The sequence below is a fragment of the Notechis scutatus genome, chromosome 4, assembly GCF_049901735.1.
Source record: "Notechis scutatus isolate UNSWTSFEM ecotype Mainland chromosome 4, rNotScu1.2, whole genome shotgun sequence".
Taxonomy (NCBI): Eukaryota; Metazoa; Chordata; class Lepidosauria; order Squamata; family Elapidae; genus Notechis; species Notechis scutatus.
Window position 1 is genome coordinate 38,776,271 of NC_142012.1, and position 248,787 is coordinate 39,025,057.

The window sequence follows — 248,787 nt, forward strand, 5'->3', positions numbered from 1 at the left end:
AATATTTTATTTTAAACTTGTTTGGATTGGGTTATATATCTGTCAGATGATCTTAATAAACCTAAAATGATCAAACTTTGGCTACTCACATGTCAACTAGATTTATGAGCTTGTCCACAGCTGAAAAGTGATTTATATTATGAGAAAATGAGTAATTTGAGCCATCTTATTTTTTTAAAGTGTGTTCTCTGGGGAGGTGTGTTAAGCTTTCTAAAATTTAGGTCAAAGGAAGAGTAGGAAATAGAAAAGTAATAGATGGATTTCTCTAACTTCAGGTACATCATTCCATTCTTTTGTCAGTTGCTGTACTTTTTCATTTTTATTCCTTTAATTTCACTCTTGAGGAAATGACAATTTATCATATAATTTGGTTGCCATTATATGCATTCATACCTTTCTTATTTATGTGGATGAAAATCCTTTTTCAAAAATAACCTAAAGCGGACTTGGCCTGAGGTAAAAGATTATAAGATTATCTTTGCTAAAATCCATGACACAAAGAACAATAAACTATATATCATTCTTAACCAATCTGGTGCTCTTCATTGAAGTGGAGTGGAATTTTGGGAATTAAAATTTCAACAGATGAGGAAGCCTAGGCTAAATAAGCAATTTATATTGTAAAATCTAAGAATATGCTTTCAGATGCTAATTGTGGCATAAGATGCTTATAGCTTAAATGATTAAATATATAGTAAAAACAATTAAAAATTTAATGATATTAAGCTATATCTTTAGTGCAGGACAAAAGAAATGACATTAGTTTAGCTAGTGTGCCAGAAGCATTCTTAAAATAAGGATAAAAATATATTTGTAGTCATTAACATATTTTAAAAGATGTCCCATAAATGGAAAGTATTTATATTGGAAGACAAAGTGATAGGAGAAGACATTAATTCTGCTGAAACCACAGGATAGAAATGAGAGAGGAGATATGTGAGAAAGAATTTGAAAACATGATAAGGTGATATACAGAAAGTGGGTGAGCCATTGCTTGATTGGTAGGAGGCTGAAGATTAACCAAAAGAAAGAAGCTGGATTGTTACAACTTCTAGAGATTAACATGAGGGACAATATGAGTGGCAGAAGTGATAGGTGGGTTGTGATATTTTGTGTTTCCGGAGAGCAACTTGAACAGATAATGCTGTATACCTGCTTGTCACTGCTGCTAATAATATGGATAATATGGAATGGCTTCCATTGGAAAGTCTCTTAACAGAAGAAGAAGAAGAAGAAGAAGAAGAAGAAGAAGAAGAAGAAGAAGAAGAAGAAGAAGAAGAAGAAGAAGAAGAAGAAGAAGAAGAAGAAGAAGAAGAAGAAGAAGAAGAAGAAGAACAACAACAACAACAACAACAACAACAACAACAACAACAACTTTATTGTCATTGTACAAGTACAACGAAACTGTGGATGCACCCCAGCAACTGTTCGCAATACAATAAAACCAGAGCACTTAAAGATGAAGATAAAAAAATAGAATACCTGCGTCTCCATTTGCAATTAGAGAGTACAATATCTACGAATATACACAAGATTGAGTGATAATGTCAGCCTTACAAAGTGGACCAGAAATGAAACATGACCAAATGAATTAATCCTATTTTATTGTAAAGTTACATTTATAGACTCTTGGAAGTCTGCAAGTATATTTCTCCTTCCATCTCCTTTACAGCCCAAGAAAACAGGGAGGGTCTTTTCTGAGTCTCTCAGCCTTCTGACATTCCTGCTATAGACTCAGTTGCACTTTCCTTCATTGTGTTTCTCTTCCCTGTGTCCCAAAGTCATTCTTTGATCAGTAGATGGCCACTGTTAAATCTATGTTGTGAAAGCATGTAGTCCCTAGATATATGGAAATGTGTTTATTACAACCCATTTTGCTGCATTTTTTTTCTGGCAAGAAGAGAAAGAGAATGAAAAAGAAAAAACCCTAATTGGGAAGAACGTTGTCAAAAACAGATCATGCCAGATTAACCTTATTGCATTATTTGACAAAGTGACAAAATTAGTGGACCAGAGGAATGCTGTTGATATAATTTACTTGGACTTTAGTAAGGCATTTGATAAAGTAGATCATAACCTACTACTTGATAAAATAGAAAAATGTGGATTAGACAGCATCACCACCAGATGGATTAGTAACTGCTGACCAACCCCACTCAATGTGTAGTCCTCAATGGAACTGCATCTACATGGAGGGACGTATGCAGTGGAGTACCCGAAGGCTCTGTTTTAGGCCCAGTACTCTTCAACAGTTTCATCAATAATTTGGATGAGGGGATAGATGGGCAATTATCAGATTTGCAGATGACACCAAGCTAGCAGGAATAGCCAACACTCCAGAAGATAGGCTTAAGATACAGAAGGATCTTGACAGACTTGAACATTCGGCGCTGTCTAACAAAATGAAATTCAGTGGTGAAAAAAACAAGGTTCTACATTTAGGCAAAAAAAAAAAAATGCACAGGTACAGTATAGGTAGTACCTTGCTCAATAGTAGTAACTGTGAGAGGGATCTTGGAGTCCTAGTGGACAATCATTTAAATATGAGCCAGCAGTGTGGTGCAGCCTCCAGAAAACCCAACACAGTTCTAGGCTTCATAAACAGAGGATGGAATTAAGATCACATGAAGTGTTAATACTACTTCACAATGTCTTGTTAAGGCCACACTTGGAACACAGCATCCAGTTTTTGTCACCATGATAGAAAAAAGATGTTGAGACTCTAGAAAGAATGCTGAGAAGAGCAACAAAGATGATTAAAAGACTGGAGGCTGAAACATATAAAGAACAGTTGTTGGAACTGGATATGTCTAGTTTGATGAAAAGAAGGACTAGAGATGACATGATAGCTATATTCCAATATCTCAGGGCTGCCATAAAAAAGAGGGAGTCAAGCTATTCGCCAAAGCACCTGAGGGTAGGACAAGAAGCAATGGGTGGAAACTAATCAAGGAAGAAGCAACTTAGAACTAAGGAGAAATTTCCTGACTGTCCGAACAATTCATCAGTGAAACAACTTGCCTCCAGAAGTTGCAAACTCTCCAACAGTGAAAGTTTTTAAGAAGAGGTTTTCAAGTTTGGTGCGTTACTTTTGGTTTGTATCTATGTGTGCTCTTGTTTATGGTTGAAGCTGAAGTATTCATTGGGTAGGCTGCATGTATGATTTTATTACCTGCTTAGCGACAGCGGCGTTTCATTTAGGTTTTTAGTTTTAGAATTTCGTCTGGTGGCTAAGGTTCTCGAGGGCCTTCTGGAATTTTTGGCTTCCAGTGCATTCAGATCATGTGGGTCAACCGGTTGGTCTAGCAAAGTTGTGCTCTGTGGTGTTTACCAGAAACCGGGTTGGTCACCTGCCTTTGGTGGGTGGGCTGCTGCTTAGGGTGGTCAGGTCCTTTACAGGCTGGTTCAACAAGTCGCTTCAGCTGTTTTTCGTTTTTATGTAGCAGGCTTGTGGTGAGTGCCTTTGTTTGCCTTTCTAGTCATCTTTGTAGGGTGTGTGACGCTCAGCAAGGCGGTGTCCGAGGGTGTAGAGGAAGGGTGGCGCCTGCTGGGCCCCTTGGGTGTGGAGAACCATTTGTCTGAAGTGGTGTAGGGTTTCCTGCCTAAGCAAGGGGTTGGACTAGAAGAACTTTAAGGCCCCTTCCAACTCTGTTTTTCTAAATTTTTAATAAGATATTGAATACCTGGAATTTGAATATGCTTGGGGATAGTTTAAATGGGTGGATGGTTGGGAATTGTTCCCATCTGTTGCAACCCTGGTCACAGGCTGTCCCATCTGGCTCATCAAAGTGGTTAGGAAAGTGACTGGAAGCCAGATCTGAGTAATGATGAATACTTCTTTGGGAAAGGAGATGTCAGGAAGTTTTACTTTGATCCAGCTGCTTTGGATAATTTATCAGCCTATCACCAGCAGTCCCTTTTTAGGCCACTGGATTGGCTCAATCGTTTTCAATTGATAAGCAGGCCTGGATAAGCAACTGAAACATTTATAGATAAGTTGGAACCTGGGCAGGTGGAGTATGAATTTCTTTATCCTACTGGGTCTCTCTTTTTGATATAATTGATCTTGGTAGTTTTATAGATTATATTTAAGAGTTCGGAGTAGACAGTACTGTTACCCTCCTCTCCGAGTGAGCAGTTCCAGTCAATCGGGGAAATGTTTTGAAATGATGAAATAAGAATATGCAATGAAATTGCAAACCTGACAGATAAAAAGTATAAAGTATAATGAATATGAAGATATGAGAATTATTCAAAGTAAAAAGAAATAGGTTAAGAAATGAATAGAAAATATATAAAATAAGTCTGAGAAAAGTATTTGAGGAAATTTATAGAAAATGTGTAATGTAATGATAGGATATGAAATCAAATGTGAAAGATGAATGTGTAACTAAGGTCATGTTTGTATGGAAATGTGAAAACCCTGGAATCATGCTGTCCACTAAAAAGATGTTTTTGAAATGTGAAAAAATAAAAAACTTTTTACACCCCCCGCCCTTATATCTAGGACTATTGTTTCCTGGTGGCACCCGCCTATTGCATTTGATCTATGACTTGCTTCAATTCTCATTTCCTAAGGAATGTCACCAAATATCACCATGAGATTATTTATTTTGATCATGGCTTCCTACTACTATTTTTTATTGAGACTGGCTATATTTAAAAACTTGGAAGTCTAATTGTTTTTTAACTCCTCCTTTTTATAATCCATTGAATTAGGGAGGTATCTGCCTGAACCACTTCTAAATCTACTTAAAGTTGCTTCCATTTTTACCTAGACAATAGCTCTTGTATAACTCCATAAATGTCATCTTCCTTATTCCTTTCACACAGGTTGTTAATTTTGTTCCCAGTCTCATTTTCTTTCTCTCTCCTCTTTCTCTCTCTCTCACTACATCTCTCTCACCACCCTCTGTGTGTGTGTGTGTGTGTGTGTGTGTGTGTGTGTGTGTGTGTGTGTGTGTGTGTATAAAACTAAAACAACAGTCTCAAGGCTGTAGCCACTAGGAAGTTCTCCTTTAAAATGTGAAATTAAAAAAATACATCATTTGTTCTTATTGGTGGCATTCACATTGGATAGCTTGGTATAGAAGTTATAAAAAATAATAAAATTGCACAATTCCCTTGAAAAAGAGGTAGAAATGAACTAAAATTTAAATATTCTAAGTAACTTTTATGGTATGAGACATTAGTAACTAATTCAATAATCATAAAAACGTCCAGCTCTCTACCCTAATAGCAAGCTACATATATCTAGCCAGAATCATTAATCTCTTTGAAAAGTTATCTTCTGTCATTTTCTTTTCTGTGTTTGAAAAAAGCTGAAATATGTTCATTGTTTAGCTTCATTTATCAAATGTCACCATCCCTAGACCAATCCCAAAATAGTTGCAGCTGTAAGTCATATTTGGATGACACCCAATCTCAGATAGTATTTAATGTGGTTGAAGAACAAAGCAATCTTTATGACACTGGAAATTATCCTGCAGGTAAATAAATCTGTAAATTTTAACCCAAGTGCTAACTTTCTTCCAAGAATAACTGGCAAAGGCAGGTTTTTTTTAAAAAAAATCATTGAACTAAGATTTCCTTTGGATATTATTAAAATGTGCTTGTGTCATAGACACCCATGGGCTGGAAAAAGGAGGAGATATTAGGTGATTGATGTGATGATGCATGACATCATTCTCATTTTTGCTGGATGTCTATGGCATGTGTGTGCATGTGTGTATACAATCATATTAACAAAGCTCTCTCTATACACTACTCAGATTTTGCTCTACAATATTTATACGTTATACAGCACTAGGAAATTCAAATTAATTTGAACAACCATTTTAAAACAAAATGATTAAACTTTACCAGAAAAGGTGATTTGTGCAGAGAACTCTTTAGATATGCTTACAACATCAGGTGACCCACAAGTCCCCTTAGTTTGGTAGGCTAAAAACAAATTTACATGAAGTCATGGGAGATGAAGAACTTTTCTTTTAAGTTATATGTGTGTGCACATGTGTATAAATCAATGCTTAAACATAAAATTACTTATTTTCTTATACTTAAAAATGATGTTCAATGAACAGTCAAATAAAATCCTTAATATAATCAATCAAATTTGTTTTTCACAGTTTTGAACTGCCCATATTCCCCAAAGAGGGACTCTTTAATGTCCACAATGTTCAACAAAAGAACAATTTCCATCAATTCAAGGGGATGTACAGAGTTTATTGGCTTTACATTTCCTTTCTGGCTCCCACAACTTCCTCAGTCTAAAGTAATATTAAAGTGGCCATGAGGGTTGCTGGTGATGGGACATGACAAGGATGTCCTTTTGAATAAATAGAAGTCCACTTTACCACTTGGATTTGATATAAGATACTCACTGAAAGATAATCCAAAATGGTAAATGAAATATTCAATGTTCATCCAAAATGGTAAAACTGACCATCCTATTCAATGGCATCTTATTAAAACAAATCCACACTTTGCAGAAGAGTTCTCCTGCGAACATAATAAATGCAACTTCATGTGGACCAGCATAAATAAATCTTCAAACATTTCCAAGTATTAAGTTTCTTTAGAGACCCAAGTATTAATTGCTCTTCACCTCCTTTGTCTTTATTTACATGCTTTTGCTCTAACTCACTCCTAAGATTTGTCACTATATATTTTCTTAATATAGCTTTCCTTGTTATTCTGGAAAGAGACAAACTATAATATAACACTGTGTCAGCATGTGGGATGCAGATAAAACAGAATACCTTTCATGGCTCAATGAAAACAAACAATTCAAAGACTTCAGCCACACGGAGCTGATTATAGGATCAAGGGCTAAGTGTGAGTCACTTTAAGAAATATCCTAAAAAACAGTCTATCAAGAAAAAAATAGATTTCTTCAGAAGACCAAGAGAAAGAAGCAACTCCTACTTATTTACCCCACTACTATTTAATAACCCAACTGCCAACAAACAATTACATATTTATTCTTCTAAAGAAGACTTTTTGCAGAGTAATATTTCATCTTATTTATTTTTAGGCTTTTAATATTTTCCACTTTGTGAAAATACAAAGCAGTGTTAGTCTTTGGTAGCCAAATAAAAGATCAGTTCACATAAAGGTGGCCCACATATGTGCAGCACCAAAGAAACAACTTGACTCTTGCTTGATCTGGAACCGTAAAGCAGATTCAATATTGTAACCAGATTGGCAGGTGTGTTAGGAATACATTAAAAGGATAAGCAGTTGCCAGTATAAACACATTTCATCCTTCTTCCCCCCTCAGTCATAAATATTATTGATCTAAAAAGAATATTACACATACAGTGCACACATATGCATGCACACAAGGATAGAGAAAGAGATGTAATTGTTTTAAAAGGTAAATCAGAAATGAACAATCGGATTTTTCTTCAGCTATATACTACTGAAATTTTCATTGTCTTTATCATTAACTAGCATAACACAACAATTTTTGAATTAAGGTGTCAAGTATAAAAATAAACAATACCACAAATTCCAAAAACTATATGAAATCTTACCACATATAACATTGCATCCTACACATTAAGAATCACTTAATTAAGTAAACCTAAGAAGCATTTGTCACTATTTCTTACACATTCACAAGTAAAAATATTTGAAAATTACTGTCCTTAATTTGTTAAGACTCCAACAATTAATGTTATTTCATTAGAACATCAGAGAACCAAAAAGGAGTCATGTCATTCATTTTTCTTGTCTTAAAGATGTTATTGAGATCATTGTCTATAGCAATGTCACAGAAACTGTTTCTCTCCTAACTTTCTGAACTATAGATCTCAGTATCCATCATCATAATACTGCCTGAGTTTCCTGGAAATTAAAACAAACGTTGAAAGACTGTGAATAACCCAAAAACATGTCTTTTTCTTCACATTCATCAAAGGAATAATACCAACTTCTTTTTAATGTGGCAATAGCACAAGAAACAATTACCCAATTGCTTCAAATCATAAAATATCAACAATTATTATTTTATTTCAAACTTAACAGAATAATAGAATAACAGAGTTGGACGGGACCTTGGAGGTTTTCTAATCCAATCCCTTGTTTAAGTAGAAAACTCTATATCATTTCAGACAAATGGTTGTCCAATCTCTTCTTAAAAACTTCCAGCGTTGGAGCATTTACAACTTCTGGAGGCAAGTTGTTCCACTGATTAATTGTTCCCATGTCAGGAAATTTCTCCTTAGTTCTAGATAGATTAGTTTCCATATTGATTAGTTTCTTGTCCTGCCTTCAGGTACTTTGTAGAATGGGTTGAGCCCAGTGATGGGATTCAGCTGGTTCAGGTGAACCAGTTGTTAAATTAAAACCCACCCACCCCCTGCTATCAAAGTGGATCCTGGGCACTGCACTGCAATGTGGAAACGGGCAATGGATTGGCCAGTATGAGAGAAGGAGAAGTCTGCTTTCCCTCTTTCTTCTCCCTGCTGCTCCTCTTTCCATTGTGCCGGCTGCTCCGTTTATCATTTCTCCATTGCAACACAGCGCAGCACAGCAGAACACCCAGGATCCACTTTGATAGCAAGGGCGGGCAATTTAACAACCAATTCACCCAGGGTCAGGTTGGCCATTGTGGGAGGCTCGGCCCACATATGCAGTGGAAGGATGAGGATGGGCCATGCCTCGCTTGACAGCCAACCTGATCCTGGGCAAACTAGTTGTTAAATTATTTGAATCCCACCACTGGTTGAGCCCTTCTTTTTTGATATAATAGATATAATATATTAGAAATAATAATAATAATAATAATAATAATAATAATAATAATAATAATAATAATAATAATAATAATAATAATAATAATAATAATGTATTTGCGGTCACAGACCAAAACACAAGTACAACAAAAGAAGAACATGGGAAAATTAATCATGAACAATTGCTCACCAAAAACTTGACTAAGGGGAATTACAGCGTTCTCCTCTGATGGTTAAAGCTCTTAAAAAAAAAAAGGAAACCAAAGAAGTGATATATGAGGAGCCATCCCCTAGACAATATAAGAACAAATTACTACCCCTTAGATATTAGAACACTGATATCATGTCACCTTTAGTCATTCCTTTAATTAAACTTGAGAAAACTTAATTATTGCAACCATTCTTTATATGTCTTATCTTCCAATCCCCTAAACATCTTTCTCATCTTTTTATATTATGGTAGCCAAGACTGAATGCAATATTACAAGTCTTACCAAGGCATTATAAAGTGGTATTGACATTTCATGTGATCTTGATTCTATTTCTCTGTAAAATGTAGCCTAGGACTTGCACAAAAGGTTATTTTTACCATTGATAGCTTCCAAAAACTATAAAGTAATGAATAATTAAAATATATCTGTATATTAAACTTAGATAATTTATAACAGATATTATTTGAAACAAATTTATTTCTTTCAAATTGAAGCAAACAGATCTATAACTAAAACAAAAACCACAACTGAATGATGCTAGAACTTGTTTTACCATAATGAAATTTGAAGGGCTATAAAATGAAAGCTCTCTTAATCATATCACTGATCTATCTAATCCAGTGTTGTCAAAGCTAGTACTCCCTCCTCCAGCTGTTATCAAAAGTAAAAGATTCTGGAATTTCTGCATGCATTGAATGCTCTACTGGTCTCCTTTCCATGCATTGAAGGCATGGAGCTACTTTTGAAGAATATTCAGAAACTACACCTGGCTCTGAATGGAGCTGTACAAACAGTTTGAGTAGCCCCATGGGTTGGATTGTGTAACACTTCTGTTATGTGAGCTGCATTGGCTACCAGTTTGCTTCTGGGTCCAATTCAAGGTGTTGGTTATTAGCTATAAATCCCTTTATGGCAATGAGTCCAGGTTACCTGAAAAACCATCTTACCTCAGTGGAATTGGTCCCATTTATGCCAGCAGAAGAGGCATACTGCAGGCTTCATTGGCCAAGTAACTCCAGCTGGGGAGATCTAGAAAGAGAGACCTTTTCTGTCATGATTCCCAACCTCTCAAACATAGTACTCTTCAAGATGAATTCTGCCCCCATCCTCTTAATCTTCCCAAAGGGCCTTAAAATCTGCTGTGCTGGATAGCCTGGAGTCCAGATGTGCCATTCTGGAAAGGGTTATTGGATTTAATATAAGATCCTATCTCCATCCCATTGTATACTCCCGCCATTTTAGCTAATTCCTAATTTAGTGTTTTACTGTTGCAATCTTTTATAACACTGTTTTTATTAAGTTGTAAGCCACCCAGAGTCATGTAGAACTTGTGTTAGGGAAAAATTGTTAAGAGGGAATTTTTAGAAGAGATTTCTTATTTCTGAAAAAGAAAAAAAAGAGAGAAATAAGCTCATAATAATTTGCCTTATTTTGTTTAGGACAAAATGAAGTATACAGAAACTGTAACATGTCTTCAAGATTCTGTTATTCTATCTTACAGACACAAAGGGCATTTCTGGAACCCCTACTATGCATATCAAAAACTATTTCCCTTCTGATTTTCTAATTTAATTTTTTTAAAAAAACTAAAAGAAAACAGAAAACAAAATACTCCCATAGATTAAAAAATGCATAGGGACACACTAGTAGGCTACTCCAGTCATGTGGTACCACAGTAGCTCCCCCCAAAAAGCAAATAATTTGTGCAAATCTAAAGACTGCACACCCCACCAAGATGGAATCAATATCACATATATAGTTAACTGCTTGGATAGTACACAATGCTACATAGGACAAACAGGATGCCAACTATATCAATGAATTAAAGAACACAAAATTGCAAGAAAGCAGCAAAACTGCAAATACCCAGCAGTTTAAACTAATTACATATTTTATTTGGAGAATATTGAAATTATAGATTAGGCAAACAGATGAAAGTCAGAAAATGCTGAAGTCTGTACTCCAACAAAACAATCATTAACTGACTCACTGAGCTGGATAACACCTACAACCCAGGCAGGTGCTTGATCCAAAACAGACAGAACAAAAAAATGAGGCAGATCAATCACAATGGAGACAACAGCACTTCCAAGACCCAGTTGATTGACACATCACAGGAAATCTCCAGTTTCCAACCCCTCTGAGTTTAAATCTTATGCAGACTACAAATATGACAAGGTAACCTTCTCCTTCTGAACCTTTGCATTGAGGAAGCCTCTCAGGAGATGTGGAGTGAAAGACCTGCAGAACATCTTATTAATGTCTCAGTGTTAATCCGGATGCCCACAGAATCCAACTGTAAAACATGTAAAATCAATCTACTTTGTGCCAATAAAGTCATAGAACCAACAGATGTTCTCTACTTTTTCATCATTGGTGTGACTCTGTGAAACAGAGTCCTATTATCTGTAGAGTAAGAGTTGAATTGCAGTGAGTTCAATTTGAGATCTGTTGTGGGAGAAGAAGGAGGAATTTGTGACTGAAATATCTATCGCATATGAATATTTGGATTATAATTCAAACCTAAGGATCAACCCTAATAAAAACCCTTCAATGAAAATTAATATTCTTATATTACAGAACATACAGAGAGATACATAAATATACAGAAAAAGGGATGATGTTATACTGGTATGTTCAATACTTACATTTATTTAGTTAGATGTTTTTAATCCCATCTTTATTGTTTTTATAAATAACATATCTAATATGCCATCTTCCTTTTCATCACAACAACAAGCCTGAGAGATGATCTGAGAGACAGTACTGAGCCGAAGCCAAAGGTGGGATTAGAACTCACAGTTTTCTGGTTTGTAGTCTGATGCAGAGGTGGTATTCAGCAGGTTCTGACCAGTTCTGGAAAACCGGTAGCGGAAATTTGAAGTAGTTCGGAGAACTGGCAAATACCACTTCTGACTGGAGATTTTACAGTATCCTTCCCCTGCCACACCCACCAAGCCACACCCACGAAACCGGTAGTAAAAAAAATTGAATCCCACTACTGGTCTGGTACTTAGATGAAACCAACTCTCTTTTGTTTTATGCTGTAGTCAAAAACATAAAGATGAAAATGAGGGTGGACCTGGCGTCGTGACGGTACAGCATGCGATCTTTAAGCTCTAAGATCGCTGCTGATATCTCCGTTGCAGGATGGTTCCAACGGACCTAAACCATCCCGTAGAGATGGTGACTAAGGAGGGCACATCCTATTGATCCCAGGGACATCGCAAAGTCCCTGATAGATCCAGGAGAAGCCCTTTTTTCCAGCGGCGGAGAGGCAGCCATTAAAGCTGCTGAAGCTGGGACAGCTCTGGAACAGAAGAAAGCTGGAAAGAAAGTGTGTCAAGTTTGGTGAGATAATTTTCTACTTATTTTTTTCTGGAGAGAACACCCTAAAAGACTAAAAATTAAATTTAAAAGTGAAGATAAAAGTGCGAGATTAAGCACAAATTAAACCTGAAGGTTTTTTTTTCTCTTTTTATTGGAACTTTGGATTTTTGTAAAAACTTTTCAATTTTTAAACTGGACTGGTCTTTCCTTTTTAATTTTAAATTTTTCCAGCAAATACCACTTCTGACAGTATCCTTCCCTTGCAACGCCCACCAAGCCACACCCACAGTAAAAAAAAATTGAATCCCACTACTGGTCTGGTACCTTAACCACTAGATGAAACTGACTTCTGGTTTGCAAGGTTTTGGCAGCGGCAGGGATTCACGATACTGCGCGATCCCTGCTGCGTTTGCTGCCAAGTTTCCCCCGATCCGTTTGGATCTGGGGGATATAGCTGCCCCGTAGAGGCAGCTGAAGACAGGGGGGATCCAGACAGGGGCTTGGGGGTGTTGCAGACCCCCTCCCCAGCCGGCAGAACCCCCTTTTCCCAAGGTGGAGGAGTGGCGGTCAGCAATGGCCGCCACGAAGAAACCTGCAGCCGGACAAGCTGGTGCAGGAGGGAGAAAGTTGGAAGAATTATGAAAGTGGCTTTCGACTGGGACAAGGCAAGAGAAAGTGCCCTGGAATCTTGAAGGCTGCTAAGGATACATTGTTTCCAGAGAGAGTTACAAGCGGCGAATATCCTAAAAGGGAAAGTTTTTTTTTTTTTGTTTCACTCTCCTTCCTAACGTGACAGCGGATGGAATCATAAGAGAAATCCAAAAATCTGCATTGGAGGTAATGAAGGGATAAGGATTTCTGAACATTTAAAGGGAAAAAAAAATCTTTTTGGCTGTGAGTGGGAAGGGAGAGGGAAAAAAAATTGGAGCAAAATTTGAAAATAAGGAGAAGATTGCCTAGAATTCTAAAGAGTTACTAAACATCAATAAGACTTCTAAAAGATATATTTTAAAGGGAACTTTGTGACTAAACTTTAACCTCAGAAAGAGAAAGTGAAGAAGGAGAAAGTATTTAAAAGAAACAGCTTGTTTGGATTGTTTGGTGATTTTAGAACTTCTGAGAATTATTTCTGATTAAAAGCACTTGGGTGGTTGTTTGGAAAAACTTTTTCTCTATACAATGGCATCACTTGTGGATGGACTGAAACTTGTATACCAAAAATATGAAAAAGAAAAGCAAGAAGGGAAAGATGTCCTTGGCACTCTTTTTCAATTTTTAGAAATGGCGGTTTGTACTTATGTAAAGCTGAATGAGCAACAGGATGATTGGGACAAAGAAGAAGCCATTTTTGATGAACAAGTGACTTTGGACGGGGAAGGAAAAAAGAAAGAGAAAAAGAAGAAGAAGACTTTAAGACCTGGAAAAACAATCCAAAAAGAGAAGAATAAGGTGAAAAGGGGATATTATGTTAGGAAACAACAGAAAGGAGGAAAGCAGAATAAAAGCGGGGTGGAGAGACAAGGGGGTAAAGAGGACAAGGAGAAGAAGAAGCAAGGGAGAAAGGAAGGGATGAGAAGCCTTAATGGTGGGGAGCAAGATGCAAAGAAGCAAAAGTTTTTTAGAGATAATGGATAAATTTTATTGAAAAAGGGATTCTAGAAAGGTACATAAGATTGTATTTCTACATTTGTACTTAGAAATAACCATAGAAAATTGGAAATAATATGCAATTTAAAATGTAATAAAATATTTAGTATAATTTAGTGAAATTTTTGTTAAGAAAAGGGGAGTACTTCAATGAAACAATGATTTAAGATATGTGATGTGCGGGGGGGAAATAATTTTGGAAAGCATAAGTGTTCCCACAAAGGCATGATATTTAACTGAAATGGGTAAAATGTTTAAGATATAAATGATTGTTAATATTAATGATTAGACTATGTTATCCTAGTGAAACTTTTTGTGAAATGAGAGATTTGAAGTAGGAGAGGGGGAACATCGTAATGAAATAATGATCTATAATATGTGATGTGGGGGGGGAATAACTATGAAAAATAGGTGCTCCCATAAAAGTAGGTGATTTAACTGAAAAGTAATGTGCTAAAAGTTTAAGATATAAATGAATATCAATATTAATGAATAGATTTGTATTGGTTTTGATAATACTGTATAATTTTAGAACGTACCAGACAGAATCCCAATGTAAGCTATGTATTCTATATTAAGTATTATAAATATAGGGGAAAGAGATAACGGCATCATACTCCAATTAGTGTACAGGAGAAGTTTTCTTCAAAGAAGAAAGATAAATGGATAGCTGGAAATAGAACAGACAAAGAATAATAAATATTATGATTTGAATCGAGAGGAGATAAATAAAATAAAATTGAGAAAATTTAAAAGAGAGGAGAAGTTATATAGAAAATTGAAAATGCTAATAAGATATGGAATGGTATGTAAAATGAATATGAATTCGAATTTGTGTCTGTACCAAGAGTTTTAACCCGGGACTAAGCAACTTTCAGAAAAGAGATTTTTTATGCTTTTATGTTTTGTGTTTATGTTTTGTATGTCTTTAAAAATTAATAAAATTTGTTCAAAAAAACCAAAACCACTAGATGAAACTGACTCTCTTTTGCTTTATACTGTAGTCAAAAACATAAAGATGAAAATGTTGGAAAGCAAATGACAGTACTTTTTCAAGGAGAATTTGCTAACAAGGGCAGATTCCTGGCTGTCAGACCCCATAAAGTTTACTGTTTTTAAATCCATCATTAATCGCTGTAATCTTGTAGGATATTTTGGGCTGGTGCCCAGTAACACCTATAGTCAAGAGCTTCCAGCTAAAACAACAGTCTCCCACATCTTTATCTTCTCATCCATTAGAACTTGATGGAATTTTGGTTTAATTTATCACTACCCCCTTTTAAGAATAAATAAAAAGATTTGATAAATAGTTTACTTAGCTGTCTGAAAAAGAAAGAAAGAAAAAGCTGCAACGTGAGGCTGAGAAAACAATATCTATGAGATTTATTAGGTAAAAGTATCGTTTCTCCAACATGTATCAAGAGAACACTCAGCTGTAACTCCTAAATAAAAGTGACAATAAGTAGGAAAAGTCTTAAGGAAGCTTACTGTGAAGAATCCATAAATACCCTAGACAAATTAGTAATTTTTAAAAAGTGAGGCAAAAATATTTGAGGAGCAGATTGCTAGAGTGAAAAGATAGATAAGAAAAGATTTTTAAAGACATTTGAGCAGGGCTGTCAAACTCCCAGCCCATGGTCTGGATGACTCATGTGCTGGCCATACCCATGCCCAGTTTAGCGTCCAGATACATCATGTGACACCACCGTGACAACATGAGCTTGACAGCCCTGCATTAGAGCCAGCCAAGAAGATCACTGATTCCTTGGCAGAGTTAAGGATGTATTGAGAGGACAAAAGGAAATTGCAGAGCAGCTGAATGAATTCTTTGCTTTTGTCTTCACAGAACTAAAATGTATCTCTGAGCCATAGTGGTAAAGAACTAACTAGTGGGCTTCCTTATGCAATTAGTTGATCACTTGCAGAACAGACTACTGAACTAGATGAGCCAAGGGTCAAGCCAGCAGCACACCACTCTGAGTGAGATGAGATAGATAGATAGATAGATAGATAGATAGATAGATAGATAGATGGATGGATGGATGGATGGATGGATGGATGGATGGATGGATGGATGGATGGATGGATGGATGGATAGATAGATAGATAGATAGATAGATAGATAGATAGATAGATAGATAGATAGATAGATAGATAGATAGATAGATAGATAGATAGGCAGGCAGGCAGGCAGGCAGGCAGGCAGGCAGGCAGACAGACAGACAGACAGACAGACAGACAGACAGACAGACAGACTGACTAAATAAAAGATTTGGAAGTTACTTGGATGAATGGATTGTGTGAGAATTCATTCAAGCTATTTTAAACACGATCAACATATCTCTCTAGTGGTTATTGAAGGATAGTGATACATTCCTTTATGGAGAAGATTGACAGGTTTTAGTTAGTTCATAAGGTCTTCATAAAGACATATTAACTTTAAGACAGAATTCTATGTGAAATGATATTGATTTTCACATTCAGTGATCAGCTATTCAATTTCTGATTTTTTGAGTAAAACTTCAAGTGCTAGAAAGAGCAAAAGATAGGCCAATTATTAACACAGCCTTTTCCAAATCTAAATTTGGCTGTTAAGGTATTAAAAATATTAATGTCTACTGCACCTTGTGAATATCTTGCTGGAAATTTGATTAAAGTAAGATATGTAGTAATCAATAATCACCCCAATTGCTTGACCATTCAGAAATTAAATTCAAAATTGTACATAATTTATAGTATTTTATAAAACTGGAGCAAGGCACTCAGAGTGTCATTTCCTGTATTTTATTTGGATATTATTAAGCAGATGGATCATTTACAGTTTGGCTGATTTACCAAATATGTTGTTTTGTACTGAGTCACTTTGTTATTTCAGTGATTCTGTTGTATTTTTGATCAGGTTCTTTGAACAGTTATTACCCCACAGTAAATTAATCACATCTGCTGGTAATGAAATACAAAAATAATCATAAAGTAGAATGGAAGCTTAATATTGTACAATAACAATCTTGTGTGAGAAAATCATGCCTTTACAGTAAGATATGCTGCTTAAATCCCCATGCGAACCATTATTTCAAGGGTTCTTAGGATCCTCTCACTCCAACAAAGTTGAGCCTCAAATTAACCTTAAAATTCCAATAAACTACTGGTAAAATAAAGATCAGGTAAGGCAGGAAGAGGTAACAACTCATTCTGCTTTTAATCATGTATACATTCAACTGAATGTTGTAAGAACATAAGATCACTTCTACTGGATTATGCCATTATTACTGAAATGTTTTCAGGCACACAGATAGGATAGGAGGATTATAATTCCCTTTCACTGTTACTTTCCAACAGTTATTATTTAAGGTTGTAACCAGTTATTCAGGAAGCGAGGTCATCAAACTTAGTAGCCTTGTGTATTACACAAATACCTGTGCAATAGCACAAGTATTTCATTCCATACTTTAACTAAATAATGTGTATTTCTTTGCACGTTGAATATAAACTAAGACACCTGACGTTTATGGGTAGCTTGGAAAAGCCTACTTATATTTGAAAGGTCTTTGACATATTGATATGTGAAATAGCTTCACTGTAATTGTCTTACACATGGAAATGGTTGGACAGCTCATGCATTTCTATCATTTTATACTTAAATATTTTTCTTTGCCAGTTATGGCTTTTTCATTTATTAACCCTGGAAATAATTTATAATTATTTCCAGGCACCAGTTTTCTGCAAAATATCAAGTTGTTCTTGATACTGGTCTTTCAAAAGTGAAAATGTAAGCACTTCCCTACTTGTTTGTTCTGGTTGTTCAGCCAACTGAAGTCCTTGGCTTTTTTAAAAGTGCATTTCTACTTTTTAAGAGGGGGGATTTCAAACAAATTGCAAAGTTGACAGATTTTTTGATATTTCATGTGCAGTCTATGTTATAATATAGAGCCTACCATAAGATTTAGTACAGCTAAGTCAAATGAAAAATGGTATATTAGAATAGAATAGAATTCTTTATTGGCCAAGTGTGATTGGACACACAAGGAATTTGTCTTGGTGTAAATACTCTCAGTATACATAAAAGAAAAGATATACTGTCAACTGGAATTTTGAGCTTGTAGAAACTGAGAGGTTTTCTGAAGTATGACCATAAGTATTAGGTTGAATCCATACTCCTACTGGCTGCATTGCACCTGCTAAGCAGGATTTGTTCAACAGAATTCCAAAGTTGCTTAAAGAATTATCTCTGGGAAAGTAGGAACAACGGAATAACAGAGTTGGAAGCGATGTTGAAGGTCTTCTAGTCCAACCTCTGCTCAAGCAGAAGATCTATATCATTTTAGACAAATGGCTGTCCAGTCTCTTCTTAAAGGCCTCCAGTGATACAGCACCTAAAACTTCTGAAGGCAAGCTATTCCACAGATTGATTGTTCTTACTCTCAGGAAATGTTTCCTTATTTCTAGGTTGCTTCTCTTCCTAGTTAGCTTCCAGAGTCCTAGATCTGATGATCACTGATAATCACTTAAACATTAAATTGTATACAAAGCAAAACAGAATCAAAAGTATTCTCTTTCAGTAGAATCTGCCACAATTTGTATTCTTTTATTAAATGAAGCCAGTAGCCACAATGACATCAACATGATGCCAGGGTACAGTTTCATCTTTTTTGTATTTATACTATGATATCACCCAAAAGTAGATAGGACACAGGACAGTGTTTCTATCCTGATGCATCTTTTGTCACTTGCCCTTCTCACTCCATTCACAAAGCAAAACTTTTTGCTATGGGAAGGATTGGATGGAAAGTGAAATGGACTTCACACAAAAATAAGCTTGCCTGTTCTTATGGTTCCTTACATCCTTTTGTTCTCACATAGAATAGCATGCTCAGGGTTATTCTTTGACATTATTTCATTTTTATTAAATCAAATATTTTATCAAGTAAAATATTTGAAAAATCATTATGGAGAACAGTCTCTTGCAGAACAGCTTCTGCCTGGAAATCAGATTAACCCCATATATTTGACTTTCTGTAAGCTTTTAAAAGCTGAATTATTTAGAGAGCTTATGGAGAATGATGCCATCAGTTTATTGTTTTTACTTGTATTTTATTTTACAGTTTTGAAAGTTACATTATCTGTACTCCATTTTATTGTATGGTTGATTGCTTTAAAGCTTTGCTAATGGCTGACAATTTTTGGGGAATAATGGAAATAATTTTATTTAAAAAATCAATGTATTTGGATTTATGATGTTATCTGCAATCTACAAGCTAGGATGTGCGGCTTTGGCAGTCCATTAGCACTATGATGAGGGTGGTACATGTGTTTGGACTTATTTTATTCCAGTACATCCATTTAAGTATTATATACAATTAAGTATCAGTTTTGCAGAATGGAAACTGTTTTGCAAATCATATATTGTCAAATAGGAAAATATTTTTATTAAGCATCATAGAATTTTGCTTTTAAACATTTAGAAATAGTAGCAGAGGCAAACCCCTGTAATTCAGACTAAAATCACTGAAGGACAGAAAATATTGTAGGAATGCCCAATATACCCTCAGTCAACTTAATGCTAATTCTGAAAACATATTGGAGCCAGATGTAAGCGTAAATTGAGTCATACAATATAAAACCAGAGCTAGTCCAGTTATTTATGGCTGAGTTCCCCTGTTCATGGTTATTGTTAGCCAAGGAAATGGAAAATCTGAGATTCAGCTCAATGCATATTCCTGTAATTTTTCACACTAGGAAAATTTACTTATTCCTTCTGCTTTTTACCTTTATTGACATAATGGCCAAGTATTTTGGGTACAGCAGCTGGCATGTCCATTTATAAAAAATATAATATGGAAGATTTTTATATTGTAGCTGTATAAGGCTTCTTAAATAAAACATGTGAACTATAAATGATATGCCTATTTGGAAGCTATTATTTATGATAATGCTGTTGAAATTTTAGAAGATGAGGCTGTAATTTGCATTGGTACTGTACATCTGTGTCTTGTATTGTAGCATTGACTGAAAAATACATCACCAAATCCAGAACATCTTTTTTTCAATCACTTTATTGATTTTAAATTTGCATGTTATTTTAGAAATACAGTAAAAATTTGGATTAAATTAAGGCAGAGAGAGAGAGAGAGAGAGAGAGAGAGAGAGAGAATTTTGTTCAAATCCCAGCTAGCTAAAGTTCAAGTTTCTAGTCCTGTTCTAATCCCAAAAAATACTATGTCTGGTGAGATTTCTACTGTATAATGTATGTACTCATTGATAATGTATATATAGGAATTTGGAGAGTGACTGTCTCTTTTACATAAACAGAGAATGGTATGATAGTATCACAAATGCCTCTCAAAAGTGATGAAGGTCCTTGATAAAAGAAATTTTGATTTTCAACTTGTCATTAATCAAAATAAGAATACACATTTGGCATTTGATGCATTTTGATGTAAAATGTTCTGGTACTTGTTTGTTTTATACTCAATGTGCTGCAATAGGAAAAAAAGGGACAGTCATGGAGAATGGACAGGAAATGAACCTTGCTCAGAAGGCAAAAGGAAGAAGGGGATGGTTGCAGAGGGTGGACAGGAAGTGGCTGTGCTGGGAAGTTTGCTGAGATAGGAAAAGGGACAGACAGGGAGTCCTTCCTAGCTAAAACAAAGGGTCCAGTGATAAGTCGTGTCGTTTGTTTAGCACTCATCATTTTTAGTACTTGTCGCATTTCCTAGAACCAATTAACAAAGAGTATCAAGGTACCACTGTACCTGTATAAGACACTGTACCTGTATAAGACTTATGCCACCAGACTTGAAATTCTAGACCTAGAAAACCTAGAACTATGCCGCCTTCGGTCCAATCTAAGTATAGTATATAAAATCATACATTGCAATGTCCTACCTGTCAATGAATACTTCAGCTTCAACCATAACAATATAAGAGCACACAATAGATACAAACTCAAGGTTAATCGCACCAAACTTGATTGCAGGAAATACGACTTCAGCAACAGAATGGTCAATGTCTGGAATACTCTACCTGACTCTGTGGTTTCTTCCCCAAACCCTAAAAACTTTAACCTTAGAGTGTCTACTATTGACCTCACCCCTTTCCTAAGAGGTCTGTAGGGGGCGTGCATAAGCGCACCAACATGCCTACCGTCCCTGTCCTATTGTTACTTTTTATTTTTCTTATATGTATCCATTTCATGTATTCAAAATTATGTTTATACTTATACCTATTATCTTGTAAGTGATTGACAAATCAAATAAATAAAAAAATAAAATAAATCTACCTCTGCCTATCCCAGGTTATTAGGAAGGGCTTGATAGGTGGACAACAATGTCAAATCCAGTTTGAACATGTGGCTGACTGCAAAGAATTATAGTAATTAAAAAAAAAATTTTTTTTGAAAATTTTATTGATTTTTAAAAACAAACATAAACAAACAAAACATAAAACATAAAAACATAAAACATCTTTTTTGAAAGCAGCTTGATCCCGGGTTACATCTCTTCGTACAGACACAAATTCAAGTTCATGCTCATTTTTATATACCATTCCATATCTTATTACCATTCTATATTTTCTATATAGCTTCTCCCCTCTTTTAACTGTCTTAATTTTATTTTATTTATTTCATCTCAATTGAAAAAAATATTTTGTTGATCAGACAAAATACTTTACTGACTAAAAGTATAAGACAGTTAATCAGAGACTGTTCTAAAGAAAATGAAGTAAGATCGTCACAATGGCCTTAGATGATTTGCAGCTAAGGTGCTTCACTTTATTAGAACATGAGCAATTCAAATTTCTACTACAGTCCTACTAAAATCACTATGATGTATACCCAATGGGATATTTCAGTTGGAAATATAGTCTTGAATGAAACAGTATGGTTTTCCATGTGCTAACTAAATTGTTACACTTTGCACTGAGTCTTTTTGTTCATGCTGATAGTTTGCAGTCAACTTGGAAAGAGAGGGTTTATTTATTCATTCATTTTTTAATAAAATGTATAGGCCACCCATCTTAACTCAAGGCAACCCTAATGCCTAACCAGGATTTCTGATATCCATGTGCTATGAAAAGGTTAATAACTGTTTATACAATGCATCACAAATGTGGAATGTAAATCAGTCTAGCAAGTGATTCAGAAATAGAAACCAATGCAGCTAACCACCCTGTTATTTTATGGCCTTCGTTATAAATAATGGAGAGCTTTCTTTAAGGTCAGAACTAATGTGCTTCCATCAGCTCTGCTGAAAGACAAGTTCACTAACATCCAATATATTGAACATTCTTTCCCTGTAGATCAGGTAGTCAAAACCACTGGATATGTCCTTTTATATTGCTGTTTTTTTAAAAAAAAACAGGGGTCTTCATATGAAATCTATTTTATCTATTTCTTTCTATCTCTTTTCATTCAGAAGCTTTCCATGTTTCATTTTAGGGCCACAAGCACTTAGACAGATAAGCAATTAGTAATATATAAGAATTAGTTAATAAGTAAGCTTATATAATTAATTATTTTATCTTTATGTCTTCCATTTTTTATCAAACTTCTATATTCATGACATTATTTTTCCTAGTATGGTTTATATATAAATCATACAGAAGCCCTAGTTAAAAACAAGATGAAAAGAGAAATAATAAGGACAATTGCAAAGTAAAAAGGCAGAAGAAGCACCTTTAAGCCACCAACCACCCAGTGGTGGGATTTAAATTTTTTTACTACCACTTGTGTGGGCGTCAACTTGGTGAGTGTGGCTTGGTGTGGTGGGTGTGGCAGGGGAAGGATGCTATAAAATTTCCATTCCCACCCCACTCCAGGGGAAGGATACTGCAAAATCTCCATTCCCTCCCCACCCCACCAACCTGATTTCCAACTCTGTTCTCCTGTGCAGGGCAACAAAAGAAGGCCCAACCTTTCAGCTGGGACTCGGGAGGCAGAGAATAGATGGGTACGGGGCCAATCACAGGTGGTATTTGCTGGTTCTCTGAACTACTCAAAATTTCCATTACTGGTTCTCCAGAACTAGTCAGAACCTGCTGAATACCACCTCTGCAACCACCCCTAGAGTTGCAGGACATTGTTAGTCCCTCCAAGGCCAGTCAGAAGAGCCAGGTTTTGATTGTGTTCCAAATTACCAGGATATTGATGGCTTCCTTGCCTCTGGGGCAGTTGTGTCATAGGGTGAGGGCAATAACAGAGAAGGCTCTCTCCCTCGACCCCATAAATCAAAGCCCTTGGGATCTGTCCCTTTCTGTCTGACCAGATAGGACAAATCACTGAAATAGTGACAAGATGGTTCCTCAGATAACATGCTATGAAGGCAGGGGTGGGATTCAGTTTTTTTAACAACCGGTTATGTTAGCATGGCTTAGTTGTGGGTGTGGCTTGGTGGTCACATGACTGGGTGGGCGTGGCCAACTCGACATCACTCATGTCAAGGGGCGCTGCTCCTCGCCTGGCCTTTCATGACAGTTGAGATGCTGCAACGGTCATAAGTGTGAAAAATAGTCATGTCACTTTTTTTAGTGCCATTGTAACTTTAAATGGTCACTAAATGAATTGTTGTAAGTCAAGGATTACCTGTACAAAAATACAAAAAGCTTCTTTGCTTGCAAAAAGCCACCCTAAATACCAATCATTAGATTAAAAATGCCTGCAAGCCAGAGTTACAAATCAGGCAGGGTGCCAGAGCACCTTGAGGAATGAAAATAGTTAAAATGCAGTGATAACTATCAAGCATCCAACTCTTGCTCATAAAGTGAAACCCTTTAGCAGAGAGGTCATTTAAGCTCTCCAGAAAAAGCACACCCAGGAAAAGCAATCCTTAGATCCATTTGCACCACGTAAAATACCAGCTGGTCTCACTCACCTCACAAGATATCCTAAGGAAATCATCCAGATTTAAGGAAAGGTCACATGCCCCCCAGAAAGGCAGTAAAAAAAATCAGTGCCAAGCTTGCATCCTGCCTCTTGGAAGTATACCCCAAAAGGACAGTGCCAGATAGTACTAAAGCAGTGAGGAAAAACCCCTCCCCAGATAGAAAAAGAAACCATGAGGCAAGAAAAAATTCAAACACAATACAAATAATTAAATTACAACAGTAGCTGTTGCTTGTTGAAGCTGAATAGGGAAAATTATCCCTTCAATAAACACAGGATTAAACGTCACCAAGCACAGAATTAACCTTCACCGAAAACAGTTTTAGACCAAAACTCAGAAAGGGTATGTAAACTCACGTTTGAATGTTAATCTTTCCAGCTAGCCAAGAAGCCTTGCTCAGTGTCACTCATCTTGGTTCCCTGTCACTAAAAGCTTTGCTTCATTATTCAATTATTTCTTCAAAGTGCTGATTGTCCAGGGAAGTATATCCTCCCAACAGCAGTGTAAAAATTTTAAAACAACCCTTTTCCTTTAAGAAAGTCAAGTCTCAGAAGCTCCGGAGACAGTAAGTTTAGGCTGTCTGTCAAGAATGTAATAAGGATGGAAAAAAACAAAAGGAGATTGCTTCTAACTACTGGTTCTCAGAACTGCTTAGAAAGTTAACAAGGGGTTCTATAGAACCAGATAGAACCGGTAGAATTCCACCCATGTATGAAGGGCCTAAAAGTAATAACCAACAATATATTTTTTAATATATTTATATGAACTTCAGTCACCTTGGTCATGGCATTCCAGAACAATAATGAAAAATGAGACTGAATATTTTCATTTACATATGCCATTCCTGTTATACAATCTTAATCCCATGTCTGAATGTTAGTTTAGTTAAACTAGTTATAGTTTAGTTATAGCCAAACTGTTGCAAAGGTGATACAAGACTACATTTTCTGAAGCTAAATTACAATTTAGTAGGCCAGAGGATAAACCACACTATACTTCCATTCTAGATTGTCTCACATAAAACTTTTCTGGCAATATAGAAACATACAAATAAAGTGTTAAGTCTGGAGCGTGGGCGCAAGGAACGGAGACAAGCTATTGAATAGTGACTCCAACTCTTTATTAGTGACTTCAGAACAGAGCAAGCTACTTGGGCAGCAGTAGCTCCTTTTATAGAGCTGGCTGCTGTCACAACAACCAATGATTTGAATTTTCCGCGCTGGGAGCGTCCAATCAGCGGCGACCCGCTATTAGCCAATCAGATCAGCCAGAAATGACCAATCACGATCCGCTGTTCGCGGGCCAATCAGAAGTGCAGGATTACGAGCCTGCCGTGCAAGCAAAACTATTTAGGATTTTAAACTAACGCGTTTGCTTAGTTCGTAACACCCCTCCCCTCTAGGTTCCATCTGAGGGGTGGGTTGATGTATTCTCGCAAGTAAGCAGGTCGTTTCACCTGTCTACCTGATCTGCGTTGCTCCACCAGTCCTTGCCCTGACTCTGGTTCCGATGGGCTGTTCGCTGAGCTCAGCGGCAAGGCTGGTCCAACCTCTTCGCTGGGCGACTCAGGGTTGTCTTCCCTGCTTCTGTCAAGGCTGTCATCCGGATTCCCTGGATTTGCTGCTGTCGCAGTGCTGCTTTGTGGCGAGGCGATCATCTGGTCCAGCTCTCCTTCGGACAGTGAATATCCCAGGGTTGGTTGTGCTGATTTTGGGGTTTCGAGTACTGGGTCGTATGCTAGCTCTTTTCCTGCCCCCTCGATTTCCCTTCCCCCCCAGGTTTGAGGTTCAGGGCTTGTGATGGGAGTAGATGCCAGTCTGGAGCGAAGTTGGTCGATGTAGCGCTTCCACATTTTCCCCTCAGCAGTTTGTAAATGGTAGGAACGGGGCCCCGTAAGTTGAGTTATGGTAGCGGGGACCCACAATGGGTCACCAGAGAAGTTTTTTGCAAAAACTGGACCGCCTACCTTGAACGTGCGATATCTGCTGCTGGACCCCAGGGGCTTTTCCGTCGTGTAGGCAGGGTGTAGGTGGTCAAGATGTGAGCGAAGTTTCCGGCCCATCAGGAGTTCGGCTGGGGTTTTGTTTGTGGTGCTGTTTGGGGTGATATGTTGGAGGAGGAGCATCCTGGTCACCTTATCATCGATGTCCCCTTACTCCATCTTGTGTAAAGTTTTCTTTATGAATTGGACCATTCGCTCAGCCCTGCCATTGGCCGCAGGGTGAGCTGGCGATGTTAAGGCGTGGCGTATCCCCCGGTTTGCTAGGTACTGTTCAAATGCAAGAGCAGTGAATTGGGGTCCATTATCTGAAACCAGGACATCTGGCAACCCGTGCGTAGTGAATAGTCTATTTAGTTTTTTAACGACTGCTTCTGTGGTGGTGCTCTTCATTTTGTGGACCTCTAGCCAATTGGAATAGGCATCCACAGTTATGAGAAATGTATGCCCCTTGGTAGGTCCCGCAAAATCGATGTGGATACGGGACCAGGGACCCCGGGGTGTTTCCCATTCAGTTGGCGGGGCTTTTGGTGGAGCTGAGCGAGTTTCCTGACACTTGGTGCAAGTGGCCACCCAGGTTTCTATTTGCTTATCTATACCTGGCCACCAAGCGTAGCTCCTCGCTAGTGCCTTCATTCGCACAATGCCAGGATGTCCGTCGTGCAATAGTTTCAGAACTTTATGCTGTAGCCACTCCGGAATGATGACTCTGTCTCCCCACAAGACGCATCCTCTTTGTGAGAAAAGCTCTGTCTGCCGGTTTTTGAATGGTTTGAAGGTGTTGTTGGGTTCGTTGTCAGGCCAACCTCTTTCAACCCAACTGAGGACTCGTGCCAAACAAGGATCCTTCCTTGTTTCCGAGGCGATGTCTTGTGCAGTCAGTGGTGGTGAAGGAAGAGTTTCGATTTGTAGCATGGCTAGGGTTGGAGCTGGGTCGTCTATGACTTCGGGTAGCGGTGAGCGACTCAAGGCGTCAGCATGGGGAATGGCTTTCCCCGGACGGTGTAGCAGTTGGTAATCGTATGCAGCTAAAAACCCTGACCAATGTGTCATTCTTGGCGATAAGATGTGGGGTGTTGGTTTGTCTCCCGCTAAAATGCCAAGTAATGGTTTGTGATCGGTAATAATGGAAAAGGGTCTTCCATATACATACAATAGCGAGAGCCTCTTTATCAAGTTGGCTATAGTTTCTCTCAGTTTTAGATAAAGTTCTTGAAAAAAACGCAATAGGTGCCTCAGTACCGTTTGGCAGGACGTGGCTCAGGATGGCTCCTACCCCAAACGGTGAGGCATCGCAGGTGACAGTTAAGGGTAAAGTCTCGTTATATTGTATCAATACAGCATCTGAAGTTAGAAGGTCTTTTACTTGCTGAAAAGCTCGCTCTTCCCGATGTCCCCAGACCCAGGAAGCCTTCTTGTCGAGGAGCCTATGCAGGGGTTCAGCAACAGTCGCCTTCTGAGGCAAGATGTTATAAAAATTAATGAGTCCCAGGAAGGCTTGGAGGTCTGTTTTATTTCTAGGTCTTGGGGTGTTTTTTATTGCAGTCAGTTTTTTCTCAGTAGGGTGAATTCCCTGTTTGTCAAGAAGGTACCCCAGGAATTCAACCCTCTCCATACATAGTTGGCACTTGTCCTTTTTGACCTTCAGGCCAGCGTCTTTAAATTTCTGGAGAACCATTCTGAGTCGTTTTTCTAATAGGCTTCTAGTGGGGGCAGCTATCAAGACATCATCGAAGTAGGGCACGACCCCTTTTATGCCCTGTAGCAATCTTTCCATCAAACTTTGGAAAATGCCAGGTGCTACACTCACTCTGAATTGAAGTCTATTACACTTGAATGTCCCTCTGTGCGTGACTATAGTTTGGGCCTCTGCAGTCTGTGCATCTACGGGCAACTGCTGGTACGCCTGAGCTAGGTCCAATTTTGCGAATATTTTTCCACCTCCCAGGGAATGAAGAAGGTGTTGGACCACAGGTGCAGGGTAAGCGCTCTGCTGGAGCGCGTGATTTAGGGTGGCCCGGTAATCCCCACAAATTCTCAAAGATCCATCAGGTTTTATGGGGGTTACGATTGGGATCTCCCATCGGGTGTGGTCAATCGGTTCCAACACGCCCTGGGCTATTAATTTGTCCAGTTGTTCATCAATCTTTGGCTTGAGTGCAAAGGGCACTCGACGAGGCTTAAGGCAAATGGGCGCAACCTCGGGGCTGAGGTTAAATGATATGGGGGATCCCTTGTACTTGCCTAACTTCTCGGTGAACACGTCCTGAAATTCCTGGACGAGGGCCGCTTCCCAGTCATCACTTCCGGTCTGGTTGATGCCAGCTAGTTCAATTCCTAATGGCGTGAACCACTGCAAGCCTAGCAGGCTGGGCCGATCTCGATCGACGACGGTCAGAGGTAGGGTTGCGGTGTGGTCTTTGAAGGATACTCGGACGTGGCTGGAACCGGCAACTGGAATTCTGTTTCCTTGGTAGTCTTTCAATATGATTTTTTGAGTGCTGAGGTCCTGGCGACGGATGTCAGTGATCAGCTGTTTGAAGGTTTTCCAGGAGACCATGGATAGGGACGATCCAGAGTCGACCTCCATAACACATGGTCGATTCTCAATGGCGACCTTCACTCAGATTTTCCTTGCATCAAGGGATGAAGCGTGGCCAATGGTGATGGTCTGATGAGCCTCTTCTCGTCTGGACGAAGTGGCAGGTGCTCGATTTCTGTAGTGGTGGTTCCATTGATTGCTTAGGCAGTCCCGATTTACTGGTGGGGTGCCTGTTGTCTGCCGGAAATTATATTCTCTTCTGGTTGGGCTGGACCCTCGCTTGCTTCTGCAGACCTTTGCGATGTGGCCCCTCTTTCCACAGGAACGGCAGAGTGCGTCTAGGAATTTGCAGTCTGATCGCGGGTGATTTCCCCCGCATCCAGCACATTGGCACGGAGGTTTGCGATTTCGCTGGTCTCTCTGGTCGCGTTCTGACCTGAGTCTGTTGACCTCCTCTTCCTCGCTTTCTGATGAGGATTCGAGTGGGTGGTCGTTGTGTGCCTCTCGGAGAAAGGCGTAGTGGCACTGGCGAGTTGGCGGTGCGGTGCGTTCGCTCGGCGCATTCGAGCAGCTGACTTCCTGGTTGCTTCTGCTGCAGTAGCATCGGCGATGACATCTGCGAGGGCGATGTCTCCCTTTGCCATAATCTTGCTCTGGGTCGTGGGGTCTTTTAGGCCCAGAACAATTCGATCTCTCATGGCTTCCTCGAGATTTGCGAAGCCACAGAGTCCCCCCAGGTTCCTGAGGTCAGCGATGAAGTCTCCAACACTTTCGCTTTCCTGTTGGTCCCTCTGGTAAAACTCGTGTCTCCTGATGAGTATTGGCACTGCCGGTGCATAATGGGCCCGGAGGATTGGGGCGAGGTTGTCCCAGTCCATTGTCTTGACTTCTGCCGGTTTCGCAAGTGCTTTCGCCATCTTAAAAACGGCGGGCCCACAATGGGTCAGGAACACAGCTCGTTTCTTGCCAGGCGTAGCATCTTTTAGATTGTTGGTCTCCAGGAACATCTGGAACCTGTCTATATACGAGTCCCAGTCTTCGTTAGCCGGGTCGAATGGAGCGGGTGGTATAGCGCTGCTGGTCATTCTGCCGCTTCTTGGTGCGCTCTCAGCCACGTGCTCTGTTAGCATTCGGTGAGTGTTCAGTCAGCTCTATCGTCTCCGCATCCCACCCTCATCGCCAGTGTTCAGTCTGGAGCGTGGGCGCAAGGAACGGAGACGAGGCATCGAATAGTGACTCCAACTCTTTATTAGTGACTTCAGAACAGAGCAAGCTACTTGGGCAGCAGCAGCTCCTTTTATAGAGCTGGCTGCTGTCACAACAACCAATGATTTGAGTTTGCCGCGCTGGGAGCGTCCAATCAGCGGTGACCCGCTATCAGCCAATCAGATCAGCCAGAAACGACCAATCACGATCCGCTGTTCGCGGGCCAATCAGAAGTGCAGGATTACGAGCCTGCCGTGGAAGCAAAACTATTTAGGATTTTAAACTAACGCGTTTGCTTAGTTCGTAACAGTATGGTCTTTGCTTCATTATAGGACTATGTTGTTTCTTATAGGTTAATTATAAGCAAGCTACCTCTTTGATTTAAGAAATAGGAACTATGTAAAACAGATAGGCCAAGATAAATGAAACCTCATAACAGCATTCCAATTCCTTGATTAGGTGATAAACTATAATATTGAACCCATGAAGACTGTTTTTACTGTTGTAAGATTGCTATCTAAAGTTCTCAATTTGAAATGGCTTTCTTTTTTGCAACTTGAGGAATGAATGAACTTCTTTAATTTGATTTGCCCACCACATATTTGCGTTCTGAGTTGTGCCATTCTGCAAACATCATTTACACTAACTGTTCAGTCTGTTTACAGAAAAGAATGGTTTTGTTTTCAAAATAGTTGAACATTTGTTTCTAATGCAATAGCCTATTTTTATTTCACATTACAGTACTCAACACTGTTTACACCAACCTTGTCCTGTTCCCATCACCGCAATATATTTTCAGGGCACAATATTAGGAAAGACTGATTCATGTTGTCATTTGACTTTCCCAGCTTTACTAGGAAGAATGAGATTTTGTGTGCGTGGATTAAATCTATAAATTATCTTAATATTGTATCACAAAATATTAAGATAATATTAAGGCAAAAATGGGTCTGTTTCAGGGGTGAGATTCAAAAATCCCAGCAACTGGTTCGCTGCCTGGTTGCAGAATGGGCATGGCCATGGTGGGCGTGGCCTACCAGAACTTCCTGCTTCTGGCTTCTGGTTGGCCTCCAGAGGCCGGGGAGGTTGTTTTCACACTCTCAAGGGTCCGGAGGCTTCCCCCAGGTCTCTGGGAAGGCAAAAACAGCCTCCCTGGCCTCTGGAGGCCCGTGAAAGAGGCCCGTTTTGCAACTTCCAGTTTTTACGTGAGGGCTGTTTTTTGTTCTCCCAAGGGTCCGGAGGCCTCCCCTGGGCCTCTGGGAGAGGGAAAACAGTCTCCAGACTTCTGAAAGGCCCATTTTCCCCCTCCCAGAGCTTCTGGGTGGACCCTGCACTATCTACATTGAAAATGGGCCACATGGAGACTCCTGGGAGGGGAGGAGAGGGGTGGGTGGGGCCAGTTGGTCTGTTGAAATACCTGTTTGGCAAACCAGATGTAACTTTAACATCTGGTTTGCCCTAACCGGTCCATACCGGTAGAATCTCACCCCTGACCTGTTTCCGACTTCCAGAAGGCCTCCAGAGCCTGTGGAAGCTGTTTTCACCTCCCAGAAGCTCTGGGAGGGCAAAAATGGCCTCCCCTGGCCTCTGGAGCCCCATCAGAAGCCAGAAACAGGAAGATCCAGTAGGCCACACCCACCATGGCCACATCCACCCAGCAACTGGGCAGCAAACCTGTAGCTGAGATTTTTGAATCCCACCCCTGGCTATAACTCTGCCATGGTCAGCTGCAGTCATGTGATCATTGTTTTCAATGCTTCCTGCCAGTTTCCTACAATGAAAGTTCAGGAAGCCAGCACAAAGTTGGAAGTCCTCCTGAACCCACTGCTGTTGTAAACTCCCCCACCACCACCAAAAAAAATAGTCATTCTGTTTCTCTGTTTAAGTAAGGAAATACTTCTGAAATGAGGGGCTGAAGATGGGTTATGACTTTTTTCGTGGAATATAAACATCTAATGATTTAAATAATCTCAGAGGTTGAATAAGGTGACTCACTCTTAAAGCCCTAAAGCCAGTAATCTCACTAGCTGACCTCAGACTATTATCTATTGGTTGTCTTTTCTGCTAAGAAAAGAAGGAGTGGGGAAATGAGTGAAACTAATAAATGGAAGGGAGCAGTGTCTTCAATATTGTGCTATCTTGGCAAGAATGCATTTACTTAGAACATGTTGGCCCATACATCCATCTAAAGAAAGATCTTAAAAATACATATAAATATGAGATAATTATGGTGAATGTCATTAGCCAAGTTCCCTTCACTATGTTTATTTATGCATGTATTTAATTTATTTATTATTTAAATATAGATACCCGTTATACATAGATAGTCTTAGGACTGGTCTTTTAGTGACTGTTCAAGTCACAACAGATCCAAAAAAATGTACTTACAACCCAGATTCAAAGTTCCAACAGCCACCTCCCAGCAGACATGTGATTGCATGTTGGGTATTTCACACCAGCTCGTTGTTACAATTGTTTGCAGCATCCCGTAGTCACCTTGCTGTAATTTGCAATGTTTTTGCTGGAAACTGGCATTTACTTCTGGTTTCAGGCATAAAGCACCCCATAGGGAATAATGGATTTGCTTAATGACTGCCACTTAATGACTGTCATATTTGCTTTATCATTATTGCATTTGCATAACAATCACTGCAAAAGAGATTGTAAAATTGGGTATGATTACTTAATGACCTACTTAACAACCATCACAACTTACAACCTTCATGGTGGCTCAATTACAGTCATAAGTCAAGGATATGTTTTATAGCTTGACGTCAGCTTAAAAAATTGTTTACTTTTTGTTCTTCCAGTGCAAGTTTCAGGGAAGCCTTCTGATATCTGTACAGCATTTGCACCCATAAACAGTGGTTTACAGATCAGATACAGATTGTCATAGATTTGTCTTCTTTTTTTGTGATGCCTCATTTAAAAAAAAATTCTTCTACATTACCTCTGATATGCTGAGTGTTCTGAATTTATTTTTTCTTGAATTAAAAAGTGAAGGAAAATGAATCTTCTTCCAGCTTCACGATATCTGGGGAATATGACCCAGATTTTCATATTTTATAAATTGATATGCAAAAGATCACCATAGCCACCTACAAATTGTATTACTTGTGGCTAAACCCATTTTAAATATTATACAGAGTCCAGTGTTTTACCAAGAAGGTCACTTTAAATGATTATCAGTATTGCCTCAGGACTGGCTGAAGAGATAATAGCTCTACACAGTTTTGGTAAGTCAATGTACAATAGTAATTATCTTTCCCACAGGGAAATTTAATCAGACAGAAGGTCTTAACGGACCCCTGCATACAGCACATAATTACTTATACCTTTTAGAGATTAGTTCCAACTAATAAGGCAATAACATGAGACTCCAGGTGATCATTGTCTCCAACAACAGAAAAAAGTAGTGAACTTTTAAATACCAAAGATAGAGAAGAGGTGATTTACAACAGGCAGGAAGGATATAGCTGGCAGTGATGAAGTAGGATAACTGTTAAGACAAATTGTTTTCTGCATAATAGAAGAAAATACATTCATGAAATATACAGACCCTTGACACAAGCCACTTAAAAACAGACAGTGTCAATTCATAAGCTAATGGCAAGCTAGACCCACCGGTATCAGAAATCCTTTAACCATAGATAATTCAATTGAGAATGTGATTGTGAAGTAGAAGTAGTCATTTTCAGGTGACCTGGAACTCTGCCAATTACTTTTATAACTTGGGGCTATAATGTTATTTGATGGGGAAACATGTTTGTTGTGTAGCAAATTCCAGGTTCAGTCACTTGTGGCATTTCTGGACAAGCCCAGAAAATATTCCTATCTGTAAACCTAGAGAACTAATACCAGTTGGAAGCTACCAAAGGCAGGCAACTTGGGATCCTCCAAATATTTGGCACCTCAAATACCTGGTACTAGTTATATGCAACTGTAAGGATTGCTAAACACACACACACACACTAATTTGGATCATATATTTTAGGCTTGGGTGTAGATATAGGTCAGTGTCCAGGATATAGCATTTTGCCTCATCGAGTTATATTGTTCCCTCCCAATACTTCTAACTGAAGCCCTAATCAGAATTAGATTTAATTGCAGGGGCTTCTGCATATGTGGCAGGCATGGTTATTTATTATGCTATTCTGATATTTAGAAGTTTCTGCAAAACTCTAACAGGTAGATTGTTTTGATGTAATGGCTCCCTTGGATAGCAGAGTCAGATGGTCGAGGCAAAGCAGTCTCAGGAACATCCAGGGAATTCAGAAGAGAGGGGCTAGATGAACAACTGACTGCACAATCTGGAGAAGGGTCTCAGCTGCAGACAGTCAGCACAAATACCCAGCTGGTTGTGGTCCAGAGAAGAGACACTGCTGCAGTTGGTCAGCATGGACAAGGAAGAGCTGCTCTTCCCACCCAATTCAAGATTGTGCAGAGATGAGTGGAAGAAGATGGAATGTAAGTCAGTTAAACTACTTGTGAGGAGATAGCCTTGTCCCTCCTAAGGAGACATACTGGTTGGTACCTATTTACCTTGGTGTTTTGAATCTGGTGGTTGTTGGAGACAACCAGCAGTAAACCAAGTAATTTGTTGGATCGCTCTTGACTCGTTGCTTTGAACTTGTGGAGTTCATATTGCTTTTGTCATGCCTTGAAACCGCTGGAGCCAGACTGTCTTGAACCCCATTGAAATCATGTTGCTTTCACCAAGACTGGAGGACAGAGAATTGAATCTTGAAATTGGCAGTTGCTGCCATCCTGCTCGGAGTTCACTAGTTCACCTTGCTGTCATCCTGCCTGAAGATCACTGATTCTTCTTGCTGTCATCCTGTCTGGGGTTCTTGGTTCACCTTTGTTAGGTATAACATTGATACCAAATATGGTTTGGGTGAATAAATATATAAAACTTAGATATCATGGTTTAAGTGCTTATCACTTTAAGCACAATGCAGCAGGCAATTAGCCGATTAAGGGTGCGGTTAGAAGTTACAATATAAGGAAGCATTAGAAGCTGGAAAGCTTACTGTCTGTCTCTGTCTGTAACTGTGTGCTGTCTGCCGGCTGTTACTGTGTGCTGCTGCGACTTACTGTGTGCAAACTGAGATTACTGACTGTGAGTGCCTGTGACTGAACTGTTATTGTTTGCTACTGTTTGCTGATTTACTGCGTAATTCTACTGAATATCCAGCGTTTGTTTCTCTGGAGAGTGAAACCGGAGGAGGAGAAGATATCTTTATCGGCTGATAAAGATATTGCAAGGACTCTTAACTTGGACTATACTAGTGAGTCTTACTGGATGGAAATACTGTGAATGACTTAATGGACTGAATGACAATGCTTAAACTCTAAATGGATTAAAAACTATTTAAACTACAAACAGTGTTTGTGTTCAGTGTGTGTATACTCTGGGGCCCTTCCGCTCTCCTTTGGCTGCCTGGCTTGACTACTGCTGCAATACTCTGCTAGGGGTTAATCCTCAAACCCTAACATTGGTTATGGGCCCAGCAGCATAGTCTAACTAACCAGGATATAACAGAGAGAGTTGGTGTGAGTTGCACATTACTGTAAAAACAAACTGTTTTAATTAGTTTAAAATAGTCAAAATATCTGAAGAGTAATGGCACAAGTAAATTTGTCACAACTGTCCATGATATCCAGGCTGGATGGAACAAACTATGTTTCATGGTCAATGAAATGTAGTTTACTTCTACGCAGAGAAGGATTGTGGGACATTATTGCAAACCCACCAGATGTGAGTAGCTGGGATCCTGCTAATGATGATGATAAAGAAAAGTTACAAGACTTTAAACTGAAGAATGAGCAGGCTTTATGCATCATAGGACTGACTCTCTGTGATCAGCAGCTTGTCCATATTCGTGGAGAAGAAAATGCTGCAAACTGCTGGGAGAACCTCAGGAAGATTTATGTTCGGGACAGTGTAGGAGCACATATAAATCTTACACGGAAGCTTTTTCGAACGCATCTTCAGAGGAATGGAGATATGTTAGTTCATTTAAACTGTATGAAGAGCATTTTTCAAGATTTGCAAGAAAAAGAGCTTATATTTAATGAACTGCAACAAGTCTACATAATATTATCTTCATTAGATCAAAGCTATGATGACTATGTGACTTCGTTAGAAGTATTGCCAAAAGAAAGCCTCTCATTAACTGACATAACAGGCAGGCTACTAGAAGAAGCCAGAAGAAGGCGTGAGCGTGACGAGCTGAGAGAAGATAAGAAAGAAGAGAAATTATCTTCAAAGCTTGAAAGAAACCAGATTAGAAAAATAAAGCACCCGGAAGAAGAGAATTTATCTTCGACGGCATACACAATTAAAAAGTGTTTTAATTGTGGAGGCAGAGGACATTTGGCAAGGTTCTGCAAAAAGAGAAAAAGCCAGAATGTAAAAAAGCCAAAGAAAGCATTTGAACTAGCCACGTTTATCAACTCTGATGTGAAGAACAATCTATGGGTGGTTGACAGTGGCGCATCCCACTGCATCACAAGAGATAAGACAAAATTTATAAAAATGTCTACAAGTTCTCAACATATATCTCTTGCCAATGGCTGGAACCTGAAAGCGAAAGGTCAAGGTTTTGCACGTTGTCCGTACATAAACCAGGATATAAAAATGTTGTATGTACCGCAACTAAAGTTTAATTTGCTTTCAGTAAGGGTATTAGATAAATTAGGTTATGTAATTACTTTTAAGGATAATAATTGCATAATTGAAAAAGATAACAAAAGGGTAACTGCAGCTTTAAATGGAACATTATATGTCTTAGATAATAGTAAGAAAGGGAGGCTCAAACTGTATTTAATAATATAAAGCCTCATGATGAATGTATCCATTTATTGCATAGGCGTTTGGGGCATGTAAATTTTAAAATGCTAAAACGTACAGTTGAGTTATCTGAAGGAATAAGGTTAAAATCTTGTGATAAATATTTGCGTTGTAATGTTTGCTGTGAAGATAAGAGCAAAGTATTGCCTGCAAATAGGCTAAATGGTTTCAAAACAAAAGAACCTTTAGAAGTGGTATTTGCAGACATAATAGGTCCAAAGAAACCCAGTATGGGGGGTGCTAGATATATATTGAGCATTATGGACCATTATTCTAGATATGGGTTTTGCTATTTAATGAAAAGCAAAACTGAAACATATCAACATTTTTTCAATTGGCTTAGGTTTGCTGAAAGAAAGTCTAAACGACAACTGATAACCCTGGTGACAGATAATGGCACGGAATTTATTAATAACAAATTCCAGAACAGACTTAAGGTAGCTGGAATAGAGCATAAGAAGTCTGCTCCATACAGGCCAGAACATAATGCTTTTATTGAAAGAAGAGGCCAAACACTACAGGCAATGGTTAGAACAATGTTAAATGATTCTGGGTTACCTGATTCTTTGTGGGGGGAGGCTACAATGTGTGCTAATAACATATTGAACAACGTTGTTAATACAACAACAGGTGAAATACCATTCACCAGATGGCATGGCAGGAAACCTGATCTAAGTTACCTGCACACATTTGGTGCACCAGCATGGGTGCATATTCCTGCACAACTCAGAAAAAAAAGGGCAACATAGAGCTAAAAGATTTTTCTTCGTTGGTTATCAGGCAAACCATAGGGCATATAGATTTTGGGAGAAAGGCACATCTAAAGTGTTATGTAGTGCTAGTGCCCAATTTCTAGAACATGAAGGATGGGAAAAATTAGAACAGGATGCCAATAAAGATGTAATTATTGAATCCTATAGAAATCCCATTAGTTATCCCTGTAACTTTAAAAATAAAGTAAAGAGACAAATACAGGATGAAATAGTGCCCATAAAGGAAGAAACAGATTCAATAGCTGAACAGGATGAGGAAGATGAACAGGTAGAAGTTCAACAAAGTCCTCCTGTAAGCCCTGTAATTCCCAGAAGAACTACACGTGTATCTAGACCGCCTGATAGGTACCAGGCTAACACAGTGTGCCAGATTAATCAAGTTCCTAATTCTGTAGAAGAAATTAAAAAGTATCCTAATAAGGAAAAAGAAAAATGGTATGCAGCAATGAATAAGGAACTGAATTCATTAAGAGATATGAAGGTGTATGAAAATGCCAAATTACCTGTAGGAAAGAAATCCATTGGCTGCAAATGGATATTTAAGGTAAAAACAGATAAAGATGGTAATTTAATTCATAAGGCAAGGTTAGTAGCCCAAGGTTTTAGGCAGAATGCTAATGACTATGATGAGGTGTTTGCACCTAGTCTTAAGGCAGCAACCTTGAGGGCAGCTTTAGTGTGGGCAGCTAGTAAAAACTATATAGTTAACCATTTAGATGTGGAAACTGCTTACTTGCACGCCCCATTAAAACATATTATTTATATGAAAAAGCCTGTTGGTATTAAAAGTGAAAATAAGGATAATAATGATTGTTGGTTGTTAAAGAAAAGCCTCTATGGTCTTAAACAATCAGGCTATGAATGGAACCAGTATATTGTAAATGAACTTAACAATATAGGATTTAAAGCTGGTTTAGCCGATCCATGTCTGTTTAAAAGGGAGACAAATGGGAAAGTATCATTATTATTACTATTCACAGATGACATTGCATTGATAACTGAAACTAATGATGAAGCAAATAAAATAATAGCATCATTAGGAAAGAGAATAAAGATCAAGCAATTAGGGGAGATAAAGAAGTATCTCGGTTTGAATATAAAGAAAACACGGAAAGGTTATAAGATATCTCAGGAAGATAAGATAAGCAAATTACTAAAAGATTACAAGATGGAGCTTTGTAAGCCAGCTAAGACTCCAATGAGTCAGGAGTTTAGCAACACTGATGTACAAAGCCCTGAGTTTGATAAGGTGATTTATCAATCTTTAATTGGTAGTTTGAGTTATATTAGTAATTGGTCTAGACCAGATATATCGTACTGCGTGAATCAGTTGGCTAGATTCAATTCTGCACCATGTGAAAGACACTGGATTGCAGCTAAGAGGATATTAAGATATCTTAAAAGACAATGAATTATTCATTGTATTTAGAACCAAAGGGTGATTTAATTCTAAGTGCATATGCAGATGCTAGCTTTGCATCAGAAAGAGACACTAGAAAGTCGACTTCAGGAACAGCCATAATGCTGGGTAAGACATTAATAGGCTGGAAGTCAATAAGACAACAGCATATAAGTTTGTCTACTATGGAGGCAGAATTCTCCTGTTTATCATTGTTATGTACAGAGTTAATAATGTATAAACAAATGTTAATTGATATAGGTATAACTGTAGATTATCCTATAATTATACATGAAGATAATCAGGCAGCAATTCAAATGGCCACAAATATTGGAGTAAAAACAAGGAGCAAGCATACAGATCTAAGATATCTAAACGTGAGACAATCTGTAAGAAGTAAGATGATTCAGCTAGAGTACTGTATGTCGGAGGACAATTTAGCTGATAATTTTACTAAAGCCCAAGGTGCCAGTAAGCACCAGGAGAGTTGTGAAAAATATGGGATTAGATTGTAAAGGTATTATATATTTATTTCACCCAAAAGGGGAGTATGTTAGGTATAACATTGATACCAAATATGGTTTGGGTGAATAAATATATAAAACTTAGATATCATGGTTTAAGTGCTTATCACTTTAAGCACAATGCAGCAGGCAATTAGCCGATTAAGGGTGCGGTTAGAAGTTACAATATAAGGAAGCATTAGAAGCTGGAAAGCTTACTGTCTGTCTCTGTCTGTAACTGTGTGCTGTCTGCCGGCTGTTACTGTGTGCTGCTGCGACTTACTGTGTGCAAACTGAGATTACTGACTGTGAGTGCCTGTGACTGAACTGTTATTGTTTGCTACTGTTTGCTGATTTACTGCGTAATTCTACTGAATATCCAGCGTTTGTTTCTCTGGAGAGTGAAACTGGAGGAGGAGAAGATATCTTTATCGGCTGATAAAGATATTGCAAGGACTCTTAACTTGGACTATACTAGTGAGTCTTACTGGATGGAAATACTGTGAATGACTTAATGGACTGAATGACAATGCTTAAACTCTAAATGGATTAAAAACTATTTAAACTACAAACAGTGTTTGTGTTCAGTGTGTGTATACTCTGGGGCCCTTCCGCTCTCCTTTGGCTGCCTGGCTTGACTACTGCTGCAATACTCTGCTAGGGGTTAATCCTCAAACCCTAACAACCTTGATGACTTTGTGCCTGTGCCTTAGGCACAGAAGAGGTGGTGGTTTGTTTTGCTCCCATTGCTTTCACTACATCTGGTTAGCATTTTTCAAAGGGGTCATTTAAAATTGACTCTAAGGACTGCACATGCAGAATTGGGAGCTGGGGAATGACAATGGGGCTGGTGGTGTGAAATAAGCACACTTAATCTAGGACATTTGCTAACAACATATCATGTTTGATTAACTAGCTTGGCATGCCCCCCTGCCAAATATAGCCCATTTAATATCCAGAGCTTGCTAACAGCTTGAACATACCTAATACCAACTGTACAAATTGGATGTCTATGTGTGATTTCAGAATTTTGACTACATCTGTCTTCTTTGTTACTGTCTCACCTTAAACTGAAATATGTTTCTATTGGATGTTTGCCAGTCTAGACTTTGAGGGGATTACATGCTTGAAAACAGAACACTCTGCTGAAAGTTAAGCTTTTTATGTTATCTCATCATGTCTGAAAGTGTTATAAGATGTTCTGTTCAGGATGTGACAACAGTATGAAAATATATTAAATATATTAAAACTCCTTTAGATGATTGAAGGACATGTATTAATAAACAAAACAAAATAGGCATTTCTTATTTGCCATTCACATTTTTCTTACTTTTATTTCACTATTATCTCCTTGAAACATGTCAAGAAAACATCTGTTGTTTAATATATAAAACATGGATAGTAAAAAAGAAGACTTTTGAAATGTAGAATAGTATTCTCTGCCAAACTACAGTTATACCCTTCAAGAAACTTTACTAGAAAAAAATAGGTTGGTTATTTCAAACCTTCTTTCTTTTTAAAAGAAAGCAAATGATCAGCTGTCTGCAAGGAGTATAAATCCTTCCATTTCCCACCCTCCAGTCAGAGCTGAAGAAACTTCTTGGATAAGAAGCAAAACTTCTTCAAAGAAAAACAAGAAAATCCAGTTGCCTTTTGAAAAAGCACCATGACCTGGATGACTGAGAATCTCCATAGACATCTGTTGACTTGAGATCACTATCCATGTATCCTTGAGGGAACATCTACAAAGTTGTACTACTTCAGTATTAATGTATCAATCAAACTATATTATCAGATGATCGGCGTATAACACGCACTTTTTCCCCCTGAAAATAGGGGGCAAATGATGTATGCGTGTTATACGCCGATATAATGTTAAGAAGCCTTCGGTGAATGCTGCTGGGATCGGGATCAAGGACACAAATGAAAGAAGGGGAGGGAGGAAGCAACCGAAGCCTGTCCTGCTCTCTGGGTCAGCTCTCTCAGTCGCTCTCTCGCTCCTCCACCAGCACAGGAAGAAACTGCTTCAAAGAAGCGGGGGCTTTTCTGTCGCCTCTCCCCCACCCCCACCCCGTCCGCCCGCCCGCCCGCCCGCAGTGCTCCGTTCTGCCTGCCTGCCTGCCTTCGTTAATGGTTGAATCGGAACAGCTTCGGCTGAGTAAAAGAGGCGAATAGTTATTATTCTCAGCCGAAGCTGCTCCCAAACAACCAGAAACTAAGGCAGGCAGGCAGAATTTTTAAAAATTTTTTCCTGAAATTTCCCCTTAAAATGAAGATGCGTGTTATACGCCTGTGCGTGTTATACGCCGATAAATACGGTAAGCCATAATTATTTATGTTTTGCTAATACTGTATTTCAATTACAAAATGGCAGGTCTTGCTTCAAATTTAACTAACTCAAAATATAATGGCAAATATCCTTATGTAAATACAAATCAGATGTCTGCATGTTCCTCTCATTACTTAATGGCCAAAGAGACAGAGAATTAACTTGCTTCAATCCAAATCTCTAACTGTTATCTTCTTCTTATAAAATCCAGATATATTAGGTATTACTTGGATCCATTAGAATACAAATACTTAAAGCATGCTGTTCTTAATTTATAATGTATACTTGTATTTCTTGGTTTATCAACTTCATTATCAGTCTGTTTGTACTACAGTAAATTAATAGCATTGTTATAAGGAAAGTGAAGATAAATATTATTTCTACAAACTTATTTCTCTTCTTTAAAATAGCAGTCAGAAAATTAATTTGCAAGAGATCAAAGAATATTTAAAAAGTGGAAGTTCAACAATCACTGTGATAATAAAATATATTTATATGGATGTGGCTTCAGACTAAGTCTGCCCAAAGATTATGAGTAGGATTCCCAAGTAGGAATGCTAAAGGTTCTTCCACAGCAGGAGATTCAAGGTGAATCGGTGTTTCTAGTCACAGCATCGATAAGCTGGAAGAGAGATGATGCCCCCGTTCTCCATTGTAAAGGCTGTGAAGAATGAGATGTTCGAAAGGGTCTTTGAAGATACTTGTGTCTTTATTAATTCACCATCAATATAAAATATTGATGCATAGCATGGATTAAATATTGAAAATGCAAAAAATGTCAGGCACAAGTAACCAGGAACAGGAGTTGAGTTCAAAGCACTAGAAATTTATTCCATGCTACCTATACAAAATAATCTTATCTACTAATGCTCAAGGCAAATTAGCACTTGATAAGAGTCAGTGTAATTGGTTAGACTTAAGTCTCTTGTGGCTGCATAAGGATTCCAACTGATGATGTGTTTGATATCGTCTTTGGGCTCTACCTGATCATCTCCCACTAAAATAAGTATAAGTCTAACACGAAAGGTGATCTCTAAAAGCCATGTAGAATAGATACTGTATATTTTTTTTAAAAAGCACTCCATGAAACATACTTTATAAATTGAATTATGCTTGATTTTTTCATACAGTACTTAACCTGGTAATCCTTAACCTAGGGCTGTTTATTTAGTGATTGTTTAAGTTATGATGGCTTTGGGAAAAGTAATTTGTATCTCATCATCAAAGTTATGGCCATTATGCCACCCTGGAGTCTCATTATTGCAATTTGGAGGCTTAGCAACCTGCTCACATTTACAACAGTTGCAGCATTTTATGGTCACATGATCATAATTTGCAACCTCCCAGGTCAGCTTCCAACAAGGAACATCAATTGGATTAGCTGGATTTGTTCAGCAACTGCATATTCACTGAACAACCACATGATTCACTTAACCACTGGGATAAAAATGATTGTAAAATCAAATTCAAACATTCAGTTGGTCAAGTGATGACTTATTTTATGATCACATTGATTAGCAATTGAAATTCTGATCCCAAATGTGATCATAAGTTGAGAACTACTTTTAGAAATATGTAAATGACTACTTTCAAAATGTTAGACAGTGATGGATGGATCCCACATGGATCTCTCAGGTGTTTGAACAGGATTGTAATGGGCAGTAGTACGCTTCATCAGATTTTGCCAAAACAGCACAGAGCTATGTTTTAGGTATGTCTTAGCTGTGCCTTTTAATTGTCTTCATTTATTTAAACAGCCCTCAGGCTGTTTGTTTGTTTGTTTTTATTTGTATCTATAAGTAATTTGAGATAGTGAATGTATATAATACTTTTTCCTCTTCCTAGTTTCATCAGCATAACAATTCTGTTATTGAGGTGGGTTAGACTGAAAGAGAGTGACTAATCCAAAGTCACTCAGCCAACTTTTATGCCTGAGGTAAAATTAACATCTCCTAGTTTCTCCCCAACATCTTAACTGCTACTTTATAAGTGACTGTTTTAGTTAAATTGGCTCAATTAGTTACTACTGTAAGCATTATTTTATTCCATATTATGAACATCCTGAAAAATCACAGGATAAATGAATTAATAAATTATAAATGAAATTGACATATTTATATTTCATCCTTCCTCCCTTTTCTTCCCTTTTTCCCTTCCCCTTCATTGTCCTCTTATTTGCTTTTGTATTTTACAATACCTTATAACTTAATAAATGGGATAAAAAGAGATATTTATATTTTAAGTTGGCTAACAAAGGCTAATATAAATTTAAAGTAAACATATACAATTCAAGCTCTGTTTATACAGAAAAGATTTGGTTTCTCACATGATTGATAATTAGAAGATTTGTGATCCAATGCATCTAGAGGGGCCAGATATGAGAACACTGGTCTAGAGATAACCATAACAATTCTTGAGCTTCTGCAGCTGGAAAACTCTTGGTGTTATTGGAAATAGTCATGGAGGTCTTCATATGCCACACATTGCGGCTCCTTCTTAAAAAATGTGTTGTTAAGTATCCTTGTGCAGAATTGCATGAAGAAAATGACTTGACAAAGATAAAAGGAAATAGAGAGAAAAAAATATTCAATCAATGCTAATTATATTTTAGGATATTGTATTGCAAGCATAAAATTATTTGAATTTTTCATCCAAACAATAAATGTTTCAGTGTTGTAGTATAGTGTGTGTGTATACATGCATGCACGTGCATACAAGTGTGTGTGTATACATGCATGCATGTGCACTCACATCCACGCACGTGCATACAATATTATAGACATTTAAGATTACTAAATAGCCACATTGTAAGTGATTACATTTGCCTTGTTGCATGTATTGGAACCATTCTTGCCTAAATTTGATTAAACTTCTGTTATATATGTAAACTATTAGTTTTGCTGGTGCTGCAGTTTAAGGTCCCAATCAAATATTGTTGGGATTATATATTTATTTTTTGTCACATATGATTCCTAATGCTATGGCAATTTTCACATACATAAATATTATTTAAGCATTTGTTTGCTTGCTTTCTCTTTAGTATTTTGAAATTTTTAATTTTAAATTAAATACTTTTTCCGTTGTAGTTCTTGTTAAGGCAACATTATTATGGTAGCTTCAATATTAAAACTTCATTTTATTTTTTTAAATTTTGATTTGATTCGTATTGTGGTTGGAGATTGAGCCATGAAACTTTAACACTGAACCATCTGTACAATGCATGACACTTTTTAAGAGCCACTTTGGTAAGTACAAAGAAATGTAGTGTAAGTGTTCCTGGCAAATGTATTATCTAACATTAAGAAAATCACATCAGGATGAAATACATATGGACCATATATTTTATCTTGAGACATATAATTTCTGAAATTTAAATGTGATTTTTCTATCTTACTCCTGAGTGAAAAAGAATTTAAATTATATATGAATGTTTTATATCATATGTGATGTTTTATAATTCTAAAGGCACTGTGATATTTGCACATCAGCCAAAACCATGTGACTCTTGAGTCACAAGTACATATAATTGTCCTCTGAAGTAAGGCTTTGCACAAGTGTTTTAATGTAATCAGTTCTGGATTGTGAATATTAATGTCACCAAAAGATAGGCCATTTTCTGACACTCTAATAGAGAGAAATAGTGCAGTTAATTAGTGGCAATTTGGCAAAGCTCTAAGCCCTTCAGATCTTTTGTGTTCCTTCATTATTTTCAGTTGATTTGGGGAAAAAAATCCATTCATATGAAAATATTATGATAGGGCCTCTCTTGAGGCTTCTAATATGTATGCCTTCTCAGAAGGCTAGATAAGTTTTTGTAGGACACATCTATAGACATGAAATTGCAAATTGATTTAGCAATCCACAGGACGGTGAGAAAATCCTACAACACATCCATTCAGCCTGAATAATGTATTGGTTTGACTCTCCCCAAATATTGAGCATTTGTTAAGATCTGTACTAATGTCCCTCTATATATTGGGGATCAGGAAATCAAAACCATTGGATATTTGTTTTATATTGTTAGTTTTATAGAGATCTCCATTATAAATGCTGAATTCAATAAAAAATATTTTCCATTTAATATAATAGCTTCATTACTTCATATAAAACAAGTTTAAGTGAACAAATAATACCAATGTTTGGTGCTTATTTAATTACAGAAGTCATTTAATGTGTTTTGTGCCAATAAGAAAATTTAATTGTCTCAAATTTAATTTAATTTGTAGCTCAGAAATTTGAATTTTGTGTCTACAAGCAGATTCTTGACAAGTCAGGGCTAACATTTGGACAACAGAAACAGATATCTCTTTGTTCAGCTTCATAATGAAAAATAATTGTATATATTTTTTATTTTTACCTGAAGTAAAAAGCAAAGCTAGGAGATTCATTTGTTCATCTGAGGAATTTACACACACACACACACACACAAAGACATAGACACACATGCCTATACATATATACATAGATGCACTCACATATGCACACAAACAGTTGATTATCAAGGGAATATTGAAACAATTGTTATATGTCTTATGTTTGCTCTATAAAATTATTATAACAGGTCTATGACCTTCTAGAAGTAGTCTATAAATCTGCCATTTGCCATTAATACTCTACTGCTTTGGGATTACAGTTGTCTTCAAAGAAGTAAACTTGAAATATTTGGTATCTCACTGAAACAGAGGAACATCTGGAAAAGCCAAGTGAACAGTTGCACACAACAGTTACATATTTTTCCAAGTAATAATTCCATATTTTGTTCTGTCCTTTATGCACACACCCAGATTGGTTCCAGCATGCCTATCATTATGACATAAAAATATGGAAAGCTATATTGGTGTTTTGGTTTTGCAGTCACTTTGTGGGCAGTATGGGTTTTTTTTTGCCATGCCTTTCAGTTCTGGGATATAAACCATTATGCAGAGAAAGAATTTGACAAATGTATTATAAAACTCAGCCTTAACCCTTCTAGTTCATTTCTAAATACTTTCAGCATTCCAGAATTGCTTGATTTTTTTTCCTATTTAATAAAGAATTTTTAATAGCCATTTTGAAATGTATGTGAATTCTTCAGCTTTTATAATATAATATGCAGAACATCTCCCCTAATATGTACAAAGAGCCTCTATACTAACAGTAGTAAAAAGTTAAAGCTTCAAGCTATTGTGCAATCATCCCAATACCTCACCAAATTGAGTCAATTAATAGAAACAACAAGAGGAATGGCAAGCTAAACATCCATAACTATGGATGCTTATTTTGTTTTAGATATGACATTGATATTATCACCGTCTGGTTAAGGACAAGGCTAGTGGTTAAGGACAAGGCTAGAAAGGGAAAGAATGTGAGTTTTAGTCCTGCCTTAGCTAGGACTCTCTCAGCCCAACTCACTTCACAGGATTGTTGCTGTGGATCAAAATAGGATGAGGAAAGTATGTTGGATATGTTCACCACCTTGTGTTATTTGTAAAAAAAATAAATAAATGTGGGATACAAATAAAATAATACAGAAATAATTACCACCTCTATCCGCACAAATATACATTTATAGCCTAGATTCAGATTTAAGTGGTGAAAATTATCCCTTCACTCTAATCTTTCAAAGACTAGAATAAGGCTATTCTGCTAAATTGTGATGTGATGTAAAGGAAATGGGAAATCATCAAATACTAAATGAAGGCATCTTCCTAAATGTTATAATTTATGGGAGAATAAATTCTAATCTGGAGCTTTAAATTTTAGAAATGTACTCATAAACAGGCTGAAGACAAATCTGTAACTGGTTAAATTGGTTACATAATTTTGCTTTGCTTCCAGCTTATTTTCTAGCAGCTGCTGTTTCAGTTAATTATAATCACAAACCAACTTCAGGGGGTTCTGCAAAAAATGTGTTACAATATTCCAAACCAGATGCTAAATACTGGACCAACAAAAACTACATGCAAGATCAAATGCTTATGTTTCTTATCTTTATTCCAATATTCAGAGTAGATAAGACTGAGAACACTTTTTGCTTAAATGGTCTTATTTAAAAAGATTTTTAAAATGGCATTTTATATAGGGTTTTTAGAATTAATAATCTTTCCGCTAAGTCTGTCCTTTTAAATAAGGACAGTCATCAAAAGGGAAATTATATCAACTAATTCTGACCCATTGCAGGATTACAAGAAAGAACAAACTGAGAAACTTAAAAGGCAGACTAATAAAAAGAAAAAAAATAAATCCATGTGAAATATTTTGTATACTTCAAAGAGAATGCTGGTGGCTGCCAGACCCTCAGAGGTTGGTCTGTTGTAACTAATTCTTCTTTGCTGGTTTGTAAATTAATCTCTCTGTACAGCTTTCTTCTCTTTCTATTCCCACTCTAGTTACGAAACTAACAAGAGCAGTCTGTACCAAAACATACAGGTAAAGGATGGAAATTAAAACTACATCACACCCTCATTTGACCTTGTGGTACACTTTTATCTAAAAAAAATATTATTTTACAGGTCTGCTTCCCACTTATCGCCCTCCCAAAATGTGTTTTTCATTTGCAATCTCTGAACATTTACTTGACTTTTTGCAAAACAGCACATACATTACTAAGTTGAAAGCCCATAGCTAGTTTCTATGAATTAGCAATCTTTTGTCTCGGAACCGGAAAGAAAACAAGACTTTTAGGAAAATAACAGTTCACAAAGCATGCATGTTTGTTAGACTTTCCGATTTTAGAGTTGCTTAAATTGATACTATTTTTGAAAGAAAATATTACATAGTCCTTGTCAGTTCACATAATTATAGGTCAGAGGATCACCCTTTTTCTTTGATGCTTTGATACAATTTGCTCATAATAAACAAATTAGGGAAGGGCTCCTATTCAATTTATATTGCAGTGCTTTGCCAATTGATGGAATTCTTTCAAATATTTCTTCCAAGATGACATATTCTCAATCATTATTTTAGCCCAGGCTTCAATTAATCAAAGTTGGTCAGTACATACTTTTAATATTGGTAGTTATAAGAGGGCACTGGACCAGTATTTCTCAATATTTAAGATGTGGACTTGGACAGCTTTGTTGGCTGAAAAATTCTGGGAGTTGGTCTTAAAATTGCCATAATTGAGAAACACTGTACTGGGCAGTACAGGAAAAGATGGCGGAGGGATGCTAGACCAGGAGAATGAAGGAGGGCTAACAAGAATTTTAATTATCTCTCTGCCATTTGAATAGTCATTGGAGAAAGAAGGCAATCAAGAAAGGATATCAGACAAATTTGACAATGAAGGACAGACCCTAGTTTTACATCTGAGGAAGAGTTAGGTCCTACTAATGATTCAGACCGCATTCTAGACTTTTAACCACTCGGCTGGTACAAATGCAATTGCTATAGCAAAGAAGTCTAGAGGGCAGAATGATAATGATGAAGAAGGTTTATGATAAGGAGGAAGGTCTGTAATAGACATTGGTCTCAAGTAGTACTCAGTTGCTGTAGTCAGAACTGATTCACACTAGGTATGCCTGAATGGAACTTGGAGCATATAATATTTTAACCTTTATTTCTTTTGCAGTCAATCTTCCATACTCCCTGTAAATTACCTTTGAGCTTGAAATATATTTCTTCCTTACTCGCTAAATCGTGGCTTGAGTTAAGAAACATTTACTAATATTGTACTTAGGTTGAAGTTTTCACTCTACCTTGAACCAGACTATCAGATCTGAAATGCAAACATCTGGACAAGCACTTAATTGTCAAGTTTTATGCAGATGCAGAAAACCCTAACCCTCTGTTCCCATCAAATATGGTTTGCACCCATATTTCTTTCTATTCCTCAGACTGAAACAATGATAGAAACATTTTTATCACCTTTGGTTAATATGATACCTATGTTGCTTTAAAGCTGTTACAATGCACTGGTAATGTCCAGATTTCACCATAATATTCTCTACATTATGATATCTTTCCGTCTAATCTGGAAAGTTCATTTGGTAAAAAAAAAATCAGGTATCATGATCTTGGGAAGAATGTGACACATTATACCTGTGCTTGAAGCACTGCACTGCCCCCGCTCCCAATCCAAGTAAAATACAAGGTGCTGCTTCTTAGTTTTAAGCCCTATATGATTTAAGGCCAGGCTGTTGAGAAAGCATCATTTTTCATACGGACCTCTCAGATCATTTGAGGAAGTTTGCCTCTAGTTATTGCAAGCCTGACTGCTGGTGATTTGGGATTAAACCAGGTTCATTGCCAATTGAGCTCTTCAGAATGTACTCCCTGTAGAGTTTAGGAGATTAACTTCTTTATTTTCTTTTTAACTTTCCCTTATTACTCAACTGTTTTCTACTGCAAATGTAGATCGGGCTTCACTAAATCATAGCACATAGCTTGAAAGTTCAGATTCCCAGTTTTCTTCAGGCAGTATATACTAACTGTTCTACGTTACTGTTCTATACTAACTGTTCATACATTACTGTTATCAAACTGAGTTTCTATTTAGCATCTTTCATAATCATAATAAGGGGGTTTATATAACACTGAAGGCAAACCAAACTGCATGGTCGTTTAGCATGGTTATGAACCCAACCAGTGGTGTGAACTTAGTCATGGTGAAATGAATGAATTTCCATGACACAGAGGATATCCTCATTCCAGGATTGTAAAAGAATTGTCTGCTGCTGGGACCAAATTGACGTTGCATGCATATTACTGGGCTTTTGTTTGCTTCCCTCCCCCGCCTCTGTATTGCTGCAATTATACTCTAGCTTTGCTTACCTACATCGTGTGTTTTATTTTAGTTGGTTGCTGGGATTTGTTTGAGGGGATAAATATAAAAATGAGTATTTTTCAAAAAGAAAAATGTCTCAGAGACATTTCTGGTTTTAATATGGGCACAAGGGGTATCCTCATTTACATCTCAAAAGTCCATCAGTGGAAATGACATGCTTGAATTTCTCCTATGATGTGAACTTCCACATTTGTTATTTTAGAAACTCAAATAAGTATCTTTCAGCAAGTATATTAAATCATCAGGGCTAATCTTAATGAATTTATTCTCTGAATGTTCATATTGCTTATTAATACACTATCCAAATACTATCTTTTGTGGTACCTCATAATACATAAAATACCCATTGTTCTATTATTAAAACACAGATGGGGTAAAATATTCAGTGCATTCAACCACCACACACAAAGATGTAATGTAAGGAAAGGAAGGTCAATCTTCCCTGCTAAGCAAGCTGAGAAAACAATAAGAAGACAACTAGCCGGATACATAAACTAAACAGCAAAGAAAAAGAGAGAGGGGACTCAATAGAGTGTCTAATTTTACTTTATTTTACTTAATACAAATTTGGAATAAAATTGTAGGTTTTCCCTCAAAAGAAATATAGAATCAAAAGCATTTAAGGGAAGTCTCTAAAACTAGAGATGGCTAAAAATTTCCTTCTCACATAAAAATTAATGTTGGTCATTCAATAGGTTTTGAGAATGTTTATCATTTTCCAAATCTGGAAAATATTATCACACAAGTTAATATTGTTTTCCTTTTTTGTGAGCAGCTATAAGGAGCTTGGTTTGTGCAGCTCAAGAAACTTCAGTCTGGAAACAAATTACCATTGGAACTGAAGAGAGCCTTCCTTATTACATTAGGAAGGGGGTTAAAATAGATATATTTTTAACTACACCACTGAACATTTTATAATGTATGTTTTTATCTTGTTAAAAGATTTAACCTTCTGTTTTGATATCAGGGATCCCCCAAGGTCTTCAGCTCATCAGCCCATACATGAAGTTTCAGAGTGTTGCCAAGGATAATGTATAATAAAATCAAAGAACTTGTGGCAGAGGGACAGAGTTGTCATTGGCCTTCTTATTTAAAATTATTAGAAAAATTTAAAGTAGACAAAAGTATTTATGGTTTTAAACAGTGCAAGACAGTTTGACAGTTTGGTTAAAATATGCAGATGGAACAATGGGAATATTCATGGTTAACATAATTGAAATTTGCACCACAATATAATCTTAAAGAGAATTTTTGTAAAATGATGTATCATTGCTTTGTATTGCCAAAGAAACTGCCTTGAATGTATGGCAACCATTCAAACGTATGTTGGAAATGTGAACATCAAGAAGAGATATTTTACTATGTTTGATGGATGTTTAAAACAACTAGAAAATTCTGAATTCAAATACAATGATACAGAGGATTTTAAAGATTAATGTATAACTGTGACCAGATTTGGTATTGATGAACAAATACTTGGGAAAAACTCACAGAACATTGTTTTTTGCATGGTAACTGCAACAAGATTATTGCATGCATACTGTTGTACAAGAATGGAAAGATTTTGTACTACTCACAAAGGATGAATGGTTGGTAAAGATACAGATTAACAGAGTTGGAAGGGACCTTGTAGGTGATGGAACTTGCTGAGATGCCTGAATTAACTTTTTGATTAGAGGAAAAAAAACAATTTCAATGTTTACTGCTGATAAGAAATCCCTTATGGATTTTTCATATAAAAGAGAAAAAAGGGACTTATGATTTATAGTTTTTATATTAGACAGGGTATTTTTTTAATAAAAATTATATGAACTTTTAGATTGTTTACTGACCCTCAAACATTTACATAAAAATAAATAAGTAATACTTTTAACTAGTATGGAAATGCTATGAATAATGACAACAACAGCAACAAGAATGGATAGCCCCATGGGACCCTTGGGAATCGATAATAGCAAAAATATTTTTGTGATCTACTCAGATATTCTGAAATTAGGTGGCACATAAATTAACCTGATAGAATAGAATAGGGGTCTCAAACTGGCAGCCCATGGGCTGGATGTGTCACATGAAGGTCATGCCCACCCTAGCTCTGCGAAGGGGAAAAATGTTGTGAAACATCATGTGACGGCAATGTGACATGGCAAGTTTGACACCTGTGGAATAGATAAACATACCCCCAGTTGAAAGAAGAGGTTTCTTGTGGTTTTTACTTGGACAGCTTAACGCTCTTAATTTGCAAACAGGCATTGATAAAATAAATGATTTCTCCTTGCTTAAATGTTTTAATTTTAGTGAATATTGCTACAGCATATTTTGATTCTGGATTAAATTCTGATTGTATGCCTTTAGATTCTTTTATAATAATTAAAATGTCTTGCATGAATGTAGTTTTAACCTTTCTTCTGTGGTTCTAATCTGTCCTTGTAAAGTTGTTAGAAGTATGGGAGAGACAGAGATGTGAGGGTCTTCCACTAAGATACAGATTTCGCTTTACTTTGGAAATAATTATTATATATGAGCTGTGTTTGGACAGCTGCCCATTCCAGAACCATGTCATCTCCCAGGTGGTTTGACAGTTTCATTTGAAAATCACTGTTACTGAAAGTAATATTTTTATTATTTAACTTTTCTAGTACTGATTTACATTAAAATGTAAATCTAATTTAAACCTAGGCAGTAGACTTTTTGTGTATTATGCACTTAGTAAGTGAATGTTAAATAAATTCTTAATTTAATTTCAATTTCTTCCTTCAGTAATCACCAGCCATCTGCAAATATTGTTGTCTAATATATAACAGATTTTTATGCAAATTTAAAATATATAGAGAGGTACTTTAGTGAACTGCTTCTCAAGATATACTGACAGGAGGTCAAATATCCCTAATTTCATACCTAAAAAATTTGATATGCATTAGTAAGTTAAGCTTCAGTTGGAAATAAGTATATTTTCCTAGAAGCTTCATCTAATTAAAACAGTTGTTCAGTAGATCTCAGATGATTAGTGAACATGTTTCCTTCTTGGCATGAGCATAAACTCTTACACAGAATAAAACATGTACTAGTTTGTATATAGTAGTGCATTCAGAAGAGTGTTGATGTTCAGCTATCCATAAGATTGTTAATGAGAAAGACACTTATATTTGTCATCTTGCAATTTAATTTTGTTATTTTGAGTGCATTCTGGAAAAGTTAGGCTTAAATTTGAATGAGTCTGTGCTCAACATTCTTGTTGAGGTAATTCCCCATTAGGAGAATGAGTGCACACAGGGAGACGTAGTGAGAGTTCTATAAACAGAAGAAGAATATTTCACTTTTTTTGACACGAATCCTGATGGTTGAATGAGGGGGAAATATTTCTTAAATATTTTTATGGATAAAATATGTTCCTGATAAAGAAATTGAAGAATTGGCCATATTTCCTGAGCACTTGATATATCTTTAGAACTTCTATAGGAAATTATTTTCAGTGGTGGATGTATTTAAAAATGCTTTAAAACAATATCTTTGAAAATAGAATTTTAAATCACTCCTTTTTAACGAAGCTTGATTTTAAATATATTGTGTATTGATAATCACAGCCTAAACTCTGGTTTTATTAAATCATAAGAATCACACATATTGTATGTTTTCTTTACCTGCCTTTATTCTACCTTAATTTGCTTAAAAATAAATATATGTTAGTATCTGAGTGAAAACACATGGAAATTACATTAATTTTATGTTTATGGCCAACATGAATAAATATATTCACCAGATTACAGTGTGCACTAAGGAGGAAAGAGACTTTCTTTAGGTAGCCTGGACAAAATGACTGTCAATCAATAGGAGTGCTGATTTACCACCAATTTATCAGGTACTTAGGAGCCAAGGACTTGGCAGCACTAGGAAACAACAGCCAACTACTTAATAACCAGCCATCAACACTCCAACCAACAACTAAAAAGCCACACACAATCAGACACCACAGAAACATCACACATACTCTAGAATAATCCAAAGCACACATTCTGGTGAGAGAGAAATTCCCTGAAGATCCACATCAGCACGAGTCTGAAATCTTGAAGACTAAACCTCTGGTCCTGCTGACCAACCCAGATTGGATTCCACAACATTATCCTGGCACACGTATTTGACTTCATTCGATGTTGAAACTATTCAACAAAACTACAGCTTTGCAACTTCTTGGGCTAACATCTTATACTGGTAAGAACTATTCACAGGGTAAAGACAATTAAGCCTACATGTGTTTTTGTCTTTCTAAAATTGTGGTATAATTTGATTTTAAATAAATGATCACGGGTTGGTGTGGAATGAAGACTGTCTCTCTCCATATATACATTGATTCTAAATTTTAAACATATTACTTAAAGATAAGAGATTAGTTACTAATCTTATCAGTAACTAAAAATTTAATGGAATCAATAAAACGTAGGAAATATCTAAAGATATAAGCAATTAAGTAATGTAATCTGCAGATATTTATTCTAGGCAAGAAATACGGAGCATTTTTTAATATCACACAATACTGAATGGATAAATTCAGTGCTGACAATAGTAAAATTGAAAACAATACATCTGCATAAAGCTTCAATCAACTGCTATATCTTATAAAAGTAAAGGCACTAAATTATTATCTTAGCTCCATGCAATTCAAGGTTAAAAGGGAAAACAAATTTAAGAAGTGTTCTAGTGAACAACATGGATATATTCATTATACGTGAATATATAGAATTTACACAGTTCTCCTAAAAATGCTTAATTGTGTATTTATAGCAACAATAACAATGGGAGAACCTTTACAAAACCTGTTTATAGCAGATGTTTAGTTTGCGGTCATATCTCATAATGCTGGTCAGTTATAATCATAATTTTAAACAAAGAAAAATGTACCAATGAAAGATTTTGGTATTTCATTCTTCAAGCTTTCTGCTTAAGTATGTTTTTCCCTCCTGCCCAGGGGTGTCAAACTCAAGGCCTGCAGGCCAGATGAGGGCCATGGGATGATTAGCTCTGGCCCATGGGCCCACCTGGAAACATTGAAGGACTGGCCCATGGTGCCTCTGCCAGTGAAAACTAAGCTTGGGAAGGCTGTGTGCAGCCCACCTGGGCTCTGTTTTCAGCCACAATGGCCCCTGTAGCCCTCTGCCAGAGAAAATGGAGTTTGGGGAGGCCATGTGCAGCTTCCCTGAGCGCCATTTTTGCTGGCAGAGGACTACAGGAGGCCGTTGCAGCCAAAAACAGAGCCTCAATGAGTGACATCGAGCTGGCCCTGTCCCCTGGCCATACCCTCCATTGCCCCGAGGTCAAACACAATCCTGATGTGGCCTTGATGAAATTGAGTTTGACACACCTGCTCTAGTCAATTCCTGCCTAAATTATTGATAACTTGTTTACAGATGAAATAAAGTATTTTATCATCTAAGGGTGATAAAAATAGAGTGCTACTAAACTATTATTGTTACTGAATTCAGGTAACATAGTACATTTTTATACTAAGTTCAAATTAGTCATATGTTGCTTCATATTTTTCAGCATAGTTATATGTTAGCCTTGCTGACATTGTGTATTCTAGACTCCATCATGACCCTTTCACAATTTCATTTTGCATCCTTTCACTATGCCCCCTTTCTGATGTATTAAACTGTACCAAATGAGGTACCATAATTTAGACACATTTGTGTTTCTTCTTCTAGATACTTACAAACTATTTTAAATTCCAAGCTCAGTTCTGTTATATTATTTACCATTCTTCAGAATATGCTTTTAATGATTAAATTAAACTATTAAAATTATTTATTTCACAATCTGCTGAATGGTGAAGTATTGCTTACCTCTACAATTATATTGCTTTTATATATTAGTTGTGTGTGTGTGTTTGTCTGTGTGTATATAACTCTGAGCATGTCAATCAGAAAGATAGACAGTTCGAATTCTTAGCAGTGCGTAACAGAATGAGCTCCTGCTTGTCCCAGTTTCTGCCAACCTAGCAGTTCGAAAGCATGTAAAAATGCAAGTAGAAAAACAGGGACCACTTTGGTGGAAGGTAAAAGCATTCCATGCACTTTTGGTATTTAGTCATGTCAGCCACATGACCATAGAGATGTCTTCGGACAGCATTGGCTCTTCGGCTTTGTAATGGAGATGAGCACCACCCTCTAGAGCTGGAGATGAGCACCACCCTCTAGAGCCGGAAACAGCTAGCATATCTGTGCAAGGGAAACCTTTACCTTTATATATGTGTGTGTGTGTGTGTGTTTTCTGAGGTTTTCATGGGTATTTTGTATGTGGATCTTTGGTTATTTGGGTTTTCTCCCACATAAAATTGGAAGTATCTTGGCGACGTTTCGACGAAATCTCATTCGTCATCTTCAGGCTTGTGTCTTCGGCTTTGTGCTTCTCGGAGTAAATTATATATATATGTTTCCTTAACTTTTTCGCGGGTACTTACATGTATGGTATTCAGCTTTGTTCGGGTATTTTTCCACGTCATTATAGTTGTGCTTTTAAAGTTGTAGCAACATTTCGGCAGAATCTCATCTGCCATCATCAGGCTTCTGTATAGTGTTCATCTGTGAGTCAAACTTTCACAGCTGTTTCTGTTTTAAATTTGGTGCTAGCCTACCATTCTGGCACAGCGTAGGCATCACATCAAGACTGCCTTCAAAACAGACAGAAAAATAGCAGCCATCCTAAGAAACCCCAAAGATAAAATTGACCTGGAAAACCAAGGCATATATGAAGTCCCCTGTGCATCATGCCCTGCCACATACATTGGACAGACCAATAGAAGAATAAGTACCCACCTGGATGAACACAAAAATGCAGTAAAAAAGCTGGAACACACTTCCTCACTAGTCCAACACATGAAAGCAACAGGTCATAGCATCGACTTCAATGGCACCAAAACCCTAGCACTATAGAAAACCCCAGCCACAGAATTATCAGAGAAGCCATAGAGATTGAAAAAAGACCTGAAAGCATGAATAGAAGAGATGATTCCACCAGACTGTCAATTATTTGGAAGCCTGCACTCACAAACAAACAAATCTCCACACTACAAGCCAGGCAAACACCTGGGCACAAACAGATCCCCCCTTATACCTCCAGCTCAAACACACCCCAACCAGGCACCCAGATGAGACCTAGCTTTCTAATAAATGATAGCCATCCATTTACTCGGAGCCAAGCTGCACTAAAAGCCTCCAATACAGGAACACAATGCTGACAGCCAATCAAGACAAAAAAAGCCACAAAACAGACAGAAAATATTAGAAACACTAATCAAGCAGAACACAGCAAACTCATTTCCCGTGTAAGACCTGAATACATCTAGTCCTACATACTTGTACCCATGAAAATCTACGAAAACAAATATATATACACACACACGCACACACACACACATGTACGTATGTATTTATGTATGTATCTCTGTGCAGAAGAAGAGCATAGAGTCTTTCTTTTGATACATAGATAAAATGAAAAAGTCCTTATCTGCTATGTTAGATTTTGTTGTATTTGGTTGGACGAACACACCAGGCAGACACAGGAGCTGAAGTATAACGTTTCTTTATTTGAAGCAGTAACAGATTATCGTGGCTGCCCAGCTGGGCTGGCAGCCAGCTGGCTGGAGCCGGAGCCGGTTGATGCCGTTTGACAGCTCCTTATACAGTCTGCTGTCAAATGGCACCAACCAATGGGAACAGTCGGTGGTCCCGCTCAAAATGCGGACCAGGTTGAAGACTTAGCTAGTCAGGGACACAACACCCCTTTCCCCTAGCTAAGGGCATGCGCTGCCCAGCCTTTTGGGAATACAATGGTACAAATAATAAAATTGAACTAGTAGCTGCTTTGTGCACCTATCCACTAGGCTTCCAAAAAATGGCACCCCACCTGTCGCAAGGTAGGAGCCTGAGAAGGGGAACCAGATAAGATGGTAAATCAACATGTCTGGTGACTGCCCGCATGGTGTAGGGCAGAGGTCCCTGAAAACGTAAGGCTGGAGGCACATTGTGCTCTCCTGGCCCCCTTGGGACAAGAACATCCAACCTCCCACCTACCTAGCTTCACCCCCCCCCGGGGAGAGTAGTGCTACTGTCAAGGAATACAAGCCCAGGTGGGAAAAACCCTAGAGGTGGGTGCATGGAAGGACTCTAATGGTGGGTGCGCACCTCCTTGATCAGCTACTGACAAGCGTGGCAAGCAACCCTGCCCAGGTGACCTCCAGCATGTGGCGGAGTAGGGGTCCCCGCGTCCCAAGGGCTGTGGGTCAAATACTGACAGCTGCCTGCCTGGAACCATCGCTGCAGAGATGGCAGGTCTAGCTGTGGCTTGCGTGAAGGGGTATGTGGGGACCGCTGAGTTAGGGAGCCGACTACGATGGTCAAGGCCTAAGGCTGAAAAAGGGGAGCAGGCACGTCGTGCTCCTCCGGCCCCCCAGGGTAGCGACAAACCAACCCTTAGGGTAGTGACAAACCAACCCTTAGGGTAGTGACCATCCAACCTACCCACCTAGCTAATAATAATAACTGGCCTTCACTGATTTTCCAAACAAGCTCTGACCATTATTAGTAGCATATTGCCTGGGAAGCCTCAAGTCCCCTCAAAGATGGGACTAAAGGGAGGCAGAGGGAGAAGGAACCATCTGACAGCTTCTCACCTCCACAGGTCTCCCATCCCTCCCCTCGATACCTCCCCTAGTCACCCAAAATGAAAACTGGGAGCCTGCCTTCCTCCTTTGGCTTACAGGAGCTCCTCAGCTTTTACAGCGCCTCAGTGCCGTCCCCGCTCCCTCGCGCTCCCTAGAACAAGGGACGGAGTAGGCAAGAGACTGCCGAGGTGGGGAAACTTTCCTGCTTCATTCACACGCAGCCGTTTTCAGAGGAGCCTTCTTGCGCGGCGGCGGCAGAGGCGGCAGAGGCAGAAACGACGGCGGCGACGGGAGGCAGCTGCAGCAGAGGCCGTGGCAGCGGCGGAGGAGTGAGGCGGCAGCGGCGGAAAACGGCAGCGGCGGCCAGGACAGTAGGCGGCAGCAGCGGAGGCCTGCGGCAGCAGAAGAGGCGGAGGCCGCAGTGGCAGAAGAGGCACTCGGCGTCCTCGGCGGGAGCGGCAGCAGCGGAGGCCGTGGCGGCGGCGGAGGCGGGGGCCGCAGCGGCAGAAGAGGCGCTTGGCGTCCTCGGCGGGAGCGGCTGCAGCGGAGGCGCGGGCGGCGGCGGAAGAGGCCGCGTGGCGGCAGAGGCGGCCGAAGAGGCCGCGCGGTGGTGGCGGAAGGCCTCAGCGGCAGAAGAGGCGGAGGCCGCAGCGGCAGAAGAGGCGCTTGGCGTCCTCGGCGGGAGTGGCTGCAGCGGAGGCCGCGGCGGCGGCGGAAGAGGCAGCAGCGGCGGCGGCGGAAGAGGCCGAAGAGGCCGCGTGGTGGCAGCGGAAGGCCTCAGCGGCAGAAGAGGCAGCGGCATCCCAGACGGGGCGGCTGCAGCGGAGGCCGCAGCGGTGGCGGAAGAGGCCACGCGGCGGCGGAAGAGCTGTAGCAGCGGAGGCCGCGGCGGCGGAGGCGACCGGAGCGAGGGCAGCAGCAACGGAGGCCGCAGCGGCAGCAGAGGTGGCAGCTCGGGAACGCGCGGCGGCAGAAACGGTAACGGCGGCCGAGTCGGGGGCGGCAGCAGCGGAGGCCGCGCCGGCCTTCACGGGCCTTGAGGCGACGTCTGTTCCTCAGCTGAAGAGGCTTTCAGACTTCTGCGCTTTTGTAGCGCCAACGGGGTGCCTTTGGCACGGGAGGCGGCTCTATGCCTGCTCTACGGGGAAGGTCTCGCCGCCTTCACGGGCCTTTCGGCGATGTCTGTTCCTCGGCTGGGGAGGCTTTCAGACTTCTGCACTCTTGGTAGCACCAACGGGGTGCCTTTCGCACGGGAGGCTAGAGTGCCTTTCTCCTCAGTCAGGAGACTTTCAGCTTCGCGCCCTCGAAAGGCGCACGCAACAGGGCCTGTCAGGCAGTGACTTTCTCCTCAGTCAGGAGACTTTCTCCTCAGCTGAGGAGGCTCTTTAAATTTGGCGCGCGCAGAGACTGTGTGTGGCTCCAGACATTCAGTGGCTTCAGCTCTATCTTCACTGACTTAGCTCAGCTGTCTTGCCTGGGTGTCTCTTCTGATATCCCACCTTCGTCGCCAGTGTTGTATTTGGTTGGACGGACACACCAGGCAGACACAGGAGCTGAAGTATAACGTTTCTTTATTTGAAGCAGTAACAGATTATCGTGGCTGCCCAGCTAGGCTGGCAGCCAGCTGGCTGGAGCCGGAGCCGGTTGATGCCGTTTGACAGCTCCTTATATAGTCTGCTGTCAAACGGCACCAACCAATGGGAACAGTCGGTGGTCCCGCTCAAAATGCGGACCAGGTTGAAGACTTAGCTAGTCAGGGACACAACAGATTTAATATGCTATTCTTTTAATCTGTCTATGCACTATGTCAGAGTTTATCTACTGTTATCTAAGCCATTCATGAAGCTGATAGAATGTGAGATAACACATTCTAATGTCTCTAAGCAATCCAAGTCCAAACCTTGAAGAGAACAAGAACAAAAGACATTTTATACCCACCAGGAACTTGATTAATTGGGAATGACATTCTCTGTCTAATACAGGTGATCCAATAGTAGGTCATACCCTGAAGCCTTATGTATTTTCCAAGTGAAGAAAGCATGGTTAACTGATACCAGTTAACTGCTGTTTATACTTTTCAGAGTTGCAGTTGGTTTAATAATACTGGCAAAGATAGATATAAGCTGAATTGGCACCTGAAGTGGCAGATAGATTGCCAATGGTCAACACTGCTGCCAGAGTACTAGAATGAAAATTATCAGTGACATGGATGATGTAATATTTCTGGCTTCTCATCATGAACTGAACAAATGTGGAAGATTTTAATTTTTTTTATTTCAGCTAGACTACAAATTACATTTTAAATCTATAATGTGGTAATAGAACTACATTAGGGGAGATTTATTTTCTCTTAATTGCTCTAAATAAATCAATACAGAAATTATCATTTGTGCAATCCCACTGGGACCAGAACTAGCAAATACAAAGTCAATTAGTTTCCTGTAGCACTATGCACTCAGATGGGAAGAGTCATTATATACAGATATAAATCGAAACTCTGATAAGTGTCTCCAATGCAAAAAAAAGTTTTATATGAAAGTCTAAATTTTCAGCCTACACTGATAGATATTCCTTTTAACAATATTAAGTGATTCCCTCTACTGGTTATTTAATACTTTCTCTTCCTAATAGCAAAATTTAGCAACTTAATATTTTAGATTGATTATGACCTAAAAATCGATGTTGACATTTAGGAACTATATAGTTAGATTTTTTTTTCTGAAAAGCATTTTAATATATTGAAACATAATAGTCAAATGTTAGCCTACATTCAAAAATGAATATTTTAATTGCTTTTTGAATATACCAGTGAACCAAAGTTTTATGAAATAAATGTATATGTTATCCTACATGCCAAATAATAAAACTAGTATTTCATACTTCTATTTTCAGTTTTGATTCACACTTTATATTTATCATATATGATATTTTTCTAAGAAATTTTCAATTTGGCTTGTTGCCAAATATTTTCTATAAGTAGAATCATCATTCTTTTTTTCTTTATTTACTGAGTTTATTATTTTTTCTGTTATAGCATCTTTTCATATTAGATTAAAAGAAAAAAAAGAAAAGAATCCATGTTTTAAGACTTGAAGCAGTCAATTATACTTATCAGTGATGTAATATATTTGAAAATAAATTATATTTCTGATTTTTCTTTGTACTTATGTATAAAGAAACTGATTTTTCCAATCAACTAAGGAAATACCTTGTTAAATCAACTCTAAACTACATAAAGGTAATGATTCCCCTCGCATATATTTGCTAGTCATTTCCAGCTCTAGGGGGCAGTGCTCATCTTCATTACAAAGCCAAAGAGCCAGCTCTGTCCAAAGACGTCTCTGTGGTCATGTGGCTGGCATGACTAAATGCCGAAGGCACACGGAACACTGTTCTCACCAAAGGGGTCCCTATTTTTCTACTTGAATTTCTACATGCTTTCGAACTGCTAGGTTGGCAGAAGCTGAGACAAGTAACAGGAACTCACTCTGTTATGCGGTTCTAGGGATTCCAACCACTGACCTTTCTGATTGACAAGTTCAACATCTTAGCCACTGAGCCACCGCGTCCTTCTATATAATAGTAGCTATATAGTTGTAGCCATATTGTATTGCTGACCTAAGCAGAAGAAAGAACTTAAATAGGGTGGCTGAGTAGTACGTATAGTTTTTGGTTTTCTACTAGTATTATGTAGTCTTTGAGACAATTATTATTTTTTCTAAGTATACTGTCCAAATATGTTATCAGTTATAACATAAGTTATAGTAGAAAAGTTGTCCAGAATCATTAAGAAGTCTGAAGCCTTGAAAATTAATTTTAAAAATAAATGAATAAATCAGTAAGAAGTAAAACAACAAGTTTCCTTTGTTCCTAGAACAGCTTTTATTGTTTAAGAATCCATAAATTCAATAGGCAGTAATTAGTGTAACACTAAGATGTTGTTTCCTTGATTTGCCTCTACATAAATTTATGCTGCAATGACTCTTTCTGGTCAGTTTGGGAAGGGAATTCATGTGATCTGGTGGAATTAGAGCAGTAAAAAAATTGACATTGTAATTAATGATGAAATATTTTTCAAATATTGAATACTTTAAAATCTCTTTTATAAACTGTACCAATATATATTTTTAGAAAAAAATATAGTCTTGTCATATGAATGTCTGTTATTATAATAAGGTCACAACAGTTTTTAGCAAGGCAATCTTATGCACGTATGTTGAGAAATAAGTCCCACAGAGTTCAGTAGAACTTATTCTCAGCATCTAATAAAAGATTGCATCATAAGGAGAAAGCAAACTGCACCTGCTTATTATAGTGAACAGCTCTTCGGGGCAAAAACATAAATGCTATAGAAACATTATTTTATTTTTAGATTTCTGCAATAAGTTCACCATTTTTGTATAAGAAACATTAGAGAGTAATTATGAGAAACTGAATATATTATGTTTATTTCCGTTATTAAGCAGTATACAGGACTAGATGGAAGAATTAGCAAGAAGAACCTACCTGATTTTAGTTGATTTCAAAAAGCTAAATAAAGTCAAATCTGGTTATTCTTGGAAAGGAAAGCAGCAGGAAATACCAAGGGTATTTCATAGACTGGGAAGTTTTTAAAAATTCATAAAAAAGCAGTGGCAAACTATGCCTGTGTTATTGCCACGAAAACTACACATGAAAATATGTCCATGTAATTATAGTAGTTAAATAGAAGAAGGCTTCATTTTCACAGTGACAGCGTTCTGAACATTTTAACTGTCATAAAGTTAAAGGGTGTAATATTAGTATATGTAATTTTAACTTAATTTAATCCCAGACATGGCAAAATGGTCAAGTCTGCACTGCAGAATCTACAGATGTACTGAGCAACCTAAAACAAGAAAAATGCACTGTGATCATTTCCTATGTATTTTAATGGCTAAACTAGATATAAAGAAAGACAAAAGTGAGACCCATAGTACAAAACATGAGAAAAAAAACCAATAAAATTATTTCCAAAAATTATTTTCTATTCATTGTCGGTTAGTCTTTCATATTCATATCATTACCAGGAAGCAGAACAAAACAAATGACCTTATGCGTGAAGTGTCCCATGGAAAAGGAAAGGAGCCCCTGCAGATTTTATTCCACTAGTTGTTGTTGACTACAGGGGTGGTGCTCATCTCTATTTCAAGGCCATGAGACATTTCCGTGGCCATGTGGCCAGCATGACATCATGGAGTGCTGTTTCTTTCCCCCCCAAAGTGGTACCTATTTATCTACTTGCATATACTGCTAATGGTGAGGACCCAAGTGAAGATGGGTGTTTACCCCACTGCACAACGCTCCGATCTCAAACCTGAGCTGTTTGCTTTCAGAAAAGCCCAGCATCTTAACAAGCCCAGCATCTTAACTGCTGAGACATTGCACGACCACATGGATGCATTTTAAATTTTCTTTTCCCATCTGAGTTCTAGCTTCTAGAAGCCTATGGCTGGCCACTTCTTGAAACAGAACTTTTTTTATTGACCATACTATCACAGCAGTAATTTCATGAATGCCCATCCTCCATTATCCTCATTCTATGATTGTGGCCACACACTCTAGAAAATATATTTATTTATTTATTTATTTATTTATTTAGGATTTCATTTGAAAATCCCTGATCTTATGAAGTTTCCATTTCTGCCACTTCTCTTTGCCTTTAGCCTCTGCCACATAAAAGAAGCTAGAAATAGACAAAAGTAGGGTTATGAAAACAAAAATGGCTGAAGGCTGGGATACACCACACTAGAACTAATATTCCTTATAATACAGAGTAATTTACATTTCAAAGCGTGGTAAATACATTACAATTAAGTATTCCAGTGTCTAGTAATATTCTCTTGCACAGGATAAAAATAAAATATTTTATGTATGTGCACTGCTGGTTGAAGGAATGAGGGCAAATTTCTCCTGATACATGATGTGCCCAGAAGAGGAGTTAATATCATACACGTCTGCTTTTAGTAATCATCCCTGGCTCAGAAATTAACACCCTCTTTTACTTTATCCCCTTTTTCTCAGCTATCAACAGATAAATTAAAACCAGCATTAAGCTAGTAGAGTTCAACTTCATATACAATATCCAATCATAATTTCCACAAATTCATGATAGAGTAAAATCAAGTAGGGTAGCAGTATTTGTCTGTGGTATTGAACAGCTTTACATCATCAGTGAAAAGAACGCAATTGCTCTTAATATGATCACAGAGGTCATTTATGTAGAGTATGAAGAGAGTTGGTCCTAGAACACTGCCTTGGGGGACACCACTATTGACAGGTACAGAATTTGATAGGACGCTCCCAATTTTGACCATTTGTTGTCTGTTTGCCAGGAATGCTTCTATCCAGTTATTCAGTTGTCCAGAGATACCATAGGATTTAATTTTTGGAGTAGTTTGTCGTGTACCACTGAATCAAAGGCTTTACAGAAGTCTATGTAGATTGCATCTATTGCTTTGCCCTGGTCGAGTTGTGCCGTCCATATGTTTTTGCAGTGTAAGAGTTGCAGATTACAGGATAGTTTTTTTCTGAAACCAAATTGTTTATTGGAGAGTAGGTTGTTTGTCTCTAAGTGGAGGATGATGGATTGGTTAATAATTGATTCCATGACTTTACAGGTGACGCAGCATAAGGAGATTGGTCTGTAATTTTCAACTAGGCTTGGGTCTCCCTTTTTGAAGATGGGGATGACTGTGGCTTGTGACCATAGGTTAGGCAAGGAGCTGGTCCTGAAAGATTTTTCAAAGATTATGCTTAGAGGTTTGGCTATGGCAGTGGATAGCTTTTTAAGAAGTAGGCACATATTCCATCAGGTCCAATAGATAGAGATGGTTTTAGGTTGCGTAGTGCTTTTTCAACATTGTCTTCTGTAAAATTGATATGTATTAGATCATTGTTGTTATCTGTGGTACGGCTAGGAAATACTGGGCATGATCCATTGCTGTTTACAAATACTGAGCTGAAGAATGTGTTAAAGATGTTGGCTTTAGTGGTGTTGTCGTTGCAGTCTTTACCATCAGGTCCTATCAAGGGTGGGATAGACCTTGAGTCTTTTAGTTTGTTGTTTACAAAATTGTAAAAAGCACGGGGTGGAATTGGTGCTTAGAAGGTTTTCCTCTTGTTTAATGTGATAATTGATGCATTCGGTCTTTATCTGGTGGCATAAATTTTTGTATCGGCTTTTGAAATTGGCAACGTGACCAGATTTGTTTTTCCGCCAGAGTGATCTCTTTTGGATTGAAGTTTCCTTATTGTTATGGGTAATCTGCTTTTTTGTTTTGTTTTGGGAGTTGTTGTTGGTACATATAGTTTGATGACTCTTTTGACTTCAAGTAAAAATATGTTGTAATGGTCTTCAACAGTATTGCATCCAGTGAATAGAGATTGCCAATCAAGGGATGAGAGATCGTTGTCTATAAGATCATAGTTGCCTTTTTGAAGTTACAATTGGGGATTACATCATTGTGGTGATTTTTGTGTGGGCGTATGTTGAGACAAAAGTCAATCATATTGTGGTCACTGCTGGAAAAGGGTTCTTTAGTTTGTATTCCGTAAATTAAATTCAAACTATTGCAGAAGATGAGATCGAGGCCGTTGTTTAGTCTAGTGTTGTTGGTTACTAGTTGTTCCAGTCCCAGATTTGTAATAGCATTGTAGAAGGTTGTGTGTATGATTTCAGTTGTACATTCATTTAGGGTCCAGTCAATATGAGGTAGGATTGAAATCACCAAGAAAGATAAAAGGGTATGGGCAGGATGCAGCCCATGTTAGTAATGTATTTAGCTTGTTTACATGTTCGATGTCATAATCAGGTGCTCTGTAACTTAGTAAGAATCGAATTGTGATATTTAAGGATAGTTCACAGATGATGGTCTCAGGAAGAGCAAGCTCCTGGGTAACTTGGATATTTTTAGATGTAAGGACTTTTTATAGAAGATAGCAACACCACCTCCTCTCACTAATTTCACGATCTGATCGGTAAACATGATAGTCCCTTACTGTGGTAATGGAGTCAGGAGAGATGCATTGAGCCATGTTTCACAGACAAATATAATGTCGAATTTAGCCATATTTAGTAGGAGGAAAAATTCAGGTATTTTATTCACGAGGCTTCTTGCATTGAGTAGTTTGCATTTAAGGCCAGTAGTAGTTGGAATTGAGGTAGTTAGGGCGTGCATGCCTAGTCTTGGGTGATGGTGGATCGGTTGAGGTAGGGTTGTGGTTGAGGGTTAAAGCTGAGTTGCGGGTTGTGTGGCTTACTTTTGATACAGTCAGCATGGTAGTCAATGTACAGGTCCTTCTCTCCATTGTCTAGACGTTTTTGAGTTCAGTGCGGAGTACACAGGAGCGGGCACGTTGCTGTATGGTTAGGTCAGGGCGACAACGGAGGTTCTTATGGTTGGTGTTGGTTTTGGTGAGTGAATTTATAGTGTAAATGAATTTACGTTTGCTTGATTCATTTTTGCAAATGACCCTGCACAAGCGTGGGGCCACAGAGCCGCTCTGTTTTTGAGCTCTCGGCCAATGCGGAAATGTCAAGTATTTCATCAGCGGAGATGGTTGATGCTTGATAATCACTGATGATGTTTCGGACAGTTGTGATGTCATCATTGTCATTGATGTCCTCTAGACCAAATAAGATGGCGTCTGGACGTTTCCATTCACGCTCAACGGCTTCTCTGATGAGGATTGGGATATCAATATTTGTCTGGGTTGTGTTTATTTGTGGATTGGGTTTTGGATTGGGTTGTGGTTGTTGGGTAGAGATGTGGTTTGTAGCTATTGGATGTTCAGGTTTTTGCGTTGTATCTTTTTTTTTCAAGGTTGGATATTCTTTCTTTTACGGCGTCCAGGGATGCTACTATGGTGTTAAGGGATGTTTCAATGGTTTCAATGGTATCAACTCTTTTAGACAGATCCAGTTTGGGTCTGCATGATTTGCAGAGATATGGAAACTCATTGGATGATTCTAGGTATTGAATCATTTGCTCAGGTAATCCCAAGCAGTCATGATGAGCGTATTTTTTACACAGAGAACATTTGATGGAGTTTTCATTATCCTTTAGATTTTTGTAGCATTTAAGGCATGTGCAGGAGTCTTGTGGTTCATTGGTGGGGATTATCTTCTCTTTAGGTTGTGGTTTGGCGTTGGATTTTCTTTTTTGGCATGGTAGGTTTGTTAAGATAGTACGTTGATTGAATTAATTAAAGGAACAATTTTGGGTAATCTATATAGCCAATATCACATCAAACAATCAATTGCAGTAATCTCTCTAGTCAGATAATATTCCCGAGCAACAATCAGTCTAATCAATTAATTACTCTAATCACTAATCAATTAATTACACTAATCATTAATCACACTGTTCATTTAAATTCACTAAATCATTGATTTTACTATTCAATTAAATTACACGAATCTTGATCTTTTAAACTAGTCAGTAATCACACTATTTGCACTAAACACTGTAATCACACTAATCAATTAAAACAATAAATCAATTAAACCATTAATAAAATATTTTATAGAAATTGATTATCTAATCGTTGATATAGGTGATGAGGTAGAAAAGTTGTAAGTTTTGAGGTAATGAATTAATCAGTGTTTGATTAAAGTAATGAGGTAGTATTAAGAGTCTGCAAGGAAAGGGTTAATTGTTTTACTAGCAGCTGTAGTTGACTGAATGAGAGGAATTTATTGCTCTTTGTAATAGCAGATTGCTATTACTCTGTAAACAAAAGGTTGTAACACGATGTTCAAAGGGTTTTATCCGAGCGAAGGAAAGGGCTTCACTTCTAAGAACAGAGGAAACCAACTATTCTTCTCTCCTTTTTGCAAGCAGACTTTGATTCAGCAGAGACAAACTGAACAATCCACAGGAGGCAACAGGAAACTTTTTGTTTTTGTTTTCCCTTGATGAATGAGATTTCTGGGCCCCTCCTAGTTAACTAAATACACTTTCAAAGTTTGTTGCTTTTAAGAGAAAGAGGCACGTCTTGCACTGGCAATTCGAACAGTTTATATTTTTACTGTGTAGACTCAGATTTGTATTGAGCATTCACTCCTGGCTTCAATATACTTCTGCTTCTATCACTCCTGGCTTCAATATACTTCTGCTTCTATCACAGGAAATAAGATTGCTTCCAATCTTCACAGGAGTTCAGTTATAACAATACTTCCCTACTTATTGGGAGTCCAAAGTTACTGTCCTTTTAAAAGATGGAGTCCGGATTAGCAATTTGGTGAAGAGAGAAGAGGGAAGAGGGAAGTGGGGGCGGCAGGGGGGAGGCAGTCTGCTTCACACCCTGGCTGCAAACTTCTGAAGACAGACTCACAGCTCCCAGTGCTCACCGCCCTGCAAGGATGGGATGAATCTCACCGTCTAACCGCACTGCAAGGATGATCATAGAGCCTTCGGTACTGGCGATCCCCACCGCCTTACCTTCTAGTAAGATGGGTCGAATCGCAGATCGTTGAGCGCTTTTGAATTTAGCACTTTCCGAGGAATGAGCTCTTTTCTGGCATGCTAGTCAAGAATGGGAGGAATCGGAAATCGCCGAGTACTTTTGAATTGAGCGTTTACTGAGGAATGGCGCTCTTTTCTGGCTTGCTGGCAAGTCTCGGGCATTAGGCTTTCCACCTCACCGGCTGGACCCGCAGGGATTAGAGGGCTTGTCGCCTGGCACTGCCCGTGCCCGCCAGAGCTCCTCACGCTGCTGCTACCGCCACCGCCATTAAGAACATGCACCCATTAAGAACATGCACACAAATATGGTTTTTAATACATCATTTAGGATTTCATTTGAAAATCCCCTGATCTTATGAAGTTTCCATTTCTGCCACTTCTCTTTGCCTTTAGCCTCTGCCACATAAAAGAAGCTAGAAATAGACAAAAGTAGGGTTATGAAAACAAAAATGGCTGAAGGCTGGGATACACCACACTAGAACTAATATTCCTTATAATACAGAGTAATTTACATTTCAAAGCGTGGTAAATACATTACAATTAAGTATTCCAGTGTCTAGTAATATTCTCTTGCACAGGATAAAAATAAAATATTTTATGTATGTGCACTGCTGGTTGAAGGAATGAGGGCAAATTTCTCCTGATACATGATGTGCCTAGAAGAGGAGTTAATATCATACACGTCTGCTTTTAGTAATCATCCCTGGCTCAGAAATTAACACCCTCTTTTAGTTTATCCCCTTTTTCTCAGCTATCAACAGATAAATGAAAACCAGCATTAAGCTAGTAGAGTTCAACTTCATATACAATATCCAATCATAATTTCACAAACATGATAGAGTAAAACAACCTCAGGCAGTAACAACTGGATCATAACCAGTAACATTCTATTTCTCATCCAGCAGCATTGATTTATCCTCTTAGCCTCCTGCTGAGGATTCTCCATTTTTTTCACTGGGGAATAATGTAGCTAAAAGCTAAATGCTGATATTACAATCTTTTTCATCTTGAATTGCAACACAAGCAAACTCGACTTGATAGTAAATACAAGTAAGTTATAGAATAGCATTATATGTGCATCTGTCACTAGTAGATCTGTTCCTTTACTCAGTTGATAATTAAACTATGGCTGCAATAAATTAGAACTGCCTTTTCATTTCAGTTATTCCAAACCTACATAAAAGATATGGTCTTGTTTTGCTTTTTAAATTTCTGTCATTTATATTAGTTTCAACTTTTAATTTGTAGAAATTGTGGCAAGTTGCTAGGAAGCCATTGAGTAATTCCAGTGCTTTTGTTTACATTTCTTTTTTTCAAATCTATCTTTCATTGAATAATTTCTCATCATAGGAACTACTCAGATTTTTTTTAAAAACCACAAGAGAAATGCCTACAAATATCAGCAGTGTGAAACATGGGCAGGAGATGTTGGTATTTTATTTGTATAGCATAGGAACAATAGTTTTTCATATTCCACAATTCAATGTACTCAGTACATCAACCTGCTTTTGCAAAGATAAGAGCAAAATTTAACTACTGCTTTGAAAGCAGCCTACTTTTCCAGAGAATTTATGGACTGGGAAGAGAGATAAAACAATTTCCCTGTTTCTAAACAACTTTGGAAGAGTGGGAAAAATGAAGAATCTTCCATTCCAGTCTTGTTTCCTTTTTAAAATTACCTAGATATTGGGAGAGCAATTGTGGCAAAAATGAACCAGAAAAATGAAGGGATTATTTCTATTTTCCTTCTGTTCTTTGAGCAGACTTTCAAAAGCTTACCAGTGTGACAACAGGTTTTGGAAATACTCCAACAATTGCCATTTTGTTCATCTCAATATACTGCAAAACTCAGCAAAATAATTGTGATGGGAAATGTACAAAAAATCTTCCTGTTTAGGCCACTGCCATTGTGACTCTTCAGATTGGAAACTGATCCACGAATACTATTTTTCTTAATATCCATGAAGCACTTTCAGTTGCTTGACCTGTTTTTCATCTATTATACTGTATATTGCATTAAATCAACCTAGTATGTTTAAGTCACTTGCTTTAGCCTCCATTTTGCAGTAGAGTACCCTAAATTTAAAACAAGACATTTTAAACATCGTCAAGTGTGGAACTTCGCAATCCATAGAACGTTCTTCAGACATCTTTCTACTTGTCCACTATAGCAAATTGAGCATCTGGATTTTTTGTGTTTGTATTTAAGGAAACATTTAAAAGAAAAGAAAAGAAAAGACATTTATTTGACAACAACATAAATGTTATTAAGATATTTTCTTAATAACAACTGACTCACACAAACATTCACTATATGTATTTAGAAACAGGGACACAATTCAAATTTACTAGATTGAAAGATTATGCAAATAGACTGATGCAAAATCATTGCTACACGTGGCAAAATCTCCAAAGTGATCTAAAAACTGCTTCAAACTGTCAGAATCAGGAAACCTATCAGTCACATTTTCAAAAAGATTAGCCCAGCTGAGTTGCTATATGCGGCCAAGTCTACTATTTGAGAACATGTTTTTACTTTAAATAAAAGAAAAAAAGGGGGGGGGACAAATATTGACAACTATCAGTGAAAATACACTATCAGTACAATGAGCAAAAAGAAAAGAAAAAGAAAGGTACCCGTTGACTTTTCCCAAAGAATCCCAATTTGCCCAATTGAAACTGACGCAACTATTTGTTGTATGGACTATGGAATAAAAAATGGTAGATGCCATTTACTTGTGTCATTTTTTTTTGTTTATTTCACCAGAAAAGTGGAGGTGTAACAATACAATTACCTAAAAATGTCTATATTGCTTTCCCTCTCAAGAAGGAAAATTATATAATTCTCAAAAATCTTTTTTCAAAAGTGCTATAAAAAAGTGTTTACTTTATTTATTTCCAGAAATGAATGACAGTATTAAGAGTGAACCCATACATATTGTGTACATATGTGCTTACCTGAAAATCAGTATCAGGGCAATCAAGTAGCTGGAAATTGAATGATAGCTTTATAGAATTCACAAATAGTTGTTGTTTTATCTATATATTCTTAAAGTTTTTTAATTCCACTAATTGATTTAGTTAGATAAAGAGAATTGGGAATCCATTTAAATTTCTTCTACTTGCAAAGTGTGAAATAAATATTTCTGGTGCATCACTTTCTTACTTACTCATATGTACCTACAGTGTAATAGCAGTTGCTACTTTCTTCAAAATCCCTTTTATAAAAAAAAGGACATACTACAGTATGTTATGCTACTACCATCTACTGGACAATTTTTAATAAACTCTTGTCTTTTTTTGCCTAGAAATTATCTACCCAAAGCCATTATTTTCAAAGCTGAAAATAAAAATTTCCTAATTTTAGTTACAAATAGATATTTAAAACAAAGCACAACATTTCTTAAGCATTGATCAGTCCCTGCATACTTTACTTCTGGCAAAGTTGTAAGTTTAGTTCATAATAAGGAAATGTGATTAATATTAAATAAATGTTTTGAGGCATATAACATACTTTTTTGGAAATATTTCTAAATTTTTAATTTCAAAAAACAGCAAAAAGCCTAATAATTATTAAAACTCCATATCTAAGAGGAACAGTACAAAATTTAAGAAAAAGAAACACAGCTTTTAGGGAGTTATGATGAATGAAAACAAAGCTTTCATTATTGGTATACAGGAAGTTGGACAGGCATGGCCAATGGGTAGAATATTCAGTAGAAAGGTCAGAGAGACTAGAGCTTATTTTCAAATATGTATAAAGTACAAAACAGTCTCCATACTGCTTGATTTTGACATGAGAACTTCCACAATCTCCATACAAGATGAGTTCAGCAGTACTCTAGCCAAGCCTGAGATAGTGATAGATCAATGGGTATCACACAGATATTGATGCTACTGAACTTGCACAGAAGAATTGCCTCTGACAGTCCCATCATAAATGTATTAAAGAACCAGGGGGAGATAAACGAGGCTTGCAGCATCCCAGACTGAAATAGTTCCTGAGTGAATGCCCTTCACAGTGGTTGTTCATTCCCTAGACACCTCCCAATAACCTTTCTCCAAAAAGGTAGGTTGGAAACAGAGTAATAGTTGTCAGTATAGCTAGATCCAGTAGGATTTCTTAACAAGGGATTCAATCACAATGTCAGGATGATGGCATAAGCTCCTCTCAAAGGGAGACCCTAATAAATTAGAGAAAGCAAGCAAAACATGCCTTCTTGAATCCTTTAAGATGCCATAATAATAGTTCAGCTTTGGTTCACACAAATGGGAAAGAAGATGCAAGACTTTTTTTGAAATTTGCTTGCTAGGATGAAAATGCCTGAATAAATTGTGAGTGAAAATGGTCTGCTATTTTACTCAGAGCACTTTAGGTATATTGTACAATGCAATATCACTTAGCACATCAGCTGTGGGCATACTACTTAGCCACTAATATTTGCACAATGCTGAACAAACTCTGAAGATCATAGTTAGTAAAAGCTGGTCCAATCTTTATTAACATATCAGAATTTATGATATGCACTACAGGTCAGTTACCTACAGTATCGTTTGTGGGAAGATGCATGTTCTCTCACTTGGATCTATTGAAAGCACGCCAGTCAATTTGTATTAAAAATAAACAAGCTAGCCAAGGATCTATGAAATGATTTTATGTTACTCAACTGCTGGCATCTAGAAATTGTCTGTAAATAAAAAATTACTAATAACATCTAATATAGGTAATGGCAGCCAGATATAGAAATAAAATGTAATTTCAGCATGGACTGTCAAGACAAAATTAAACCTTCACCTTCTTTTATGCTTTAGGAACAGCATGGATATTCCAGCAAGCAATTTGATGAACATTCAAGTCAGCTGAGATGTCACAGCCATTCATTGATCTGGACCTGAAAAATCCTAAGGGAAATATGCAGGAGGGAAATAGTCTTGACTTGGGGGGGAAATGCAAAGTACATGATATACTTCATTGTAATTTTAAAGTCTCTTTTGTTCAAACTGTTATAATTATTTAGATGGGTCACATATTTTAGTCTGTGTGTCTGTATATATAGAGTGAATTTGCAATTCTGTTTACCTTTCACAAATTATGTTGAATCTGCTGTATTGTATTATATAGTGATTCACACAATTATTTATTTAGTTCCTTTGAGCCAGCGTTGACTCCTGGTGACAATTTGGAGCAGTCCCAGCAGTTTTCCTGGCAAGATTTTTGGAAGTAGTTTGCATTGCCTTCTTCCTAAAGCTGATTGAGTATGACTGGCACAGGTAATTTGTGCCTAAAATGATATTAGAACTCACAATCCTGATTTCTGGCCTGATCTCTTAATTCCAAACCAAACTGAATCTATAGAACTCATTTACTCTAGATCAGGGGTGTCAAACTCATGTTGTCATGGTGGCATTACATGACATATCGGGACTTTTTTCTTCTTTACTAAACTGGGCCGGGGTGGGGCCAGCACATGACACATCCGGCCCATGGGCTGTGAGTTTGACACCCCTGCTCTAGATTAATCGATGTACCACATGGGGTAGTATTGTAATTATAACTCCTTATCCTTTTTGTTTCCATCATCAGTAGCTACCCTATGTACCCAACATCTTACTCATTTTTGGAGAAAGCACTGTTACCTTAGTAGAAAAAGAATGATAAATGTTTTAGATTTAAAAGATATGATGCAACATGAAAAAAAGGAAGCATAGTTAAAATAGTTTACCATTATAGTTCATTATACTTTTCCAAGCTTTCTTGCAAAATATTTTGGCTTTCTGCATTCATGAAAGGATTCATCCATTGCCTTTTGTTCTTTAGACATTTTACTTCTATTTTTGAAGAGTTGATTTATATAGTAATTAACTTAGTCTTTCATACAGTTTTCTTTTATTTTGATTTGTATTCATTCATATGAACAAACTATCTCAAAACATTTCTTTTAACTAGTCACTCACTTTTATGCTCACATTTATTCAGAATCCGTTCATTTTTAATTGTACTACATATCTTCGTTATACTGTTCACAGTTCTCAAGCTGTGGTGGGAGTCAAAATTATTTACTATTGGTTCTGTGGGAGTGGCATGGTGAGCATGGCAGGGGAAGAATACTGTAAAATCTCCATTCCCTCCCACTCCAGGGGGAAGGTCTCTGCAAAATCCCATTCCCTTCCCACCCCACTAACCTGATTTCCAGTTCTGTTCTCTTGTTCAGGGCAATAAAAGAAGATCCAGGAAATCAGCTGGGACTCAGGAGGCAGAGAATAGATGGGGTGGGGCCAGTCAGAGGTGTTCTGGTCCGCAGGCAGCCTGCGATGCTGGCAGCAGAGTTGGACAGTGGGGAGGAACATGGGCCAGTCCTGGAGTCTGGCGAGGGCTTGGATGAGGGATCTGCATCCAACACAGAGATAGGGACAGGGCCATCTGAGAGTTATGTGCTGAATCCGGAGCCTCCAGAATCTGACATCAGCAAGGCAGAGGGACAGCGGGAGCCTGTTCCCAGTGCGTGGTTGCGCAGAGCTGCCAGAGGGCAAGAACAGTTAAGACAAAAGGGCCAACTTGGGAGTAAGGCTTGGAGATGGTTGGCCCCTCCCATAAGACATAAAGGAGGAGCAAAGGGACATGAGCCTTTGCAGGAAGCAACTTTGTTCGTTCTGGTTGGTTTAAAATCTGAAGCTCCACATTGACTTTGTGCTCCATTTGGCCTTGTATAGCTATAATAGGCAATTTAGTCATTGGCAACATTTCAAGGGAGATAAAGGTGGGTGCTTATCAGCCTTATCCTGAAAGACTGTGGTAGACTTCTGTTGGACTATTTATAAACTGTTTGGCACTCATTACAGGCTATGAATGCATATAATTCACAGCCATTGAAATAAAACAAAGGATTTTTGGGAACAGTGTGTGATTGTTACTGTCTCAGGAAATCTTGGTCAGAACAAGAGGTGGTTTTTGCCAGTTCTCTGAATTACTCAAAATTTCCACTACCGGTTCTCCAGAACTAGTCAGAACCTGCTGAATACCACCTCAAGTACCCTATTTCCACTACATCCAACTTTTGTTTCTCTTGAAATACCAAGTTTTCGCTTTCATATTTGCTTTTTTCAACATCAATTTATTATTTATAAATAGAATAGATAGCTTCTTAAAATTAAGAACTGATAAAAAGTTGAGAGACTGTTTCTTAAAATTGAGCAATTGATAAAAAGTTCAGCTCTAATAAAAAAAATGTAGAAATTTAATGGTTGGAAAAAGCTGATATAAAGGTAGTGGATAGTGAGGTTATAGTAATTAAATTTGCAACAGTACCTTAAATTGACAATGAACCTTTAGCGATAATGCTGTTTATAAATACTATATTTTAAGTACACCCTTTAAAAATTAACATAATCATTATATAATGCCTTGTAACATATTTTTTATCAGAAAACTGGAATTAGGAAGGAAATAAGGGCTTTATTTTTAATAAAGATAATTGTTTACATCATAAAACAAATATTAATGCATTTGTCCAGGAGATTCAAATATTATAGTTTGCTTCCAAAGATACAATATATGTGCCACAAACTGGCAGAACAAAGCGTAATACTGCAAGTAGCTCTTTCCAAATTTGAAAGTTCAATTCTATTTACAGAAATTCCTTACCAAAATATCATCTACTTACAATATTTTCTGTTTCTTATAAAGAGCACAAAGATTGTAACAAATCATTGATCAAATAATTAAAGAATATGTTTGATAATTTAAATCAATGTTTATTAAGGTGGAAAATAGAGGAATGTTTCTCTCTGTTAGGTAAGATCAATTATTTGAGAGATCTGCTAAATATAAAGTTAAATTCCCACTTTGTTCGTCTCCAAAATAGGTCAGCAACTATTTTTTTAGGGCAGGGAGGTATGAAATTTTTCTGTTCTCAACTCTACCCAGCTACCATTAATGCATTTTCTGGGAACATGCTCTTGTTCTGCTTTCAAATAAGTATTTTTGTGCCTATGTTCCTCAAGTATGGCAATTTGGGTTGTCTGGTACATTTTACTATGTTTTATTCAATTTGTGTCATGAAGTTTCAACCTTCAATCATTTGTTATTGGAGTGAAGGGCCTTTTAGTCAGCTCATTTCAGCAATGAATCAGTGAACTAACCTGAACTACCAATTCATTTTTTTTCTTAAAAAAAGCACAACAAAGGCTTTCCTTGTGAAATTTCAATACAAATTTTATTCTCCATAACTGTTGCTTAGGGGAGGAGGTATATGAGGTGTCAAATAGGCAATTCAGTAATAATTCTTGCCATTCATACTTTTCCATACATGTGAAGAACAAACAGTTGAAATGATAGGAATGGGTGTGAACAGCAACAGAAAAATTATCCAAGGAGATACTATGATATCTGCAGCCTGGAGTGTAACCTTTTCAAAATATTGCCAAATCATTTCAGTCTGGGCAGGTTTTTTATTAGATTTAATTTAGCCATTAAGTTGACCTTAAAGGGACAGTGAAAATATGCCCTGAAAATGTATTCCTGTATAATGTGTGGCTTTTAAGAAATGTAAAAGAAACAAACTAAAATTGGTGTAATTTGTGATCTTGCTAAAGAATGGAGCAAATCACAATTATTGATGTGTGTTTCATAGATAACTTTGTAGCTTGGGCCCTGAGTCTTTCTAGTCATCTTGGAGAAACATTAATCATCTGCATTTCTACAATAAGGGGTCTAAAACCCTGCTTTCTGTTCTGGAAGCCCCTATTTTTATATGAAGGACTTGGCTGCAAATTACCAGTGAGAAGACAAAATACAATCTGCAGCTGTCAGGTAGTGAGCTCTGGTATATGAAACATTTTCTTATTTTATAAAAAGATTATTAACTTATAAAATTAATTTCAATTAATGGTACACTTTAAGATTGTGTTATCTTGCTCTGTGTTACCATTATGGTTGTAAGCCTATACAACAGAATATTGCAAAAGACTCATTAATTTGGTAGCAATTTTAAACTATTACAAGTTCTTTTTTTTCTTTTCATTTTTCATTATTTTTATATGGGAAGGTCCAATGCGAATTGTGGAAGAGTTATTAAGTATGATTATTGGTTTCTCCATTATTTGTCAGATTTTGTTTTGAGAATCAGGAGAACTTTATTTTTCCCAAAGATAACTTTCCCAAAGAACTTATTGTGTCCTATTGACAGAGACAACATCTTAGATAGAAAGCATTTACTGCAGGTTTTATCCAATATAAACAGTTAGAAACTGTATGTTCATATAAATGAATATATATTTGTTTACCATGTAAATGTCTGCAATGAAAAGCCTTGCTTTATGTGTTGCAACTCACATGGAAGTGATTACATGCAATGCTGGTTGACCACTGCAGACAATCATATTCTAATGGCTTAGGCCATTAGAATGATTAAGAAGTAGGAAAGTATTTCTCATGACTTGGAAACATTTGTTCTCATTTCTTACACCAAAACAGGGCTAAGGTAAAGCAGCAATTTCTGGCTGCATTTAATTTGTCATTTACTGCATGGAATGAAAACTGGTTTTGTAACCCATGCAACATTTCCTACCTTCTATTAATCATTGTTCTATCCTTTGTACTCATTTATTTTCCTATGATGACTCTGAATAAGACATTCAACTGAACTGAGTTACATTATTCTAATTTATAACAAATAAGCATAAGATTTCATTAAGTTCAACCGACTATGGAGGAATTAGAATTTTTCAGAACTGACAAAACTGGATTTGGTACTTTGAATTTTAATATTGTCCTCATATGATCAACAGTTTAATATCTTTCAAGCTAACTTTTATTAACAAAAGAAATTCAGTTTCTAACTTAACACCTTTTAAACATTCAAATTCATCAAACTAATACAAAAGGGAAAACTAATGCAGCTCTTTTCAGAGGAAGTATTTTTAATGTAAATCTTATGTTAAACAATTCTAAACATATTTCATGAAGTGCTTTAAAGCCATTATAATGGTAGAAGTAATTGAATTCATTACTACAAAAATATAAAGAGTTGACCTGTTGCGCATTATTGGAAATATATACATTCATATATATATATGTATGTAACATATATATGGATATGGATATATATATATATCACAGACAGAATGACTAATCATATGTAACAAATGTATATGCATTATTAATATATTAATTTATATAAAATAATTAGGTGCAGGTTACACACCAATGTACATACTACAACTGAAAACATAGCCCTTTAGCTTATAAGGGATAGAATAAATACATATTAAAATCTTAAGGCAAATTAAAGAGGTAAGAAGTAGAAACTGACAACAATATTATGGTTGAATTTTTTAAAATTATTTTAAATATTTTGCTTTCTAGCCATCTATAATTTTTTTTAGCTGTTTCTCTACATCCTCCACAAATGCTGGGAAGTGTTGATCCAAGAGGCACAAGCGAATAAAGCTGCTTAAATCTTCAGTACTCCATGTGGATTTTTGATATGCAAGAGGAAGTTGATTATCTGGTATCAGCACACACTGCCAAAGAGAACAAAATAGTCAATTTTCTTTAAAAATTCCTAACAATTTAAAATATAATATATTTTATTGATTTGTTTTAATCAATATGGATTTGCTATCTCTCTAGGAGACATAAATTGTAGCTAAATTTACTTGTTTTTGTTAGTAAGAATCTCTAATGTGTTTAATCCCAATAAGGTTTCCTTCTCTTGATATTTAATTTACCATTCTGGACAATATTCATCCAGTTTCTAACTGTAGAAAGTGTGTGTTGCTTCTTCAGAGAACCCTGGAAGAACCAGATTGTTTGGCCCCCTTTTAGTCAAGGTTTGGGCCTAGGTATGGGACTGAGATGCATCGATTGCACTCATAGCAGAATCAGAATGGAGGTGATTCCTCTATTCTTACTCAGTTCTTGACCTCTCAGTGACTTTTGAAACCATTGATCATAGTATCTTTCTGAACTGGCTCTGGGAGTTCGGGGTGGGCAGCATGGTATTGAGCTGGTCCTTCCTTCCTTCCTTCCTTCCTTCCTTCCTTCCTTCCTTCCTTCCTTCCTTCCTTCCTTCCTTCCTTCCTTCCTTCCTTCCTTCCTTCCTTCCTTCCTTCCTTCCTTCCTTCCCTTCCTTCCCTTCCTTCCTTCCTTTCCTTCCTTCCATCCTTGTGAGTTCCATTTGGTGTTGATGAAAGCAGAGATTCAGCCAGTGGCTTCTCCTTTGCGTGGTGTCTTAGGGCTCAGGACTCTTTCCCCTTTTATTTAACATCTACATAAAGCCACTGGGTAAGGACATCCAATGGTTTGGTGTGAGTATATTGTGTGCAGATGATACGCAGCTTTATACCTTCACCTCAGGCTGTCTGGGTGTTGCTGCAGAGGTTCTATCTCAATACCTGAAGGCTATGGGGGTCTGCACAAAATGAAGGGTAGATTTTTTGTTAAAATTTAACCATTATTAACTGGCTGGAACAGAACTTCTATAAATAACAAGAGTCATTTCTGTGTAGATTTTCATTTACAAAGTTTGGTTCCATCTTTAAACGTTTTCCGTTACAAATCTGAAATGCCTTAAAAGTACAAAACCTTTGGCTTCTGAAAAGTTATACTTTTCTAGGATAATAAATTAGCCTTTCACAGGCATGATATTCCCTTCAGAAAAAAAAATCGGGGCCGGCCAAAAGAGACCCCCCACCGCCGCCAAGAAATCGCCTGCCCGCCTGCCGCGCGCTCCCGACCGCCGCTCGCCCGGCCTCGCCCGCCCGCCGCTCACCCGACCGCCCCGACCGCCGCGCGCACCCGCCGCTCGCCCGGCCCTCGCCCACCGCCCGCCGCCGCTCGCCCGACCGCCCGACCGCCACTCGCCCGGCCCTCGCCCGACCGCCGCTCGCCCGCCCGCCCGACCGACCGCGTGCACCCACCGCTCGCCCGGGCTCCGCTTGCACCGCCCGGGCAATTCCGAAAAAAATCGGAATTCCGATTTTAATCGGAAAAATATCACGCCTGCTTTCATTTCTACTAGATAAATATTAGGAATACCTGGGCTAGCTCAGCTACAGACGTTGTTCCATGTGTTGGAGATACATTTACAACCTAGAAAAGGTTCAAAATAAATTCATAGAAGATACAAGGCAAAAAAATTCTACCCTAATCTATTTAAAGATTGGAATATTCCCCCTTTCTTATTTTCTTTTCTATAAAATACATATACTATAGTAAATAAAATAAGAGATAACAGTTATCTTCCTTAATATAAGAATAGCAAAAGAAATATAATTGGAATTTAAATGAAACTATAGATAACTTCATCAAAAGTATTCAATGAATATAGGTTGGCATTCACTGAAATTTGGATCCCATGCTATAAAATTATGTGTGTGTGTGTGTGTGTATGTACACACACTTACACACGCAAATGTATCTACTATACATGAATAATATTATTTTAAAATGCATTCAAGAAATCTGTTCATTCCTAGACTGGCTGAAAACAGATAATTTCAGAACAAAATATTTTGGTTAAACAATTTTGCTGTTTACATAATAAACTACAATATAAACATTATAGTGCATAATTTTTACATTTCTTTGCCCAAACACTTGTACATATCGTACATTCATTAGCTTACAATATCTTGTAATGGGACATTTTGTTCTGTATCTTTCAGTTGACTTTCATCAGTGAGAAGCAGAGAGTGGCTGTCCTGTAGTTCCTGCCTTATTGCATCTGTCACTTGAATTGGAATATACTCAGCTAGTTTCTGCATGCAGTTATGGCAATGCTCTTCTGCCTCGGTTTTGGAGTCTCCAGTAAATTGTATACGAAACATACGATGTTTGCTCTAAATTGAATCCACAAACAGAAAATAAAAACTAAATTTCATTATTGCTGCATATTAGTACTTACAGAAACATTTGTTAAATTAATGCCCATTGCACATTTCAGCTTTATTTAACAAATCTTTTATATGTGATCTAAAAAGCTATTTGAATTTCTAACCAATAGTTTGTTTTTTAGATATTATCTTTTTAATGTTTTCTTGTGGCAATTTCTTGATTTTTCTCATTACATCATTACTGCTTTTATTACATTTTAACTATTATAGTTAAGGTGGTATTTTGTTCAATCAAATATTTTCATCTTCATAAGATGTCACTGTGCATCTCATGATGACTATATGATATATTAGAAAAAAACTAGTCCATACAACTCCACCACCCCCCAACATTAAAAAAGGCATGAAATAAAATAGAAGACAGAAATGTTAAATATAAAACTAATATAGCATCTAGAATTGTGGAAAAATCTGACCTTGTAAAATTACATCTTAAAACAAATGACACAAAATAATCAGAACACTAAAATACAAATATCTAAAAGATTATGTGTAAAGATAAATAATAGTTTTAATAGATTATTTTTGATAAGTGGGATACCTGAAGAATTTGGCATAGCAATTATGATGCCATTAAATTAATGATACTCTGAAAAGTGAAGCAAATAAAAGTATCCAAAAATGCAGAAAGCAAAATGACTGTTTGCTAATACACTGAAAATAACTAAAGAGTATCTAAAAGCATAGAGGAAAATTTGCTGAAGTAAACCATCACCTGGGAGAATGACAAGGATAACAAAACAGAATAGATAACTGACACAATAAAATTGAGGAGAATCATAAAATGGGAAGACAACCAGATGGATAATGCAATAAGAACACTATGAAAATCAAAGAAAATTTGAATATGAAAAGGAGTGATAAAATGCAAAGAAAACAAAGATATAGTGAAGAATGAAGATACAAAAAGAAAAAATAGTATGATTATATCAAAGAAGTACAAAAAAATAGCAAAACCAAAGAATGAATCAATGAACTACCGTGTTTCTCACAAAATAAGGCCAGGCCTTATTTTTTTTTGACCCCCCAAAAAATGGCTGGGCCATCTTTTCGGGGGTGACTTAATTCCCCCCTTGCATCCTCGGGTGGGCGGGCAGTGACAGCTTGGATGTTGACCTCAGCGTTGGTGGGGCACTTCGTATCGGGAGACCTTCCGCCACCGTTGCTTTCCCTTCTCCCTTGCTGCCGCGGCGCAAGGGAGCAACGCCGTGGCATTTGGCGCAGCCACGTGCAGCCAGCCAGGGCTCCTCCCTGCAACCGGAGCCCGGCGGAGACACTTGGCTTCAGGCGTTCCTGTCACCGCCTTCCCTTTGCCTTTGAAGGTAAAGCCAATTATTTTAAAAACGACGCCCTACTACAACAAAGCCTCCCCTGCCCGAGAGGGCAGCCCAACCCCACGTGGGGAGGCGAATCTCCCGGGGCCGCAGCGCAGGATCGGCCCACCTTGGGAGAAGCGCCCAGCCGCCATCCCTGCCTGGAGCCGGGCAGAGCGCAAAGAGCTTCGCCTGGGGCACCCAGCGCAGCTGACAGGCAGGCCCTCCTTCCCGGCAGCAGAGCTCTCACCAAGGCAGCGAGTACCTCCTTGCCGGACCCTCTTCTCATCCTCCCAGGGCCACACCAGCCCATGGGGACTGGGCAGAGCCAGGAAAGCGAGCCGCGGGTGCATGCCCACCTGCCAAGCAAAAGAGCCGGGGCTGACCTGAGCTTGGCTTCCTTCCCAAGTCCCTCCAGTGCGAACCCGAAGGGGCCACCGGGAGAGGCTGCCCGAGGCAGTGATAGAGCCCACCCGTTCGCAGATAGAGAGGCGAGGTGATGGCAGCGCTGCTTCACTGGCCAGCGGAGAGAGCCCAAAGCCACCCTTCCTTTTCACCCCTCGCCCAGCCCGTCCCCGTCTCCACGCATCTCCAAATGCGCCAGCAGCTCCAAACGCTGCAGCGGAACGGGCATCAGGCAGAGGCGCTGACTCGGCGGGGCTCAGCTCGGAGGACGCAGCGCAGGCCGTCACCTTGCCTCCCTGTCCACGGGTGGGTGGGCACTATCACTGCCTCGGGCGCCTCTCCTGGTAGCCTCTTTAGGTTCACACTGGAGGGACTTGGGAAGGAAGCCAAGCTCAGGTCGGCCTGGCTCTTTTGCTTGGCAGGCAGGCACGCACCTGCGGCTTGCTTTCCTGGCTCTGCCCAGCCCGCACAGCTCTGGTGCGGCCCTGGCAGGATGAGTGGAGGGTCCAGCGGGGAGGTGCTCTCTGTCTTGGTGAGAGCTCCGCTGCCGGGTAGGAGGGCCTGCCTGTCAGCTGCGCTGGGCGCCCCAGGGGAAGCTCTTCGCGCTCTGCCCAGCACCAGGCAGGGATGGCGGCTGGGTGCTTCTCCCAGGGTGGGCCGATCCTGCACTGCTGCCCTGGGAGATTTGCCTCCCCACGTGGGGTTGGGTTGCCCTCTCGAGCAGGGGAGGTTTGTCATACTGGTAGTAGGGTGTCGTTTTTAAAAGAATTGGCTTTGCCTTTGAAGGCGAAGGGAAGGAGGTGACAGGAGCGCTTGAAGCCTAGTTTCTCCGCCAGGCTCCGGTTGCAGGGAGGAGCCCTGGCTGGCTGAGCATGGCTGTGCCAAATGCCACGGCATTGCTCTAAACTCCGCGGCAGCAAGGGAGAAGGGAAAGCAATGGTGGAGGAAGGTCTCCTGATACGAAGTGCCCCACCAACGCCAAAGTCAACACAGGCAGCACCATATCCGGGTATGCAACAAAACTACTTCCTAATGGCAAGCCCCCCCTCCATTCTCCCCCATTTCGCATGTTTAATATAGGCCTTAATTTGGGGGGGAGGGGCTTAATTTGATTTTATGCCAATAAAACATGCTGGGCCTTCCTACTGGTGGAGGCCATATTGTTGGAGAAACACGGTATTAGCTGACAGTCTGAAAAGTGAAGTTAAATGGGCTTTTGAAAATACTGCTAATGACAATGCTTCAAGAATTGACGACATACATCAAATACATTTAAATTTTACAAGATGATGTAATCGAAGAATTTCTTGTGCTTTATAAGTAGATATAAATAACACAGCAAAAGCCAAGGAAATTGAAAAGAAAATATATTCCAATATAATCAAAGAACAGTGCTAAGTGCTAACAGTGCTAACACTGCTAATTGTTTCAATTACAAAACAGCTGAAATTATTTCACATACTCATTAAAGCTCAGGATTTTGCAAGCCAGACTTAATAAACAGAACAATAAAAATGCAAATACTGCAAAGGTTAAAATGGAATTCAGGAAAGATAGTGCCCACTAGAAAAAGAAGCCTAGTATTTAAGAGAAAAGCAAAGGAATTTTTAAAGAGTAATTAAATACTTAAAAGCTTTTGAATGTATTCACTGTATCAAACTATTGACAACCATTAAAATATATGATTCATCCATGTACAGAAGAATTTTTAAATGACTAAAAACAACAGGGAAAATAGAATTTTGGACAGGTTGTTGTCACATGACATATCACAACTTGTTTCTCCTTCGCTAAACCAGGGGTGGGGGTGGCCAATGCATGACGCATCTGGGCTACGAGTTTGACAGCCCTGATGTAGGACAACTAAATAGTTCATAATTGGGAAAAAATTATGCCAAGACTGAATATTTTCACCATATTAATTAAGTTCAATTTCAAGAGATTTGTGAGCATCCAGGAGTCAATCACTAATCACTAATTAGTGATTAGTCAATCACTAATAATGCGTGAGAAGAAAGGTTATTAGATTTGAACTTCAAAAATCTGGACAACTGTTTCATGGATTTCTTTGCTGCTATCTAAAGCAGTGTAGACTGATAGCTCTACTGTGAGGTATATAATATATATATTACATTACAACTGGGAAATAAAATTTCTCTTTGATTTGCTCTTAAATACAATGTTACCTTCTTTTAGATTGTGTTCAGAATAAACTTCTCAATAGACTTTTGGAGACATTAAGCAATTGGAAACTTCAAATATCAGAGCCTGAATATTATTCTTACCCGCCACTTATTTAGTGACCATTTGAAGTTATGGTGGTGCTGAAAAAAATAACTTCAGGGCCAATTTACAACTATTTATGATGTTCACAGAATTCCTCAGTCATGCCATTATAGTCAGTACACATTGTTCTGTGCTTGACCTGTGTTTCTTTATCTCCTCCCGTCTTGGAGGGAGAATGGCTGGACTGGAAGGGATTATAAAACAGTAAGCTGTTTGGTCTTCTACACATCAAAAGCAATATGCTGCACCAACAGCTGGGGCTGGGAGCTATGCCATGCAAATGGTTACAGTACTTTTTTGAAATTTCTTCTCCAATTTTTTTACTTGTGGAGTGGGATAAGGGGTGGGGGAGGCAAGCAATTTATGTAGATAATCTCTCTTTTGCCTGACCCTTTAAAAACCTAGAACAAAGAGATGGGAAAGGGATTGCAAGAAGTCAAGCTGTTTGTTCTACACATCAAAAGCAAAAATGCATTGCTTTCCATAAGCAGTAAACAGAAACCCAAACATTTCAAATGATGGCAGAGCTGTTAGAAGGCAAACAAAACCTGGTTTGAAGGTATGAAATTAAGTAGTCTTGTTTCTTTCCTGCTGGAAATCACAGTCGGGTAATTAGATTACATTGACCCCATTAACCAGACTAACTTTCAGAAGAATAATTCAATGAAAAATATAAATGAAAAAAAACATTTTAAGTAAAATATTGACATATGAATAAGCATACCTTTAATTTTGAACCAACTAACATGCAATCTGCTTTTTGTACTACTTTTAACCACTGAGAAGCACCAATTAATGAAAATCCTTCCTGAAATAAATGCAAAATGTATATAAAGGTGAAGAAGTTCTGAAAATCAGGGATAATTTAAGTGAAATAATACTGCACCAATCCTTGGATTTATTGATATATAATTTAGTAATAAATTTAGGAAAATTAGTAATAAGCTCTAAAATAAAGAAATAAATTATAAAACCTGGTGAAATGATATTTTATATCATGAACCAAAAATTATGTGCCACATTTTTAATATATTTTATTATTAGTTACAGTTTTTCAAAAAGGGTTGAATATGATTCCTTACACTGAAAACTATATGCTTCAAAACATTTTAATGAATGTTCATATTCTCAGGATGTATAATGACTCTGCTTGAATAATAAAACTTTGGCAATTGTCTTGTACATCAATGGCTTTTGATTATAAAGTGTCAGCTTCTCATGGTTAGTTTCAGGGAATTAGTGACAGGTAATAATATATCTACAGGGTGGATTTTTTAAATGGTTTACATTTATCATTTGGTTTACTAGTTTCATCTTTTTTATAACACTATCCAAATATAATGAATTTGTGTTAATAGTAATGCTTAACTAGATAAAACAAAAATATTCCAGATACATATTGTTAATCTTAGTAACGCTTGATAAGGTCCTTCTCTTCTTCATTTTCTCTCCTTTTAAACCCAAAGGTTTCCCTTGTCAGCTGTGTTAGAGTGTGGGTAGTGCTCATCTCTGATTCATACCTAAAGAGCCAGCATTATCTGAAGACATTTCAAAGGTTATGTGGCTGCCATGATTATACACTGATGCACAGTTATTTTCCCATCAAACTGATACCTATTTATCTACTTGCATTTAGAGTACGTGCTTTTAAACTGCTAAGTTAGCAGGAGCTGGGGCAAGTAATGGAATTTTACTCCATCACAGGGTACTTAGGTCTCAAACTGCCAACCTTCCAGTCCAACACCTTAACTGCTCAGCCACCCCGTGGCTTGTGAAATTTTGTTATAGAATTACAACAGAGCTTTGAGATAAATTCTACCTCATCACTGGATGAACAATTGTGCAATATTTTGTTGACTGTTTCTTGAATTAGGATTTGTATATAAATTATATTCATATAAGTTCTATTCAGCTATGCTGGCTGGAGAATTCTGGAAGTTGAAGTCCACAAGTCTTAAAGTTGCCAAGTTTGGGGACCGCTAATATAAATACTAACAGTGCCTGGGGACTATGCTGACTTAATTCACTAATGAACCGAGACTGTTTTAATATTCTTTTCATGAAGAACATTATACCAATGAGAGAAGATATGTTTCAGAAACAAAAATATATAATAGTTAATATGTCAATAGTTACCAGTACTTCTTTTCCTCTGGAAATGAAGAAATGCCCTGAAATAACTATACTGAGAATAAGAAAGCCAGATTCTTCATTTGAGTCCAAAACCTTTTAAGAAAGAGAATCTTAACATGGCAAAATATAAAGGAAGTGGTTTCCAGAAAATAAAGGCATAATTTTTTTTCTTAAATTTTTTTTGCATACAAAATATGTTTATGTTGGTTATCTATTTACAAGAAATAAATATAACCATATTAATCATTATAAACAAGGGAATAAAAATAAGAATATACTGATTTAACATGCTTGGTTTTATCAGGGTGTAGAGAATTTGTTCTGTTCTGTTTTTAGATAGGATTATTTTCTATGAAAGTTCCTTTTTTAATATATTATTTTTTGTAAGCCACTTTGGATATCTTGTTTGAATTAAAAGAGGTACAATGATTTTATTTTATTTCATTTTTTTTACAAAAAATGATGCTAGTATTCTGCAGTGCTAGATATTTAGTCAAACACAGAGGAAAGACAACTAAGCTTAACAACATAGGAAATATCATGCTGAGTCAAAGAAATAATTCAATTCAGCATTGTCAATTCAGACAAAACCAGCGATGCCAGATTAGGAATGCAAACATCTGGATGATTACTAGAGGATAGATATTATCTCTTTTTCTTCCATCTAGCAAACATCCAAAAATGGAAGCCTTCACAAAGTATGTCTCAGAGGAAACTCACAAACAAAACTTGAATATCATTCATGAAATTTTAATCTTTAGAAGCTGAAACAAAATGAATTTCTAAAAAATGGCAGATCAAATACATTGCAAGTCCTAGCATTGCACCACCTGATCTAGAAGATGTGCTGTCTATACTGTAAGATGTGGAAAATCTATGAGTTGTTGAAAAACATGAAAAATGCACATATTATGATGTATTCACAAATATTTATATATTCTAAGGAACAATATATAATTTTGAGCCCTAATGAATCCCTTTTCAAAGAAGGATTTGCTTCTGGCACAGCTCTTATATTAATTCAGTAACATATAATTTCTCCCTCAAGACACAATGAATTCAATTTACTTTCCAAGATCCTGAAGCAGTGCCCAAAGCTCCAGGCATAAATCGGCCATAACGCCGCAGTGGCCACTCTGCAGCATTCAAGCAGGAAGTATCCCGTGACTGTTCTGTCATTTGTTCTAAAAGTGGCTGGTCCACTTCAGGCCATGAAGCTGAATCGCAATTATTTAGTATATGAGTATTATTGCTCCCTGTTGCCATTTCAAATTCTTCACAGAAAATCACTTAATATCTGGAAGGGGAAAATAAGTATGAAAAAAGGATTTAGCCAATAAATTCTACAAACTTTTTTTCCCTCTTAATTCAGAACTATATTTATACAGTTAGGCACATTCTTAAAATTTAACTAGGAGATTGATTAACTCTATTGCTCTGAGGCAGAAATCTATGATAATCTATGTGTGGATGTGTGCAAGTGTCTATATATGAATACATATGTTTAGTTTCTTTGTATGTGTTATCTATGGCTCTCACTTTGTCCATAATCATTTCAGACCTCTTTCCATAAAAATGCACATATATCCTTCTTGAAATACAATTGACAAAATCATCACAATAAAACAATTTGAGAGCAAGAGTACTTGCATGATAATTTACTATTCAAATTCATTTTTTTCATAAGATCTGAGCTGTCTTTAGGATGAGAAGTTTCTCCTAAACATAACTTGCTGCCATAAAGGGCAATCAGGAATCTATGAGACAGCCATAAACTCATAATATAGCACATGCCCATTACATCCTCCAATAGTTAATGTTCAGAGGCATACTGCCACTGATAACTAAACAACAAATAACTATTTAATTAGTGGATATCACTTATTCACCATAATTTTGCATAATTCTCTTTTTCTGCACTTTTTTGCATGTCTTTGAAAAGTACTAGCCCTTTTGAAATGTAATGAGGTGCCACTTGTGAATTATAGCAGCATATAGAAAACTATGAAAGTCCACTGTGAGTGAATTTCCATGAGTTTGATGGAGGTCAAATGCAGGTAAGTTGATTTGTCAGTTAAAAGGAATTAGTAATTGGTGACAAATACTGTACTTATATTTTTCAATAATTACTATTTGGGTAAGGAAGAATGAACTCTCCATAATTCTTCATTGTACTTGTAGTTAATTATGGAAAATATTGAGGACTAATAAAACATTTTTCCCTCTTGGAAAATCTTCAGTGATAAATGAACTTGATAGATAGATGATAGATATAGATAGATGATAGATAGATGAAAGAAAGAAAGAAAGAAAGGAAGGAAGGAAGGAAGGAAGGAAGGAAGGAAGAAAGAAAGAAAGAAAGAAAGAAAGAAAGAAAGAAAGAAAGAAAGAAAGAAAGAAAGAAAGAAAGAAAGAAATGGATGGACGGATAGACAGACAGACAGACTAGTATTTCTTTCAACAAAATTAAAATATTAAGTAGTTATTAAAATTTATTAAAAATGCACCCCAAATATCCATGCAAATTCATGAGAAGCAATATTGGGAAAGCTAGTTTGCCTAATATTTTCAAGGACAAATTTGCTTGTTAGAACGAGCTTTATCTGTCAGAAAATTCAAAAAAACTGGTCTAGTAATAAAATTCAAAAAAACTGGTTTAGTTCCATTAGTAATAATTCATAAAATCTGAGATCTGATATAAAATTATATATAATCATTGTGTTCCACAGTTTTCCACATGATCTCAGAGTGATAATGTATTTTTATAACATTCTTCATTTTCAATTCATTTTATTATTAAATACATATTTCCTTGCACAGACATAATTTTTCTATGCCAGCTGATTATGAACAGCTAGGTTTACTGCTACATACCGTGTTTCTCATATAATAAGGCCGGGTCTTATTTTTTTTTGAGCCCTGAAAAAATGGCTAGGTCGTCTTTTCGGGGGTGACTTAATTCCCCCCCCTTGCATCTTCGGGCGGGCAGTGACGGCTTGGATGTTGACCTCGGCGTTGGTGGGGCACTTCATATCGGGGTCAACGCAGGCAGCACCATATCTGGGTGTGCAACAAAAGTACTTCCTAACGGCAAGCCCCCCCACCATTCCCCCCCCCCCATTTCGCATGTTTTAATATAGGCCTTAATTTGGGGGGAGGCGCTTAATTTCATTTCATGCCTATAAAACATGCTGGGACTTCCTATTGGGGGAGGCCGTATTGTTGGAGAAACAGGGTAGGTGCATATAGGTTTGCAGACTTTCTTCACATTAAAAAATTTCATAATTAAAATGATATTACAAAACTGCTATAATTTTATTCCATAAAAATATAATCGCACAGTAGCTAAGAAGCCCTCACAAATCCTCCTATAAATATTTCAAATGTCCATGCAAACACTTCCCTTCCTAGTTTGGTTGAAATATTTTTGTGACAGAACTTCTTCAAAGGTGTTATCAAACATTGTCCTTTTTAAATAACATATTTACAGTATCCAAAATTTTTGTCCGTCTTAGAGGTATAATATTTAAGGTAATAAATCAACAATCAAATCTGTTTAGACATGTGCATTAAACAGCTGATTTCAAATCCACAACAGCTGTTTCTTTCAAGATAGCTAAATACTACAATTGGCCTTCAAAATGCCTAATCAGTGGGGTGATAGCCTCACCAGTGCAGTTATCTCTCCTTCTGAAACAATTCAACATTTGGGAAGTCACATTATTAAATTGCTACTGACATTATTATTCTTATCATCATTGTTGAATTCTGCCATTACAAGGTATTTTTAAAATTAAATTTGTAGATTGCCTTTGTCCAAATCACTCAGAAAACAGTTATGTTTAATTGAAATAGTCAACCATAGAATACAAATCAGAAACAACGGAATAGCACCCAACACACACACAAAAGGATAGGCCAGCTAGCGCATTGCTGCTCTGCTTGCTGCTGCAGACCTGGAGAAGCCTTCTGAACGGTCCTGGAAAGTGAGTCCTCCCCTCAAGCAAATATCTCAATGTCTGGATTCGTCTCTTATTTCCACAAGCTGCATTTACAGTCTTCCCTAGTGGCCAAACTGAACAGAGGGTGAATGAGAAAACTAGTAAACATACAGACAAACAAACAAGCAGAGTTAACAGGACATTGTTTCCAGCATGAAACATTCAGGCCAAAAAGCCTACCGGGGAGTTTGTTATGAGCAACTATAAAAATGTTTTAAACAAATAAAGAGCAGATTCTTTAATAATGGATACATTGCTATCTTACCTCAGCACTGATTGTGAGAAAAACTGAAAAGGGGAAGTTAAATAATTTAAAACAAAATGTTGTCTTAGGTTTTTTTTCTCTCAGGTCTCCTTTCCTCTTTTAAAAATCATGGAGGATTTCAAAAGAGCTTTTGTTTGAGTGGGTTATATTTAACATTCTTTCTAATATTCAAAATTAAAATGGAGGCATTCACTGCTGCCGCTTGTCATGATTGTTTGGTGGATTTTTAATATTATATTATTTTTCAACATAGGCTGGCAAATAATTTGGATTTCACAGACCCCTGTGAGGTTCTTAGGGGAACATCAGGGATATTGGGACTATACTTTGAGATACACAGGTTTGAAAGAAAAAGTATTAAGACTGAGGCCATTATCAAAATAACTATTTATGGATATGGAAAATATTTTGCATTTCCAAATTTATTTTGCTACTTCTAGGATTCCACTAATTATTATTTCAGCGTGATTTGGTTAGTGTCAATGGTGGGATTCAATTTTTTTTTAACTATCAGTTCTGTGGGCGTGGCTTGGAGGGCGTGGCTTGTTGGGCATGGCTGGGGAAGGATACTGTAAAATCTCCAGTCTGAGGTGATATTTGACGGTTCTCCGAACTACTCAAAATTTCTGCTATAAAGAAAAACATTATATAATAAAACTTCATATACAATGAATTATTAAAATATATTATAGAAGAAATTAGTGTCAAAGCACTGTATAATTTAGTACATAGAAATTGAATTAATGATTAATTCCAAAAATAGGCACCTGTAAAAAATGAGTCCATGGGTTCAAAAAATAGTGACTTTTCTCATAATGTCCTTTTCCACATTGTGCTCCAAAAATACTGTATGATCAAGGAGAAGCTATTATTCAAAAAATGTGCTTAGGAGACAGAAGAAGAAACCAAAGAAATTTTCAAGAAACAAGGACTGTGCCCTATTTATCAGACATAGTCTTTAGAAAAAGGGTTATGACCTCTGATTTAAATACTGAATATTTGTTTATTAACTTTTGAATTTGAAGATAATATTGGTCAGCTAATCTAAACAACTATTCTAAGAGTTCAGTGTTAATATTTATGAAAAGGAAGGTTCAACTTAAACACAAGAATACTCTGCTTTCAAATGAGATTCTTATAAATCAGCATATACAGCAGGAAAACTATTTCTTCCCAGATTTTCTAGGTAAAAGCATGTACATATTGTGAAGGCAAGGGTTCCTGCACCTGTTCACTTTTTGGGTAATACAGTAGTCATTGCTGTTAGGATGAGGAAAAATATTAACAATATTTGCTCACTCTTATTCTGGGCATTTACTGTTTTAAATAAAAACTAGACAACAGATCAGACTTAAGATTTTTTATGGACTTTTAAATTTTTGACAGGATTCTTTTTCACATTTTACTGAAGATCACAAAGACTAACCTTAAAAAGGGTTTCTAAGCAATCTTGTTCCTCCAAATAAACATCCCTTCCACAACTAGTCTTTACTAATGAATTTCTAAAATGTTCATTTCATACTGCATACATAAAGGAGACTCTGTAAGAATACAGCTTTGCTGTATTGTGAATGCTCGTTAAAAGTACAATAAACCTCATTGAGCAGAATGATCAATGTTATAACTTTAAGACAGCTAATTTAAAATTTTTATTTTATCTTCAAAATAAGATATTAAAATAAGACTGATGAGAAAAATGAACTATATTACTGGAAATAATCAACAGCAATGGAGATGAGTCATATGTATTGAAGTAGGTTCCATGCCAAAACAGATGGTTTTTTTTTTTTTTTGCTAAACTTTCTAAATACCCTTGCAATGAGAAATTTCTCAGTTTAGACAAAATAAACACATGAAAAGAAGCATAACACTCCAGGCTTGTTTCTTCCATTAGGGAAAACAAGATTCTTCAGCCAAAACCAAGTAAGGGTATTTAAAGATTTAAAAACAGACACAAAACAAAACATTTACTCTTGGGAACAGAAATATTGCAATTCTTATAAATCAAAGAGGAAGGTCTAGCAAAGGTCAACATTCAGCTAATTTATTAGCAAGGTCTATGTTTGGAAGCAAATACATGAAAGGGGTCCAAGAGTAAGTATTTTATGAGAAAACAGACTCAAAGGCCTATCCACTGGACTGGAGATTTTATTCCAAATAAAAAGCAGTTGGGACAGAAATACATGAATTATTAGTTGCAAAAGCTCTCTCTCACACACACACACATACACACACACGAGATTTCTACTAAATATCCGAAAGCATGTAAACAATAAGAATTAGATGAGGCTGTGTGGAATAGAGACAGTGCACCATTTCAGACTTGATGAGGTAATCTACACATTAGTGCCTTTAGTTAGATGACTAAAAGGCACCACAGGAGATAATCAATCATTCATATGGGCATAACACTTTATTAGTCCTGATCAAAAGCCCATTTCTGCATAGGGGATGAGGGAATAAAGAATATGTTCCTTCATAGATTCTTCCCCAGTTCTCAAACTTGACTAAGCCTTAGAATAAAGACAATGTATGGGGATCCCATTAAAGAAGATTAATTTGTTCAGTGAACAACTTGGAGTCCTGCAGTGACATACATGATAATCAGCTACATCCAGACAATGATTTTACTATGCATCATTTTGAATCTTTCAGTAACCATTCTATATTTTTCCATATTTTTTCATCTATTTCCATAAAATTCATTTTGATAAAAACATAAGGTTACCTTTCCATGTCAATAAATGAACACTGGTAAATAAAGAAATAATTATTTTCTTCCTGAAGAGGACTGGCAATGCATTCCATACAAGTTCCTTTTAACTACTTAGTAAATGATTTTTTTTAAAAAAAGCTGTTTTTCTATCAGTTCATAATTGTATTCCAAAATATTAGAACAAAAGTATCTTTAGTGTTAGTGGGTGTTAATGGCAACTGCCTGTATCAAACACATAATTGCTTCTGTTTCGGTATCTTGGTACAATCTACCTGTTCTTCAGGACATAATATTATTTTTAATCATATTCTCATATCTAAATAATAATTTGATAGAGCTTTATATACTTGAATCTTTTGGTATTAATTTAATTAATTGGTAATAATTACAAAGCAAGGCTTTGTCTCAACAACTACAGTATACATTGAAAGTATTTGTGATGCTTTCCAAAACAAGACACTAAATTTAATGAATCTATATTTTGTTAAATATTATAAAAATGACTACAATCTCTCTGAATCTGAGTCAATTAGTCACTTTGATTAGCAATGTTTTCCAGGATCACAACAGGTGGTCAGAAAAGATCGGGAAAAAAATCAGCTGCTAATTGTTTATAACCAAGAATTGGACTCTTAGCAGGGTAAAGTGCAATAAATAGTGCTGATCTCAGATTGGTTTTAAAAGGCTTAAAAATAAATAAAAATAAGCAATTTCTGTCTGTAGCACATTGCAAACTATATATTCAATAATGAGAAACCACACATTAATTACAAGTTATGGTGAACTAACAATCATGATCCTCTGTTTTTAGCATGGCGTTAAAGGTTCCAATAGCTTATAATTTGGAAATACTGATTTCCATTAATGAAAAATAAGTGATACATAAAATGTAACACTTAATTTTCATCCATGAAAATTAATATTTTCATAATAACCTGCAAGGTTGATTGCAACCTGCTTGCTAGCCTACTCTATGATGGAAGAAATTGTAGCTTGACAAGGTGGAATTCCTATGATCTATAGAAATGCTATCTTGCTGACCAGATGATCCGCTTGACTGTTGTAACCAGTTTTGAGTTTTGGCTGTTGCATTTAGGTTGGTGAGACAGCGTAGGGCAGGCCTGTCAAACTGGCAGCCCACAGGCCAGATGCATCATGCGCAGGCCATGCCCATTCCAACTCTGCAAGTGCAACAAAACCTCATGTCACATTATATCACATGATGTGATCAAGTTTGACATTTGTGGTGTAAAGATTCTGTTTGCATGTGACTACTCTATTTCCTAATAATCTTTACAAACTAGCAAAATTACTAGCTTACTTCATTTTCTGGAGGTTTCTAATGTCCATACTCAATTTGTCCAATGAGTAGGCCAGTATTACATGGTGGCCATGTCTGAACTATACTTCCTTTCCATGCATGCAGCAGAATACATTGATGTGCCTTGTTCTATTAAAGTTAGTAATCTGAAGACGGACATGAGGGTCAAATTGTTTCCTTGTTGTCAAACATCTATTGTCACTCACTCTGGTGGTGGGTGATTCTCAGCACAGAAATGTGACTAAATTAAACATGCCATTGCCAATGAAGACATAGTGCAAGAAATGTAAGATATAAAATTTAATAAAGAGACACAAAAAAGGAGCTGTTGAATTTGGACTAAGTTATATAAATTAAGGACCAGACATATACTACCAATGACTGTCAACTTTGCAATGGCTACTGTAGCTTTGTAACCATGAAGTTTTCATTCTTAATCATGTTCTTGTCCCAGTTTCAGCCTGCTTCAGACTTGAATGACTCTGACAATAGTTATTTAAAATCAGTGTCCTATACATTCCTACACAGAGGTAAACAATTGCTTAAAAGATCTGAGTTAGACAATCCAGGTGCATTCTTACTAGTTTAATCTCAAATGAGATATACATTATATTTCCTCATTGTTTACCCACATTATTTGGTAATATGCAATAGAGAATGCTTTCTGAGTTTAACCTGCAAATTTTAAGATTTGCCTAAAGTGAATTAAAGAATTAACTTTAAATTTATGCACTGTTTTTCTTAAATGCAACAATAAAGCACTGTTTTAAATGCTGTAAATGTGGTCTTTAATTAGCTGTAACAAGATCAGCATTCACGCTAATGAAAATGGTATCTAACATGACTATCAACACTTGGGGATGTGCAAATAAATGCCCACAGAATAGATGTATTTCAATTTCTTGAGAACAAAGAATATTTCACCATAACATTGTCACTGCAAAAAAGGTGTTAATTCAATGCAGATATAAGTTAGACATGCAGATACCTATTCCCAGTGTGAAAAGAATCATTTTAAAAACTTGAATATCCTACTTTTTGCTCCTGCAAAAGGAGCTATGCCTTTAGTTAGTTGAACTTAGTTTTAGAAATGCTCACTCATTTTATACCACAATATATAAATTTTCATCGATTTTCATACAAAGCTGTTTTTGAATGTTCAGTTTTAGACAGCTGGAAATAAAAATTGCCTTTATTATAATACTCATATTCTAAAAAATCTTCATTAAAAAAGAATTGAAGGTATGTTGAAAGGGAAAAATGACAAAGAATTATTTACTTTTTGTATATTTAACATGATTTATTTTTTATTTTTTAAAAGTGAGTCTAATTTAAGGTGCTCTAAACATAACTGAATTTGATTATTTGCCTTAAATTTCAGATGGGAAAATAGACACAAAACATTGCTAATCACAATTAATTTGGGTGCCAAGTCTTGTCAGTGAGTTCTGGGAGCATTGGGTTCATGTAATATTTCACAGCAAAACTTCTCATCTTTAACAAGGTATACTTGTAATGGAAGTGTTTTGCTTTGCTTTTGTAAGTCAGAGTTGATTATCACTTACACCATATCACGATTGCAAGACTTTCTTATATTGTGGAAAGTAATGTTTGCGAGGATGCAGATGACATGGTGTATCGTGAATCAAATTGAACCATTAGACAGATGTTCTCTTTTTGAAATTCAAGATATAGCCTTATTTAAAGTCTTAAAAAGCATGTCAGAATTCTATTTATAGTCATTAATGCAATTTCACCCTTATAGAATGTATGGTAGAATAGATAACTTTAAGGCAATACTGAACTCTTGAATGGATATCTTTGTTTGTAGTTTTATTTTTAAGAAATATGTGATATACTGTTCAAAAATTACAAACATATGATATGAATGTCAACACTTCTAAATGAAGTTTCTGTGAGGGGATCATCAATAAAATTGCCAAATCTAGCTCTCTTGGCCTGTATGAGAACAATGTATTTTAGAGAAAAGGAATACAATTGAATGAAAATAAATATAAAACAAGTCACTAAAGCTTGTAGTCTTTGAAACAAAATGTTTACATTTTTTTACATTCTTCTTAGATGCCTTGAGCATTTGCTACTGTTGAATCAACCCCTTTGGCATTAAGCAGAACTGTCCATCGTTTGCAAGTGCACCTATTAAGAGTCATTTCCCATATTCACTGTAGCTTGGTTATCAAAGATGTAAATTCAGAACTGATATGTCTAATGAAAATCAGCTACTATCAGATAATGAGTGTGGCTGGGAAATTCATACTTTTATGCTTTTTTGTTAAGATTGTTTTCAGCATATCATAAATTAACAGGTGAACAGTTGTATCTACAACTCTTTCAATATTATGAAATGTAAAGATCAGAGACACATTCAAAACTCTTTGTATCCAGATATTTCAACAGCTTCTGGATTTCTTCTCACTTAAAAGCCAAGCAAGATCTTAATTTTTTTATCAATGCACTTAAAGGATTAGGCTTACAAGAAAAAAAATGTATTTAAAATATGATGCTGTTCAAATCAAGTTTCAGATTGCAGTCTTTGCAACTAACAATGCTGCTACCATAGACTTATTTCAGGAGTAAAGTCAAATGGACAAACTATTTTATTTTCAAGAAAATAAAGTGACACCTTTTCCTTGAAAATATTTACTTTGCAGCTTGTATCAACAATTGAGGAAGCTTATACCTTTGAGGTCTATTTTGAAAACTTATATTCAAGAGTTTTCCCTTAACTTTTCTTCAAAGTTTTCCACAAAGAAGTGAAATCTCAGAAACATTTTCAAGGTTAGTACTGCCATCTTGTGATAATTCATGTGCAACACTACCACTCTCCTGCAAATCTCTTGCTAAGCAATACATCTTTTTTGTATTCTGAAGTTGTATGTCTGGACTTTGTGAAGGAAACAAAAATCTAAATGTATTTATTATAATAGGAAGTAAATATTATAGTTAACAACTCTTTATTGCCCTTATATCTGACTATATCTGTTATGCTGAGTCTCTCCAATGTAGAATTTCACTGATTCACCCTTTTCAGATATTGGAAAGATTAAAAAATATGACAAATAATAAACATTAATTGAAACTTTAAATATCATACTGAAGAGATAAGAACACATAACTAACTTTAAGTGTGTTTATAACCAAGGGAATCCAACATTTATTAATCAGATAACACATTGGTACGGCAGCTAACAAGTTAAATTTGAGAAACAAAGAATTAGATGATTACATCTGCTTATTTATTTCAAGTCAGTATCAGTCCTACATACATTTCAGTAGACTTTAACTTTTTGCTAGTCTTGTAGTTTGAAAGAGTGCTTTGTGGAAGAAAATGAAGTATTACATTTCTAATTCCTTGTCCTTTCAAAATAGAGGTGAGAATGGCACCTACCTAAAACTCTGGAGACTCACTGATATTACTAATGAAGGCATTGCCATTTCTCTGTAACAAAATCTGAGTTGAATAAATTTCTACTTTTCTTATGCTAGACTTTAGAAATGTCCACTAAACACCCTAAAATAAGAATCCCAAATAAATCAAGAATTATTACAAAAAGTAGTAAAAAAACAAAGCAGAAAATTATGGAAAAATAAGCATTTGAAGTGCTAACTACATTGAAAAGCAAACCTAAACTAATTTGTAAATATTATTTAAAACTATTAATTGGGGCACTTCTAGTAAGTCCTGTGATAATTCAACGATTAGGCAAACACACCACTTGGCAAAGACGCAGATCCTTTTCTCAATCTCTCAAATTACTAATTAAGAAGAGAAAGTTAACCTCAGACGAAACACAATACGAACAAACAAAAATAGTTAACATGGCTGAACTCAATACGCTCTGCCCGCTTGCGCATTAACTCCTATAAAAGGCGTGGAAACCTCCTTGCTTGACTCGTCAAAAAAGAGCGCATACGTCACAGTAGCGTGAATCGCCTTGTACTCCCGCGAGAAGTGAGGCAGGCGGAGCTACATTTCAAACAGGTGGCGGGGCGCCTCTCGTTTCCTATCTGGGCCTGTTTTTTCGCTTCCGTTTCAGCTCAGTTCTGTCTCACTGTTTCGGACGCCGATGGCGAAACAGCAAAGCCGGGAGCAGGGCATTACCTTGCGGGGCAGCGCCGAGACTGTGGCGGAGTTTTTCTGTGAGTCCCTGTCCTATTGTTTCTTTTATTTTTCTTATATGTACCCATTTCATGTATTCATAACTATGCATATACTTATACCTATTATCTTGTAAGCGATTGACAAATCAAATCAAATCAAATAAATAAATAAATAAATAAAATAATGCTGATTTAAGAACGTGAGCCAGCTCGGTCGGAAGACCCGGGACCCCATCCTTCCAGCTTCCTTTCTGTTTTGTGAGGCTTATTTCCAGGGATGGTGTTCGACATCAAGCCCCTTTGTTGCCCGGTGGAATTTGTTCCCGAATAGATGGACTCGGGGGAAATGACTCCCGAGTTGCGGTTTGGGGCAATGAAGTGGGGGGGGGGGACTTATTGTGACAGTGCTGCACTCGGTCCGTTCTTTTTCTTCTCTTTTTCTTCGTTCTCCTTCCTTCGCCGCGAGTTATCCAAACTGCGTCGGGCTTGGCTCTATAGAATAAGCACAAAATGCTAGGAATGTAAATTTGCAGTACAATGCAAAAAGAAGAAAGAAAGAAAACGTGCCCCAAGGGGACCTGAAGAAGTTAATTGCTTAATCATATATAAGTTTATTCTCAAGCATAGGAGACGATTGCTAAGACAGTAACTTCAGTCTCAGTAGGGAAGAAATGCTTAACTTAAAATGAATGTGAAGAGCAGATCTAATGGAGGTTTGGGAGACTCAGTTCTGGGTCTGCATCTTGGCTGCATTTGAGTTCTAAGGCACAGAATACAGCACAGAATACCGAATACAGTAATCGGTTGTTGGATAAGATGAGAAAGTAAGTCGTGGGATTTGGTGTGATATACAGAATCTGAAATTTTATATACCGGTAGTATACCTTGATACAGGTAGTCCTCGACTTGTGACCACAATTGAGCCCAAAATTTCTGTTGCTGAGACAGTGAAGTAAATTTTGCTCCATTTTATGACTATTATTGCCCCATTTGTTAAATGAATCACTGCAGTTGTCAATTTAGTAACACGATTGTCAAGTGAATCTGGCTTCCCCACTGACTTTGCTTGTCAGAAAAGGTGATCACATGACCCCGGATGCTGGAACCATCAGAAATATGACTCAGTTGCTAAACATTGGAATTGTGATCATGGGATGCTACAACGGTTGTTAGTCTGAAAACCGGTCATAAGTCACTTTTTTCAGTGCTGTTGTAACTTTGAATGGTCACTAAATGAACTGTTGTAAGTCAAGGACTACCTGTATATGCAAAGCAATCATATACCTGGTGCAGTGGTTAAGAGACAGGTCTAGAAAGCAGGAAACTATGAGTTGTAGTCCCACCTTAGACATGAAGCCACCTGGAACTCCAGAAACATCATCTTTGAGGGATGTTATTTCAGAAAGTAGAGGCTGCAACAAAAGGCACATTTCCTAAATCTTACAAGATAGCAACGTTTAATGTTAGGGACCTAGAGAACACCCACCCAGCTGGATCATGCTGGGCAGGCAGAAACAATTTTTGAGATGTCTCAGATATCCAGCCCCTATGCCATACATAATAAACAGTTTATAGCCTAAAGTTGCCAGTTTGGGGAAGGCTTAGATAACAGACAAACATTAAAACAACAGAAAGGCTATGAGTAGTAAACATAAGGTCTCAAATGCCAAGATAAATAGCTTTTTCAGCATGTACTATATCTTTGAGTTTGCTAATGTTAATTGGCATAATTATTACAACATGACAAAGAGCCGCAGTGGTTAGAATGCAGTATTGCAGGCTAACCTGTCCACTGCCAGCAGTTTGATCTTGACCGGCTTAAGGTTGACTCTGCCTTCCATCCTTCCGAAGTAGATAAAATGAGAGTCCAGATTGATATGGGGGCAATATGCTGACTCTGTAAACTGCTTAGAGAGGGCTGTAAAGTACTGAATCAGTAAGTGCTATTGCGATACTGCTTTTTAGGTAATCAGATACAGTACTGTATATTTTCTTCTTTCAGCCTATGGTATCAACAGTATCTTATATCAACGTGGGATATACCCTCCTGAAACATTTACACGTGTTCAAAAATATGGGCTTACCATGCTTGTTACTGCAGACTCTGAACTTAAAAATTATCTGAACAATGTTGTAGGACAACTGAAAGGTATATTTTTTTAATCAATGATCAAAAATTTTTAGATGCTTTGCAATGTTTATACAAAGTTGTAATCTAATAGGCATAATACAAAAGGAATGAGGAAGCACAAGTAATTAAGTACATTTAGATACTGATTTTTTTTTTAAATGGTCATTTATCTTGATTATCTACTGCATTTTCCATAGGTCATTGGGTAATGTTAAATGGTAGTGTATCTATTCAATGCTAGATCTGCTTTTGCTTTGCAGTACCTTTGCATTTACTATTAATTCATCGGCTCACATTTTACTTCATTAAATTATGTGTCATCAAGCTATTGTCAACTCTTAGTAAGGACGCATATTTTTCATAACAATCTGCTTTAACCTGTTCAGCTTATTGCCACTGTAACTGCATCCATTCTCTCCTATACACACAGCATATATACTGTATATACATTTACTGTGTATGTGTATATATGTAATATATATGTATATGTATGGCATTCAGCTTTGTTCGGGTATTTTCCCACGTCATTGTAGTTGTGCTTTTAAAGTTGTAGCAACGTTTCGGCAGAATCTCATCTGCCATCATCAGGCTTCTGATTGTGTCCGTCTGTGAGTCAGGCCCCCACAGTTGTTTGTGGGGGCCTGACTCACAGACGGATGACATTTTTTTTGCCCCAAAAACGGCTCGTGGGTGACACTCCCTGCATCCTCGGTAGGTGGGCAGGCGGTGACAGCTGATATCGCCTTCGGGTTCGCACTGCTCTTCTCCTGTCCGCATGCGCAGCACGCAGCCAGTCAGTTCCGCGAGCCCTGGGAGCGGCTAGCTGTTTTGACGTTTGCTCCTCGGAGGGCCCACGGAGGCTGGCTCTCCGACCAGCGCAAGCCTTCACAGCGCTCCCAAGCCGGCGGGGGCACGAGCAGCGTTAGCGCGGAAAAGGGCCGCAGACAGCGCGCCATAGCCCGGCGAGATTTGAACGAGGGCAGGAGGAGGCACGCACACACCCGCTGCTCCTCACTTTCCCAGCTTTGCCCAGCCCTTACGGCTCTGGCGCGGCCCTGGCAGGATGAGCGGAGGGTCCGGCGGGAGGCGCCGCTGCCCGCCAGGGCCGCGCCAGAGCCGTAAGGGCTGGGCAAAGCTGGGAAAGTGAGCCGCGGGTGTGTGCGTGCCTCCTCCTGCCCCTCGCTCCCAAATCTCGCCCGGGCTGGCGGGCGCTAACCTCGCTGCTCGTTCTCCGCGCCGGGCTACGGGTGGTGGCTGTTTCCGCTGCGAGCGGGTCAGACCCGCTGCTGCTGCCCCTGCAGCCGCCCGCCTGGCCTTTCTTTTGAGGTGGAAGAGCTCGCTGGGCTGAAGGGAGCGGCGCGTCAGAGGTGCGCAGCGAGGGGAGGTCGGGAGGAACGGAAGAGGCCCCGGGAGATTAGCCTCCCACGTGGTTGGGCTGCCCTCTCGGGCAGGGGAGGCTTTGTAAAATAATTCGCTTTACCTTCAAAGCAAAGGGAAGACGGAGCGCCTGAAGCAAGTGTCTCCTCAGGGCTCCGGTTGCAGGGAGGAGTTCTTGACTGGCGCACGTGGCTGCGCCAAACGCCACGGCAGCAAGGGAGAAGGGGCAGCAAGGGAGAAGGGAGAAGCAAGTGGAAGGTCTCCGATATGAAGTGCCCACCAACGCATGCAGCACCATATCCGGGCATGCAACAAAAGTACTTACTAACGGCAAGCCCCCGCTCCCCCCATTTCCATGTTTAATATGGGGCTTAATTTGGGGAGGGCTTAATTTGATTTTATGCCAATAAAACATGGTGGGCTTCCTATTGTGGAGGCCGATTGTTGGAGAACACGGTATATATATATATATATATATACATATATATATATATATATATATATATATATATATATATATATATATATATATATATATATATATATATATATATATATATATATATATATATATATATATATATAGACACACACATATATACTGTATATACATTTACTGTGTGTGTATATATATACTATATAAACAAGTATATGTGTATGTGTGTGTGTATATATACACACATACATACACACACACACACAGTATATACACATACATATGTGTGTATATGTATATATACTCTGTGTATGTATCTTTCTCAATATTTTTATCTTTTTGCATTATATTTTTTTGGGACGCGATAACTCAGCTAAGATGCTGAGCTTGTTGATCAGAAAGTCGATAGTTCAGCGGTTCGAATCCCTAGTGCCATGTAATGGAGTGAGCGCCTGTTACTTGTCCCAACTTCTGCCAACTTAGCAGTTTGAAAGCACGTAAAAATGCAAGTAGAAAAATAGGGGCCACTTTGGTGGGAAGGTAACAGCGCTCCATGCACCTTTGGTGTTTAGTCATGCCAGTCACATGACCACAGAGACGCCTTCGGACAGCGCTAACTCTTCGGCTTAGAAACGGAGATGAGCACCGCTCCCTAGAGCCAGAAATGACTAGCACACATGTGTGGGAGAACCTATATTTTTGTTTGTGTTATGGGATTATTTCTCTGTTTTTGACTTCAAATATACAAATTAAGGTAAAACTTCTTTACCCAATAGGGATCAACTACTCATAAACAAGTTTGTAGGGTCTGCAGGCTCCATAGAGCAGGCATATTACTGATACCTAAACATTGGTTGCATTGCCATGTTTGGTTGCATTTGCTCTTTATTTTCCATCTGCATTGCTCTAGGCATCTCATCAGCCTTTTTATTTGTTAGAGCTCATTGAGAATCAAGTAGGCTCCCAGGGTCTGAGACCAAGAAAAGGCTGCTCAGGGAGTCTCATTTAGTTGCCTCTGAATTCCAGAGTGTGACCACATAAATAACAGGCTTACCTGCCTGATAGCTACCGGTATGTTTTTCAGTTGTCCTCAGGAAATCTTCCAGTTTATCTTAAATGTTTGGGTAGTCAAGCAAAGCAATATTATGTACATATACAGGAGAATGATACAACTACACCAGGGGATAGATAAGAATGCGTATTTTGAATTTTGTAGAATTCAGGAAACTAACTTCTTGTTCTTCTTAGAATGGCTTTTTGAATGCCTGGTTCAGCGGCTAGTGGTAGTGATCTCTAGTAAGGAAACCACCGAAGTTCTTGAAAGATGGCAATTTGACATTGAATGTGACAAAACTGCCAAAAATGAAAAGTAAGTATATTTGTTTCAAACAATGGAAAATGTAGGGTTTTTTCCCCACCATTATTTCTTATTCAAAAGTTCTTGCTATCCCTGAAGTATATAGCCTGCCCAGCCCACATCACAGGCTTTGCTTTATAATGTCTCTAGCATTACTCAGGTCTTACAAAGATCCCCACTCAACATGTTAGTGAGAACCCAAAACATTTTTGTTCATTAATTGGTGTGTGTCTCTTGTTTTACTGCCAGAGTAAGAATTTTTAAAGCTATTTCACAAATATTAACATCTATTATCAGTTGTACTACCTGTTCTTTGTCTCCATAATAGCACCGAAAGTGTGCAAAAGAGAAACAGGTTGAATTCATGTTATAGCCAAAATTTGCAGTTACTAGGTTTAATATTAGGTTATTAGATTTAGTTTTAAGGCTTATAATTGCTATGAATGGATCAGATAATTTAGAAAAAGTACAGAAAGACCGGATTGTAATGCTTGTATTAACCTCATTTGGTCATGTTAATTATTTAGGAAGTTAGTATATTATGCCTGGCCAGCCAGTAATATTGTGGTAAATAGTATTTGATTTATATTTTACCTTCTTTTACATTGAGAACTTTTAATTGCTATTTTAGTGCACCAAGGCAGAAATCTCAGAAAGCTATACAGGATGAAATCAAATCTATTATCAGACAAATAACAGCTACAGTGACATTCCTTCCTTTGTTAGAAACTACCTGTAAGTAATATTGTTTAATCACGGAATATAAGTTTGGTTTTGGTACACTTCACTAATTGCAATTCTCACAAAAATTCTGTATAGGATGAGTCCTGTGACCAAATGCCTGGAAATCATCTGAGCTAATATGAAGCTGACTAAAGTTGCAATATTTGTCATGTTTAAATAGCTGCCTATCTCACAATCAAGTAATTCTGGGTGGCATACATGGGTAAGGGACAATGGAAGAGTTCAGGAGTTACAATTTGGTGGTTTCCCATGATTTAGGTAACTGGGGTCACACGTCATAAATTGGGATTTGTAATTATGGTTTGCTAAACAGGTCATAATTGACTGGTTCTTTTGTTACTGTAAGCTTATACGTTGCACTCAAGGAACGGATAGTTTTGTTTAAATGTTTATTCCAGATTCATGTAAATGTAGCAAAATAATTATTCATCTGTGATTCTTCCAGGCACATTTGACTTACTCATATTCACAGACAAAGAACTGTCTGTTCCAGAAAAGTGGGAGGAGTCAGGACCACAGTTCATTACTAATTCTGAAGAAGTTCGCCTTCGTTCTTTCACTACTACAATACACAAAGTTAGCAGTATGGTGGCCTACAAAAAGGACACCTTGCTGTGATTTAAATAACATTGTATATGTATGTGTGCCCTTTTGTAAGATTTTTTACCCAACAGTAATTAAGATTCTTTCAAATACCTTATCAGGTTATCTGAGCTGAAGCATCATCTTGTAAATCTATGTTAAGACTAGAATCCTGTCCTTTCAATATTACAATTCTGTCAATGGTTTCCTTGTAATAGAATGTATAATATAAATGTCATTTTTACTAAAAATAAATTTACATGGTTTTTATTTGGTCTTATCTTAGTGAAGTAACTATTTGAAGTCAAAAAGCTGTATTACAGATAAAACTAGTTATGTAAAAGATAAAATTACAGATAAAACTAGTTATGTAAAAGATAAAACTAGTTATAAAACTAGTTCTATGGTTTTAGACATGAGGACATATAAAAATCATCTGGTCCTTAGCAGTTAAAAGTAAATATAACCTCAGATGAACAGCACATGACATATTACACAATGCCATCATTTATTTTACAAAAAGAGCAAAACTGGAGAAACCATCTGAAAAACTAAGTACACCTTTACTACTTCCTTAGATATGAAGAGGCTAAGTAGAAGCCAGGTGTTGCTAATCAATGTCTTTGATCAAGTGTGACTACCTTTATAAAAACTGAAGTTTTAAGAGTTTGCTGGTCCTCTAGCATTGAGATAAATGTTAACACAATGCCAAAAACACCTCAGCAATCAAGAGAAGCAGTTGTCGCTGCCCATCAATCTGAGAAGGGTTATAAGGCATTTCCAAACAATCCAAAGTCCATTCTACAGTGAGGAAGATCATTCACAAGTAGAAAATATTCAAGACAGTTGCCAATCTTCCCGGGAGTGGATGATCCAGCAAATTCATCTCAAGGTCAGACGGTGCAATACTCAAAAGAAATTGCAAAAAAAAACAACAAGAGTTACATCCCAGACTCTAGAGGCCGCAGTATTTTAAAGTTTATGACAGTACAATTAGAAAAAGGCTGATCAAGTATATGTTGTTTGGAAGAGTTCCCAGGACAAAGCCTCCTCTCTAAAAAGAGCATGGCAATATGGCTTAGGTTTGCAAAGTTGTATCTACAAATCACAAAATTTATTTTGTAGAGAAAACAGATGTTTGATTATAATGCCCAGTGACATGTTTGGCAAAAATGAAACGCATCTCATACCAACAGTCAAGCATAGTGATCGTTGGAGGGGTGGTGATTTGGGCTTGTTTTGCAGCCACAGGACCTGGATGCCTTGCAGTCACTGAGTCAACTGAATTCCTCTGTATTCTAGGATTCTCTGTATTCTAGGATTCTAACCCAATGTATTCTAGTTAAATGTGAGGACATCTGTCTGACAGCTAAAGCTTATTCAACATTGGGTCATACAACAGCATAATAATCCCAAGCACACCTCAAATCTACAAGAGAATGGCTGAAAAATATGTTGCAATGGCCTCGTCCAAGTCCAGCCCTCAACCCAATTAAAATGCCATAGCGAGACCTCTGTGCATAAACAAATGTCCATAAACCTCAATGAATTGAAGCAATGTTGTGAAGAAGAGTGGGCCAAATTCTTCCACAATGATGTGAGAGACTGATAAAATCATACAGAAAATGATTACCACAAGTTATTTCTGCTAACCAGCAAAACTGGCAAACATGTTTAAAGATAAACAATCAAATGCTGGAAGTGTCATCATGAACCTGGAACATATTACCATATGTAGTGGACATGCACAGAAGCTAAAAGATATTGGACAAAAATACACACATGGTTGGAAAAAATGATAAAGAAACAGATTTGAATCCAAAGTATTTTTATTGGGGATGGTACTTGAATGTTATCGCAAAGAAGAAACGTATTTAATTATACATATATTAACAGCAACTAGGATTGTACTTGTGCAGAATTGGAAAAATGATAAAATACCAGCATAGGGAAAAGTGATTGAGAAAATATTTGAATGTGCGGAGATGAATAGATTAACACTGGAATTAAAGGAAAAGAAACAATATTATATGATACAGGATTTATTTTATAAATGGTTAGAAAATAAAACAAGTTAAAATTGAGTAGATGAATATATAAAGAAATTAGTCAAGGAAATGATTTATGATTTACAAAGAAATGTGATTATTGCTACATTGGTTAAAAGTATTATGTTAGCACAAGATATATGTACCCAGTCAACACAGTATATGAAAGATGGAATTATTGTAACTATCAAAAAATTTGGGGAAAAATAGTTATTGATGCTAGATATTGAATCATAAGGTGTACTTAGCTTTTTTACACATGGCTTTCCATTTTGGCTTTTTGTAAAATAAATGATGACATGATATATGTCTTGTGTTGTTTTTACTCTGAGCTTGTATTTACCTACTTTTAAGAATTAAGGACCAGATTATTTTTTTATGTCCTGATACATAAAACCATAGAACTCAAAGATGGTGTACTTCTCTCTCAAATGACTGATTTTGCATATTGGATACAAACACATCCTGCAAGTTAAAAATGTACCTGTTGAAAATGTTATAAATATTCCAATGTTGACTACTGCAATAGGGCAAATAAGAGTTTTAGTATAAGTAAACAACTATAAAATGGAGATTCAAGGTGGTAGTCTTTTGTTGCAACTGGAATGGTATAAATCTACTTTATAAATCCTATATGAAAACTGAACTCTGGACTTTCAGGGAAGAATTGGCAATTTGAATATGGCTACACAGAATAAACAATGGACAAGGAGAGAACTTGAGATCATCCACAAGTATTCCATATAGTTGCTCCTTGTGAGGAGACAGCAGTCTTTTACAAATTTAGAGCTCTGGGTGATTAGGGAAAGCCATCTTTTGCTCAAATCAAGGCTGACACCTTTCAAAAGAACATATTTCCTTTTCTAATCACTTAGATATTATTTAACTGCTTTTCAGTTATAACGAAGCTTTGAATAAACAGTAAAGTGCTGTTTTTGTTAATCCTTAACAAAAAGTTTTAAACACAAGTTTAAAAACGTTTAAAAAATATTTGGGAATAAATAGCAAAAGGCGATTAGAATTTTTATTCTGGAAAATTACAAATGGTCTAAGATCCAGATTGATTTGAAATAAAGTTTTGAAAGTTATAAGAATCCTTTCTATATGAAAATACTTTTGTTTTAAATTCTCCTAAAAAAGAACATGCATAGAAAGCCTTATAAGCAGTAAACAAAAACTCTCTAGGCAGAAGTGGATAAGATGTGAGGGAGGAAAAACCAAAAATATGAGGAGAAAAGCTGTCAAAGGAGAAAATGAGAGGAGTAAAGTCTTTTTGGGAAGGGAGGGGGGGCAGTGGAGCAACATAGCCCAGCCTTGCCTTTTCTGGATTTTGTTTTATTAGAATCTCGTATCACCAAAGCACATTATTTTGGTTTTGTCAAACCATGACTGACTCAATTGTTCTACAGAACTCAAAGACAAATTCCTTGTGTGTCCAGTCACACTTGGCCAATAAATAATTCTCTTCTATTCTCTTCTAAACACAATGGTTTGTTCTAGGTTCAAAATAAAACTTTATTTTGTGTTCATCCATAATTCAACTTGTATATAAACTGAGCCAAAGGAATTGAGTACCTATATTTCATTTATTTTATTAAATTTGTTTGCTGCCCATCTCGCCACAAGCACAAAAGCTTTAACTTTTAAAAGAATATTTTACAATTGCTTTTATAATTTTAGATAAATTGTATTTACACACATGCAGGGAAATCTGTGTACATCAAGTTGCATTGCTTATTGTCCCTCAGTTTCTACATTTAAGTTTTCTCCATTGTCCTTTACATATTAATTTGGAAGTAAAAAATTGTAGATGCTTCACATCCGAGATTTTACAAATTCCTTTTCCATGTTCAATATACATAATCATACTTCACTGTTGTTGATCATATCAATTTACTTGAAGCCTAGTTGCTTGATTACCTTTGTTTTCCTCTTCCAAATATGAAATGACTATGCTGCATTATCTTAGAAGCTTCTGGAAAATGAATGTACATCATGGAGTACAAAATAGATGCCTTCCAGAATTTTCTGAAAAACAATACAGGTCATTTTTAAAAGCATCGAAATGAATTTACTTTTTGACAAGGAATGCTAAGAAAATATGTTAACATTGAACTGAAAGCAAGTTTAAAAGCAATAAAACATTACAAAGTAAATGTAACAATACAATTAACAGAATTAGATAAGGTGAGTATACAATGGAGTGGAGGTGGGATCTTCTATTTAATCCATTAACCACTTCGAGTGGCACAGCCACATCTGGGACCCAGGTCGATCAGCAGAGCCAGATTTTAAGGCTCTTTCAAAAGAGTGGAAACAGATCTCACCTCAAGAGGTACGGTATGATGTCCAGAGGTGGGAGCCAAAGCAGAAAGGCTCTTGGCCAAAGGAGTCCCAAGCAAGTCCCTTCAGCCGGCACAGGTGGGGTAGGATCTCATTGGGGTCAGACAGCTCCTCAGGTACGGTGATTTATACCATTGGAGTTATATAGAATATAACACAATTGAATAATCTGACTTGAATCTTATGCGATTCCTGCTTGTGGCTTATTAGGATCTTCATGACATGTGAGGATAACAGAATATAGTCCTCATTTAATGATCACTTGTTCAGTGAATTGACATATATAAGAATGTCAAACCAAGTGGTAGTTAGTCAGTCCTTGTACTTATCTCAGCTGCAGTGTCCCCAGTCACATTACAATCTGGATGTTTGGTGCCCAGCTCGCAACTATGTTGTTGCAGTGCCCCAGTCATGTGACTGCTATTTGCAACCTTTGCTGCCTTCTTACAAAGAAAGCTGGCAGCAGTCTGCAATGGCAACCAAGTGATGTCCTTGCTTAATGACCCACAGTGATTTGCTTAACAAAGGCAACCGAAAGTTCTGGAATTTTCTTCACTAAGTGGCAAGATGTTGCACTTTTACAACATTGCTGACCAATGGAAATTCCAGTCCCAACTGCCATCATTAACCAAGGACCTGCATGAACAGTTCGAGAGTTCTGCTTTATAACTGACCACACTATTGATTAATTTGGCTATTTATTATCTACTCTTGTCTGAACTCAGCAAACAAAACCAATAATCAGTATTATTGAAACTCTAATTCAAAATACAGAAGGAAGGTAGGTTGGGGAAGGCTAATGGAACACACTGAAAGATGAGCTTTAACTAATTACCTTTCTGAACAAGTGTACTTTTAGGAAGAATCCACTGCCAAGACTGGAAAAAAAACTTGTTTAATTTGACTCCAAAAACACATTGGTATCTTTTTGACAGAAATGGTTAACCAGTATAATTTTTGAGAAGATTATTTTTGACATATCGGTCTAGTGCTGTAAGCTGATAAGTTTAGAACCCAACAATAGGCAAGTCAGTGCAGTACCTACCTGGATCTAGTTCAAAAGACGTATGAGCTGATTAATATCATTGCCTCGAAATCCAGGATTACCAATCTCTTTCTGGAATCCCATTTTATTACGGGCTGCATGCCGAGCAACGGACAGACAGAATGGCCACAAAAAATTATTGACTTCATTAAAGTACTTTCCAGCCGAGTAAATTTCATGAATAACATCTTCCAGACAAATAATGCCATGATTTCCTATGGACAGAAAAAAAAGTGTTTTGGAAATGAAATCCCCTTCAATCCTCGCCAGATTGCAAAGAAAAACTATCCCAACATCCCATGCCATTTGCTATCTTACCTAGATGTTCTTCTATTAGAACATTATCTGTCAAAGCAACCTTTTTATTTTGGATCTTTGCATGGCCTCGTTTCAGTATCAACTCTCGAATAGATTTGAGATTGGGATACCTGTGTAAATATAAACCTGGTAATAATTTTGGAAATAACAAAAAATTCTAGACAATTTACAACATAATCTTAACTGAATTATTTGTCCAAACTGATCCAAAAAGGAAAGTACTATACTATATATTCTTGCTACCTAGCTTTTGTTTTTAAGACATTACATTTTTATATCTTACAATCTGAACAATTGTGAGAATTTCATTTTAAATTGCCCTTTCAAAAACATGCACATAATCTAGGGCTTCCGGTTTGTCGGCTTCGCGAGCGGCAGGGATTTGCGAAGCTGCGCGATCCCTGCCGCGCTAGCCGTTTTGGGGCTCCGACCCAGACGGGTGCGGAGCTAGGCTGCCCTGCAGGGGCAGCTGAAGGTAGGGGATCCGGAGAAGGGTTTGGGGTGTTGCAGACTCCCTCCCTGGCCGGCAGAACTCCCTTTTCCCAGGACGGTGCAGCGGCGGTCCGTAATGGCCGCCACAAAGAAGCTGGCAGCCGGGTAAGAATGCGCAGGAGGAAGTGGAGAAAGTGATTGAGAGGAGAAAGTTTTTCTTGGCTCCTAGGACTCTAAGACATATTTAATAAAATTCCTGAAAAGTATGACTTTCTGAATAATACCTGCCAGAAGAGGAAAAAAGCGGCTGTTTGAAGGTGCTGAAAGGATAGCTTTCCCTCTTTTCCTACGGAATAAATAACTGGATATTAAGAAACCTATTTCTTTTAGGTGAAAATTGGTTTTAAGCGATGAGTGGGAAGAGAGAGATTAAAAAGAAAACATTTGTATGCTAAGACTTTGTTGGAGCAGATGCCTTAAGGATTTGAAGACTAGAATATATTGTAATAAGATTTTAAACAGATTTGGACTTTCTTTCTCTTGGATTGATATTACCCCAGAAGGAGAAAGTGAGAACTCTGCCTTGGTTTGGACTGACTGATAACTTTGGGACTGTTTTATTTTCTTTATTTTCTTTTGAATATTCTGGTTGTTGTAAGAAGAAAGAAGGGGAAAAGAAAAGAAAAGATTTATAATGGCTCTTTCTGTTGAGGAACTAAGAAAAGAATATGAACAAGCAAAAAAAAATGGTAAAGATGGTGTGGAAGAAGCTTTCCTTTTCTTAGAAATGGCGCTTATTAATTATCAACAAACATTACAACAGATGAAGACAGCAGAGGAACAAGAAAGAAAGAAAGGAGCCATTTTTAATGAATCTCAGAATTTGATCCAGAAAGAAGGAAGAGAGAAAGAAAAGAAAAGAGAAAAGAAGAAAACTAAAGGACTTAAGGACTTAAGATCTAAAAAACATTTAAGAAAGGGAAAAATAAGGTGCAAAACCAATATGATGATAGTAAACAAAAGGGAAAAGGAATACGACAGAGAAGGGAAGCTGGTAAGGCAGAGGCTAGAAGAAGGGGGGTAGAAAGGTTTGTTGGGAGAAGAAAGAAAGGGAAAAGGTGGAGAAAAGCTACAATGTTTTGAAATTAAATGAAAAAAAGAAATTTTTATGGATAATGGATAAAGTATAATTTTTTTTAAAAAAAAAAAGATTTTGCAAGGTACATAAGATGAGATGGTAGTATTGTAATGATTTAAGAGTTGATAAGAGATTAAAATGTTTAAATGTTTAAAAATGATTGGCTTTAAAACTTAATAATAGGGGAGGTTTAGAATATTGTTTTAATTAAAGAGTTTAATAAGACTATGGTATTGATGTTATTATAAAATTTTTATTATAGTATCTTTTTTTAATATTTGGATTTATTGTCTAATTATGTACTTAATTATGTTGGATGTATTAGTTAGATAGAATGTACCAAGCAAAATCGGATTGGGTATTAGATATTATTTTAAAGATTAATTTGATTAACTTAGGGGGAGATAGAAAGGCATCATACTCTGATTAATGATTTCAGGAGAAACTTATTTTCTTTTTTTTAATAAGGAATGAGACAAAGGGATGATAAAAAATGGACAAAAGATATAAATATAATGATTCAAATTAAGATGATTAATTAAGATAGAAGTAAGAAGTGTGAAATATGTGGGGAAGTTAATATAGAAGGTTTAGAATGGTAAATAAAATAAGTAATGATATGTAAGATGAGCATGAATATAATTGAAGTCCATGAAGAGAGAGACACCTGGGTCCAAGTTACTTTCCAAAAGATTTTTTTTATGTTTTGTGTGTTGTGTGTATATGTCTTTTTGGGGGGGAGAATTAGTTAAAAATTGTAGAAATATAGAATGAGAATAATGGTAACTAAGTCAGAAAGAAACAGATGAAATAATAATAATGATATTGAATAAGAGTAAAGAGAAGTAAAGAGAAATTGAATAAGAGGTTTTGGTATGTTGTATGGAAATGGTTTAAAACAGAATTATAATTTATCTGACTTGTTAAATTGACAATGAAAAAAGGTTTAAACATGTAATGAATAATGATAATTTGTGTGTTTTAAAAAAACATGCACATAATCTCCATTCTTATTTCCTTTCTGCCAGCTTAATATGTCAACTTTCCAATGTGACAACACTTATAATCTAAAATGTGGATTGTTCCATCAATTTATTACCATGATTCAAATTTGAAGATGTTCAATACCCCAATAATTCATATATAATAAAAATAGTAAACTTATCAGTATGTTAGTAAACTTATCAGTATGTTAGTAAACCTATTAGCATGTTTTTGAATATCAAGAAAACACTATATTATTAAAACATTAACAAAAACAACTCCGTTCAAACTTTGCACAACATATCCCAGTTTATTGCTTGGCAATAATCACTAAACATTCATATCTTCTTATAATTGTACTTCACTCATTATTTTTCAAAGTTTTTGGCCTCCAGATGACCATATTTTTCCAAAGACAACATAGGTACACAGCATGATTCAAAAACTTAATTTAAAAAACAGCAACTATTTAGGAAAATAATGGAAGAAAAATTGTGAACTATGCTGTGATCCATTTTAGGCATCACCATTAATCATATTTCTATGTAACAAAAATTACATACTAACCCCCATGCCACATAAGGCTCCACTGTTTGCAGCATTTTTAATGAAGCTGGTGTCAATTTAATAAATGTGCCGCTGTAAATCTTTCTTAACCTCAGCCTCTGTATTACAAGTCGCACTCGAGAACTGACTCCTTTAATTCTAAATCAATAGAAGTAAACATTGTCATTAGGCAAATCTGCATCTTGGATTTTCCAACAACAAAAAATAACATGGATATCTTGTCAATGGTGCACAATACTACTGCAAAGCTAAAATCCTTTTAGTTCAATAGCTAATTCTCAGACATAGATGTCTTGATACAACATATGCAATTATTTTCAGGTTTCATGTCTTTCCTTAACCTACAATGATCTGAGACTCTGGCTCAAAGAATTTCCATGTCATCTGAAATTTTAGAAATTATAGTTAAAGACACATAGAAAGCATCAACTTGAGTATAAAATGGCCTGATTTAAAGGTCTGATATGTTAAAAGACAAAAAGCAGAAAGTTATATTTAAATACTTGTATAAATCTTATAATTGAATATTCAATGTCAAGTACCCAGTTAATAATCTTTAATGCTATTACTAGGTAACACTAAAGATTATTATCAGTATCACTGTGATGTCTATTGCTACACTAGGATTTAGATGCTCAATCTGGAGATGGGGTGTGTGTGAGATGCTTGTCTTTGTATTACTCATTTGTCACCTTTTCTACTATCCAGAATGGTCTCCACTATTCTACGCTCAGGGATAAAGTAGTCATTTATGTAAGCAAGTGGATCTGCACTCCACAAGATCAAATCTCACAAAATAAGGCCGGGCCTTATTTTTTTTTGAGCCCCGAAAAAACAGCTAGGATGTCTTTTCGGGGGTGAATTAATCCCCCCCCCCACGCACCAGCGCCGTCTCCAACAACAGTGTCTGAGTCGCTCCTGCTTTTCCCCATCCCCGTAACAACAGGAAAAAAAAACATTTTGAGGTACCTGGGAGCGCTGCGTGCTGGGTTTTGGTTTAATCCCGAGCGGCTGGGTGGGCGTGAGAAGAGCCGAGCGAGCGTCTCTGCTGCTGCTACCCTTGGTGCTCCAGCCTCGGGCTCTGCAAGTTTGCAAAAGTCCCGGTGTGCAGCCCGTTCCTGCATTCCAAGCACCCAGGACGAGCTGCAGCTGTCCCTCTCTCGCCAGCGCCGTCTCCAATAACAGCAGCAGCAGCGGTGGGAACCGTGGAAGTTACGGAGGCTGCTCCCCCACCCGAGAAGCAGCTGAAACACTTCTACGGTTCCTGCCGCTGCTGCCGCTGTTATTGGAGACGGCGCTGGCAAGAGAGGGACAGCTGCAGCTTGGCCTAGGCGCTTGGAATGCAGGAACGGGCTGCACACCGGGACTTTTGCAAACTTGCAGAGCCCGAGGCTGGAGCACCAAGGGTAGCAGCAGCAGAAACGCCACTCGCTCTTCACACGCCCACCCAGCCGCCGGGATTAAACCAAAATGCAGCGCGCAGCGCTCCCAGGTACCTCAAAATGTTTTTTTCCTGTTGTTACAGGGACAGGGAAAAGCGGGAGCGACTCAGACGCTGTTGTTGGAGATGGCGCTGGCGAGAGAGGCGCCAGCACCGGTGGGAACCGTGGAAGCTACGGAGGCCTGAGAAACGACTGAAACACTGCCGGACATCCACGCCGCTGCCCACCTGCTGACCTGGGTAAGGGAGCCCTCCGTGCTCCACCATGATTGGCTGTTAGGAGCGGCTGATGGTGAGGCGTAGCTGCTCGCGGGGCACTCCTAATGACAAGTTCCCCCCCACCTCCCCCCCCAATTTCGCATGTGTTAAACTAGGCCTAAATTTGGAGGGAGGGGCTTAATTTCATTTTATGCCTAGAAAACATGCTGGGTCTTCCTACTGGGGGCGGTGTATTGTTGGAGAAATATGGTAGGAGAAAACTGCTGTTAAAATAATTCAACACAAGAAGGAAGTGTTCCTTACACTGCAATTCGTACAGCAAATGCCAGTTTGTGTCCATCAGGCATTATCATCTGCCCAGGCTTATGTTCCATGCGCCGCAGACGGACATCATCTCTATGTTTCCTCTGTGAGTCTCTCAAAAAAACTTCAAGGCGTTTGAATCTGATCTGTTTTCCACTCTGATGCTGTTAAAAAACAAAAACAAGTTTTTTAAAAAATATTTTTTTTAAAAAAAAGCCACATGCCTTAAATCACTGCATTGCTATTTATATACTGCAATTTTAATGAGAATAAGGGTTTTTAAAAGTTTCCAATGATAGTGATCTAAGAGTTAGATAAGGGATAAAGGAGTAACAACAATGGGACAGTGAAAAATAAAAAAAAATATGTCTGTTTTTTGATGAAACAAAAGTTTTAGTTATAGCAAAAATTGACATATTTAAAAAGTGTTTATGTTTATGAAATCCACAACATTCAATCACAGTATTTATGTATTGATTTTTATTTTGACCTGTCTTTTATTTTGTTCAACTCAAGGTGTGGCATACGTACCTAATACTCCTTTCTCTGTTATCACTACCACACTGTGAAGTGAATTGGGCTAAAAGAAGAATAACTGGCAAGCTTTCATTCCTATGTGAGGACTAGTTTCCTAGTTCTAGTCTATGACCCTAATTACTATAACGAATTGGATCTCAGTAAGCTACCATGATTCATACAAATACATGAAGAATATTATAACTAGGTTTTTATAAATAAGGAACATGAAAAGTGGAAGGGTTCAAGTTTTGTGAAATGTAAGCATCAATCTGCAAGAGACAATGATGAGACACCTCCTGTTCTTGGAGAAGGAGCCATAAAATGTGAAGACAAACCTCAGAATGTATCAGATGTGACATCAATTCTTGTAAACCAACTGAGAAAGAGAGCACGATACAACTTATTATGTCTTTATTCATCTTTCATCTCTTTTAAATTTGATTTTTTTTTTTTAAAAAGAATTTGTTCTGGTATTTGCTTTTCCTAAATCTCAGTCCCAAACAATCCTGTTTGAGAATATTTCTGCCGAAAGCAATCCAGGCTCTTCAGCTTACCGAGCTTATAACATGGCTTGCCCTACATTAGGTGACCCCCCCTACCTTTCTCTTGTCAAGGAGGGCTTGCTTTGCCTGGGTGGCCTTGATTGCCTGATAGACCTTTCTCTTCTTTAGGATGTTTTCTGGTACCAAAGGAATCTTCTTTGGAGGCCTAAAGAAACAGCAAGCATTATTTAGTGTAATTCAGTGCATTTGCATTTATAAGCTATTTTATACATCCACCGACAATAATTAACAGACCTTCATACTTAGCAATAGCCCCTGGTAGTCCCACTAATACCCATTGGTTGTATATGTCGTATGAGAGACTTTACATATAAATTCTCCTTTGAGATGGAAAGTACCTTTACCTATCGAAATTATGGCTAAATGCATCTGGACCTGTATACTTCTTTGGCCCGATTTTCCACAGGGGTTTTATCTATTGCTTTTCTGTCTGAAAAAGCCAGCATTTTAAGTCAAACAACTTTACTCTGCTTCTCCTTTTGGCCCAACACGAATTAAGCCACCCGTTCAAAATCTTGGTCCATTTAATGTTCCCGTCCCATCCAGGCACAGCTGCTAAGAAATCAAGGTTTTCCCGCAACGATCTTTCTCTCCCGATTCGGCGAAAACTCACCCACCCTTTCCATTAGCCTCTATTTACGAATGTACAGTCCCACGAACTTCCTAAAACTGCCCCCTGTTGGGAGATGGAAATGGATTTTCCTATGTATCAAAACTCACTCGAGCTCCGCCATGTCTCCTGCACCGGTATCCTCGCTAACGGCACCGCGCATGCGCAAACTGACTGCCGCAAAATTGAAAGAAATGATTCGTATTGGAGTCGTAAAGCGTCTCTATTATGAAACCTCGACTTCGAAAGAAACGCTAAATTGGTTCTTTTTTGGTTTAAAACGTAATCCAATTTATAGTAGTTGTCCTTAAAAAATAGCTTCTATCATTGCGGAAGGGGACTTTTCTGGATAACTTTGAAAACTCGGAGGTAGAGGCAGAAAGAAAGTGGCGTTTTCCCATTGAAACCCGCTGAGAAAGAATAAACCTACCGGATCTGGGTTATACAAATTTAGATAATTCTCCCTAAACGATCCGGAAGATCTAGAGCAGGGGACTTCAAACTTGACAGCTTTAAGACTTGTGGACTTCAACTCCCAGAATTCCTCCTCCAGTTATGTTAGCTTCAGGAATTCTGGGAGTTGAAGTCCACAAGTCTTAAACTTGCCGAATTTGAAGATCCTTGATCTAGACAGTTAGTCCAGATTAGATAAGATTACAATTCAAGTGTCTTATCTTGAAGTAGTCAACAAGATCCGGTAGGAAGTAAGAGATGGAGAAATTGTACAACCACTTCTTAGGATTTTGGTGCAGGTCTTTGCTCTGTTTTCAAGGTTTCCGGAACGTTTTATGCCCAGCCTTCAATATTAGTATTGCACATCCCAAAGAGATGGCAATTTATCTGCAAAGATAGTCCTTATTCTACATTTAAACTGCCTGTTCCAATAAGGCAGCATGAATGTGCGTACTTAGTTGCTTTGTGTTCATTGATTCCATTGTGAATACTATATTTGTTTTCTTTTAATATGAAGAATAAATGAAGGTGCAGTATAAGGAACATTGTTTTTTTTTGTTAGTGATTTTTTTTTTTTTTTTGCAGAGACAGGACACATCTTACAATTGCTTAAAATTATAAAGATTTCCAGTTTCTGATTTATTTATTTTTAATTTAGCAGAATTTTCAGAAAAGGATGGTGGGAAGAGTGGACTTCTCAAATTGAAAAGTTAGATTTCTCTAATAAAGTCTACAACAAACAAACATTTGAAGTGATTTTGTTATTTCTTGACTTTTTCTATCAGAAAGGTTTGTCCCCACAGCAGTGTAAGTTGCTTGATTCCTTTAAGTAAATTATCTGAAAATGAAACTGACTTAAGAAAACCATTTCCAGATTTCAGCCTCTTTCTCCACTTCTGGTAAGCTGATGGCCTGGCACTCTGTCCTAGCTGCTTATCATAGATTGGATTGATGCATTCCTCTGGTGTTTGACTAGTCCAACCCTTACTGGCAAGGATCTTTCCATGGATGGGACGTTAGGACATGTGGTATCCATTGATGGCATTTTGTATGGAACACCATCTAATGTGTTCCCTGACACCTTCCTGTCTAGAGTGGACATAGGTGAATTATTTTTTAAGGAACCAAAAGAAAGTGCAAACCACAATTTTAATGAGGATGATTATTTTAGCCATTCAGTCATGTCCAACGCTTGGTGATTATATGAGTCAGGTCTCTCCACATCTTTCAATTTTGGACTGCTTTTTTGAGTTTTTCTATGCTCTGGTTGGTATCAGCTTTGTCCAGCCATCATATTCTTTGGTGGCCTGGTTTCCTTTTACAACTAATTCTTCCAGGCATAATTGTTTTCTCCAGTGATTGCCCTTGGAATTATGGAAAAAATAAATGAGATGGAGTTTTGTGATGTTTCTTTCTAGTGACATGTCTGGTGTTATTTGCTCCAGTATTTGCATGTTGGTCACTACAGCTCAAATAAGTTGATTTTCTTCCTGTCTTGCTTATTTAAGGCCCAATTTTCACAACCATAGGTACACAATAGAGCAAACTAATCTACATTTGATTGCCAGGCTGATGCCCTGGCTTTTCCATATTCAGCTCATATTCATTGTTGTGCAACCCAATGCAATCTGATGTTTTATTTCTGGGCTGCATTCATGGCTTTGAACGTTCTTAGGAAAACGAATTTTTCTAGTCATTCTATCTTTTCACAGTCTATTTTGATGTTTCCATTCCTTGCAGTGATCATGCATTTGGCCTTTTTGATGTTCAGAAAGAGATCAACATTCTCACTTTCTCTGATTTTCTTGTTCATATGTTCCAGGCCTTCTTTGGCTTTTGAGAGGAGAGTTGTACTACAATTTTATCACATTTTAAATGTCCCTTGGGCTAGAATGGGAAAGTGGCAGTATTCTTGTCAATTCCACCAGCTTTAAAAGAAAAAGAAAAAAGCCATTAGCTGTTCATGATTTTCTTTCATAAATTTATAATAAAGAGAAAAGTACCTTTCACTATTCTACCAGTAAATAGCAGCAGTTTTCATAAATCCACTGGTGAAACAATGGGGGGAAAATAAACGTATATTCACCATTCAAGGTCCTTTGAAAAGATAGCAAACCGCCCAAGTAAAATAGAAACATTTGCTACCACAAAGGACTGTAGCCAAATCAGATAGTGTTACTTTGTAGAAGTTGAAAAACACTACTTTGGATGTGCAAAAGTAAAAGAGATTGTTTTCCAAGTGAGCTGCATTTCCCGAAGGCAGAAAAACACATTGTGTGTTTCTGGCCTCAAGAAATAGTGACTAGGAGAAGTTAAACTGGAGCAACCTAGTAGCACAAATCATCCTAAGATTGATTTAGTTACAAAAGTGTAGCAATCCTAAATGATAACAGTTACACAACCCTTAATGACTGACCTATTTAATGACCATTCAAAGTTGTAGCGGCACTGAAAAAGTCACTTTATGACCAATTCTTATATTTACAAGCATCGTAGCATTCTATAGTCGTGTTATCACCATTTGCAACCTTCACAAGAGCTTCCAAAAAGTAGAGTCAATGAAGAAGCCAATAATAAAATCATAGCTCGTGGTCACATGATGTCTTACTTAATAACTTGCTTTGATTTCCTTAATTACCATAATGTGAAGTTGTAAGCCTATTGTGGTCACATGATATTTCACTACATAAATTCATAAAGTGGCACTTACTTAATTGTACATAGACTTGCATACAAAATATCACCTTCAATTCCACAGACAAGTCATTCTAAAATTGTCCTTTGTTTAGGAATAAAAATTAAACAATTATTCAGCTATTCTGTTGTCAACACTTATATAACATTTAATCATCTTTGTCAGTCTTTCGTAATTATTCAAGGAGCATTTTCAGAAAGCTTAATAATAACCGACAACTAGCGAGACGAGGCTTACTGTAATATGTATAATGATTGTTAATTTTTATTGGAGCTTAAGAAAAATTAAATACATGCACATGCACACATATCCCTCATTGACAGTGAAGCTGGAAGAAAAGTGAAAAGCATAATTTTCATTTTCCTAAATCGTATACACCAATTGTTTCCTTCCAGTGTTCCTAAATAGTTTGCATTTTGAAGTTAGGTCATGTGCATTTTTTTTTTTTTTTAAAAAAAACCTCACGTAGAATGCAAGGATTGAAAAACACAATTGGCAGAAAAAAATGGGAAGAGTAATGGGCATAGGTGGAAAAATGTGAAGGAAATGAATATATCTTCCTAGGATTCTTTCGTCAAGTTTACTACTATTGACATTTTCCAAGTTAAAATGTGCATGTGTTTGGGAGAGACAGAGCAGAGAGTGAAAGTGAAAGGCAAAAATAGTACTATAGCATTATACAGTTGCAAGACTAATATAGATATTTATGATACTAAGGTACTAAATATAGGTAGTCCTCAACTTATAACAGTTTGTTTAGTGACTGTTCAAAGTTACAACAGCACTGAAAAAAATGACTTATGACCATTTTTCACACTTATGACCCATGCAGCATCCCTATAATCGCATGTGATGAAAATTGGATGCTTCACAAATGATTCGTATTTATGACAGCTGCAGTGTCCAGGGAGTCATATGATTCCCTTTCGTGACCTTCTGACAAGCAAAGTCAATTGGAAAGCCATATTAATTTACCAACCATATTATTAACTGCACTGATTCACTTAACAACTGTGGCAAGGAAGGTCATAAAATGGGGCAAAATTCATTTTACAAATGTCTCACTTAGCAACATAAATTTTGGGCTCAGTTGAGGTTGTAAATCGAGGATTACCTGTACCTAGCTAATATTTTGTATATTTGTCCAGATACAAATATTATAAATCATATATATTAGAGAAACTGTCGTAGGCCTGTTTTGAAATCATAACTATGACTAAAGGTTATATTGAGTACATGTCCAACTCTGTCAGCTTTGACGAAATATATGTACACTGAGAAACAGGAAACCTTGACTGGTGTCACAATCAAACTGAGTATTATTCTTGTATATTGATATTTTGACATATTCATTACAAACAAAATATATTCTGTATGCTTTGGACAATGCCTGAAAGACTCGATCTGTCCAATTGTGTAAGTAAACACATATTCCTTACATTTCTCTGAAAGGTTTACTACTTAAATAATCTTTTGGGCAGGGATGGGATTCAATTTTTTTAACTGGTTCGTTGGGCATGTCTAGGTGGGCATGGCCAGGTGACTGGGTGGGCGTGGCTTCTTCCTTTTTTTTGCAGCACCCCTCCCCCCCATTTTTTTTGCCTCCTGGGCCTCAGGGAAGACTCCTGGGGGGGGGAGCGTTTTTGCTCCCAGAAGGCTTCTCTGGGGCCCAGGAAGGCAAAAATCAGAGCCTGGGAGGGGCCGCACAGCTCCCCCCCAAATGCCCCTTTTTGCCTCCTGGTCCTCAGGAAAGCCTCCTGGGCAAAGTAGTAAGACAGTGAGGGGGATCCCGGCACAGCTGATCATCGGAACAGCTGATAGTCAGAAGGGGAAAAAATACCTTAAGGAGATACTGGGCAGGGGAGAATGCAGTCAACGATGTCAGACATGTGCATGATGTCGCACATGCGTGTTAAGTACTGATTGGGTGGGGCGGGAAAGGGCGGGCAGAGAGGGGCAGGGCCAGCCAGGGGCACAATTTGCCAGTTCTCTGAACTGGCAGAATCATAACAACTGGTTCTATAGAACCAGTCCGAACCAGTAGATTCCCATCCCTGCTTTTGGGATATAAAATTGTATGCAATTCTCAGATTTCAATGTGATGTTCCATCTTAGTGACTGAAACAATTACTAATGTACCACATGATGGAAAATATTCATACTTAAGTATTATCTAGCCTTATGTTCAATATTTCTAAACTGCAGGCTGTAATTGTACTAAGCATAATATCTCTTTTTAGACAGTTATATTTTTCAATATCTAATTATTCAGTGCTGTTTCAACTTTTCCTCTAAGACAAAAAACTTATACAGAGTAGCACTATTGAAAATATACCTATATGGTAACATCGGTACAAATTTTAAAACCACAAAATTTATGATGCAGTAAACAGAATTATATTTATTATCAGTGTAGAGGCCTTAAATTTGCTGAAAAACTATATAGAATTATAAAAGTATGATTCTTTACAGGAAGGTCAGATATGATCAAATTGTATATTTATTGCCATTGGTTATTGCACTTGTAGTGTCTTTCACTAATTCTACAACCAGTCACAGCATATTCCACGTTTATATTCATTTTATATAAGCAGTCAGCTTTTGCTGGGGCACTCATTTTAATCGTTGCTATACCTTTTTAAATTAGATGGCACTGAGAGACAGTTAACAAGATAGGAACAGGAGAAGGTGAGTTTTGCCACCTTGATTTTCTTAACACATAAGAAGGTGTTAAATAAGCATTTGTTTTCCACAGTACTCATGAAGTTCAAATCTCACTCACTGAAATTTTGATCTGATTTCTATTTTTAAATTGTCCTTAAAAATGCCCAAGTGCTATTAGAATGAGCTTCTAATTTGGAGCTTCATAACTATGACCACATTTATTCTATACTGTGGAATTAAATGTCTCTGTTAAGTAATTTTAAGGATCATAGACTAGAATCTCAGAATTAAGAAAGCTTAGATCCGTTAAAAACAGTAAATGCTTCTAATTCTGGGCAGGAGTAAAGTTGTAGTTGTTAATGTCATAATTAATTTTGTCTAGACTATTTCCTTATATACTAAGCTTCTAGTACTAATAAATTCACACCGAACTGAAAGAACTAATATAATTCAGATATAAAAGAGCCTTTTATTTTCATTTGGAAATCAGTGGAAGCTTTTGTAGTTTAGCATTTCTGATAGAATGAATAGACAGATGCAGAGTCTCTTCAGTTAATATCACTTTGTATAAACTTTGCTTGTTTGAGAGATCTATCATAAATTACTCAAACACATCCAAAGATTTAATATATCAAACTGTTTTGTGCATGAACATCTGTTTTGTGCATTTAAATATCTAGGAATAGATGTATATGCTTAATATTTGAGTGTGTGTGTGTGTGTGTGTGTGTGTGTGTGTGTGTGTGTGTGTGTGTGTGTAGATGGTCATTTATTATGGGTTGGGGATGGGGCTTTCATCACCTATATCAAAAATATAGCCCTCTACAGAAAATCTATACTGCAGACGCCCCCTGACGTTTCTGACAATTGTTTGGATTCTAGAATGATCCACTACTGAACCTAATCCATTTTTATTTTTTCAAGTCTAGCATATTGAAGAGTACTAAAAAATTGTGTCTACATGCTAATATTTTCCTGCCCATTTTATAGAATTTAAATGATAGCCAATTCTTGCTGCCTGTCCTTAAAACTACCACATGTTCTCATTAGCATTTGAGCTTACCAGATCAGTCTAACAGAAGAACAGTATTAAAATTACATAATGTAAGCAAAATAAGGAAGAGAGCATTACTCTGTCATATCATTTTAAAAGTAATTGTGATGTTTTTGCATTTGGGATATTAGTTTTTATAGAAATGGAAGTGCACTGTATCCAGACTCATGAGAAAGTACTTAGCTGGTGGCTATTTATTTATTTTATATCCCATCTTTAATACCATATGTTTATAAATAACTCAATAACCCTATTAATGAACCAAGCACTACTAAATGAAAAGCTGGTTTCTTCCTGATTTACATTGTGAGAGATCATCTTGCAATCCCATTTAAGTAGGGAAAAAAGATGAATCTAGTTCCATAACAGCCTCATTTACTGCACAGAAATCAAAAGTCACTTTGATCCACGTTGTGTTTACGAATGTATCGTACTGCTTTAATTCTATTAATTTAAGTATGGAGCATCAGTTCTTTCAGTTCAGTGTGAATTTATTAGTACTGGAAGCTTAGTATGTGAGGAAAACAGATATGTTGGTTAATTACAGATCAGAGAATGGAAGGGGAGATTTAAAATAGCATAAATTGTACAGATTGCAGCCAAGAAATTAGTTCTCTTAGCAAAAACATGAGAAATTCTTATTATATAGCTTAGACACTACAGATTAAGGACATACACAATCTTCCTCAGAAGTCACAAACTTTTTCAGGTGACCTAAAATTTCACAATAGAAAAAGATAGCATAAATGTCAAAAATAAACTTTCTTATGCAAGAATATGTATATGTACTTACTGTACATATGCAGTCATGCAATATTGTTTTTGAATATTAAAAATGTGATTATTTTTTTGAGAGTGCCTTGCACCTATAGGTGCCATATTGATGGTTCTTCTGTTCTCTAATTTTATCAAATTAGTTATGGTATAAATACTAATAGCTTTTTAAAATATCTGTAAGGACAAGACATTGTATGCCATAAAAAAAAAACAGAGACAGAAATAGTAGTATTTATTTTCAATTATTTTGGTAAACATTTGTTTTAAGTACTTCAATATTCAAGCAAAAATTGTTAAATTGATCCCTCTGTTTTTCCAATAGCTTCATAGTCCAAGTAGAAAAACCAGTGTAAACCAGTCCAAGTCTCTTTCTGTCTCTTTCTCTCCCATGAACACTAGTTTTAGTAGGGTTAAATGGAATAACACAAACACAAGAAAAATGGCTGATCTAGAAAATATTATTATTCAGAAATAGATGGGTGAGAATACAAATTGTGCCCTTAATTTAAGTGTGACTTTTATGTTGTATGAAATAAACAATCGTTAACAGTTTGGTTCCAATTAGTGAAGAAAACAAGCAGAGAGAACATGCTGATACTTGCCATTTCGATATAGAATTAATTGGAAGTGCTTTGTGTCTCTCTCAGCTGTAGTAACTAAGAGTTTGAGACTCTACTGGGTTTTACAAGTTCAAGGACAAGTTTAGAAGTTCAAGGACTGTATGAAAGGTTTACACATGGATAATTCCTTTTACTCCAGCCTAAATTCTAGTATAGAAAATAATACTGTTTTGTATCTCTTTTCCTATACAAATTTAATCTTTTGTTCTTCAAGTTTTAGAGAAAGAAGTGGAGTCATAGTCTGACAAAAAGTAGATCACATATGATCAAGATATAAATAAATTGTAAGCACTCTTATTTTAAAAGTTGATATCCTTTTACAGCCCAAGAAATTAGAGAGGGAGGGGTGCTTCTAAGCCATTTGCCCCACCCACATTCCTGCTGTGCGATAAATTGTCTTTTATCTGATTGTTCCTTTGGCTATTTGTCTTTGCCCTATCTACTAAGTTCATCCCCATATGCCATTAAAGAAACATATCTCCATGCTTATTTGAGATATGCTACCACTACTAGACCATCAGAACAGCTACCATATTCAATATGGTATTAGAAAATCTATCTAGTGATTTTGCTAGAAGAAATGCTATCACATCAGCACATCTTTTGAGAATGCAACAAACTAAAGTATATTTTAATGTAGAAATCCTCTCTCTATACTTCTGGCAGAAAAGCTGATGGAAGATTGCTGAATGTCCAGACCACCTCTTCCATTTGGATCTTCACATCCTACTCTTATCTCTTGCTTTAGGACAATAGCTAGATAGTCCCCATTGCCACCACCAACCTCCCTACATAAGAAAAGAATGATTTCTGTTAGTCCCCATATAAATCATACATTAAATTTGGCATTTTTCTAAAAACAATCAGTACACACTAGCTGTGAATCTTAGCTTTATTCTATGCTACAAGTTGTGGTTTGTCTCATAAACTATGGTAATTCATCTTGGTATTATTTTTTGCAGGAAAATTTCTGCTAATTTAGAAAATATTCCTTTAAAGAAATGGATTTTTTTTCTTTGAAGTTAAAAGTCTATATCAAACATCACTTCTGAGACTTTCCATGAGATTTGTCTACAGTCTGTTCTTAAACCGCATAGCCACAGCAGTAGGCAAGGAATATTTTATTTTATGAGGTTTCCTCTCCATCAGTACCCGGTTGTGGTTATCAATAATTCACTGGCAACAGAAAGAACACTCAGCTTGGTGAAAAAGGACCCTTCTATAATGCAGGGGTTGAACCCTATATTCAACTTAAAAGGTACCTTAGCAATAATAAAAACCAATGTGGGCTATACATCACATGTACAGCATAATGTTCATTGCATAGCAAATGGGATAAGTCTTCTAAAATTATACACTACCTTTATGAGGAATGCAAAGGTGCAAGAATCTGTCTAGGACCAGTAAACATCATTTTATAGAAAAATAAGAGGGACATCTCTGGCCATGAATTGGACCTTTGTGATGGCCTTTGTGGAATTGATTTATGAATTAGATTCAATATTTCATGAGGAGTATCCAGTATATGGTAAGAAAAAGTCATACAGGTGATCATTTTTCTTTTATGTTCATCAAACACTTGAATGGCAGATATGTGTCCTTGCACTATATTGAAATAATATGTACTTAACTTGCCTACCTCCACAGGCATCGTGCATATTTAGTCAAGGAGAAAAAATAATTATCTGAGTCTATTCACATTATGATAACGTGATATGCCAGTCCATATAGTGAATTCTTATAGTGATGACAAAAAATGTCCTGCTTACTTTTTAAAAAATATTTGGGGTAGTCATTTGCCTGTTAAACCCAACAGATGCAGAATAAAATAATAAAGTATTGTATTTAGCATTTCAAAATGGGGCTGCAATAAAGTATTATTTGGCTATAAAAACAACTTCTTCTATACTGTGAGTTTGATTTTCATCTTACAAATGAGCTTCAATGTTAGAAGGCTGTTCCTATCTTATGTAATTAAATGGATTTTTGTGACAAAATTCAGTCAATTTTTCCTTGGCTAATAGCATTAGAAAAGGAAATGCCTTCATTTATAATTAAAGAAAGCTTTGATTCATTGCATAGCTATGTGAGCATGAAACTTAGGCAAACATAAGTATGTGTTGGCCTACAGCCAAGCATACCTTATTTTTCTTCCAAGAATACTCAAGTATCTGTATAAATGATTTTTAAAGAGACTAGAATTAATTTTCATTTCTAACAAAACTTCAATGTGAACAAGCATTCATGCAAAACCAGTTTTGCTTTAATTGAAAATAACTAACAATTAGTGTTGGAACTAACCAGCTCTGAAGTCCATAACAACAACAACAACAACAACAACAATAATAATAATAAAAATAATTTTTCATCACTAGATATGAAAATCGACTTGAAAATTGAACTGCAGAGACTCTGGCATAAACCAGTGCAGGTGGTTCCAGTGGTACTTGGCACACTGGGTGCTGTGCCTAAAGACCTGGGCAAGCACTTAAAAACAATTGGCACTGACAAAATCACTATTGGTCAGCTGCAGAAGGCCACCTTACTGGGATCTGCTCGCATAATCCACCAATACATTATGCAATCCTAAACACTTGGGAAGTGTTCAACTAGTGATTTGTGATATGAAACCCAGCATAGTTATCTCGTTTGCTGTGTACACTGTTGTTTTTTGTGAATAATAATAATAATAATGATGATATGATGATGATGATGATGATGATGATGATGATGATGATGTCCAGAACCAGATTCCCAGTGTACCTGGAGAAAACCTGGTTATAGTTGACCAACGGAACACTGAAAAAGAGACAGAAGGCCTGATTCTTGCAGCCCAAGAACAAGCCACCAGAACAAATGCAATCAAAGCCAGAATAGAAAAATCTTCTGATGACCCCAAATGCAGACTCTGCAAAGAAGCGGATGAAACTATCGATGAAACCATGTTGTAAGACAGTCGCTCAGACTGACTACAAACAACATCACAACACAGTCGCTCAGATGGTCCACTGGAATTTGTGTCACAACTATCATCTGCCTGTAGCAAAGAACTGGTGGGACCATAAGCCTGAAAAAGTGGTCGAAAATGAGCATGCAAAACTACTGTGGGACTTCCGAATACAGACTGATAAAGTTTTGGAACACAACACCCTGGATATCATGATTGTGGAGAAGAAAAAAGTGTGGTTTGTCGACATTGCCATACCTGGTGACAGCAGAATTGATGAGAAACAACTTGAAAAAAATCACCAGATATCAGGACTTGAGAATTGAACTGCAGAGACTCTGGCATAAACCAGTGCAGGTGGTTCCAGTGGTACTTGGCACACTGGGTGCTGTGCCTAAAGACCTAGGCAAGCACTTTAAAAAAATGGCGCTGACAAAAACACCATTGGTCAGCTGCAGAAGGCCACCTTACTGGGATCTGCTTGCATAATCCGCCGATACATCACACAGTCCTAAACACTTGGGAAGTATTCGACTAGAGATTTGTGATATGAAACCCAGCATAGTTATCTCGTTTGCTGTGTATATTGTTGTTTTTTGTGTATAATCATCATCATCATCACCATCATCATCTATTTTATTCATTAAACATGGAATTCAGTCAACTGAACATTTTAAACAAATAATTTAATGTAATTTAAATAATTAAACATTGTTGTGTTGCTGTATAATTATTAAAAGTACATTTTTATAAATTATAAAATTACTTAATTTTAAACACTCATCATTTTCATTGATATATATATAAATATAGTCTTCATGTTATGAAGTTGGGACCAGAATTTCTGTCCCTAAGGAATGTGATTATAAAGCACAGCATCACGAGATTGCATTGGTTAGTGATAGTAATCCCTACTGCTGTCATAAAGTGAGGATTGTAGGTCATTAAGCAAGCACTTCCTTTCAACTTCCTTCTAGCTTTCAATGACCAAATTTACCGGAAAAGCCAATATGTAGTTGCTGTTGGGTGAGGAAGGGTGTGCAAAGGTGGTTGGGGAAGATGTGTGAATAACCAGGGAGGGAATACAAGCAGCTGGAGGCATGGAAAGAGCACAGCGAGGCCCAGGATGATGGGGGCAAGTGTAGTGTGAATTCTGCAAGAGTCAACATGAATCTCAGAGGAAGGCTTAGGTGGAAACCTAATGTAATACTATACATCCATATGATGACCCATGTCTGATAAAAGTCATAGTGATACATATCATACATGTCATGTCATATCATTGTAGAAATCATACATGCAATGTTATGAATGCTAAAATACTTATCAATGTGGCTGCCTGATTTTGATTCAGAGATATAAGACATTGTAACACGTAAATAGTACTTTAATGTTAAACATGGAAGCCGTTGAACATGGCCTGTTGAAAAAAATCATAGCTAAATGATTTTGAGCATTAAATTAACCCAATATATGACCAAATTAGCATCCATGTATTTTTTTAAAAGGTCCTGTACAGATGTTTAATGTATTGTCTTCTTGAATAAAAATATTTATAAAAATATCAGTCTTTATAGAAAACATGTTTATATTCTGAAACCATGTGCTGTTCTGCTTTTGAATAATATAGTTTTTTTCTTTGCTTTTATGTTGTTAATATTTAAAATGTTCTGTCTTTGATTGACTTTGTAGTTCAATAACATGTTTTAAAAATATTATAAATCCACAACTTTTACTATATGCATTGCTATATTTTAATATAGAAGCATTCCTGTCAGACAAACAACAAATGGTCAAAATTGGGAGCGTCCTATGAAATTCTGTACCTGTCAACAGTGGTGTCCCCCAAGGCAGTGTTCTAGGACCAACTCTTTTCATACTCTACATAAATGACCTCTGTGATCATATCAAGAGCAACTGCGTTCTCTTCACTGATGATGTAAAGCTATTCAACACCACAGACAATACTGCTACCCTTCAAAAAGACCTTGACTATGTATCAGAATGGTCAAACAAATGGCAACTTCAAATCTCAACAAATAAATGCTCTGTCCTACATATTGGCAAAAATATCAGAAAATAAAATACAGGCTGAATAGCCAAGACCTTGTTGATGATCCAAACTCTGTCAAGGATCTTGAAGTACTCATCTCTAATAATCTAAGCGCTAGAGCCCACTGTAACTACATAGCCAAAAAGGCATTAAGAGTTGTTAACCTAATCTTATGTGGCTTTTTCTCTGTAATATTACATTAATAACTAGAGCATACAAAACATTTGCTAGACCAATACTCAAATACAGCTCATCACTCTGGAACCCACATTATGTATCTAATATTAACACAGTTGAGAAAGTCCAGAAATATTTCACAAGAAGAGTTCTCCACTCCTCTACTCGTTGCAGAATATCTTATGCCACCAGTCTTGAAATTCTAGACCTAGAAAACCTAGAACTACGCCTTCTTCAGTCCAATCTAAGTATAGTATATAAAATCATACATTGCAATGTCCTACCAGTCAGTGAATACTTCAGCCTCACCCATAACAACACAAGAGCAAACAATAGATACAAACTCGAGGTTAATTGCACCAAACTTGATTGCAGGAAATACGACTTCAGCAACAGAGTGATCAATGTCTGGAATACTCTACCTGATTCTGTAGTTTCTTTCCCAAACCCCAAAAACTTTAACTTTAGACTGTCTACTATTGACCTCACCCCTTTCCTAAGAGGTCTGTAGGGGCGTGCATAAGCACACAAATGTGCCTACCGTCCCTGTCCTATTGTTTATTTTATTTTTTATTTTTCTTATATGTATCCATGTATTCATAACTATGTTTTTACTTATACCTATTATCTTGTAAGCAATTGACAAAAATAAATAAATACCCATTATATATTTTAAGTTTCTTAAGTTTGAACATTTATTGTGTTATTTGTATTGACCAGAGTGCCATTAATTACATGGTACAGTAGGTTCACTATGTTCACATTTTGTGGTTAATCCATTATTCTAGCATGCAGTGTACTGGGATTCAATCTTGTAAAGGATTCAGCGATACACAATCTGTTACAATTTATTAGAGGCTCCTACAAGGATTTGTTTTTTGTTTTAGTTGTTTATCCCAGTGGCATAAAAAGCAGATAAATACACACTGAAGTCATTCATGAAATACTTTATTTTCACTTGAGCCTCTGTTCTAAAATAAACATACAATTAAAACAGCATTCATGTTGCCTATTTATTGATTGATCCCTCAATTTTCCCATCATCATCAATGTACAATACACCACTAATGCATTTATAAAAGTATTATGTGCATAATATATATACTATACATACATACATATATCAAATATTCATGAATTAATAGTGATCATACAGTGTAAATGTTACATGAGACTATTAAATTATGCTTTTCAGCCTAGATAACAGGATTTTGATTCAGTAACATAATAGATAAATTCAGTTTTTATTACAAAAATTATTCTTTTCATCTGCAAGCTGCTTTGCTTTATGCTATGATGTTCTTGAACATTGAAATAGGAAAAAAATTAAGTTTTAAGTTTCCTGGATGTTAAAATTATAATATTAAGTTTTGTAACACATTACAAAGAAACTATTATAAGTTTAGTATAATTCATAAATGTTTTTTCCTTGCCCTAATGATTTTTAAATGCAATAATTTCAGTACAAGAAAATAAAATTGTATTATCTGCTTAAGTGAAACTAATGGATTGTCAATTCTAATCAATAGTTTGTTTATTTAAGATCTTTATATAGTTTTATATAGTTTTAGTTTTAGCTGATATAAAAAGAGTAAATTATGAGAATTAAATCCCTTTACTTCTAGAGTTTAACTGGAAATGTAATCCTGACTGCAAAGAAAAAAAAGTAAATATGCCAGAAAGGTAATGCAAAATGAATTGCATGTTAGGGATTATTAGAGAAGGGATTAAAAATAAAATAAACATAATGATTTCTGTGAAGATGCAGCTGTGCACTCTGTATACTATTGCTATATAAACATACAGCATAGCTATTTCACATTCTGCATTGATTTGTAAAGTGTTCCGTATGTTTCTAATAGCTGCATGAAAAGGTAGCCCAGGGTTGAAAAGGATTTATGGCTGTTGGAAAGATACTGAACAATATGAAAAAAATGGAAGCTATTCTCAAAGGAAAGGAGGCTACAGAATCTGGGTGCCAGTTGCTTCCAAGGTTATTTCCCAAGGCAGTCTCTGACCTTTGTACTGACTTCTAGCAAGGAGAGATCTGAGACTTGGTAGCATAGGAAAGGCAAAGCTTTTCCTGGAATCATGGCTAGGTGTGTTTTTCTCCCCAGTTTAAACAGGCAAAAGCATAACAATTATAATTCCAACACATAGAAGAGCTTGAATTAAGTTTGTATAAATGCATCTGTTGAAAGGCTGGAAAATGCCTTTCTTCTGAGGGTTCAGTTTTCCTGCTGGGAGAACTCCAGTGCAAGGATTCAGACAACTGCTTGGAAGCTGGTTCTTTTTATTTTTCAGGAAGGCGAGAGATAGCAAGAAGTCTGCGTTCCTGGAGCTAGCTCCCTTTGTATAATAAACCCCTGAATTTTATACTTTTTCTCCTTTTGTGTGTGAGTGCTTGTGTTTGTATTTCTTAATGTTTTAAATCCTGTCAGGGGTTGTCTTCATTTCCGCCAGAGGGTAAACTCCGTGGGGTGCAGAAGGCAAACTTTGCAGGGTAGTTTGATTGGATTATCAGTTTCCTAATGTTTTCTTATATTTGTTTTGTGGCAATCTCCTGTCTGTCTCCTTTGCAATATATTTTGTGTCTTTTGTCTGTTTGTTTAGCTGATTTGGCATGTCTTATGTTTGTAAGGGTTTTCTTTTCTTGTTTCCTTAGTTTTCTTAATTATTTGGGCTTTTGTCTAAGGGGCTTCTTTAATACCTTTTATTTGATTCCTTTTCCTATGCAATTTTGTTTTATGGCTGGCCTGATGTTCCCCTCGGGCTTTTCCTGCTTGGGTGTCATCACTGTCCTCATGAAGTTCCCTTTCCACACATCAATAATGAAGAATTTTTTAAAAATACAAACTATCATAAACCCTTGGAATCTTCATCTCCATTACAATTTTTTTTTAATCCCCCCCCCCCGAACTTGTCTTCAATTTACATTACAATTTGACTTCAAATTGAGGAGGCCTGGGCAAAATGCCTATTAAGCCTCCCTTCTTGACTACTCCAAATTGTTTCCCAGTTTTGCCCTTCTGTTGGTCTTCCTATGCTCTCCCCTTCATCTATATCACTGTCTCCTTGTAGGAAGTTAGCACTCACTTCTCTCCTGGGAAAATGAAAAACTTTAGGATATATTTAAAAAGGTAGAATATTTCCCCTAAAAGAGAAGTAGAAACTCAGAAGCAGAAACTCATCTCAGAAGCAGAAGCTCACCTCCACCTTTGTTAATGGGCAGGCCATTAAGGCCTGGGCCAGAGTATTCTACATAGCAAAGCCTCTATCCATCTCACTACATGGCCTGGGAAGATTGCATCATCCAGCACTCAGGTGAAGCCATGTGGTCCAGACAAAGTCTACAAAGTTATCTAAGACCCCCGCCCCTCAGAGTCTGACAGCCAATGGGATACATTTCTTACACAGGAACAAGAAACACTAAGGTGGGGCCCAACAGAGGGTATAAAACTAAGGGTCTTTCAGCATCTCAGCCCTTCTTTTCCTTCACCCAACATCTTTAAGCATGTGATCATCCCTATCACTTTGGTGCTCCAAGCCATGTGGTCATGTCCACCATTAAACCATCTCCAACAGCCTCCATGTTTCCAGTGTCTTTTTCCCCACTTGGAACTGAACCCAGAAGGATATTTCTTCCAACATCCTCTTCTTCCCCATCCTAGAGGATGCACCATTTCTTTTCCCTTCCTATCCATTTAATTTTTTTAAAAAATAATGTGCATAATAAAAGCTGCAGCCATGCCCATCTTCTTTCTTTCTCTGAAGACCTTTAGAAGAGGAAAAGTAAGAGGCGAGTCAGAGCCTCTTTTAATATTTTTAAAAGGTACAGATGCTCTTGGATATCTTCTGATCTGCAAATTCTTCAAAAAGTACTTTCTGATCCAGTCTAGCAGTTCTATGATTTAACTCTGCATCTTAAAGCAACTATTAAATAATAAGGAAATAAAGATTGTACAACTGATTTCCTGTTCCCCTCAGTGATTACTCAGAGTACCCAAATATTTTCACACTAACCCTTTATTACTAATTTTTGCCTAGTTTTTGGACATGCAGTCACTTGTCCTATATTCCCTCCCCAAAAAGCTGGAAACTGGAACATTCTGAAGTAGGCAAAATACAGGAAGTTCCTGATGAGAGAAGAAACCCTGGGGGCAAAAACAAGAATTGCCTTTGTGGACAAGCAGAGCAACCAGAGCAATTTTCTGGCATCATACCAGGAACATTCAGGCCTTGGCAAAGACTATATAAGTATGCATATGTATGTGTTTGTGTGTGATAAAGAAAATAGAAATTTATAACACAGCCAAATGAAAATGAAACATTGTAAGGATAGTTGGGGAAAAAAAAACAAGAATTATAAAAATTCTTCAGTAAGTAAAATTAGTTATAATCCTGCATTGCCTCCAGGAACTCAAGGTGATATATATACAACTTTCCTGTTCTCTATTATTGTTACAACAATCTTGAAAGTTATATTGGTAGATAATTTGGGTAAAGACTACCCAAAGAGTTTCATAGGAAGTTTATCTCCAGTTTTAATCTTTAAGCATTACACTGGTGTTATTTTTGGGTCACAATGTTCTATTTGTGATCTCATTTCCAATGTCCTGATGTCCTGATTCCCTATATTCATTGTACTCCTTATTGACCAGACTGAAACAAAGGAATATATCAAGGCTGACCTCAAAAAGATGAACAGATAGTTCAACATGGATTAAGAATGTATAAGCAATTGGAATGGCTTTATGTGAGTCATCATCAGTTTAACTGAGTGAAAATACATTCCTTTGCCATGATAGTTTGGTAGCCACAGTGTCATCATCCAACCAACATCACATCACAACTGCATGTTATTACATATTATAACACAAACTTTGTCATAACAAAACATAATTTTCTGAAGGAAGAACTAACCTGAAAAAAGGATATATTGAATTCTGGATATCATTAAAAATGATCCACAGATCTAACAAGAGATTCACTGGCCATCATTCAATACACAGAAGCCTATTGAAAACAATCGGATTCTGACTAAGCAACCCATTGCATTAATAACACAGTAGGAAAAACTTGTGGAGTTCTGTCTGTTGAATTATAACCTCAGCTATATTATTGAAGTAGCTTTGCACATTTTTGGAGTTGCCAGATTTTGCCATAATAACCTATGTTTTGGACTTCTGTAATGCACTCTATGAGTTAATCATTAAAAAGTTTTGGGAAGTTCAATAGTTCCAAACGTTTTGGAAAGTTCAATTAAAATTGTGATCAACTGTTGAATGGGATTAGTTAAAATACATAAGGTGGTAGTCTGTTTCCAGGTACAATTCAAACTGCTCATTGGGATGAAACTATTTGAAATGTAACATCTATCTATGGTTCCTGCCCGAGCATGAAGATCATCAGGAGAAAGCATTTTACTGCTTCTAATCCAATGATGGAGTGATGTGGTGGCTCAGTGGATAAGATGCTGAGCTTGTTGATCAGAAAGGTCAGCAATTAGGTGGTTTGAATCCCTAGCACCGTGTAACAGAGTGAGCTCCCATTACCTGTCCCAACTTCTGCCAACCTAGCAGTTCAAAAGCATGTAAAAAATGCAAGTAAAAAAATAGGGACCACTTTGGTGGAAGGTAACAGCATTCCATGCACCTTCGGCACTTACTCATGTCGGCCACATTACCATAGAGATATCTTCAGACAGGGCTGGCTTTTTGGCTTTGTAATGGAGATGAGCACCACCCCCTAAGCCAGAAATGACCAGTACGTATGTGCGAGGGGAACCTTTACCTAATCAAATGATATGGGTTTTCATAAGGAATTATGTAAAAGACATGGGGACTCTGCATGAGATTTGAAGTGGGAAAAGTAGTTAGCAAAGAAAGATCATATTCAAAAAAGAGCTGAATACAGATGGATACTATGGAGAAAATAGCCTACTTATATATTCAGCCAACCTGTGCTTCCTACATACATAAAAATATACAGTGGCTTTATGAGGATATGCACACACATTCAGATATGCAATACATTATTTCCTTGTACATAAGAAAATAAAAATGCCTACCACACTAGTGTATATTACTCCCGACTGTATAAAAGATTCTTCTTTTTATCACTTACTTAGCCTTTGGAACTTTCATACAAATAAACCAGCAATTAGTTTGGATGGATTTCCTCCCCCCCGCCACTAACTTAAAATATATATATATTTATTTAAGACATGTCTGTGACTTACAAAGTGAATTTTGGCTGAAGCTGGGAGTCTAATAGGATATTTATGACATTTTCTTACTGTTGTTTGAATTTGTTCTAATGATATATAAACATTTTACCAAATGTTTATATTCCATTTTCGTATAAAAAGGACAAAATAATATTGTAATAATAACCAATGTATTTGAGTGTAAAGCACAGTGTTATACTGTAGATTGAACTGAAGTGAAAAGTAACTAGCATATTGATCTTATCATAATTTCTGTTCATAGAAAAGTCTGTCTGTCTGTCCGTCTCTCTGTCTGTCTCTCTCTCTCTCTCTCTCTTTTAACAAGTAACAAAACTCACTTAACAAATGTCTCATTTAACCACATAAATTTTGGGTTCAGTTGTGGTGGTAAAGCAAGAACTATCTGTTATCTGCTCCTTTTCTATTTGCACTGTGCTTGTATCCCTAATTTATAATAATTATCTTATAACTAAAAAACAGGAGGGAAGGGATTCGTTTCCTCTTTAATGTCTGAACCATTTGTATACTGATTTCATTCTTTCTTACTCCCAGGTGGTTTCAAAATTTCCCCTCTCCCCCAGTCACTGGCTCCCTGATACATTTCTGGGGATTAATTCAGAACTGAGTCTGGAGTATCTGAAGTGAAATATATGGCTCTACAATTTAATTCTAGTCAGCTCGGTTGGAAAAATATGGATGACCATGAGTTTGAAACAAGGAGTCAAAAGAGTTCTTCTGTATGCCTTTCAGACCAAAAAATTCTTACAGCATAGAGTCATGGTCATCTTACTTTTGACATTTGTTATGGCCTTTCTTAAGAGAATGGAGTTCAGTGGAGGGATGCAATCGCTTAAGTGTAGCATAGACCTGCCAACAGATGTCAGGATACACAGACTAACTTCACATATTAGACAAATTTGATTTTTAATATATCATATAAGCCTGGTTACTGTTCTTGGTGATGATACTTTCAAGAATCTAGCCAGTTAAATCTTATTTAAGGTTTAATGGCTTTATGAGTTGTTGGATCAAAGCAATGGAATTCTAAAGATCTGTTGATCCTGTGGGATCACAAGATTATGAAGGAATTGACAAGTAGGAAAGCATGAATTAAGGAGTATTCTTTTACGCAAAGGCAGTTTTATTTAAAAATTTAATTTAAAAATTAAGTAAATAGAAGCCCAATGTGATATATAATTAATGAATTGTTTAATTATACAATTAATGAATTATAATTAAGGGACAGTGAGAACAATCAACCAGTGGAACAGTTTGCCTTCAGAAAGTGTTGGTGTTCCATCACTGGGGGCTTTTAAGTAGGCACTGGACAGCCACCTATCTGAAATGGTTCAGGGTCTTCTGTACCATGCTGCTTAAACAGGAGGTTGAATTAGAAGACCTCCAAGGTCCCTTTCAGCTCTGATATTCTAATTATATGAGCAATGATGGCGATAATCCTGGGTAAATGTAACTGAATATAATAGGGTTTACTTTTGAGTAAACACATATAAGCTAATGCTGCAAATTTAAGAATAATCAATATTCTCAGCAAAGAAGTAAGATTCATACATACTACTCCGGTCTAATTGTATATTTTGATGAGTTACATCAAAGTCATATATACTTCCCCTCTTTATAATTATTTTGTTTACTGAGAATGTATTCTGAGAATAAAGGCTACTCAGCTATAGGTTGAATTTGTTTTGTCCATCCTACATGGCTTTTCAGACCTAAAAGTTTATAGCAATTCAAAATGAAATTAATCTAATTTAAGATACCATCTTAACTTCCAGCCATTTATGTAAGCAAGATTAGTAATACATTAGGATTGTTGTATAACTAATGCCTTGGTTACTTATTGTTGACATGGTTTATTTATATGTGAGCCAAAATTGTCCTTGATCTTCCATTTTCCTTTTTTCACTATGGTCCAAAATAATCAAGCCCTTAAAAAGGAATTTATGCTCCTTAAAGTGAAAATAGACAGACACAAACTTCAACAATAGTTAGAACTGCAGAAGAAACAATTGCTGCCAGCCTGCTTTCCTTGAGGACCTTTATACCCCACGAGCCAGAAAGAGGTCTGTGAAAATATCCAAAGACCCCTCACATCCTGGACATAAGTTGTTTCAACTTCTTCCCTCAAAACGATACTATAGGACATTGTACACCAAAACAACTAGACAAAGGACAGTTTTCCCCACCCACCTGCATGCCATCACTCTGCTAAACAACTAATTCCCACAACACTGTCAAACAACCTAGTAGAGCTGTATTACTACTCTTGTTCTCATCTTTCTTATTACCTATTTTCTTATGCCCTATGACTATAACTCCTATGACTATGATTTATATAGGGGAGGGAATAAAAGCAATGGATGGTTTTGCAAAGAAAGCTGTAGGTTTTTTTTTTTTTTTAATGATAAATGATTTTACCAGGATTCTATTTCCAATGCTTTCTAATTCTTCAGTGCTGATCAAAGATTTCCTAAAAGCAGGTATATATACATACATTATACTTTTCAGTTATAGTTAATGCAAGACAGAAAATTGTTTTCCCATTTGTGCTGTGGATTCATGCCCTTGAGTTCAACTGTAGATTCAGCAAATCAGTCTGAAATGAAGTATGCTGTTTTCTAAATTATGATTTACATTAATTGAAATACTGCTTGTGCCAGTGCATTATTAAAATGAATTTAAACCATGCATTTAGAAAACAGCATGCATATCCCACATGTTGGCATTTGTCACTCATTGAAGGTGCCTGTGGATTGTGCATAGTCTTATTTATTGTCATTTATATCCACTTTTATTTGTTTTTATTTTATTCTTGGGAATTCTTAAATTATCAACTGTATGAACTGAAAATTCGACGGCAGCATTCAGAACAAACTGATAAACTTTAGAAATTGGGGCTTCCATCTTTGTTCAGGTACTGCTGGAAAATTTCAGATGAAACGGCATTGATTATTCAGAGATAAAACTTGTGGTCTTCTTTGTTCTCAAGACATTTTCCTCTTATTTTAAAAACTGGCAAGTGGCTTTCTTTTTCTTGTTTTAAATTACAGATTACGGATAGCCCTCAGCTTACATCCATTCACTTAGCAACTGTTTAGGGTTACAATGGCACTGTAAAGGGTGACTTATGACCAATCCTCACACCTATAACCATGACAGTGCCCTAAAGTTATGTGATCACAATTCAGGTGCTTGGCAAGTGGCATATCTTTACAATGGCTGCAGCATCCCAGGATCACCTGATTAATATTAAAATATGAGCTAAATGTCAGACATTTGATACTGATTATTGTCAATACAGTGAAGTATTTATTTGTTCAATTTATACAACACTTTTCTTCAGGAAGATTAAGGTGGTGTATATAAACCATCATCCTTATCAGGTATAAGCAAATTACTTTCTTGAAATGAGCCAGTATCTCTCATTTATGTTCATTATTTTTCATTTAGCTTCTGGATTGTAAACCAGTTAAGTTCATGATGCTCAGCAATTACCCATTTCTTTTTTTCTGGTTCAGGAAAAAAAATCAAATGTCAAAGAGATTTACTATGTTTATCCAGCTTAATCTCATTTTAAAAACATTATTATATACAGAAATCTTACCAACTGAAGAACATTTTAGAAACTTCCAGAGAAGCACAAACAACGTTTTAGAAGGCAAGTTTTTATATTCATGAATCAGACGTAAATTTTAGTACAAATGAGGCCTAAATTTGCTCTTAAGAATAGTATACAATTATTCTCTACTCTCCACTTATAAAAATAAAAAAAATAATACACCCCAAATATTAAATCAGAGGTTTTTGAATTTCAAAATTGTGCAGTTAGAATTGAACTGTGGATGACATAGAACAGCATATCTATTTAACAGCTTCAGTGGAGAACAATAAACCAGTGGAATGGCTTGCCTTCAGAAGTTGTAGCTGCTCCATCCCTGGATGATTTTAAAAAGAGACTGGACAGTCATTTATTTGAAATGGTAGAGCATGGGCTTGAGCATGGGCTTGGACCAGAAGGCTTGCAATTCTGTTATTCTAAAATTGAAGCAGTCTTTTCCAATGTCTTGTTCTTTCAATTCTTGTAGTTTCCAGTTACCAATAGGCAATTCCAATAACTATAGTAATGTTTAGTAAACATCCAGGTAAGAAAGACTAGGCATAAAAGAATTCCTCTGCAAGATCTATTCAAATGATTATATGGACATCAGAGTAGATTTGGCACTTCTCAGAATCTGTCTTCCTCTCAAAAATCGTATTTATGCAAGCAAAAAAATTAAAAAATCTGTTCTCCACAACCCAATACTTGAACAATAATAAATGTGGAATGTTAAGAGAAGACATCAAGTTATTTTAATACTGCTCACTTGTTAGTTAGGCAACCCTTTGCTTCACCACACGTCATTTAAGAATATTGTATTTGTATTCCTTATGACACCATCCTGAAACTTAATAATAATTCCTATATTATGAGGTACAGACTGAAACATCTATGATTTTTTAAGAGCCAGTTTTTCAATTTCTCTCCAATAGAACTGCAACATTTCAACAATTTTCAACAATGTAAGCAAACCATCCCACTATGAAAAGATGGAGGGGGCGGGGGAGGCAGTTACAAACATTCTACAGATCTGTCTCATCTTCGCTGACACGTTTGGTTTGGATTTGGAAAGAGTTTGAGTTGAACTGCCAAGTGCTTTCTACAAACAGTCATTTTTGGTGATTGTTCGCTTCACCAGTGCTATATTTGGGCTGGAAAGTAAAGCTGGATGAGGAGAAAGAGTCACTGCAGTACAACAGGAAGGTCTCAAGCAGATGACATTATACACAAGGAAGAAATAACTTTAAAAGCTCTGGGTAAATATCCACATTATCCAGCTGACACTTTTTCCCATGACATCATATTCAAAGTAGTCTGTATATTATAGACCATACACTGAAGAAAAAGAAATCTTCTACAGGACAGAAACATAGTACTGAATACACCCAAATGGATGATTGATAAAGTATGGGTGTTGATGCAAACCATTACAAATCTCCAATTATACAAAAGAAGGACTTATATGTGGGATCTCAGCAAATTGCTTTGAATTAAGAGGTAAGAATGAATATATATTTGGAACACTAAGTATGAATAAATGAGGAAGAAGGATATTAGAATAAGTATTTTATTTGGAAGTAATATGTTTGTAAAGTAATGTGTTTTGCTCAGGGAAGTAAAATGTGAATCCATGGGAGACTTGACTAATGTTCAGTAAATCATTTTAACCAATTTAAATTGGTTCACAGAAAAAGGGTTTTCTTTTTCTTTTTTCTTTTTTTTAGAAAGGAGAAAATCAGATTTGTCAAATGGGGCTAAGTGGGGCTTTTAAAGCAAGTTAGCAGCATATTGTTATATGCTGATCAGTATTGTAATAATGACACTGTTTCTGTTAACCTGAAGTAAAACAAGTAGAATTACAAGAATAATCTGCATACAACTGTCTGTTAATATGGTATACAAAGATGAGTAGAAATAAGTATTTACATTGATCTTTGTATTTGGGTCACTGCTATTAATTATGTATTTAGGGCACAATCTGTTCCTTGCAGAAGTGATCATTAGTACTGTGTACTTCAGTTGAGAGTCTTAACACATGAACATTCAGAAATGATACCTTTTAAATTTTCATGTTGATAATGCAATAATCTAACCCTTTGCAAGTTTACTTAAAATGGGTGCTCCAACCCTGGATATTTTTAAAGAAGATATTGGGCAATCCTTTGTCTGAAATATATTGAATATTCTGCAGAGGATTGGACTAGAAGACCTTTAAGAGCTTTCAACTCTGTTATCCTTTATTCTGTTAAAATAGTTTTTATATATGTGTTTACTGAATGCAATAAGGCCTTTAAGTAAATATGACATTTTAAATATTTTCAAATATTACAGAATCCAGATGATAGGAGCCAGGTTCTTAGTCCTATATCCCTTTCCAACTTCATTTCTTCCTATTCACTATTCCACTGCAGCTTCCATGGAATCTTACAGGTTTACTTTGTATTAGTGAAGATAGAAAGAAGGGAATCTGAACTGGATTACATCAACTTTGAAGGAAGATATTATAAGTAGAGGTCATTAAGGTTACATTGAGGCTTTATCATTATCTTATTTGGGTTAGGCTGAGTTTGTGAGTCTTCTGTTTGGCATTGCTCACAAATGGTGATCTTTCTCATTTTTATTAAAGTTGCAATATGCAATGAATTAATTGACAATAAAGGGATATTGAAAGAAAAAGGAAATGTAAACTACTTGAATTCTGTGTGAGAGCACTAAATTTATATTTGGAGAGAACCAAATTTCATTTCATATTCTTATAATTCTCAAAGCACAGATTTAATGTTTCTGTTTCTTGCAGAATCTGCACCTACATAAAGACTGACATTCTTATTCCTCTTAAAATAGTTGCCTCTCAGCAGGCTTGGGAATAAAATCTTCCTCAGCACTCAAGGAAGCCCAAGGAACATAGCCTATTAAAATTGCAGGTCTCAGGTGGAACTTTAAATATAGTTCTAACATATTAAGAAAATACCACATCAAACTTCCTCTGTGCCAGCTTGCTCATTTAGCTTAGTAGCAAAACCTGATCATTAAAAAGAGGGTTATAGCAATAATTCCATAACACAGTCTAATATAAATATTGCTAAATACTAACTCTCAGCATTTGTCTAAGCTGAAGCCCAGGATGGTCATTATTAAAATAATACCTGACAGAGCTAGAAGTTTCCAAGTTAAAAAGCACACTCTGGTGAGTCATGTTCAACTTTTTATTACAGATTTCTTATTGCTTTTCTTGGTGATTGTTCAGCAATTCTTGCATGCATGTAAAGTTAACTTCTGGATCTTTGTTTTAAAGGGTTTGAGGAATAAGTCACACAAAAGTTATTGATCATGATTTTAACTATGACTTTAAATACTGTTTTTCCTCATGAAAGATTAAATTTTAGACAACATTTTAGAAAAGTATTTCCTATAAATGCTATAATTTTAACACAAGTAGACATTTGAGCAATTTTCTGTGGCAATTATTAGAGCTTAGACTGGAAAAGAATGGATGAAGCAGTAGCATTGTTAAGTTTTAGTATAGTAAAATTTTTAACTGTATTATTTGGTAACAACGTGATATTTTGGTTGCAAAACATTTCATATTTCCTTTCAAAAGAAAAAAAAAGACTTTTGATTCACTGAAAGAAGCAGTCATTCTTGAATGCTTTTTTAAAGGCTTCTGAAGATGACTTGAGACTGCTCAAAACTAGTGCAAATTCCAGAATATATGAGAAATTGAGAAAATATAATATTATAGCTTGAAAAGAACTATAGCTGGGGAAGAACAATTATGACCGTCTTGCAAAAATAGTTTGTGTTTCTTACTAAAGATCAACTCACACTAAACTTAATTATGCAAAGGTGCTGCACACCCATTGCAGATGAGGATAAAACTAGAATTGTCCATGGCTACAATCGTGACTAGCCATCCATTTCTTTTTCTTTTTTCTTTTGTCTCTTCATATTGAGAAGAGGCACAAATATAAAACAAGCCTGCAGTTCAGTTCTCTGATATATTCCTATTTTAAGTTGTAAGATTGGACTCAACATACAATTTACAAAAGCCATGCAACAGTCTCCTAAAGTACTTAATCAGAGCTGAGGGGTGTCATTTGGCATTTGACTGAATTGCTAGGGGCCTTATTCTAAAGATTAGGCAGGGCCTAGGCAGGGGTGGGATTCTACAGGTTTGCACCTATTCACTAGAACTCGTTGTTAACATTCTAAGCAGTTTGGAGAACCGGTTGTTAGAAGAAATTACTGGCCTAATCCTGTAAGGAAGGCAGGAAACATTCTGGTGTTGCTTATAGAAACTGCCTCTCTGTTAACCCTTATTACATTCTTGGCAGGACTAGACTTTCTGTCTCAGGAACTTCTCCAGAGTTTTTTCCCCTCTTTTGCTGGTACTTTGCTTGTGTGGAGTGACCATTCAAAGTTACAATGGCACTGAAAAAAGTGACTTATGACCATCTTTCACACTTACGACTGTGGCAGCATCCCCACAGTCATGAGAGGCCAGGCGAGGAGATGCATGCCTCGATGTGAGTGATGTTGAGTTGACCACACCCAGCCAGTCACATGACCACCAAGCCACACCCACCAACTAAGCCACGCCCACAGAACTGGTTGTTAAAAAAATTGAATCCCACCCCTGGGCCTAGGTTAACTTTATATTTACTTGTAATTTAATCATTATATGCAGGTCATACAAATTGTTAATTATGTGGCATAAAGTTGTCAGCTCTGTATATTTAAATATTTTTCTACTTTCAATCATGTTAGAAATTTCAGACAAGTGTGAGTCTTTATAGTGGCCCCAGAAATAAAGCCTTCAAGAGCCTCATGCACTGGCCTCATGCCTGGCATACAGGATTAGGATAGGAGGGAATGCAGGTTTAAATCCATACAGAATCTTGTAGATGTGCACAAAGATACAACTTGAAGTTCTTTGTTTATTCATCCACATGAATTTTTGTTTTGTTTTATAATAAATAGAAGACAATTGGAAATGTACCCAGTAGAATAGATCTTTCAAATATGTGGAGCATACAGAAAAAAAATCACTTTTATTCTACATAGAGATGTCAGGATAGAACAAGAATTAGCATAAGTCATGATTTGTATTTTATATAGAAACCTGTAAAATATTATTTGTACTGTTCAGACCTCCATTGTCTGAAAATAAATAGAAATCTGTTTCTTTTTTCCATTACTGTTCAATCAGACTGAAATTTCATTATGAGAACAAAAAATAGTGCCGATGTAAACAATATGTTTCCATTAAAAAAATGAATAAGCCTTCACAAACCCTTGAAATATTTAATTTTATTGAATGGATTTTTGGAGTAGGTTGGAATTTCGCATAAGCCAGTTCCCAATTTTTAATATTTGTAATGGTCCTAGACTTGTAGAAATAGGCATCATTCTAAATTATAATGGATAGCAATACAGGTAGCATATAAATTTAATAATAAATAAAAATAAGTAAAATGAGAATTATATAAAAATGAATCTTTTGGAATATTTCAGCTTGTAAAAAAAATCCTGTCATTCTTATCAGAATGGAATGCCTCAAATAATATTTGCATGACAATAGCAATGTAGAAATTAAACTATTTAAACAAGGAATGTTGATTTACCAAATGATGACTGACCTCCTCCCCACCACACACATTCTCGTACCCCAGTAATGGTTTTATAATTTAAAAAAAACCCATGCATAGCTTCTATCTAAACCAACTTCTGACTGAGATGTTCTTTATGTTGACATACATTAGAAATATAAGTTTCATTCCCATGCTAAGGGTGAGATAGTAAATGCAGAATTTAGTGGACTACATTAGCATAATGTTCCTATAAAATTTATCCTTTATCATATCTGATAAAGTTCTTCATTCTTGAAGAACTTTGCATAGCTTCATCTACTACGCCTGTTTCATCCTTTCCTAGTTTGGGAAACACTTTGGACAGTCATTCATGCCCTAGCATGTTATAGCTTGACTATTGCAATGCACAAGATGCAGAGTTGTCATTGAAACCCACTCAGATGTTTAAACTGACCCAGAATGTAGTGGTGTGGGCAGTGATGAGCATGCCTTAGCATGCCCATGTGACACTTGAACTCCATAACCTGTGTTGATTATCAGGATGCTTCTGGATGTTTTTCAAGATACTGTTTGTGATCTATAAAATGCTACAGAGCAGAGGGTTATCTAATGCAGGGGTCTCCAACCTGTGAGCTATGGCTCACTACACAACTGCAGTCTATTCGCAACCGGGTGGCATGAGTGGCTGGCTGGTGCATGCATGCACGCACACAGCCCCATTCGCACAAGCATTGCAGGTGCTCACAGACCCACTTGTACAAGCCACAGGTGCTCGTGCATGCACTTGCCCACAAAAGCATCCCTTCTTTCCCACTCCCCCCTGCTTTGGGCCACCAACTTGGAAATGTTGGAGAACTCTGATCTAAGGAACCATCCATCTCCCAAGGTGTCTAATTCCAAGGAATTTAAAAAAAATTGATACAATTAATAACTTTGTTTAATGCTGCTGATTACTTTGTGCCTCATGCTTACTAGACTTCAAGTAAACTGAAGTACCTTAAAATATTGTCCCAATAAGTTTCTAGACCCTGTGTGTAGATCTCTTTGTACTTCAAACAGATCTAATCGTGACAGGTTTCCTAAATATTATACCAATGCAAACATTCATTTTCACTTGTGTTCTATAGCTTAAAATACCAAAAGTCAGTGCTTCCTGTTCTCCTTTGCACTAGAACAGTCTAGAGGAACAGTCTTAGATAGGTTACAGTCAACAATGCCTCATTCATGTGCAAAAATTGAAAAGTACATTCATTTATGGAGTATAAAATAAAGTGCCCTTGATTGCTCTTGGCAATGAAACCAGAATGTACAGCTGGAGGGTGATCACCAGTGCTGAAGTTCCAGGCTTTGGGCCAGTCTTTTGGCATTTTCAATTATAGCTAAATTTGTCATTAGCTTTCACGATTTGATTGCTTCGCTATTCTGGTATAGTTAGACCAGTGTTTCTCAACCTTGGCAGCTTGAAGTTGTGTGGGCTTCAGTTGCCAGAATTATGGGAGTTGAAGTTCACATATTTTCAAATTGCTAAGATTGAGAAATACTGAGTTAGATCTTCATTGCCAAAGGAACTTTCATGGTTCCTTGAAATTTCTACTGGGAGCTGTCCCAGGTACTGCCCTGAATGACCCAGAACCCATAGGAATTATGATGCGAGGGCTTCCCTCTTCCTTTTTCACAAGATATGTCTCTGCTACTAAAACACAGGAGAAATCCTGCTGGGTACCCAATTTAACCTAGGGTCATGTTCAAAATAAAATATCAGGAACTAGTAGGGGAGCAGATATCCTTCTGTGGTCAATATGTTCCAAAGTACTACCATAGAGAAGGCCAAGCTTCATATCCCAGTGGGTAAGTCCTTGAACAAACTGACTTATGACCTGACAGAGGCCCCAGACTAGAAGCCACGAGAATTCTAATGCCTCGCTTAGGCATTAAAGCTGGCTGGGAGATTTAGAGCCAGTCATTCTCTCTCGGCCCAACTCACCTCATAGACTTGCTATTGTGGGGAAAATAGGAGGAAGAAAGAATATTGTGTGTGTTCATTGCCTTGAGTTAGTTATAAACAAACAATTAGCAAAACAATGTTCCCAATTTACAACCTTTGCAGGAAGTTCATGAGGATACAATGTTTCTTGGTATTGACTATCCTGAGGAATAGATTCTGGAACAAAACTGGAAGGAACCTTCTTTAATAGATTGCTGGCTCCTTGCCATTATTTGCAGATCATACGAAAATACTTGCTTGAGGATTATTTGTACTCCTCAGGACCATGTTATATATTCAATGTTTTCAAACATCAGAGTGAAGCAGGATTATTTATTAATCTCCATTTTGTTTAACTTTTATATCAGTTCATGGGTCCGAGCAGTTTCTGATCCTAGCTTCCATCCTCTCCCAACCCACTACGGCTAACAGACGGAACACTGTCCTGCTATATGATACAAGAAGCCCTCCAGACTCTTCCTTTTTCCTATTGTTCTAAAGAAAATGTTATTTGAGATTTTTTAAAATTATTATCCTTTTCAAAGAGTTATCAACATATGATTACAGAACAGAGGATATAAAATAGAGCAATTTGAAACCTTGGGTGGTGTCTTGAGGACAAAGATTATATATTGTATGCTGTGGAATCCAGAGATATGTGACTCTGTGCTCAAATTCTTTTGCCAAAATGACAATTTGTATATCTTCTCTGCAAGTGGGGTTTTTCAAGGTAAGAGAATGGCAGTGTAATATTCCACCTGCAAGTACTCTTTCCTTTTGGAAGCATTTCAATTTAAGGGCTAGCTTTGACATCTCAATATATCTGCAGAGCCAGTCTTTGACTGGAGGAAGTTCATTAGTAGAATTGAGCTAGCTTAAATTGATATTTTTTCCTTAAATATCTATGTAGTAGTACTTACATACAAATAATGAATTTCCTCATCACCCAGCCTCATTTTGAGTTTTGCAAACTAAGATTAGTACAAAGTTATTTTACCTTTTACTGAAAAGATAGAATAACTCATTTTTCATTTTTCTCTTCCTAATATAGAGTCTCAGATGTCTACAAATGTTTTGTTCACCTCAAATACCAATAGACAGTTTACCCCTCGATTGCTTTTATGGTCCTTCCCTCTTACAACACATATATCTTGATTTATGTTTTAGTTAATCTATTTATTTATACATAAGAAATTTGTCCAGCTAGCATGACTTATAATAAATAGTCTTCATTTAGAGAGTACAAGTGGGACTGGCAACTCAATTGTTAAGTGAAGCAGTTGCTAAGTGAAACCATGACTGTGATTATGATTCTTCTTCAGGTTTCCTTTGTTTTACATACCTACAAAGTTCATCAATTTGAGGATTGGTCACAAAATTACTTTTTCACCACTATTATAACTGCAAATGGTTGCTGTACAAGGCAGTCAATAAATAAGGACTACCTGAATGTATTTATTTGATAAATTTATATAACCATCCATCTCACACATGTGACTCTGAATGGCAGGTATAAAAATTTAAAATACAAAATGGCACAGCAAAATAACCATAAGAATCATTGAAACATTAAAACCACTTTTAAAAAACTGTTAAAACTTTTTTTTTTAAACAATGTGCAGTAGAGACTTCAAAAAGCCATTAAATATTCATTTGGGAGGGCAGGATAAACCTGCTCATAACAAATGACTATGGCAACTTTTGATTTCCTTTCATGTTGAATGATGAAAAATCTTTCTCATTTGCAGCTATTTAAAGAGATGAATAAAACAAAATAAAAGTCTATTCTATCTGCCAGCATCAGGACATGCCATCTGGTAAATACAGGAAAACTACATTGCCCACTTGTTTATTCAATCTGTTGTGATTTAATTATTAACTGATTTTCCCCCACATATCTTTCTAACCGAAACCCAGAATGCTTGGGACTATGTCAAGATCTGCATAATATCGTTGGCTTTGATTTTATTTTTTAACATGAAGCAGATATGAATTGAATGATATTTTCCCTTTTAATGTTTTCTGATTAGATCCAAATTAGATTTAATGCATAGAATGCATAAGCCAATCTGGTGAACGATGTATGACTCCTCTTAAAGTTCACTCTTTTGCCATTTTTCCTTTGTCGAATATTCTCCTTGTACAGTTGGTTTCATATGCTGTATCCTGACAGGAATTCCTAACAATAGTGTAAGGAAGAACAGGCATAAAGAAGGGAAAGTATTTTTTTTATAAAAGCAGAGGATTTCATGAGTATAAATGCTTAATTGAATCAAATATACAACTGAAGCCCCATTGGTTTGAGTGGCAGAAAATACTTTTGCAATATATTTGTATTTGTTTCATTATTTAGAAGTTGTATCATTATGTGTTTTCCCAAAGTTGATGAAGATTTATTCTGCACCAAATCTGCAATATTTAAGAGAAGGGTAGCATGTGCAAGTTAAGATCATGTAAGAATGTGTTTACATTCCAAAATTATTTTATAAATTCAGTTTGGGATCTTCATACTACTACTATAGGCCTTATAATACCTATATATAATGCCCTATTGTACCTATATATATATATACATAGGTACTATAGGGCCTTCACAACAGGGCACCCAGCTCAGGAATTTGCTTTCTAGCATCATCATAAAGGAAAACTGGGTTTTAGCCTCTGCCCTAGTTTTTAAATAAGTTTGAATTGTGATGGATTAAACATACAATGTATTTGTTCATAAGACAATTTTTATCATCCTTCAACTTTTATTGAGAATGCTAAATACTGCATTAAAAATTATCACAGTCCCAACAAATCTAATTCTGAATTAGCGTTGATGAAAAAAGGCGGAACGGCTGATGCCAAAATGACAACCCTGAAAATATAAAATAAATAAAATAAAATAAAAGCAGAACTTAAGTCAATGATTGGTTTCAGAAAGCATATTACAAAGGAGTACCATATCCCTCAGAAGTTTATTTCATGACTCCATTTTCATAATTCATAATTTTCATAACAGTAAAGTAATGATTTTCTGAGTTCCAACAGCATTATTTTAAGTAGTGGTCCAGCTGCATGGCAATAATGGCAAATAGACTTTTAAATTATATTATTTACGCATTCCAAATAGTGCGAGGTCAATTCTACAATTAGCCTTTGTTCTGTTCATTCTTCTATCATCACCTAAACTGCTGTTACTTGGACTCTTCTCTGCACATTGTTTTAGTGCTTTATGGCAGTTTTATATCTAATGCCTCTGACGTAGAATAGCAAAAGAGTCCTATTTCCATTTCTCCCCCTTCCCACCCCTACAAGATCTAATACCATACTTATATAAGTATGTATTGGTGCTGATCGGGGAGGAAGGGAGCTCTTTCCCAGTGCAATTTATATAATTTCTTGCTAATGGCAAACCATAATGGTTTTACATAATAATACAGTGTATCTATTAGCTTAAAGAAAATCCAAATATACTTGTATTTATTTTTTCATTGATGTGCCACATAGTAGGAGACAGGATGTCTATATACTTGATACTATTATATTAATTGAAGAAAGTTTTAAGTCTAGGATTAAAGTTTTATTTCTTTGTTAATCTAGTAATTGAGTTAATAAATGAATTATGAGACATTTTTAATTCGATCGACAAACTTGCAACAAATTAAAGGTACATGTATGGAATCACCACTTTCAGTACTCATAGTGGGAGTCATAATGCATCATCTGTAATCAATAGCAATCTCACAAATATGATCAAAAATATAGATTGGATATGTAGACAACAAACCACCACAATAAAAAAGGACCAATTAGAAACACCCACAAAACCATCAAAAACATTTTCAAAGAAATCCAAATCACCAGAAAGAAGAAAACAATAACTCATTATTCTTCTTGGATAACCTGATCAACAGAGACTAAGATGGCAAACTAGAAAGACAAATGTAACAAAAAACGAAAAACAAAAAACACGCACACCACTTGAGTGCTCCGCTACCAAAGTAATAACCCAACCTTCCACAAGACAAGCTGTATAAGAACTCTACTCAGACGAGAACAGAAACATTGCAACAACACTAACCAGCAGAAAAAAGAAACTACATTTCCAAGAATTGGAAGAACAGGACACTGCAAAAGATGAATTCAATTCTGAACATCAGAAAAAGGAAACAGATCTTCTGTATAATATCTTCAGCAAAATGGATCTCCATTCAACTTCATCAAAAAGTGCCTGACCATTCAACCCAATATAGCACAAACAACACAAGCTGTAAAAAGAATAAGATGGATCTTGACAGACTAGAACACTGGGCCATATCTAACAAAATGAAATTCAATGTAGAGAAAAGTAAAGTCCTACACTTAGGCAAGAAAAAACAAACGTACACATATAGACTGGGTGAAACCAGGCTCAATAGCAGTAACTGGGAGAGGGATCTTGGACAACCAACTAAATATGACCCAACAGTGTGCAGCAGCAGCAAAAAAAGGTAATGCAATCCTAAATTGCATTAACAGAGGGATACAATCTAGATCAAGTGAGGTACTAATACCACTCTACAAAACCTTAGTAAGCCCACACCTAGAGTATTGCATCCAGTTTTGTTCACCACATTATAAAAAAGATATTGAGACTCTAGAAAAAGTACAGAGAAGAGCAACCAGGATGATTAGGGAATGAAAAATAAAACATATGAAGAACGGTTACAGGAACTGGACATGGCTAGTCTAGTGAAAAGAAGGACCAGGGGAGACATGATAGCAGTCTTCCAATATTTGAGGGGCTGCCACAGAGAGGAAGGGGTCAATCTATTTTCTTTTTTTTTAATTTGAAAAAACTTTATTAAATATAAAAAGTTAAAATATACAAATATACAAAAATAAAAGGTAAAAAGTCATACAAGTAGATATCACAACACTTTCAATAATAAAACTAATTATATTTTTCTCTAAAACATTTGATTGTGAGTTAAATATTTCATAATAAATATTAAGTGGCAGTTATTTCCTATATCCTGTAAATTAGCTGTTATCTATACTCTATAAACATAATAATCTATTATTATTATTTGTCATTGGATTATAATTATGTGTTTTTGCAAATATATTCTATCTATTACTTAATCAAAGAGCAAGGAGGTCTAGAACTAACAACGTTTGTAAATTCCTGTCCGTTGGTATATATATCATAATATGTTTCGTAGATTCATTCCCCCACTTATTTTATGCATTCTTTATTTTTACACTCTAACCAGTCGTACCATTTATCCCAAATCGAATAAAATTCCGAGTCATCCTTTCCTTAATGTGAGTTTCTCCATTTTGGCACATTCATAAATTTTTTGAATGATAAAATATATAGGCGGTATATTAGGCATTTTCCAGTATTATGCCAGTGAGATTTGTGCCGCTGTTAATATATGAATAATCAAATACTTTACTTTGAGGGAATAACCCTCTTTAATAATACCCAGGAGGTACAATTTAGGTTCCCACTCCAATCCACCTTGGACCATTTCCTCTATCCAAGTTTTGATCCTGATCCAATTTTTTTTAACCACTGGGCATGTCCACCAGAGATGGAAGAAGGTACCATGATTTCCCTTACATTTCCAACAAGTCGGGTTTACTGTTGGATACATTTTTGCCAATCTAGAGGGTGCCAGATGCCATCTATATATCATTTTTTATAAGTTTTCTTTATAAGATACTGATTTTGTTAATGTAAGATTTCTCTGTCAAATTTCTTCCCTGTCGTCTAGATCTATATTGTGGCCAAAAATTTTTGCCCATGATATCATTGGTCCTTTCACAATTTCCTCAGCTAATTCATATTCTAGTAAATAATTATATAATTTGGATATCATATTTTTTTTCTGGGCCCAAGAGTATCTTATTGAGTTGAGTATTTTTTGTTTCTAATCCAAATATCTCATTGCTATTTGAAAATATGACCAACAATCAATAATTATTTCTTGATTTTCTAAATTTTGGATCAATGTAAGTTTCCCTTCTTTATCTAAAATTTTGTGATATTTAAGCTTTTTACTAATATCCATTGTGTTAGGATGGAACATTGCCTCCATTGTTGATAAACATGTCGGAACTTTAATATAATGATTTCTCCTGATATCTGTCCAAGTTTTAATCAAAGATTTACGCAGGGTATGTCTATAGAAATATGAGTGGCTTTTACTATTCGGGTTCCACAAAAAGGCATGCCACCCTATTTGTAAATCATAACCCTCTAGTGTTAAAATTCTTTTATTTTCCAGTTTAATCCAATCCTTTATCCACACTAACACCGTTGCTCTATAATAAGTCTCCCATGCAGGGAGTCCAGAGCTGCCTCTACTTTTATTGTCTTGTAGGTAAATTCTTTTAATTCTTGGTTTCTTGCCTGCTCAAATGAATTTCATAATAATTTTGTCCAACTCTTTAAAAAAATTATCTAATAATATAGGGATTGTTTGAAATAAATATAACAATTTAGGTAGAACATTCATTTTGATTGTGGCAATTCTGCCTAATAATGCGATCTGCATTTTACTCCAATTTCCCAAGTCTCTTCCAATTTGTTGTAATACTTTTGTATAATTATCTTCCTTCAGTGTTATCGTTTTAGATCTTAACCAAATACCTAAATATTTGATCTTATTTACAGTTTGTAGTCCCATTATTTCCTCTAAGCTATTTTCTAAAGCGCATGTAGGCCTGGTATGGAATAATGGATGGAAACTGAACAAGGAGAGATTTAGCCTAGAAATAAGAAGAAACTTTTTGACAGTGAGAACAATTAACCAATGGAACAGCTTGCCCTCGGAAGTTGTGGGAGCATCATCACTTGAGACTTTCAAGAAGAGATTGGATTGCCATTTGTCAGAAATGGTGTAGGGTTTCCCGCTTAGGTGCGGGGGGTTGGACTAGATGACCTACAAGTTCTCTTCCAACTCTGATTGTGTATTATCTGATAACACTGCCATACATCAAAAACATGAGGGGGTCATTGGTGGACTCTGAGCTTCCTTGTTTTCTTGCATACGTTTCATTACCCAAACTAGACAACATCATCTATGCTAGTAGGAGTGCAAGTTGCTGTCGGTTTATATCAAGAAACTACCAAAGAAGCAAACAGTCCAACCAAGGAATTGCAAGCAGTTTACAACAGAACAACCAAAGTAGGGGTGAAATTCAACCACCTCAGCCCACCTCAGAAGAGGTGGTAGGGACTATTTGAATCAGTAAAATATCGCCCCCATTGCCCCGGTTGCTATTACTATTATACCAAGCCATGCCCACAGCCATGCCCACACAGCTGGCAGGGAAAAATCTGAATTTCACCCCTGAACCAAAGTGATATATAAGTGTATCATTCTGACCATAATAGATAATAGAATGATAATAGAAATTTGGTTTTATATTTTGGTTTTATACTTTTCAGCCCCTCAAATATTAGGATTTAATATAATTTAATTGTTTTAATTTAATTTATTCAGTTTAGACTTCCAACTGAAGACAGCACACACTGTAATAAAACTAGACAGAACAAAAATTAGAATATTTATTTATTGAGCTTTTATGCCACCCGTCTCCCCTACAAAGTGACCTTGGGCAGCTTACAGGTTATAAAACAAGTAAAAATACAGTAGTTAAAACATTAAAACAGTAGAGAATTGAACTATTATTAAGAGTTATATTAAAACAGAACTAGGGGAATCAAGAGTCAAATGGGATAAGGATGAGGACTTCTTACCCCGTCAGCCACTTCCAGTGGTGAGTGCCTCCCTTAGAGCCCCAGCCCAGCTGGCAAAGCCAGATTTGGATACTGTTCTGGAATGCCAAAAGGAAGGGGCAATTCTCATCTCCAGTGGTAGAATATTCCACAGAGATGGGGCCACAGTGAAAAAGGCTCTTCTCCTTGACCACACTTGGTGCAATTCCTTAGCAGATGAGATCAATAGCAGGCCACTCTTGCTGGTATGAGTGGGCAGATTTGTCTCATCATGGAGAGACGGCTGCTCAGATACCCTGGACCCATGCCATGTAGGGCTTTAAAGGCAAAGGAATATCCTAATTAGAAATGAATTAGGAAGAAATAAAGAACAAGAACCAATGGCAAGTCCAGTTAACCAAGAATATCCTCAAACAAATCTGATCCCAGCCCAAGGCCTGGGAGATCAGCCAGGCTTTTAAGGCTTTCCTGAATGCCACCAGGGTGGAACCTATCTGGATATCAGGGACAACCTCATTCCAAAGGGCAGGCACTGCAACAGAGAAAGCATGCATCCTGGATTCCAATAGTTTGACATTGTTTAATTGAAGGGACTGGAGCATACCAATCCTGCCAGTTCATAGTGGCTGCAACTATGTATATAACAACAAGCTACATTCCAAGAACACTATCTTAACTGTCTTGCTTTTGTTTTTAATTGTATTTCCAGGTATTTGGTACTGTGAAATTAGAGAGTCAAAAACACTTGTGAAAATCCAAACGTGATATCTCTGGAGGTATTTTTGGGAGAAGGGGGTATTTTAAATGGGAAAAGAAGATTTATAATTTGCTGGGGAAAGTTTTAATTTCACTTTTAAAGTGCTCTGGTAAATACAAACTGTTGATATACTAATACTGGAATCTTACCGGCATCTAACTGGTACTAAGCAGTTATAGTAACAAGAATCTCTTAAATAAAGCTTCTTTTCATGCTCAGTGACATTTCAGACTTCAAGCTTCCATTTATAATATAACTTGATATATTCTTGTCCCAAAAAAGTCAGTAAGCAAATCCTTCGTATTGTTTAACACAATACATGTAAGGTTTGGCTCAAAAGTTGAAGCCCAGAACTCTGTTTGTAATCATAAAATGGCCTATATAACTTTTTTTGGACACAAATAATAATCTGTTTTATATCAAAACTGAACTTGTATAAACTTCTGTGCTTTTTCAACTTACTTTTGTTGCTTTAAAATAAATTGAATACATTATTCATATTGCATTTTGCTCCCAGACAAGGTGCCTGGTTCCTCAGCTGTTTATGTGAAATAATCCAGCATATTTTTGAAAGTAAATTTATTCACTGTTTTAAAAAGCCATCATTTAAAAGAAAAGTGAGAATCCTTAAAACATTGCTGAACAAGCCACCTAGAGTCCAAGATCTTTGCATTTCATTACTCAGAGGCAAGCTTTAATCTGAGGTGGTGTGTTCCATATGAGTAGAATGTGGCCACTGGTGGTGCTTCCAATGTTAATTTTATATATCTATCCTGTTGGCAGTGGAGAATTTATTTCTCCTCTGCTTCTATAGGCTCTCAAGGCCAAATCTGTCCATCCATAGATGATGGCCTGAGGGAACTGATTATCTTGGGCTACTAACATATTTTGACAAATAGTGGTTATCCCAGGCAGAATAAATATTGCTTCCTTGAATTTGTGCAGCTGTTTAATTGACTGTTTTGCTTCAGTCAGTTCCAAATTAGATTGAACTCTGCTGATGCTGTATCCAGACTATGTAATTATCTCTCTAGATGATTTGGAAAACATAGGAAATCAACTGATTAATTCTATTTGTTTTTCATGGGGTGGGGAGGTGAAACATTTAAAAAAATACATGCAGGAATGAAACTGTAATTGTCTTCATGTATTAGTATTATTCCCTTATAGCAGGGATGTCAAACTCATGTTGTCATGGCCGCGTCACATGACATATCGGGACTTGTTTTTCCTTCACTAAACCAGGCATGGGCGTGGCCAGCATGTGGCACATCCAGCTCGCAGGCCAGGAGTTTGACAGCCCTGCCTTATAGTATATGATTCAACTGTGAATTGTTTGAAACCACACTAAGATTTATGATTGCCGGTTGGGTAGCCATTCCAGGACATGGATATGGGCTGGTCAATGTGAAAAAATAGCCAGCCAGCACTACAGATTTTTATTCTATTGTCTAAGATATTCATCTGTCATCTTGGTCGTTTCTTAGTTGTATCATGGCAAATGTTTCCGCCAGCAAGAGACTTCATTCTAATGCTTCATTATTCAATAACAAAATGCATATACATGGGAAATCTTTGAGGAAGGACGAAAATATTTTTTTGCCTTTATTTGCAAGAAGGTAATGCAATAAATATATCAAAGTACTTCTAATGTACAATGGGATGTATAGGTCTCTTGGGCCAGGCAATACATTCTAGTTTTAATGGAAAGTGCCAGAAATAAAGTATTTATGTTTTGTCTCTTACTTTATTTGTTTAGGTGCAGTGCAAACTGATGTTAGAAACTGCAGGAATGTTTAGAGAGGGAGGAGAATTCATTAAGTGCAGTTGATACTGTTTGGTTTGAGTTTAGCTCAGGATACCTTTACCATTCTCCCTAAAATCAAGAATCATTTTACCTGGCACTAAAAGGAAAAGTAGTAACAGTAAACAAGAAAGTCCAAATTTGCTATCAAAATGCCTACCTTAATTATTCCTTAACATGGGTTCAGTGCTGGAGACTATTAGAATTTGAGAATGACTAGAAATATCTCTCCTTGAATGCAGGATGATTAAATTCTTCATAGGTAAGGATAAGGATCAGTGGTGGGGCTCAAAGATTTTTACTACTGGTTCTGTGGTCGTGGCTTAGTGGTCGTGGCAAAATCTCCATTCCTTCCCTACTCCTGGGGGAAGGTTACTACAAAATCCCATTCCCTCCCCACCTCACTAACCAGCTCCATTCTCCGTTCCAGCTCCGTTGTCCTATTCAGGGCAACAAAAGAAGACGTAGCCAATCAGCTGGGACCCAGGAGGCAGAGAATAGATGGGGGCGGGGCCAGTCAGAGGTGATATTTGCCGGTTCTCTGAACTACTCAAAATTTCCACTGCCGGTTCTCCAGAACTGGTCAGAACCTGCTGAATACTACCTCTGATAAGGATAGTATCAAAAAGAGCAAGAGAAGGAAGATGAATTCAGTATTTTTTTTAAACAAAAACTGATCACACTAAATCAGTGGAAATAAGTCATGTATCTACTAAATGGAGTTAATGTGAGCTACTAAAAATTAACTTTGCTTAACAGACTTCTTGTGAAAAAAAATGAATCAGAGGTAGCAACAGCAATAAAAAATCTATAATTTTTAAACAAATTCTTGATTAAGCATATAATTATTACTGACTAATTGATCAATTGATTGAAGTCCTAACTTTACTCCAGGATCTGAGTAAGACAGTCTACAAACCCCTTAATCTTGCTAATGATTCTTCTCATGTTAACTATCCTAGTTAGTGGTTTTCGAAGCTAGATAGTGGGTTTCAAAGATAGTGGCTTGTTAAAATCACCCAGTGAATTTTCTTGATTTGCAGTGCCTTCCTTTCTTGAGTCACTGAAGAAAATGTGTGTCTGTGTATTTGTGCATGGTTTCTGCTCTGTTGCTGCAGCATTTGTGCAATGGTCAGTCATTGGGAGAAAGACAGCAGTGAAGGACAGATCTCTTTGTGTTGTCTAGTTGGCTTTGTGCTCCTTGAACACAAGGAGGTGTTCATTCAGGTGGAATGGAGGATATTGTTTTATTGCTATGGTTGAAGATTAGATCTAAAGCCAACTAGACCTAATCTTCAACTATAGCAAAAATAAGTAGGATGATAGAGAAATACAGGAGAAAAAATTGTTTTTCCACATTTGGGAATTATTTTGTGCTGACTTCTGTACTTCTTTATGTAAAGCCATGCTTTAAAATAGAGGCCAATAGATCTAGAAAATCCTGATATGGCTGTCAACTTTATTATGCCTTCCTAATTCAGAGGATCAGTGTAACTATTCCCCAACTGCTTCCTACCATTGCTCATCAAGTTTAGTGAAACAAAGATAAAACTCCCTTTTCAGGAATATCATTTCTTAAATCCCTTGTATGTCAGAGATATCAGTATGAGCTGCATAGGCAGTCTTATCAGGCATCCACAGCAAACTGCAGGCCAAAGTTGACGGTCATTTGTTTTGTGTTAAGCCTATGATGCTTGTTATCTTTGAACTGCAAACACAGCTGCTAAGCAACTTTCCTTTCACTTTGTTGTCCATATGGACTCTGCCCCTTTGAGTTTTTTATGTGAATGAGATGTGCTTATCGTAATTAATATTATTGACCATTTCCTGACTCAAATAATTCAGTTGCCCATTAATTTCATTTTTAGCCAGAACAATCTACAAAAGATGCTTCACAGCTCTCTTGTACATGCTTATCATCTTTTTTTTTACTAGCAAGACTTAGGCATATTATTTAAATTTAAAACATTTCATAGTGGTTTAGAAATGTTAAGCACAGAATACCGTAAGATAAGTGGGGAATGAATAACATCAGAGTTGTTTTCATTTCATTTGCATACCATTTGCTTTGGAAACTATTGTTCTCTGGCTTATCATGTGATTTATACTGTGGTTCTCAACAATTTTCTGTAATAATTCCAATGGCCATGATTTTTGTCAGAATTGTACAACATATTTTGCATCAATAGGCATACTTGGTGCTATAAACCAAATGTAGGCAGAGCCTGATTTAGGCCAAAAAAGTAGGTAAAGTCAGGCACAAAAGTTAAATTTGATTTAATTTAAATTTAATATAGGTTATATTAATATAATCCAATGAAATTGATATGTCATTTAATGATCTTTTCTATTATACTAAAAATATACTTTGGTGGCAACTGTGAAAGAGGTTTAGACTTACATGGCACTATGATTATAGTAAAGATAGCTTGCACAACAAATCATAACTTGATGCAAAATATAAAGCCAAAGTATAAATTTTTCCATAGTAGTTGGCATACTAAAGGCAGGTTCTAAATCTTCAGGCAGAGTTTTTACTTTTTGCTATGTCATGATTTGCTTTAACTACAGTTTGATGAATAAACAAAAAATTAAAAGTATACATCCAAATTAAACAAAATACAGAGGCAATTTATAGCAAATCCCAGATAGAAGACACTTCAGTGACATTTAATCTCTTCCAGTGGTACCTTTTAAAAGTAAGTCAGCAAGAGTGCTTATTTGAAAATCTTTTTACAGGGTTAAAATATTAGATTTATGCAGGTGGGGATTATAGAAAATTAAATGAAGTTACTCAAGTAATTATGATTGACATTAATTGGAGAAGTATTTGCCCCCCCCGCCCCGGGGGGGGGGGGGGGGTATGTGGGGGGGGTAAAGCTGGTAAAGGTCAATACCACAGACAATACTACTACCCTTCAAAAAGATCTAGACTATGTATCTGAATGGTCTAACATATGGCAACTCCAAATCTCAACAAATAAATGCTCTGTCTTACATATTGGTAAAAAAAAATCAGAAAATAAAATACAAGCTGTTAATAGTCAAGATCTTGTTGATGACCCAAGCTCTGTAAAGGACCTGGGAATACTCACCTCTAATGATCTAAGTGCTAGAGCTCACTGCAACTACATAGCCAAAAGGCATTAAGAGTTGTTAACCTAATCCTACGTTGCTTTTTCTCTGGTAATATCTCACTACTAACCAGAGCATACAAAACATTGACACCACCACAAGCATTTCTACACCTTGCACCCAACTATCACTACAAATGACAGAAATGCAAAAGGTGGCAATTGGTCAGTGTTGCACTGCATTTTGAATGTTTAATGTTGGGTACATTTGTCCAGTGATTTCTCAAAAAACATTAAAATTGTTCTCAATAGTGAGATGGATAGCTATCTATCGATCGATCGATCGATAGATAGAAGCAATAGCTGTGAGCTGAGAGTAATTGTGAATCTGTGAAGGCACTGCTCTTTGCTGCCCTTTAAATATAAGTTTTAAAAAATGACACATTGACAAGGCATTTTAGCAAGTTATTTTCAATTAGGGCAGGGCAGAAGCTATTCTGACCCCAGAGGAATGCAGTCTGCTCATAAGTGCTATAAGGCTTCAGAGTAGCAAAAAGGAAATCACAGTGAGATTTCAAATACACTGTAGCCCAGCCAGAAATAAATCAGCTTAGCTCTTGACCTCTGCCAGCCTGGTGGATTCATTAGAGGTCTAATGCTGAATTTCAAGCTGGTTCAAAGGCTTCCTTTGGAGGTATCTATACATCAAACAGCTTTGCATCTGTATTGCACTGATTCTGCTCGCGAGACACATCTTATTAATTATGGACTTTTTAATATGACAGATTCTATAATTATGCTCCATTAGTATGTTCGTATAAAAATACAAATTGCAATTAAAAACATATATGCCAAATCTACCCTGTTAAAGTTTTGATTAAAGCAGGCAATTAATAGGGATGGTTAGGGAAAGCAATGGTGAACTATGGTACTCTGTAAAAAAAAAAATCTCACCAGAACACTTTATGGCAATAACTCAGCATGATCAAATGTGGATATCAACAGTAGATCCTCCAAGCTGGATGGTAGCTTGCAAACTACTAAAGGAGACCAAAGGCTAGCTTTTAGTAATCAGGGATTTTATGACATTGTTGAAAGAAAACTTTCAGGAACAATTGGCGGCATGACAAAAGAGGTTGACTTTGCTGTACAAAGTTATATCAAATTGGAACATGGAATGTTAAGAGGGATGTCCCTTGGGAAATTTGAAATTGTAAAAAGAGAAATGATTAGAGCAAACATAGTCATCCTTGACATCAGGACAGGCAGTATCAATTCAAGTCACATGAATTTATAGTTTATTTTTCTGGAAACATTATCATCAGATGAAAAGGAATTGCATTCTGCATAAGCAAACAAGGGTCTAAATGTGTGAGAATCAAAGAGCATGCAGCAATCTCATAATATCTATCCAAATTCGAGGCAAGCCACTCAATATCTCCATACCAGTGGTGGGATTCAATTTTTTTTACTACCGGTTTTGTGGGTGTGGCTTGGTGGGTGTGGCAGGGAAAGGATACTGTAAAATCTCTAGTCAGAGGTGATATTTGCTGATTCTCTGAACTACTCAAAATTTCCGCTACTGGTTCTCCAGAACTGGTCAGAACCTGCTGAATACCATCTCTGCTCCATACTACAAATCTGTGCTCCAACTCAAATGATGATATTGAACTTTTTTACATGAACTTCAATGTGCTATCAAGAAATACTCAAAAGGGATCTTTAGTATATTATGGGCAACTTCATTTCAAAAGTAGGCCAAGGAGAAGTTGCAAGAAGAGTAGGCGTACAATATACTATAAACTGGAATTTTAAAAATTGTGAGAAAAATCCTAAAATAATTAGCAGTTAACAATAGAAATAGTGAGGAAGACAATTAATGAGAAAGGAAAACAGTTAATAGTATGAGAAAAGAACCTGGTGGTTTCTAACAGGCATAGCTATTTTTCAACTTCCTTAGAAATTTCTGAAGAGTAGTCATCCAGGAAAAGAGGCATAACTTCCTGTTTGCAATTGCCATTAGAATTATTATCAGCTGAATATTCTGTTTATACTTAGTGTATTGTGTGTTGGTCTTTTACTGTGTTTGGTCTTGAACTGTAAATACAATTTGATTGATTACTTTGAAAAAAGCCAGAGTTTTGCCTGAAATGTTGGACAGCTGAAGCAGGCAGAACTTTTAGGGTTGGGCCCCAGCATGACTTGGAGAGATACAGAAAATTCAACTCTTAAAACTTTCTGATGGGCATAACTACTACTTATGGGAGGCCTAATACTGGGCAAGATTCAGGTGGACTATCTGTGGCCTAAAGTCACCTGGTCTCTCAATCCTTCTTGCACATTGTGAGAACCCTCCAAATAGGTATAACTCCACAATTTAGCAAGCCTTAGCATCTTAGAGAAAGCATTAAGGCAAGGCAAGATAGCTTAACATTCAATCACTTGATCAAAAATGTTGTCAAACCTTATTTGGGAGTTTTAGTTACTTGGCATAATTACAATATATAGGATTAGTTTTAACTATGAAAGCTATAACATTTTAACTATTAAAAAATGCCACTTTGCAGCAGCTTTATCTATCTGGGCAGAAGCAAGTGAGTCAAACATTACAGCAACTGTGTAGCAAACCACTCATCACCCTGTGGCTACTAAATACAACCGTTCAGTCTTCCCTGGCTAAGTCAACAAACACCACAAGGTCTTCATCAATGTGGCCTGATGAGACTTGGAAGGAGATCGAAAGGATAGAACCCAGAATACACTATCTGATCATTCAGGATAGATAAAAACTCTTGGTCATAGGTGGCCTCTCAGATAGGGAGGCCTTGTGCCATGTATAGGACAATCAGAACTTTGAATTAATTTGAATGGCAACCAGTGGTACTCAAGAAACAATGTTACATGGGCACCAGAAGTGGTACTCAGCAGGTACTGACCAGTTCTGGAGAATCGGTAGCAGAAATTTTGAGTAGTTCAGAAACCAGCAAATATCTCCTCTGACTGACCCCACCCCCATCTATTCTCTGCCTCCTGAGTCCCAGCTGATTGGCTGGGTCTTCTTTTGTTGCCCTGTACAGGAGAACGGAGCTGGAAAGCAGGTTAATGGGGTGGGGAGGCAATGGGATTTTGTAGTAACCTTCCCCCAGGAGTGGGGAGGGAATTGAGATTTTGCAGTATCTTCCCCTGCCATGCCCACCAAGACACACCCACCAAGCCATGCCCAGAGAACTGGTAGTAAAATTTTTTGAATCCCACCACTGTGCAGAACTGTCCAATGAAGCTATGAAAGCCCAGTGTTGCCAAGTTGCCAAGGTTGGAGACCCCTGACCTAGAAAGATAGCTAAGAATAGTATTCCTAGTGTATGAGTGCCCTGCTGGTGCTTTCTTGGAAACGGAATGCTGCATTAGATGAATTTAATCCAGCAAGAGTTTTGTTGTGCTCTAATGCTGGATAGCAGCCTTTCCCCAGAATTGTTCAGGAAAAATTAATGTAAGGATAAGTGTTCTTTGGCAATAGGGCAGATGGCCTGGTGGAGCCCCTTTCTACTATATTATTATTATTATGGACTGTTAAGTTGAAAATAGGTGAGTACTTTGAAAGATGCCGCAGCAGCATACTTTTGGACAGGTCAAAAGGTTAGATTGGAGAGTTATTGAGGTCTTTACTCACTTTCCTTTCGATTTCACTTGATGATTTTAACAGTTTAGTATTTTATTCTGTGAAACTAAAAATCCCGTTCCCCATGTCGGGTGGTGCATTAACCATTAAGCAGACTAAGCACGTGCTTAGGGCACCAGGCCCAAAGGGGGCACCACGAAGTTAAGAAAGAAAGAAAAAGCAACAACACCAACGAAGATTTGTAACAAATCTTGTATGTACAAAGGAGGGAAGATTTGTCAGTGCTTAGGGCATCGGTGAGCCTTAATCCGCAATACGTCCCGGGTGGAGAAAAATCTCTGAACCCGGTTTTAATTCAGGGCATTTTCCCCTTGGATCTAGTTAGTGAAAGGGACCGGGCGGGGGAGAAAGGCAAGGGCAGCCTCGGAAGGGCGGGAGAGGCTGGCCCGCTTGCCGGCAGCACCGCGGAGTCTCCGGGAGGGAGCGGCTGCCCGAGTCCCTCCTGGCCAACGCTGCAGCGGGCACCGAGTGAGGGGTGGAGCCGGCCGGATTACACATTAAGGGCTGGGCTGGATCCCAACTCGCCGGGGAGGCGGCGTGGAGTTGGCTTGTCGCCGGCTGCCGCGGCCAGACACCTGGGAGTCCCGGGAGCCGGACACAAGGGGTGGGGTGGGAGCGACCGACCGGAGGAGAGATCCGAAAGGCACCCCGGGGAGGGACGGGCGTGAGGCGTGACAGCAAATAGGGCGGCGAGGAGGAGGCGCCCCGGCAGCGGAGGTGGCCAGACGGGGCCTCGCGGCTGCCTCGTGGGGCAAAAGTGAGCAGGCAGAGCCCCAGGCGATCATGGAAGGCAGCTGCCACCACCAGCAGCAGGACGCGGTGGAAGCGTGGCTGGACGATCACGGAGACTTTACCTGCTCTTACTTTGTTCGAAAGGCCACCAGGTAAGCTCAAGAGCCAAAGGCACGGCAACACCTTCTTTCGTCTGGGCGGGGCTGGGGAGGAAGTGGAGGACTGGGAGAGGGAGAACAGTTTTTTTTTTCCCCGTCCCCTGACTTGGAAAAGGAGACGGAGAAGCAGCGGCGGCGGCGGCAGCGAGGATTTTCCACCAAGCCGAAAGCAGCCAAAACACACAGGCGCTCTGTGTCGAGGCTCCGAGTTCCCGCGTGCAAATAGTTATCTGGGGTTGCGTGTAACCCAAGGCTGGCCGCTTTTTCTTGTTTTTGTTTTTAACTCTGTGTCCGGCTCTGTTTGAGATCTTTGACCGGGAGAAAGGCACACGACCTTTCCCCTGCAGGCTAAACCCACGCGCGAAAAAACGGATAAACTCAGCGCGCTCAGGATAACTGGGACCGACTTCATAGAAAGTGCCCGCAGAATCTGGAAAGCTTCCTTTGCTCACGTCGGGCCTTTCCACATGCGTTGGGGGGCAGCTGGTACCCGAGGCCTGCTGGCTGGGAATAAACTGGGTTGTGCATCCGAAAATGAGCTGAAAACCCGTCTCCAAGTCCTCTATAAATGTATTTTCTATAAGGCTGACAACCCGAGCAAGCAGGTCGGATTTTACAACGGCTCAACCACTCGAGTTTCCATTTAGCTTCTAAACCAAAAAGAGCTTGTTTCGAACCCTGATTTAATGGGTTGGCTTGTGATCCAGTTCATTCTTAAGTTGCCACCTAGTATAACATTTTAAAAAATCATATTTTATGTTAGGCTATCCCCAGTTTCATGGGATAGTTAATGCAGGATTATCCTCCTAATGGGTAAATGGCAAGAAAAATATTAACCAAAAAGAAAAGGGAGAGGGGGAAAAAAAGGAGTCAGAGAAAGAAAAACTTTTGTTAAGTATAGGAAGATTTTTGCTTCGCCATCCGCTCACTAGCATTTTGATGGATACAATAAATCAGGGGTCTCCAACCTTGGCAACTTTAAGCCTGGCAAACTTAAAGTCCCAGAATTCTGGGAGTCGAAGTCTGCCAGGCTTAAAGTTGCCAGGGCTGGAGACCCCTGGAATAAATTATGTTGAAGGTAACTATCCTCTCCCTACAGCAAAGATGAGAGCACATGAAGCTTTTCAGTGTTGGGGACACCTCCCTTGCACAGAAAGAAGGCAAAGCCACGGAGATCCAACGCCTTAAAGCCTTAAAGTCATGAATAGAGCTTCTATGTGTGGAAGCAGTGGACCAAACGCTAGGAGCTTTTCAGCCCTTTCCTCGAAAGCATCAGATTCATAGCAGGCTGGGTCCAGGGAAGCGGATCCACCTATTTTTTTTTGAAGGACAAAGGGCAGCATCGCAGTGCTGATAGCAAAGACCATGAAAGGACGTTTGTGATCATTTAGGAGCTGGAGCAATAAGAAAGATGCTGTGGCTAAGAAGCTGCCATGAGACACTATTAAGGCAGGGGGCGAGGCGGAGTGGCCAAAGCTCCTGAAGGCCAAACAAGGAAGGATGGATGGAAACTGAACAAGGAGAGATTCAACCTGGAAATAAGGAGACATTTTCTGACAGTGAGAACAATCAACCCATGGGACAGACGTTGCCTTCGGAAGTTGTGGGAACTTCATCACTGGAGGCTTTCAAGAAGAGACTGGACTCCTATCTGTCAGAAGTGATGTAGAGTCTCCTGCTTGGGCAGGAGGTTGGACTAGATGACTGACAAGGTCCTTTCCAGCTCTGTCAATTTGTAATCTGTGGCGATCTCCACTTCCTTGGCGTACTTTTAGGAGCTGAGCTCCAGAGGAGGGAGGAGGGGTGGGGTATCCCAAAAGGAGCCGTTTGCGAAAGAGGCGCGGCCGCCGACGGCCGCCAGGAGGCAGCGGTGCACCGCAGCGGCTCCAAGTCGGCCAAGGGCAAAGAAGTTTTATCAGTCGAGGGTGGGGTTTGGGGGACCCGGGGAGAGGTCTCGGCTCGAGTTTCGGTTGAGATCCAAAGCGGAGATCAAAGGAGCTCGCCTGGATTCCTTTCTCTCAAGTTGGACATGCTGCCTTTTGGAGACAAAGCGAGGTACTCTGGCGCTGAGGCACTTCCACTGGTTTTAGAAAAGGAGTCAGGTTTCAAGTTCGGAGTAGTTTCCGTTCGAAAGAAAAACGGGTTCAGGCGGCTCAAAGAGAGCAGCAACGCTCCAGGGTGGCTTGGCGGGGTTAGAAAGTCAGCGCGGCAACTCAAAATGAAGTCTTCCGGCCGTAGCGAAGCCCCCCCCCGCCTGATCGCCTCCGGATTTGTCTCTAGGCTCCCCCTCTCCTCCAGCGGCTCCCACCATCTGCTCCAGCCCCCTTTGGCTTCCCCGACCCCTTAATGGAGATGGATGGGGTTTGGATGGGTTTGACGCCAGTGTGCCTCTCCATCTGAGATGGTGTGGTAAGAGGAGAGGTTCCCATTAATTATTGACTCGCAGGTTGCACGGGTCACTTGCCTTCCCGAAGCCCAGCTGCGACGAACGAAGCCTTTTCCCTTTTCCCGTATTTGCCTAGTCTCCTTTCAAAAGGAAAACAAAATCGAAGCAGGGACTATGCCCTCTTCTCTCTCTAAGAGGGATCTAAAATAAAAACCCAGAATGGAATAAAACCCGCCATAGGCATCACATGTATCCCACAGCACTTATGGAAGAACTTGCACTCTTGTACATAATTTGGGGTTCCTCCCAGCCCAGAGCATTTAAATATATATTGAAGACAAATATACAGTAGAAGTTACTGTCCCATAGGATTTGGTATTGGAGGGAGGGGTAATTGAATTGAGCAAGAGGAAAAGAATGAAAATACTTGAAACCAGCATTGCTGGTGGTTTTTTGGGGTAAGAATGTCATATATGTGCTTTTAAAAATACAAACAATCAAAACTGAGTAGCATGCCTTCTAAAAATTAATTGGTTACAAGCTAGAATGTAGACATGCATTTTTTGTTACTGCTGCATATTCCAGAGCCTAGATTTCATGCACAATAGTATTTATTATAAATTATAACATTTGCAAGCTATAACCACAAACACAAAGTGGGGATGTTCTTTGGTTTGATGTCAGTTAAATATGAAGTGCACCCTATTATATTGTAAGTATGTATCTGGTCTATACATAACTTCAGTTGTCCACAGTGTTGCTATATTCCAAAGAATATTATGTAGTTTATGTGGCAGTGGCTATTATTAGTGTATGCATAATAGCTAGGGTAGCAGATTTTGATTGCTATATTAATTAATGGAATGTTAGTTCATTAATGAGTGAGGAATATTTTTAATCACTGAATTTCATGGACACAGTTGTCATATTTAATTAGGCTATTACAGCTGTATGGAATGAATATTAAATGCTATAGATATATTTTATTCTAAAAATAGGCACTTTTTCTTCCAGTTCTTCCAGTATTTGCAATAGTGGCAATAAGGTAATGTAATAAACTCATCTGATTTATGGATTGCCTTAAAGATAACGATTCATGAACTAAAAAATCTTCATTATTAGCTTTAATTACGCCACTTTGGTATACTACTTATACTGTTATACAAGAGAATCAAATGTCAAATTTTGTATTTGTGCTAGTATTTTTTAACATGTATAAATATGTGTGTGTATGTGTATATATATGAGTGTTTGTGTGTATATGTGTGTGTGTATGTTGTTTTTAAAATGTATTTATTGGTGATAGAGGAGATCCATTTATACCAGTTTTGAGAAATATCAGTGTTTTAAACAAATAACTTCATATATGCATTGCCCCCTGAATACAGATCCATTAGTAGCATGTAAAAAGTGTGAGGAACACAATCATATGCATGTGATTTTATTGTATTCTATATTAGTTTTCAGTATAAGAATCTAAAAGCAGTCTGAGCAAATAGATACTCCTATGTATACTTGGAATTAAGTTGATTTCTTTTTAAAGTCAGAATCATGAATATATGGGTTTTTTAACACCACAAATCATTTTATGTTTTTAAGAAAGATTTGTAATGGGGTGGAGATTACAAAACACAATATCATATATGTGATAGGCCTCAGTTTTTACTCTCTGGACTGTTTGAAACTAGCCTGACACTGTACTTTGTGCATTCAGCAAGGTCTTGTTTGTTTTTAAGAGGAGAGTAACTTTGATGGCAATCAAAATTTCAAATCTCATTTTGCAAATTTATACCTGTTGAAAAATAGAAAAAAATACAATTGACCTGCATAAGACCTACCTAACAAAACTTAGTTTTTATAAAGGGAGAATTTGGGTTGCATTGATATCGGAGTTGTACTAAAGTTCAAATTATATAAATATATTGTATAATGGCACTTATCAGAGGTACACTTTCAGAAGAGATTGTGTATGTGCAGTACTGTAAATATAAAATGGTGTGATCAGATGATTATTGGAATTTAGTCTCTCAAAATAAATTCATGGGTGACAATATTCAGTGTTAATGCACTTAAAACTTAGAAGGAATTATGCCTCACTTTTTCAAAAGTATTCACGTGCTTTGATAAAAGTTTGTATCTTAACTCTTGAAAGGGAAATATGCCTAAACCACCACTTTTCTGTTTTAAAACTTTGAAAAAAAATAATATCTGATCCAGATTTAAATCACTTTTTAATAAGAAAGTAAGTAATTTCTTATCTTAGTACTGGAGAATTAAAAATTAAGAATATTTTAATACTAAAGATGTCAACTTAGAAGCTATAGTATTAATAAGTAATTATGCAACATCTTAATTTTACCATTTTCCTAACTATGTTAGTACAAAGATATTTTAAAATACAGAATAGGTATGCAATATGGTTCAGAATTCTGAGAGTATCAAGTAGTTGGTTAAGAAACCAGTTACCCAAGGGACAGTGATGCTATTTTAAAGTGCTATTTTTAAAGTTTAAGTCTTTTATAACTTAAATGTTATAATGTTTTCAAGGGATGAGTTACAGGGTGTTAATATGAGAAAGACACATTCGCAGTATGAAAGATTTTATTACAAGCTATGTGCTGCTTTGTGAAGCTGTATGTTATTTAAGATACATATACATAATTTTCCATTAGGTGGGAATAGTTTTCGTGATGGAAGATGAATTTTCCAGTCAAATGTAGCATCTGTGCAGCTCATCTTTCATGACTTCTGTCTAGTATGCAAAAGATCTAGTGTGCCTATATGCAAAAGATCTCTATCAGTTTTATTTGCCTTCCAGATATTTGACAGTGGTTTCTATCTCATATCCTTTTTTCACACGTGGCAAACAGGTGGAAAAGTTCATGCAATTTTGTTTGTGGAAATACTTCTGTTTGGGTATTGTACATGTTCCCTTCTTAGTTTGTTTTTAAAAACTGTCAGGTTGAGACTGGTGTTTAAATAAATGTGTGAAGTAGATTGGGCTAAAAGACTGTGACTTGCCCAGGGTACAACTGATAAATATTTGATTCTTATCTTTTGTACCCTATGTATAAGTTTGTTCACAGCAGTTTCCAAATGAAACAAGAGACTAAAAATTATTGGATAAAAAGTGACTATTTTTTCCAGACTTTCAGTAAGATTTAATTTGGCTGTATTCTTTCTTCTTCCATCCCTAAAACTCTAATAATCTATCACAAGATTTATAGCCAGCAAAAGACCCATAATTACAGCAGAATTGTTCTGTAGTATAATAATTCTTCCTCTTCCGCTGTAAACTTGGATTCAGAATAAATCTATATGATGGTATATGTTTAATTAAAAAAACATCAGAAGATTTAAAGGTGCAACTAGATTGAGTAACAGCATTTTTGCTAAAAGAGCCTATGGATAATACAAGAGAAGCAATTGTGATCCTGCTAACAAGTTTCACAACAGATTCATCCTTCTGCTTTGACTGTTAGCCAAATGTTTCATAAGTTTTAATAAGTCACACTGAAGTGAATTTTTAATTCCAGAAAAATAAGGTTGGCCTGCGCCTGAAAGCTAGTTTCATAAATGCACATATTTAATGGTTAGTTTGATTCTATTAATGTATGTCTCCTGAGATTAGCTCATGCTGGCCTAGATCAATCTTTCCCAGCCTTGGAGAGGGGAATCCTGGAAGTCAAATCCTTGTATTCAGCCCGTAGGCCATGTGTTGCCCACCTCTAATGAACAGTGTTGAAATAAGAAAAAAAAATGTTTTCCAGCCTCATGATCCATCATTCCCTCTCAGAATAACTTCTATTTGGTAACTCTTAAGCTTTGTTTTACTTTTCCAATATTTTGAGCATGGGATCAGAAGGCAATACAAATAGAAGAGTAAATAAATAAATCTGCTTATTTTGTTTGCAGTCTTGACCTCCTTGTTTCTGTGCTTTTACTACATTTGTCTCAATACTTACCAATGAAAAATCCTTAATATTGCTAAACTACTATTCTTGCAGTCTTTATAATTAGATCTTAAGCCATATATGTTAACTTGCTTAGGTGGCCAAAAATAATAATTTAACACAAGGACACATTTTAGCTCTTTAACAAATAGATCATACTGATTGTCTGAAGTAAAAAAATAAAAGCTGGCAAGAAGCAAGAATTGATAATTTTATACAAAAAGAATTTAGTACTGACTGTAATTTGACTCTGGTTAATGTAAAGTCCATTGGGGCAACTGGCAATTTTTAATGTTGTCTTAAATTAAATAAAAACTTCAGTTGCTTCCTTGTTTGAATGCTGATGTGTATATTGTCAAACTCAAATTACAGTGCAATGCAGCTGGTGCCTTTTCCCATGTCATGCTTTTGACTTCTTCCTGTTTCATCTGCAGAAGATAGGAAGAAAACAGAAACAAAATAATCAAATTCTTTTTTGGTGAAGAGATTGTCTATGTGGTTTCTTAACCTCTGTAATATTGGAATGCTAAGTATTTATAAAAATATATCTGGTTGTGATACTCATAAGCTAGTCTTGTGATACGTGTAGTTATTTTATTTTGTTATACTTAATGGACAGGGTAAAATAATCTCAGATTAAGTCTCTCCCGGACTGAGTTGTTGTACCTCGAAAAATACCCAGGAATATTAGTTCCAATACTTTCTCTGTACCAGGCCATGTTCTCCTGAAGAAATTGGTGCATGCTTTGGGAGATCCTCTTGGTCTTATGGCTAATGCTTAAAAAGCAGATGGAAGCTGTGGCCAGTGATAATCCTTAAACCGGGATGCTCTGGTGTGAGTAATCCGTGTGAGTAATCCACCACTTGATTGGCTTACTGTAAATTGCTCTATGTATTAATAGGGCATCCACCTTTAACAATGATTTCCAAATTATAGCTGGTCCAGAAGGTGGCACAGAAATGGATCAATTCATCCTGGCAGGATTAATTCTCTCATTAAGTCACTGTGCTGTTTACTAACAATTAGTAACAACCTATGGAAACTAAACAAATGAGTACCTGGTAACACCAAGCACTGCTTTGCCAGAAATGGAGTTTTCTGGTGAGAATATCTCAGGAAGGTCCAAGAGTCTCTTTCTGCTATGAAGTGAACAGGACACGATTAAAACAATAAGGGTTTAACTCTTTATCTCCATTTTATGGAATGTAAAGCTCTTTCCTTTGTCATGTGTACAAGATTTTTCAAGAGAGTTTTATTTCTTTGAACTATCAACCTACTGATGACCATCTTGGAGGAATGGACATCATTATTATCGTTTTGATTTTGTTTATTTTCTTGCTGAGTTTGTAATTGTAGCAAACTGTAATTTGCTTGGAAGCTTTTTCATAGAGTGGGCTATAAACTATACAAAATAAATAATAAAATAAGAAGACAGCATAAATTCTAAAGCAGATTTCATAAACCACACAAAATAAAACTAAATTAATGTTATTATAAATTTACTATTTCATTTTCTTATTCTAAAATAATGTATTAATTAGAATTAGAACTAGAATGGAAATTATATACTTAACTATATTATAAGTTCATTATTCTTTTATTTTAAAATGCAACATGTAGAATGTACTAAGCAGAATCAGGATAGAAATTATGTATTATTTTAAGTGTTACTTTAGGGGAAAGATAGAAAGGCGTCACACTTTAAAAGTGATTACAGGGGAAATTCTTTGCTAAGGAGAAGAGATAAATAGATGATTGGAAAAGAACGGACTAAAGATACAAACATAATGATTTTGAAATAAGATGAAATAAAATATAATTAAGAGAGTGAAAAGAAGGGAGAAGTTATATAGAAAATATAGAATGGCTAATAAGATATGAATGGTATATAAGGTGAGCATGAATTTGATTTAGGTCTGTAAAAAAAGATGTAACCCGGGGCTAAGCCACTTTTCAAAAGAAGTTTTATGTTTTGGTTAGCTACGTTTGATTGTGAATTAATAAAACCTTGGAGGAATAAAACTAAAGGGAGAGAAATTTGGAAAAGACATGTATAAATGATAATTAAGGAGGTTTTATCTTTTTATGTTTTGTTTTATGTTTTGTATTTTGTGTGTTTATGTTTGATTGAGAATTAATAAAACCTTGATAGAAAGAAATATAATTGAATAAAAGCGAAGGGAGAAACAATGAGAAATTTGGAAAAGATATATATGTGCTTAAATGGAAATGTGATAATGTGGAACTATGCCTTAAAAAATAATGTTTTATTTGCCTTGTTAAAACTCATAAGTAATTTTTAGAAAGGAGGTTTTATACTTTTATGTCCTATGTTTTGTTTATCTTCAAAAAATCAATAAAACTTGTTTAAAAATAAATAAAAATAAACATAAATTTAAGCCAACAGTAAGAGAATGCAGTAAAACGGACTTGAAGGTCGTGAGCATCCCGGGGTTCTTCCGAGGTTAGGCTCAGTTTAAACTTAGGGCTGGCTAATTGGAGCTTGGTGGGTTGGATGTGGCTCTTCCTCACTTCATGGGGATCAACTGCACTCCCCACCTCTTTTCCTCTTTCTTTTGGGCGGCGCGATGGCCCCTCATTGCGAAGGGTGGCATGGTTGAATTCCTCCCTGAATTGCTCTGATGATTCACTTGGGGCTTCCATTAGAGGAAATGGGGTTCTGACTTTTCCCCACTCCTTCATCGACTCCAGTCTTTGTAGCTCACTTATGCATTGCCCCAGGCGATGGAAGCTAGGGGAGATGGCGGTGCAACCTCGACTGCTTTAGGGATTCTCTTCCACCAATGCTCATCCCTTTCTGCTTCAGTTGCTGAAGCAGGCATCCTGGGCGTCTCAGCTTCCTTGGTCAGAGACAGTTGCAGCTGAATTACATTTGGGCTGCTGGCTCCTGGAGGCCCCTGGGTGGGGGTAGGTTCTGTCTCCTGGGTTGCCACAACCTGGTAGTGAATTGAGCAATGTGGCCATTGCTATCCAGTATGCCATTAGTTTTAAACTTTTAATGTTTTGGTATTGTCAGATTAAGAATAGGGTTTGTATGTTAGAAGAAATATTCAATGTTACATTTGCTATGCACTGAGCAGATAGGTCTCCCAAAGTTCAGTTCAATTTTAGTGTCCCTTATTACTAATTGTTAATAAGTACTGCATAAATATAAACCTTGTTGCTAGAAAGGTGGATTGAGCTATCATGAGAAAGGAATAGCACACTGAGAAAAAAAATCTTTTGTTTTTATTCCTAAAATCGGTTTATTTAAAAGTTAGATGACATTTGACTGATGACATTTATATAAATGTCAAAACTCTAGGGAGGGAAATATGTCAGCTTTCCCCACTGGAAAACATCTGGTTAAAGCTACATTTCTCCATATTGATTTAATGGAATAAACTCCAATGAACTTGGCAACATATATTATGGTTAGGCATGTATTGGATTTCCTAGTGAAAAGACAGGTCTGCCTTCTTTTGTGTTTGTGAAATGTGTACAGTATAATGTATAGGTTATGTTTAAGTCAAACTGATTTTTCTGGCTATAAAGTAACCATAGCTGGATAATACCAAGCAGAGAAAGTTGAAAGTATCAAATTGATAAATACTTGGCTCAATTTTAAAATAGTTTTATTATGTGAGGATAAAAGAGGCAAAAATCCATATTAATCTAGTTTAGTTTGACCCATTACAAATTGGGAAGAGTATTATATGTTTCTCCAGCCCCATCTGATTTTATTTTCCTAATTTCAGGGGAATACATATACCCATACATATGCATAAACACAACACATATTTTTGTTGTAATCGGTGAATAGTGTTTTTGATACCATAATTACTGGCCTATATAGATTCCTTCCCTAATATTTGAATTCTCTTCTAGCTTTCTCTCTGCCCAATCATATCAGTTGAGTACCTTCATATTTACAGAAGGCAAGAATCCGGTTTGGTTACAGCATTTTATTAAAGAAAGAGGAAAGCAGAGGATGATTTGTTGTCTTATAGGAAGGGAAAAAAACCCATATTTGGTGAGCATCATATTCGTACTCACATTCACCCCTAAAATTTGGCACAAATGAAGTAGAACTCAGCTCCAGGAAGCCTGGGTATCAGTTAATATTATTTTCTGCCCCCAACAAACCACAGTCTTTTCGTTTCCATGGAAGCTTAGGTCTAACTACAATCTGCAAAGTTGGCAATCATTGCTCCACCATCTGTAAAAAATAAAGCTCTGAACAATCAGACCTTGTAACATTACTGAATTCCAAGACCTGTACTTTGAGAAAAAGCAAATTGAATCTCATAACAGCAGTCACTTGTACTTTATTCTGAACATGTGACAAATTCCTGAAATAGCTTTAATAATGGCATGGTTGATATACATATTACAGCAGAAAGATATACATCTGTATGTAAATTATCAACTTTCCCGTCTGAATTCACCCTCAAAGCTTCTATCGTGCTTCTCCATAGATCCATCACTAAGGGTTGTTCCTTGTATAATTCACTGCTGTGACTCTTCTGAATTCATTCTTATAAACAGATATTTTAGCAAAATGTAGACGTGTACTGAAAAATTGTTCAGCCAAACTTCTGTCAACCAGAATAACACCATTTCACCTCTCCTCCTTGTTTTCATTCTTGTCCAAGTGAAATCTTGTAGGCTTATGCAAAAAACACAAAGGTTCACTTTGACAAAGTGATTCAAACCATGGTGGTGACCTGATTCACTTTGCCATAGTAAAGAAGTTGCCCATTTTATCTTAACAAATTTGGGCCTTTGCTGCATGAAGAAGGCTGTTTTCTGCCTTCTTGCCCAATGCTGTCTGAAGTGCTTCCAGGCTGGTTTGCTTTGGGATTACACACAGCTTTCATTGAAGCTGCTCAGCTTGGACATATTTCATTCATACAAGTGTTCGAGGCTGGGTACTTTCATTGCAACCCGTTCTGAAAATATGACTGAAAGAAGCACTGAATATTGAAATCCAGTGCTCCAAAAGTACGATCTGAATATTTTTCTATGCAACTTGAATAAATAGATGTATGTTAAATAAATATGTAAATAACTAGAATGTGAATTTATTGACACTGGCAATATATTCCACTTTTATAATATAACATATTAATATAGTTTGTTGTAGTGGTTAAAGCACCAGGCTAGAAAGCAGGAGACCATGAATTGCAGTCCCTCCTTAACCATGAAAGCCAGCTGAGTGAATTCTCTCTCTTTGCCCAATCTTCTTCACAGGGTTGTTGTTGTGGGGAAAAATAGGAGAAAAAAAAGAAGGTTGGATATGTTCATTACCTTGAGCTATTTGTAAAAATAATAAAGGCAGGATACAAATAAATAACTAAAACAAAAATAAAACATTTGGAAGGTTTTGCACCATATATTTAGTTTAGTAGGGGAATTAAAGATAGGTCTGTTTTATATATATTGGCTATTATTTTGTCTGAAATCTATTATATTTCTCATTTATTAGGAATAAGAAGGATATGCATATATGTAGCATCTGGGATTAAATATGAAAAACTTAATTATTCAATTTGATGTGAAACGACATTCAGTTTACGAAGCATACGTTTCTAAATCAGGGATTTATAAATTGGTGTCCACCAACAGGGGTGTTAAAATGGCGGCTCATGGGCCAGCCGTCATGTGTAGGCTATGCCTATCCCAGCTTCACAAAGGGGAAAAATGTTGCAATACATCATGTGATGGCAACATGACACCATGAGTTTGACACCTGTGTTCTATCAGCTAAAATAATTTTTAAAAACATGAAATATTTTGAAATTTTAAGTTTTCAATGGTCATCTACAACATTTCATAGGATGCTAAAATCTTTCAATGTTTTGATGACTGTTTTTTTTTTTACCCAGACCATTTTTACCACCAAGGGCTTCAGAGATATTGCTAGGTTATGTTAAACATTCAAGGCAGTCTCTGAGTTGGTTTTAAATAGAGAACATCCTGAGGAAAAGGATATGGCTGTACAGATGTGCTTCTTTTCTCAATGTATCGACACTACTTCTACCAATTGTCTTCTTATTTACTGTATTCTTCTCTTATGCAGAGAGATGGTCAATGCATGGTTTTCTGAGAGAGTTCATACTATTCCAGTGTGCAAAGAAGGGACCAAACATCACAGTGAAGCTTGTTCTTGTTCCATACGGACTGAAAGCACTAATTCCACACCACCAACTAGGAAGATATCAGCTTCTGAATTTGACAGACCTCTTAGGCCCATTGTTATCAAAGATTCTGTTGGAACAGTGAGCTTCTTGTCAGATACTGAAAAGAAGGAACAGATGCCTCTCCAATCTCGGACACTTGGAACCAAGGCAGGCGATCAATGCTCAAGACTCTTAGAATTGGTGAAGGATATTTCTAGTCACCTGGATGTCACAGCCCTTTGTCATAAAATTTTCTTGCACATCAATGAACTCATAGCTGCCGATCGGTATTCCCTATTTCTGGTCTGCGAAGACAGTTCCAATGAGAAGTTTCTTATCAGCCGACTCTTTGATGTTGCAGAAGGTTCTACCTTGGAAGAAGCTTCAAACAACTGCATCCGCTTGGAATGGAACAAGGGAATTGTAGGCCACGTGGCAGCCTTTGGCCAGCCTTTGAATATCAAGAATGCCTATGAGGTAAATAAAGGATGCTTGCATGTGGTGTATGTTTGTGAACGTTTTTATCTAGAGAAGCTGCTTTTTAAATAGATTAGAGCAGGAAAAACACACAACACATATAAGGAAAGCTATATTGAATTGACCAAAAGCTGCTTAGTTCAGCATCATGTTTTTACAGTTGTCAATGGGAAACCACAAGTAGGAAAGGGGAACAAAACCACTTCTTTATTTGCATTCCCCCAGCAACTGGTAATCACCGGTTCATTTTCACCAACATTAAGAAGTATCGTCCTTCTAGAAGCCACTGAAAGCTTATATTTTTATGCATCTCATAACTCCCTTTTAAGTTGTGCAAGCTTGTAACAATGTTATCATATCATTTATTTAAATATTTTAAAATACTCTTTATTGCAAATTATCCCTAAAGTGGATTACAAATGTCAGTTGTAACACAGATAATTTCTTCTCAAATGTTTTACAACATCTGCTATCATCAACTAGCCACTGTTGAGGTGATATATATATATATAACCTGTCCTCATTATTGCTGTATCACGGTCACAATGGTTGGGTGACACTAGAAGGTGCTATAAATCAAGGTGAAGAAATGACCAAAGACTTAGCCCTCAGGTTTCTAATCTAAAACAAAGGGAACACAAGAATAATGGAACAAACAGAAGAAAAAGAAAGGGGGGAAATCACACAGCCTTAGGCACCAATTGTTTATATTATTTTTCTTAAATCAAAAGCTCTAAGAATGGCTGTTAGCCAGCTAACAGTTCAGGAGAAGTAAATGCAGATGGCCTCCAAGTAAAGGTAATCAAATAACAGTGCTTCTCTTTCTTTTGGTGTATAGCCTTAAGAACATAAGAATAGTATTGGGCAAGTAAATACATTCAAGGAACCACAAGCAGTGGAAGTAGTTCTCTTTCATTGTTTGTTTCTTTGTTTGTTTATTCAAGTCATGTTGTTCCCAGATGGTATATCCAGAAAATACAGGAATTAAAACTAATAGACCTCATCCAATCTCTAAAGGGGTGGTTTAACCGATATGCTTTAATCTTACTTCTTCTGAATCTCCCTACATTTAGTTTCAGTGAGAAATTCCAAGTTCCAACAAGGTGTGAGGTGAAGAAAAACATCTCTTGATCTGCATTTTTCAAAGTCTTTTACTATTGTATGTACCCACCCTATAATGTTTCCTGTTGTCCCTTTTAACTTTATTTTTAACCAAGATCCATATGAATTACATCCAGTCATTTTGGGTGCCCTTTCTTATACTTTTCATCATGCTCAATCTCCTTCAATTGAGGTTTGTTGGAACAAAACTCTTGATCAACTTTCTTGATACTACAGATTGTTTTGAATACTTCTGTACTTTATCTCTTCAATATTTTTCTAATCCATGCAGCTACAATTTTCACAACTTCACAGCCTTCTGGTTACGTCTTTTTATGTCTCCCAGGTCTATAACATGAAATGTGATCTGAACTGTACTTATTTATAAACCTTACTTATATATAAACTATATGTGTGTCTGTCCAATATAATTCTAGTCATCCTGTTGTTCCATGGTGCTCCCCAGTTGTTCTCTGATACTCCCCAGCATGAACTTAATGTTTTTGACAGTAGATATTCTAAGGAAACTCATTTACTAGAGACCCAAATCTCTGTCCTTAAACCCTGTAAACATAAATTCACCCTAGCCCTGTTTATGCTGAGCAAAGTTTATCTCACATGCTATGTGCTGGCCCTTCCCTTTCTAATGATCTCACAGGATTGCATATCACTAAATCTTAGTCGTTCTAGAGGTAGTATTCAGTAGGTTCTGACCAGTTCTGGAGAACCGATAGCGGAAATTTTGGGTAGTTCAGAGAACTGGCAAATGGAGACCTCTGACTGGAGATTTTATAGTATCCTTCCTCTGCCACCTAAAAAAAATTGAATCCCACCACTGCTCTGTACAGACCTTTAGAAATTTATGGTGTTTTTTTTTTAAAAAAGAAGAAGATAAGAATTCCTAAATAGGTTGAATCTTCTTACAGACTGTCTCAGAATGGAAATATAATTTTCAGGAAGAATTGTTAGTTAGATATCCCACGGTTTTATGAAATAAATAAATGGGAACATCTTTTGAAAAAGTGTGTACACAGTTACATATTTTCTTTCTTTGGCAGGATCCCCGATTCAATGCTGAAGTGGACCAAATCACAGGCTATAAAACACGAAGCATTCTTTGTATGCCAATAAAGAACCATAGAGAAGAGGTAAATTGGAGCATCTTCCTTTTATTCCATTGTAACATTTCTAGCTTTTGATTCTTTAAACCATTTGCTCTTTTGTTTGCCTTGCTAAAAAAGTTTATTTGCATATATTCCACAGAGTAACTTTTGATCTGCTTCATAAAGAATGAAGAATTGGTATACAGCCAGTTTCTCCTTTCAGTGTTGTCATTTTCCAAATAGCATTAGCCATTTTTGGCAATGTCAGAGGGTCTATATTTTCCTTCTGTAAATATCCAAGTTTGTTTAATTCATCTTGCCTTTAGTTCAACAAATTTGGCATTCCAGTGTAGTTTTATATAAGTTATTGTGAAATCAGTTGACTATAAATGTGATACAATTAAAAAGGACTATTTTAGAATTTCCATCATTGATTAGAATATTCCCTAGTAAAACTGGTGACATAAACATATAGGGTCATTGTCTTCAGCAGGGGTGGGAAGGTATCACATATACACAATGCTTCCGTGTGAACTAGAATCTTCCTTCACCCAGTTTCCAGCTCACATGGAATCAGCCCTTGAAAAAACTAGGTTTGTGCTGTAAGTACAGAGACGGTCTTGTCACCTACTTGACCACCTTTATAGACAAGTGGAGAGCTGTTCACTGCGTCTCACCTGTTGGATTGAAGGCATAAAGATGACATCAGGGTAGGTTTCGGTCCATTTGTTAATACAATGGTTTCTGTAAATCATGATGTCAGCATTTTTAATAAAAGCTATAAACTAAATATTGTTTCAAAAGTGTTAAAACAGCAGAAAAGTCCTTATTGTAGAATTATTATTTATTAAATTTTACTTGATGAAACTAGTCTAGAATAAAATGATTTGATGGCTCTGGCACACAAACAGCCTTTTTCTCCTTTGTTCCCATAGAGATCAGAATGCAAGAGTGAGACTTCCTGGGAGATATTCGAGAAAAATACTCTAAAATAACAATATAATTACCTGGAGCTTTCTTGGGGCACTTTGAAATTTCGCCAGGCTGGGCAGTTTTGATGAGGACTGTGGCTAGTCTGTCTGGAAGGCCGAGAACAGCCTTCTCCAAAACCTGACCCAATGTAATGTAATGTTACCCAAATGGTTTGGTTTAAACAAATTGCTTTATCAAAGTGACATTTGTTGCTTTGTGCATGCCTGTTGCATTGCAGCGATTATTCTCTAAACTTGCAAGGAAGTTGACCAAACAATTCAGGATGGAAGTAAATTGTGTTCAACTCATTATCCTAGAGCAAACTAGGAAAGGTGCATCTGTGGGCAACTTTTGTGATGTTTGCTAGGCTAATTTTATTTATTCATTTAGATTATGTAGATCTGTTAAAAATGAGAAATATATTTGTTTTTTGTCCCAAAGGTGCTTTTCCAAAAGGCAAATGGACTTTTTAATTTGTTTGAAGATATTTCACTTCTCATCCAAGAAGCTTCTTCAGTTCTGATTTTCACTTGGATGAAAAGTGAAATGTCTTCAAAGAAAAACGAAGTCCAGCTGCCTTTTGGGAAAGCACCTTTGAGACAACCATGACCTGGATGACTGAGAATCCCCATAGATAGTTGGGTTTTTTTGCTTAGAAAGCAAAGCTCCAACCTCACTCATCATTTTTATTCTAATCATGTCTTTGAGACTTTCCCAGGCTATAAGTGATTTCAAGAAAATAAAATATGGGATTGGTTACAACCTCATTTTGTTTGGAAAAGTGCCCTTATGCCAAAAAAAAAATTTTTTTTTAAAAAACTTGGCAATCATTAAAACTGGCCCCAAATCAACTAAAACAAATGAGTTGACCAGAATTGGGAGTGATGCCTGACTTCAAAACTCTTGGATAGGAGGTTTTGTTCAGTCTATCCTTTATTCAGATAAGTGGCTGAAACAAAACAACAACGTGTCAAGGCCTACAGTCTGCAAGACTATGTTTATGATAGTTTAAATTTTATGATAGCTTAAAATTCTGACACTTGTCTTTGGTGTATGGCATTTTTTTCTTTCCTTTCCAATAATCCCAAAGCGATCAAAGTCTAATATATTTGAACCATACCATGTAGGGGAACCTGATTAATAGCAGATATCTAGTCAATCGTCTTTTTAATTGGTGGAGAAACTGATGATCTTTTTAGAGTGAAATAACTGAATTGTTTAAATAATTACTCAGTTTGATATAGTTCTTAACAGTCAGATCATTTGCCTTCTTAAGCATAAGAAGAGTACATTCCCTTTTGTATATTTTTAAAAGGAAGCATTTTGGAAAGTTTAGTAGAGAAAGCTTTTTCTTTCCCTCTGGCCTTTCAACTCTCTTACCAGAAGGTTTTCATCATTCTACCCATAATAACTAACTGACATATTTCTGGAATGAGGCATGATTCCTGAACCAGCCACTAAATTATAATACACTTTAGCTATCTTTTCTGCTACTTCCACAATCATATAAGAAACTCTAGTTCATTGTCTTCGTCACACCAGAAACAAAAAACCTAGAAAATGTTCAGTATTATGAAGAATTAAAGGGAGTTGCTTCTCTGCAGGCTATCACCAGTGCCATCCAAAGATACTCCTTTCACTGTCACATCTAACTCCCTAACAAGTGATGGCTCAGTGGCTTGGCCATCTGGGTGGATGTAGTGCCAACATGTGCTGTGCATTTGGTCATAAAAAGTGCTGAAGACAATAACCTTGTTGCATATGGAGAACTATGTGTTTTAAAAACAGACAAAAGTGGCTATATTTCGTTTTTTGGTGAAGAGAAAAAAACAAGGGGAATGGTACATACTTTGAAGGAACACGAATAAAAATGGAATATCAAATAAATCTGGTTCTATCTGCATTAAGCTTTTATCCTCCTTATTAGGCATAATAATGCATAAAATAAACCTAAAAATGTGATGTCCAGCATAGCACTTTGTTATACAGTATATTATTGCAGTTCCTAAATGCTGCTTAGCGTAAATTAATAAACACCTAACCAGTTTGAACAATGTTTTCAAGTTTAATCTCCAACCGGGCCATAGCAGCAATACAGCTGTAAAAAACGTATGATTTAAGATTGAATGCAAATTTTATTTTAAAAGAGAGAAAGATGTATTTCCGTCCAATGAAGGCATTCTTGAATTTAGCAAAGTTTTTCCCTAAGTTGTCTTTATTGAATCATCTCAGGAAGTAACAAAATAAAAAACAGACATGCTAGCTCAGTAATAACATAGGGTAAAAAAAAGGACAGATGGTCCCTCTGGAATTAGAAGTATTTTTTTCAAAGAATGAAAGCTGAGATCTGTATGTACAAGAATGCAGATGAAACATCCAAATAAAATAAAATGTTGAATGCATCTATCAATGCTAAAGAAATATCTCTGGTCTGTGGAGGAACAGAGAAAAATAGTATGGGTTTTTAGTTGTTTTTTGGGAGGGGGCTAAAAAATCAATTTCCTTATTTTAAGCAAAAAAATAAGTGGCATTACTCCGTGTAGCGTATGATACACAATGAAAAGCTTCCTTTTTGATGCAAATGAAACTTCTGGAGGGAAAAAGTGATAAATACTTCACTTAAGAGAAAAAGAAAGAAAACAGTCATCATAGCTTGGTGGACATTGCCATCAGGAAAGTAAAAAAGGATTTTTCAAAGCAGACCAGATGAAGACATTTCTTGGATTCCCTAACCACATTTAATATTAAGTAAAGACAAAATTAAGCTATTTTCAGAAAAACAGCTTGTTACAACTCTATTAGCAGGGCCTGCTAAGTAAAAATATGGAATATAAACAGAAATGACAATGATGAGTGTGAGATGAAAGGAAAAGAACACTATTTAATATTACCCTAATGCAAATCTAGATTTATTTCCTGACTCCCCTTGTATTGCATTTGGGAAAAATGAGGGAGAGATCCCATATAATAACAATATTGAAATAAATTTAAATAATTACATGGGTCATGCAATGACATTGCCTTGGTAACAAAATAGTAGCTTAGTATTAAACTGTAGAAGAAAAAAATAAAATGGGTGAGAAATAAAAAAGATTATAAAAATTCAAACTTGTGCTTTGCCTTTAGCAGTCTTGTCTCTTGCCCACTCTTCTACTTTAGAATCATTTTAGAAAACTCTTGGGATGTAATAGATTAAATATATAACAAAGAGTCACTAAAATATAGTAACAATTCTAGGCCTGGTAAATAACATGATGGTAATAGGTATCTTAAACAATTTTGATCATGGGCGGGCAAACACAGTATAATAAAAGGTTGCAATTTGGCTGCCGTAGCTACAGAAATCCTCCTCCTGTTTGCTCCATTAAGGTTATGCTTCAGATCAAATAAATCTTTATTACAGTCATAGATCAGCATAATTTTAATCCTGCTTCTTCACTGTAAGTATTTTCTCACTACTCTGTTCTATTCTCTTATGTGTCAGCCTCACTAGGTAGATTAAATCAAGAAAACAACTCCACAGGAAGGTTAAATCAGAAATCAAATAAATAAATGAAAATAACAAACAAATAAATAAAACCATGTTTACTGAGATTGGCTATTATAACAGTTTCTTGCAAAGTGATTATAAATATGACCTATCTCATAAAATCCAGATTTTCTGAAAAAAATCCAAACAATCAAATGAAGTTGTAATGAGATTTTACATTGGAATCTGAAGAGAATCTGGATGCCTTTCTCAGACTAAGCCATGTTTAAAGCTTACCATGAATTTGGAAACCTGGATTATATCTTGACAAATAACATTGGTTATTTTCACAACAGATAATCAATAAATCCTTTAAAGTAGAATAATGCTAGCAACAATCATGCGAGAATATACTCAAGATCATCTTCATTTTGCCACCAGCCATCTTATAACAAATCCAAGTATCTGCGCTTGAATTTTACACCCTGATGGTAATTATTCTCCTCTGAATGGGTTTTTAGTCTAAATTAACATCCGGTACATCATCATCCTCCCCCACTTTTTTTTACTGTTTCCTCACAGCTCTTTAACAACCACAAGTTTCCCTTTCATGGTAGGAGCTCTTTATAGAGAGGAATAGTGTTCTTTTTTTGGATTCTTTAGAGACAGCCAGTGATACAATTGAAAGGCTTCAGGTTTCTGTGGTTTAGAGCGAATAAAAATGAAAAATACTGTGTTGTGAGCCAACAGCTGCTAGTTAGCTGTGCACTGGTAGATGTTTACCAAACACACTGGGGAAGTTAGAAAGTTGCTTCAGTTGTAGGTACTTGCACTCTTCAATTCAATTGAATCTCTCCTTTCATTTTTCTAATTCTTGGCAAGGCAGTTCGGGAGTGGGGAAGCAATGAAACATACATTGTGATACCACAGCGCAAGTCTATAAAGTTATGTACTTGTGCCTGACATTAAGACGCAAATACATACAAAAAACTAGGTTGGTGTTGTGATTTCACACTGCATTTTGCCCATCATCATTTTCATGTCATTGCTTTCTACATTTCTAATGACAACTATGGATTCAAGATATTCTTGGTGAAGTTGATGAAAGAGTCAACTCCTTTGCTCTTAACAGTAATGTAATCATTGCACTTATCAAGAATCAGTTTCTGGACTAATCTTTGCTGTTTGCAAACTGCCCAGGTATCACCCCAACATTTGAAAAAAAAAAGTATGCAACTAGATCCTTTGGAAAAAGCTACATAAAGGCTAGTCTATTAGTAACAGCTGTGGGTGCAACATTTGGAAGATTGATTTGCTTGATGTAAGATTTGCATTGGAGAAAATGGAAGAAATTGCAATGCATTTAGCAAGCTATAATAACAAACGTTTGATGAAAAGCTGGGGGATGATTTCTTTTTTGAAATGTAGGGTTATCTATTCTGTGTGGTGCCTATATTATGGAGATAAAAAAGAATTCGACACATAGTGATCTGAACTGTATGTTCTTTGAGATATAATGTAAAATAAACTTTATTTATATTGAAATGCTTTAGGCAAATCCTGTTAGGGAGTTTGGGAGCAACTCAGCAATGTGCAACATTTTTCATGCACATTTTTTTAGCAGAATCATCACCCAGTGTTGGTTTTATTTCATTTGAATATATTCATTAAACAGCACGACTTTTTGAAAAGCCCAAAGGAGTTTATCATTAACCATGAAAGACTAGAGTTTGGGTTTTATGCAATAGATATTAGAATAAGAGTTTTATTTAAAATGATTTTAATGCCAACTCCACAGAACAAGGAAGATTGGTGTAAATCATCATTTAACCACCAAGATATTGAAAATGTTTTTTTTTTTTTCATTTTTACAACTTGGCTATTGGAGCTTTGGTGCTTGATAGATGAACACATTTTTCCATATGTGTGCCTAGCAAAAGATGTTCTATTGAGGTCTACGTTAATCATAGAAGCCTTGTTTCCTGTTTCCCTTCCAAACTTCAGTGGCCACAAATAATTCTATTTCGGATGAACTCTGGGCAAGAACTTGCTGCTAATTTGCTAAGTCACTAGACTGAATTATAACTGTATTTATTGTATATATTTTTGTGGCTTCCTAGGAGCTCAACTCATGAGCAACAATAAACAATTCCTTCCCTCCCCCAGTTGTGGTTAAACATCTCTGTTATTGGGATTGGGGTTCTAGCCATTAATACTCTATATGAGGAACATGGAAAATTGCTCATATCTTCACATTTCAACATACAAATTTTTAAAATTAGTTTTAAATTGTATCCTTAGCAGTCAACAACAGCTATATATACCAAAAATATAAATTAAAATTTACCATAAAAACAAGGTAGTCATGAGGAAAACAATTTTTTAAGGTAGATGGAAACAATTTTAAATTGTATCCTTAGCAGCTAACAATGGCTATATATACCACAAATATAAATTAAAATTTACCATTAAAAACAAGGTAGTCATGAGAAGGTAGTCATGAGAAAAACATTTTTTAAGGTAGATGGAAACAAAATATACCATTAAAACCCCAATACTAAAAAGTAGTCTTAATTTCCCATTCAGACCTGAGCATAGTAGGGACATTGTGATGCATACTGTACCTATTTCAAATCAATGTATATGATGTCATGATACATAGTTCATTTTAATCAGGAACAGATGCCTGTGTTTCTCAGAAGTGTGCTATTACAGAAAAAGGATTTTCCCAAATATCTGGTGATCCAACTTCTCTAAGTTAGAGGTTGACAATCTTTTAAAGAACCCTACTACAATCATAGTCTTACACAATGGCCTAAATATCTCCTAAATTTTAAAACACCTTCACTCTTCTGAGTATTTGAGATTTGACCATTTTTCAGGCTAGCATCAAAATCTTGTGAAATGTAGTGATCTTGTTTAATCATTTAAAATTTTGTAATCTGTTTAATTTTTATTTTAGAAGGCTATATGTGCTATTTTAGGGTATATCAAATACTCCAGAACTGTCAAGTTAGGTATTAGTAGAATGCATGACAGAATGACTAATGATGATCATAAAATACCACTAACTATAATAGATGGACTTTTTTCAACTTATATCATGTTTTTCAGTAGTAAAAGTGTGGAATTCTGCAATAAAACAACCATTTCATTCATTTATACATATACATACATACATACATATATATATGTACACAGATACATACACACACACACATATATATATATTCTTCCATTTTTAAAAGTCAAGTTGATTCTTAGATTCATATATGGGTTTAATTAAAGTATAATAAAGGCCCATGGCAAATACTGTAAGCATGACATATATAATTTGCCCTCCACTTGAGGTGTAAAAGAGTAAATTCATGTCTGCTGTGAATTATGGGAATTAAATACATCTAACAGGTACCTGCTTGCACTATATCAGCAGTCACTCAATGCTGGATATTGCAGAAGAAATTATCTCTGAATCAGAGCTTCTCAACCTTGGCAGCTCCCAGAATGCTGGTTGGGACATTCTGGAAGCTGAAATTCTTAAACTTGCTAAGATTGAGAAACACTATCTAGATACTATTTGGCTGCTCTGATTTTCAGAAAAGAGGACAAATGCCTCTAGGTTTTGGGACACATTTAGGAGGACTTTGGGAGGACCTAGCATGCTTAGAGCATTACATATGAATAATATTTTTTTTGAATCAACAGAATAATCTGGTGACAAATTTGCTTTCAATGTTAGCTCCCAACCTCTCAATATTGAATAGGTTTTATTACTTTTAGGAATAGTTTTCTCGAACATCGAGTTGGCAAATCAATCTAAATATGAATAGAAAGACTGGATAATGTTGCAAAAACTCTGCATCTTTGGTAACTTTATGACTGAATGAAAAATGTGCCTCCCCCCCACCTCTCCTTCCCTCCTCCCCTTTGCTCTCCTTTGAAAAGTAACTTTTTGTTTTGCAAAGGAAAGAGGAAAGTCAAAAATAATTGGGGTTAGGCTGATTACAGGTGCAGAGCTATTTCTGTTGGGAAAACTCATTTGACACAACAGGAGCAACAATATACATTCTATAAATGTATCCTTGTATGGCTTCCAATTTGTGCTCACAAGACAGATAATTTTATTTTAAAATATGTTATTTATTTTAACATATGTTTTATGTTTTAAAATAAACATAAAACCTGAAAGAGTTGTTAATGTACACAAAAATGTGAGACATTTCAAGCTATTTGAAATTATACAGCTGCCTAGAAACATTAAAAAAACAAAGGGAAGCCACACATCTGCCAGGGAAACCAAAAAATGCTGAATGTAATTTCCTTTTTAATACAGGTAGTCCTCAATTTACAACCATTCATTTAGTGACAGTTGGAAGTTACACTGGCACTGAAAAAAAAAGACTTATGGCCATTTTTCACATTTAACAATCATTGCAGTATCCCCATGGTCACATGATCAAAGTTCGGACCAGAGGAAGAAATAGGGAATTTAAGACCACACTGTCAAAAAAATAAGCTTTAACTGAGAATGGGAGATTAATAAAGTGGATGAGCAGTGTATTATGCAAATTAACTGCAGTTATTCTAGCTTACTCTGCAGCTTTTTTTTTACTGATCACTTGAATAGATTGTGTGAGCCACTGATGGAATGATGGTCCCTGGATCTCAATTTGGAAACCTACCATTTGAAACATTATCTGCAGTTTAGTTTCTATTTGTCAAGAATACAGAGGAGAGATTCTTGATAAGCAGAAAACTTCTTTTCTTTGGGACCTTCAGACAATAAGCAGGGTTGCTCAGGGTTGATATGAGGGGTCTTTAGTGGCCTCTGAGCTTGGTTGTTTTCTTGCTTATTAGCACTGATGATGTTACCTAGTTTGGGTAATGAATTGAACACAAGAAAAACAACCAAGCTCAGAGAGCACCAAAGACCTGCCAAAGTGAACTCTGTACCCAGAGGTAGTATTCAGCAGGTTCTGACCAGTTCTGGAGACCTGGTAGCGGAAATTTTGGGTAGTTCAGAGAACCGGCAAATGGAGACCTCTGACTGGAGATTTTATAGTATCCTTCCCCTGCAACGCCCACCAAGCCACGCCCACAGAACGATAGTAAAAAAAATTGAATCCCACCACTGGTTTGGACCCTTGGCCACTGGCGTGTATTTATGACAGTCGGAATGTCCTGGAGTCATGTGGTCACTTTTGCAACCTTCTGCCATGCAAAGTCAATGGGGAAGCCAGATTCACTTAACAATTGTGTTACTAACTTAACAACTGCAGCAATTCATGTATCAATTGTGGCAAGGAAGATCGTTAAACTTGCCTAATGACTATCTGGTGTAGCAATGGAAATTTGGGGATCAATTGTGATCATACGTCGAAGACTACCTGTAAGTAATTCAGAAAGATATTGTTCGTAATACTGACAGGTTTCGTATAAAGCCTTTTGAATTTTGCTGTGTATATATATATATATAAAATACTTTTAATTCAGACAAACAAATAAAAGTACTTCAATTATGGTCCACATTTGTTCAAAAGTTGGAACTATCTTTTAAATTAAACTAGTTCTAGCATGGAGGACAGCGGATGTTCAGATAGTCCTCAACTTAACAACAGTGCATTTAGTGACCATTCAAAGTTACAACCGCACTGAAAAAGGGACTTTTGAAAGTTTTTCACATTTACAACTATTGCAGCATCCTAATGTTCATGTGTTGTGGTTAGCCGACAGTAGGTGCAGACGGTTGAGGAGAACGAGGACTCAGATGAGGGGCCAAGACCATTCGGGAGTGGACTGCTGCCTTCAGAGATTGTGGGGGCTGGCAGTAGTGATAAGGAGGTTTCTGAGGAGCCTGTGCCAAGTGCGCATGTGCGCAGGATTGGTTGGAGGAAAGAGCAGTTACAACAGCACGGGGGACTCGGGAGTGAGGCTGCAAGGTAATGGCCCCTCCAAGAAGATAAAAGCCAGCTGTGAATCAGGCGTTCTTTGCAGGAAGCAAAGACATTTTGAAACTACAGCCTCGTGGACATTCCAGTATTCTGAGTTTGTATTTGAACATTTTTATCTTGTAAATTATTTCTTGTCTGTTATCTTTTGGCAAGCCTCACACAGTTTGGTAACACTTGTGCTTATCACAGCTAATTATTTTGTAAAAACATTACAAGATTTTTGTTCCTTTTGGATTGTGTTTGATTTATCGGAAAAGGGCGTGGGTCAGAACATCATGTGATCAAAATCCACATGCTTGGAAACTGGCTCATTGCAGTGTCCCAAGGTCATGTGATCCCCTTTTGTGACCTTCTAACAAGCAAAGTCAATGGGGAAGCCAGATTCACTTAACGACTGAGTTCCAAATTAACAAATGCAAGGATTCACTTAACAACTGTGGCAAGAAAAATTGTTTTGTTTTTTTTAAAAAAATCACTTAACAAATGTTTCACTTAGCAACATAAATGTTGGGCTCAGTTGTGGTCATAACTCGAGGACTACCAGTAATATAGATGTAACATGAAGTGATTTCCTAATTCCATGAACTGCTCTACAGATTATATGATGAGCGTAATATTTTAATATGCTGTTTGTTTTGAGTGTATATTTTAGAAAAAAATGATGGTACATTCTTAACAAATCACACTAATAATTATATTGAAAGATGACCAGGTAACACAGCTAACTGCTAGCCACAATGTGGGTAACGCTTGCTGGGGGAAATAAAGACAAGTGTGTGTCAGACAGGTGTCTGTGATTATTTACTACTTACTTTGTTGTTTGCAAAGTAAGGTAATTTTGTCAACATAGTACAGCTTCAGAAAGTAGCCTTCCACTTTTCAATGAGTTTTTTCTTCACTTCATGAGAGTATTAATAGAGTTATTTTTTGAGCACTGTTGTGCAGCCATATAAAGCTTTGTGGTACAATGGGAACATTTAGAAGCATTTTTTCTTATTTATACAGATGCCTTTTGTAACATCAAAAGCCATATTATGTCCCAAGAAGAACTGACTAATGGTCTGGCCGGGCTTAGCCTGGGGAACTAAATTCTAAATAAAGTTTTAGAATCTGTCTGACATAGCTTTTGTCGGTATCTATCATTGGGAATAATCACAGGGCTAAATGAGATGTAATTTAAGTAAACTCCACTTATGTGCACATTTTTATTGAGCAAATAGCAGCAGGAGAATTGGGATCATTATTAGGCTTACAACAGGAGAAAAATTGAATTATTTTCTGCTCTGATGATAAAAATTTCTCTTTTTCAACATGGACTTTCCTATAATACAAATAAAATGTATAAAATGAGGATTTTCAATGTGACATAGCAAAATGGTTAAATTTCCATTTTTGATCTATTACCCCAGCCCCAAATAATTTCTATTTTTCTTTATAAAATGCATGTTAAATGCAAATATGCGTATCACAACATCTTGTTGGTTTGGTTAATAGTCATACATTCTGGTATCTTCCATATGTGATCGTATTTTGATTTCTACAATGGCATATGAAGTCCAACCAAACTGGAGGGTAACAGTTAGAAAACCTGAGATAGAAGATACATGACAATTGTTGAAAACTATAAGCCTTGATTTCCTTTTCCTTTCTTGGCTACTTTCATGATGGATCATGTGGCTAAAGATACATAGGGATATAACCTGGCAGTTCATTTAGGGGCGCTAAATCTCCCATAAGACCTATAAATGATGTAGGAATATAAAATCTGAAAGAACATCAAATTGATGCTATTCCAAAAAAAAAAAAAAAAAATAGCCAGAAGGGTAAAGAAAAAATGGGGTAGCATTACATCAATTTTCAGATGTTGTATATCTACATAAAATTGGGAATAAAATAAGATAAATTTGAAAAAAATAAAATGTATTGTCTGTTTAGGTTATACTATAGCATGACATTTCTAAAGTGGAGTATATTTTACTGAACTTTGAAAGGTAACAACATGTCTATACAAAATTTTCAGCAAGGATTTATATTCATATTTTTAAATGTAACTCCAACAAATTTATTGTAATACTATCATGAACTCATTCCACTGCAAGAAACAAATATTGGTTAGAATTTGATAGGGAAGGCTTAGGATATTAAATTTGAAAAGCAATGAATTATATGTGTTACTATCAATGTACTCTGAAGCCAAAGAAGATTGATCATGGCTCCCTATTTTGAATAGCTCATATTTCTGTAAGTGCCTCAACATTTGTCTTAAGGTATACAACTACTCTTAAATCATTTAAATTGTTTCATTTGGTTCCAATCTATTCAAAGCAGAATAAGATGCTTTTGGAAGAACTCATGGCAAACCAAGATCATAGAATTTACCCTGAAATAAGACTAGATTGGCCCCAGGGATTCACAGGGTTTCTGAAAAGTAAGCAATAGGGAGTTTAGAAATGTTTATTCTTAAATATATGTGGATAAGAGAGTCGCTATAAGTTTTAAAAGTAAGGATATTACTGTTTCATAGAGGATTTTTTTTAAAATTTCATACTTAAGTCTTGGACATCTCAGGTGACTATTAATTTCCTTATGTTTTTCATCTGAAACCTGTTTGAATGAACTATATTCCTATATTGATTTTTAATCAGGTGGTTGGTGTGGCACAAGCAATCAACAAAAAATCTGGTGGTGGAGCAACATTCACTGAGCAAGATGAGAAGGTATATTTTACAATTTAATTTTTAGTAATAAATGTTACCATGCCATCTAAAGTCCAGACAATTCTGGTAGGAATTCATTCATCCTTTCTAAATAGAATTTGTGATGAGTGTTTGTAGGACATCAGAATTAAAACGTGAACAAAAATGGCTCATGATCTCAACAAGATTCAGTTCTTACTTTTAAAAATGGAGGCCTACATTTAATATTTCACACAAGACTGAACATTGTCTGCATCTGTTTTTGTGTTTGCAAAATCACCACAACTCTTTACACTAGAATCTAGTTGCATGTAATATTGGTATTTTAAGACATATAAACAGCACTTAAAATAAAGTGCTTAGGAATTGGAAATAAAAAGCTTGTAAATGCTCATGCATAATTAAATAAAGGCGCATTTCCAAATACAAATCAGACTGTTAGAAGTTTGGGACTCCAAATCTGATAATCTTTAGTTTTATAACTTTTGATGTCCAATTTACAGGATTTTGCTGCTTACTTGGCATTTTGTGGAATTGTTCTTCACAATGCTCAGCTCTATGAGACTTCCCTTCTTGAAAACAGACGCAATCAGGTGAGGTAAAGATGTCGTCTCTATGGGTGTGGTGTGTATAAGGGATATACTATACTAAAAACACTTCTTTCATGTTTTTTTCATGTGCATCAGGCATAGCCAGAGGTGGTATTTAGCAGGTTCTGACCAGTTCTGAAGAACCGGTAGTGGAAATTTTGAGTAGTTCGGAGAACCGGCAAATATCACCTTTGACTGGAGATTTTACAGTATCCTTCCCCTGCCACGCCCACCAAGCCATGCCCACAGAACCGGTAGCAAAAAAAATTGAATCCCACCACTGGGTATAGCCAATATGTATGGTATGTAGTTTTGAGTGTACTTGGTGCCATAATTGGTAGCTCAAAGGAGCAGGAGATGTTGGCAGTATCCATTGCCATCTTCCTGCATTGAGATCTAACTTTGAAAAATGACTGGGGATAAGGAATAAAAGGTTGCATATATTAGAGAAGGAGATGACAGAAACTACAGAAGCTTAATCTAGCAGCTAAGGGCAGGTATATAAGCATTTCCTCCACAACAGTCACAATTTATCATGTGGCCCCTTGGGAAAATGAATTGCCCACCCCTGCAGTAGACTCCAACTAAACCTTTATGTTATCAGCTACTAAGGTTGAACTACAAACATAATTATTCCCAGAAGATGATGTGATTTCATCCTACTTTCTATCAAGGGATTCATACATAAGCCTAACAATTCCTGACAATAAAATGTGCCAGTGTACTTTGTAGTATGGCATTGAGGAGGGAAGTTTAATTCTTCCCTTGTTGGTTGCAATCCCCACCAAAATCTCAATATAGACCACTTTTATGCTGGACTTCACTGGAAATACTTTTTTCCAAATGTAATGGCTGTGGTGAGGCACCAATTGGCTGGAGAGTTCTGCTGCCTGCATCACGCTAATGAGCTGGAACATTTATACCTATTCTAACTACAGGTAATTCTTTTTTTATTAATTTTTAAAGACAAACATAAACAAACAAAACATAAAAACATCAACCTTTCTTCCATGAGTATACAAGCAGTGTGCTGGTTGGTTTACAAATTTTTTGTGCATCCATTTCATAGTCATCAATTACAGTTACATTGCATAATAACTCATATTCTCAATCAGAATTTAAATATCCTAATATTATTAATCAATCATTGACAATAACTTTATTCATTCATATTTTGCGAGATAACTATAATTTACTTAGTATTATTTTATAACAATTCATATAATCCTCCCAAATCTATCCTAAAAATTTTTTATAGATATAGTAAAAAAGAAAAAAAAATACATGTTTATATATTTATTATTTCCTAAGATTCTACATATTTCATTATTGTATTTTATTATCTAACCATTGATAGAAAAGGTACCAAATTTTATAAAACTGTTTATCCTCTTGCTCTCTAATTTCAAATGTCAATCTACTCATTTCAGCACATTCCAATATTTTCTTAATGATTTCCTCCTGCGATGGTATTTTCTCATTTTTCCAGTTTTTAGCAAATACAATCCTAGCCTCTGTTAATACATTTACAATCAGGTATTTCAAATCTTTGCTATATGTATCAGGTAAAATTCCTAATAAAAATATCTCTGGTTTCAAATCTATATGTTTTTTTGTCATTTTTTCCAACCACATGTGGATTTTAGTCCAGTATTTTCTAGCATCCGCACAAGTCCACCATATATGGTAATATGAGCCAGGTATCTGATGATATTTCCAACATTTTTCGGATTTGTTCTTGAACATTCTTGCTATTCTTTTCGGGGGGAAATGCCACCTGTAAAACATCTTATACAAATTTTCTTTATATGCTGTTGACATTGTCATTTTATAATTTTGAGACCGCAATTTTTGCCATTTCTCTAAATCAATCCCATATCCAAAATTCTTCCCCCAAGCAATCATAGTTTCTTTAACTTGTTCTTCTTCTAGTTTAATTTCTAATAAATATCCGTAGTTTTTTAATCACCTTTTCGTCAGTACCTGTCAAAATCTTATCTAAGTCAGTCAATTTGTCATAAAATCCTTCTGTTTTGAAATCTTTATCATACCTTGAGTGTATTTGCGCATATGAAAACCAATTCATCTTTATACCTTGTTCCTCTAGATTTTGCATCGATTTAAGTTCACCCTTTTCATTCAATATTTCCCCATATATAACTGTTTGTTCCTTCTTATATATTATAGGATAAGAAAATGCTTCTATAGTCGATAACCAGACTGGAATTTTCAAATAACATTGTCTTTTAATCTTCTCCCAATTTAACCACAAAGACTCCCGTATATGGAGTCTTCTAAAATATCCCTGTATTTTAGTTCCCTTGTACCATAAAAAAGCGTGCCACCCCAACAACAAATCATGTCCTTCTAATGTCAACAATCTAGTATTTCTTAATGTTATCCATTCCTTCACCCACATCAAATTTGTAGCTTGGTAATACAGCTCCCAATTAGGCAAACCAAATCCTCCTCTAATTCTAGCGTCTTGCAAAAGTTTTAACTTTATTCTCGCTTTCTTACCTTGCCATATATATTTCAACACAATTTTATTTAAATCTTCAAAATAGTCTTTTCCAAGCCTAATTGGGATTGTTTGAAACAAATATAAGATTCTGGGTAATATATTCATCTTGATTGTTGAAATTCTCCCTATTAATCTAACTACAGGTAATTCTTAATGTACAACCAGTCGTTTAATGTCCCTTCAAACTTACAATGGACTCAAAAACAGTTATTTATGACCCATCCTGTTTACAACTGCCTCACTACCCCCATGGTTGCATAATTGCATTTCAGGTGCTTGGCAATTAGCTTGCATTTATGACAGGTAACAACAACAGTTGGATGATTGTCTTTTGTGAGATTCTTTGCTGTTTTCCAGAACAAAAATGGTAGACATAAATTGGATATGCTGGATTCAGACTTACTACTATATATTTCACTAAACAGTTATCATAAAATTAATCGTAAAATCAAGTCTGGTCATATGATGACTTAATTTATGACTGCAACAACACACCACCAAAATTATGGGCTAATTGTGCTTGTAAATGAAGGCCTGACTATATTCTGTAATCCTTATTATAACCAGAACATGAGAAGCATCTTGATCCACCATCATCCACCAGTCTGAGTTCACCTTTCTACATTAACTTTGCAATTAGGGACTATGCCCTCTGGATTCTTTTAACAGAAAGATTGGATTCATCATAGAGCTACTGTGTTCTGAGAAAATGCATTTTTCCCATGTCATTCAATGGGAAAATAAAAGTAAGAAGAAATTTGGAATACAGTATATTGCTTCTATTTATGTATTCTTCTTGGGATAGATCAAATGCTTAAAGGGAAACAAAAATGAAGGAAGATACAGTCAGAACAACTCGTTCTTCCTAGTCATAAATTCCATATTTTGGAATGAGCTTGAGGTGGAATAAATCCTGTTCCTTCCTGTTCTGTAAATTTGTTCAGACACCAAGGCTCCCCAATATGTATTAATAGGGTGTTTACTATAACTGGTACGGTAGAACTGTTCTTTCAGTATGCTTTGAAGGGTGTGACATCTACTTATGTACTTTGTTAAAGGATTACTTATGTTCTACTACTTTTTACAGAGGGAAGTATGTTGGCTTGCCCTTACCAGTATGTAAAAACATTGGTAGGAATCAAATGGGTGGATAGGGCTCCCAAGCTTTCCCAGGATTTTAAAGTTGTTTGCAAAAACTGTCAACATACCAGCTTAAGATCTTTACCAGATCTGAAATTCTGTGTTACTTTGCTTTCCTAAGCAGTATCTCCTGCTTCTTATTAACAGCTTGAGAATTGCCCTAAAAAATTGTTTCATCCACTCATGCTACAATTTTCAGAGAAATGAAATACACATTGAGTCAATGAGTTAAACATCATTAGATATAAGCCTTCAGTAGTTTATGAATATATTTAGTAAAGAATATATTTGATTAAAACAATCAAATATTCTGTTTCAGAAGTTAGGCAAATGTTTTTTGTTTTCTGCACTTATGAATTCAGATGATAAGCATTATCATCAGATAAGCATTATATTTACCAGTATTAGTTTGCATACTTCCTTTTCTCATCATTTTCAGAAATTGCTTGTTACTTGCTCTTCCACTATTAGGAACCTTTGGATTTACAAGTTTTACAGTACTGGGTCAGTAACTTCAATTCATATTGAAAGAAATTTTAAGCACATGTTTAATAAACTTAAAATGGTGGGGGGAGATGAGCAGTAAGATGGTGATTGTAACTTTGAATTTTGAAAGTTATAAATGGAATAAGGATCCAGAAAAAATGAAATAAGATTTTGGAACCCTTCCCATTGGAAAACGCTTTTGTTTTGAATTCTTTAAAACAATCATATAAAAGAGGACTTTAAAAATGAGAACTAGTAAGAACTAAAGATTATAATTAAAGGAGAAGAACATTCAAACACAACTTATAAATGCAGAATACAAAATAGATAGACTGTTTTTAAAGGATCCTATGGAAGAGAAGCAAGTTTTATCTGACAACATTGAGACTAATTTGGAAGTGGATTTAAAGATGACAAACTATAAGAATGACATGGAAAAAGATGTTGCACTGGATATACAAACCACCTCCCCCCACTAATGTCTTAATAATTAAAAGGGATATATAAATAAACCAAGAGAATGACTAAATAATTTTCCTGAATTCGATTTACAAAACAGGCTTGTAAATGTTTTGAAGGATTTTGTGAGAACAGAAAGAAAAAGTGAAAATAAATCAAGTTCTTGGACATTATTTGAAATTACTAAAGATCAAGATTATTAGGAGTAAAATCTGAACAAGGTTAAAATAGATACATTATTTTTAGTAACTCTTAATGAACCTTTGTGATGTCATGGATGAAATGACAAGACTTTTAAGGATTTGTTTATAGATAAGAGAGAGAATGTGAGAAGGAGATCATTTGCTATATTTTAAGAAGAGGTGATAAGTTATTAAAATTGTTTATTGTTTGTTGTGATAAAGAGGGAAGTCATTTCTTTATATATTTCTATTTTTTTCTTTTAGTAGGTATTTGTTTTATCCTTGCAGTTGTAATTTTTAATAAAATTCATATTAAAAATATTCTGGGATACTATCATTGGAATCTATCAGTATCCCTTTGATTGGCGGCAGGTCCAATTCCAGAGAAGAATTAATTTGGTTAAGTAGGATCATCTACTAACTTAAAATTTTCTATCATAGTTTAGTTCCACTGACATTATTAGACTGTGTTTACTCAAGTTGGAAGAAGACCTCGGAGGTAAAATTACAAAATACTGCCCTATCTTTTACAGGCTTGCATTATTTGGTTTTTACCAAAGCTAAAGAAATGGTCATTTAGCAGATAATATTTATTGATCTGTAGAGAAATAATGCTGAAATTTTTCCTTAGGGGAACCTTAAATAAACTTTTGGAGGCAGCTAAATAATCTTGTTTGTATAAAATATCATAGAACCTTTATCATAGATGCATATATGAAGCATATGAAGCATATGAAGAACGGTTACAGGAACTGGGCTTGGCTAGTCTAGTGAAGAGGAGGACCAGGGGAGACATGATAGCAGTCTTCCAATATTTGAGGGGCTGCCACAGAGAGGAAGGGGTCAAGCTATTTTCTAAAGTACCTGTAGGCCAGACAAGGAATAATGGATAGAAACTGAACAAGGAGAGATTTAATCTGGAAATAAGGAGAAACTTTCTGACAGTGAAAACAATCAACCAATGGAACAGCTTGCCCTCGGAAGTTGGTGGAGTGCCATCACTTGACACTTTCAAAAAGAGATTGGACTCCCATCTGTCAGAAATGGTGTAGGGTCTCTGGCTTGGGCAGGGGGTTGGACTAGATGACCTATAAGATCCCTTCCAACTCTGATTATCTGTTAACTGTTAACCACATCTGATTCCTTATTCTGCCTAAAGCAATATTATTGGCAGCTCTGAAGTTTTGGATAAAAACCCATAAAGGCTTAAGCTTTGCCAGATAAGTATCCCTTTGTGGATCAACTGATCTCAGTAATAATCTCAGTCATAGCATGCTGTAATATACTATCTTCAACTTTACAGGAATGTAAATCCTAATTTTTGTCTGTTAAACAAAAGGACATGGGTTGGTATGCTGCTGATTTTATTGTGAATGCACTTCGTGTATTTAACTTACGTCAAATAAATTCCCTAGTAGATAAGACAAATTTCCTTTCTTCTCAATCAGTTTGAAGATGCAAATTCTGTTTCAGAAACTATATTATTAGGGAGAAAACAAGACAGTTATTAATCCAACCTGACTGAAATTAAATTAATTTGGGAATTTTTATTTAAAATGTTACAGCAGTTTGTTTTGTAACTGGAAGTAGTTTTATTTTTATGCCCTTGCATATACCTTAAAATGTAGCTATTAGTTATAAGTATTCAAACTTTTAGCAGTTTAGTAGTGGTATTTTATTGCTTCACTGGATTCTTGTTTCTTCCTATGTAACTTAATTTTTTTGATAGATTTCCATTTGTACTCTGTAAATTCTACTGTATAACTGTATAGTTAGTGACCATAATGAAGACAGTCTGTTCTGTTTGTCATTATAAATTGAATGCTATTTTTCTTTGGTAGAAATTCAAAATATAAATCTAATTTCTTTAGTGTCCTTTTCCTCCTGCTTTCCTCTTCCTAATATCTGGTAAATATTTATAGTTATTCAGAATCTTAACATTATATGAATAATTAGAAATTTATGTCTCCTTGGGTTGTTGTTTTCAGAGATATTTCCTTATCAATTCCTCAATCTCTTAACAACAGCAGATATACTAATATAATTGAAAAGTTTTTAAAAGTGAGGGAGATTAGAGAGGTGCCTTGAAAGTAGCCTATGTAGACTTCCGGTTTGTCGGCCGCGAGCGGCAGGATTTGCGAAGCTGCGCGATCCCTGCCGCGCTAGCCGTTTTTGGGGCTCCGACCCAGCCGGGTACGGAGCTAGGCTGCCTGCAGGGGCAGCTGAAGGTAGGGGGATCCGGAGAAGGGTTTGGGGGTGCTGCAGACTCCCTCCCTGGCCGGCAGAACTCCCTTTTCCCAGGACGGTGCAGCGGCGGTCTGTAATGGCCGCCACAAAGAAGCTGGCAGCCGGGTAAGAATGCGCAGGAGGAAGTGGAGAAAGTGATTGAGAGGAGAAAGTTTTTCTTGGCTCCTAGGACTCTAAGACATATCTAATAAAATTCCTGAAAAGTATGACTTTCTGAATAATACCTGCCAGAAGAGGAAAAAGCGGCTGTTTGAAGGTGCTGAAAGGATAGCTTTCCTCTTTTTCCTACGGAATAAATAACTGGATATTAAGAAACCTATTTCTTTTAGGTGAAAATTGGTTTTAAGCGATGAGTGGGAAGAGAGAGGATTAAAAAGAAAACATTTGTATGCTAAGACTTTGTTGGAGCAGATGCCTTAAGGATTTGAAGACTAGAATATATTGCAATAAGATTTTAAACAGATTTGGACTTTCTTTCTCTTGGATTGATATTACCCCAGAAGGAGAAAGTGAGAACTCTGCCTTGGTTTGGACTGACTGATAACTTTGGGACTGTTTTATTTTTTTATTTTCTTTTGAATATTCTGGTTGTTGTAAGAAGAAAGAAGGGGAAAAGAAAAGAAAAGATTTATAATGGCTCTTTCTGTTGAGGAACTAAGAAAAGAATATGAACAAGCAAAAAAATGGTAAAGATGGTGTGGAAGAAGCTTTCCTTTTCTTAGAAATGGCGCTTATTAATTATCAACAAACATTACAACAGATGAAGACAGCAGAGGAACAAGAAAGAAAGAAAGGAGCCATTTTTAATGAATCTCAGAACTTGATCCAGAAAGAAGGAAGAGAGAAAGAAAAGAAAAGAAGAGAAAAGAAGAAAATTAAAGGACTTAAGGACTTAAGATCTAAAAAACATTTAAGAAAGGGAAAAATAAGGTGCAAAACCAATATGATGATAGTAAACAAAAGGGAAAAGGAATACGACAGAGAAGGGAAGCTGGCAAGGCAGAGGCTAGAAGAAGGGGGTAGAAAGGTTTGTTGGGAGAAGAAAGAAAGGGAAAAGGTGGAGAAAAGCTACAATGTTTTGAAATTAAATGAAAAAAAGAAATTTTTTTTGGATAATGGATAAAGTATAATTTTTTTTAAAAAAAAAAGATTTTGCAAGGTACATAAGATGAGATGGTAGTATTGTAATGATTTAAGAGTTGATAAGAGATTAAAATGTTAAAATGTTTAAAAATGATTGGCTTTAAAACTTAATAATAGGGAGGTTTAGAATATTGTTTTAATTAAAGAGTTTAATAAGACTATGGTATTGATGTTATTATAAAATTTTTATTATAGTATCTTTTTAATATTTGGATTTATTGTCTAATTATGTACTTAATTATGTTGGATGTATTAGTTAGATAGAATGTACCAAGCAAAATCGGATTGGGTATTAGATATCATTTTAAAGATTAATTTGATTAACTTAGGGGGAGATAGAAAGGCATCATACTCTGATTAATGATTTCAGGAGAAACTTATTTTCTTTTTTTTTTATAAGGAATGAGACAAAGGGATGATAAAAATGGACAAAAGATACAAATATAATGATTCAAATTAAGATGATTAATTAAGATAGAAGTAAGAAGTGTGAAATATGTGGGGAAGTTAATATAGAAGGCTTAGAATGGTAAATAAAATAAGTAATGATATGTAAGATGAGCATGAATATAATTGAAGTCTATGAAGAGAGAGACACCTGGGTCCAAGTTACTTTCCAAAAAGATTTTTTTATGTTTTGTGTGTTGTGTGTATATGTTTTTTTGGGGGAGAATTAGTTAAAAATTGTAGAAATATAGATTGAGAATAATGGTAACTAAGTCAGAAAGAAACAGATGAAATAATAATAATGATATTGAATAAGAGTAAAGAGAAGTAAAGAGAAATTGAATAAGAGGTTTTGGTATGTTGTATGGAAATGGTTTAAAACAGAATTATAATTTATCTGACTTGTTAAATTGACAATGAAAAAAGGTTTAAACATGTAATGAATAATGACAATTTGTGTGTTTTAAAAATTAATAAAACTTGTTTTAAAAAAAAAAAAGAAAGTAGCCTATGTAGAATTGTACAGCACTGTCAAACATCATGAATTGACCACAGGAAATATTTATGCCATTTTATATGATGTCATAAATGGTTTTATAAAATTTGCCAAATTACATTTTGTAATTTAGCTCATCTGAGGTATCTTGGTTCAAAATGTGTTGCTCTATGATGTACCATTTTGCCCAGTTAAAGGTTACTCTTTCAGCCCAACATATTGCACAAGATTGTTATTTAGGAATAAAATTGAGGGTGTTTTTTTTTTACATAGGGTGCCTTGAGTTCCAACTGGAAGATGTTTCTTTTAATGTGCTGAATAATACTATAGTAGAATGCAAAACGTAAGGGCCTCTTCCTGGACAAACTGATATATAGATTCTGTAGGAGGAGACTGTAGATGCTCTGTAAGGTCAAAATGTATACACAATTCTGGGGAGGAAATGTAAGTGTAAAACTGTAATCAATATGTGGGCAGAGGTCTTGCAAAGTTTATGCTGTTCAAATTGCAAGCAATAATTCATTATTATTTTTTACATTAATGCCACCATATGGTTTTCTCAAAAAAATCCAAGGGGGGTGGGGAAATCTGCCTTCAAGATGATTAAAGTATGATTAATTTGACATATTTTTTTCCTTTCGTTGCAGGTACTTCTTGATCTTGCCAGTTTAATATTTGAGGAACAGCAATCATTAGAAGTCATTTTGAAGAAGATAGCTGCCACTATAATTTCCTTCATGCAAGTGCAAAAGTGCACCATTTTCATAGTGGATGAAGACTGTTCAGTAAGTACAGACCCTGACTGTATTCTCAACTGGCTAATTGTCAATTGTGTCAATGGCAAAGTGCGTATCTGCACAATTACAGATACCAGTAGTGTTTTAGTCAGTTGGATTGGTTAACAGTTTTTGATGCCTTGTTAAATCCTAACATGACTACTACATGGCAACAAATACCCTTAGGTAGTATTAAGAAGCTTAATATGAAATTAGGCTGCCAACCACAATATAATATTAAAAACATATGATGCCCATGTTGAAAGGCCAGCATTAATTGTAAATTGGTTATGGGTACAATTTAAGGCATTGTGTTGACCTTTTGCATCCTAACATACTTGGGCTTGGCTGTTAGAGATGGCTAATGTTAACATGATCCTACTCAACCAAGGTCAACCAGAGAAACCCTATTGAAGACGCTGTCATTTCCCAGGTTTGTTACTCTGATTCATTGGAAAGAACCATCTCTTTTATGGAAGCTAGAGAAAGCAGACTTTGGGAAATGCACAGGTATAAAATTGCCTATTTTAAAAAGGATAGTATATGAATCATCATCATATTCAACATACAAGGTGAAGCTCATTAAGTATTAAATTAAATTGAGCCTAATATACTGTATAAATTAGAAAAAATTGTATAAACATTCTAATATGTTGGTTTTGCTTATCCTGGCTCTTAAAAATGCTTTATGAAATACAGTAAACCATTGATAGTTTTTTGAAGTCATTTTTCATGAGGCAGAAAATAAATGAATTACCCTTTTTACAATATAAACAATTTTACTAAACATTTTAACTAAGCCCAAACTCTGTTCTTATATTTAGGATTCATTTTCCAGTGTTTTTCACATGGAATATGAAGAAATAGAAGATTCCAGTGAGACCCACAAAAGGTAAAAGGATGAGATTCAAGAGATTTTCATGGCTTTACGCAGATACTTTTCCTTAATAGTACAAGCCAGCAGAGTTCAGCACTCAGAAACATGACCAGCCTGACCCCATTTAAAAGGATAGCTTGTACATTGCATTAGTTTCAGCGAGATTAGCAAAGGGAGGTGGTGTTCATTTCGATCAGCTTTAACAGTCAATTCAATTTAGTTTATTACAGTCATAGACCAGAGACCAGAACAAATGAAAACACTCAGTAAATGTACTATTAAAAATTCTAGTATAATATAATAAATAACAACTAAAATCTATGATAAAATCCAGTCTGTCAATTATACATGGTCTAACTATATTAAAATTACAATCCATAAAATGTGTGGCCCGCTGTAGGTTCAACACTAAAAGGGAAAGGGATAAGCAGTGCAAAGGGTGTGCCACATTTGTTACATAACATGGACACGTGTTTCTGATGAATCCCCAGTGCAGAAACTAGCCACCTGTGCTGTAATTATGGACTCTTCATCTTTAAGCACCCACTGGAGATAAGCAATGTCGGAATGGCCAGGATAGCTAGCAATTATTGGCAGAATACGTTTTTTCCGACTCTGTGCAAAAGGAACATCAAAGAGTACCTGGCCCACAGTCTCCACATCTCCTGAGCCACAGGAACAAAGTCAATGGTATCAGCATTCACAGATGGAAGAGTTGGAGATGTGGCATATACATCTTTTTCTTCTTTTTTGGAACAATGTATCACTTTACACCAACAATTTGTGTGTGTGGGGGGGCAACCTATAAGTACTTTTTAATGTGTGCTGACTAACTTGTCCAGCATAAAATTCCCGCCTAGAAATGTGGAAAGGGAAGTAAGAGATGCAGAGAAGCCTGCCATTGATTCTGCAGAGGGCATTCTTTTGCCAGTAAACCTTCTGTTATTTGAGTGCTCTGAAAGACCCTGAATCTGATGAAGCTTAGCTTAGAAGGCAATTTCCCAGTGCTTCCTTTTTCTTTTTTTTTCTTCATGCTGGAGATGAGTGGCTGCCATCTAGTGGCATTATAGGTGCCTTGGCATCTACTGTATGGGTCTTGTATGGCTCACAGCCTTGCAAGCACTTCTTGTTTCTGATATTCAATTATTCATCAATTTATTAAAATTCACTGCTGTGAGTGTTTCCAAAACTATAATAAACAGATACAAATATATTAAATAAGTAACTTGCTTTTTCTCCAGGAATTCTCAAGGTCATGTACGTGCTACTCTTTCCTCAAAGCTACAGTCTGGGGGAGAGGTTGAGTAGACAAATAAATGAGTGGCCCAAAGTCACCCAAACAGCTTATTCCTGGCTTTCCCAAGACTTAGCCCACCATGCTAACCCCCATGCCACACAGACTCATTCAAAGGGGCTTGTCCCTCTACCACTTCTGTGGATCAGATCTGGACATCCAAGAAGTCCATTCAACTTCTCCATTTTTATTACTTAACTCTGCAGCATCCTTAACCAATTATTTAAATTGGTTTAGTTTTGTTGGTTGAACTAACTTATGCAATTGTATTAATTGTGTTCCATCAGAATGAAATGAGGTATCAATTAGATGCATTTAAGATTGAAACGTCAACCAGCCTAGTTGAGTCGTTTCCATATTTACAACCTGAGTAAACTATGAATTCTTATTTCAAGGAGGCCTGCAAATTAATTTTTCTAAAAAAACCAGAACTACACAGTCTAATATTTTGTCTAATATAATAGCTCTTATGCCTTATAAAAAGTCCTTTTTTGTAACAAACAGATGAAAGGAGAGAATGATTCAAACAGAAAACAGTTAATAATAGCAGATTTATGAAACATTAGTCATGGCAGAGAGATGTTTTGAAACTGTTTATTTTTATTTTTATTTTCCATAACAGTCAAAAGAGCTTTAGAATCTGGAGTCTTCAAAATGCTCTCGTGATCTGCCCAGTGAACAGTGATATAGATGCATGAATTTTAAACGGAAGATTATCAGTCCAGTGCAAAAGTATAGAGTACAGGTAGACTTTGACTTGCAGCTATTTGTTACAATGGCACTAGGAAAGTGGCACTAGGAAAGTGACTTGTGACCAGTTTTCACACTTATGACCATTGCAGAAATCCTCATGGGTCACATGATAAAAAATCGGGCACTTTTCCACTGGCATGTATTCATGACCTTTGCACTGTCCCACGGTCATGTGATCACCATTTGTAACCTTCCAACTGGCTTCTGACAAGCAGAGATCGATGAGGGAAGCCAGATTTGCTTAACAACTGCCTGATTCACTTAACAAATGCAGAAATTTTTTAACAACTGTGGTAAAAAGTTGTATGGGGCGCAACTGACTTAACAACTGTCTTGCTTAGCTATGGAAATTTTGGACTTAGTAGTGGTTGTAAGTAGTACCAAAACAACAATGATACTGTAAAAGTGGGGTTAGAATGAATTTGGTATTTTTTTAGAGCAAATGTCTGTTTTTGAAGAAAATATTTGTACCCATCAACAAGGCTATTAAGAAGAATACCAAGTTAGTTATTAGAAATCATGTTTCAGGATTTTGATGAGGGCATTGCAAAAAGTTTTTATTTTGTTCTTAAAATCTTGGGGAAGACATAGTTAAGGAATTAAATATCTAAGCTCTGTACTTGCTTTCAGCTACTCCAATAATGCCTCTAAACACTGATTCAGTATATTAATGGTTTTTCCTTGTATATAATACATTTGTATCAATCCTGATTCTGAGATGACCTTTTAAAAATGTAAAATGTTGATGTTTTTAATATTTATGGTTAGGCACCTCAAAAGTTAGATGTAGCATAAATCTTCCTGATCTCAGGGTCAGGCTTAAGACTGATTAGAGAGGCAGGTGTATATACATCTTCCCATAGGATGCAGGGGCATTTCTTGAAAATAAAGATTTTGTTGAAGGTTATCATGTCTACTTCCCAGAGACATATTATACAATAGATAGTCTGTGACTTACAACAGTTCATTTAAGTAATCATTAGAAGTTATATTATCAATGAAAAAAATGATTTATGCATGTTTTCCACGCTTACGACCTTGTAACATCCCCATGGTCACATGTTTTACATTCAGATGCTTGACAACTGACTCATATTGTGGTTGAAGTATCCCAGAGTCCTGTGATTGTCTTTTGTGACTTTCTAACAAGCAAAGTCAATGAGGAAACCAGATTTGTGACTTTCTTTTTTTTCTTTTTTTTAATAAATAAATTTTATTAAATTTACAATTAAAAACATATCGACATTACATACACAAAAGGGAAAAAAAAAAAAAGAACACTCGGTCTTACAAACCGGAAAGAAAAGAGAAGAAGAGATGTAAAAGAAAGAAAGAAACAAAGAAAGAGAAAGAGAAAAAAGAAAGAGAAAAAGAAAAAAGTACAGAGATAAACTGCTTAATGGACAATGGGTAATTTAAGCATAGATATCGATAAGATGTGTGTACTCAAATTAAGGTAGGAGAATTGGATCTTGCAGACTGTCAAAAGGATATTGTCTGTTTTTAAACGCATCCTTTCCCCCTTTTTTTGATTTGTGACTTTCTAACAAGCAAAGTCAATGAGGAAACCAGATTCACTTAACAGTTGTGTTACTAATTTAACAGGTGCTCTGATTAACTTAACAAATGTGGCAAAAAAACCTCATAAAATGGGGCAAAACTCACTTAACAAATTTCTCACTTAACAACATAAATTTTGGGCTCAATTGTGGTCATAAGTTGAGGATTACCTGTACTTAAGCTACTGAATGGAAAATTACTGGATTAATCATCATAGCCACTAATGTCCCAGAGTTCAAGCATGGTAGCTGTATCCAAAGCTCTCATAAGAAATCTAGCACTGTTTGGAACATTGGCCATTGATACAACATGCTTTCCATATGATTAATTGACCATTAAATTTGCTTCTAAAAGTAGGTAATTAATGTAGTGAACTGAGTCCATTTCTCTTTATATCTCAACAGAGACAATGATACAAACCAAATTAATTATATGTATGCCCAGTATGTCAAGAATACTATGGAGCCTCTTAATATTCCACATGTACGCCAAGACAAAAGATTTCCTTGGGCAGTAAGTAAAATGAGCCAACATACAAAAATTGAATGGGCATATGGTTTTTACTGCTTTGTCATACCATTGTTTGTAGTCAGTCTGCATGATCCTTTTGCTGCAACCAACTAGGGGTGCCACTGTTTCTTCAGCTTTACAGAAGTGGCATTTGCTGCCTGATGTTGTCTTTTCAATTCTGGTTTTGTATACGTTTGTTCTTAAGGATTGATTTTGTGCAACCAGAATTAGCTCCTCTGTCTCCTTTCCTGATCTTAGTCATTGCCAGGCCTTGTTGTTATCTACTTTGCTGGCTAGATTTGATTTTGGTTTTTTGCATACTGGCCATGTAATACTTTGCCTTACCATCTTGGTAAGCTTGAGTCTACTATTTAAGCTGTATATCTTAAGCTGTAATTACTGGAATTGCCTAAATATTAATTGCCTTGTATTTTCTCCACTGAGCTTGGACTTTAAGATCTTCTTCACTGTCATGATGTATTCACTTCAGTGTGCTTGATGTTGTTTGAAGGATGTCCATGCATTTGTAGTGAACTTCTTCATACACACCCTTATGTTATTTCCATAGGGCATTTTGATTCCTTCAGTGTTCATTATTTTGTCCTATTAACAATAAGGATGGCACATTTATCCTGTCCCAACTCCATTGCAATATCTTGGCTATATTATATGAATGAACAGGATTGAGCAACAATGCTACTTCAGATTATCTTTTTCCATATATATCTAAGGATATTCCCAATCATCCTTCTTCCATATAGCTTCAGATCATGTAAAGGAGGTAGGATATCTTGACAGATGTTTTTGATTTGATAGCCGTGGTCTAACTTGTTCAATATTGTTGACAGAGGAATCATACAATGACACACAGTAATGGTGATAGTGAGTCTCCTTAAAAGATTCATCTCTTGATATTTACCTCTCCCAGTGTATTACCATTGACCAGTATTGTGATATATTTTTTTTTAATCAAGTTTTATTAATTTTTAAAACACACAAATTATCATTATTTATTACATGTTTAAACCTTTTTTCATTGTAAATTTAACAAGTCAGATAAATTATGATTCTGTTTTAAACCATTTCCATATAACATACCAAAACCTCTTATTCAATTTCTCTTTACTTCTCTTTACTCTTATTCAATATCATTATTATTATTTCATCTGTTTCTTTCTGACTTAGTTACCATTATTCTCATTCTATATTTCTGTAAGTTTTTACTAATTCTCCCCCAAAAAAACATATACACACAACACACAAAACATAAAAAAATCTTTTTGGAAAGTAACTTGGACCCAGGTGTCTCTCTCTTCATGGACTTCAATTATATTCATGCTCATCTTACATATCATTACTTATTTTATTTACCATTCTAAATCTTCTATATTAACTTCTCCACATATTTCACCCTTCTTAATTCTATCTTAATTAATCATCTTAGTTTGAATCATTATATTTGTATCTTTTGTCCATTTTTATCATCCCTTTATCTCATTCCTTATAAAAAGGAAGAAAATAAGTTTCTCCTGAAATCATTAATCAGAGTATGATGCCTTTCTATCCCCCTAAGTTAGTCAAATTAATCTTTAAAATAATATCCAATACCCAATCCGATTTTGCTTGGTACATTCTATCTAACTAATACATCCAAAATAAATAAGTACATAATTAAACAATAAATCCAAATATTAAAAAGATACTATAATAAAAATTTTATAATAACATCAATACCATAATCTTATTAAACTCTTTAATTAAAACAGTATTCTAAACCTCCCCTATTATTAAATTTTAAAGCCAATCATTTTTAAACATTTTAACATTTTAATCTCTTATCAACTCTTAAACCATTACAATACTACCATCTCATCTTATGTACCTTGCAAAATCTTTTTTTTTAAAAAAAATTATACTTTATCCATTATCCATAAAAATTTCTTTTTTCCATTTAATTTCAAAACATTGTAGCTTTTCTCCACCTTTTCCCTTTCTTTCTTCTCCCAACAAACCTTTCTACCCCCCTTCTTCTAACCTCTGCCTTACCGGCTTCCCTTCTCTATCGTATTCCTTTTCCCTTTTGTTTACTATCATCATATTGGTTTTGCACCTTATTTTTCCCTTTCTTAAATGTTTTTTAAATCTTAAGTCCTTTAGTTTTCTTCTTTTCTCTCTTCCTTCTTTCTTGATCAAATTCTGAGATTCATTAAAGATGGCTCCTTCCTTTCTTTCTTGTTCCTCTGCTGTCTTCATCTGCTGTAATGTTTGTTGATAGTTAATAAGCGCCATTTCTAGAAAAAGGAAAGCTTCTTCCACACCATCTTTACCATTTTTTTTTTGCTTGTTCATATTCTTTTCTTAGTTCCTCAACAGAAAGAGCCATTATAAATCTTTTCTTTTCTTTTCCCTTTCTTTCTTCTTACAACAACCAGAATATTCAAAAGAAAATAAAAAAAATAAAACAGTCCCAAAGTTATCAGTCAGTCCAAACCAAGGCAGAGTTCTCACTTTCTCCTTCTGGGGTGATATCAATCAAAGAGAAAGAAAGTCCAAATCTGTTTAAAATCTTATTGCAATATCTTCTAGTCTTCAAATCCTTAAGGCATCTGCTCCAACAAAGTCTTAGCATACAAATATTTTCTTTTTAATCCTCTCTCTTCCCACTCATCGCTTAAAACCAATTTTCACCTAAAAAAATAGGTTTCTTAATATCCAGTTATTTATTCCGTAGGAAAAGAGGGAAAGCTATCCTTTCAGCACCATCCAACAGCCGCTTTTTCCTCTTCTGGCAGGTATTATTCAGAAAGTCATACTTTTCAGGAATTCTATTAAATATGTCTTAGAGTCCTAGGAGCCAAGAAAAACTTTCTCCTCTCAAGCACTTTCTCCACTTCCTCCTGCGCATTCTTACCCGGCTGCCAGCTTCTTTGTGGCGGCCATTACGGACCGCCGCTGCACCGTCCTGGGAAAAGGGGTTCTGCCAGCCGGGAGGGGGTCTGCAATACCCCAACCCCTTCTCCGGATCCCCTACCTTCAGCTGCCCCTGCAGGGCAGCCTAGCTCCGACCCGTCTGGGTCGGAGCCCCAGAAGCGGCTAGCGCGGCAGGGATCGCGCAGCTCGCAAATCCCTGCCGCTGAGCCGACAAACCGGAAGTTTCCAGTATTGTGATGTTGATCCTTGCACAAACCTTCTGAAGTTTCTAGTGAATAATATTATTTGTAGGCACTTGATCATCCAATCATGTGTCAGGAAATTGAGTGCCTTCTTGTAATCAATCCAAGCTATATTTTAAATGGGTTTTGATTTTCATGTCCAAAGGAGTCCTAGAAGTCACAGTCTCCTGATTCCTAGGTCAGTTCTAAAAGCGCTACACTAAGCTCTCTTATGTAGTTAATAAAGTAATATATTTTGCTTTTTCCTTAACAGAATGAATGTTCTGACTGTACAAATCAGCACATTGAAAGCTTGCTCTGCACGCCTATAAAAAATGGAAAGAAGAATAAAGTGATAGGTATAACATTTTGAAGTTTTCAATTATGCTTCAGTTTCTGTACTTAATGGGATTTTATTCCCACTGGAAATGGGGTGTGTGTGGAAGCAATGTGTGGAGTTTCTAAGATCATTCTTCACTAACAACCTATCCTTGTACATATCCATGTGCAATGAAAAGAAATGAATTTAGTATTAAGGTGTCATAGGGACAAATTTTGTATACTGACCTAAAATAAGTATTTTTGGAAAAACCTGGATAAATATAAATGTACTCTTCAAAATAAGATGCTTTGGATTAGGGAATTTGGGGTTATAGAAGAATGTCCTGGTTTGTGTAAAATTATGAAACAAACTATAGTAGTTTTCCTATAGGAAAAAGCACTTCATTTTCTGCAAAGTGGAGCACCTAAAGTTAGCTGATGATGTTGGCTCAGTACAATTCCATCTGAGCAGTGGTTTCTGAAATTTAGAATTCTGTGGGCTGGATCTTGGAGCACTATACTCTATGCCAACAATAAGCTTGGACTCACAGAATCCTGAGCCTATGGAAGATAGTCACTAATGCTTTTCTAGAACTTAAAAGGTCATGGACTACTATTACAGATAAGATCAATCTATTATTAATAAACTTTATTTTTGGCAAGAAAACAACATGTTTGGACTTTTATTTCACTTGTCCCATATTATGTGCTGACATAAAGTGCAAAACAGTTCTTCTTTAAGAAATTTTGTTATGAAAATGAAAGGCATCTTTGGGTCAAATATGCTTCTTTTATTCTTGTAAATCAGTGCACTGTAATGAAGTACTGTCATTTTTTAAAGCAAAATGTGCACTGTTGTGCTGTCTTACAGGTATTAAGCTACAAACATACAGTGGCAAACTTTATCCAGCTGTTTCTGAGAAACACTCAAGCAGTGCTAGATCGCTGGTCTTTATTGCCTCAAACCTTCAGGTCTTCACTCAGGCAGTTAAGGCTTAGATGCTTTGGGTCAGGGTGAGCAAAGCTCCATTTTGAAAAATACAACTCATTTTACTTCTGAATGCCATTTAATTATCTTATTTTGTTTTAGTGGCACGTATGGTTTTTCTTTCTCCAAAGTCACCTTGTTTGACTTAGACAGTCATGTAGAATAGAATAGAAATAGAATAGAATAGAATAGAATAGAATAGAATAGAATAGAATAGAATAGAATAGAATAGAATAGAATAGAATAGAATTCTTTATTGGCCAAGTGTGATTGGACACACAAGGAATTTGTCTTGGTGTATATGCTGTCAGTGTACATAAAGAAAAAATAAAATATATTCATCAAGAATCATAAGATACAACACTTAGTGATAGTCATAGGATACTAATAAGCAATCAAATCATACTAGGAAACAATAAAAACAATATAAGTTGTAAAGATACAAGCAACATGGATATAGCCATAAGTGGGAAGAGATAGGTACTAGTAAGGATGATAAGAAGAATAGTAATACAGTCTTAATAGTTAATTTGACAGTATTGTGGGAATTAGTTGTTTAGCAGAGTGATGGCATTCGGGGGAAAACTTTCCTTGTGTCTTGTTGTTCTGATGTGCAGAGCCATATAGCATTGTTTTGAGGGTAGAAGTTGAAACAATTTATGTCCAGGATGTGAGGGGTCTGTAGATATTTTCACAGCTCTCTTTTTGACTTGTGCAATATACAGGTCCTCAGTGGAAGGCAGGTTGGTAGCAATTATTTTTTCTGCAGTTCTAACTATCCGTTGAAGTCGGTGTCTGTCTTGTTGGGTTGCAGAACCAAACCAGACATTTATAGAGGTGCAGGTGACAGACTGAACAATTCCTCTGTGGAACTGAATCAGCAGCTCCATGGGCAGTTTGAGCTTTCCGAGTTGGCGCAGAAAGAACATTCTTTGTTGTGTTTTTTTGATGACATTTTTGATTTAGGTGTCCATTTTAGGTCTTGAGCTATGATAGAACCTAGAAATTTGAAGATCTCTACTGTTGATACTGTGTTGTCTAGTATTGTAAGAGGTGGTAGTATGGGAGGGTTTCTCCTAAAGTCTACCACCATTTCTATGGTTTTGAGTGTGTTCAGTTCCAGATTGTTCCAGTCTCACCACAAGGCAAAGTTGTTCAACCTCCCGTCTGTATGCGGATTCATGTGACCAATCACTGTTGTATCATCTGCAAACTTCAGTAGTTTAATAGATGGATCATTTGAGATGCAGTCATTGGTATATAGGGAGAAGAGAAGTGGAGAGAGCACACAGCCTTGGGGGTGGGGCTGTGCTAATTGTACAGGTATCAGGTGTGATTCTGCCTAGCTTCACCTGCTGCTTCCTGTCTGTTATGATCCACTTACATATTCTAAATAAATAATACATTTTGAAAATGTAAAAATTAGCAAGCATATCAAATTAGTATGAATAAAAATAAAATTAGCATAAATGGTCACTTGGTGATCCTATCTTATTCCCAGCATCTTTGAGCTATACCAAATGCCAGTGAAGTAATTAAAGTGTTGGACTAGTATTGAGGCTATCCAGATTCAAGTCCAATGTCATTTATTAAAAATCACTGGATGACTTTGGATCAGTTATTCTTTTACAGTCCAGCTGGTGTCATAGGTTTTTTGTGGGGATAAAGAGAAGCAAGATCTCACATAAGCATCTTGGAGTTATTGAAGGAAAAGAATAGTATTAAATAAACAAGAAAGCATTGTTATGTTAAATTTTTAATTATTAAAACTTATAATTTTAATAGTTATTTTTTTCAGTTGTATTTTTTCCATTTGATTTGCTTCTATGGGATGGTTATAACTGACTTTTCCTGTACTTACATTAGCAGTGTTTTTTAAATTATCAGTGACTTGTGGTGGTATGGACAATTTCAGCCAATTTCTTAACAAAATACTTTGAAACAGGACTGAAAGGTGGTCAGTTACCTGTGAGGAGTTCACGTATGAATAAATTCTTAATTAAGCTACAATTCTATAGATATGTTCTACTTCCAGATAATAGAGTTTCCAACATAGATTCCTAAGTGAAGAGAAGTGCTGCATTAAGCACTCACCCTGAATGATGCCAAGAGACCTACTTGAATGTAGCAGATAATTGGTCAATTAATAAACTAGTGATATTTTCTCTGTAGTTGAAATGCAGATTAATATACATATAATTTGCAATTTTCAAATAAGAATATACAAGCCTCGGGTGTACTAACCTCATATTCATTACAGCATTTTGGCATGCTTATAAACATTTAATGAGTTTGTAAAGGACAAATTGTCTTTAGGGATTTCATCAAACTAAAGGTTTATTAATAGCAAAAGCCAAGAAGAAAATTAAGACTTGGGAGGGGTAGATATTCCAATGTTCAACTTGATGTTTTGTTTACAGCAAACCCCAATGCCTATATAAGGAGAAGGAAGCACCATTGACTCAAATGAAGCTAGCTAATTTTTTTGAAATTTGTACACCAGTATATGAAGATTCAGAATTAAATGTCTGCTTCCACATAGCCTGAATTAATTTTCTTTAAAATGTTGTGGCTGACTAGTACAATATGTAATTTTTTGTTTGAATCCCTGGACTTTTTAAAATTACTGCTTAATTACTGATTAATGCTAACCAATTGCCTACTTTTTCAAGGGTATCTTTTTTTTTATTTTTTATTATGACTCAGGAGTTTGTCAACTTGCAAACAAGATGGAAGAAAACTCAGGCAAAATAAAAGCTTTCAATAGAAATGATGAACAGTTTTTGGAAGCTTTTGTCATATTCTGTGGCTTAGGGATCCAGAACACCCAGATGTATGAAACTGTGGAAAGAGCCATGGCAAAGCAAATGGTGACATTAGAGGTAAGAATAAATCAAGGGAATCTTTATGCACTGTTTCTTTCTTGGAATTCTTGCCGACTTTAAAGCAAACCCAATGTTGCTCAGCTACCACCTGAGGCTCTCTCTTATTGACTCTGTACTTCTATATTTCCATGTGCTTGCACAGCACTAGTGGATTATCACTTTTGTGAGACCCAGCAGCGAACACAACTACTGTGTTCTCTAAACATATTGCATGGTGGCAAGTGTGATCAATGTAGGTGGTTTGCCTTCTTGTGTTAAAAAAAAAAGACATGATTGTGGCACTGGGACATTCTTCTCTTACCTATGTTTGGTTTCCTCTGATGGTTTTGGTCCAGCCCTTCAAACAAGTCATAGCTGGGATAATGGCAAGGTTACTATGGAATTCCTCGACACTACAATATTTCATCAATCCATATTAAGAATGGGTGTCATCTTGCCTAGCCTTTAAATTTTCATTAATTATAATGCACATGTTATGAATGAGAAGCCAAGAGATCCCAATGTGCTCTTAACATTCTCCAAAATAACCTGAGAAATCTAAAGCAGGGGTGTCAGACTCTATTTCATTGAGGGCCACATTGGGGTTGTGTTTGACCTTGGGTGGCTGGGGTGGGTGTGGCCAGGCTGCGTGTGGCCAGCTCAGCATCACTTTGGTCAGGGGTGTCTGTGGTGGTCTGAGTGCCAATGAAAAGGGGTCCTGAGCTCCATTTTTGGCTGCCACAGCCTACTGCAACCCTCTGTCAGTGAAAATGGAGCTCAGATGGGCCACATGTGTTTTCAGTGGCAGAGGGTTGCAGGAGGCCGTGGCAGCCAAAAACGGAGCTCGGGACTCATTTTCACTGGCAGAAGCACAGTGGGCTGGTCCTTCACTGTTTCCCCTGTGGGCCAGATCTAAGTACCCCACAGGCTGGATCCAGGCCCCAGGCCTTGATTTTGACACCCTTGATCTAGACATTGGCTACTCTTTTATTAACATAGTAAACAAAGTACAGTATTTCTAAAATTCAGATGCTAATAATAGTGCTGAAGGGAAAATTTACATGCACAACTGCATTTAGTTGCTCTGGTTGCATTGAATTATAGGATTCTTTTGCAAAAGTGTGTGAACATTACTTGACACAGTCTTGAGTGTATTGCACTCTACTAATTCAGGTAGTTTAATATTTAAGGGAAAATATATCCTTATGGAAAAAAAAGTGTTACAGATTAAGGTTATAATTTCAGCTGCATGAAATACTAGTTAAATACAAGTTCAACTCAAAAAGTAAAATTCTTCTCTCCTTCACTCATGGCTGTAAATAATTCTCATTTTGTTCAGTAAATTAAAAATATTTTCTCTTACACAGGCAAAACTTCTGCCAAGGTTTTCCTAAGACAGAATTTCTTTTATGCCCTGTCTTATGGACCCTTGGAGAAATCTAATTTATTATGGCAACTTTGTTAGGATTATAATTATAGCTATGTTGTCAGCTATTTGTCATTCATATAGGTACATGGAAGATTTTGTTTTTCATAAAGGAAAAAGAGTTCTTTGCAAATTCATTTAAAGCAATGTTGTGCCTTTTCCCCCTATGGCTGACCTCAGGATTCCTGTATGCTAGCAGGGTCCAGCAATATGATCGTACTGTTCTCCATCTAAAATTAATACCTAAAAAAAGAAAAGAAAACCCAAGCAGAACATTTATTTTAATTTAGTAAAGAAATATTTAAATATTTACTGCTTCACTGCTATGCATTTAAAATTAATTATACTGTTCATTATCAGTCAATATAAAAGATATAAAAGGTAAAAGATACATTTCTAAATTCTTGCCACTAATGAATCATCCAAAGTACTGCCATTACTTCAGAGTTAATACCAGTAATTAATAAAATGATTTAAGAATTATCATTAAGAACACAATGTTCTTTTCCAGCATTATTTATCTTTCTCTAATTTACCTAAATTATTACTTAAATTGCACCTGAATCAAATAAAATCTACAAATTATTAGTCTGCAAAATCATGTTAAATATTCCTTTCAATTTGTTAAGAAATATTCAATTAACATTAACCACAGAGGGCAGAAGAGCCAGTTTGGTGAAGTGATTAAAATCACTAGGCTAGAAACAGGGAAGCTTTAAGTTAAAAAAAAAAAAAAAGTGTAGCTGGGGGCCAGTTACTCTTGAAAAACTTTGGGAGTGAAGGTGTCTATCAACCATAGTTTGTAAAGATCAGCAGTTTATCCTACTCCTTTACTTTGGTTTATACCAGAGCAGTCAAACTGCCTGCCCACAGCTAGATGCATCACAGTTTAGCAAGGGGAGAGAAGTTCTGATACATCATGAGATGCCGCCATGACAATGAGAATTTGACACCCCGGGTTTACACTGACTCATTATTGATAAAATGCTTTAGATTTTTAGTATTACAGCTTTAAGTGTTGCTGAAAGATTAGTGTCTTTTCTTTCCTTCTAAGGTGCTGTCCTACCATGCATCAGCTGCTGAAGAAGAAACAAGGGAGCTTCAGGTAACAGCGGTAATGCCATTTTCTTTTTTCTCCAGTATATCTAGTCCATAAGTACTGAAGATGCAGTGGAGCAGAGTGAATTATGTTTTAAAAGCATATGTCAATATACTCAGTTGTTCTAAGTTATTCTTGCTTTTGGCTTGAAGATTCAAGATGACGATATCCTAAAGTAGCGGCTTTGCTAAAAATACAGTAATTTGAGCTAGGTTTCAAGGTTCAAGACAAGCTAGCACTGCCCTTGTGCATGCTTCTTTGATTCTGGAAGCTATATTCAGTCGGCAATCCATGGACAATTTATGAATGTAGCTATCTATATGTTCATTTGTTGCTCCTATATTTTTAAAAGTTTCAGTAGATGATCCTAAGTCCATTTTTCCTTGTAACAAACTGCTTCAGATCTATTCTAACATGAAAATCCCTGCCCAATTTTACAATTTTAAAAAGTAAACAAGAGGGAAATTGGGAGCATACAAATCTGATTAGCACCAGGTGAAGCAACATTCATCCCCTTGTCCTTTTCTAGGTATAACAGCAGCTAAATTTCAAAAGAATCAGGATTAGTGCTCAGATCCAGGTCTCCTTCCAGTTAACTCCAGCTCAGGGATTAAAAAGCAGGTGTTTTTTTTTTTAATGATTTAGTCGTCTTTTATAGTGCAGGGTGGAGCAGAAAATCGACCTTCCCTTCCTCCCTCTCTCCTTTCCTCCCTCCCTCCTCCTCAAGTTTCTTGATCTAGGAACATATTGTGATGGTGGAAAAATAAACATTTTCTAGCAGAAACTTATTTCCAGAGGGACACTCTAAATTTATAACCGATGCAGATGCAACTTTGTTCACTAAGAAACCATTGCATGAGAAGAGCCTACCTCAAATTCACATTAAAATGCATGTGGCATTGTCTTGAACTCAAAATTTCCCATTTTCAGTGGATAACAATAGTATGTGGGAATTAGGGCTGTATTTTAAAACATACTGTAGTAACCTACAATATATTTTCAATTAGGTAAAATCATTAAAACAGCATTTTGAGTATACTTCTTGTGTGAACTATGCTGTATCTGTTATATTTTTAATTTATTTTAAAAGTTCTGCAATATGCTAAAGAGGCCCATCCAGCCCACTGTGGACCATAGGTCTTGCCAATTTTTTTGAATTTCAGCATTTGTCCAACCAGGTCATGCGCTATCCTTACACTGCAATTGATTATTTTGGGGGTGGGGGGAGTGGAGTGTTAGGTATATTCGCTGCTCTACTTGGAGAAGAATTAGGAAGCAAAGTTAGAATAATATAAAGGGGTATAGAGAATGGAAGTGTATGAATTCAATTCAACATTATTATATTTCTTTTCTTAAATATTTAATTTGTTTTACTTAATAATTCATATTTCTTTTTTGTACATTTAATAATATTGTTTAACCCCCACAAAAATAGAGTGATAGGTATGAATGATATGCCTAAACATATTAAACATAAATAAATGTTTATAAGGTTGGGGTTTTTTGCAAGAGCAATTAGAATATACAAACAGGATAGACATTGAGAGTTAGATAGCTATCAAGTTCATGAGTGTGTTTGTTCATTTGGCTAATAGTGAAGAAATCTGGCATTAAATTTTCTCATGTAGTGCTTAGTTAAATTTGGGAACAAATATTTACTTTTCAGGTACATAAAATTTTGCCTGAGATCTCTGACTTTTAACCAGCATGTTTTAAATATATATCTTTGAGTTTAGATTGAATGAGAAATATTAGTCATCTAGTTTATAAAAGAACTTTTTTGTATAAGTATTTTTAACCAAGAGGTTTCAGTTATATTAACCAGATAATGTGTCCTCCTTTGAAACATGCACTTTTCTACATTACAAGTATATAGTTAACGTTATACATGTGTTGGGGACAGATTGTAATCTGTACAAATTACAAGTATTTGCATATAAATCCATATTTTTGCTTAAATATGCTAGGAAGCTGAATAAATTAGGAAGATGTTATTCCAGCGATCTCAAATTAACTCATCTTTTCCATATGTTACAATGTTTCCAAAGTTGTTTATATGGGAGGCTGGATAAGTTTTCCTTAGCTGTAGTATTTGCTTCTTCACCTGAGTAGCCATTTTGAAAGTTGTATCCCATATACAATGGTATGGAATGTATCTAGGCTCCTGCAATATGACTAAAAATATTACACTAGTCCCCTGGTTTAATGTATTGTTTTTAAAAAGTAAAGAACAACACACTAATCCAAAACATAAAAACTCCAAAAACTCCAGTTCCACCCACAGGAACCCCTAATGCTTTACATCAGGGGTGTCAAATACGTCACAACGGCATCACATGATGTATCAGGACTTATCCCCCCTTTGCTAAACTGGGCATGGGCATGGTCAGCACGTGATGCATATATATAATTAATGCATATGGAATAAAAGCCTATCTTTCATAAAATCAGACTATATTATTCCAATATTGTCCCAAAAGTCTTTTTTCAAAAGGCAATGGACGTGGGACAACCATGACCTGGATGAGTGAGAATCTCCATAGACATTTATTCCATTATTAGTTGTTATGAGAGGAACAGCTCTCTTCTGTGGTTGAATTACATCCAGGTGACATGGTGCTTTGGTTTATTCATTTAGTATTTATTTATTTATTTATTTAGTCAAACAATTATTAGATAACAGGTATAAGTATAAACATGGTTATAAATACATGAAATGGATACGAATAAGAAAAAAAAAAGAATAGAACAGGGACGGTAGGCACGTTTTGGTGTGCTTATGCACGCCCCCCAAAGACCTCTTAGAAAAAGGGTGAGGTCAATTTTAGACAGTCTAATGTTGAAGATTTTGGGGTTTGAGGAAGAAACCACAGAGTCAGGTAGAGTATTCCAGACATTGACTACTCTGTTGCTGAAGTCGTATTTCCTGCAATCAAGTTTGCTGCGGTTTACCTTGAATTTGTATCTATTTTGTGGTCTTGTATTGTTATGGTTAAAGCTGAAGTATTGATTGACAGGTAGAACATTGCAATGTATAATTTTATCTACTATGCTTAGATCGGACCGAAGGCGGCATAGTTCTAGGTTTTCTAGGTCTAGAATTTCAAGTCTGGTGGCATAAGGTATTCTGCAATGAGTAGAGGAATGGAGAACTCTTTTGTGAAATATTTCTGGACTTTCTCAACTGTATTAATATCAGATACATAATGTGGGTTCCAGACTGATGAGCTGTATTCAAGTATTGGTCTAGCAAATGTTTTGTATGCTCTAGTTAGTAGTGTGATATTACCAGAGAAAAAGCTACGTAGGATTAGGTTAACAACTCTTAACGCCTTTGTGGCTATGTAGTTAGCAAATGTTTTGTATGCTCTAGTTAGTAGTGTGATATTACCAGAGAAAAAGCTACGTAGGATTAGGTTAACAACTCTTAATGCCTTTGTGGCTATGTAGTTACTGTGGGCTCTAGCACTTAGATCATTAGAGATGAGTACTCCAAGATCCTTGACAGAGTTTGGATCATCAACAAGGTCTTGACTATTCAGCCTGTATTTTATTTTTTGATTTTTTTTTGCCAATATGTAAGACAGAGCATTTATTTGTTGAGACTTGAAGTTGCCATTTGTTTGACCATTCTGATACATAGTCGAGGTCTTTTTGAAGGGTAGCAGTATTGTCTGTGGTATTGAATAGCTTTACATCATCAGCGAAAAGAATGCAGTTGCTCTTAATATGATCACAGAGGTCATTTATGTAGAGTATGAAGAGAGTTGGTCCTAGAACACTGCCTTGGGGGACACCACTGTTGACAGGTACAGGATTTGATAGGACACTTCCAATTTTGACCATTTGTTGCCTGTTTGACAGGAATGCTTCTATCCAGTTATGCAGGTATCCAGAGATACCATAAGACCTTAGTTTTAGGAGTAGGTTGTCATGTACCACTGAATCAAAGGCTTTACAGAAGTCTATGTAGATTGCGTCAATTGCTTTGCCCTGATAGAGTTGTGTAGTCCATATGTTTTTACAGTGCAACTGTTGCAGGTTACAGGACAGTTTCCTTCTGAAACCAAACTGTTTGTTAGAGAATAGGTTGTTTGTCTCTAAGTGGAGGATAATGGATTGGTTAATAATTGATTCCATGACTTTACAGGTGATACAGCATAAAGAGATTGGTCTGTAATTTTCAATTAGGCTGGGGTCTCCCTTTTTGAAGATGGGAATGACTGTGGCTAGTGACCATAGGTTTGGCAAGGAACTGGCCCTGAAGGATTTTTCAAAGATCATGCTTAGAGGTTCAGCTATGGCAGTGGATAGCTTTTTTAAGAAGTAGGCACAAACTCCGTCCGGTCCAATAGATAAAGATGGTTTTAGATTGTGTAGTGCTTTTTCAACATTGTCTTCTGTAAAATCGATATGTATTAGATCACTGTAGTTATCTGTGGTTTGACTAGGAAATATTGGGCATGATCCATTGCTGTTTACAAATACTGAGGCAAACAATGTGTTAAAGAGGTTGGCTTTAATGGTGTCATCATTGCAGTCTTTACCATTTGGTTCTTTTAAGGGTGGGATGGATCTTGAGTCTTTTAGTTTGTTGTTTACAAAATTGTAGAAAGTGTGGGTGAAATTGGTGCGTAGAAGGTTTTCCTCTTGTTTAGTGTGATAATTGGTACATTCAGTCTTTATCTGGTGGCATAAATTTTTGTATCAGCTTTTAAAGTTGGCAATGTGACCAGGTTTGTTTTTCTGCCAAAGGGATTTCTTTTTGTATTGGAGCTTCCTTATTGTTATGGGTAATTTGTTTTTTCTGGTTTTGGGAGTTGTTATTGGTACATATAGTTTGATGACTCTTTTGACTTCAAGTAGAAATATGTTGTAATGCTCTTCAACAATATTGCATCCAGTGAATAGAATTTGCCTATCAAGAGATGAGAGATCGTTGTCTATAAGATCATAGTTGCCTTTTTTGAAGTTATAATTGGGGATCCTGTCATTATGGTGATTTTTGTGAGGACATGTTGAGACAAAAGTCAATCATGCTGTGGTCACTGTTGGAAAAGGGTTCATTAATTTGTATTCCATAAATTGAATTCAAACTGTTCCAGAAGATGAGATCGAGGCAGTTGTTAAATCTAGTATTGTTGGTTACTAGTTGTTCCAGTCCTAGTGTGGTAACGACATTGTACAGGGTTGTATGAATGGGTTCAGATGTACATTCATTTAGTGTCCAATTTATAAGAGGTAAGTTGAGGTCACCAAGAAAAATGAGAGGGTGTGGGCAGGAGGCAGCCCATGTCAGTAGTGAAGTTAGCTTGTTTGCATGAATTATACCATAGTCAGGGGCACGATAGCAAAGTAAGAAGCGGATTGAGATGTTTAAGGACAATTCACAGATGATGGTGTCAGGAAGAGCAAGCTCTTGTATAATTTGGATCTTTTTTAGATTTAGAGACTTTTTATAGATTATAGCAACTCCACCACCTCTACGGATTTCGCGATCTGACCGAAAAATTTGATATTCTCTTGTAGTGGTAGGAGTCTGGGAAAGATGCATTTAACCACGTCTCACAGACAAATATAATGTCAAATGTGGCTGAGCTTAGAAGAATGAGGAATTCATGCATTTTATTTGTGGGGCTTCTTGCATTAAGTAGTTTGCATTTAAGATATGAAATAGTTGGTCTGGAGGAAGTAAGTGGCATGCATCCCTAACGTTGGATGTTTGGGTGATGGATATTGTGACGTGGGTTGAGGCTCTTGCTTTTGATACAGTCAGCATGGTAATCAATGTATAGATTTGTATTACCTAATTCATGTAATCTTTTGAGCTCAGAACGTAGCTCCTGGGATCGTACACGTTGCTGTAAGGTTAAATCAGGGCGAGAACAAAGGTTCTTATGGTTGTTGTTGTTCTTTGTGAGTGAATTTATTGAGAAAATGAATTTGTGTTTGCTTGTTTCATTTTTGAAAACAACCCTGCAGGGGCGTGGGATCATCAAGCCGTCTTTGTTTTTAAGCTCAGAACCAACACAGGAAATATCAAGTATTTCTTCAGGGGAGATGGTTGATGCTTGATTTTCTCTGATGATGTTTTGAACATTAGACATGTCATCATTGTCATTGACCTCTAGACCAAATAAGATGGCATTTGGTCGCTTCCGTTCACGCTCAACAGCTTCTTTGATAAGATGGGGATATCAATATTTGTAGGTTTTTTTGTTTTTTGTGGATTGGGTTTTGGTTGCGGTTGTTGAGTAGAGATATGGTCTGTAGATGTTTGGTGTTTGTTTTTTAGTGCTGTCTCTTTTTTTTCAAGGTTTGCCAATCTAGTTTGTATAGTGTCCAGGAATGCTACAGTGGTGTCAAGGGATGTTATACATGTTTCAGTGGTATCGACTCTTTCAACAGGGTAATGTATTATTCTAGTTTGGGTCTGCATGGCAGACAGAAATATGGAAAAGCATTGGCAGATGTTTTTAGGAATAGAGCCATTTGCTTGGGTAATCCTAAGCAATTATGGTGAGCGTCGTTTTTACAAAGAGAACATTTGATGTAATCTTCATTCTCCTTTAAAGATTCCTTACAAATAAGGCAAGAGCAAGAGTCTTGTGGTTCTTTAGTAGGGGTTTCTTTCTTTTTAGGTTGAGGTTTGACATTGGATTGTTTTCCTGGCATGGTGGGTTTGTTGAGATGGTTTGTTGATTAGGTTGTTCAATCAAACAAGGTATTGTGGTAATCAATAAAGTAATATCATGCCAAACAGTCTATTATACTAATCACACTAGTCAATTAATTTAACTAATCAATAATCACCCTAATAATTAATTACACTAATCAATAAACACACTAGTCAATTGTCCTAATCATTAATTTGCACTAAACATACTAATCATACTAATATTCAAAATAGTTAACCAAACTAATCAATAACCACTAGTCTATGATAATCTATAATTATATATTACTCACTAATGATAAATAATTGTAAAAATTAATTAATCCTCAGTCATATTTGGAAAAATTAGGGCAGGAAGAGAATAATGGGAGGAGGAGGAGGAGAAGATTTAGTTTGGATGGTCCTGGGGGGTATAGGAAGAGGGCATATATTAGGTTGGAAGTATAGATGAAAGTCTTTTGGCAGAAGGTTACTCTTTACTCGTTTCTTCAGATCTTCAGTTAGTGATTTTTGGGAACCAGATCTGTCTTCACACAGATCTTCTTGTCTCCGGGCATATATTAGGCTGAAGGTAACTATGAAAGTCTTTTGGCAGAAGGTTAATCTTCACTCGTTACTTCAGATCATCAGCTAGCGATCTTAGAGATTAGGTCTGTCTTCTCACGGATCCCCTTGTCTTTGGTCAGCGATCTTAGAAATTAGGCTACTGCATGAATTAGCAGGGTTGCGCTCTGAGAACAGGACCTCCGATGTGGGATTTGACAATCACAGATGATCGATGATGTATCTTGAAATATCTTGAAAGACAACATTTTTCATTACTGTTCTTGTTTGTTTCAAGGCTGCTGTTGTACCGTCTGCACAATCTCTCAGGCTCACTGACTTTTACTTCAGTGACTTTGAGCTGTCAGATATGGAGACTTCTCTATGCACAATCCGGATGTTTACTGACCTTAACCTTGTACAAAATTTCCAAATAAAACATGAGGTGAGGCCACAAGTATGACCATATATGTAGCCAATTATTCTGTAATACAGTGTTCTTTAGTGTGCACATTTGTGTATATGTATGTGCTTTATGTATATGACTGGATATAAATTGAATAGTAGTTTTTAAACCACCCTTGAGGTCATGGGAAAAATGCATTGTTATCTGTGAACAACATTTTCTGTCATTTTCCATGCAAATAAGCTCCAGAGGAAGTGGAGTTTGCTATGTGCTTCTTACCATTGTTACCATATTTCCTACATCCTTGTCACTATCTACAGAAGATATTTTTTTCTATCTATAAATTCTCCCTGAGATTTTTTTAAAATTCTGATTCTCCAGAATTCTATAATTTGGGGAAATCTGAATTGTGTCCTGCTAAGGAATTCCTGCTTTAAAAGGTGCCTGAACATAGAGTTAAGTCAAAATATATTATATATTCTAAATGCCTAGTGAACAGATTGCATTTTTCTATTTTAAAAATTGCCAAGTTTTTAACATATGGTGGAAAAACAAATTAGCAACTAATATCAAAGCACTTTTCCGGAATGAGCCTCCCTGCAATTAGGCCCTTGTAAGGAAATATAAGCTTTAATCAGCCTACAGTTTGCTAGACATTCACATTTTTAATCTTTGGATAAATATGTACATAAAGAAGGATTTTCTTACCATTTTCAAACAATGCATTAGATATTTCTTCAAATAAACTAAGACCTTGTAAAATCAGCAGATTTGATCAATAATTTGTTTATCACTTAAAATTTAAAAGTAGCAAGATACTTCAGCTTATTGGAGATGCAAACAACCACATACTCGCAACTCCTTAGTCTGTTCTTAAGATTAGGCAATTTTCATATAAACCTAAGAAATAACACACTTGGTTTAAGGATTCATGGATTCATGTCACCATGTGTCCTAAAGCCCCTTTCATTTTATTTCCTTAATTTCATCTTTCTAAGTTAAAATATACTTTTATAACTCAGTTCCACAAAGCATGTATAAAAGCCAGATATGATATTTGTTGAAGTTTTAATATTTTGGTTTTGGGGTTGTTATCTAAAAATGATGGCGTTTCTTCTGTATTATACTTTTAATTCAACAATGCTATTTTTGAAAGGTCCTTTGCAGATGGATTTTAAGTGTGAGGAAAAATTATCGGAAAAATGTTACTTATCACAACTGGAGACATGCTTTTAATACAGCCCAATGCATGTTTGCTGCTTTAAAGACAGGAAAAATTCAGGTATGTTTGAATAACCTTATTTTTATTAGGCTGTTTTTAAAACCTTAACTAGACATTGCAACACATTATGTTGAAATTTTACAAAGAGCTAGTTCATAGACTATAAAATCATCATGTAAAGTATTCCTGCACTACATCGTTAAAAGAAGAAAATATTTCATAAAAGTAAACATTTATACCCTATGCTGTGCTGATAACATTATTTTGATAGTTAAAAATGCAAATGCACTGCTAGCTCTAATAATGAAAATCAAGAAGCATCTTAGAAATTATAGTAAAGATAAAGGAGGTGGTGGATAGCTTCTGCCTTTTAGGATCAATCATTAACAAAGGAATCAGAAGTCAAAAATATTTGTCAGAATAGCACTTGGTAGGGTAGCTATGCAAAGATCTAGTTCTCTATTATAGTGTTCTCTAGAGAATTCTGGAAAAGAGTGAAGGAAAGAGACAAAGAGAATGACCTGCAGTAAGGAGAATGGACTCAAATACATTCCTGATGGGCTACACCATTGGAAGGCCTGAAGAATATAATTAGGGGTGGATCATTCTGGAAAAAATCTGCATGTGTGATCAACATTAATCCAGACTTTAAAATTTTCATGCTTGAGACACCAGTTACATTACCTAGCCAAAATGTCTTCTGTAATTCTTTGTCAGTTGGCCTTGATTTTTGCAATCATCAAGATTTTCTCTTGCCTTTATATTATTTTTCCAAAATAGTTTAGATTATCAGTGCTTTCAAAAAGCAGCCTGGTTTTTCTATATCTAGTACTAGATGATTTGTTCTTCTCGCTATCCAAGCAACTCTAAATAACTTCTTCCAGCACTATAGCTCAAAGGGTTTGTGGAGTTGAAGTTAGTTTTCCTTTATCTATTTTTGTAGGACTTACAAAAATAGCCTCAAAATGGGAGGTACCGTATTTGCCGGCGTATAAGACGACTGGGCGTATAAGACGAGCCCCCAACATTTCCACTCAAAATATAGTTTTTGTTATATACTCGCAGTATAAGACGACCCCCCACTTGGAGGCATGCTTTTCAAGGCAAAAAGTCGTCTCATACGCTGGCAAATACGGTAAGTTGTAACACTTGGGGTATTCTGGATATAATTCTTGATTGACACCCCCAACCCCTTTCCCCCAAACTTACAAAGCCACCAAAATGCTTTAGAGAGGCAGCTTCGCCTTTCTCAGGCTGGCACTCAATTCCTCTCCCTTTCTTTGTGACAGCCCCGCGTGCGTGCCATCGGGACTCAAGGGTGGGGATGGACAGCTGCCAACTCTCTCTCTCTCTCTCTGTGTGTGTGTGTGTGTGTGTGTGTGTGTGTGTGGAGGGTAATTCCGCTATCTCTGGCCTCCGCTCGGTTTTAAAGTCGCTTGGCCGGTTCCCAAGTCGCAGCGCGCGCTGGCCGGGAGACGGGCGCCGGGTGGAAGCTCGGTGCAGGGAGGCAGATCTTTCTCTCTTAAGCGGGGAGGGGAGGAGGGGACAAGAGGAGGGACGGGACGGGACAGGGGCGGGAGGAGGGCGCTCGCCTTCTTCCACCGCCCACCGGACCCTTTTCTTCCCAAGGGGACCCTGGAAAGCAGCTCGGGAGCCGGGTGGCCCTGCCCAGCGGGGTCCCATCAGGAACTTCCTGAGGACACCCCCCCGCCCCAAGCACAGCCCTCCCGGTCTTTCAAAGAGGGAGGGAGAAGCGGGAGGAGCAAATTGCCGCCCCGCCCCGCTGCCCAGAAGGAGAGGCGCCACAGTCCACCCCCACCACCTTCTCCCCCCACTCCCGGGCCATTACGCGGCTCGGGGCTGGCTGGGCGCGGCCCGCCCAGAGACCCTCCCGCTCCACCCCCACCCCACCTCCAGATTGGCCTCCGCAAGCACCCCGAGCCGGGCGGAGGGTGGGTGGGTGGGTGGGAGGAGGAGGAAGAGAGACTCCGGCTGGGCTTGAAGGGGCTTCGCAAGTTGCGGAGCTCCGCCCCGTCGCTCTTGCACCGAGTGACAATGTATTTACCGGCGTATAAGACGACCCCCCACTTGGAGGCATGTTTTTTAGGGCAAAAAAGTCATCTTATATGCCGGCAAATACGGTAGTTGTGCTGCTGATTTCCAATAGTTGCCATGAAACTCCAGACTGTCAGTTCATATACCCTGGAGGCTTCAGATTGCCTGTTTAAAGTGTTGGTAAATTAGTCTTTAGGTTTCAGATGGCTACTATGGTATCTGTTGCCTTATTCTAAAAATATTAGACATTTACACTGCATGTGGAATGCTGTTCAGCTTGTGATTAAGCAAACAAGTTGAAATCCTCATACAGAGAATATAGCTCAACTTTTCATGGAATTAGAAACCTGAGGAACAAGTACTCCTCAAGACACCCAAAAGCAAATAATAGTTCTCTTATCAGTCAAACTCTGGAACCTTTGCTGTTTGGATATGTTTAATTGTGTATTGCAAATTTGGCCCAGGTCAATTTGGGCCTACATTTGTATTATTAAGAATAGAAAATGAACATGATATGATACACTATTGCTTTGCATAGTTTATTTTTTAAAATATTTGTTGAATTTGTAACCATGAAATATTGAAATAACAAAATTTTATACAATACAAAATTGGATAATGATTATTTGGGGGCCAAATAATATACCTATTCTGAATTCTGTGTTATTTTACTCAACCAAAATAGCCATATATATATAGATCTATTTACTTTCCGTTTAGGAGTGGATGTCAAAATGTATAGATATTGAAACAGACAAAGAAACAACATGTAAATGCACTGGTACCACGTCAAGTATTTTTGCACATATAGTAATCTATCTCTCCTTCATATTGTACAGAACAAACTTACTGATGTTGAGGTACTTTCTTTGCTGATTGCAGCTCTGAGCCATGATTTAGATCACAGGGGGGTGAATAATTCTTACATTCAGAGGTGAGTAAATGGCAGGTAAAAGGAAAGAATATTGCAGTTTAATGTTTCTATTTTTCATTTTGATTTAACATTTCAGCCATAATATTTAGAGAAGTTTTAACTAGAGAGATTGTGGAATCTTCTCTCAGGGTTTTCAGGGATTCGACGTATGTATTTGTCAAGGTTGCTTTAAACCAAAAGCAGGAAATGTATTGGTGTTCAAGAGCCAACTTTTGGGTTATGAGAAGTGCAATTATTTTGGGCTATGGCAGAACAATTATGCAAAGTGGATGAGATGATAGATCATGTAAAGCAGGGCTGTCAAACTGTGGCTGGTGGGCCAGATGCATCACATGCTGGCCACACCCATGCCCTTATTCCTTAGAGGGAATAAGTCCCGATACATCATGTGACGCCGTTGTGATGTGTTTGACACCCCTGATGTAAAGCATTAGGGATTTCTATGGGTGGAACTAGAGTTTTTGGAGGTTTTATGTTTTGGATGAGTGTGTTGTTCTTTTCTTTTTAAAAACATGCTATTGTAAACTATCTGAAATAAAAATACATAACAACAAACCTTGATATTTTCTCCACAAGTCATTTGGTAGCAATGTCTTGGTGGCATAAAGGGAAAGAAGAATTATACTAAGTAGACTTTCAGCAATTTCCAGTGCAAATCCTCCCTCCAGAAATCGTTCCAATGGGACAATTGCTTATATGTATTCTGAGGCAAGAGAAAGGAGAGAAACCAGCCTATGGGCTTCAGGAGGTCTTTTGATTCCCTCCATCCTTTTCCATAGGCAATTAGTGGCAATTGGTGTCAGATGGGATAGGGCGGATAATTATTAGTAAAGTCCAGTGTCAATTACCATTGTTTCAGTAAAAAAACAATATCTTCCAAAATATACCTGTATAGATTATTATAAAAATATGTTGTCTTCCCCCCTTCCTGTGCATGTATAATGTCCAATATTAATAGTATATCATGTACCTTTTAGAAATTTCTGTAAAAATGAAGTATGATGGTAGAAAGAACACTAGTCCCTGTATGAGGAGAAAAGTTTCATCTTATTTCTCTGTCTCTGTTCTTTTTTAGGTATCTTTCAAGGTTAGGAAAGGTTTCTATTTAAGAAAATATTTGGAAGAGTGCAGGACATATTACCTTTTTATAGCATTTTATTTTTTTTAAAATGGATGAATATGCTGTAAAAATGTTTCCAGGAATATTTTAAAGCCCCAAGATTAGTACAAATAAAACAAGTGTTTTTGTGGGAACCAGAAAACTGAGGTTTCTTGCTTCAAAATTATATTCTTAGAAATAAATTTGTATAAAAAAGTGAAAGCAAAGCAGAAGCTAACTTATAGTAAAACTTTATAATAAAGAAATCTGGAATAGATTTTCATTTGAAATGTCTATATATTTCCAGATATAAGGCTCCCCTCTTCTTCCAATCCCATTTCTAAGAAAATAGAGTATATAAGAATGAGTTTGCCAGTCTTTTCTATCTGACTCCCTCCAGGTGGATCAGGATAGCTCCCAAAATTTCATCTGTCATCACTAGGAATTAATGAGAGTTGTTGTCTTAATGCATTCAGAGAGCATTGTAGACTGATTTATTGGATCATATCTCAATGAACTTCTAGCCAAAGAGTCAATAAACTACAGAGATCTATCAGAAATCCCTGATAGGATTGCAAGAAAAAAAACTGATGGATAAGAGCTATGAACATCTTCATATCATGGAGCTTTTCTACATAATAACAACATACTTATAAATATGAAACTATGATCTAGAGTATTATTTACGCACTTATCCTAGGCGTATTCCCCTTTCTGTTCATATATATGGGGACTTGATTAGCCTTGTTAGGCAATTTAAAATACAGGATGATTTTTTTCTTCTCAGCCAGGTCAAATGGGAGAAAAGTAATATCGTAGCATATCTTATTACTTGTCCAGCTTTTTATATTTAGATACTTCTCTATTGTGCAACACACAATTACCCTTCCTGTCCCACACTGAGAGAAGTTCAAAGTTAACTGGAGGTTGAATCTTGAAGGATTCTGTATTCTAAAATGTATATTTTAGACTTCATTTTCCTAGTCATCTGTTTAGTTGCATAATTGCCATTTTACATTTGTGTGTATCTCAGGATGAATAAGATTTTGTTTTCTTTCAGCCATATTCCATAAATATTATAAATGGGAATGGGGAAATGTTATTCCCCAAAGCTATATTCTTAGTTTTGTAAAGCTATTTTGTATCTGTAATTAATTCCTTCTGATAATTCTATGTGGCCTGTTTTTTTTCTTTCCCAGAAGTGAACACCCTCTTGCACAGCTTTATTGCCACTCAATAATGGAACATCATCATTTTGATCAGTGCCTGATGATCCTAAACACACCGGTAAATGATAGTTGTGTTTACAAGAAAAGATGTCCAATTTAGTCTTTGAATAATGTCCAGTGGTATCTTTCAACCCTATTCTCAGCTGTGCTACTGAGCTTTTCCAATGCTGCTTGATAAGCTTGTTAATATTTTGACAAACTTGATCCTAATGAAAAAAGAAAAAAGATATGCTTAAGAATTCTGCTTAATCTTTCTAAGGAACCTTAAGCACTCTTGGTATTAGCAAGATTTCCAACCTTGTGGAAGCAGTGAGCTAAAGGCAAGACTTGTTCATCGTTTTTTTTTTTTTTATTCTCTCTAGTGATCTTTAATAATGACTAAACCAAAAGTTCCAAAATATTTTTAGCTTAATATGAAACTCTTATTCCTTCTGGTACTTTTGTTTCCATGTTTTTGTCAATTGGAAATTCTCTTAATTTCACTTACATTACAAGCTTAAAGACATATCTATCTGGAACAAGATGTTTATACATAAGCTACAAGGTTACACACATTGCAAAATGTCAGTGAAATTATATCATCAGAACATATTTAAATAATGCATCTTTATTGGTGGAGCTGTGCCAGGTCCTGCATGAATTTAGAACAGCATAAGGATTTGGTAGAGCACAAAGAGAGAATTAATGTCAGGCAGATTCTATTCCTTGCAATTGAATTGTGCATTTTCTCTGCTCACTTCTGTACAGGAATAAGGTATGGCAATAAAATATGAATATTTAATAGCAGGTGTAGGTGTACATAAAGGTCTGTTTAATTTTCTCCACTTCGATTTTTGACAGAAGAAAGTGGTAGCTGGAGTAATTTCATCATTGTTTTTTTCTCAGAAAATTTACAACAATTTATATTTGTGTGTGTTATTGTTATTATTGATGCTACATGTGGCAGTGTCAGCAGTGTGCACACAAATATAGATACATAGATCATTGGAGATATCAGTCACGGAACCCCTAAAAAAAGCCTCTTTTTTTTTTAGGGATTGGTGAGAAAACTCAGTAGTAGCTGCTTACATTTTCTCAACTGAATAGTTCAAAAAAAAAAAAAAAAAAGAATTTATATTTTCTTAGGGTCCTTACCTAGTTATGTTTTCTTCTTCCTCAGTTTTAATACCCGGGTTTTTAAAAAGTCTATATTTTTGTTTTCAGTAGTGCGTAGAATTTAACAAGAACCTATTAAAATTACTGTATCATTATAATCAATGGATTGTCATAAATGTTCCATTATTTTCTTTTGGACCAAGGGCAATCAGATTCTCAGTGCTCTTTCTGTTGAAGAATACAAGGCAACATTGAAAATCATCAAGCAAGCTATTCTTGCCACAGATTTAGCACTATACATAAAGTAAGTTGCAGTTATGGTATTGTAATTATACTTTCTGCTTGGATATGTGGTTTTTCTCATCTCTTTTTTAAGAATGTAAAATTGTACTAATTTTCCTTTTCAGGCATTTAGTAATTATTATTTAAATTTTGTATGCTTTTCAGAAGAAGAGGAGAGTTTTTTGACCTTCTGAGGAATAATCAGTTTAACCTACAAGACCTTTATCAAAAGGAATTATTTTTGTAAGTTTTTTAAGGACATTATTGTCATCTAGTCTGGTTTCCTCCCTATAGTTAGCAATGATTGTTTTGCTTTCATTGGGTGATTGGGCTGGGCAGAACAAAAATTACATGAATATGGGTGAATTACTCACTTCTAATTATTTGGTAAGGTCTCATATTATTTGCCAAACAAGATTATTTCCCAACATGATTTTACAAAATACCATATTGTTCTTTGGATGAAAGTCTATTGTTTAAAAGCACTGATCTGTTAAAATTGGTTTTCTTAGCTTTCAGAAAAAATATTTTGTTTTGCTTTGCATCAGAGTAGTTAGTTTACATTTACAACAGGAAGTTAGTCCTTCAGCAAGAATCAGAGATTCATTATGGATATAGGACACTTTTGCTTTATAGTTCACTATATAAATACTGGAGGTGGTTTCAATGCTCTTATATATGTGGCCTGATGGGAGCTTTGACCTTTTCAGTTAGTACTGACCGATCAACATACCATGAGTTTTTGCAACATATTATCTTGCTTGTTAATACCAGTGATAAATGAATGACTGAGCTGTCACAAATAGCCATTGAGGATAAAGATCTGGCCACAGGCTGAGTCTGTAAATTGTATAGATCTGGTTTCAGAACACTGAACCTTAGCGTTTCCTCAAGTTTTTTTTTTAATGGGACAAAGTTTTATAGCAGCCCAGTATTGGTAGTAGCAGTTATTATTAAATGTATAAGTCATCAAAAGGGAAAGAATTTTGCCTTTCCTGAATTATATGAGAAAGGCAACCGAAGAAAGATGTAATCTGCAATGACATATAATTATGTAAATCAGTGACTGTAATAGTCTGGGCTAGATGTAGAACATTCATGAATGCTTCAAGCCTGAACTACATTATGGAGATGTTGCCAGCTATGTTCCTAAGAACATGTCCGCCACAGATCCAGTCATCTCTAACTGGATACTGGCTGAGGAATTCTGGGAGTTGAAGCCTAAATTGGAGAAACACTCACTATATTCTTCTAATTAGGAATGGTCACTTAACACAGCAATCTATGATGATTAGTAGTGAAAGAAAATAAATGATAGGAAAAATGAAATAGTGCTTTGAAAAGGAGCTATGCCCTCCTTCTAATATTATAATTCCCACAATAATAAATATTATCATTTGCAACCATTCAACTCATAATAAATTTGTATGTTTCCAAAGTTTTGTTTTGTTTTTTCAATGAAATTTAGGGTATCACCGATATCCTTATTTTTGCTACAGAAGTGAAATGCTTTTCAAACTATACTGTAAAAGAATTGTTTTGTGTTTTTACAGAGCAATGCTGATGACTGCATGTGACTTATCGGCAATAACAAAACCATGGCCAGTTCAGCAGCGGGTAAGTATCTACCGAAAACCTGATCAGATTCCTTATTTCGCTGAACATACTGTTCCTGCTATTCCTCCCATCTGAATCCGCTGTGCATTTGGCACAAATATTAACTGCTGCTTAGCAGATTATTGTAACCAACTGACATTGCAATGAAATGTGACCCATTAAAATCAGAGTAAAAGTTATTAGAAAGGCAGCATTAAAAAGATTGCATAATTTGTCTCTCTCTCTTTCTTTCTCTCCCTCTCTTCCTTTATTTATCATCTGCCCTTTTGTTTTAGAGTTTAAGGTGACTTAGAAAGCTTGCCCCTTAATTTTAAACCAGAAAACCCTAGGGTGCCATTGGAGTTCAGAGAAAATGGCTAGTAAAAGTCAGGGAGCTCCATAATCATATGGAGACATGAACTTAATTCTCACAACCAATATCTTAACTACTATGATACACTAAATACAAAGTTCATTATCTATGGCTTACATTTACTGAAAAAGATAGCAGGCGTATATTTTCCTTCATGCAGATTGCTGAACTTGTAGCTGCAGAATTTTTTGACCAAGGAGATAAAGAAAGAAAAGAACTTAACATTGAACCCACAGTAAGTTGAAGCACAACATTTTAAGATTGTTTTGTTCTAGAAATTTATTTTATACAGCATTTTTATTATTTCATGCAGAATCAAATATTTCTATCAAATATAGTTAGAATTCTTTATCCTTTACCAATAAAGGACAATATTTGTAACTCAGGGTTGAACTGAGGGGTTGGAAAAAAGTACCGATGATTTTATCATTGGGTAATTAAATGAAAATAGCCAAGCTCAGAGAGCATCAAGGACCCCTCTTTATCCTTTATTGCAACCCGATCAGCTTATTACTGAATCATGTCTAAATGTCTAAATCTAAACCTTAACAACAACAAAACCCCAAGCTTTCAATTGTTTGTATGTACTGTATGCGTTAATGCCCTCCAAACAGTGATCACCATCATGTTTCAAACTAGCATTTATGGGGTCAATGATGTTCATTTCAGATACACATAAATGTCATTTGATTTCTCAGTGGTTGATTATTTAGCAGTTAGAGCCTGTAATTAAATATACAGTATGGTCCATCTGCCTTGAAAAATTAAACTGAAAAGAAAAACTGAATCTGTGATATTGAATTTGTGCTTTATTTTCTATAGGATGTAACTAGCCATTTCATATGGCAATTGTAAAATTAGAATAACACGTATGTAGAATGAACCTGAAAATCAGAGTTATGAACTTAGCTAGCATTTCCAAGATTTATGCTTTCCAGAGAAGATGCTCTATGTGCACATTAAAGGAAGTCACCAGAATTATTGAGTTATTATAATGAGAATACTCTGAGATAGAATATTGATATGAAATGTATTTTCTATAATATAGAAAGTATTTATAATATCTATATTATATAATATATAAATATTTATATTATATATAAATATTTAAAATATCTATAATATTTTCTGAAATATTTTCTATAAAAGGGATTTTTTGGGGTAGGGGGATGATCTGAATATATGCCCCACAATTTGAAAATACATGTGTGTCTGTTTTTTTTATTATAAATCAGTCAGTATTAACTTTAAGCCATATGAAAAATGATCTGATGAGACCAAAGGCAAGATGAAGTCACATTTAAGTGCATATTTCCATTTACATTGATTTTTTTTCATGGGATTTTGACCTGGTTCATTTAGAGTCTCCATTAACAATATTATGGTAGCATTAATGGATTGTACCACTCCAGTAAAATTCCTACTTTGCAATTAAAGAAATTAGGGATCAACAAAACTGGCTTATCAATGACTATATAGGTTACTGAGACTGAACTGGGATTTCAATGCAGACCAACATCTCCTGGCTGAAAAGGACAAGGTGATGGACACGGTCATATTTGAATGCTCTAGAACTATTCTTATTCCAATATTTGTATTTTTTTTCCCCCAGGATTTAATGAACAGAGAAAAGAAAAACAAAATTCCCAGCATGCAAGTTGGATTTATTGATGCTATCTGCTTACAGCTTTATGAGGTATTCTGTATGACACTGTCAAAGGCCGTAATCATTTTTATCAGGGTTATCTGCAAGTACTGAATTAAAAACTGTATTTTATGTTCAAAAGGATTTAGGTGTAAGCAGATGACAGTAATTATCTGTTGAGATGAAGGCTTCAAAATCTTAAAAGCATATTTCAAAGAAGTTTACTTTATTTCAAAGTGTACAGCCAGACAACACTGGTTTCAGGGCCTAATTTATTCCTTACAAGCACTGAGAGACAGAGACTTTCTCCTAAGACTTGATTCTCTTTCCATTAATTTAATTCATGTTTCTGTTTTTGCAGGCATTAACCTACATATCGGAAGCCTGTTACCCTTTGCTTGAGGGCTGCAGGAAGAACCGGCAGAAATGGCAAGCTTTAGCTGAAGAGCAGGAAAATAACTTGATCATTGGAGAAAGCAATCAGCCCAAACGGAACTGAAATAGACATTCATTAGGACATTTGGTTTACAAATAAGATATTTATATATAATAATGTTTTATTAGACACTGTGTGAAATATGTGCATAATTTGCCACTGCTGTATTTTAAATAACAAGAAATGTATATTTTTGCACAGCACTCAAGAACACAATATGAATTATTTTTATGTAGTCTGATGTATCATTTCCAATCGATCTGCAACTAGCAGATCTAATTAGCCTTGGTCATTTAGATAGTGGTATGGAAGTGGACAGTTTTTAGGACTGCTTCAGAAAATTCTTGGTACTGAGTTGTATATAGTTATTTAATTTTGGTCAATGGCCAGTACTTTAAAAAAAATACTGTATGTGGCACTTTCTGGTTTATTTTTTTTTATATAGTGCCTCTTCTTAAATGTAAATAATGAAAAAATAGTGTTGCATTTGAAAGCTAGAAGTTACCAGAGAAACAAGTAGGTAGCATTTGCTTGGTGTGGGAGAGGAACAGAGCACTGAATTAATATTGCTTGTTCTAAGAAATCTGTTTTTTTCAGGGTGAGGCATGTTGAGCTCAAATACAAGTCTCAAGGGAATATGCTGCATCTGTGACTTTTCCTGTCATGGGAATGCTTGAGTTTTACTCATTATGTTGCAGCAGCTGAGGAAGATCTGCAAGTGAAATTGTCCAGAGTTCCTTAATAATAATGAAATGTTTAAGAAATATATAATTAAAATAGAACTACTTAAAACTATAAGAGTACTTAAGTTGTGAAAAAGCTGGAAACGGGGCATGTAGACAGAAAGAAAAAAAAAGATGAAAATGATCTTCAGTGTATTAGAATCAACATACGATCCTGTTTAAAATATTAAATACTAAATAGAGAAACCCATGAAATCAATAGGCTACACTTTGAAAAAGCCAGGGTTCATTTTAAAATGGAATAATTGCTTTGGGTATCATAAAACAGTACCAACAACATCAGAAAGTCATAGCCAGTGCTACTTAAAAATAGCTTCATTTTTTTTTTTTAAGGAGTGGCTTTTCAAATGAAAGAATGCTCTAGAATTTCATAAGACTGAATTTCATGAAGCACAATCAGAGTTTGTAAACAATATGGAATTGCCAAAAGCATTTAAGAAACTGTCAAAAGTAACTTCAAAGAAAGTTAAAGAATGCTACAACAGGGAATGGCCTAGATAAAACAAATCCTGCTGGCAGTCAAAAACAATGTCCAGGATTACCAGCTGTCAGACAAAAAGAGGACATGTCCTTTTTGTTCTTATGTCCTCTGGCTGGATGACATAGCTTTAAAATCAAATATTGTCCAGGTTGGTTTTTTTTTTTTTTTTTGAGTATGTAACAAGCTTCCTCTCTTTTCTCAATGGCGCAGCATTTTCCTAATGCTAAATGCAAGTGAACAAGGTCAGCTCCATGACCTTAATTAGCACCTTCCCTCCGTTCTATGCAACTGCCTCAAACTGACAAGACCTTAATCAGTTACAGGTCGTCTTCAACTGACAACCACAACTGGGATTTCAATTTCTGTCACTAAGCAATGTGAGGGTTAAGTGAATCATGCCACATTTTACAGTCTTTTTTGCCACACTTGCTGAATGAATCACACGCCCATTGGTTTTGCTTGTCAGAAGCCCCCCGGGATGGTTGCAAATGATGACCATGTGACTTTGAGATGCTGCAACTTTCATCAATACATGACCAGCTGCCAGCTAAGCACCCAAATTTTCATCATTTGGCCATGGGGGATGCTGTGATGGACATAAATATAAGGACTTGTCATAAATCGTTTTTTCAGCGTAACTTTAAATCAGGGGTGTCCAACCTTGGTAACGTTAAGCCTGGAGGACTTCAACTCCCAGAATTCCCCAGCCAGCTTTGCAAATGTTCTTTGCTTTGCTGGCTGGGGAATTCTGGGAGTTGAAGTCCTCCAGGCTTAACGTTACCAAGGTTGGACACCCCTGCTTTAAATGGTTGTTAAACTTCTTTTGTCAGTTTTTTACTGTAATTTTTGTTGCGGATGCCAAGAAGGATAACCAGTGTGTCTTCCTTTGCCTGTTCAGATATCTGGTAATCCTAATCATGTATAAAACAATATTTGGATTGCCAGAACTATTTGTCCATATTAATTATTCATGTATGTGGTTTTCTTTTGCCGCAGTACTACTAGAAGTTAAAAAGAAAACACATATCTTTTTTAAATTTTTGGTAAATATAAGAACATTTGCACTTTTTTGTTTTTATTTTGGTACTACCGTCAGGCTTACAGTTAGGGCAACAGTTTAATTTATTGATGAGGTAAAAGCTATCATCTGGTTTCTCTCAAGATTATTGTATCCTTATATCTTTAGAGAAGCAAAAGGAGCTCATCTTAAAGAAACAGGAGCTTTATTTATTAGGGGCTTCTGGGAAAGGTTTTCTTATTAGCTCTCATGCTAAGAGCTTATTTATGAGACTCTGAACCTGAATTATCTTCGGGATGGTGGTACAAATCAGGTCAGTTAGCATGAGTATGTTTTTATTGTGTGCAATAAAAAGCATTATGAAATCTGATTTCCGTTGGAGCTCAAAGCTAGCTTTTCTGTAGGGTTGGGTAATGGTGAGGTTATTACAGGCTTTATTGTTTGCAACATTTTAAAGTCCCCAATTAGTCAAATGAAAACACTCAACTTTGCTTCCCTAACCACTGAACAATATATATTCACTAAATTTTTCACTCCTACTCATACATTTGATAAAAATGTTAGCTACCATTTGATTGATCTTTTTACAAAAGCTTATCTGTATCATTTCTGATAAATCAATGTAGTTTCATTAGTCCCTGGAACCCGGCAGTATTATGAAGCTAAGCAGGCTATACCCGTGCTGTTCTCAGATCAGTGATATACTACAAACATTTCTTCGAAGTAGAATAATTTCACACCACTGAGGCTTCTCTGTGACATGGTAATTTTAATGAGACTGATTTGAGGGAAAGCTTTCCTATTCAAGGGTAAATGATCTGAAATTTGTGGTGTCCCTTCTAGGAAACCAAAACAGATTAAAATCCTACTTCCATATTTAAGGGGGGAAAGCTAACTGAATAGTTAAAAGTAATGTATTAATATATGAGGTTAATTAATATATGAGGTTATTAATTAATTAATATATTAATATGTGTGGTTATTAATATATTGAGGTTAATATATTAAGTTAATACAGTCTAACAAATGGAATTTAATATAAAAATCTCAACAAATTCCTTAAATTCTTACAATCACTAATATGGATAGCACACCACTATTTAACTATAAATCTTAAGTGTGGTAGACTCTCCTTAACTATGTTTTAATTTGCATGATTGAAAGGAAAACCCATTACTAACATTTTGTAGGGTAAGTACAAATCAGCTTAAGAAAGACAGATTATATGTAAACAAAGAATTTACAGAATTCATTTTTGAGAAACTGGAGTCAAACAGTACTATTTTGTCTGAAATGAATACCACTTAAATAGACATATTGAAATAAACCATTAAGGTATGTCTCTTCTAATTTATATGACATAATCAATTTAATGAAAGTTTTAATAAAGTTATTAAAGATCCAGGAATATTTTTTTTCATAGGAACATAGTTCTATTTACTTATAAAGAAAGACCAAATTATTTTAATATATCACTATTTTATGAAATCTATCATATGTATTGTTCCTTCAGTTTCATGTTCATAAATTAAAGCATACATTTTAAAAGGATTAAATTTAAAACCAAACTAATTTCTGTTGAATCCTGAAGGAAAATTAGATCAGTGATTGATAAAAGTTCATGGATTTTTAGATTTGTGCAATTTAAGTACACAATATCTGTGAGGCTTATCAATGAAATGTGGAATATGTAGAAGTTTCCAAAACTACTTCCAACCTTAAAAAAAAAAAAAGGTTCTCAATTTAAGATAATTGGATTTTGGGATGTTAATTTCCCAAAACATTGACCATCCATTTTCAAACTAACTTTTCGGGGCCAATGATGTTCATTTCAGATATACATGTACATAATTTGACTTCTCAATAGCTGATTATTCAGCATTAATAACCTTAATGTGTGATTAAATGTGTTTTTTCTCTTTTGAAAAATTGCAGTGAAAAGAAACCTGAATCTAAGGTATTATTTTTTTCTGCCTTTTCCATAAATTTAAGTAGCCATTTATAACACAATTATACAACGAAAATAGGATAACCTGAAAATAAGAGTTATAACTTAGCTAACATTATCAAGTTTAGGATAAATATAGCAATTAAGTATCATCAGCCATATTTGATATAAACTCTGGGAAATACAGTATTCTTGACTTTCATAAAACTCACCCAAATTTTTGGTGGAGTTATGGAGCCTTGTTCATTCCAATCAGATTAAAATTATATTTTACCTTTTTCTGTAAAAACTGGAGATACTGTGGATGTTATCTCCATCGCTGCATCCTTCTATAAGCCGTATTATGTAAAGAGGCCGATGAAAAAGTAACCTCCAATCCATTCCCTCAACTTTTACTTGCCTTTTATATGTAGAATGAGAAGAATAGCAGGAAATAGAAATGAAATGATATCAATTTTTCCCTTGATTTAGAATTCTGATTTTTCATATTTCTCTAAATCACTGGGACATTTTCCATGGACAAACATCCAGCGTGAGCTGAAGGCAAAGAAAATAGAGGAGGCAGTAGTTTGCCCTAATTTTCTCTCCTTGCATGTAGAATGTGTTTAGCATTATGACATTCTATGTTTCCCTAGAATGCAGAAAGAACACTCATGATTTTGAGATGAATTTCTTTTATAGAAATTGTTTATACATCACTTGCTGTACTAATAGGGTTCTGCTTTTTTCTGCTTTGAACGAATACAATGTGTGTGTGTGTGTGTGTGTTTATGAACACATTACTTTTTTTTACATATTTGTTGTTAACTTCTAAAAGCTTATTTATCTTTGAAGGATTACACAAAGTTTAGATCTCTCACTTATTTCAGTTACAAATATTTTTTATTTAAGGTAGCTAAGAGACCTAGGAAATATAATATGCTATTAAATCATGTTCTCTTAAGTTGCTATTCAGTTGAGTTATTTATTTTTGTTCATTATTGCTTCACTTTCCCAATTTAAAATACTGTAACAAAACAAGTTGAAAGCATTGAAGGGTAAAATATACATACAAGTACCGGTAATCTTCGACTTGTGACCACAATTGGGCCTGGAATTTCCATTGCTAATATAGCAATATAGTTGTTAACTGGGCCATGCCTGATTTCACATATTGTTTTGCCACAATTGTTAAGCGAATTACCATGGTGAATCATGCTTTCATGAAGCAAACTCAACTTTGCCTATTGACTTTGCTTGTTGTAATCCCCTGGGACATTGTAATGGTTGTAAGTGTGAGGATTGGCCGTAAGTGACCCTTTTCAGTACCTCTATGACTTTGAACAGTCATTAAATGAATGGTCATAAGGCAAGGGCTATCTATGTACATCAAGTACTTCTTTAAAACACCTGATTATTATGCTGATACATACTAATTCTCAAGCTCTAAAGAAAGCATATCAAATGACTAGTATTTCTGAAGTCCTATATTCTTAAAAATAATTTCTCAATTTCTGGTTTAAAAATATGAATAAATGTATATTTCAGTGCCTGAATGTACAAAATACCCTTTAAAATTTTGCTTGGTTATCCTTGCATTAAATTTCTTGGCAAATCTGAATAATATTTTTTCTTGTATGCTAAAATATTGCAATGAATTTTGAGCCATCCTAACCGTGCCATTATTACATTCAAGAGAGAGAGAAAATGAAGAATGGAATACATAATTAAACTAAATAGGATATGTCAGGAATGAATCAATATAGCTTCTTGCCAGTTCTATCTTTTGAAGGGACAGGGTGGTTGTTGTTTTGCTAATGCAACATATACAAACTAGCAAGCCTTTGAGCAGCTTCCATGATTTTCCTCTCAGACCTAAAGCAACCATTTCTGCTACAGGATTTGTGGAAAATTCTAGGCCAAATACAAGGAACATGCATTTCATTTGGTAAGCCAACATTACCAAGAATACTATGAGGTAAAATCAAGTGGGCTAGGTCAGGACACCATTCTCCATTCTGGTGCCTTGTTAGGAGGATGGGGATTTGTGGAGTTACAATTTCAGCATATCTGGAGGATGCCATGTTGAAAAAGAATGACCATATTACTTCCTTTTGTTCCAGGTTTCTCTGACAGCCCCGAGCAGCTTGAGATAATGCATAAATCATCCCTAGTTTTTTGTGAGGATAAAATAGGCAGTAGCCCATGCATGTAACCCGGAATGTGTTGGAGGAAAGATGGGAGGTTTTGTAGAACTGGAAGTTCAAAGTGAAGCACAGCAGGAACTTCCACCATTTGTAGAAGGTCTGGTAGGTGAATAGGTAGACTGGCTATTTCCATTTCAAATCTACAGAATTTCATCAACATAATTAGCTTGATATCTTAGGTTTTTCTATAAACTGTAATACATTATGAGAGATACTGCTTGCTCAGTGGATTTTAAAGTATGGCTATGACTTGATAATATCTAATCTAATATGGCATGATAGCTTATGTAATCTCTTCAGGTAATAACATGTTCAGAAAATTGGAAGTATTAAGAGATTTCTGGAAGTTTCCGTGTTCATTTTCCATAGCATAGAGATTTCTCACTGCTTCAGAATTCTCTCTATCCTTAGCCTTTTGATCAAAATGTTTAACAGTTCTGCGACAGGATCAACCTTACAATAAGATTAGGGAAGTTCTA

The 248,787-nt window shown here is 36.5% G+C and overlaps 4 protein-coding genes and 1 long non-coding RNA gene across 13 annotated transcripts; 2 read left to right on the forward strand and 3 right to left on the reverse strand.

Annotated features, from left to right (window-relative positions):
• Positions 1 to 79,605: 79,605 nt before the first annotated feature.
• Positions 79,606 to 100,511, reverse strand: REC114 (REC114 meiotic recombination protein). The gene is made up of 8 exons (XM_026667214.2): positions 100,391 to 100,511; positions 92,310 to 92,428; positions 89,422 to 89,650; positions 88,357 to 88,446; positions 86,945 to 87,028; positions 81,950 to 82,162; positions 81,360 to 81,413; positions 79,606 to 79,843 (listed from the first exon to the last, which is right to left on the reverse strand). The coding sequence occupies exons 3-8, from the start codon at positions 89,617 to 89,619 to the stop codon at positions 79,682 to 79,684; spliced, it is 801 nt and encodes a 266-aa protein (XP_026522999.1). The 5' UTR covers positions 89,620 to 89,650; positions 92,310 to 92,428; positions 100,391 to 100,511; the 3' UTR covers positions 79,606 to 79,681.
• A 125-nt stretch (positions 100,512 to 100,636) lies between these two features.
• On the forward strand, positions 100,637 to 107,675 carry MAD2L1 (mitotic arrest deficient 2 like 1). Its single transcript, XM_026667068.2, has 5 exons — positions 100,637 to 100,817; positions 102,781 to 102,927; positions 105,971 to 106,091; positions 106,711 to 106,814; positions 107,269 to 107,675. The coding sequence occupies exons 1-5, from the start codon at positions 100,745 to 100,747 to the stop codon at positions 107,439 to 107,441; spliced, it is 618 nt and encodes a 205-aa protein (XP_026522853.1). The 5' UTR covers positions 100,637 to 100,744; the 3' UTR covers positions 107,442 to 107,675.
• A 3,345-nt stretch (positions 107,676 to 111,020) lies between these two features.
• On the reverse strand, positions 111,021 to 120,164 carry RPL7L1 (ribosomal protein L7 like 1). Its single transcript, XM_026667066.2, has 7 exons — positions 120,046 to 120,164; positions 119,362 to 119,470; positions 118,244 to 118,407; positions 116,281 to 116,418; positions 113,160 to 113,269; positions 112,842 to 113,056; positions 111,021 to 111,481 (listed from the first exon to the last, which is right to left on the reverse strand). The coding sequence occupies exons 1-6, from the start codon at positions 120,096 to 120,098 to the stop codon at positions 112,848 to 112,850; spliced, it is 783 nt and encodes a 260-aa protein (XP_026522851.1). The 5' UTR covers positions 120,099 to 120,164; the 3' UTR covers positions 111,021 to 111,481; positions 112,842 to 112,847.
• A 24,225-nt stretch (positions 120,165 to 144,389) lies between these two features.
• PDE5A (phosphodiesterase 5A) lies at positions 144,390 to 243,320 on the forward strand. 9 transcript variants are annotated; one of them, XM_087963186.1, is made up of 22 exons: positions 144,396 to 144,717; positions 181,139 to 181,715; positions 183,875 to 183,964; positions 196,957 to 197,028; positions 197,511 to 197,600; positions 207,369 to 207,506; positions 208,322 to 208,389; positions 212,386 to 212,494; positions 215,918 to 216,002; positions 219,659 to 219,834; positions 222,297 to 222,347; positions 228,658 to 228,750; positions 229,859 to 230,005; positions 231,123 to 231,248; positions 234,083 to 234,177; positions 236,476 to 236,563; positions 237,804 to 237,904; positions 238,048 to 238,125; positions 239,436 to 239,499; positions 240,012 to 240,086; positions 241,464 to 241,547; positions 241,858 to 243,320. In XM_087963186.1, the coding sequence occupies exons 2-22, from the start codon at positions 181,143 to 181,145 to the stop codon at positions 241,993 to 241,995; spliced, it is 2,541 nt and encodes an 846-aa protein (XP_087819312.1). In that variant the 5' UTR covers positions 144,396 to 144,717; positions 181,139 to 181,142; the 3' UTR covers positions 241,996 to 243,320. The 9 variants fall into 9 exon arrangements, with proteins under 9 accessions (XP_087819314.1, XP_087819312.1, XP_026522858.1 ...); XM_087963183.1 differs by lacking the exon at positions 144,396 to 144,717 and adding an exon at positions 168,319 to 168,710; XM_087963184.1 differs by lacking the exon at positions 144,396 to 144,717 and adding an exon at positions 170,630 to 170,771.
• Positions 158,329 to 169,050, reverse strand: LOC148130709 (uncharacterized). The gene is made up of 4 exons (XR_015749240.1): positions 168,681 to 169,050; positions 165,102 to 165,187; positions 161,474 to 161,679; positions 158,329 to 158,850 (listed from the first exon to the last, which is right to left on the reverse strand). It is a non-coding gene; the product is annotated as an uncharacterized LOC148130709 (long non-coding RNA).
• Positions 243,321 to 248,787: the final 5,467 nt, after the last annotated feature.

What these genes read in the sequence shown, in the direction of transcription:
- MAD2L1 (XM_026667068.2), top strand. Translation starts at nt 100,745, where the DNA reads ATGGCGAAACAGCAAAGCCGGGAGCAGGGCATTACCTTGCGGGGCAGC. An exon ending in AAAACTGCCAAAAATGAAAA is followed by an intron (nt 106,092 to 106,710) that starts GTAAGTATATTT and finishes TTGCTATTTTAG; the next exon opens with TGCACCAAGGCAGAAATCTC. An exon ending in TCCTTTGTTAGAAACTACCT is followed by an intron (nt 106,815 to 107,268) that starts GTAAGTAATATT and finishes TGATTCTTCCAG; the next exon opens with GCACATTTGACTTACTCATA.
- RPL7L1 (XM_026667066.2), bottom strand. Translation starts at nt 120,098, where the DNA reads ATGCGCGGTGCCGTTAGCGAGGATACCGGTGCAGGAGACATGGCGGAG. An exon ending in GGAGACATGGCGGAGCTCGA is followed by an intron (nt 119,471 to 120,045) that starts GTGAGTTTTGAT and finishes CTGTTTCTTTAG; the next exon opens with GCCTCCAAAGAAGATTCCTT. An exon ending in TTTGCTGTACGAATTGCAGT is followed by an intron (nt 116,419 to 118,243) that starts GTAAGGAACACT and finishes CTATTGATTTAG; the next exon opens with AATTAAAGGAGTCAGTTCTC.
- PDE5A (XM_087963183.1), top strand. Translation starts at nt 168,610, where the DNA reads ATGGAAGGCAGCTGCCACCACCAGCAGCAGGACGCGGTGGAAGCGTGG. An exon ending in TATCAAAAGGAATTATTTTT is followed by an intron (nt 238,126 to 239,435) that starts GTAAGTTTTTTA and finishes GTGTTTTTACAG; the next exon opens with AGCAATGCTGATGACTGCAT. An exon ending in AACTTAACATTGAACCCACA is followed by an intron (nt 240,087 to 241,463) that starts GTAAGTTGAAGC and finishes TTTTTCCCCCAG; the next exon opens with GATTTAATGAACAGAGAAAA.
- REC114 (XM_026667214.2), bottom strand. Translation starts at nt 89,619, where the DNA reads ATGGCAACAGGGAGCAATAATACTCATATACTAAATAATTGCGATTCA. An exon ending in CTGCTTCAGGATCTTGGAAA is followed by an intron (nt 88,447 to 89,421) that starts GTAAATTGAATT and finishes CTTTCTTAAAAG; the next exon opens with GTTTTGGACTCAAATGAAGA. An exon ending in ATGTCCCATTACAAGATATT is followed by an intron (nt 81,414 to 81,949) that starts GTAAGCTAATGA and finishes AACCTTTTCTAG; the next exon opens with GTTGTAAATGTATCTCCAAC.